Here is a 218,367-nt window from a genome sequence, read left to right on the forward strand (position 1 = left end):
CCATTAGAAGATAAATTGCAGGAGGGCAGAGGTTTTCTTTTGTTCACGGAGGTCTCCCCAGCTCCTGGCACAGTCAATACTAAGCTAATGCTTGCTGACTGAATCACCATAATCTGAATAAACCAAACGTTCCATTTACTCTAAAGATCATCAGGATTTGCCATTGTTCAGTAAAGGCATTAGATGGCCAGACTTCTTGCAATTATAAATTCTCTCTGTTCATTTAAAGTTAAGGGTCCAGGGATGCTTGGGTGGCTCAGTCAGTTAAGCCACTGCCTTCAGCTTGGGTCATGATACCAGCGCCCTGGGATCGAGTCCCACATCAGGCTCCTTGCTCAGCGGGGAGCCTGCTTCTCTCGCTGCCTCTGCCTGCTTGTGCTCGCTCTCTCTGACAAATACATAAATCAATAAAAATCTTTAAAGTTAAGGGTCCATTATTAAGAATTCCATTTCCACGTGATTTATCTGTTGGCTGGTTTCTTTGTTTTCAGGAGCAATATCACTGTCTCTGTGGCTAAGAGAAGGGGGTGGCAGTGGGTCCTAGAAGCAAGGACTCTGAGTAAAGGCGGGGGTTGGACAGGGTCCCCGGTGCTTAGCCCTCTGAGGTCGCGGGAGAGTGCCCTCCAGGGTTTGCTCGTTCCAGTGCGTCGCCCTGATCCTCCATAGTGCTGACAGGTCTCATTCCAGTTGTGGAGCTGCGGGCGTTGGCCATTCCTGCTCAGGGGCTCTGGGCACCCGTATCCACCATCCCCTGAGAAGCCGCCCCGGGGCTGATGTCGTCACCTCCCCAGAAGGAAGCTGGGGCTTCCTGGTGTCCAAAGCTGTGGAGTCCCACAGCTTCCTGGTGTCCAAAGCTGTCCGCGGCTCACCTGGTGTCCAAAGCTGTGGAGTCCCAGCCCAGGAAACTCACCACCCCTTGGGCAGATTGGCGGGGACCCCTGGAACGCTGGCCAGTGAGAGCTACTGCGCAGGATGGAAGGTTCTGGAACTCGGGGTGGAGTCAGTGGAGACTCTCTCCCACCTCTAGGCCCCACCGAACCTGATTTTTATGAAAATCACTTGAGCCAAGCGGTCAGCGGGAAGGGCTTAGCCCGCGCCCTCCATCTCACCCGCCATGCAGAAGCCCAGCCAACACCGCCGCACTAGCTGCTGTTTTCCCGGAGGGAAGTTTGGATAACGCAGGCCCCGAGCAATCTATGGGGGGTGGGGGGGAGGGAATCTGCGCCATCCCGGCCCCCAGACGCCGCCTCCCTCCAGGAGCAGGGCCCCGAGCTGAGTCAGCGAGTTGCTCTGCTGCCTCAAGGCCCAGCAGGTGGTGAGGACGGTCACTGAGGTGCCAGGCATGGGCGGGCGGGGCGGGAAGGACCGCAGAGCCGGCGCCCCACGGGGACACCGGGGCCGCCTGCAGGCGGGGCTGTTGGAGTCCTCCCCGGGGCCACCGGACCGGGCCTCTCCGCGGTCAGCAGGCGGGCACGCACCGCACGCGTCCGCGGCCGGGAGCCCGTGGAAACCCGGCCCCGGCTCTCCCTCGCTCTCCGCAGCCGGCCTCGGCCTCGCAGGTGAGCTCGCTCAGCGGCCCCGTGGCTCAGGTGAGGCCGCAGAAGCGCAATGGGGACGTTAAGTACCTTAGCAAATGCCTCGGCGCCCGTGCGATCCGCGTGGGAAGGGCCCCCGAGCCCAGCGTGGCCCCCGGTCTCCGGCCGCACCGCCCTGCAGAGCGCGGGCCGGGGCTGGCCACCCCCGGGGCCGGGTGGCGACTCTCCCCGGCCCCGCACCCGCAGTCTCTGCCCCGCGCCCCCACAAGCGCGTACCCAAGTCCAAGGCCGGCGCTAAGGGAGTCTGTAGGGCAGCGAGCAGCACCGGCAGAGTGGACTGTACCAGCCCCCGGGCTCTCCTTCGGTGAAAAGTGAAAGAAACAACATAAAAGGAAATTGGAAACGGATTTTCTCCTGTCTGGACTGCATGGACCCCCTAGGGCAATGCTAGCCCCCTTGTATGGACGGCCGGTGGGTCAACGGCACTCTCTATGGCCCCTTCCAGGTGCCCCCCCCCCAGGGGCTCCCTGGGGGTGACATCTGTGTCAAGCACCCTGCTTGGGGGCTCAGGGCCTAGGGTACGTGCAGGCCACCCCGCTGACTGCGTGCTCCCACCAGCTGCCGTGGAGTGGGAGTTGCCTCTTCTGGTTCCGGGACAAGCTGCCTACCACGTGCAGGTCAGTTTCTTTATTCCCAAATGGAGGTGCGGCCTGCTTTGTGGGACTGGTGTGTGCAGAGACGGGAGACAAGCGCTTAGAGGGGCTCAAGGGACGGAAGTCTCATGAGGACGCTTGGGGGGCCTGGCTGTGGGGGAGTGTGTGTTTGTCAGTGAAGTTACTGGGAGAAATGGAGTACGGGAGGTTTTCCAGGGAAGACGTGAGGAGGGGAGATGGGTAGGAAGGTTGGCTGAGCTGTTGACGGTGAACCGCGTCAGTCCCGCAGCTGCAGACTTTGGGCAGCCGGGAGCTGGGCGGAAGCCTGCTCTGAGCCACCGCCCCCCGCCCCCCCTGCAGTCCACCCCACCGAGGGGACCCTCAGATGTTACCCAGCATGCATCCTCCCCTCACCGAGCCAGAGCCTCCTGGTGTCGCGACAAACACCTAAGGAGACTCGTGGACATGTTGACCTACTCGCTCTCAGACGGGCCATGAGAACAGTACTTAGTTGTTAAATAAAGATTTGCAGACCAGCTCTTCCCAAGTCAGCTTGGGGCAGCCCAAGCCGACTGAAGAGCTTGGCCTAGAGCGGGAGTGTTGGGAAAGGGTTAACAGCCAGCTCCGCGGGAGAAGAATACATGCCCCCCCAATGCATTATAAATCACTGGCGAAGAGGATGTGTAGCACACGGCGTACAGATAAGTAATCTGACATCAACAATCTTTAAAGTAATGCCAAAGCTCTGTAACTGTAGTGGGACCCAATATTTCTCGAAAACTCCATCCTCACCAGTTCTACCGTTCTAGCACCAAGAGTAGTGTTACAAACCAGACCACAGATCCATGCCTGGTTACTGCCCGAGTCCGCAAACACACCACTCACATCACTGACCTATGAGGGTAGCTCTGATGTGAATGTTGGCTGATGCTTTTGTTTATATTGATGGTTGTTTATGATGTTTATGTTTATGTTAAGGCAAAGCGAAACGACCGGGGCGTGTGTCAGAATGTCCCTGTCCATCAAAGATGCGAGGGACTTTTTGGCCAAATGGGCAAATGGTTTTTCTTCTGTTTCCGTGTGAGTCACTGCTTGCTGGCCACAGACATGAAACTTTCCAGTTTAATTTATAAGAGCATTTTCTCTTCCACTTTCTTAACTGTCGACGGTCGACAAAAGGGCTAGGTCAAGAGTTTGCTTCTGTCTGGCGTGTAAATGCTAACCCACCACGGCCAATGGCGAGCTCTCGGTGTGGTGTCACTGGGATCTGTTAGGAAGGGAGGGGCCCCAGCGCAGCAGCTGGTGTTTCCGTCGTACAGGTGACGGGGAAGGGGAAGAGCAGGGATTTATGGTGAAATGCAATAAGGAATTCGTGATTGAGTTTTGATTATTTATTGCCTTTGTTTTCCAACGAGCTCTCATCCATTTTAATAAGTTCCACAGAGGAGGTTCCTCTAACCCCCGGGGTGGGGGACACCCTCTACTCTTCTGCAGCCGTGTGTCCCCGGGCTGAGTTTCCCAAGTCTCTGACCCTTACTTTCCTGACAGCCAAATGGGATGCTGTGGCTGGTCGCCGTGAGGACCCAGGTGTGGCCAGGGATGGGGAGGGGGCAGTTCCCAGCCATGCCCTTCACGGACCCCAGGGCTGGAACAGTTTCTCCTGCACCGCGGCTCTCCATGAGAGCCGTCTCATCGCGGAACTGGAAAGGTTCTCACATCTACAAACTCTGTCTTACAAAGTTCAGGAGTGGGGGCCACCCTCAGGGGCTGTGTATTCTCAGCTGGAAGGAGCTGGAGGGGAACAAAGTTGAAGCAGTTGCGCAGGCTTTCTAGAACATTCTGTGATCAGCCCCAGATGGAGCCTCTCCACTCCCGTTTCCTTCTCTGTCTGTTTGGGTTTGGTCGCTCTGAATGATGTTTGACGTTTACTGTAGGGATTAGACCCGATGCGGCTGCGGGAGCCGGGGAGGAAGTCCAGCGTGGGCTGTGCTTCTGGGTTGGCAGGGCTGGCTGTTGGAAGGCCAAGTGGGTGTGCCTGGGGCTGTGGGCAAGAGACTGGAAACTGGGCTCAGAGTGGTACTGGGTCTGTCACCTGCCACCTCCCATCTCAGGGACATGGTGACCTGAGGAGCCAGCTGGACATGACTGGTCCGGGTCCTAGAAGCCACTGGAGGGGCCGCTGGATGGTCTCTTCCTGAGCCCACAGTGGGCACTGATGGCCCAGGTGCTGCGGGAGCTGCACCAGCTCCCAGCTTTGAGCTGACCTTCAGGGCATTTTGGCCGATGTTTGTGCCTACCATCCAAAGGTCACTCAGACTTCTCTTGTGAACAACCCTAATTTGGAACCATACAGAAAACGAATTCTGGAAGAACGAAGTCCCAGGGTAGCTAAGTCGACCTGGGTGGAAAGCTCCCACCCCGCGCTTCTGGAGCACCGAGTGCGGTGGGATCCCCTCGTCACATTCTTCCAGGTTCCTATGCCTCCACGTGGAACGTTCCCCTCAGCCATGGCACTCAGAAAACTCCTACAGCACCTTCAAAACCTCACAGAGACATGCCCTCCTCTGAGAAGAGTTCCCTAACACGCCCCCTCCAGGCCCGGTTCTGTACCCAGCACATCACGACTGCCTCTGCTGTACACGTGAGATGACTCCAGGGCGGACTCTCCTCTTAAGGGGGACAAGCTGTGCCTAGTTGACCGCTGAAGAAATAGTTGCTCAGGATGGCTAGTGAACTTGGCCAGGATTGCACAGTGAGATGATGATTCGTCTAATACGGAGCTGTACTTTGAATCCTTGTCTGTGACTCTTCTGACTATAAGCCACCGTCACTAGAAAGCTGAGAAAAATGTGGCCGTTGCCCATCAGACTGGTTAGTGGTGGGGAAGGAGAGCCGTGATGCGGTGAGGCGGCTGGCGAGACCAGCAGGAGCAGAATGTGCAGTGGGCTCTGGGGAGGGCTGCGCGGGCGGCAGTGAGGCTGTGTGTCCTGCCTCGCGCAGGGCTGCCCTCCGCCTCCAGCCCGGCAGAAGGCATGGGGAGCCGGCGGTTAGCTCGGCTCTCAGAGGCTCCACAGGTGGCCCCAGCTGAGGTCCTAGTGCTGTGCCCCCAGGAGTGTACCCAGGCAATCCAGGCCTGGCTAGTTTGAAGATTTGAAGATAAGGATGCACAACCCCCCCTCGCCCCCCCCCCCCGCTCCGTCAGCAGCTGCCAGGGAGTGAGGCTCTGGTGGGCTCCTCACTGTGTGGCTTCCAGCAAGTCCTACTCCTTGTCTGGAAAAGAAGGGCCTGGGATGGGGGGCTGAGATTCCGCATTCCCTCACCCACATGGGCTCTTGGCAGGTGGTTGTCTGGATTAGGCATTTCTCATGCTCTGCCACCAGGTGGCGCCAAATCCCAGCTCCTGCCGAGTTGGTTCCCTTATAAGCAAGGGGTGGTTTGGGGAAGCGATCTCAGAGGTGTGGTGGTGTGAGCTGAGCGTGTGTGTCTGTGTGTCTGCATGCAGCAGCAGAGTTCTTTCAACGCCCTACATCTGCCACCATCCCCCCTGCCCAGTGGAGTTCATCTCTAGCTCTTTGCTGCCTCCCTTCCTCCCCTCTAGACACGTCTGCCTCCTAGGGCTGCCTGCAGCACTCCTGCCAAGATCTGGCCCCAGGGCCTTTGTGTGTGCTCTCCCTTCAGCTTGGAACACTCCTCTTCCAGACAGCCACAGGGACCTCCCACATTCTCTCTCAGTGCGTCCCTTCCTAAGCCATCCCACGTAAAAACCTCCAAACTCACCCCATGCTTTATTTTTAACTGGAAACACTGTGGTAAAATAGGCACACCAAAATTTTTGCCATCTTAACCGCCCTCAGGTTTGAAGTTCCGTGGCATTAACAGGTTGTGGTGTGACCCTGTTGGCCATCCATCTCCAGACCTTTTCCGTGTTCCCAGACTGAAATCTGATATCCGCTGAACAGCCGCCCCTATTCTGCCTGCCCCCTGCCCCAGGCAGCCACCGTTCTTCGGTCTCTACGAATCTGCCTGCTCTGTCTCATGAAAGTCTGCAGTACTTGTCCTTTTGGGACTGCTTTAGGTCACTTAATGTCCTCAAGCCTTGTCCGTATTATAGCCTGTGTCACCGTTGGCTTCCTTTTCGAGGCTGTGTGATATTTCTATACGGGCTCTAGATGTCCTGTTTGGATTCCTCATTCGTCTGCTGATAGACACCTGCGCTGCCCCCACTCTTGTGAAGAAGGCTGGGGTGAACCTGTTCTTTTCCAGGCTTTACTTCCCAGCACGGCACGGAGCCCCATCCAGCTGTCTCCCCCGGCCCCTGGCCAGATGTCCTGACGATTGCTTCTCGGTAGACGAGATCCCCTTACAGTCCTAGTGCTGCCTTTAAGGCCGCTGGCCGGCTACAGCCCACCTCGCCGTTTTATCTTCCCCTTCCTTTTGAATGTCTGTAAACTTGGGGTCCCTCAAAATGCTCTTTGGACCAGCTTTAGTGTTCTGTGACTGAGTTCATCTTTGCTATGTGTTCATCCTGTATGTGTAGGAAAGTCGGAGTTTTAACTCTTAAAAAGTGACACATAGACATACCAGAGGTTTTTCTTACCAGAAACGACGCGTTGGTGGGATGAAATGAGCTCCATCCGTTTCTAAGGCTCTGCCAGCCAAGTTGGGGCTTCGGGAGTCCGGGGGCCACCCGAGCTGCACAGAGACACCGCCAGCACCCCTGGGGCCGTGCAGGGGTGGGCGACGTGGCAGGCAGTGTCTGCGGCCTGGGTCTGCGGGTGCGGGAGGGTGGGCGTGCGTGCTCTCACGCGCGGGGGCGGCCCCTCCGCAGCCCTCCCCGGAGCCGAGCACACTGTAGGGAGCCGTGCACCTTGTAAAGGCTTTGAATGCGTCCGCTGACCCTCGCCGGGTCCCCACAGGATAGATGTTCTTCTGCAGATGAGGAAGCAAGCTTGGGGCGGCGGGGGTTGAGGAACGGACGGGGGAGTGCGGTGTAAGGGAAACAATGGGGGCCCAAAATGAAGGTTGTGTGTGACGGGATGGGTAAGTGGATTTTTCCCTCTAGTTCGGCAACTGCAGGGGAGATGGAGTGGAGGGGGGATGGTGTGAGATGCTCCTCCTCCCCCGGGCAGGGGCAGTCGTCTCCTCCAGGGGGCTGGCTGAGAGGTACCCATGAGTAAGCCTACCCCCCCCACACCCTGCTGCTCCCGCCTGGTGCTGGTGACGCGAGGGGACCTCCAGGACCCCCCTCCCAGGGTGCTGGGATGTCCACACTAGCAGGCGACACAGCCAGTGTTGAGCGAGTTTCAGAAGATGCCTGGGCTCTGGGCAGAGGCAGGGCCTCCGTGAGGGCCACGGGGTGGCCTGCGGTGGACAGGGTGGGGGATGGGGAAGACCCTCTGTTTCCCCTACCTGGGGCCCCCCTCACTGTCCCTTCCCCGAAATAATAGGACGCTTGGCCAGGGTCAAGAGGTGAAGTTCATATTTATTGTTGAAGCAACCCTTACAGACATCAGCGTTCCGTTAAGTAAAGGAAGAGAACACACCGACTACATCACCGCCCCCCGCGCGGCACAGGGGTGGGCCGGGCCCGGGGACCAAGCTGGTGGAGAAGTACATTCAGTGGGTGTGCGGCGCCAACGTTCCAGGCTCACGGGCGTATATACTGTATTTATATAATTTATATTTATATATAGAGATCGAGTTTTGTGTATACAAAGAACGATATTGTTACAAATACAATACTCTACTTGTCCCAAGCTTTACAGTAAGCTCTGTTGCACCCTCTTTACAGACGGTATACAAGTTCACACTGCAGGGGCTGCACTGGATATGTACAAGGAGTTTCCTCCCCACGGGGTCCTCACGCACGCACTGCCTTGACGGGGGTGGGGGGCGGGACTGAAGGATCGGGGCGTGTGTCCCCGTTGGCCGGGACCAGGGAGGGCGCAGACAGACGCGGAACTCAAACCAGCCAGCGGCCTTGTCAGCGGGAGAGTAAACATATCTGGAAGGAGGTGGCCCTTGGTTGTAAACAGTGGTAACAGCCACACCACTGGGTCGAGGGACCCAAGTGGGGCTCGTGGGTGGGTTTCCTCAGCGTGCAGATGGGGGTGTGGAGTGCGAACGGGGGCCTTGGGGGCGGCGGGAGCGATGGGGGAGGTAGTAGGTTACTCTGGGACTCTTTGAGGCCGGTGGGGGGGTGGGCAGCGTCCGGACAGCAGACCTGCGCGCGAAGGCTCGGTGGCCAGTGCCCCCGGGTGGGCTCGGGGTCTCGCGGGGCCCGCTCTGGTGACGGAGCGGACGCTGGGTCTTGGTCTCTGGGGGTTTGCTCCTCTCGCGAGCCCAAGGCGGACGGTGGCTCCCTGAAATGCTCCCAGGGGAGAAGGCAGAGATGATGCGTTCTGGGTGCATCCTGGCTAGACTAGGGGTGCTGGATCTGAGAAGCTGTCGCCAAAGCTGAGCCACCGGCATGTCCCAGCCGAGCAGCAGGAGTGGCTTTTTGCCCGGGGCCCTGTTGGGAAGCTGCTCTGTATACAGTCTCCCCCAGGAGATGGGGGTTCGGGCATTTACACTTCTAACTACACACATCGGGATGCCAGAAGGGAAAGACCCCCCTGTCCCACGGGGTTCCCCAGAACAGACGTGCTGACACTTCCGAGCCCGTCTCCTTGGCTAACGGCAGGTGGGTGACCTCCCCTCCCCCATCCGCGGGGAGCTGGGCGAAGAAGGGGCTCGAGCCAGGCCCAGCCGAGCCGAGCTCTAGGAACACCGCTATCCGGGTGTGAGGGGCCACTCCGACGGGGGGAAGGGGCGTGGTGGACAGACCACCCTCCTCTCCGGAGAGCTCACCAGACTCTTCCAGCAAACGCTGCGGAACGTGCCAAGATTTCTGTGCCACAGCGACAGAACGGGTGTCCGCTCTCCCCTTGCCTTTGGATGGAGATGCTTCCTTGTAACTAAGGGGAGACCGCCCAGGGCTGTGCTCGGGGAGCCCCCCCCGTCTGCTGGCCCGTCAGGGAGAGGCCTCCGCCCAGGTGTTCGGGCAGCAGGCGCTCCTGAGCCCCTCCCATGATTAGCCAAGACTCCTGATGCCTAAAATACCGCCAGGAATGCTTTGTTCCTGTTGCACCCAGTCTTTCTCCCAGAGGAAGCACGGACGGTGGCTCCTGAGCCTTCCTTACGTCGTCAGACACCCTACCGTGTGGCCACCGGAGGGCCTGGAGCCACGATCTGCTGCTCACGGCTGTGGCGGGCCGGCCGTGGGGCCGAGCACCCTCAGAAAGTCCAGGGGTCCTGACTCTCCACGCCGGCGCCCCTGGAGAGGGGGCAGCCCCTTGCCAGAGAACATTCAGGAGGCGGCAATCCCTCTGCCTTAGTGCTTGTACTATAGTCAAATCGAGGGTCAGCCACCGACGCCTTTGGAACCTTCGGCTCTCCTGACTCTCAGAAAACAGGAGGCACAGCAATCCCAGGGGAACCGACTGCTGGGGGTGGGGGCGGGCTTTTGTTCCTGTTTTTTAAAACCCCCTTTCCTCCCTCCATCCGACACGTGAATACACCAGCTGACGTGTGCTCGCCGAACTCCTATTTCCACAGACACAACATAAATGTCCCGGTGCAGAGAACAGGGACTATATTAATATCACAAAATATATTAGTTTCTCTTCCCCCGTCTCTGCTGAGGTCAGGAACAAAACAAAACGAAAACCAGACCGACCCACACCCACCTACATGAACACAAAATGCTCTTTGGACCCAGAATAAGTGACAACTGGCTCAGAATAATATTATGAAAACACCCGCACCGAACTGAGACCCAGCCCACGGATGAGGCACCTGAAGGGGACACGCGAAGCTCTCGGACTCACGAGGCAGATGTTTCTAGCACACGCTTGGGGATTCTTAGGCATAGGGGGGAGGTCCGTTCCTGTCCTCTTAGTTTTGTGGTTTATTACTGTTCTGGCCTCTGACCATCCTGTGCTGCCTCAGGGGCCCTGAGCAGAGGAGAAAGCTGGTCCTGCCTTGGGCACCCGGGCCCTCTTCCTCGGGCGGGAGCAGTCTGTCGTTCCCAGACTCCCCACATGTGGGTGGAGTGGGGGGCATTGGAGGGGAGCCCACTAATGCTCTCTGAGCCCAGGTGATGCCGGGAACCAGGCCTCAGCCCCCGAGGGAGTGGGGCTGGGCGGCCCCGTAGGCCACCCCGAACAGGGGAAGGGGCCTCCCGGAGAGGCCATGTGGGCCTTCCAGAGGCCCTGTGTGCCTCACTGGTGATGGGAGGTGGTGAGAGGGACCGTATACGTATGTGTGTGACAGCGAGGCGGGGGGAGCCCCTGCCCGTGCTTATCTGATGATGGGTAACCTCGGACGACCCAGGGAGGCCGCCCCCCAACCGCTGAGCTTTCTGCAACGAGATGGTGTCCCAGGCTGCTCCCCTTCGACCCTTGGCTGAGAAGGCTCACGTGAAACAACACAATGATGTTGAACCTAAAACTGGCTACAGAAGAGGCATAAGGTTGGCTCAGAAATCCTGGGCAGAGATGCGGGGCGTCCCTGGTCCACAGCTGGCAGGGCAAATCCTTAAAGACGCGGCTGGTCCCTGCTGTCCCCCCACATTCCCACACGCTGCCCGAAGGAGAGCCGGGACCAGGGGCTGGAGGGCAAGCCTGGCGGCGTCCACGCCCTCCCTGCCCCGAGGAGCACCTCCTACGAGGCCTGGGCCGGCCGCTGTCCGGGAGGGAGGGCTCCCTGTAAGCAGCACCGGCCTCCTCCAGACCCACCCCCGGGGCCCTCCGGGACGCTGCCGCGCTGGGCGCACACCCGGTGGACCCTGGCTGCTCGCCATCCTCCAGGGGGTGCAGAAAAATCTTCCCTGGCATTAAAAAAAAAAAAAAAAAAACAAACAAAGAAAAAAATGTGCAGACCGGAGAGAGACGGAGCAAAGAGGTCTGCGGATTCTTCTCTTCCTGTGGAGAACCGGTGCTGGGCGTGAGGGGGACGTCTCAGTGGGCACACAGATGCAGAACGAGAAACACCACGAGTGAGGGCAGTCCTCCATGCAAGCCGCCGGCGGGCGCGGCCTCAGATGTACACGGGCTGCTCCTGCGCCGTCAGCAGTCGGTACATGGCCGCTGGCATCGTCTTCATGTGGATCTGGGGGTGGGAAGGCGCGTCAGGGGGCCAGAGGCCGGGGGCTGTGGAGGCATCGACCCCTGTGGCCCCGGGTGGGGGGGGCAGCACCTCTAACCACAGGGGGCTTTGAAGACCCCCACCCCCCACCCCCAACCACCAACAGGGATGTGACCCTGGCCTCCTGGAAGAGGAACCCACGGGCTTTCTAACATGTTTGGGGTGGCAGAGAGCGAGCAGGGACAACCAGACGGGATGTGTTTTCCCAGCCAGTGCCGTGTTCTTGCTCTCAGCAGGCTGTGTTTGGGGTTTTGTGTCCCCCCGCCACCCTCCCCCCCACCAAGAAGGGAAACCTAAGGAGAATGACGGTGGTTTGTCGCTGTTCCCGCCCCCTCCTTCCCTTGCAGGTCGGGTGGCGCAGGAAGGGGGGCCTGGGGACAGCCCTCCCAACCTCAGGAAGCCCCGGGCCGGGTGCGGCCCCTGGAGTGGGGGGGACTCTGCTGATCAGACCCCATCGAAGACGTCCATCTCCCCAGCACGTTAGCTGGACAGACGGACAGAACTCGGGCGGCCCCTGAGGGAAGCCCCACGGATGAATCCGCGAGTCGCGAGTCCGAAGCGGAAGGAGAGCGAATAATGCGAGAGAGACACCCCCGCAGGAGCTGCTCTGCGGCCCGGCTGGTCACGGGGCTGGGGCTGGGCCGGCCCGGACGGTTCTGGCTGGCGCGCGGGGCTGGGGACGGGAACGGACACTCCCTGGAAGGCCTGGGAGGGGCCGCACGAGTGCAAGGCCAGGGGCACCAAAGGGCAAACAGGGGACCGCCTCCCCCCCCCCCCCCCCCGCACCTCGCCCAGCCCCGCTGGCTCCTACCTCTCCCACCGCATTGGAGAGGATGTGGACGATCTTCTCGTGGGGGGTGGCCACCACGCTCTGCCCGTTGATCTCAATGATCCGGTGCCCCACGCGGACGCCGCCACGCTCCGCGATCCCCCCTCGCATGAGGCTGCAGATCTGTTGGGGTTCAAGGCCACGTCACCCTTCAGGGCAGCACCACATGTCGGGGCGCAGTGGGGGGGGGCTGTCCTTCTTGGACCCCCTGCCCTCTCATCCCTAAGAAGCTGCTGTGGTTACTTTGGGGGCAGGTGAGTCTCTCGGTTTCTTTTCCCGACACACAGGACCATGCGCCCGTGCACTCCGTGTCACAGCCCACTGAGCTCTGATCACTTGTTGTTGCAGCTGGGGCCGGGGAGACCAGGCCGTGTGGGCCTGTCACCAGCTGCTTTGAAGCTCACAGGCCGTGGAGCACAGGTGAATGTCATGTCCCATGTTCCCCCCGAGACTCGAACATCGAGCGGGCTCACGTTCGAAGCCTGCTTTCCAGGGTCACAGTTACACGAGCCCAAGCATGGCCAGCTCCCTCGTTCAAACTCACTTCTCACGGAACGGCCACTGCGGCTGGCTTCCACCGCCGCAGGGGCAGGCCCGCAGCATGCCGGAGGTGCGCTCTCTCCAGGGCCTGGGGGGCTCTGGGCTCAGCCATGGGGGCCGAGCCATCCCCACCTCAAAGCATCAGACTTTCCCCCCAAAAACATGTTCTGAATTTACAGAGGTGACTTTTCACTTCAGATCATGCATCTTTTCAGCCCGTGTAGACAAGACCTCGGCGTCCCGGGACAAGACCTCGGCGTCCCGGGACAACGCACTGTGTCTGGGTGTGTGGACACGGTGGGCCTTGGGGTATCCTGGAGTCAAACACTGCGCAGGTGGTTCCCACACTTCAGGCAAAACCAGCGGATCCGCTGCTGTTGTCCGTCCACCCTTTGTGCACGTCTGAACAACTTCTCAAGTTATTTGAATATGCACAAAGTGAACAAAGCCCGCGGATAAAAGCAGCTGACTGCCCCAAACCATAAGGAGGACCCTGGCTCCCCAGCCCAGCACAAGGCCACTGAGGTACGAAGAACAGATGAGGGGCGGGATGTTTCCACGCCAGCTGGGAGCCTCAAGGGTATTTCTAAACCTTGAAAACATACGCGAAATAAATTTTTAATAACTTACAACTCTTAATTGCAACTCAAGGGGGAAGAGAATAAGGTTCTTCAATTTGGAAAGATGGAGGCAAACAGAGGGCGCATCTAAAACCTGAAAGTCAAGAGGGTCACAGATCGCGGACAGGACCGTCCTCACAGCCCAGATCTCCTGTGAGTCCAGAACGAGGCAAACAAACCAGGACCAAGGGGAGCAGTACTGAGTAGGGCGTTTCAGTCTGGGACGAAGTTGTTCTGGAAAGTTCTGTGAATGGATCTACTTCATGCGACTGAACTGTAGGCTTAAAAATGGTTTGAATGGGGGCGCCTGGGTGGCTCAGTGGGTTAAGCCTCTGCCTTCGGCTCAGGTCATGATCTCAGGGTCCTGGGATCGAGCCCTGCATCGGACTCTCTGCTCAGCAGGGAGCCTGCTTCCTCCTCTCTCTCTCTCTGCCTGCTTGTGATCTCTCGGTCAAATAAATAAAATATAAAAGAAAAAAAAATGGTTTGAATGGTCCATTTAGCACTGGGTGTATTTTACCACAATAAAGAATAAAAAAGGAAGTATTGTTTCAAGGCAGACCTCCAAGTGATGAAAATACTCTTCAGTCCTACCGTGCTATTCCAGGTTAATAAGGCGAGATGGAGACCAGGCGTGGGTCAGGGGCCTGGGGGCTCCCTCCGCGGCTGTGCCTGGAGTCACCAGGGAACCCGCCCCACCCCAGTGCTGCACCCTCCAGGGCTGGGGGGGGGGAAGCAACGCTGCAGGGGCTCACGTAAGCAGCCCCCCCAGGCCCGGAGGGGTTGGAAGGGCTCGTGGGGCACATCCCAGACCGTCTCAAGTCGGCAGCTGGGAGCAGCACCCTGCCCCGCCCCCGAGAGCTGCAGGGCCCGGCTGTGGGAAGCACCTTTCCCTTCTCGTGTGGAAGGCCCAGAATTCTCTCCCTAGACGGGATCTGCCCGCGCAAGAGGCCCAGCGGCCGCCCCCGCTCAGCCCTCGCCTGGCTGCATACATTCGGGGACCTGTCCGGCTCTCAGTAAACATGTAGGATCCGGCTCCGAGCCAGAGCTGTGTGTGCCAGGCCTCGGCGACGGGCCGCGGAGCCGTACTTACGATTCCGTTCTGGACGCTGAAGCCCAGCTGGTAGCGCAGGTCCGGCCTCCTGATCAACACGGTGGTCACGGGGGGGCACCGCACGATGTTCAGCTTTACCCGGGGCTGGTTCTTCAGGCCCTGGAATGGGAACGGGGCATGGTGGAGACGGCAGCCAGGAGCGGGCAGAGATCAAAGCAGACGGCATCAAAGGCCAAAGGAGCCCCAAAGTGGTCTTATTTTGGGGACCCGTGAAGCAGCCCCACACACAGGCCAACAGTGCCCGGGCAGGGACAACCCACAGCCCGATGACCCAACTCAGGCTCCAGAGAGGTCAGGGACCCCACCCCCGCGGCCAGTGCGCTCCGAGTGGGGGAGTGTGCTGGGGGGGCATGACCCGCCGGCCACCACCGAGTCGGCAGCACATGTGAGCACCGCACCGTCACTGTCCCTCCAAATCCATCCCGATGACGAAACCAGCTGAACCACCCATCACTGAGCACGGCCTCCGGCCACCCGCAGGGGCCATCTTCCTTGTCTCCTCGACAACCTGCAGCGCTATGTCCATTTCATAGAAGAAAAAACTGAGGCTCAGAGACTCTCGGCAACTTACACCGGCAGCGGATCCAACCCCACGTCTGCTGCGTCTCCAAACCCAAGCGTTTTCACCGAGACACGATCCCCACACAGACAGTGGCAGCTGTGTATCATGACGAGCCAGGTTTGCTCAACAAAGACACCGGGGAGAACGTCAGGAAGACAAATTTGTGCCACCAAATCCTTTCTTCTGACCTGCACGGGGCCTGTTTCCAGCTGACTTTCCTACCTGGCAAGAGTCCAGGGCTCCTGCCCTCTGACCCGCTCCTGCCCCGGTGGACGGCCGCGGGTGCTCTCGGCGCCAGTGTGGACGGGGCCCAGTGTAACATCCCACCTCTAGCCTCTCTGCCCCTCCACTTGGTGTTCTGAACCGCTCGGCTTTCTGCGGGATTGGGGGCTCCCGTGGCTGCCCTTGGGCTAAGGGTAACTTGGGGTGCACACGCAGGCAGCCCTCACCAGCCCCTCTCTGTGGTTCTGAAAGCTTCTCTAGGAAACTTCTCCGGTTCACAACGTGACGATGTCACAGCGGAGCAGCAGCGGAGCCGAAGCAGCCACTGTCCTGGTCCATGGGGCCCACAGTCCCAACCCAGGGGGCCGGATGGGGGGGGTCACAGGGCCTGTGCTCACGCTGTGCTTCTGCTTTGGCAGCTGGGGGGCCTCAACTCTCTGCCCCCCGCGTCCTCTACCTCAGGCTCCTTGTGGCCCGGACAAGCGGCGGTGACACCCGGAGGTCCCTTCCCGTCCTGGCTCTGACTTCACAGCTTCCCCTGCTGCTCTTTCCCTAGCCTATCTGCCGACAGCACCACGTCTTGACTATTGTGCCTAAAAACACCCATTTCTACGACATCAAGGAGGCTTGTTTCGGGGGGTGGTGCTCAGATATAAATGAATGTATGGTTGACCCTTGAAGATGCAGGGGTCAGGAGCGCCAACCCCCTCCCCGCCGACCGGTGCAGTAAAATCTGACATGTATAAACCGAACAGGTCACAGCCTCATCAATAACACGAACGGTTAACCCAGACTTGGTGTGTGGCTTCTACGCTGCGTTCTCACAGTAAAGTCCGCTCGAGAGAACCGACGTTATTAGGAAAGTCACAGGGAAGAGAAAATACGGGTGCGGTTCTGGGCTGTTATTTCTTGAAACACACCCACGATTCCGTGCTGTTCACGGGGACACCGCGTTTCTCCCTCGAGTGCGTCCTCTTTCTCAGTCACTGGCAAGTATCGGTCACCCTCAGTGCACCCAGGCAGGTGTCAGGCACCGGGAGGGGGGCAGTGGGGGGCTGCAGACACATGTGGGGCCACCGGAGGGTTGAGCCCCTGTCCCCCGCTCCCTCCACAGTCACACACCCAGAGATCAGGAATCCGTGGGAAACCAGACGGTAGTAATGCTTAAGAAACCAGCACAGTAGTGAAAGGCACAGGCTCGGATAAAGCCACCCGTTTTGAATGTTTCTACCTATTAACCGCTGGGGTTATGCAGGTAGGTTTTGTGAGGCCTGGGGAAACCTTCCGGGCACCCTGAAATGCCAGAGAACAACTCGGTTTTCTCGATCACCTAAACACAGAAAAAAGTTCACATCGTGCTGGTGGGTTCTGTGTGTGTGTGTGTGTGTGTGTGTGTGTGAGTGAGAGAGAGAGAATTAAGAGGCCTGATTTGTCCCTCAGTGAGTGACTTTCTAGACTGGGGACGTGTGCTACAGGGCTAGGCTTCAAGGGAGGGGCCGTTTGGAACACCAGACCATGCGTCTGCTGGCCGTCCCCCGAGCGATGCTTCGAGGTGCGGCCCGTTAGACGTTGGATTTCTGAGCTGCCATTTTACAGGAGGGGACCATGACGCAAGCGGTCATTCTGACCCCACGGCTGACCGCAGGGGAAGGGTGTAACCGATTAAGAAACCCTGTGGGAGGGGCAGGGGAGGGTGGAAAGGATGGGGGAGGGGAGAAGCCAGAATGGTTGCTATAGGAACAGGAAAGCCAGACGGGCGATGAGCCCGTGGAAGGAAGGGAAGCAGTGCTTTACTTCAGGAAAGAAAAAAAAAAAAGGTCAGGAGGGAAGGACCATGGAGGCAAATGAACTGGTCGACTGCTTCGAGGCGCTGCCTTGGGAATTACGACAGGAGAAGTAATGGCTAGGGAAGAAAGCAATTAAAATGATTAAAATGACTCCGTGCCTATAACTCTATTCTAGAAATGCGTTCTGTGTCCATGGTTTACACCCTCGTTTCTCAAGCTGCACTGGAGGATGGGTGATGTCATCACCCGTGCGGACAAAGGAGCCGTGATGGACCTGGGGCAGCCGCCCACGTTCAGCAGCGTGGGGTCTCCCGTCCAAGTTTTCGAAGCAGTGATTCATCAGGGGGAGAGACGCTTGCTAAATTCATGGCAAGCAGCCTCGGCGCGGCACCCGGCGTGGCACCGAAGCAGGCGACGCTCCCCGGCGCCCGGAGGAAGCCCCGCACGGTCCCGGCACTGGTCCCGGCACTGGTCCCGGGGGTGCGGGGGGGGGGGGGTCATGGGAGCCGGGGCTCGGGGTGTGGGGGGAGGCGGAAGAGCATGTTGTCTGGGGAGTGTTAAACCACCATTCCCCCCGCTGGAAGTCCTCATCCGGTACCGGCCGGATTTCTAGCTGAAATCAGTGCTCGAATTCTGCCCCCAGCCAGGGTGGGCTGGCCCCACGACAGCACCAGACACAGAAGCACATCCCCGGACACCGGGGCCGCAGAGCCCTGTCCCAGCCCCGTCCACCTCTGCGGAGGGCGCCCGCGGAGGCCCTGATGTCTTGCTCTGCATTTTCTGCGTTGATCTCTCTCTCATCGCCGCGTGGCCTTCTAATTCTCTGATTCCACACAGACCCTTTTACAGACCTCCGAGATCGGTTCCCGGCAGCAACGAAGGCTTCCCCTGCGGAAATGGCTTCCACGGTGGTCCGACTGGTCGCTCGCAGCGCAAGCGGCGTGTGCACCCCGCCGGGCGGCCCAGCAGAGAGGAGAGGAGTCCCCGTGTGGTCCCGGAGCCTGGCACTGCCTTTGTGGGCTCAGCCTCCTGCATCTGGCCTGCCTCTGGGCCTGGATGCAGCTGAACTCTGGGGAAAGAGGCAGGTCCTCTGCAAGCCAGGTGCCCAGGGGAGGGGGCTGGCTGCTGTGGGGCGGGAGGAGGTGACCGGGGCTGCCTGGCGGGTGATACTGGCTGCCCCCTGCACCTCTTCCCGTGAGACGCCGTAGCACCCCTCCTCCCTGGCTGTCTCAACCTCAGCTGTCTCCTGGGGAAGAGGACCCAAGATCCCTCGTCTGAGAACCACTGCCCCAGGGGCCAACCAGACACTGCCGAGCGACATCACGGGGGCTGAGTGTCCTTGCTCCATGGTGGACCACTGCGTGACCCTGAATGATTACATCACCTCTCCGTGCCTCAGTTTCCTTGTGTGTACGGCAGGCGCGACAGCAGCCCCCACCCTGCAGCAGGCTGCCGTGAAGGCTCCATGAGCAAATGCGCACATTCCCAGAATGACGCCAGGGGCGCCGCGCCCAGCCGCCGGCAGCTTCTCGTCTCCCCAGCAACGCCAAGCTCATGGGCGCAGACAGCCTCTACCATGTCTGGTTCCCACGGCCCCTCAGCGCTTCTCATGCACACACCACGCTCACAAGTGCCCTGCTTGCCCGTGTGAAAGGGCATCCGTGAACCTTTGCCTGTGCGACTCAGTTGCCAAACATACGTGCATCCTGTATTCCCAATCCGGCCCCTGCCCCTGGCCTTGCCACAAGATCACGGCACCAGCTCAGCCTTCCCTGGCCTGGCTCCGTCTTGTCTCGGCCGCCTGCAAAGCCAGCCGCCTGCCCATCGGTTCCAGTAGGAACCCCCGAAGGCCACTTTCCTTTCTGTTATGCACCTGCCTATGTCTTACTCCACCTTCCAAGTCCCCCTTCGAAATCAGAAAAAGCTCCTTCCTCTGCAGGGCTCTAGCTCTTCACCTCTCTGTTGCCATTAGGGTCCACTGAACCCTTTTATTTTTTAAGATTTTATTTGTTTGAGAAAGAGAGGGAAAGAGCACACGCATGAGCCTGGGGACAGGGGAGAGGGCGAGGAGGAGAAAGAGGGGGAAGCAGACTCCCCACTGAGCAGGGAGCCGATGGGGCCCTATTCCAGGACCCCGAGATCATGACCTGAGCCGGAGGCAGACGCCTACCCCACTGAGATGCCCAGGTGCCCCAACATGGAAACTTCCAGTTATGAATTATCCTCCACGCGCAGGCTGACATTCTGGCTTCCCCGTAGCTCAGCTCAGCCTCACGGAGGCCCAGTTAAACACATCTCAGTGAATACGTACGTTCAAAGTAGGTTCTTTTTTTTAAGTAACTCCTACACCCAAAGTGAGGCTTGAACTCACAACTGCGAGATCAGAAGTCACACCTCCACGGACGGAGCCAGCCAGGTGCCCCTCGGTTCTTTAATCTTTAACGTACATTGAGAAGGGGTAGAAGTTATTTTAGTGTAAGATGTAGCAAAACATAAATGAGGCCCAAGAGGACCCTTTTCTCCCTCTGGGTAAGATAATCTTGTGAGGAGTCAGAACACGTCTGCGTCACAAAAGACAAAGAGGCACCCACCCCTGCGTCCTCTGCACTCACTCGGACTTCCACGCTCGGGCTGCCCAGCCACGGATGCTGGCTTTTGTGATTTGTCCTTAGTTTGGAATAAGATGGATTCATTTTCCCTCCGTCTCTCCTACACACGCACACGGCTGAGCTCTAGCTCCCAGGCCTTCAGGGAACCCTGAGGGACGAGAGCGTGTCGTGGAATCCCGGTCGGCCCGGGGGGTCTCGGGGCCTGGCGGGGCTGGGGTCGACAGACGCGGTAACGAAGGCGGAATGTCCCCCCTGGCCATGCTGCCGGCAAGTCCCGCTGTGTGCGACAAACTACACACAAGTGCTTGGTTTCTAAGAAGAAAATCTAATTTCTTCCTCTTAAATACCCACGTTTTAGCCTCATGTGAGTAGCTATTCTCAGCCTTAGGCAAGTGTGTCCATGTGGGCTGAACGAGAAGTAACTAGGCTCAGGTGTGAGAGGGAGCACACGGCCTGCCCCACAAGTCCCCCCTTCTCACGACACCGGACGCGTGTGGATCCCATTATATGCAAGCTCCGGAGTAGGACACGATCGCTTGGGTCACCGCCGCGGCCACCGCGAAGGAAACCGTGCTCTCGGACTTGAAGCGTTGCCATGATTTCCAGCAGCGATGGCCCACCACCTCAAGTGCATCTAGCTGACTCTAAGTGACGGGGCTCCTGAGCGGCGGGAAATTCAGTTAGGGCTGGGTCTGGCTTCGGGAAAGGGAGTGCTATGATTGACTAGTGATGTCTGCAAGGCGCACTGTACAGACAGGAGTATTGTGTGAGCCAGATATACTGCTTCGACGTAGGAACGATTTCAGGGAGGAGTCTGCATTAGTTACTTGGTGGTTCAGAGGTTGAGCGCAGGCCCGGACTTTTATTACCTGTGTCCCCCTCCTCTGGGCCTGACACTGAGTGTCTGCTCAGAACATGAATGAATAAAAAGCGGTCCCACGTCCTCCATCTCAGGTGTGTAACATCAGCCCCTTTTCCCACCTCCAGGTACCTTGATGATGCTCTGGCAGGTGGACAGAGGCAAGCCCACCAGGCTGGTGCCATTGATGGACATGATCTGGTCCCCGATGTTCAGCTTCCCCGATTTCTCGGCGGGCCCCCCGTGCATCATGTTGGCTATGATCACGGTGGGCAGGATGGACCCCCAGCCGGACTCCACGATCACCACCCCTAGGATTTCTCCTTTCTGCTTCTCTATGAAGACCTGAAAGGAAAACGCAAAGCCAGAAACCTGACTCAGCAGCCACCTGGGCAGCGGCACACATCCAAGCCCCCGCCCCACTTCCCATGGTCACTGAAGGAGAACAGCATCTCCCTGCCGGTTCTGACCCGGACAAGCCCCGTCCTCTCTGGATTCTGCGGCATTTGGTAAGAAATGATGCCGTCTTGTGACGCCTGTTCCAGGGGAGCAAGCCTGCCGCGCCACATGAACACAAAGGGCTTCAGGTGCTTTTCTCCTGCGGTCCCCGGGGAGCAGGAGGAGAGGCTGTGTGGCTGGGGACATTCGGGGGGGCGGGGGGCATTTACGATTTCCAGAAATAGCTTCTGGAGTCTCTGCACAGGCTGCCCTATTCCCCAGCGCTCACCAACCCCCCCTCCCCGCCCCCAGCATTTAAGATTCTTGAGGTAAAAATAAGTAAACAGACATTATAGAAACATTTCTTTGCAAGGAGCAAGCTGAAGAGAAAGGAAAAAAGAGGGGGAGCTAAGGTTATCATAACCCACACGGTTGGAGGTGCACGTAGGAAGACCGTGTTTCTAGACAGACGGAGTTCTGTGTGGCCCTCCTTGGCAGGGAGGAGACAGGAGTCAGGTCTGATGCCTGCAGCCTGCGAAGGTTTGCAGAGACACTACAAAGGGACACAACACTTTCTGAAGCCTCTGACAAAAAGCGTAAGTATGTACTGAATCCTAGTCACGGCCGGAGGTTGCTGGGGTCTGACAATGGCCCCTCCCTCCCCCGCAGGCTGGCGTCCCTGTCCCTTCTCCAGGCTGCCGAAGCTTGCAGCTGGCTGCTTCTCTGGAGAGCTGCCCGACAGGAGATAGTCGCCGTGGTGGGCTGCTGAACTGTGCTCCCCTCGAAATTCCTACGTTGGAGACCGAACTCCCAGGACCTCAGAATACGACCTTATTTGGATACGGAGTCTTTAGAGGCAATCACGTTAGAATGAGGTCATCGGTGTGGGCCCTGATTCAGGATGACTGCTGTCCTCACAGGAAGGGGAGGTTTGGACGCAGACATGTACACGCGGAGGGGAGATGATGTGAAGACATACGAAGACCGTTCTCTCCAAGCCAGAGTGTAGGGCCTGGAACGCCCTGTCTCCCTCAGCCCTCAAAAGGAACTGACCCTCTGGACACCTTGACCTTGGACCTCAAGCCTCTCGAATGGAGACAATACGTCTTTTTGCCACGAAGCAGCCCAGTCTGCCGTGCTCTGTTCAGACGGCCCAAGCGCACTGACACCCCCATCCGATCTTGGTGGCCGTGACTGACTGGCACAAGGCACAAAGGCCTGCCAACCCCTTTGGCCCAAGGTGGGACAAGCCCACCCTGAGATCTGTGGCCCAGAGCCCCTCTGGATCAGAATGACACTCGTCTCCAGCAAGGCTACGTTCCTTCTTGGGTCTCCACCGCCCTGGTGCCCACACTCGCTTTTTCCTGTGTGCACTCTCCCCAAAACCCCCTGAACAGGAATCCCTGTCTCAGGCTCTGCTTCTAGGGCATGGAGGACGCCTGACCTACGTCAGTGAAGAAAAGAACAGGAGTCGCTTTCTCATAAAGGTGCTTCTGTCTACTGGATAAAGCCCAAGCCCCCCAGCTAGACGTTCAAGGCCCCCAGTTCTGACCTGAACCCTGTGGCCCCCCCCCTCCCACACACACCCCATGTGCTCCCCAGTCAATTCCCGAACTTTCTGACCTTCATGCTTCTGTGACTTTGGCTCAGGCCCCCAAATCCTTTACGCTTCCCCAAGAACACCCAGACGTCCCGACCAGCTCAGGGAGCTGCGTTCTCCTCCAAAGCGGCCCGTCTCTCAGCAGCGTCCTGCCAACCCCACTCCCCACCCCACCTCCTGCCCCCACACCGTTCCGCCTCCTTCCGCTGTGGGGCCGCCCCGCGCTGCTGGGACTTCTGCCCGGCCGGCCGAGCACGGAGAAGTACCTACATCTTTGCAGTTTTCCGACTTGGAGAAGTGGATCAGGTCATCGTTGTACATGTCCTGGGTGTTGAGCAGGTCACTATACTCCTTCTGGCTGAGATCTTCAGGGTTGATCCCGTTGGCCCTGAGGAATTCCTGGTACGCCACGCTGAATGCCTGCCCGATGGACTGTGCGATGAGTTGGGCCTAGACAGCAGCCGGAGAGGGAGGACAGTGGTCAGCTGGGCAGCAGGACGGGGAGCGCCGGGGGTCAGCTGGGCCAGGTGGTCGACACGGGGCGCGAATCCTGGCCAGAGCCCGTGCTCAGAATTACTAGGGACGTGTTTTATTAAGGCAGTGACCACAAGGGGGCTCGTGGCATTGAGGGGACAGGACTCAGAGATCTGGACTTGCTGCTGTGAGCGGGACCGGCCTGCACGATGATGAACCATCCTACACCCCAAACGGTTCTCGAGTGCCCCCGGACACTGGTGTGCATGTAACACTGGGAACAAACCATGTGGGTCTGTGTCTGGGACTCGACTTTAGATTATATAAAACACAATGGCATGACTTGCCCAGCTCTAATGCACGTGGAACGTTCCAAGAATACAGCTGCGTGGGGCGCCTGGGTGGCTCAGTGGGTTAAAGCCGCTGCCTTCAGCTCAGGTCATGATCTCAGGGTTCTGGGATCGAGCCCCGCATCGGGCTCTCTGCTCAGTGGGGAGCCTGCTTCCTCCTCTCTCTCTGCCTGCCTCTCTGCCTAGTTGTGATCTCTATCAAATAAATAAAATATTAAAAAAAAAGAATACAGCTGCGTGTCAAGTGGGAGAAGATGATTACTGGCTTTGTCTGGCACTTTACTGGAAAGAAGCGTCGTGACTCTGGAAAATCACTAGCCTCAGTGCTCGTCATGGTATCTGGGATCCGCACGGCAAGGGGGTCCCGCAGGGGTGGGGTCTGCGTATCTATTTTCTTATGGGCCCTCCATTCAAGATGTCACATACAAGTGTTTATGACGGTCAGCGATACACCGCATTCTTACGTCCAAACCTATTACTCCAGGAGGTGAAAGCCTCTGACGGCTCCACTGTTCCTTTCTGGCGTGGCCGGCCCCAAGCATCTACATACTGGAGGAAGGATTGCTTTATTTTAACTGGCTTTCATTTTCCCTCTGTGTTGCATGTACAACAGTACCTCAGCTTGTGAACAGATTTTCAAAAGGGCAGGTTATATTATCTGTGAGTTTTATCTCAGGACTGGAACAGAGCATCACAAAACATCTGTTGTACAAAGGGGGTTCAGGGCCCCCTTGAGAACCCTGCTTGAGTCCAGCCCCCTGTTTTCTGGGTGAGGAGACAGAGGCCCAGGGACACGAAGGACCCTGCTCACAGTCACACAGCTCACAGCACAGGAGAGCTGCTTCCGTGGCTCCTTTTCTGGTACTGGGCTCTGATAGCCTCTCCCCACACCAAGTCATCCAGGCTGTGGGTTCGGCGAGCCAGCAGCCACCGGGCACTTAAAGATATTAAAGATATCTAAAAGATAAAATCTAAAAAAAAAAATAAAAAAAAAACAACACCTCTTTAGAACCCGAGGAAGAACCTGCCCTATAAACAACTGGTGATTTTCCTGCAGCAAAACGTGCCAGACTGACGGTGAGCGGGACAAGTCCTACACACGGTCCCCTGGCAGCTCTGGGCAGGTGTATCAGCCGGCTGATGACAAAAATCCCTTTTGCTTCTCAGAGCCCTTTTTCTGCTCCACCCCAAGATTTATTTATTTTAGAGGGAGAGAGAGCATGACTGGGAGGGGCAGGAGGAGAGGGGGAGAGAGAATCTTAATCAGACTCTATGCTGAGTGGGGAGCCCTACCTGGGGCTCGACCCCAGGACCCTGAGATCAGGACCTGAGCCCAAATCAAGAGTCTGAGGCTTAACTGACGGAGCCACCCAGGCGCCCCTCTGAGAGCTCATTAGAGCTGGAACCGGAGGTCTTGCTTATGATCTCCACGGCACAGGCAGGGGACAGAGGTTGATAGTTAAGGTGTTTGCTCCCCCGGAAGGGGGTGACATGGGCCGAATCCTGGCAGACGGATGCCAGTGCCCACCTTCATACCCACCCTGTGGGACTGCCTCTCCTAGAAGAACAATGAAAATCTCGAGAGCTGTGTTTTAAACACCCACACAGTCCTAAATCCCTCTTCCTTGCCTTGACTTCAGGAGTTCGGCTAAAAGCCGCTAAGGAACAGGGACAGAAGAACTGGCTCCACGGCCCTGCTGAACTTTTCTCCCTCTGTGACTCTGGGGACTCCACCAGCCACGACAAGGACCCCCAGCCCCTGTCCTGGGTAAGAGGGGGAAGGGAGCGAGGCCTCGCCCCGGGCGTGAGCAGCAGGGCCGGGACCACGTCCCTGTGGACGCACAGGCCAAGCGCCCAGGCTGCTGCTGGGTGGGCGGCCCAGCGCGGGGGCCGCTCTCACGTCACAGCAGCTCGGCGGCCTCCCTGCCTGCTCGCGGAGGCAGGCTCCAGAGCCAGCTCTCCCAGCTCTGGAAGCAAAGCGGCAAGATCCCCAGGCCCATTCTTGTCTGAATCTCGCTTCCCCATCCTTCCCTTTCTTCGGGAACTCTTGAGGACAAGCAGCCCCTCCTTGGAAGCTGCAAGCCAGGTGGAGGGGGCAGAGGGTGACAGGCACCTGCAGCCCGGGGAGCTGGCCTAACTCCACCTTTTCGCCCGCCTGCAGGACACAGGAGCCGTAAGCTTGGAAATCCAGCTTTCAAAACCTTCTGAGAAACTTCTAAAGCCCATCCGCTCCCCGTCTGAGCGCTCAGCCTCAGGCTCGAAAGGGACAGCAGGAAGCATGCCTAGGAGAGGCGCGTCAGGCCGCGTGCCGTCGCAGTGCTCCTGTCCCCGTGCTCTTGTCCCCAGGGCCCGTGTTCGAGAACTGGACCAGTACAGGATGCTGCAAAAAGCGTGAGCATCCCCACGGCCCTGCGGCCGCAGCTGTGACGGCTCTGAGTCCCCGGGGAAGAGAGCCTCTGCCTCCCGACTTCTCGAAGGACGGCAATTTACTGCAGCAAGATGTAATGCTCTCCTGGAGAGAAATCGTCTCCTGGAAGGAGTCAGGGCGACCACAGGCAATTTTTCTTGAAGGAGCGAAGGGCTCTCTGCTCACTATGAAGAAGGGAGCTTACTCCACTGCGGCAGGAGGAAGGTCTCAGTCAACAGCATCAACATGGCCCTCCGGGTGGGGGGGGGGGGAGGGGGCTCTGTGGTTCCAGACCTTCCAGGCTGTGGTCCTGGCCCTCGAGGGACTATCAGACTTTCAGAGAAGCTGGGTCCTAATGTAGTTTGATGCCCGGACGCCTCTCCAGCAGATCCAGGGACGACGGGGGAAGAAGCCAAAAAGAACGGGCCCTGCCTCTGTCGTAAATGACTTTTCTCTGTTGACCATGTCACCTGGAAAGATGGGGCTGGGGATCCCTGGGTTTATAACAGGAGCAGTGGCTGGTCTTCGTAAGGACTGGGAGTGGGCGGGAGGTGCTCCTGCTACTGTGGGGTGGGGGGTGGTAGGAGCAGGAATCCCGAATTTCCTGCGGTCTAGAGGGCAATCCTACACAACCGAGAACTGCCCTCATGCCCAGGTGAGATGTGCCTGGGGTCCCCACAGGACGGATCCCCTGACCGCATTCCTTCGGCTCTTCTTCTCTCATTCTAAGCTGTCCTCAAACTACACGAGCAGGTCCTGGCCTCAGGGCCTTTGCACTGCTCTTCTTTCTCTCAGTTGATACAGGTCTCTCCTCAAATGTCATCTCCCCAGAGACGACTTTGTTGAGTACCCCATCGGACACAGCTCTTGTCCCAGTGTTATTTTTGTTTATAAAACCCCTCACCGTTACGTTCTGTATTAAGTATATTTACCTAATTTATTTTCTGTCTCCCTAAAAGCCTCATGATGAACACCTTGCCTGTTAATTCAGCCTTGTTTCGCATGTACCTGTTTTGTGCACGGTTAAGGAGACCAATTCAGGTTCTGAGAAAGAGCATCTGGGCCCCCCAGGGGCCGCCCAGGTCACCCAGAGGGACATCAGGGGAGGCGGGCTTACATCCTCAGACTCGAAGACGTGGCAGACCATCTTGTACTGCCGTTTTCCATCCTGGGACGGGTGGGAGGCCTCCACGTTCTCCTGGGAGTTGGAGCGGGGCAGCCGGCGGCGGGCCATCAGCACCACGATGTTCCCGATGTCGGCAATATAGGAGATGGTCCTCAGGGGGTGGTCCATCATCGTCTCCTGGGGGCGCAAGGGAGAGGGTGCTAAGTCCAGGAGGCAACTAACGGCCCGGGAGAGAGTCTGCCGCCCCGCAGCCTGGCCACATGCGGTCCGTATTCAGGGGCCCAGGGGCGCCCTGCAGAGGCAGCGGGCAGCCTCACACGCTCCCACCCAGGCCCGGGGGCGGGTCCCTCGACTAATAATACAGCCAGAGCAGGGAGTGTCTGGGTCCCGTGGGAAAAAACTTCAGTCATTTTATAACCAGTAGAATCCCCGGTGGAGAAGTTAAAAAAAAGAAGGTAGAACGATGCACGGATGATGGCTGTAGTGTGAGTGTGTGTGTGTGTGTGTGTGTGTGTGTGTGTGATTTTAAACACAATTTCTTCAAAGGCTGATCTGTTCAAGTTCATGAATCTCCTCATCAAAACGTACGAGATTATTAGCAAACAACATCCACGGCATACGTGTCCCTTTGATCTTTAAGGGACTGGTCCCAAGAGCAGCCCCATGGCCCCGCGGCCCCCGGCAGTGGGCACTGCAGACAAAGCCCTCCAGCATGCGTGGGAGCCGTTGGCGAGGACAGTGGCGCTAGGGACACGGGCACAGACTCTGAGCTGCACTGCGGGGCTGGGCACGTCCCCCCACCCCGCCGGGACAGGCAGGTGGGCCGGCTCGTACCTGGGAGTCGGCATTCAGCACTTTGATTCTCTGGGTAGAGATGAAGAGGTCCACCTCCGTCATCGGCTGAGACTCACCTTCGGGAGCCTGAGAAGAGAAACGCACACCGGGGGAGAGCTTAATCCCTTCCCCGACTCCAGTGCATGGCAGCAAGGTCAGCTCACACACAAAGGCACTGAGACACAGTCACCAGAACGGCAGTGCTGACTCCAGATTTAGACCACCAAGGCCGAAGGGACCACAGAGGAGGGACTCGCGGACAAGTGTTGGCATCGCCAAGTCCTAGTGAAAAACGCCAAATTCCCTCTGCGTCTCCCCCTACGGAAGCAGGAACTCTCTGCCGATTTGACTCTACGAGCAACGATCGTGAATGCCCCTTCAGCAGGGCTCGTGGGGCCCAACAAGCTGAAGAAAAAGGGCAAGTCGCCCATATCCCAAGACCCTGGAGACGTCACTTAAAGTCTGCCCCTGGCCAAGAGATGGGGGACGACGTTTGCAGCAGGTGCAAAAGGAAGTCATTTGGATGCAGTTCTGGTAAGAGGGTCTTCGTGTTCATACGCCACCTTAGCAACACAGAAGCAGTCCCCACTCCTGAAGCCGCCCCCTCAGGAAGGAACCCCCAATGCCTCAACACCCCACGGGCAGCCCGGAAGCACCTAGAAGCTCCATAACCCAAAAAGCACATCTGCCTGGTTCGTTTAGGGTTTAACTCTGCACAGTGTGGTTATTAGCGAGTTTTCTTTTTTGCATCCAGCAATCTGACAAAATCCGCAAGTCAAACGTGACTGGAATTGAACAGACCCAAGTCCCTGCCGCATTAGTGCTCCTGAACGGTGGGAACTTCTTTGCTACCGCAGACTTCATTTAGCATCTCCAATCTGCTCCCTGTTGTTTCTCGGATGTGAAATGACTAATGAGCAACAGAAAACAGCCACTTTAGGCAACTAAGTTTTGAGAAACGTTGGCTAATGGGGCGGTTCAAAAAGAAATCTGAACGAAAACTTGCTGGATGCAGAAAACAAAAACACAAAATAATAAAAAGGCAGAACAGAAACAAACGAAAGGAACAGGCATAACACCAAGCTGATGAGGTTGTTTGTACTGCACCTTCTTTCTGCTTTTGGCTAATTTCTGGGCCATCTGCTTAGCATGGAACAAACAGAGACAGGAGAACAGTTAGAAAAGAATTTGCAGAGACTCCAAGTCGAAAAGGGAATCGACAAACAGGGATCCAGAGGGCATAAAGCATTTCTGGGTGAGGAAGACGGACTTGAAAAAAACACCCTACTCTGCAGACAATCCGTTTCCTAACTCAAAATTGAGTAGGTGGCAGGGGCCGAAGGAAGAAGGAAAAGGCATTTGATGCTTTCAAAGAACCGACTTGGTTCTGTGACTTTTTCTTGTTGGCCTGTTTGGTATTTCATTGGTTTCCATCCGCATCTTAATTTCCTTCTACTTTCTTTGCATTAAATTTGCTGATTTTTTTTTTCTTGCTTCCGGAGATGAAAATTTAAATTACAGATTTTTAACCTTTTCCCCTGATCTTATTTACTTAAAACTGTGACTCTCCTTCCAAGTACAGCCTTGGCCGTATCCCACGAATTTTGATATGTTGCAATGATCACTTCAAAATATCTAGTTTCCAGTGACTTCTCCTTTAGACTCTGGATTATTTAGGATTGTTATTAATTTTATTACATCGGGGGATTTTCCAGTTATCTTTCTGTTACAGATTTCTGAAGGAATTCCACAGTGGTTCGAGAGCATACCCTGGTTCCAAACCTTTTGAACTGTGCTGAGACTTAGCCCTGTGGCTCAAAACACAACTGACTATGGTGAATGTCAGGGGGAATTCAAAAGATGCATTCTTGCGCTGTGGGGAACAGTGTTCTATCAGCTGTCAGTGAGGTCAATGATGTTGGTCAAGGGTGTGACTCAAATCTAGGTACGTGGTTTTTTCTTCTCTGCTCATTCTAAAATTTACAGAGAGGTGTGTTAAAATCTCCAACTGTTCCTGTGGATTTGTCTGTGTCTCTTTTGGCTCTTGCTTGTCTTTGCTTTATCTATTTTATATCCATGTTATAAGGTACATATGTATTTAAGGTGCTAGGTCTCTTTTTCTTTTTCTTCATCTTTAGTAATTCTTGCTTTCAATTTGTGTCATGTTAATATGGCCTATTCCTAACTAGAAATAGATGGAATAGTCCTCCCTTTGTTCCTAAGTAGAAGCTAGTATGGTTGATTAAAAAAGAGAGAGAGAGATCGGCTGCAGCCTGATTGTCTAAAACTGAATCCTGGCTCTGCCACCCACTAGTTGTGTGACTTGGAGCAAGCCACTTACTGTTTCTGTGCCTCAGTTTCCTCATCTATAAAATGAGGATGAACACGGGACTATTGTGAGCATAAAATACATATATGCAAAGCTCTCAAACATTGCCTGGTGCACTATGAATGCTACATTTGTGTTTGTTCTAGAATTATAATTTACCCATGTCAGAATGCAGTTTCTTGGCTTTGGTAGGGCTTGCTGGACACACACAGACCTTGCAGGAATAGTGGTGAGTCAATGGCCAAACCCAAAAGACTGCTGCGGTGGTGGGGGCGGGTGGACGATCGTCTGCTCCCTCACGCTCCCTGGTACTCACCTGCGGAAAAGCCCTTTTGCTCCCAGCAGCACACCTCTGTTTCACGAATGAGACAAATGTGTTGTCTGTTTTACCTCACTGTGGAGAGACTGCACGAGTCAGGGATCCAAACACCACGTACTTACTCTCTGGGACAGTCAGGAAACTAGGGCAGCCCTGCTCCCACACAGGCTCCCCGCCAGAGCTCTTACTGTGCTCATGAATCCATGGGGAACAGTCAGCCCTGGGAAGGTCAGAAGGCAGCAAGTGCCAGGGGCATCCTGACTGCATGTGACAGTGGAAATGTGTCTGTGTCTGTGGGGCAGCCTTGGGCCCAGGCTAGGCTACGCCACGCCACGTGGGTTCCTCTGTGGAATCTCTAAGTCCTGCTGGGCAATGTTCTTGTCTGTACAAGCTCTACTTCTCATGATGAGTGACAGCTGTGGGGTCCTACTGTGTGTGTGTGTGTGTGTGTGTGTGCACGCACGCGTATTTTCTATGACCTCCCCTGAAATCACCTGCCAGGAATGTAAGAATCTCTTAATATTTTTGATACCAAAACCTAACAGCTGTTGGTCAAAATTCTTCACTCTAAGCAGAAGTGATCTGAAAGGTCTTCTCAAAGGAAACCAAGTCTGCTACAATGGAATGACCAAATTCTGTGTGCGCGCGCACCTGTGTGTGTGTGTGTTTACTGGAATGGGTGACGAGGAAGGGATCAAAAGGGCAAACTGAGTTTCATGAAGGGTATTCTAAAGTAACTTTTAGGGAGTTAAAGGTATTTTAGGCACTTAAAGTAATACCATCTTTCCACCACAGGTGCCCTGAAACAAATCCTAATTTTTTTTTTTCAAATCCTAATTTTTAAAAATTTACACGTGACATTGGGAGGGGGTCGGATTCCGGAATGAGAAGTTGCAGGAGCAGAGAAGCCCAGGAGAAACGTAGGGCCAGCACGGGTCATAAGGCAAGGAATAATACCATCCATTTAATATCCTTGTGTTTCATGGGACTGAGTGCGGCTTGCCCCCAGGAGGCTGTGGTGCAAAGGACACAGGCTGTGGCACAGTGGTTGTCCACCCACTCACTCGGCAATGTGTCCTGGGGGTTTACGGTTAATCCTCTCTAGGTTAGTGACCCTAGGGAACCTCCTGATGATTCTAGCTTTGCTTTCCCCAGCGGACATTCACCGAGCCCTTGCTCTGAGCCAGGATCCTTCTAAGTCATTCACATGTATGGCAATGAGAAAGCTTACAGTAGCCCCGTGAGGTAGGCACTGCAGTATTCTCTTCTTGCGGAAGTGGAAACTGAGGCACAGAGAGACTAATTAACTTGCTCAAGGTCACACAGCTGATAAGAGGCAGAATAGAGATTCAAACCGTGGAAGTCTCACTCCAAACCACTAGTTGTCCCACTGAGGCAAGTCTCGCATCTATAAACTTCTCACTTTGTAAACAGGATTAATAATACCTACCTCCCAGGATCCCCCAGCCCCTCCATTTTGAGGAGTAAATGAGTTCGTGGAGTTCACAGTGAGTTCACAGGAAGAACCTGCTTTAAGTGTTAATAGCCTCTTCACTAATCACAGGTTTCTTCGAGTCAGCTGGGAAATCATGTGGCTTACACAGAGCTTCAGTGATAGAAATTGTAATTCTACAATTAAGTCCTGATTTGTGGCATTTCAAGAAAACCTTTCCATAAAAGAAGAGAAAAATCTGATCTTTGGGGACAAGCTAGTAACGACAGATATGAGCATGTCTGATAATGAAAGCTCCTTACACAAACGCATCGACTGAAAAACATCCAACACCATTTGTGAGCTAATCACGCGAGCTTCACAAATGTGGGAAGAATGGAGACACAGACGCCACATTCTGGCGTGGACACAGAGCAGTTTCTGGGGCTCAGGTAGGGCTCGGCAGGGGAGCCCGTCTTCTGGCCAAAGAGCAGAAAATGTAGTGGGCATGAGGGTGCAATGGAGCATGGGGACGTAGCGGAGAGAAAGGAAGACAAGGGACCTAGCCTCCCTGGCCTCGGGTCTGGTTCTCTGGGGAGGGTTACGGCATGGTTCCCACGCTGTAGGCAGCAGGGGTGGGGGTGGGGGCCATAGATGTTGCCACCAGGCAGGGCAGAGGTTTCTCCCAAAACATGTTCCAGAGAATCGGACCACAGAGTCAAGTGGGTATCACATAGTGATCGTGCATTCCGTGTTCAAATAATGATGCGGCTTTCCCGTTACACCAAGCGAATTAGCTCTTAGTACAGGACTTCTCAAAAATCTTTAATAGGAAAACACAGATGGCAAAGATCGAAAAAAGAGAGAAATTTTGCAGTGTCTCCCGAGCTAATGTGCCAACAGAACCTTATGGGTGGGGAGCGCTCAGCTTGCCTGGGATGTCCCAGGGCAGTGGGAGAAGAGATACCCCGTCAGGCGGGGGTGGTCTACCCTTCCCCAAATTGTAGGGCACGGGAGAACCTCCTGGAGGGCCTTTGGAAACACAGATTCCTGGGCCCTTCTCCTGCCGTGAGTTTCTAACTGAGGCGGGCCCGAGAAGCTGCATTTCCAGCATTGCCTAGCGGCGCTGATGCTGTCCGGGAAGGGCTCCCATTTTGAGATCCACTGCTTGAATGCATTCCTTGTCGGATGGGGGTTTCCTAAAAGGATATTATTTCTTCTCAAAAATAGCGAACAACAAAGGCAGAAAGAGTACATTAGGGAGGGTCCAGAGATGGAAAAAAAAAAAAAAAAACTTAAGAAAAATGGCAGATGTCTTCTGATTCTGCTATTGCATTTAGATCCACCTTACTTATTATATCTTGGTAGGTGGAAAAAGCCTTTAATTTCGGATTCCTCAGCCTGCCTCTGTTATTGCTACTTAAACACTCTTCTTGGTTCCCTTCTGGACTACACATTTCTCAAGGTCAAGGACTGGGTCTTGGGTGGTTTTTATCTCTTGAGATGCCCATCACAAGGGTCTGTAAAGGAACACTCTGCTTCCTGAGCCAGATTCCTTTGTTTTCTTCTCGAGTTAAATAGAAAATTTCTGGCCAAACCACAACTCCAAATTCTCTCCCTAGCTGGCAAATAAATCCACACGTCTTTTAAACTAAGAAAATATTCATTCTTCAAACTCCAAGTGTAAATCCAAGGAGCACCCCAACCAACCAATGGAAGAGAAATTTAAAGTCGGTTCTGAAAGCCAAGCTTCAGGTTTGGTGTTTGCTCAGAGACAAGCAGCAGGAACACCCCTGTCCACGCAGGGCCGGGGCGAGGCGGGGCTCCACTGTCAGCCGCATCCACCGGGTCAAACCAGCCACGTGGGCAGAGGTAACAAAGAGGCGTAAGGCAGGGATCCCCGCGGGGAGTCGGGGGAGGAGGAGGAGTCGGAAACAGGAGGAGGACACCCTCTGTCTTGTTCAGATGACAGCACCAAGGCGGAAATTACTAATCGGTTTAGGTCCAGGATATTGCTAAAGGGATTTCCGAGTAAATCCATAAGCTTTTCTTCTTTCCTTCCTTCCTGGACAGTCACATCTGTAGCTTCCTTCCTCTCGGCATCTTTACAGAGGTGGCCTAGAATAACTCCTTTCTGAAAGGTCAACCCCTTTGGGAAAAAGCGTGGCACCAATTCCCTTACAGAAAGGGGTCTCCCTAGCAGGTGCGGGGAACCACGGCGCATGCGTCCTCGGGTGGGGGGGGGCAGCCTGCCTGACTGGGAGAGCTGCTCCAGGACCCCTGGCGCCCTCTGCCGGACGTAAAACGCCGGTGCACATCCTGACAGCAACTTGCTAGGGTAAATGTGGGTCTGAGCACAGACTCCGTCTAGAACTCGAGAAAGAGGCTGGGTGTCAAGTCAAGCAATCTGACAGACACTTCAATGGATGGAAAAGGAACCGGAGGCAGGAAATATTTGATGGCAGGCAGCGGTTCCTTCAGAGGCATGGGAGCACGCTGTGAAATGATACTTATCAATGAAATGCAACCACTGAACTCTACCACTCTATAATGAACTCCTCACACCACCCTAATGTGCTGTAAAAATAAATCTATGTTCTCCAGATGCCCGCTCTGCTCGTAGCAGGTCTGCAATGGATTTACCATCAGACAGCCTCATCCTGCTTGTTCTGATCAACATCACCATCTAATTCTTCGCTTCAGACCCACTGTGGAACTTCTAGATACCCATTTCCTGAAGCTTCTCTCATCAGGGGAGCTGGGCTTCAGGAAGGGACCTCACTGCGGAACGCAGAACCTGTAATTCACAGCTTGGTCCGGGGTGGGTCCTGCACTCCCGCTGGTCCTGGGGATGCGAGCAGCACCACGGGCCTGTGTTCGGGGGTGAAGCTGCTTCATGGTGTTGCTGAGCATCCGTTCTGTTTGGTCAAGCGGCCTGCAGTGAGCTTGCATGCACACTAGGCCCTCACGCAAGTCCATACCCTGGATAACAGCCCCCTGAGTCTCAGGCAAACGTAAGCTCTTGATATAAATTCCTAACGGCCCTTGTAATAAATAGTCTCCCTCACCTCCAGGGCCTCTGGTGTGTGCGTCCCTTAGACAAGACCCCCGTGGAGCTTACCAAACCCTGCTTTTCTAGGTAGGAACCGGCCAAGTCAAACCCAGGAACCGCAAAGTATTCCACTCACAGACCCTCGTAAAGGCACGTGCCCCAAGCTCGGTCTCACCCTCTGCCTGCTCTCACGTGGCCTGGACCCCCAAGCCTGCGGCCCCCTTGCGGCATGCTGGCTCCTTCCTTGAGGACCTGTGAGTAATAAATGTCTCCATTTCCATTTCCCTTGTGCTCTTTGGTTCAACCATCTGGCACGTCAGGGCTCTGCTGAACAAATATTAACTTCACAAAATCCTAACGGGCTCTGTTTGGGAACTGTGGGACATCAGGAGTCAGAATGACATCCTGACAGACGTTGGCTTTAGAAGTTCTTGCCTGAAAAGTAGCCGGCTCTCTCATACGATCTGGGTGTTCCTGTTTTGAATGCTGTGCCTGGGACATTCTCAATTCCAGAAGACTTTGGGGAGACCTAGATGAATTCCTGCCTCTCTTCAGGATAAGGGGAGACAGAAGGAATTAGGCCAAGCCTGGATGGGCAGCTCAATGGGCACCTAATGCTTCTTCCACCAGTAAAACTCATGAGTCCAAAAGACCCAGAAGGTACAAAGGGCATATGATATGCTGGCATGGGGTTACCCTGCTGGGGGCCACACCTCTCTGTGGGCAGGGGCGGGACTTCCCCCGAGAGAAGTGGACCTTCCCACTGTCAGTCACGCTGGTAGAGGCTAATTCTGGGAGAAGACATGGCCACCTCAGCAGCGGGCCCTGGGGCGGCAGGCAGGGTCTCTGAGGCACAGGTTGAGGTTCAGAGACCCTGGATAAAGTGGTGCAGTGGGTCCCAGACACCTGCAAGAAGTGGGTGGGCCCCCGTGGGCAGCCGTTGCATTGGCCTGGCGTGGCCTGTCACTGTGGCGCAGCCGGGAGCTGCTCTCTGGTTTAGACATCCTAACTCCTGAAACCCCAGCCGCAGCAGCATCGGGTGTAGACGCGCGGGCTTGCTGTACTATGGTGAGCTCCGGGAGAACCAGTGCTGAGCTCAGGAGAAATGTGCCTCTTCCAAATCAGCAGAGGGTTTAAGAGAAGCCAGCAACTTAAGGCCCTCGAAGCCACGGACGGCAGTTTGACGAGGACGCAGGGACCTGCACCTCGACCGGGCAGCAGGGGCCTGGGTCATCACAGTGAGGACCTCCTGCCTACATTCCCAGTCCGTGAAGAACACGGGAGTCAGTCTGGGCAAACGGGCCAGAAACACTGCCTTGAGCCCTACATGACCTTTATGCTTCCTTGTCCCTGGTCCCGCCAGTGAGCCCGTGGGGGCCCCGGCTCTCCTGGGCACCCACCACATCACCCCCTTCCCTCCTGCTCGGGTCCATCCTGCACAGTCGCTGGCTTGGCTCACTTCCGCCGGTGCTGCGGAGCGGAGGGGAAGGAGCTCACCTTCTAACGGGCCATTTCCCCTCCCTCCTAAGACCGCGGACAGCCTTGCACACTTGAGTAAGTGCTCCAGAAATACTTTCCCCGGATGAAGGACCCTAAGTTCCTGTCTTGCCCTCATGCTTCTTCCTCTCTCCGCACGGCCACACAAACTCCAGGAGGCGACAGGGAGTGTGTGCACAAGACCGTACGGAAAAGGGACTGGCTCTCTGAGGACCAACGGGATTTTGACCAGCTGAAGCCGGAAACGACCAAATCTGGTGAGTCCTAATCCCTTCCAAGTCGCCTGAAATCCCTGACTCTGGGGTTTTCAGGGCTGCTATCCCTGGGGCTCTGGGGGCATTTTAAGGGCATGGGATGTGTCTCCGGAGCCTGGCGTCTGTCCAGGATTCTGGGTGGTCCCGGCATCGCGCTGATTTTAGAGCCCTGCACTGCCACGTGGGGACGCAGTCCTGGCCGACCCAGCCCAGCAGGGGGTGGTTTAAACTAGACGGAAGGCGTTCCCGGATCAAACTGGCCTGCTCCCCAGATGCCAACAGGTTATGACCGGCTCAAACTAGTTTCAACTGGGGTAGCCCGGCATGGACTCATTCTGATTAGGTCTGATCCAGCAGTTCAGTGCCGGAACCGAACCAGTTCAATGTGGCTTGCGCAGGATCAGCAGGAGACCCCGCTGGAACCACGCGCTCCTGCGAGGGTGCAAGTCCCTGACCACCAGGTCTGCAGAAATCCGGGAATCAGTTCTCACTCGGGAGATGGCATGCTCGAAGCGACATCCTTCCGCACCACACCAGCTTCCCCAAGTTTACCTTCCTACGTGTGTTTTAAGACTGGCCCTTAGGATCGCCCCAAACACCCAGCATTGCTACCTCAGGGCTCCGGCACACGTGTTTTCTGCTCAGAGCGTGAGCAGGTGCGCCGTCCCCACCCGCACACTGGCTGCACGAGGTGTGGGGAGACCCCGGGGGCACGGCTCGGGCCCCGGCGCCCGCCCCTCGTGGCCCCTCACCTTGATCCTGCTCACGGCTTCCTGGGCCTGCATCATGCGGACGTTCTTGGAGGGCGTCTTGTCCGACAGCAGCTGGGTGGAGCCAAGGTAATTGGCAGCAAAAATGATCCCATCGATCAAGTCCTCGGGGTCACAGGGTCCGGGAACTGGAACACACAGAGCCGTGGCGGTGAGCAAGGCCGCCCTGGGGCCGGGCCCCTACCGGAGCCCCCGGACCGCGCGGCCCCCCTCCCCCCTCCCCCCGCCGCGCGGCCGCACACCAGACGCCCCTGCGGAGTCCGAGGCGTCCCCCTGCATCTGCCTCCGCTCACCCCTCGTGCTCAAAGGGAAGGAGCAATTTCCTCTTAATCCACGGCGCCCAGGCCACTTACTGTGAGAAGGGATGCGCTTATTTAAATATGAAACGTCAAGTCAGTGAGAAAGGGTGTTGTTTCTCCCGTTAGATTGTGAACCTTTTGGGGACAAAGACCACGTCATGTTCCTCTTTGGTTCTCGGGTCTCATCCGCGTCTGTCACCCAGTGGGTATCAAATGAATGGGTGCCAGACACGTGGCTAGAGGAGCAGGGGGGCTGCTTTGTTAGAAAACCCCGTTTAATAACAGTTCCTTCAGCTGCCACCCCCCCCCCCTTCCCACGGTAGCCATAGTGGGGAAAACAAACTGTATAAATTTGCTTCAGAATATCCAGATTCCTAAATGGCCTCTGACCCTGATTCTGGGAGGCAGAGGACAATTACCCCAGAGCCGGAGTCTCCTGCTGCCGACCTTGCTGACTCAGAGGCTCTCGTGGTCCCAGCTTGCCTCCATGTACAGATCAAGTCCAAGGAAAGTCAGATTTTCTGTTCTCAACTGACCCGCCTTTGAAATTAAACCTTAGTTTTAAAATATTTAAAATGGGGGCACCTGATCTTAACCGTACCCATCTGTAAATATTATTTGAAATTAAAACATGTCTGGGACTAACACATAACTTTATAACAGATGCACCAAGAAAGGCTTTTAATTCTACAATGGAAACGTATGTATTTTCTTTGGCTTGAATGCCATATTTGGGGAGATTAAAAATATACGTTTTAACCTACTGTTCAAACCTCAGGCTCTTAAATTAGATAACTGGAAATGGAAACAATTTGCTTTTTCCTTTTGGAAAGCTAATCTGAAATGATTTTTATTTTTATCTCCCAACATCAAGCTCATCTGGAGCTTAACTAGCTGCTTCCCATGATAAGCTACTTATCAGGGTACAATCTTAAAATAATCTGATCATTTCTCTAAAGCCAAGGCAGTGGTTGAAACAAAGAAATTAACGGTGTTTTAGGAAAGGTCTTCACAAAGCATCTGTTTAGTAAGTAAATAAGGAAACCTGTTATTTGTCTTTTTCTAGATCTTCCCGAGAATAAGGCTTCTGGACAGACAGTTAACCTGCGTCCACCATGCGCCAGTGATTCCCCTTCTCAACAGTCACACACTTCCTGCCCTGAAACTTCGCTAGATGTCAGAAGGATTCAGGGTACTTCCAACAGACGATTTTAGTTGTAGAGCAGGGAAGCGTTTCTAGCCAAAACAACACATGGACAGGTTTGCACCCACATTACAGTTTGTAAAAAGTAAAAGATCACCTATCTGTCTCCTACCATAAATTGCCGTGATGGGTTTAAGTGTGATTTAAACATAATCATTTTTGCCTAACCAGGCATTGAGAAAAAAGATCTCATCTGGGATAATAACTTGTAAAAACCTTCCGTTTATTTTGTGAAAATAATGATTGTTCAAAGAAAAAGAAGAATTAATGACATACTTCTCTATGGGACTTCTAGTATTGTCTATTCATCTCTGAGCTGGCTCTATTCCCTGCAAGGGTCCCTCTTCGACCATATTAAGTGTGGCCCTGCAGATAGGTATAAGAGCAATCCCAGTAATATTTAAAGGACTGTATAAATGTCAACCAGGCAAGAGACAGAAATATAGGACCTAAATACACTATAACCTGAGATATAATCTTAGGACATTTACCCTCCAGAGAAACTGATCATAATCAAACATCACTGCCGCCAGATCACATCTGGGGAGGAAAAAGCCCTAAGTCCATAACTTCATATTGGGGAATTCTTTAAAAGTCAAAAAATTTAACATTATAATGACCCTAAATCGAAGAACTGCAGGTTTCACTTTGGCCTCTTAGAACGTGTGTTTCCTCTCGGGGGGCCTCTGTGTTGCTCTGTGGGTAAACAAGCATACAGGTGTCATCGTCACACTCACGGGGATGCTGAGCCTGGTGGAATGACTACGAAGAATGGAATTTCCAAACTCCTGGAAACTCCCCAAGGAGTACTGGAATTCTGGAGCCTTGCAAAAACGGCACAGATAATTTACAGGTCACTCAAGAAAGAGACCTGAGTAACTGAATGAAAGCCACGAGCCTGACCTAAGCTTCAGGAGTGCGGGGTCAGGAAGGTGTACGAATCCTGGTGACCCACTCTCAGGCTGTGGGGCACACGGACGGTTCACGCCCAGGATCCAAGGGCCAGACAGAACTTATAGTGGTTTCTGCACATTCGCTCATCTCCAGAAAATCCTCTTTCAAGGAAATGACTAGCTACCCTACTGGAAAAACCATTTGCCATTGTCCCTGGCAGAGGATCAGTGGTACCTCTAGCTAAAGGGGGCCTTTGTGTGGATGAAGAATACATACTCCTTTTGCATGGTCCAATCTCAACCTAGGGTGCTTTGCTTGGGTCAAGTTCTGGCCCAACTAGGGAGAATTTTATTTCCCTTGAGGTCTTTGCTTTCTGACTGGGTGCCCTTGAGCAGTGAATAACCTGCACATCCATACATGGCCATCCAGCACAGAATAATGTTTACTAGCAGAGTCTGATGCTATGGTATCAGACTGCCAGCTCATGGCCTGGCTCTGATCCTTCATAACTGTGCCATCTTGGGAAAGGTACCCACCTAGCACTGGAGTAAGAATGCTTCATTTCTCTCCTGTATAACACAGAGTTAGTAAGCCCACTTCACAAGACAGATGTGAGGAGTCAATCAGTTATTGTATGGAAAGTGTGTATCTTGCAGAGTGAAAGCTTGATAAATACTGTGCTTAACTCATCCAAGCAAGAGATGGGAATGTCTGGGAAGGTCTTTCATTTTTCCCCCCTCTAAATTAAGGGGACCAAAATGTCTCCCTTAAAGTTCATTCCTACTCGAATGATCCTTGATCGATATTAAGAGGTGTCCTGGAATGGAGATAAAGAGTCTTGGGTTCAGATGTCATATGACTGTCTCTAAGCTGGGAACAAACCTCAGCCTCCCTGCAAATTTATGGGTACAGTCAGCAAAGTTGGGGGGAGGATCTTTGACAGGCTCATGGCTACTGTTCTTTCAGTCTAAGATGCTAAGACTGTTAAGACTATGAGTGAATGACTTTGTGGCCTTTCTTCCCCACTAGGGTCTCACAGCCCAGTGCTTCAAATATCCAAAATGTTAGGAGAGTCATGCATGATTCAATATTCAATTACTTCCTTTTCAGCTCTTACCTTCAACGTAGGTGGGGAATGAAGCCAAGCTTTTTCTTGACTGTAATCAAGACAAAGAGGTTTCAAAAAGGGCAAACCGTGATGAGAAATGCATTAACACAACTTTATCCATGCAACATGAAAAATAAATAAATCACCAATGACAGATATTAGCCAGATGTCAACCATTTTTGGACAAGGAAGAAAAGTGTGAATAATCACATACATTTCTTACTAAAAGTTACCCAAAGCCCAGAACTTCTATACCTAGTTTAGGTCATCTGAAAACCTTATATTCCACAATCAGAGAGATGTCCAACAGCTTAAAAAAAATATCCCACAGACCCAAACCCATAATCAATACAAAATAATACAAAAGGCTCAGTTTTTATTAAGAATCTGGGTTTCTAAGTGAAAACCTGCTGGATTCGTAAAAGCACCAACAACATGATTATATGTTGAAATCAAGGATTTCCTTGGAGAATTTTATTTCCCTGGAGGTCTTTGCTTCAGTAATCTCTCATTGTGCTAAAAATGTTTGCTAGAGTTTTCCGCGCCTCCTTTCACTGCTTACTGGTTTAAAAATTCCATTATGTGGGTAATTATTATGTGTTACCTTCAAATAAGAACACATTAAACACAGACGTGAACTGAAAAACCCAGAATTTCTTATTCGAAGTAAGACCTCATAGCAAGGGTCAGTCTTCCAACAGCAGCATCAGAAGTGGTCGTGATCAGCTAAGACCTTCTAGAACCTGACCGGATGGTGGTTTAAAAGCTCTCAGAGAAGCAACACTTACCATTTGGTTCCTTCCATAAGTGAATGGCCTAAAGGTAACTCTGAGAGGCCCAAGAGTAGGAAATTCATTCCTGCTTTATCCAGTCACAGACTCTGTAGTGGATACGTCTGGGGCAGGGTGATGTGAGCATTGCAGGGGGGTGGGGAGCTAATGGCAAATACAAGAGTCCTGCACATGAGCAAAAAGGAAGGTTTGCATGGCCAAGAGTTAGCCTCAGGAAGCCTAAAGATCTCCAGTGTTAAGAACCTAGCAGGTACCAGGCACCTGGGTGACTCAGTCAGTTAAGCGTCTGCCTTCAGCTTGGGTCACAATCCCAGGGTCCCGAGATGGAGCCCTGTATCAGGCTCCCTGCTCTGTGGGGAGCCTGCTTCCCCCTGTCCCTCTCCCTCTGCCTGCTGCTCCCCTAACCCCACATGTGCTCTCTCTAATCAATGAATAAATAAATCTTAAGAAGAATCTAGCAGGCGTTAAGTCATCACTTAAATATGTCCCTTCTAGGAAAAGGAGATCTAGTATAGCACAGTTGCTCAACACGTTGACCTGGGTTGATGGTGAACTCGGGGGTGCCTGGTGGCTGGAAGGGTTAGGGCCCAACAGAGGGCTGGGACACCACCGGAAGAGCTCCCATCTCGAAGTACTGTGTAGAATGTCTTCACAGGGGAGATGGGACAGCAAAGGGACACCAACCACTTACCACTCGCACAACATTCTAAACACAGTAGTGTTAACCATTACATGTGGAAAAAAAAAAAAAAACCCAAAACAAAAACAAAAACAAAAAACCAGAGGCAAAGACACCCAGGTTTAAGAATCTCACTCAATTCAGGACAATGACAAGAATCTGACACTCATCACACAAGATACCAGGATGTGCCTGCCTGGGTGCAATGGTCCGTTACACCAAGGATGGTGGGTTTCTTATTTCAGAAGGGATTATCTTTAAGGAGACCAAAGAGACAAGTCCACTGGGAAGGAAAGATCATTGGCTGCTAATGCATTCACGGAAAAATGCACACCCAGCTAAGCTCTGTGCACAGGATGAAAGACAACTCGCATTTCCATAGTGTTTCCCACTTGTTTTCCTTTCCAAGTGAGAAGACAGGCCCAGGTGAGTGCCAGTGGCAGGTCTGTCTCATTCTGGTTAAACACAAACAAACAAAAATCCCTAAGTTCATGGTATGCAGGTGGAAGTCAGCTTCCTCATAAAGACCGAAGGCTTTAAAATTATGATTCCCTACACCCCCACTGGCCTTGCCCTCAGCAGCGAGGGGTCCGGGGGGAGTGAGGGTTTCCTTTATTTTGTCAAAATGGTTAGCCTCCAGGTACATCCAAGAAACGAATTCAGATTTCCTTGGGCCAGTAGGACACTTTTCTAAATGTTAATCACAAGGACAGTCCCCAGATTTTAGCAGAAGCTACAAAAGTATTACTTCAGCCTATAGTTCTAAAAGCTGCTGTTTTGGGCACCTGAGTGGCTCAGTTGGTTAAGCGAGTGCCTTCGGCTCAGATCATGGTCCCGGAGTCCTGGGATCGAGCCCCCTCTCAGGCTTCCCCTGCTTTGCGGGGAGCCTGCTTCTCCCTCTCCCTGCCACTCCCCCTGCTTGTGCTCTCTGTCAAATAAATAAAATCTTTAAAAAAAAAAATCTGTAGTTTTATTTAGAGCCACAATGGAGGGGATTTGGTACATTTACTTATTCTCTATTCATAAGCTCATGACTGGCTTTCTTTAGTCTCTGCAGTAGTAAGTTTTTTAAAAAAAAGAGTTTTGAGAAATGAAAGAATCTCTAAACATTGCACACAAAGAGGATTCTCATCATAATTTCTAAGGATATGCAGAAACGTGTGCCAAGTCCTGTAGGAGTGGAGAAACTAACAAATTTGCCCGGCTTATTATATCTGATGAATAATCAAACGCTGAATACTCGGGTGTCTGATTAGTCCTTTGTTTTCTCACATTGGACAGAAACGAACATCAGTTGATCCTTAATATTCAAGAATTAATAAAGCCACATTCAAGAGGATGAAAGGCCAGAATCTTTGGGATTTTCCAGGAGGTCACACTGAACCGTGTGCAGAGCCTGGAGGTCTGACAGTTGGAATAAAGACCTACAAGTTAGCTTGTCTACACAGTATGTGTGTGGCCTGGGGCACTTTTCACCTGGGGTCAAGAGCCTGGCCCCATAGGAGATCTGGTTTCAAATCCTGGCCTGATCACCTGTGGGCCCTGGACCTCAGGTAAGTTCCTGAAGCTCTAGGCTTCCTCAACAAACAATGAGGAAGTGATTCCTCCTTTACAGAATTATTGTAAGGATTAAATGAGATACTACCTGTGATTTGCTTGGCCAGATGCCTGAATGCTGTAAATGCTCAAGAAATGGTAACTCTCACTGCTCTTTTTATTACTGTGGCCTTGACCCCTTTCTTCTTGCTTTTGGTTCTCACCGATCCCTGTACTATGAATAAAAGCATACGGCAAAGCTGTGGGATCTGGGGTCAGCAGAAACAGTGACCTTCCTACTCCTGTTCCCGTGACCTAGGGTCTGAGGACAAGACCAGAGGAGGACAAAGTATTTATATCCTAATGTTGGTGTCATTTCAGAGAAGGTCTCTCTTATGTTTGTTTGCTTTAAAAGGAACAGATTATTGAAAATTATACTTCTCCCTGCACGAGTAGTTAATGGCGAATGGATGTATATTCAGTGATAGTTTAAGGGTCTATTTTAATGAAGACTCCCTTTAGAAGGGATCTGCCACTCAGGGTTAAAGGGAGATGGCTTTCTTCTCTTGCATTTAGCACAATATTATTAACAAAAGGAAGGAAAATGAGCAATCATTCATTACCCGGCGTACATCTTTCTGCCTACCCTCAGCAATGATTAGGCAGCGTCCGTATTTAGGGTGTGCTGAACCCCCATGTGGACTCTAGTGCACGCCACTATTTGCCTGACCCTGGTTCATAACGAGGTAGGGGTGGCATCTGCCTGGGGGTAAAGAGACAATAGTTGGAAAAGGCAGGGGTTCCCCTGTGGGAAGAGCATCTGTCTTTTCATAGCCCCAGGAACCTCTGTGGGAACAGCTGCATTTTCTCACTTCAGCATTCTCCATGGGGGCTCAGGCTGGCCTCCATCGGCAGGGGGACCGTATGGCTCACTGTCCCACAGGGGGACACTTTAGAGCTGGACGGTCTAATCATCTTTAGCCACATGTGACTATTTGATTAAAATGGAATAAAATGCAAAATTCAGTTCCACAGTCCTACGAGCCACACCTCAAGAGCTTGGGAGGCACCTGGGGCTGGTGACGGCCATACAGGACGTCGCAGAAGCAGACGGTTTCCATCCCTGGAGCATGTTCTCTGGGACAGCGCTGCTTTAGAAACGCGTGTTTCCTGGGTTCACCGCTTGTACAACAGGTGTGAACGGGAACCACCCCCCGTAAGCCAGGACACGCAGTCACCTGATGTCATGAAACTTATTCCACCTGTGCCTGAAGTAAATGGGTATTTAAGAAACCAGCCCACTTCCCGAACCACATGGCAGCCTCGTTTCAGAGGCTCGTAATACCATGAGGAAGGATGCTGCTCTAGAGTTCGTAATATTCCCTTTCCAGCATGGTCCAGGAGAACTTTCCAGAAAGACTGGAAATGTTCTGTCATCTCCCCTGTCCGGTACAACAGCCACTCATGACGTGTGGCTGCTGAGCACCTGAACAGTGGCTAGTGTGCCGGAGGAGGTGACTTTCTATTTCATGGGTTAGTCAACGCAGACAGCGGTGGCCAGTGGCTATCAGATTGGACGGTGTGGCTTCTGTCACTAAACTCCATGCTCGAGAGGAGAGGTAAGGATTTCTCTCCCTGGTAGTGGTGGTGGTTGGTGGTGGTGGTGGCAGGGGTGGAGTTTGGGGGGTTTGTGTGGGAAGCTGAAGAAAACTCACACCAGAAGAAGAAGAAAACAACACAGGCTGGCGGCTTCTGAAACAAAATGGCTCCCTACCTCTTTATTCGAGGAGGCCTCCGCGGGGTCGCTGGGGTGGAGGGGTGTGCTCGAGGACTCTGCACCCAGCGGGGAGGAACTGCCAGGAGACGGAGACTGGAACACAGCAAGGAGAGGACACAGTGAGTGTCTGGGGACTCGCAAACACCCGCGGGGCGCAGGGTCGAGAGGAGAAAGCCCAACGCACGGGCACACACACTTCTACGGGGAGAAAACTTGCCAGAGGAGCCACCAGCAGTACCTAAAAGGCCTGGGTTTTCAGCGCTTTCTCTTAAATTCCCACCATGTTTTCAAAGGAATCCTTGAAAGCTCAGCCATTACTTTTCCTCCTCAGGCCAAGGGTTTAAACAGAGCAAAAGCTGACACTGGAACTTTAAGCCCTGAATGAATAAAGCTAATGGGGAGACACAAAGGTCTGTGGTTTTTAAAATTCTTCTCACAGGGAAACCTGGGTGGCTCAGTGGGTTAAGTCTTCTGCCTTCGGCTCAGGTCATGTCGAGCCCTGCGTCAGGCTCTCTGCTCAGCGGGGAGCCTGCTTCCCCCTCTCTCTCTCTGCCTGCTTCTCTGCCTACTTGTGATCTCTGTCAAATAAGTAAATAAATAAATCTTAAGAAAAATAAAATAAGATTCTTCTCACAAAGACTGTGGGTACTCGTTGTCTTAATAAAGTCACCTGCCCAAGACGACCTGGAAATGACAATGTAAATAAAAATGAAAACAGGGATTTTCAGAGGCGGCTGGAACTGGTGACCAGAAACCATACCACCTGTATTTCTCTTGTCCTGATTTCAAGCATTTTTTTCTCATTGAATCCACAGGTCATGGCAAATTCAGAGAAACGTCAGCATCCAAACACTGGCTTGACCTCGGCTGCTCTTGAAACCGTTCAAAAGTCCTTCATTAAATGCTCTGTTTGGAAATAGGGTTAGAAGAACAGATGTGGAGCATATGGTCCCCATTAGGTGTGTCACTGCCTCGGGTGGTGGCCCAGGCTGGCCTTGCTGGAAGGAAGAGGAAGCCCCAGGCCGGGGCCTGACACACTCACCGAATGAGTGGCCAAAGCAAGCAAACGGGTCAAGAATGGGCCTGAGACAGGCAATGGAAACCCTCCCCGGCCGAGACCCAAACATTCTGCATGCCCCTGCAATCCTGAGAGGTGAAGGCACCTTCAGGAGAGCCACAGGGATGCTTCAGGATTCTGTAGTGCTGGTCCTCTGAGAGCAAGCACGCACGGCTTGTGAAACCTGACAGAAAGGCCTAGAACAGAACCTGTGTTCTGTTCTGTGCATCTGTTGTGTGGCGATGTGCAGGGAGCTCCGTCCTGGACAAAGGAAGCCGAGCTACACCGGTGGCGGCTGAATCTGTTCCTCATGTCCTGCAACTGGCCCCCGTGGGGAGGCTGAGGTAGAAACTTCAGCTGAGTACCTCCACGGGGAAAGGCAGAATGTTCCATGAAATCAGTCATGTTGAGTTGGAGCAAGGGCATGCTCATAGACAATGGGGCCTCAATGAGCATTATGGGAAATTCTAAAAAACATAAATCTTTTTCAGAAAGTCTGAATTCTAGGAAAATGCAGGGAGCACCAAAGGATGTGGTGAAGGGCCGCTTTCTCCACACTGAGATGCTGCTATTCCCGTCAGGCCTGGGTTTGTTTTCCGTGAGCCCCTGTATCTGATTCTGAGCAGGGAGGTGAGGACCGAGGAGTCTCTTAATTGCTCACGTGTAGACATCGGCCCCTCCAGCATCGAGCCGAGGGGATCGGAGCGAGTAAGGGTGGACATAAGGACCCCAAGCCCCACAGCCCCTGGATGGAAAACAGCCCTGCACGCCTTTATTAAAAAAAAAAAATCATGCACAGAATTTTTCATTTGGCCCCCAAGAGAGTGAAGGGTACTGGCTGAGTTAGCTCTGTTTGTTCAACTCAAACACAGGCACGTGAGGTCCCATGACATTTCAGCGCCTTTCCATTTTCCCAGTTTTTCAAATTTGAAGAGCTTCCTTAGACAGTGACATCTCTCCACTTCCCCCCAAAAGTCATTTTCTCTGTTGCAAAGATGTTAAGGGTTTGGTCCCTGGGAAGCTAGAATGGCTGGTTTTTCTTCAATTGCTTGGTTTCAGGGCACCTGGGTGGCTCAGTGGGTTAAGCCTCTGCCTGCGGCTCAGGTCATGATCTCAGGGTTCTGGGATCGAGCCCCGCATCGGGCTCTCTGCTCAGCAGGGAACCTGCTTCCCCCCGCTCCCCTCTGCCTGCCTCTCTGCCTACTTGTGATCTCTCTCTGTCAAATAAATAAATAAAATATTTTTAAAAACCACAAAACAAAATTTAAAAAAATTTAAAAAATTAATTGCCTGGTTCGAGGACTGTAACACCTTCATTTAAAAAAAAAAAAAAAGGAAAAAAAAACCCCACCTTTCTTAAGTTCCCAGCAGCTCCTATTTCCTTATCTAACCACTTGCTATCACAAATCTAAATCCTAAAAATGGATTCTCTGCAACACTGCAAACATCGGGTCGCCTCAGGATGATGCGGAAGGCAGGTTATCCAGACAGCAGGCCATGACCTACCTGGAAGGGGCAGGTCAGACTTCACAGTGAGGCTAAGTGACAAGTGCCCCGTGCCTGTCAGGGAGCCCCGGAGAGGAGGGACCCACAGTGCCCTGCACCAGGGACCACGTCCCCTCCGTGCTCCATGCTCTAGCCTTCTGCATGCAAATGAGCTCCTTCACATTTCCTTCCACTTGCACGCGCAGTTAATGACCTCCTTCTAGAGAGTTCTCCTGCACTCTTGCCCACCTTCAGTGCTGACTCGGAAATCGCAAGTCTTGCTGAAGCATTCTTGGACTCTATTCACTGTCCTGTTCTCCCTGATGGCTTGTCAGGTTTTGTAATTATCTGCTTATGTGTGGGTCTCCCCTGCCCCCGAACTCTTCGGCAGGGTTCTTGTCTTAATCATTTTGGAATCCAAGTGCCCGACCATGGGTCTCATAAGCAGCGGCCCCCCGGCAAACCTTTGCTGAGGAAATGATTTCAGAGTCATTTCCAGCTTTACTGTATTTTCCAACCTGCGGAAAGCAGGGCAACAACCATGGATGGCTTCCATTCTTGTTTAGTGGTCAATGGTAAGCCCTTTCCGGATAGCCTTCTCGTGCTCTGCTCTTACGTGTGGAATGCTAAATCTGCATTCTGAATGAGAAAAAAGGGGTCTTTGCCTGCAAAGATCTGACCTGAGCTCCAGCAAAGCTCTCCTGAAGCTCAAAGCTGTATCCACATAAAGACCCCAAAAGTGGGAGCCCACCTCTCTCCAACCCACTGCTGACAAAGTCAAGGTGGGCAAACAGCCCCCAAGGTCCCTAACCAAAGTTATTGGCATCGATTCATCTACAATGTCTGCTTTAAAAGCCTCTTGCCCCTCCTCTCCAGCTTCCATATTGCCATACTCCACTCAAAAAAAGGAATCAAGACCAGAAATCTGAGAACACCTCCTCCTTTCAGAGAATGTACTGGAGGCAAAGTTTAACTAATAAAATATGATACACAAAGGGAGTCATTACCACGTTTCTCCGGCTGAAGCCTCAGGCCTGCTGGGTCACTGGCTGCGTATTCCATTTCAAGGAAATGAGACTAAGGACAGGAAGCAAGTGTGGGTTTGGGCATTCACTCCGTGCCACACAGGGCATCTAGTAGGAGGCATCTACAATGTCCAAAGACAACTCGGCAACTCCCTGTCCTGGTCAATCACGGGAGGGCTTCTTGAATTGCTTGTCCTCTGCAGACTGTGTTCTAGCACATTCTCCACTAGCAGTCTCAGTTTCACTGCCAGGGCTCCAGGGCTCCAGGGCTCCACAGAGCAGGGCTCTCAGCTGTAAGACTTCAGTCCGTCAATGCCAGGACGGGAGATGACAGTCCCGTCCTCAGGCCAGAGATGGCCTCAGGATGCAGAAGCATCCAGAGGGAAAGCCAATCTCTCATTTTATTTCTGATCAAACTGTTCTAGCGGCCAACGCTGTACTAGGGGTGGAAGAGGTGAAACAAACAGCTCAAGCTCAACAGGCCGAACTTTTCGGCCGTCCTTGCAGGGAAGAGGAACCGGGCACAAATAACTATCGTCCATCTACTCCTTCAACGGACATGTCCGTGCCTACCTCTGCTCTGCATATTGGCCCAAGATACAAGGAGGAACAAGATAGGTCCTGCCCTACATGACTTTCCAGGTGATGGGCGTAGGCAGGGCTGGGACGGAGGGCTGTGGCAGGTGGCACGAACAGTCACCCATATGTAGGACGTAAGACACAAGGCTGGGAGGGAGCACTTCGGCTGGAGGGGAGAAAGGGGCATATCAGCTTCACGGGTAGATGAGTCAATATGTTACGGTGAATCCCCAGTGCTTTCTGAGGAAGGTGATACTTCCGCTGAATTCTGAAAACTGCAGTATTCATGGCGCGGGACAGGATGAGGAGAGGGAGGAAGGTTCTAGAAACAGCTGCGGCAGTGGAGCTCTGCAGGAAAGCAGGGGTTGAGCTGAAGGGCAAGGACAGGTCACTGGAACCCCATCTGATGAAGAAGCAGCCACGTCTACTCTCTGCCCAGCAGGTGGGGTTTTCCTGGTGGGTCCCTGGCCCGTTGTCCTCAGTGCAGAAGCTCAGTCTGGGCACTTAGGGACTAGTTCCTCAGCTGAACTCAAGATCTAAAGGATGGAGAGAATGAGTTGTCACTTCCCGCTCTTCCGTCCCGACATGCTTTCTGCCCTGCCACCTGCACGAGGAGAGGACATCCCTGGAGAAGTTGACGGGATGACAACGAGAAGAACCCCGCGCTAAAGGCAAAGGGGTCACTGGCTCTTTCCAAGTGGGTGGTGTTCTTTTCGGAAAGGCCTAAGGACGGAGTGCAAAGCAGTGAGTGGGAGGGACGCAGACAGATCTTGAAAGACTTCTGGAGACATTGGAGTCAAAAGACGGAAAAATACGAGTTCCACCGAGACTGCCATTCATTCATTTCACATGGGAATTCTGACAGCATCCGAGGAGGCCCCGACCCCGGTCTGTGCCCGGCTTAGCTGGGGAGACAGACGTACAAACACGCACAGGGTGGCCTCTGGAAGCAGGGGCCACCGAGTCCTTGAGTACAGAAGTCACAATGACACAAAAGCAGTCACGACTGAGCAGACCACTCACGATGCTGGTGTCCACCTAACAGCCCCCACCTCCAACCTGAGCATCTCCCCGGCCCACGTCTCTGTTGACGGTTGGGACCGTCTGGGGTCCCAAGGCCCAGAGCAAAACAAAACAGAAAACCAGGAACTTGCAAATGCACTGCAGAGCACAAGTGCAAATATTGCAAAAATAAAGAGAAAGCAGGATTTTAGAAAGTTAGAGTTGGCCCAGGTGGAGGACTGCTCACACTCACCACAGGTTGCTGAAGAGGTGGTTACACCAGTTCACAGATGAAGCAGACGACAAGACAGAGAATGACGACACTAGAGGTGCTTCAAAGGAGCGTGACTTGAATCTCAAATCATTAAGAGAGGCCCTTGCGAAACCTGCATCAACCCTCGTGTGTTTTTGCTGAAACTGTCCACTTTCTGATTGGAAGGAGCCCTGCTGGTCATGCTAAGGAAGTCACAGTGTGACCTGAAGAAGGCTGTGCTAGTGTAGGACTCGAGGGTTCTTTCTCAAACAAGTTACAACTTCTCAAATCAATAGTCCTTTTTTGTTTTAAGAATTCACATACAGGGCGCCTGGGTGGCTCAGTGGGTTAAGCATCTGGCTTCGGCTCAATCATGATCCCAGGGTCCTGGGATCGAGCCCCGCGTCGGGCTCCCTGCTCTGTGAGGAGCCTGCTTCCCCCTCTGCCTGTTGCTCCCCCTGCTTGTGCTGTCTCTCTCAAATAAATAAATAAAATCTTTTTTTTAAAGAACTCACATGTAAGTGAAATTATAACCTGCATGTTATTAGTCAATAAATAAAACTACTAAGCTTATGTTTATAATTTTTAATACTGTTTTGCAAGATAAGGGTCTAACCAAACCCTTCCTTCCTCCCCATTCTGGTCCTCATTTTAAGTGGATTAATTTTATTTATTTATTTTTTTAAAAAAGAGTTTATTTATTTATTTGCCAGAGAGACAGAGAATACAGGCAGGCAGAGTGGCAGGCAGAGGCAGAGGGAGAAGCAGGCTCCTGGCGGAGCAAGGAGCCCGATGCGGGACTCGATCCCAGGATGCAGGGATCATGACCCGAGCCGAAGGCAGCCGCCCAGCTGACTGAGCCACCCAGGCGTCCCAGTGGATTAATTTTAGAAGGTTTACTTCTGCAAGACTCCTTCGAACCCTGCCTGCATCATTACAATGGGACACAACAGGGGCCCTGAGAGGCCTGAGCAGGATGCGAGGAACAGCAGGGAGGAGAGGCGACCCGCAGAGGCTGGGCGGGCAGGGCTCCGGGCTGGCGAACACAGCTGCCATTCCTGCCTCAGTACTGGGGACTCGGCAGACCCCGGAGCAAAGCTTGTTGGTTGGCGGACATAAAAACTCACTCAGCTCCTAAGATACAGGATCTGGTCTTCCAATCCACCGTGATCTGGCTTTCTACTAGGATCCATTTCCAAAAGTGCCATGTCGTTTCAGGGAATACAAGTTCCATTGCTCCTTTGAAAGGGGCTGGGGTGTTTTAAGCTTAGAGCGTGGCCGGACAAGTAAAGCTCTCAAGGTCTCCGGACAGTGAGCTGCTGCAGCCCTCCTGCCCCGACATCTGGACGACCAGCATCTCAGTTCCGCTCTCCCGCTCCCAGCTCTGACGCGGGCCAGTTACTCATCATCTCGGATCCTCCCGAGAATTGAGGACAACAGTCACCACCCGCCACCGGGGCCGGCGTGGGGACTGATCGGGGACGACGCCCACGGGACGTCAGCTCAGCGCCTGGGTACCCACAAAGCCTCCCACCAGCATTTGATGAGAGTCTTTGAAGATTCCAACAGCAACAACGACTTCAGGCCACTGGGGAGAGTTCACAGGGACAACACGTACCCACGGGGATGGCTTCCTCATCTCATCTTCCTGCTTCTTTCCTTACTAAAATTTTACTCAGGGATAAAATTAGAAAGCACACAGAAGACTCCCTAAAACCTTACTACAAAGACTCTAAATTAATTTATGAGCCCCAAGACTCTTCGAGGCGTATTGGTAAGAAGAGCTCATTCCTGGCCACGGCCGGGGCTAGGTACAGTGACTGTGTGCGTCTCTGGCATACCCGCTGTCTCTCATCCGAGCATGGGAGGGTATTTTGAAATATGAGGGCTGAGAGTGATGCTATTCTGGTGACAAGTTTACAAAAGAGAATCAGGTGCCTAGGCAAGCGTGAATTGCAGCCTGTGCACAACCACCACACACCAAGATCCTCTACTGTGATGGCCTCGATTACAGGCTCCGGCCGGCTCTGGCTATAACCTTGACAAGCCCCAGCACGTGCTGGTCCTTGCCTCCCAGGAAACTCAGTGACAAAAGTTTCACAACGAAGCGTAGGAGAAAATAATCCTTTAGGAATGACACAGTTTCACCACATCTATCTGGAACTGCATTATTTAGTAATTAACCGTGTCCCCCTCAAATTCGCACATCAAACTCTAGCCTCCAGGAGGACAGTGTGAGGAGAGGGGGCCTGTGGGAGATAATCACGTTGGAGGGTAGAGCTCTCCTGACGTGATTAGTGCCCTTACAAGAAGAGACACAAGAGAGCCTGCTTCTTCTCTCTGTTCTCCACCGTGTGAGAATGTGGCAAGAAGAGCGCCATCTTGCCGCTGGGAGGGGGTTGGGTCTACACCAGGAGCTGGCGGTGCTGGCACCCGCTTTCAGACTTCCCAGGTTCCAGAACTGTGAGAAGTACTTTTCTGTTGTGTAAGCTTCTCACCCTATGGTATCCTTCTTATGTAGCAACCCAAACTAAGATAATCAGACACTTTTTCACTAAGTACGTACTGACTCTCATTTTTTGGTATTGAAATGACTCTCATTTTTTAAAAAAGATTTTATTTATTTATTAGAGAGAGAGAGAGAGTGCGAGAGAGCATAAGCAGGGGGAGCTACAGAGGGAGAGGGAGAAGCAGGCTCCCTGCTGAGCAGAGAACCTGATATGGGGCTCGATCTGGGGACCTTGGGATCATGACCTGAGCCGAAGGCAGACGCTTCAATGACTGAGCCACCCAGGCCCATGACTCTCATTTTAAAAAAACATTGTAAGAAGTTCTGAGCAAGATACTCCTCAAGTGAAAAACTGTAGTGGTTCCTGCTTATGTTTAAAATAAATCCTAGGGACGCCCGGGTGGCTCAGCAGGTTAAATGTCCAATTCCTGATTTCAGTTCAGGTCACAATGTCAGGATCATGGGATTGAGCCTGACATCAGCCTCTGTGCCCAGCTTGGAGTCTGCTTGAGATTCTCTCTCTCCTCTCTTTCTGCCTCTTTCCTGTTCATGCGTACTCTCTTCCTCTCTCTCTACATAAACAAGCAAAATCTTTTTTTTTTTTTTCCTAAGAGAGAGAGGTAGTGAGAGAGAGCATGAGCAAGGAGTAAAGGGAGAAGCAGGCTCCCCACTGAGCAAGGAGCCTGATGCAGGGCTTGATCTCAGGACCCGGAGATCAGGACCTGAGCCAAAGACAGACACTTAACCCAGGTGCTCCAAGCAAGTAAAATCTTTAAAAGGAGGAGTGGGAGGGGGAGGGGGAGGAGAAGAAGAAGGAGAAGTAATTCTAGACTCTGTACCTAAGCACTCCAAGGTTGAGCCTTAACTTCTTAGCTATTTTCCCCTTCCAGTTCTCCTCCACCATCAGGCCGAACTGAGCTGTTTTCTGCCTCTTGTATCAAACCTGAGCCTTTCTGAGCAAAACCTTTGTCCATGCTCTCGTCTGAAGCGCACATGTCCACCAGTCTCCAAAGGCTTATTTCCAATGCTACTTCTTTCGTGGAATCTTTCCCAGTCTCTGGGTTGAGTGGAAGCCCTCTCCCATGAGACTTGCTTGGGTTCTACTGGTGCCATTCTTCTGTACATCACTTCCTCCCTTAGGTTTTATTAAAATATAAATACTATAGGATAGTTTGATGACAGTACTTTGTTTTTTAAAAGATTTTGAGACAGAGAGAGAGAGAACACGCATGGGTGCACATGATCTGGGGATCTGGGAGGAGGGGCAGACTCCCCGCTGAGCAGACAGCCTGATGCGGGGCTCGATCCCAGAACCCCAAGATCATGACCTGAGCCGAAGGCAACTGCTTAACCGACTGAGCCATCAGGTGCCCCTACAATACTTCAATAAGCACTATGAAGGCAGGATGTGTGATTCATGAACTTTTTCTTCTTCAAGTGCTTAATCCAGGTTCTCCATAAAATATACAACAGGGGTTTAATAAATGTGTTGAGCGTATGGAAGGATGCATGGACATCAGTCTTTTGTACCCAAAGAGAACAGAAAAAAAAATATGTTTATACACAGAGTCCGTTCTAAACCCCTGAAGCACTGCCCAGACGTGCTCACACGGATTTTGGTCCCCACGTGCAGATCACGGGCTCTTGGTCATGGTCTGACTCCTTCCCGGTCAGACATCGCTTGCTAATTATGCATCTTCATGTGAGCAGAATAGTAACATGGACCCAGCGAGAACAAGGGATCTCAGAGGTGGCATTTCGTACAGACTGTAATCAAACACTTGGTCATTCAATTCCTTATGAGCCCGAACGTTCTGGTTCTATACCGAATTTCAAAGGTGTGGTTACCGGCGATGGGCTACGGTACCTCCTCTCTTCCTTCCAGCAAACTTCTGTTTTGGGACCTGTGTGGGATTTCTCTAGTTCCGGCATCCCCGGAAGAGCTTGTCCCCTATGCATCTTGGGTTTATCCAGCTTTATCCCCTTTTCTTAACTAAACGTACACTGTTTTCCTTACTGATAGAAGTCATTTTAAATTAACCCTACTGCATGTTAGAGGGATAAAAAAAAGAGACATACATTTGTAGGATTAAGTTTTTCTCGCTGCAAGATATATTTGTGCTTCTTAAAATTGAAACGGGTTAAGAAATCCGTAATTATTCACTCTCGATTCAAACTGTATTATCAATGCACATTTCTGTTTCCTTAATGTGGTGAAGTAGGAAAGTTAGTATAGACATTGTAGGAGCATAATTATGTCATTAAAATGATAATAGCCTGGACCTAATGAAGTGTTTTATATACACATTTATAATGGATTCAATTAATACCAACTGAACATTTTGAGATAACGGTCGGTTAAAATATTCTAACCATTTTCACTCTCTGTTTTCCCCCCGGGGAAGGGGGGGTCCTCCCAACCCCGAGTCCCCATGTTGCCACTGCAGTAATGGCAAGACTTGGACCAGCTCGAGCCTCAGAGAACCTTGCACTGGGCCAGTCTCTTCACACAGAGGGGCTCTCCCTGTTCACAAATTATTCATTTTATTACCATCCACAGGGTCCTAAGCTTCTGAAGCCATGAGCTCAGATGATTTAAAAAAAAAAAAAAAAAAGCTAAGTTAACTCTTAACCAGTCATTGTTGTCAGCGGAGCTCACTGACCAGCTGATAAAGCGGATCTGGAAACACAGGTTATCTGTTACCCCTTGAAAGGGCCTCCCTGTGTTTGAAAGGCAGGACACTGTGTAATGGAGAAATGCGGGAGACTGTGTCTCATCTCCCCACTGGGGGTCCTGCACTACCTCTCCCAGACCTCCAGACCTGAGTTCCATAAGAGGAAAAAACCACAGTCCGTTTTAGCTTCTGTAAGAAACGCAGCTAAGAGCACACGGTCGGCTCTAACGACTCATTACCTACTAAGAACGATCCCAGAAGACCTACTGGGTGCCGGTCCCGGACAGGTGCGCGGCGCCCATTCCCTCACCTAGCAAAGCCACTCCTAATGTGCAAGGCACCAAGCTCCCTCGTTGTCATCAACATGTTGGAAGCAAAAGACACAACACAGAGAACAAAGCTGGAAACTAAGGAGCCCAGACACCACGATGCTGACGGAGAGAAAGCAAAGCGCCCGGCGTCCTTCTACCTGATCGAAGCTCTCTCTTGAGCTTCCAAGCAACAGGCAATCCCGGCTAGGTTTGCTCCCACCCTGGGGAATGTGGGGTAACGCCCCCTCTCCCCCCACCCCTCCTGCTCCATTCCCATATTCCTAGGCTGGAGGGACCTGCCAAAGATTTACAGGCTGAAGACCAGGAGCGAAGGGGGAGAGATCGTCCTGAAGCCCTAGGAGCCACCTACCTCTTCTTCGTGACACTCAAACTGGTACATCCAAAAATTCTCCATCTTTCCGGGGGCTGCCTGGGGAGCACGACCAGCCCTGGCGCATCCACCTGTGAGCTGAGGCGAACTCCTGACCTCAGGGCCGGGCTGGTGGATTGTTTCCACTGGTATCCGATGCCCTCCCTCAATAATGCAACTTGTAACAGGAGAGAGGACCACCTCCCGGGGTGTCCGAGGCATCCGCCTTAACCCTTTGGTGTCTGAAGGGCCCCCGGCAGTCGTGCGTCACTGGTCGGGTCCCGTTGTCACCTGACGTTGGGGAGAAGGGGCCGGCCTACCCCTTCTGGCAGCAACGCCTACTATTTCTGGGGAAAATAAACTCGGTTCTGAGGTGCAACCAGAAACTTTCACACGCTCTAAACTCTGCTGCGTTTATAGAACCTGTGAAAAAAGCATCCAGCTCATGTGCAAAGAATGGGTGGAGGCTGGGAAAGGGGGTTGTCTCCCCGCCTGCGTCAGAACGCACCTGGGCCTCGGCGGCGAGTTTAGGGAACACGGTGGCCACACAGCACCGGCGCCCCGGGGGTCGGGATCCTGGGAGTGGCCCCTCGCCACTCTTTGGGGTTGCTGAGTGCCTCCAAAGTCCTTGCACTGTGCTCTGAGTAATGGGGAGATGGCAGGTGACCAGACACACACAAACAAGAAATCTGTCCCCAGAGCCGTCGTGGTTTGACTCAAGCCAACATGTGATCCCAAACTGGGCTCAGGGGCTGGAACATAACCAGGGGCCCTTGGCAGAGGAGAGGAAGGTCGGCCTGCCCCTCCTATCATCTAGGTCAGTGTGATGCACTTCCCGTAGCTGTGGGTCCCCACTCAAGGGAGCCCCCTGCAAAACGGTGAGCGGGGGAGCAGACGGTCCGGCCAGCGCGCCAACACTTTCTTCTTCCCGTTAACTATTTGGAAGATAGAAAATCTCTGCGTGTTGAGTCTCAAGTCCAGTTTGAACTCTCCCTACCTTTTGGACTCTCCCCAACTTATGGGAGAAGCCATTTTTCCCAATGTCACACTTTTTTTTAAAAAGAAAAATTTAATTCACATATAATGTGTTATTAGCCCCAGGGGTCCCACTGTCACTCTTAAAAATGGCTTTGGTTTGGAGTCATGGACCCTGAGGTCAGGCGGCAGCCCTCAGAGTCTTCCCGCTGCTGTGGAACGCTTAGAATACGTTTGGTTATTACCCAGAGAACCACACATGAGACTAAACATCAGACAAACCACGGAGACACCTGCTAGGCCTTCTGGAAAGGTACAGAAGGCGTCTACACCTAGAGTCCTGTTGGCACAACAGAATTCAGAATTCTTCCCTTCCCTTCCGTGTTCAACCAGCACCGGAGCCCTGCTTAATTATTCACCACGGCCTTCTCCATTCCTCGTCAATAATGGATGATGCCGGCCACGGAGACCAGCCGCAGCACGGCGGGGGCTGAGATGGGCGCACAGAGCATCGGATCCACACTCCACCCCGGAGAGAGAAGTCCGGGAGCCCGATGACAGCCGGCCTCCGGGGCCGTCCTCTCCCGCGTAGGTCTCTTCGCCCAGCGAGACCCTTCAGTTCTGTGCCTCTCAGCCTCCCCTGCGCCGTGGCCTATAGAAAAGTGATAGATGCGTACGACACACTGCGTCAGCTGGAGAGGACCCAGAGCCCCGCATGAGGCTGCTGCCCGATGGCCTCCGGTCACCCCCAACCCAAAGTCCACGGGGAGCATCAGGACCCTGGATGAAAGCTCTGCCCTGACTTATGAAGGAGTCTTTGTAACAAGCCCTTCTGACCCTGGCAGACCCTTGGGACCACAGGGACAGTCCTCAGCTTGTGAAGAACCCACGTGGGCACGCGCGTTCCTTCAGGACGATCTGTCCCGCACACCCAGGCCCCTTCGCACCACGTCGGCTTCACACTCTGCCGGTCCCTTCAGGGTCACTTGATTTGCCTATTCTCTGCCTACTCTCAGCCAGACGACAAAATGGACATGGCCAAGGAGGTGGGAAGGGCTGACAAGGCCAGCTGGAGGCAGACCGGCCAGCAACTGCTGTGTCTTCAGGCTTGAAGCCCCCCCGCCCTCCACTGGCCCAGGATGGACCCGCAACATGGTGGACAGGCTTGTCGGAGAGACCCGAGAGTCCTACCTCCTGGTGTTCAGACCCTGTGTAATCCCCTTCCTGGGCAGGAAGCACTGGCTAGGGCCTTAGTCCAAGCAAAGGCAACGGGCTGTCCCTCTGTGACTGTGTTACAAAAGACTGTGACAAACACCTTGCCGTCAGCCTCAAAGGCCTTCTGACCTTGCCCGCTTCATTGAGCAGAGCACCCACGGGGCAGAGACCCAAGAAGCCTCTGGCCAGTGGTCAGCTGGGAACGGGGCCCTCGGTCCCCCAGCCCATGCTGCCAACAAGCAAATGACCTTGGGAACAGCTCTTTCCCCAGTACAGGCTGGAGGTTACCACAGGCCACCGACGGTTGACTGCATGGGGTCTGAGAGACCCCACGGCCAAGGCCCAGCCAGAACACGCCAGCGTCCTGACCACAGACACTGGAGATCATCACTGTGGCTCGTTTTCTGCCACTGCTTTGGGGCACTTTGTCAGTCAGCAGTGGACAGCTGAGACGCTCCACGGGCATTCAGAAGAAAGACCCGGGAGCGGAGGCGGCTTGGAGGCCCGGCTGAGGGCTCACCAGAGGACGAGCCCGAGTAGATCCTACACTGCACGGGCAGGGTCTGTCTGTTCCAGGCAGAGCGCGTGTTTCAGTTGCTGCTATGCCCCATCTTGTTCAGGGCCTGGCCCATTGGAGGAACTTAAAAATATTTACTGAACAAGCAGATGAGAAATCAGGAGTCAGAGTTTCAGTCCGTGACCGGGGCCAGCGCCCACGGCTCATTCTAGTTTGCTAACAAAATGCAGAATAGCGTCGGTTTGCGGCCAGGCCCGATTTCCTATTCACAGACAATGTCCTCTATGTAGCTGGTGCTTAACGAAACCCGGAATTGTGAGCCAGGGAACGGCTGTAACAACTCAACCCAATCATTTTGTGGCCCGTTGCGTGGAAGATGGTTGGGAACCCATTTATTCCTTTGACATCACCCGCTGAAAGTTTCCTCTTGCTCTCTGAGGCCTGCTCGGGGAACCAAGCTGGGGCTCCTGTTTTGCTCGCATGGCAGCAGATCCTACGTTCAAAGGTTATATTTCTGGAGGAGTCTCTGGGATGTGGACCTGGAAGGTCGGCCAGCCCGCCTTTTTTTGAACACATAGAAGAACAAAGTTGGCTTTAACGGCCCACACTGGGATGAATCCTTTCCACGGCAGGCCAGGAGGACGCTCTGAGATAAGGAGGCTTCGAGTCTAGTCCTTTTCAGGCCACAGAAGGGGGCAGAATCAAGCGAACTCTTCAGCACAATGTTCCCCCATCTCTTCCCATCACGACTCTCTTCCCCGCACACCAAGACGACCCTGCTTCCAGCCAGGGATTTATCTGCTTGGGGGAGACCAGGCCTCCACAGAACGAATGTTCATCCTAAAGCCTGTCCACCTGACTTCAGATCCCATGTCAGCGCCTTCCCTTGCTATCCAGATCCAGAAAAATTAGGGCTGGCCAGTGCTCCCCGAGGAGGTGAGGACCGGCAGAAGGAAACCTCTCAGTTCCAAATACACCTTACGAGGAACCTTCAGGGAAACAGACTCCTTCGGCAGCGGACCAGTTCTTTTGCTTGTCCTTGTTAAACTTGACAAGACAGCCACAAGGTCAACAGGACAAGAAGCTGCTAACAAGTCTTAATGAATTAGCATGTGCACTTGACCTTGGTCAATAGTTTCTTAGCAACAGTAAAAAAAAAAAAAAAAAAGAAGAAAAAGAAATTCCATGAAGGCTGATGCGGATTTCAAGGCAGGGGGGTGGGGGTGGGGGAGAGAGGACAGGGAGGACGTGAGGCCAGAGTGTCTCTCCACACTCACTACAGCATCTTTCTGAGAATTAAAGGAAAAAAAAAAAAAAGGCACAAAAGTACACATGATCAAGACAGCTGTTAACGTCAAGACTCCACACCCCAGGATTTGGGCATTATTTCCTTCTTGGCAGGAGAGTGGCTGGTTTCTAAGAAGTGTTAGTGCTCAACTGTCTTCCTGCCTCAAAATGCTTTCTCTGATCCATCTCTCGAAGGGGGGTTGCCAGTAAAAGGCATATGTTATCCGGAGGGGGTGGGGGATGTTGCCATTATTGTTAAGCAGCCGTCCAGTGAGCTGGAGAAACAAGGGGGAGAGCATGCACCGTGGGGGGATGTAAAGACCTTGAGTTGCCAGGAGGGCTCTCATAGCGCTGAGCGTGGCGGGAAAGCAGGGGGGTGGGCCAGCCCAGACAAGGTGAAGGAGAAGGACTGCTACGGCCGGCTTCCTCCAGCTCACAGTCTGCCAATGCCGAGTCCCAAATGCTGAGTGAGCTCTGACCTATGAAGGCCACAAAGGCACCACACTTGTGATCTCACTTCACATTTCTACAGAGGACTCTTTGTGTGCAAAACCACGTACGTTCTCTCGAGGTCACTCTGCGGAATCAATTGAGCTCACTGTGCTAATGTGGAGGAAAGCAAATGACCAACTCAAGGTCACTGCAGCAGGTCAAAGATTTACACGTAATAAACGCTTCCTGGGGATTCCGCATGTGTTGACGTGCTCCGATACCAGAGGGTACGAGACGGTGCCTTCAGGGGCTGATGGTGAGTGAGAGAGGCCACGGGACGACGCCAGCAAGATAAGGGGGAAATAAAACAGTAAAGAATTCTGTGTTCAAATGTCCTCTGCACTCTAACTGCCTGGTTACCAGTTTTGACCGGGCCTCCTAAGTACTGATGGTAAGACCCAACCTCCAGAGATTCTCATCAGAATCTCGGGACTCATCTGTGTAGAGAGTGGGGCCTCGGTTCTACTGAACGGGACCGTGATCTGGACAGAAGTGAGAGCCCGTTGTGGTAAGGGGAGTGGCACGGGGACAAGTTTGGGTAAAGAGAAGTAGATCTGGAATTTGTAAATGCAAGGCCAGCGGGTAAGGTGAGCCGCGGGTGTGGGGGATGGGAATCCTTACTTGCCAAAGGAGTCACTGGTCTCCGTCCGGCAGGGTCTGTCTGGTCAGGCCTGGAATTTACAGTAAGAAATTACTTCCTGGGGGGAACCTCTCTGTCTTTGCCCAAGATGAAGAGAATTAGACGTCTAGGCTGGTTTGCCCCCTAAAGCTCTGGGACTTTTGTCAATGATTGTGAAAGGCAGGCTGAGCCTCCTGGGTCACATGACCCATGACCCAGACATATTCCCCTATTTTGTCTGGGAAACTGAGGCCCAAATGTCCAGCCCAGCTCTGAGTCTCTTTGGATCCATGTCTAGCTTGTTTGGTTTTTGGAGTCCCACTGGCAGGGTCTGATCAGCTCAAGTTGTCAACAAGACACGCCCAGCAGGTAGCCAAGTGCCCGTGTTTCTGACATCCTCTCGATGGCTACGATCAAGAAAGCGGCCAGTGAAAATCGTGTTCCCCAGAAAGCGGGTTGAGAGACTCCATTCCGTATTAAGAACATGTAGCCAGTTACCCTTGTAATGGGAGCAGGTCTCATTTCGAAGACGATCACGTCTATAGATAAATCACATTTCATAATTCCCCATGACTCCATGAGCCCGGGGTTTAATTGGGTTACAACAGAATTCAATTATCTACGATGTATCTGTTCCTCTCCTGCACCTTTCTGACCTCCCCTCTGCAGCCCTACCCGCTTATCAGAAAATATCGGGAGTGCTCGGCGGCGGGGGGAGGACTGACAATTTTTCTAGAGACTCCTGGGAAGTTTCCTGAGCCTCAATTTATTAAGCGATCATGTCGGACACACTGGCCGCAGCCCTGTGTGCTGCATTTCTATCTGGGAAGTGATAACCAGTTTCCCTCTGGCTAAGTCCTTCTTTTCCTTCCTCGCCGCTTTTCCCTATTTGTGGGGCAGCTTCACATATGCACGGACGAGTAAGACAATCCATTAAGAAGTTGAGAAAGATTCCTCCTGGGAGTGGTGTCAGGTGAAGAGAAAAAGATTGGAGCCTGGGGGTTAAGGGGAAAAAAAAAAAATCAATCTCCCCATCACTTACTTTCATTCCACGGAGCACAAGGTGCAGTCGGAGACCTTGCCTTCTGCTGTGTGGATCATTGGACGAGTTTGCCTCGGTGATTCCAACACAGCTCTGGTCGGAGGTCAGAGGGAGACACCCCCTCAGCCCTGTAAACAAGGCCTCCCTGGGTCAACTCTAAAAGGGAGTTAAATGATCAAAGATAATGCTTTACATCCAGGGGGAGAGAGCCAAAGCACACACTCTTCTCTCTCTCTCTCTTTCTCTTTTTTCCCCCCACAATTGAAATGAATTATTTGCTCTCCAAAAGGGATTTCAATGTTATAATAGTAAGATCATTATCACACCTTCCCAAAATATTACCCTGATCAGATCCGGACCCTCCCCGGTCATGGAAAAATGACTCCCCTTTTTGTTACTGACAACTAAGTAACTGACAGCCAAGATGGGGAGCATCACTCCCCACCTTTGTGCATCACTCCCCATCCTTTGTCCCCACAAAGGACAAACTGCTGCTGACCCTATGTTTCAGGATGGGTCATGGGATGTATTCTGGGAAGGAACCTTGAACACATTTCATTTTTAAGCTAGAAACCTTCACCCGTGGAGCGCCTGGGTGGCTCGGTCGGTTAAGCATCCAACTCTTGATTTCAGCTCAGGTCATGATCTTGGGGTCCTGAGTTCAAGTCCCGCGTCCAGGTCTGCGCTCAGTGCCCAGCGTCCGCTCAAGATTCTCTCCCTCCCTCACCTCCTGCTCCTGCCCCGCTCCAATAAATAAGTTAATAAAATCTTAAAAAAAAAAAAAAACCAACAAAACCCAAACCCATTAACCTCGCTAAGCATACAAACCCGAGGAGTCAGCCCGGCCAGCGAGCATCCTTCCCACTGCGGGTTAGTACGCCGGCTGCCCTCCTTCCCATACACCTTCGGTGGCTTCCAGACCCTAATCCCAGTGCCAAGATAGGATCCACAGATCCTGAGCTCTTCAAGGTTTTCATCGTCGGGTGCAAATCCACGTAGCAATTAGAGCTCTTCAACCTGAAATCAGAAAGCCTCCGCCTTGACCTACTTTTTCCTTCTTTACTCTTCGGTGTGTGACGCAAGGCAAGCAGAAGTGTGCAAGCTTCACACACGCACAAGCACAGCACAGAGGTACAATGAGAACCTCGCAACACGCATCTACCCATGCAGCCCCGACATTTTCTATAAATCGTGCACATAATACCCAGAGGTGTTAGCTTCTCTTTCTTAAAGAAAACAGACAATAAGAATGAGTGATCCCAATCTTTTCTGTTTTTAAGTTAAGGCAAAGAAGAAACACATGAATCTAGTCGGAAAAGTCAAGCTTTCGGCAACAACTCAGGTTCGTTCCCTCCCCCTCCTCCTGTCACGGTCTCATTGCCAAGTCTGCCAGCGGCCCTTCTGGTACTTACTTCCACATTCATAAGCCGGGTGTCCCCGCAGCCTCACCTTGGCTTTTCAAGTGTAGCCATTATTTCTTAGCGTCTCTAAAAGACCAGGGCTCAGGGACGCCTGGGTGGCACACTTGGTGAAGCAGCCGACTCTTGGTTTTGGCTCAGGTTGTGACCTTAGGGCCGTGAGATCAAGCCCTGCGTGAGGCTCCTTGTGAGTTCAGCTGCTTGAGATTATCTCTCCCTCTTCCCCTCCCCTGTGCACACTTCCTCTCTCTCTAAATTTTTTAAAATTCTAAAAATAAATAAATAAATAAATAAATAAATAAAGACTAGGATTTACCTCTTTTATATTATACTTTCCCTTATCCTCTCAATACCATATTTTTTGGTTCATCGGTGTTCAGGTGTTTGCATTCTGAGGATGGCACATACGCTCCTCCCTGGTGAGACACGGGCCTCCTAGGACCGCATTTCCTGCCCGGGGAACAATTGTTTGAATGAGGCAAATAACTGTACGGTTTCTCTATTTGCTTAGTTTTCTGCGTACTGATCAATAATTTATTCCGAACTCTGCCAAAACAATCGAAGATTCCTCTCGGTACAAATATATGAGGGAATCCCAACACACGAGGAAATCACTCACTTCCACCCTGTCTGGCAACCGTCCAGGCTCTGGTCCACACTGGACTGGCGGATGCCCTGTCCCCGCACGCCACTGTCACCTGGGATCTCCTTCCTCACCACGCTCGGGGTGTCTCTGTCTCTCTCCCGTGGGAGATCCCCCGCTTCCTGAAGGAAATCTTCTTTCCCGATTGATGCTCCCATTTTGGGGGAGCAATCCTCTAGCAGCTCCCTGAGAAAAGGTGCACGGGAGGCAAGTCCCTGGGGCCCCGTGTATCTGAAAACATCTTTATTCCACCTTTGCCCTCAACTGGAAACCAGACGTCCCAGTCTCCAGTGCTGATTTGGAGAAGACGGACACCGCCGGGAGTCCTGATCATCTGTGACCTGTTTCTACCTCTCGGCAAGCCTGCAGGCTCCTGTCTTCCTCCCGCTCGTTCTGAAATTTCTGGGGGCCTTTTTTCCTTCATGGTTCCAGGCACCCAGGGGAATGTTGCACCAGGTAATTCTCCTGTCTTTTGGTGCTAGGGAACAGTCTTTCATCATTTTTCCATTTCATCTGCATTCCTACTTCCTTTTCATCCTTTTGTCTTCATTGTTCTCCTTTCTTAAAGATTCCCTCAGCTCATTTCCTTCCTGCTGAAAGATTAAAGTTGTGCTGTCACATTTTCTTGTTAAAAAATTAACGGGGGCGGAGGGCGATGTGTGGCCAATTTGATGGCTCCCTTGTCTTCTCCTTTCTGAGGATACGAAGTGTTTCACAGCTTCCTCCCGCTCGGAGCACTGCCTTGGTTTCCTCAAGTTCCTCTTCCTGTTGTTCTGGGTCTTTGCTGTTCACGTTACGGATTTTCTTCAGATGTTTGGGGATCCTTGGGGGTCCACTTGTATCGAACAGTGGGTCCCCAAAAAGCCCAGTGGAATCTTCACGGGAGGCAGGAACCTTCACTGCGGAGTGATCAGGTGGGGGCCCCAGGTTGGGTTTGGAAGCCCCTAGACATGAACATCTGTACGGCTCTGCTCTTGGGTCTGTTTCCTCAGAGAGGACTCCTCCAACCTCCCACATGGAGTCGGGGGGAAGGGAGCAGGTTTCCTAAGCCTGACAGCTAAGAATTCCTACGGTGTTCTCGGAGCCTCACTGGGGTGTAGGACCCTGTTCCATCAGGTGTCTCACTCCCATTTTCAGCTGTGGCTAGTGTCTCCTCCCTTACAGTCAATCTCCTACCTTCTGTGGGGCTGAGGGGAAGGGGTAACCCAGGGCCCAGGCTGGTGAAGGAATCCAGTGTCTCTGGTGACAGACTTTCAAACAACCTTCTGTTTTTTTGTAGCCAGACTCCCTCTGTCTGAGGTACGTGGCATCTCGGATTCCTGAGCCTTTCTCTGGGAATCCATGGCACACCTCCCCACAGACACGCGGCACACCAACAGAAACCTCATCAGCGTTACTAGTCAGAATCGATCAGGCCAGACTGTGGTAACAACCACTCCAAATCCCCATGACTGAAAACAACAGAAGCAGATCCCTCTCTCACGTTTCATGTCCCATCAGAGAGCCCTGCTCATCAAAGTCCCTTGGGACCTGTGCAGATAGAGGCTCGGCGGTCTCATGACGCCGCCATCTTAACAGGGGTCTTCAGGGGGAGAAGCCTGCTCTGAGGTGTCCCCACCCAGCAGCAGCATCACACATCATCACTCCCATTTCAGGGGCCATGCCTAGCTTCCAGGGGATGGGGGAGGGCAATGCCATCCTCCCCATGCTCGAAGGAAGAGGCCAACTGGACATGCTGGGAAGCACCCCTCTCTGCGCGGCCAGTCCCCACGCTGGTGTTCCAAAACCGTGCTGTTCTCTTCAGCCGCTCTCTCCTGCTGTCTCTCAGTGCTTGTGGCTTCACACACTTTTATTATTTTATTGTCATTTTAGGGTAGCTTTAAGAGAGCACAGACAAACACCATTTCAAGGTGCACAGCACAGTGCTCCAAAGAGCCCAAACCCTCCAACGGCCACTGGGCGCTTGCTCCTGCCTCCCTCTCGGATCCTACCAGGCCCCTGTTCTCCGCTCAGAAAGGATCTCTGTTGCCTAAAGAGAGGCTGGTAGGCTATGAAACTTTCCAGAACTAGTCATTCCTTAATGGTATTTTTCCAGGAGGGGGTTGGGAGGTAGTTTTCAGATACGTTCGGAATAGAGAAATGTTGAGAAGGAGCAAAGCATTTGCAGGTTGTTACCATTTTCAAAAACCAGTCATTTTCGATCGGTGCTGAGCCTCTAGCGTATGCCCGAGTCCTAGCTAATGAGCAGTCCTATCTTCACATTCGCCCAGAAACAAATGCCAGTTTGCTCCCAGGGAAGAGTAAAATGCTGGAGTTCTGAGGAAATGAAGAGGGGTATTAAAAGCAGGTGTAGCAACCAGCAGTTATCACTGGCTAGTGGTAATGCAGGTGTTTTTTTAATCTCCTTCTATGGGCTCACTGTAGCTTCTCACTGTGCCATTTTTGTTGTTGTTCTTGTGTGGGTTTCTTTTCTTTTCTTTTCTTTTCTTTGAGAGGGAGAGAGAAAACTTGAGCAGGGCAGGGAGGGGTGGAGGGATAGGATCTTAAGCAGACCCCATGCTAAGCTTGAACCCTGATGTGGGGCTCGAACTCACGACCCTGAGGTTGGCACCCAAACTGAAATCGAGTTGGATGCTTAACCAACGGGGCCACCATGTGACCACACCATTTGAAGATGCATTCCAAGGCTACTCCTCTAGGTCTGCTGACCATGACCAAGGAAAGTCAGTCCGCTTGCTAAACACAGACCTGTGCTAATAAAAGGTGTAGTCAAGTGTCAAATCCAAACTGTCCTGATGATATATTTTTCACCATGTGTATCGGTGGCTCTTATCTTATATATGTTTAAGACTCACAGGGAGAGGGGCGCCTGGGTGGCTCAGTGGGTTAAGCCACTGCCTTCGACTCAGGTCATGATCTCAAGGTCCTGGGATCGAGTCCCGCATCGGGCTCTCTGCTCAGCAGGGAGCCTGCTTCCCTCTCTCTCTGCCTGCCTCTCCATCTAATGTGTGACTTCTCTCTGTCAAATAAATAAGTAAATAAAATCTTTAAAAAAGAAAAGAAAAAAAAAAAAAAAGACACAGGGAGAATTCACAAAACAAACTAAAACAGATCCCGGGCCCCACCTTGGGCATTCTAATTTGGAAAGGAGAAGCAGGCGTTTGTATTTTCAACAAGAACCCTCCAGGCAAACTTCGGGCCACACGTCAGCCGCGCTTTTTCATTTTCTACACCATCACACACAGAAAGAGCCTGCGAGTAAATATTTTTTGATGCGGAGATGGAAATCAGCAGAATGTACAGATGCCTGTTTTCCCCTCACGATACCATCTAAGAGGTAGCAAATGAAGGTCTTTACTATTCAACACGGCAGGGCAGAAGAAATATAACTCACAAACTCAAACAGCTTCCAACGGACGGGTGGGATATTTTAAAGCACAGGTTTTGGGGTTTTGCTTTGGAGTAACCCTTCATAACCGAGGGAGCCCTACCCAGCCATCTCGCAGCATCAAGCTGAACTTCCGCCAGCAGGAACTCCTAAAGCATCCCCCGAAGTCCTGTCCTCAATTCTACCTTTCGAGAGAAACATCGCACAAGAGGTTTGAGTTGGTCCCCTCGTTCAAATGAATCAAAGCACCCCCCGCCCCCAGCCCTAAGACAGGTTGTGCCGGGGGCTCGTCGCGAGGCAGTAGGAACAGGGTGAAGTCGGTTATGTCAACGAGCTGAAGCACGGAAGAAAGCTGGGGGGAGAAAGGCAGCATCTGGACCTAAGGCTCTTGCAACTTTTTCTCTAATGGCTTTCCAGGTTTCTAAAAGGCTGTGGAACCCGGCCTCTTGCCAGCTCCTTACTTTTGAAAATCTGCTCCATTTCCACTACATTTGCAAAATGCTGCAGTATTTCCCTCCCTGTCAAGAGGAACCTGGAGGCAGCTGGAGGTCAGGAAGGAGTGGACATGTGAGCGCACCTGTCTTTACCTGTTCGTGTGTGAATCCCGGACACGAGAGGAAAGACACAGAGCATCACTGCCCTCCCTGTTCCAGACCATTGCCTCCTTGCTGGGGAGGACCCAGAGCCTTTCTCCACTGGTTTTCCACCTCTCCTTATGGGAGCCAGCGATTTAATTAGCTACCGGCAAATGTTGACTGTTACTTAAAGTGGAGGTGAATGATACCTCCGACCTGCATGGCCCTTCACGGATAAGCAGGATGAACAAAGAACTTCCAATAAGGGCTTCTCCCTCCGAAAGACATACTGAGACATAACCTGGTGCATTCACAGAAAGCAGAATTAAATGAAATCGAACGGACCCTCCTAACCCTTCTTTTAGTCCAAGCTCCCATTTTAAATGAAAGTGCTGGAAAATTATTCAGGAGAATGAAGAAGTGAGGATGCAGAAGGAGAATCCCGAGTGCCAGGTAGTGGGGGCGAAGGGGGTCATCTTGATTTATTCTGAACGGACGGGGACACCCCAGCTTGCCATGTTATCACATTTCTTTAGGTATCCAAAAATGGAAAAATCAGCGGTTGGCAGAGGCAGCGATAGCTCTCCGTACCTTTTCCCGAGGAAGCACAACGCAAAATACCCCACGTGGGTATTTTGGGGAGAAATGTGCTGCAGGCCCACCAGACGTGAACACTGAGCGCTTACTGTGAGCCACAGTGAGACCCAGGGTGGGCAAAACCCTCAGCACCCCTGGCAGGGAAAAGCTCAGGAGGATTTCCTGGATATCCTCCAAGGATACCCCATGGAGGCTCCAGTCCGTCAAAGGGCTGCTTTAAGGCGGTGGCTCCCAAACTGTGGTCCTGTAACCAGCTGCATCAGCACCACCTGGGAACCTGTGAGCGGACAGTGTCGAACTTCACCGGAGCCCTGTGATTCCATTAACCCGCAAAGGTTAAAGTAAACCTCCCCCTACCCTTCTGTGTTCTGGCAATGGCTTCCTGCCAAGACCATTCCCTCTCCACAGGACTTACAGAAGACTCACAGGTGTCGCCTTGTTGACTTATGACAAGTCCAGACACAGACCCTCCAAACTCCCCTTCTTTGACTGACGATGATTAACCGAACTGCCCAGGAGTGGGAACAAAGTGTCTGCTAACCATCCTCACCTGAAGTTTTCTCCTTCCTCCAAGTCCTTGAACTTTTAGCCAGCCTACACCCCACTCCTCCACCGGCCTCTGCAGAACGGGCTGGCCTCAGGTTAAAACATACCTTCTTTTGCAAGGCATTCCAGCCATCATTCCTCACACCTCCCTCTTTCTAGTCCTGTTTACTCCTCCCTAGAAAAGAGACCTTTTTTGTCCAGCCTCAGATTCTACAATCAGAGTATCTTTTCCCCCTTTCCAAAAAGTTCCCGAGGAAGTCTCTCCATGCACAATTCCAACTTGGTTTTTCTTTGACATTATAAATTACCAATGCTCAGGCCCCACCCCAGACCTTCTAAGTAAGAAACCGCTCTGGGCACAGTTGGAGACGCAGTGATTTACGGCCATCCCTCTAAGGGGCTGATAAACGCATTCCACCCCTGAACTCCATCCCACCCGTGTTCCACTCAGGAGCCGTCTCCGAGGCTCGCGGTGGACACGTTTTTAGCGTCCCCACAGACCACTGATGTCGTGGAGTCATTTCGCAGTGGCAAGCAAGGCCACGCGTGGAGCTGGAGCCCGAACCCGCACCTACTTACATCTCCGTCCACCGGCCTCTGGTCGTCACAGTCCCTCGTGGGGCTAATGTCCTGGCGCATGACCCAGATGGGCTCTTTGGGCTCGTCGGGGGTGTAAGGCGAACGGATGGTCCTGGTTTTCACCTCCTCGATGGCCTCTTTGATGTCCTTGATGGCCAGCGAGATGGCATCCCTTTTCTCCTTGCTGTACCGCTGCCCCGCCTCGCCTGGCGCGGGGCCCGCCGCCCGCTGCTGCCCCGCCGGCGCCTGCTGCCCGGGGCTGTCGGGGCGGCCCCCGCCCGGGGTGGGGGCGCGCTCCAAGTCCTGCTCGGCCTCGGGCATGTCCTCGGCCGCCTTGTCGAGGCTCTGCGAGCTCATGCTCTGCTTGACCTCGGCCACGATCTGGTCGATGTCCTCCTCCTGCTCGTAGCTGTCCATGCGCGGGTAGGGCGCGAACTCGGCCTCCTTCTCCGGGCTGTCGGACTCGCCGTCCGAGCGCTCGTCGTAGTGGTGCAGCCGCGCGCCCAGGGCCTCCTGGCGGTACGCGGCGGCCTCGTCGCGCTCCTGCTCGTACAGCCGCAGCCCGTCGCGCGCCTCCAGCTCGGGCGCGTCCCCGATCTCCTCGTACACGTGCTCCTGGAGGCCCCCGTAGTCGGCGTAGGGCTCGGCGTAGGGCTCGTCCTCGCCGCGGTGGAAGAGCCGGTGCGTGTACACGTAGCCCGAGTACGCCGCGTTCATCGCCTCCTCCTGCTCCAGCGAGTGGAAGTGCAGGTGGTTGGGCAGCGCGCGGCGGTGCGTGGCCTCGGCGTGCTCGGCCTCCGCCTGCTCCGTGTACTCCTCGGCCTCGGGCCGGTACTGCACGGCGTAGGCGCTCTCGTCCTCGGGGTCCTGCGCGCGCTCCGCGTCGTAGCCGTCGCGGGCCGCGGCGATCACGTCGCCCTCGGCCGTGTCCGTGTGGTTGTGGAAGCCGCTCTCCGTACTGGCCGAGCGCGCCAGGCTCTCCCCGCGCTCCTCCTCCTCCGGCTGCCCCGGCTGCGCGCGGGGGTCCTCGACGGCGCGCCCGCGTCCGGGGCGCCCCGCATAGCGCTGCTGCGGCGGGGGCGGCGGCTGCTGCTGCTCCTCCTCCACCTCGGGGTGCTCCAGGTCAGCCTCCACCGACTCGTTCACCTCCCCGCCTGCCGCCTCGTCGGTCACCGCCGCCTCGTCGGTCACCTCCGCCTCGGCGGAGCCCTCCAAGTGGTTCATGGTGGGCGTTGGGCCGGCTGGGAGCGAGGCTGGGCCGGCTCAGTGCGCTCTCATTTTGCTCCACCCGTCTGGGAAGACAAGAAGGGGAGGGGCTGTTAATGGCCTTCAGCCGGTCGTGCTCCCGGAGCGCCCAGAGAACCCATAGAAAACAGCTGCTAAGCATCCCTCCTGAATCCGGGTCATTTCAAACAGGATTGCGGATTTAAACGCAATCTGACAGCGCGTCGTGCGTTTTCTTCGCTGCACGTATCGTAATTTGTAATTACATATCTACTTGTCTAATTGCTTGCTGGCTTTCTCCATACCCACCCCTCAGACGGCGAGCCTCGCCAGCGTTTTGTTCGCTCTCCGCCACGCTTACGATTCAGGTTCCGTTTCTGATGCACATGAATAAAGAGTACTACTAAATTGAATGGGCTAATTGACACATTTTCCATCTGCTAAGGGATAAATCTCTCCAAATTAAACTAGGAGCCTAGATACTTTAGAAACCGTTCTCTGAATAAATTTCAAGGGAAAAAAAACCAACCACCTCGTAATGTGTTGAGCTCCGGCTGTCAATATAAACACGCAGCCTTTGGGAGGCCTGCTACCCACCATCAGAGGGTTCTTGGCTTGTCGTGACTGCCTCTGTCACCTTGGACAAGTGGCTTAATTTTTTGGACCTCCACGAGGAGATCAGACTCACTGACTAAGGGTTGTTACACAGGGGAAAAGACTCCGTGGGAAACGCTGACTTTTCATGGTGACTATTCAAGAGGCAAAACAGGAGAGGTGGTGTTTCCCAGACTTGGGTGAGGAGGAAACCCTTTGCTAGAGGCCAGTGTTTGGACAAACCCACTTAAAGAACCACTGACTAGGGTACTTCCCCATACACCCTGGACCTAAAATTCTCTGATTCTACGGACAACAAAAATGGGCAGGAGTCCCATGATTTCAAGACACCTGTGGGAAAATGGGTTCAGCTATGAGTGTAGGCTTTTCTCAGTGTTCTTCTGGAGAACCCACATTACAACCGGACAAAATGGATGGGAAGTGAACTCTTTACTAGCAGAAAGCTCCAAGAGGATCAGGGACATGCGACTGACTCTCTAATGTTGTCATGGACTGTACTATACTCAGCTCCCCACAACACAGCAATTTCCTTTAAGCACTAGGACAATCCCAGAAGTAAAGCAGGGCATTCTGGAGCTCAGATTCACCTTCGAACAGAAATACCATCTTTCTCCCATTCTCCGGTGGACCCACTCTCCTCCCCCACTGCTGGCTGGCACACCCTGGAAGAAAATGATGGCTTATTAGAGTTGAACAATCCTAATTGCTCTCCTCCTTGTCAAGAGTCCTATTTCATACAAGTGAGACCCAGTCTCCTTTGCAAAATTGTGGCCTCCCCTCATTAAACCTTGAGAACAGTGACTCAGAGGAGGCATAAGGAAGTTTTCCAAAATCAAGTGTGAGGTCCCATTCAGACTTTGATGGATGCCAATGCTTCCAACAGAAGAGGCAAGTATTGGTACTGAGGGCCCCTTAGCCAAGGGGTCTCCAGGGGACCATGGAAAGTACAGAACAAATGTACTATTCAATACAGCACACGGACAAGCACAGTCTACCCACATTTCGTTTATGAGGCCTCTTTGGAAAAGAAAACAAATTAAAAACAACAAATTAAATGAACACATCTCAGTCTGATGGACACAAATCAAGTGGTCGCAGAGAGGGATACTGAACAGTGTTAGCAATAGAATAATGAGTATCCAAAGCATGTGACTGGCCAACAATTCATGGTAACCATGTGCGGAATTGACCAAAACCCTGTGTACAGTGAAAATAGATTCTTATTGATGAAAATCTACTGATACACGTATTAAAAAGAAGTTTTAGTGTAGGGGCACCTGGGTGGCTCAGTCAGTTGAGCATCCGACTCCTAGAATTTCAGGTCAGGTCATGATCTCAGGGTTGTGAGATCGAGTCCCGGGTCAGGCTCAGGGTCAGACTTAAGAGTCTCTCTCTGCCCCTCTTCCCCAACTCCCATGCATATGGGCACACACACACTCTCTCTCTCTCTCAAAAAAGTTTTAGTTTATTCTGGGTTAAAATCGCTGTTTGACCAGCAAACAGAGCCCTCTCCTAGGGCACTTACTGACTGATTCAAAGGAAATAGGATGTCCGTGCATGTCTGTACACTAGATCATGGTAAAGAAAGTTACAAGAAGCCCATTCTTTTTTTTTGTTTGTTTGTTTTTTAAAAGATTTTATTTATTTGACATAGAGAGATCACAAGTAGGCAGAGAGGCAGGCAGAGAGAGGGGGAAGCAGGCTCCCTGCTGAGCAGAGAACCTGATGTGGGGCTCAATCCCAGGACCCTGGGATCATGACCTGAGCCAAAGGCAGAGACTTAACCCACTGAGCCACCCAGGCTCCCCAAGAAGCCCATTCTTTGGGGGAAAAGTAATGTTGCTCAATATCATGGAGATTTCTGTTCACTAAGTGCATTCTCCTCATACCCCCATCCCCACGTCTCAGGGCAATATTTATTCATGGATTATTTCTATTTCACTCACTATCAGGGTTTCAAGACTATAGTTTGGGTCATGGTATTGGCAACATGTTTGTTAATAACATGTTGATTTGAGGGATTTCCGTAAGAAAAAGGCAACTGGCAGCTTCTGAGGACCGAGCTAATGGTGCAGATCAGGTCCACTGGTAGTCCACGAGATGAATGTTCCCCATACCCTGGCAACTCTGGGAGTGACATTTATTTAAAAAAAAATTACAAAGCTAGGTGGTTGTGGAAATCGCAAGTTACTGTGAAAAAATAAAAAAAGTATGTACAACTTGTTTGGAAAGTGATTGGCAAGATGAATTAAAGTCTTTAAAAGTTAGCATACATTTACCTCAATAGTTCTACTTATAGAAATCTAAAGGGAAACACTCAAATGTGGACAAAGACGATTCTCAAGGTGTTTGCTTAAAAGGCAAAGATTATAAACATGGAGGCTAAGCGCTGACCTTAAGTCCCAGTATGTACAGAGTGCTAAGCACCTTAGAATCATCTTCTGAGCCAGAAAGACGGGATTTTTTCTTTTTTTGCTAGACCCTTCCTGTATCCCTGTGTGGGTGAAGGGCACCCCCAGCGCCCCTAGTCGCCCCAGCGCAGATCTAGGAATCATTACTGACTCGTCTCTTTTCCTCACTCCCTTGCCCAACTGACAACCGAATCCATTGTCTTAATACCTCCTGCGTCCCCCTCGCTGTCACTGCCTTGTCTCCGTCCCTGTCTTGCCTACACAACTGTTTCCTCGACTCATGTTGCAACCCCGTCCAGGCCGTCCTTCCCACTGCTAGCTGGACGATCTTTCCAAAATACAAATCCGAAGCCCAGACCCGATCTCTCCAACTCTTCCAGGGTTCCCCTGTCGTGCTAACTATACCCAGGCAGGGCCAAGCATCTTCTACAAGAAGACGCGTTAAATCCCCATGCTGGCCTATGAAGACAGTACTCTTCTACTGTCTTCCTAGAGAGAATTACCAGCTCCTCGAAAGCTGAGGAGACGGAGGCACGGTGGGACTAGGTGACTGCTCCGGGTCTCACGAGCAATGGAACGGGTGAAACTGATACCTGACCCCCGGCGTCCAGCTCTAGCTCTGGGTTCTTGAATCCTATTTCCTGCAAACCAAGCCCAAGAGCCGATCACTCCACCAGCACCAGCGCCACACCTCACCTGCCCCCCGCGTTCTAACACCCCCAGCGCTGACCCGAGCTGCCTTACCTGTTCTCAGCCCATTTTTCACCTACACTTGGCGACTCTTGTCTTCCCCAGGGCAAGTTCACACTTGAGGACTCTCTATTATGTGCCGGTCTCCAGGCAATGTTCCAGGCACTGGGGCAGAGGGGTGACCAAGGAAGATGGGCTTCTCTGATTCATGAACCCTCCATTCTGGTGCATGAGGTGGGGGGCAGGGGAGGGAGGTGAGGAGAAAGGAGAAGGTACCAGACAGTGACTACATAAATTAACAAATGGGAGAGCCCCCAATAGTGAAATGTCTCAGGAAGAAATAGGATGGTCAGGGTAGAGCAAAGTGACCACGGAGAGAGGGTTATGCACACAATGGCCAGAGAAGGTCATGTCTGAGCTGGGGCCTGAGTGATAAGGGAAGGGGCAGCTGCATAAAAATCTGAGGGCAGAGTCATGAGGCAAGAAGGCACTTGCTGGGTTCCAGGGCAGAAGCAATGTTTGTGAGCGAGACAGGGACGGTGTGGAGGAGGATGGGGATGGGGAGATGGAAAGCATTGGCAAGGCCAGGCCTGGTACATCATGGTAAAGAGTTTGGATTTTATCTCAAGGGTATTGGCATGCTACTGAGTGGTTTTAATCAGGGGAGTTACAAGGCTTAATTAATTCCTCACTTTGTCCTCATTACATCTTGTCTACCATTTATATATATACATATATATGTATATAATTTATATTATATATATATCGCTCCACCCAATCGCCCCAATTATATATTATATATATATATAAAATTTATATTATAGCACATGTCACACAAAGCAATGGTTCTTTATAAATATGGAATCCTCAGGAAAAGAGAACTTGACATTCATCTTTGATTCTCCAGTGCCAAGGACAGAGGTTGCAGAGTTGGCTGTCAATGAATTTTTAGTAATTAAAGAGAAAAAGAAAAAAATCTACCCCCCTTCCCAACTATTTAGGGCCTCGTGGCCGTTGGCATGCTCAGGCTTTAGAGACCTCATTTCTTCTTTCCATCCGAATCTTCACTGCCCTTATCCGCCCATGAACCTCCTCCACCTTCTTCTAATGAGTCAAGTGTCCAAAGAACTCTAGTGATTCAATCTTTGGCGATGTTGGCGTTTATTGATCCATATGGCATTTATTAGACATGTACCAGGTACCGTGCAAAGGCAAGGAGCATGCAAAAGTTTCAAAAGCATAGTCCCAGCCTTCAAGGGCAGACAGCTCTAATAATCACAACACAAATTTCTCCTATTTCTATTTGCTACACGCAAAGGAGAAATAGGTTGAAGCCACGGAAGGAGCCTAGAGTTAAAACCACCACTGCAACCCCATCCCCAATGTGGGTCACTCGAGTGCTGCTGTTCTTCAAGGGTCTATATTTCATGAGCCCCTAAGCATCCTGGGAAGAACCCGGGAGAAGAGTGCCTCCAGCCAATCAATGGTCTTGATTAGGACCCATGTGCCTCCGGAGGCCGTGGCAAAGGGAGGAGGAGCCGCTGGTTCAAGAAAATCCCTCCCCTCCTGCAAAAGCGTCCTGTGACCTGGAAGACAGAGGCAGGACAGTCCCCCCACCGTTGCAGAAGTTCCCATACAACACCAAGAGGGGCTGCTGCGGTGTCCCGGCTGCAGGAGTGAGGGAACCAGCTGGAAAAGGTGAACTAAGGGAAGGAACTCCGAGGCAATGCCCCATTTATAAAGAGAACTTTTCACAGTTCAGCGGCAGAACAGTGCCGTATCTCATAATGATAGCCGAGACTCCTATTGGTTTGGGAATTAATGGAAGGGGAAGCTGTCAATTACTTTGGTGGATCTGTCCTTAAGTAGTCATTGATAAGAGATTCCAGCAGACTGTCCCTTTTAACACTCGCAGAAGTAGTTTTAGAAAACAGGTCTGACTGAAGACGAAATGCAATGTGAAAAAGAAGAAAAGGAGTCCTATCAGGTTGGGGGGGGAGCGAGGCTGGTATCGGGAAAACAGGAAGGCGGAGGGCGCAGGAGTGAGAACAGGGTGAAACCGTGCTAGCCATCCGCTCCCCTGAAGAAACCAGAAAGAACAATAGAATTCCATATATATGTTTTCATATATTTTTTTAAATGTAAAGACTTTATTTATTTATTTCACAGACAGAGATCACACGTAGGCAGAGAAGCAGGCAGAGAGAGAGGGGGAAGCAGGCTCCCCGCTGAGCAGGGCTCGATCCCACAGCCCCGAGATCATGACCTGAGCCGAAGGCAGAGGCTTAACCCATTGAGCCACCGAGGCGCCCCCATATTTTTTATATTTTTTGTGTATATTTACGAAGTCCATTTACCTCCCATGGACTGAAGAAATGTTCCTTGTCTCCTGCCAGAAATGCAAAAAAGTCCTATTTCTTTGGACTGTACCCTGTCCTAATTCACCAGGACACATACATTTCCAGTCCACATGATGTCTGCTGCCAAGCCACCGGAGGGGCCGCCAGTGACCCCGAGGTTGCGGTGATGTATTAATTTCCAAAGCAGCAAACAGTTCTGGTTGCCAAATAGGATTGTGCCCTCAATGCTGCAGGTGTACACACATTCGTCACACGCACACACACACACACGCACACATACACCGTCCACACAGGCTGCAAGATGAGTGGTTCTCGCTAAAGAAAAAAACGGAAGAACGGTCCCAGAGTACAAACACGCAGGTGTTCTTGTCCATCATCTCTACTCTCTATGATTTCTTTCTATGAGTGAGATCAACTGTGGAACATCTGCCAGGGAAACCAAAGGACATCAGGAACTCCAGGTAAATCATCAGCTTTCTAAACTCAATGCATCTATTTACAAGGGTAACAGAAGACAGAAATTAAAAAAAAAAAATAGAGCCCATTAAAGCTTAATCTCCTTGAGTCATTTGAAAATTAAATTTAATGATACTGGGCACTAAGTTGGATACAGAACATACAGTTTTCCTTCCGAAAATCATTTCCAGTTTAAATAGGCTCACAAGGTCAGGAAAAGCCTCCTTACACACAAAACATCTCACTTCAGTGAAATAGTATTTTGTTTTCTTTGTTATCCTTGTGCGAAGCTTGGCGTGACAGCTCTGGTAATGATTTCAGAGTAAGTTGAGTACTTGAACCCCAGGAGTATTGCTGAATAGCCAGATGTCAACCAGAGGTCTGTGTCCTTGACCCTGTCCTACTTCGAGGAGGACATGTGGGCGGGATATCTTCAGTTTCCCTTGCAGGTGACCCACTCCAAATGACTTCCCAGGATGGCCCCTTCCCTTCCCTTGAGGCTTAACGCATTGTAGGGGTGATGGGGTCCCTCTCCTCAGCTCTCTGCCTCTCTGCCCGTTACCTAATTTGAATGCCTCTCTATTTCCTGTTGGGACACTAATTGGTACCAAATGTGTGATACCCATGTTGGCAGATGATAAGAAATAATCATTTAAAGACAGATGTAAAACGATCAATAGTACAGCTACAGTAAACATCACGAGGGTGGCACCCTAATGGGAAATTCTATCCCAGGCTCTGCTGTGTCTTCTCGGCCCCACAGCACTCCTTCTCCAAAGGCTGCATGAGCTCAGGGAATTGACAAGGTAGATCCACACAGGAAGCATAACGGGCATAAAAGCATGCCCGTCTGGGTCTCAGCCTCGACATCTCTCCTCTCCCAACGACGGAGGCCACTTGACCTTCTCCTACTGCCCCAGTCTGCCACTTGCAGGCTCCGCTCGCTCCCAGTCTCTAGTCAATCCTCATTTTAGATCTAGCTTTGCCTCTCACTCAAGAATTAAGATCTGGCCTGGGATCTGCCACCCAGTGATTGGATTTCTTCCCCTATACACAGACTGCCCCAATGTTGGCAGTGGATTCCCCGTTTTCTGGGTCAAGAATGCCAATGGCTTTTGGGATAGCCCCTCGTGGATTGTTGCCTTATGCCCTAGCGATGATGGAATGCCTGCCAGACTCAACTTTCATCACACAGGGAGCTGAACTTGCCTCCCAGCTCCTGCCCAACACAGGTGGTCCCGGTCCTTGGGAGTCTGTGCACTTACGTGTTTCGCCTTTGCTCAAAATATTTTGGCGACACCGTTACTGGAACTGCTTTCAAAGTTAATTGCTGGGATTTGAAACTACCAGCAAATTGTTCCCAATATTCTAGTCTAATATTAAGTCATATTTGATTTTTGCCAACCACAGATTATCCCTCACCTTATTTACAAGATTTGGCTAGGAATGGTGCCTGATATTCTTCCAATATTTAAGTTATCTCTAAAGGATCATCTCAACTATCCACTTAATGAGCTATTACAGTGGTCAAGGGGACAGGCGTGGGGGACAGTCTGCCTCAATGCCTCACAGTTGTATCACTTACTAGGGATGCATCCCGACTTTCTTTGACTTTGGATAACTTACAGGAAATGCTCCAGCTTGATCATTTCTAAAAAGGGGATAGTAACAGTGCCTACGTCATGGGGTGATTGGATGATACAAGTTAATATATATATAAAACACAATAGTGTCTGTCTGATACAAATACTACTTGATATACATCAGTGCACTTTCTGCACACACCCTAATATTAATATTTTAATATATTATATAATTATTATATAACATATAATAATTATAATATGATAATAATAATACCATAGTATTTAACAGTTCAATACATACTTTTTAAAAAGCAAAAAAAATGATAAGAACAACTAAATGTTACTATAAACGCCTTGAGCACATGGTACATTTCTTATTACTCTTTAGCAAGTAAGTCCATGTAGGGATGGGGAAAGAAGCATTTAGGCTACTTTTAGTCATCTTGAAATAAGGCTGAGCACAAATAAATCCACCAAATAGTCATCATAAACCCTATACTGTGTGTGTAGGCCCATACACATGGTGCCCTGTGTACTATGGCCCAACCCTCCCAGAAGTCCCAGTGGGAATTACTATCTCCAGGTGCTAATTTTGAGACAGAAGCTTGGACATCCTAATCAACTTGTCCAAGGTCAGTCAGAGCTGAAAGGGTTGGAGGTAGATTTGTCTGGATTTCACCATCCATGTTTTTCTTATTACATTTCCCTGAGCCTATAAAGTGATGGGATTGATTTTTTTTTTTAAACAAACATCTAAATTGGTGTAATCCCTTTTAGAATAGTCACCTTGGCACTTATGTGTTCCAAGGGCACTCCATACTTATGTGTTCCAAGGGCACTTGCTGCCTTTGCTCAAAACACTTCGGCCAGTCCTATATTGGAATTGATTTGCAAGTTGATTCAAGGGTTTTGAAGCTACCAGCAAATAGTTTTCAATATTCTACAGTCGTATTTAGTTATATTTGATTTACGACCTCAAGGGTATCATCCAGATTTATCATCCACCTTATTTACAAGATTTGGCTGTGGATGCTGTTTGATGTTCTCCAAGCATCAAATCTATCCCCAAAGGCTGAATATGTGCAACAGCCAAGATTCTTAAAAAGACTCTGGTTCAAGCTCCAAAGTCAATTCCAAAAGAGGGCTTTAAAAATGGTTTGGCCAATGGCCACGTCTTTCTCATAAGCTTTTATTTTTGCAGAGAAGCAGAGGGACAGAGGCCATTTGAGTGAATGCATTCTTGTGTGATTATTGCAAAATCAGGTTCATGGCTTTCATCCACCTTGAAATCTGTATGATTGTGGCTAACACTAACTGGGCAGGAAAATTAATTCATCTCCTTGGATGAATTCAGTCATGCCATCCCCAAAGCTCTGATGATAACCCAGCTTTCCGTTAAAGAGAAAATTCAGACTTTGTGCAGACGTCTTCATTGTTTAGCTCTTCATCTAGCATTTTAACCATCAAATTACACATTTATATGTATTATATACATATACATATTATATACATATATATGTATGTATTATATACATTTATTATTCTTACTTCAATAAAACACATGAAATAAGCTTAAGGCAATCATGGAAACTCAGAGCGGAAGTTAGCCAGTGTTGTAGAAAACTCAAGAAGCATTCTCTGGAAATCAAAGCCGATTAAAAGTCTATTTGAATTTTCGTGAAATGCACCTGATAAAAAACTCAAACATATCTGCATAATCCATATTTGTTTTTCTCTCACAGTCTCCTTTTTTATGCCCCTTTATGACTTCCTTTCTTTACTCCCACTACATTTATTACCTCTGTTGCTACATGACGCTTAGTTCAGGGGTTTTAAATCACCAGGAACGACGCAATCCGGATCATTGTGCTGGTCTTTCCGTCATCATACAGAAAGCCATGCGCACTCAGCACGACGGTGTTAAAGATAGTGAATCTCTAAAATCAGTTCAGCTATGTTAGTTTTCAGAGGCTCATTACTTCATACTGCAAAAGGACATGGAAACAAGGGAATATCATACTGAGGCTGAACAGAACGGTAATTCATTAAAATGGAGTCTTTCCTTTGAGACCACATCACCTCAAATTTACTGCTCCTGTTACTTTTACAATTATTTGGCTCATTAGAAAGCCAGCTAACTTGCTACTCTCTATTCCCTCAAGTTTTCTGTAGTTTTCTCTAGCATTTTCTTTCCCCAAATTCATGCCAGAACATTAGCCAAGATCCAAACTATGAAGCTTCGGATTAAATTGTTGTTTTCAAGCTTCTTTTTTTTTTAAATATATTTTTATTTATTTATTTGACAGACAGAGATCACAAGCAGGCAGAGAGGCAGGCAGAGAGAGAGGAGAAAGCAGGCTCTCCACAGAGCAGAGAGCCCGATGCGGGGCTCGATCCCAGGACTCTGGGATCATGACCTGAGCCGAAGGCAGAGGCTTTAACCCACTGAGCCACCCAGGCGCCCCAAGCTTCTTTTTTTTTATTCGCAGGTTGCAAAAGCAGCCTGGGTTGCGCTGACGATCGTCTTCAAACTTTTTCTTTTTCAGCTATACTTTAAATCTGATATGCCAGGGTTATCCTAGATGATTAAAAAACAGTGTATCCAGAAAAAGGTCTGCTCTCTGACACTGGAGTTTCACAATTCCCCAAACACAAAATCCATTAAGCAACTATTAGGTGGCAACACGGGTAATGACTTGAATTTGGATTTGATGAGCCAGAAATTCCCGTGACAACCCGCTCTCTCTATCAGTCATGTTAACAAAAAGTTAACAGGGAAAGAACCACAACATGGGAAAAGAAGAAAGCTACTTTCTCTTCAGAATGATTCATGGATCACCTGGAAACTCTCCTGAGTTCGCTGGACATGTTGACTGGAATGTGAGAGGCAGGGCGCTGGCTATACTCTTCTCATCAACTGATTTCACTTAGGCCCCAAGGACAGACCGATGAAATTCAAATATGGTTTCCCTGCACCCAGAGCCTTCTGGTTACCTTGAGGGAAGACATGAACTTCTCCAAAGGAAATTATTTTAAATTTGCTTTATTAAAATATGGTGTTGGGGTGCCTGGGCAGCTCAGTCGGTTAAACATCTGACTCTTGATCTCATGGTCATGATCAATTCCTGAGGTCGGGTTCCATGCTGAGCATGAAGCCTGCCTCAGATTCTCTCTCTCCCTCTGCTCATTCCCCACCCGCTGGTCCCCCACCCCCGGCCCCCCACCCCGCCACGGGCACATCCTCTTTCTAAAACACAAGTTTTTTTTTTTTTTAAAGATTTTATTTATTCATTTGACGACAGAGATCACAAGCAGGCAGAGAGGCAGGCAGAGAGAGAGAGAGAAGCAGGCTCCCCGCCGAGCAGAGAGCCCAATGTGCGGCTCAATCTCAGGACCCCGGGATCATGACTGGAGCCGAAGGCAGAGGCTTTAACCCGCTGAGCCACCCAGGTGCCCCATCTAAAACAAAAATATTTTTAAATGGTGTTGATTTCACTGCAGATTTCATAAAGAAGACGGACATGAAGGGTTGTATCTCATACCACACCCCTTACCGTCTCCTCAAAAGCTAACTGGTTACTTTTCCCACAACGTCCTTTTTAGTCATCAGCCTCAGGGATTCTCTCTCTCATGAACCTTCCCCTGTGGTCCTGAGCCTTCATGATTCTTGTCCCTTCCTTCTGGATCATCACAGTCCAGTAGAAATATAATATCAACCGTACATGTAATTTTAAAACATCTACAGTCACATTGAAAAAGGTAAAGAAAATAAAATTAACTTTAATAATATATTTTATTTTACCTATCATATCAGAAAAATTATCATTTGAACATATGATCAATATAAACAGTTATTACTGATACACTCTACGTCTTTTTTCCTACTTAGTCATCAAATCTGATGGGAATTTTACACTCACAGCAATCTCAGGACTAGCCACATTTCAATAACCACATGTGGCTGGTGGCTACCATATTGGATAGCCTAATTCTACATCGAACTTCTAGGCTTCCCAAACTCACTCCTTTTCTTTTGCAGAACAATTTAGCTACGTTCAAGCTCTTCCCAAAGTACATAGAGTCACCCTCCGCCATCACCCAGGCCAGCAAAGACCCTCCTGTTATCAGAATTTTCCCTCCAAACAATGAGAAGGTTATGAATAACAAATTGATGAAAGTGTGGAAAGCTTGGTTGTTGCTGTGACCCAGAACCAAGTTCTATACTGCCTGGTCATTGATGTCCCAAGGACACTGGTCCCGTATCCCTCTCTTCCAATCTTCACTGCTGCCCTTTAATCTGAGATCTCTGTGCTCCCACATCCAGTGTGGCTGTACCTACTCCTCCCCCCTCTCCGTACCTCTCACCCTTGCCCCCCCCTTTCCCTTCTGTCTCCCCAACAGAGAGCTCTCAGGCTCATGGCCACACTAACCCACAGCTCCTGCCGTTCAGCATGTGGGACCCCTGCTTGCAGAGAATGGAAATTGCTCAAAGAGTCCTCAAACACGCCATGAGGTTCTGGAGAAGGCAAGCAAAATAAGAACAAAGAGAACCCTTTTCTCTCACCAGGAGGGGACCAGGTGGAAAGGGGAAAGCAAACCCCAGGGACTGGGGAATTAAGTCTGAGACAGCAGAGCACACTGGTTAAGAACACACACAGAATGAGATGGTCTAGGTTCAAATTCAGTTCCAGCACTCACCAGCTACACAACCTTGGGCAAGGCACTTACCCTTACTCTGCCTCAGCTTCCCCTTCTCTACATAGGGATAATGGTAGCACTTACCTCATAAGGTCACTGGAGAATTACAGGAGTTAAGGGAGTGCAAATAGCAGAGTAATATACGTACTTGTCAGTTCATAGAATGTACACCAGGAATGAACTCTAATGTGAACTCTGGGCTTTGGATGGCAATGTGTGTTGATGGAGTTCCATTGGTTGTAATGACTGAACCCCTCTGGGGCGGAGTATGGACAGCTGGGGAGAGGAAGCACGTATGGGGCGGGAGAAATCTCCGTTCTTTCCACTAAATTTTGCCATGAATCTAAAACTGCTCTAAAATGTACCTGAAAAATATATTCCATTATTTATAAATACATGTATATGCTTTATATGTTATATGTAATATGTATCACACAAGTAAAAAGCATAGATATATAAATATGTATATATAATACAAACATATATAACATATAAATAATGAAAATACATATAATCTATTACATATGAAAATATAAATATATATATTTCATGACTTAAAATCAACTAACCCATGACCCCTCCTCACTGAAGCTTAAGGGACATGTGGGTTGGCCACATCTCTGCCACTGTCCCATCACTGTCCTGATTCTGAGACCTGATGAGTGCAGGCGCGGGTGGCAGGCCCCTGACCGGCACAGGGAGTCACCTCCTGGCCAACTGGCTCCAAGGTCACCCGGCTCCAAGGTCACCCTGCCATGTGCGTGTCCAAGCTATTCCTGGAACCTCCATCCAAGCCGGGACCGCACCCTGCTCTGGCTCACCAAGGGCTGGCTCAGACTGGGTCATGCCGGGCTCAGCCCTGCGGCGGACACTTGCCAGCACCCCGCTGCTCCGCCCGGCTCCTGCCGCTCGTGCCGCCGTGAGCGGAGCCGCGGAGTGGTTCTGCTTGCGGGCCTCACCGCAGCCTGCTCCCGCTCACAGCACGGAATCTCTGCCCCCGTGCTCCTGCCAGCCGTTCCGGGTGCTCCCGGAGTGGGGAGCACCCCCGCAGGCAGGCCGGCTGTTTGCGGCCCTTGACTGGCCGTCATCAATTCTCCCCACTCTTCCTCATCTGTAAAGTGGGTCCACGAAGGGTGACTCGAAAGCATCTCTCAAAATTACCCCTCTGGGGACTTGGCCTACCACACTCGTGCACAAGCGTGTGGAATGACTTCATCCCAATTCTCCCGCAACTGCTAAAGCACAGTTTGTGTTCGTAAAAGCCCGGAAACAACTAAAACGCCCATGAGAAAGCTGGTAAAAGAGATTATAGAGAGCATTCCACCGAACAAGGAGGACCATCTTTAGGCACCGATGATGGAAAGAACCTCCTGATGTAGGAAAGCCAGGTCAGAGCAGTGCATGATGAATGTCATCATGTATGTGGAGGAGGGGAATGAATGCTTATGTATAAAGATCTCTGAAATGACAAAAAACAAATACCGAACTAATATATATATATATTTTATATATATATATATATAACCAACTTATATATATTAGTTTAGTATTAGTTGATTATATATATATAAAATATATATATTATATATAAATAAATATATAAATATATAAATATAATTTTATGTATAAATATAAAATATAAAAATATATAAATATATATTTATATATATATATTTTTGGAGAGGGCAAGGGTGAGGAATGAGAACTGGGCAGCCAGGGACTAGGATAGAACAGAATCCCATCATATGCCTCTCTGCATTTTTTTTTTAGAGGTTTATTTATATATTTGGGAGAGAGAGAGAGAGAACAGAGGGACAGGGAGAAGCAGACTCCCTGCTGAGCTGAGAGCCCAACGTGGGGCTTGTTCCCAGAACCCCAAGATCATGACGTGAACTGAAGGCAGATGCTTAACAGGGACTGAGCCACTCAGGCATCCTGCCTCTTTGTACTTTTTGATGTTGGGACCACGAATCTATTTTAAAAAGACTCTGCCTAGGTAATGGAAAAAACCTGTTCTTTCTACCTTACGGGGATGGTGACAGGTTTCTGAATGTAAGGACTGGGGAAACTGACCTCCCTTCCTCGTTGGGGAGCAGTTCGAGGTAGGGCTGATGTGCTGACTTCCTGCAAAAGCGTTCTCTTCTGTCACTGACAGAAACTTCTCACCGTGCACCAGGTTTCTTGCTGCTCTGCTAGGACTCAGCCTCTGTTTTTCCTTGAGCCTCACTGCGGTGAGTGATGTCTTTGTGGGTAGATCACAGGGCTGGGCACGTTAAAGGGAACATTCAGCGTTGTTCTACTCACATGGGAACTTCTAGTGCAGGTCCTTGAAATCTGCATTCTAGAAACCCCACATTACTAGCTCATGGATGAACAGAATTACAAAGTAGCTGGAAGTTAGAACCGACAGAGTTGGCAAAGCCCAAGTCCCTTATTTTACAGATCAGGAGACCCTGGAGTAGAGAGGTCATGTGGCTCCTTCAGAGTCACGTGTGTTAGCTAGCACTGGAGAAAAGCACATTGCCCAATTTTTCTTCCCAGGTTATCCAGTTATAAAAGACAGATCGACTAAATGAAAGAAAATAATTTCAAAAAGATGCTTGGCTAAATGGTGTCAGAGAAAGGGAAAAGAATTAAAAATATTCCAACAACTCAAAGCAAATCTCTTCAACACACCATCCTTTCTACTTACAGGACACTTGACTTTCCGGTGTCCAGAATCCCCCTGTCCTTTCTGAGAAAGCAAGGGGGTATATACCACTTCCACATGGCCTTTTGAATATACAGTGTGGCAGAAATGGTTTGTTGCCCAACGAAAATTCAAGCTCACTCTCCGTTGTGTAGAACTGTCACCAATAAGTACGTTTATAAGCCTTCCGTGCATGTGGCTGGGGCCATGACTAGTTCTCTCTCCAAGAGAAGGAAGGTGGAAGTGAGGAGGACCTTTCTGGGACAGCTCATTGAAGAAGTGAGCTTGCCTTTTTCATGCACTCCTTCTTCATCCACTGGTTAAAAGCAGAAGAGTCTGAGACCTGTGGGATATCAGAATCTCAAGAAGGGAGTGGCCCAGAGTCCTGAAGCGAGCACGTGCAGGAAAACTGCCCATTGCCCAGAAATAACCTGCCTTGGACTGCTACTGTTAGTAAAATAACTTTCAGTGTGTGGCTACAATAAAATTTTGGAATTCGCTTATGTAATTCTCATCAATCAGTGCACAAGGCTATTTCAGCCGGGTCTCAAAACAAGTCACTAAAGCTCCACTTTAAAAAAGAATCACTGAGTGAATGCCTGGGTGGCTCAGTCCTTTAAGTATCTGTCTTCGGTTCAGGTCATGATCTCAAGGTCCTGGGATTGAGCCCCACATTGGGCTCCCTGCTCAGCAACGAGTCTGCTTCTCCCTCTCCTTCTGTGACCTCTCTCACTCTCACTCTCTCTCAAATAAATAAAAATCCGAAAAAAAAAAAAAGAGAGAGAATTACTGAGTAATGGGAGAAAAAAATACTATTTCTGTTTTTAGTTCTGTGGGTTACCTCTAGAACTCTCCCTAATATGTCACAATTTACTGACTTAATTTAGGTGATATCTATGGATATTCTGTCAGGAAAGATGATGAAAGAGGATAATTTGGTTTACTTAATCTTTTTCCTTCCATTTCCAACATTTAACAGTTGTATTTTTATTGATCATATTTGTAATTTTAAATATTAGCCTCTTTAAAAAATACTTTTTAAGAGTAGTTGTAGCTCTACAATAAAATTAAGAAGGAAGTACTGAGATTTCCCCAAAACTCCCTGCACCCCCCCGCCACACACATCTGTATCACTCACCAGAATGGTAAAGATTTTGTATTTTGTATTTTGCCTTGAAGTGCTTTAATCTGGCTCTTACACTCCATTGATCACTGGGCATAGAATTCTACACTCATCATGTTTTTTCCCTCGTGTTATGAAGTCATCATGCTTTGCATTCTAGTCTGTTCACAGGATCTTGTTAAAATGCAGATTCTGGGGGCACCGGGTGACACAGTCAGTTCAGTATCTGACTCTTGGGTTTCAACTCGGTTTGATCTCATGGTCTCGAGATGGAGCCCTGTATTAGGCTCCGTGCTCAGTAGGGAGTCGACTGGGATTCTTTTTCTCCCTCTCCTTCTGCACCCCTGCTTACATAAATCTTTAAAAAGTGCAGATTCTGATTCATGGTTCTCAGTGGGGTTTGAGATTCTGCATTTCTAATAAACCCTCAGCTGCTGCTGGTCTGTGGACCCTGCTGGGTAGTGAGTTCCCAGCATTCCGTGGGGCTGAGGAGCAGTCTGGTTAGCCTAATTGATACTCTGTGTCCCTTTTTCAGCATCTTTCAACATACTGTTCTTATTCTTAGTGTTTGGAAGTTTTTGGAAGATGAGGCTTTACTTTTTCTCTTAATCACTGTCCTCTGTACTTAATATGCCATTTTAATCAGAAGATCTGTGTCTCTCCGAAGCTTTGGGGAATGTTCTATTATTTTCTTGGTCATGTCTTCCCTCATCCCCTGCTATTTTCTCTGGTTTTACGTTCTGAGACTCCTATTGGTCAGATGTTGGAGTTTTTTTTGTTTTCCCAGCTTTGCTGAGATATAACGGACATATAACAATGTGTAAGCTTAAGGTACGTGATGTGTTGACTTGTTACACTTCCATATTGTAAAATTATTCGGACCATAGTACCTCTGCCACATCACACAATTACCATTTCTTTTTTGTGCTGAGAACATTTCAGATCCACTCCATTGGTAACTTCCAAGCATATAATGTTATTATGAACTACAATTGCTGTATTATACATTAGATTCTCAGAACCTACTTATTAACTAGAAGTGTATTCCCTCTGAACACCACCTCCCCTTACCCCCCACTCCCTAGCCTCTGGTAACCACCATCTTATTCTGAGTTCACTTTTTTTTTGTTTTGATTTTTAGATTCCAACTCTAAGTGATATCACACAGTTTATCTTTCTCTGACTTATTTTACTTATCCTAAAGCTCTCACGGTCCAGCCAAATGGGTGGGAAATGGCAGGATTTCTTTCTCATGGCCCAGTGATATTTCTCCCGAGTGTGTGTGTGTGGGGGGGGGGCACCGTCTTGATCCATTCACCCCCCCGCCCCCGACAGACATGAGGTTGGCTACTGTGAATGACGCTGCATTAAACATAGAGGTGTGAGGCTTTCTCTCAGAGAGCCTGCTTTCATGTCCTTTGGATAAACACCCAGAAGAGGAATTTTTGCATCCTATGGTATTTCTATTTTTAATTCTTGGAGGAAGCTCAGTATTAGTGTGGCTCTGTTAGGACTTTTGGGCTGGTCCTTCACTTCCCCTCTTCCATCTTTTTCCATTTCTTTCTCTTTTTGCCCCACGTTCTAGTCATCCTCCTCACCTTATTTTTCCCCAGGTCCTTCTACTGAATTTTTGGACAGCCTGTCTTTAACCTCGAAGAGCTCTTTCCTTTCAGATTATCTGGTTTTCTTTAGATTATCTGCTTTAATATTCTAAAATGGATATTTTGAGCCCTTGGATCTCGCTGAGCATACTAATGAGAGCTGCTGCGCATGTGTTTGGTGGAAGGGTCTTGGGCTATCAGTGCTTCCTCTGTGCTCAGTTCTGCTTATTTGGGCTCTCTTCGCTTTCATGCTGCTCTTTTCTCCATTCTCCCCGACCCTTCCCCAGCTTTTGGTCATTCCGATGTTTTCATATACGAGAATAAAGGATTAGGAGGAGGGTGTGAGTTTTTCTTGATGTCGCTTAAGATTGTTTCCCCTGATTCACTCTGCGTAATAATGTCAACATGTACAGGGCTGCCTGGGTGGCTCAGTCAGTTAAGCGTCTGCCTTCGGCTCAGATCACGATCTCACAGTCCTGGGATCAAGCCCTGAATCTGGCTCCCTGCAAACAGGGAGCCCCCTTCTCTTTCTGTCCCTCCCCCTGCTCATGCTCTCTCTCAAATAAATAAATAAATAAATAAAATCTAAGAAAAATGATTTCAACTTCTACACAGTCTGTATAACTCTTTTCTTATTGATGATCATTAGGTTATTTCCATATTTTTTTCTACACAGTATTTTAATAAACATCCTCATAGATATGTGTCCATATGGGCTGATAGTTACTTCTATGAAATAAATTCCCAAAAGTAGACTGCTGGTTGAAAATAATACACACGACAAAACATCTTTATATTATGCAAAATTTCAAACACATGGAAAGCTAGAGAGAATAGCACACTTATTCTCTTAATTGGATTCAGAGGCTATAAAAATTTGCAGACACGATAAAGGCCAGTCTTGACGCATCCCTACCCTAGCCACTTGTACCTTCTTGGATTATGTTAACGCAAAGGCCAGAAATCTAATCATCCAAATTAATACTTGTTCAAATTTTAATAGATACTGTCAGGTATCTTCCCCTAGATCTTAGTAATTCCCTTTCAAGTCCAATGAGTTTCTATTTTTCCACATGCAGCCATGGGTTGATTCCTTCCTTCCTTCTACTTCCTCCCTTTCCCCATCCACCCATCCATCCCTCCTTCCTTCCTCTCTCTCTCTCTCTCTCTTTTTCAGGTAAAGAGGGCAGGCAGGAAACAATGAACATGTCCCCTTTCCCTTCCCAACTTTTGAAGCAACAGAGATATGTACAGAAGCCACACAAATATCATCTGACAAGCTGGACTAGATGATCTGCCTCTATATTTTTAGCCAAATTGTCCAGTGCTTTACTCTGTTTTAGATATACGGACCCCTCCTAGTCACTAGGACACTGGTAAACCACAGGCATCCCTCACAGTGTTGGGCCCAGCTGGGAAGCCCGCCAAATGGCTAGGAGCCCAGCGGGGTGAATTCTCACTGCAGGCAGGCAGAGCGGGAAAAGACCAGGACGGCACCAAGGCTACACACTCAGGTTCCTTCCCCAAGTTCATGCAACCATTCTTCCAGATTGGAGGCATTCAAGGGCAAGGAGAGGGTCCACAAGGAGCTATTCCACGATGGATGTCATGACACAGGGGAATGGAACTCTCCCCAAAAATGGTACGAATATATTTACTAATATATTTTGTTTTTGCCAGTCTCATAGGTCATGTGTTAATTGGAGTCTCTCTGACAACTAATGAGGTGGCCTCTTTTTCATAAGCTTATTGGCTGCTGCATTTTCTTTTCGGCAAACTCCCTGCTTTTCTACCAGATCTTTTTCTTACAGGCAGCTGGCTTTTAAAATAATATTTTGACTGTCACACTGCTGCAAGTATTTTCTCCCAGTGTATTATTTGTCTTTTGATTGGATTTAGAGTTTCTCTTTCCATACAGAAACTTCAGGATGTTATTTAGGGGTGCCACCTAGCAAAGCTGAGGATGGCTTTGGGCTAGTGAAATGCAACAGAATCTTGGGCATTCTCGGTTTATTGCAAATACTGTAAAAGCCAATCGGGAAGGGATGAAGCCTTTTGTTATTATTATTAATGCAGTGAAAATGTGTGCTGTGGTAGCTTTTGCCTTCTTTCCTTGGTTGACAAGGGTAATTTCATTAAAATCTACTAGCAGTCCCCCAGCTATGTGTATGTCATCTGTCCACTTACAGGGGCAGAAAATGGAAAAATCAATTTAAACAGTTTGGGGAGCAAAAGAGGTCACTTCAGAATGATTCTAATCTACTGCACTAATTGCACCTGAAGTGGCCGCACACACTTCTCCCAATTTAAAATTCCAATTAGGGGCTGACATCTTTAAAATACCTTGGTGATACACCCCGGGGGAGGTGGGAAATCGGTGTTGATTTTCCCCGTCTCAGTAGGTGAAAGGATTGGCTCATATCCCAACCTGTGAATTTAAGGGTAAGGAAGGTGCTTAGGGCCTCCCTCATCCCACCTCCCCAACTGTTTAAGAGAGGAGACAAACCCAAATGGCCGTTGCACCCCCTCTGGAGGCCACCCCCAACTTCCGGTGCCACCTGCTGGTCTGGTCGGGACAGGACTCCATCTCCGGGATCCTCCCACCGAGTGCTGTGCCTGCCACCTCGTAGGACCTCAGGGCTGTGTGTTAAAGGATGAGTTTCTCCAGGCGACAGAGCTGATAAGTTTAGATATAAAAAGCTGTATATAAGTTTAGGACTCTTTCCCTTGCTGATTTCTCTAGACTTAAGCGTAAGAAAGCTCCCACCGAGCAGAACCCCGGCTCTGCTGCTCACACACAGGATGTGCTCCCATGAACAAGGTGGTTAACCCTTCTGAGACTGCCCCTTGGCTTGTCCTTTCTCTTCTTCTGTCTTAAGCCCAGTCCAGCTGGGCTCTCATCCCTAGCCCTCCACTCAATCAGCTTTTGTCTGGGTCACCAAAATTCGGCAGTCATTTGGTATAGCTCATTCAACCCTCCTTTTAAAGTGCTTTTCTCTCCTGCCTTCAGGACACCACATTCTTCTGGTCCCTCTTCAGCAGCTCCTTCCGCATCTCCTTGGATGGTTCCCCTGGCTGGTACCCCAGGCTCCCCCCACCCCCGCCCCGGGGGACCTCAGTCCCAGGACCCTTCTTGTCAGTGTCCACACTATCCCCTCAGGATCTCGGACTCACAGCTTAAAACCATCTACATTAGGACAGTTCTCAAATTTGTATTTCCATCTCAGACCACTCCCCTGGGTCCCTCCCGACACTCTCTCTCCTGGCCCCCTCCCCATGGATAGCTGACAGGCATCTGGAAATTATGTCTAAAAACAGGTTTCTGATTTCTCCTTCTAAACCTGTTCCTTCCAGTCTTCCTGACTGCTCTTCTTTCAGCTACTGAGGCAAATCCTTGAGGTCAGGCCTGAATCCCTTTTCTTCCAGCTGATATCAAATCTGGGAGGAACCCTCGTCCCTCCCACCTTCAGAACAAATCAGGAAACAACCACATACTTTTTACTCCCTGCACTCCAGCTGGCTTCTTTAGTTTACTAATCTGCATTGAAGGCTCCTCTGTCACTTGCCAGGGCTCCATAGCCCTTTATTTCTTTTTCAGTGCTGAATCCTATTGTATGGTCTGGATGTACCGGTATATTTATTCATTTCCCTACTGAAGGATGTCTTGGTTGCTTCCAAGCTTTGGCAATTATGAATAAAGCTGCTGTAAACATCCGTGCTCATGTTTTTTGTGTCGACCTAAGCTCTTAACTCCTTTTGGTAAATAGCAAAAAGACCACAATTGCTGGGTCATATGTATGGGAAGAATATGCTTCGTTTTGTTAAGAAACAGCTAAGCTGCCTTCCAAGAACATTTACATAATTTTAATTTTGCTTAGTGCTTCCTTTTATTCTCAGGAGTGTCTAAGTTTGGGGGCTGAACTGAATGGTCACTCTACTGAAGACAGCTAATCGCTCCTGAATTACAGAAAAACCATTTCACTCCAGCACTTCTGTAGTCCCCTCTCTTTGAACCAAACTGAAAGCAATCACAAATAGCAATTGATCTCCTGGGGACTCCCGGGGAGGAGAGAGAGGGGGCAAGCGGAGCGGCTCTCGTTTCCCTGCAGGGGAAATCAGCCCAGCGAGGTGAAGAAGCTTCCCCAGACCCCCCACCGCCGGCCAGCTGCGGTACCTGTACCTGCCACACCCACTCTAGACCGACTCTCTTTTCTTGTCCCATCAGCCAGGGTTCCTTAGTTTCTAAGAGTGGCCCTTGGGAGCATCTACAATGGAAACCTGTCAGTCCTGGGAGGGGCAGTGGCCGGTAACCGGAGGGAGGTCCCTGACAGCTCTCCCAGCTGGGCAGCCGGTGGTGCTAGGATTCCCCTCCCTTGGTCTGTCTTCGCATGGCCTGCACCGTGCCCGGGGTCCCGACTGCTGTGTGGGTTCTCCACTCACGGGCAGAGCCAACAGGTCCAGAAACCATAAGAAAGAGAATTACGGGGCTTAGAAAGTCATACCCTGCTGCCTGTCCAGACCACCCCACTGATTCGGCCATCAGGCTTCTGGAAATGGCACTGGCCAGACCCCGCACCTGGGCCAACACAGAGAGGCTCCAATCAAGAGCATCCCGATGCCATTTCCTACGTGCAGGGGACTCTCCTATGCATGGCAATGTTACTGCATCCTCATCCCAACTCTATAAATTAGTTGTTACTCGTCTTCAGGACAGGTAGGTGGGAACTAACGAATAGACAGGTCGGGTTAACTACCCCAGGGTCACGAAGCAGGTAAGCAGAAGGGCTGGGATTGAAATTTGCAGAGTCTGGTTTGTTCCCGGATCTGGCCTTAATGATGAAGCCGTGGCATCTCTTTGGTGAGCCCGCCAGGCCTGAATCTCCTTCAGTTACCATGACGGGTTAATGGAATTTCTCTGTCACCATCTCTTCCACTGGAGGGAGTATTTTTACAAACGGTAAAAGCGCATTAATTTGGATCCAAATAATTTGACATAAATTGCAGGCCTCTCGAACTCAATTTCCTCCTCTACAAAACAGGGGTGGATACAATACTGATATTCGTTGCAAGAATAATAGCAGAAGATGTTTCTAAAGTGTAGAGTCCTTGTATCAGGGAATTGCCGTGGAGATACGAACTTCCACTACTATTATTTTATTGTTACTGTTCTTTTAAGGCTAAAATGGAACATTCTCCAAGCAATATCTTTGCAGAGAATTTATAAAATGGTACGAACAGTAGTTTTAGTATTTAAGGTACCTTTAAGGGATATATTAAAACGCTGTAAAAGCATTTGCTCACATGTCAGCAGTCACCATGCAAATTACAAGTCATGCTTAAATATTCCTTATGGCACATTTACAAAGATCTTTTTGCATCCAGCCTTTGTTGGCCAAGCTCCTGTGACCACACGGAATTGAAAGTAATGCAGTCAGTTAATTTAAATATTCTCTATCATTCAGAAAAGGATTTTTTAAAACCAATTTATTATATTTATGACTATAACATTCTTCTAGGCAGTAAGGTGAAAGTAAATTTGTGTGTAGACAAATGAAAAAAAAAAAAGAGGCGACTAATAAAATCAAATGCATGTGTAGAGTTTCCTGTTGAACATTCCAGCCAACATTCCCAGCCCCAGCCTCCACTATAATTAGCAACCCTCAGGGCACCTTTTATAATGTACGTGGATAGGGAGTTCTCTGTAAATTTGCATTCATAAGGACATTTTTCAGTGTCCTGAATCTTACCATTTTGACTCAGATGTGAAATTATTTTCCGTGCTAACAGAAACAGAATTTGAAAACAGGATATTTAAATCAAATAATGTATCAATAAATGACCTTCAAGAGAGGAGCTGTTGAACGACAGAGAAGAGCTGGTCAAAGTCATCACCTCTTCAGGGAAAAGGAAGGTCTTCCAAAAGCTAGCTCTCTGCTCTGGCCGGTGGGAGCCTGCTCTTCTTTATTCCTCTTCAGTTAATGACATTTCCTAAGTATTATCATCTTTGAAATGATACAAGGTACGTTTCCTCCTAAAAGTTCATGATTTGGACCGAGAACTCTCCAGTCCTTCAGACGGAGGAAGCAAAGGTGGTGTTTGTCTTTGGGGCTCACGTTTGTCCTTTATGGCCTAGATTCCATTCATTATCATGAAAGTCAGCATTTTGCCTTTCAGGTTAACCCAGGAGACTTAGAAAATCTGAACTGCCTCTGACGGAAAGCTCACTCCAGCAGCAGAGCGAGTTCTTGCTCAAGGGTCAGTCTCCTTGAGGGCCCTGAAATCATCACCAAGTGCAGGTTGTGGGTTGTCTTTGCTTTCAACAATTCTGTTCCTCTAGGAATTGTTCCCACCCAGAGACTCTGGAGAAGGGGCTCCTGTGTTTAATTTGAGGAGATCAGGAGGGCTGGAGGGAGTCAGAGAACCCAGAGAATGATGCCCCCCCAGTGGCCTCCAAGGTCACAGTCCCATTCCCAGGACCTGGCTGTCCTCATCCTGAGAGGTCTCTCAGTGGGTATGACCGACTCCTCCCTAATCAGAACGAGCTTGGGTGGGTTGCCCCTTCCTGGGGGGAGGAAAGCCTCGTGAAGGATAATCTTCTAGTGTTTCCATGTTAAAAACACATCAGAGGCAAAGAAAAACATTTTGGACTTATATCATAAATCAGTGGTTCTTTAAATATGACACGAAGGCATAAACCATAGGAGCAGGAAAGAGCAAATGGCTTCAAGTCCAAAACTAAAAATCAGGACTCAGGACCTGTAAGGGGGCTGCTCAAGCTGTTGGTGCTTTGCTTTCCTGAACTGTAAACGAAAGCCATGCAGTGTCCAACCCACCTGCCTCACTGCGTTATTCTGGTAATAAAAGGAGATAATGTTTGCGAAATAGCTATCGTGTTAAAAGCGTTAGAGATACATTTATAACCACTTCTGTTTTGAATTCATTTGACGGCTAAATTTATTATTTAAAAAAGCTATTTTTCATAGTTCATTTCCCATTGGTAGAAGACACTCTTGTGATAGTCTTTAGGCTAAGAATCAATTGTTAGAGCACAGAAATTAAAGGAATTCAATTCAGCCACTAGGAGAAGAGCACCCCTGCTGGCTCCCTTCTCCAACTCCACTACAGGCATACTTTTCTCTCATATAAAAGAACCCACAAGTGGTCAGTCTAGGGCCGGTATAAGGGTCATACACTATCTACATTGTTGGGGACTTGGCTCTTTCCAGCTTCTCAGGCTGCCATCTTTATGCCTCGATTCTCAATCTCATACTTTCAAGATGGCAGTCAGATTGCCTGCCACCACGTCTGTAATTTGGGCAGGCAGATGTGGGAGGGCATGGGCAGGGTGGGGTATGTACCAGCTCAGTCAGTTCCTTTTAGAGAGTTTTCCTGAAATTCCTATCCAGTAATTTCCATTGATTTTTTTTTTTTTTTTTTGGGTCTGGGCACCAAGTAAAATAAGGGTTCTCTTAGTAATTAAAATGGGAAGAATACTGAATTGGTCTCTGTGATGCCAGGAATAAATTGGGAACACTAGAATGTTAATCAATTTTATTCATTCTCAATTTCTAAGATAATTTTAAGCTGAACATCTTAGCAACATCCTAAGGGAAACAGAGGTCCAGAGTCTTGGCCAGGGTCACAGTCGCCGGCCTGGAGCAGATCCAAGCTTTCCCCATCCCTGGTTCAGCGCTTTCCTCAGCAGGTTGCCCCATGGCTTGGTTTCAAATGTAACCACTGTGTGAGGTTCCCACCAGCCGAGAGCTGCAATCAGGGGTGTGGTTGGCAGTATAATGGCCCCCAAAGATGTCCATGCCCTAATCTTTGGAACTTGTGCAGATGCTACTTTCTGTGATGAAGGGACTTTGCAGATGTGATCATGGGGATGGAACCAGAGATGAGAAGCTTATCTTGGATTATGGAGGTAGGCTCGATCTAATCCCATGAGTTCTTAAAAGCAGAGCACCTTCCCCAGCTGCGTCACAAAGATGAGACCAGAGAAGGAGGAGGCAAGGAGCTCGAGGAGGACTTGACCCTCCTTCTCCCTGTTGCTGACTTTAGAGCTCGTGAAGGGGGGTGGACATGAACCGAGGAACGCAAGTAGCCTCTAGAAGCCAGAATGGCCAGCCTGGAAAGTGGGACCTCAGCCTGACAACCCCAATAACGGCGGAATTCGGCCACAACCTGAATAAGCAAAGAAACAGATCCTCCTCTGGAACCCCCAGGAGGGAGCGGAGCCCTTGGACACCTCGATCTCAGCTTCAAGGCACCCGCATCTGCCTCTGATTTACCGAAATGTAAGATAATACAATTTATTGTTTTAAGTCTCTAAATCTGTGATAATGTTACAGCAGCAATAGGAAATAAATTCAAGTGGGTAGACAGAGGCTGCAAGCTCTTTTGTATTGGTTTTTTTTTTTTTTGGTATTTTTTAAGAAAGACTTTATTTATTTGACAGAGAGAGCAAGAGAGCACAAACAGGGGGAGCAGGAGAGGGAGAAGCAGGCTCCCTGCTGAGCAGGGAGCACGACACAGGGCTCGATCCCAGCACCCTGGGATCATGACCTGAGCTGAAGGCAGACGCTTAACCGACTGAGCCACCCAGGCGCCCCTATTTTTCATATTTTTAAGTAAGCTAAAAAAATGAAATGTCTCCTTACCTGCACAGGAACGATGTCTGACAATTTAACGGGTGGAAGCCATTAAAAGGTGAATGGTGGTTGGGGTGCCCGAGATCCCAGGTATTGGAAAAGTCATGTCATAACATAACATGAACGTATGACTTAATGTTTCCTTAACCTCTGAAGTTCGTGGGCGGGATGGGGGCTGCGGGCTGGCTGGCAAATTAAATGTGGGTATGACACGGAGCGGTGGGGACCGTGGCGTGCATGGGGTCGCACACGCCACGTCCAAAGATCTTCAGATGCTCCTGGAGTTAGAACACAGCTCGAGTAGCAAGATTTCCGTTTAAGGGGCCCCATTCAGCTCTTGCCTCACCCTCAGTTTCTGTTAAGGCCCCCGGAGGGAGCAGAAAGCAGTAAGAACACAAAGGAAGAAAGGAGTAAAATGAGTGAGTTGATGGCATGAGGGAAGAAACAGGGAGAAAGAAGGGATGGGGTAAGAAACAAAACCTGAAGACAAAGCACAAGGTCCAATGCCTCCGGGTGCCACCAGCCTTTGGCCATCGGTGCCCTCAGAGCCGGCCATGCCCAAGATGCTCCAGGTAGAGCGCTGGCGGCTCCCTTTCTCCCCAGAGCCATCTGGTTCTTCTCTTTGAGGCAAACAAGGCTATTTGCCTTCAGATCTCATCCAGAGTAGAAGGAGCTGACATCTCTCTCTCTCTCTCTTTTTTTTACAGCAGCTGCTGAAGCAGCAGGACAGCGGAAGGCCCAGAATGCCCGAGGAGCTGGTAAACGGAGCTCTCCCAAGGCGAGCCCAGAGGCGGACAGGGCTTGTCCTCACAATGGACAAGGTGAAGGAGCGCACAGAGAAGTCACGGGGACAAAACTCGATGTCAGAAGCCACGTGGGTCACATGCGTGAAGCCAGGCGGGGGCGGGGGGGCGGAGAAGCAACCTCCAGCAGTCCCAGAGCAGAGTGGGGACCTGCGCTGAGCACACGCAGGGGTGGGCACCGGAGGCTTCCAACCTCACCTGCACAGCGAAGTGCAGATAAGATTAGCGGGAGTGCACGGTCGGGTTCGGGGGAAGCAAGGCCCATGTCCTTGCTGTCACTGTCCAAACACCCAGTGCGGCGCCTGGGACACAGCAGGTGCTTAGGATAGGGTTTGTGCAAAGAAGTACTACGTCAAGGGTAGTCGGGACCCATAAGGGGTCTGCGTGAGGCTTTTGTCCTCCCGTATCCTGTCATCCCCTCATCTAAGAGTGTCTGCAACCCGAAACTACTTCATTTTCTGCCACTTTGATCCCATGAGTCATCAGCTTCATGGCGTGTCAGCAGTCATGACACAGTCTACAGATTTTTAGTTCCTGAGTTCTTTCACAACTGCTCATCCATCCTTCAGTGCTCTGGGCCTCACTGGCCCCAAAGTGACCTCTCGTGGTAAAAGAGGGTAACTGCACAGCTAAGTCCCTTGCAAATCAAGACCATTCAATTCACACCAATTCCTTCCGTAGTCATAAAGTAAGGAAGGAAAGTCGGACTAGAGGACTTTTGAAATAAAGCTGTAATTAAAAAAAAAAAAAAAAAGAATTCTATGGAAATCTTCCAGGTGTCACCCTGGAAAAGAAGCTTATATTAGGACACACAGGATACAATTTTCTAATTTCTTTTTTTATAACTTGCTTCCCAGGATTGCAGCAAAAATTGGAACTGAGGGGCGCCTGGTGGCTCAGTGGGTTAAAGCCTCTGCCTTCTGCTCAGGTCATGATCCCAGGGTCCTGGGATCGAGCCCCGCATCAGGCTCTCTGAGCCTGCTTCCTCCTCTCTCTCTGCCTGCCTCTCTGCCTACTTGTGATCTCTGTCTCTCAAATAAATAAATAAAATCTAAAAAAAAAAAAAATTGGAACTGAGTTTTCCATTATATATGAGACTTCAGATTCTAAATATCTGGCATCAGTTTGGGAATCTGCCACGCATAAGGTCTATGAACTTAAGGCATATCACTTATAAGTCTCTGAGACTCAGTCTCCATGTCTGAAAAAAATGGGAATATTAATAGTTATGCCTGCTGAGCTGACTTGGTGGTTATGAGGCCCTAATTAGTGAGGCGTGCACAGTGTTTTCTCTCTGGACCTTGTAATATGCAGTTCATGATATGCTCTCATGATTGATCCTTAAATGGCCTGACGATTTATTTAGCCACTTACTTATTTTAAATGTCATAAGCTGTACCTGTAACCATAAAGTGTTATACTGATATTAATTTCTCAGGGATTAAGGAAAAAAAAAATAAACTCTGTGACCAATGATGGAGCTTTTGTCCACCTGTCAATAACATTCCAAAATGGGTCAGACTCATTTCCTCTTCTTCCTTTCCTTTTGAGCAGTCTCTGAAATTTTGCTCCTCCTCTTCATCTGCTTTATTTTACTTTTATCTTTCTGTAACCAGCCTGTTCCCATATAGTCTTATAAATGGCCTTCAATTAATTTATGACTGTAGGTTCTTATTGGGAATTCATGTGCATGGTAGAGGGTCAGTCAGATGACCTTTAAGTCATTTGTTGTGCAAATTATGTAATGAGGTCCTGTTATATATGTGGCATTGTGGAAAGCACCAGGAATATTAAGTGAATAAGACAGACAAGATCCTTGCCCTTGTGGAACTTACGCTGAGGAGTCATCAAATGTATGCTGTGAATTCTGAGAAGTGTTGTAAAGGGGACAACCAAGGATGAAGATACAGAGGATGGGAGTAAGCATGCAGTTAGGAACCTGAAGGAAAAGCATCCCAGAATGAGAAGCATGTTCAAAGGTCCTGAGGTAGGAGCAAGGGTGTGCATTATACTGCACTTCACCATGTATAAATAATGTATTGGCCATCCCACAGATGTGTAGGTATACTCCATCGCTGTGTGTACATATTCATGCATAAATATATACAACATGGATATTACAGATACATATATAAATATAATATGTACATGAGTATTTTAAAACTTCATTAAGAGTAATGTTAAATCCTTAGCTATGAGAGGAGCTAGTGTCAACACGTAACATTCAGATAATGTTCATGAAACATGTGTTTTCGTGAAAAAAAAAAGTTTGGAAAAATAAAGATATCTTATGGTTCTGAAACCAACTATTAGGCCTTGGTGACAGATTCCAGGGGACGGGGTCACACCTCCTCATAGTGTTGTTACACATTGTGACTCCCTGCAGACTGTGGGGCTTTTAAATGTAACATTAATATTTTTTCCCTGCACCTGTTAAACTATTGGCTACATGAGGGTCTAGGTGAGCTTTTTTTTTTTTTTAAATCCCTGGAACAAATATCTTAATGTTCTGTATTATGAGGTTTTGAAGGCAGGAAGAAACCTTCTGAAAGGTTCTGTGAAATCTTTATTAGCGCAAAACCTATGTACCATGAAATGGAAAATCATTTTTTCCTTTTAATCTTCACTGTTCAGACAGATGCAGTCTTGCTCTTTTTCCACTCCCTTTCCTTCTGTAAACTTTCCACGTCTACTCTGTGTGAGGTACGGTGTTTGTGGTTAATGCAGAGAGACACGGGGGAGCGCGTGGCAGGGGAGACTGGAATCGGGCTGAGAAGCTGACACGGCATCACTCACGGAGTCTTTAAGGAATCACATTGTTCACTGTGGATAGGAAGCTGGGGGTGGGGATTCCTGCGGGAAACATGGGAATGTGTTTAGAGGGATGAACAAAAAACATCTCGAAAGATTTTGAATACTAGAAGAGAAGAGGTTGTTTACAAATTTTTCAACCATCATGAAGGTTTTGAAAGAAAAAACAGTGAAAGAGGAGAGTCAGTATTTGCCTTCGAGTCGATCTTCATGAGCTAGGCGTTTGTTATATTAAGGCTATGCCTCCATAGGTTCCCCCCACTTGCTTGATTTATTATTTAAGGCCCCTGCAGGTGCAGGTGCTGGGGACTAGGGGAAGCTTCATGGGCCGATTCTCTTTTATTTTTATTTATTTATTATTTTTTTTAAAGTAATCTCTACAACCAATGTGGGGCTCGAACTCACAACCCCAAGATCAGGAGTCTCGTGCTTTACTGACGGAGCCAGTCAGGTGCACTGTTCCACTCAGTGCTAATCATAGAAAAAGCATACCATAGAGAAAGCGAAGAGTAATCAACTAATGGCTTCATTCTTTATGCAGAAAATGAAGGTGTCCTGCATGAAAATCAACTTACATTGAGTCAAAAGACACACTCATATTTAACTCTAAGTAATTTATTCTCCTGATGCTCTCACAGAGGAGTTGAACAGACCCAAGACGGGAGATGAATTTCCAACATAAAATTTCTTTTTCTCTGGACTGAAACATCGATGCATTCCAAGAGGCAGTTAAAGTCAATGGCGCTTCTTAATTCTGAGTTTCAGAGCTACAACTTTACTTCACAAGGTTGGGATCCAATTTATTTGACTACTGGGAGCTACTCTGACAAGGTTTATTTTGTTGAAAAATCAGAGTTCAAATTAATAAAGATTTTATTTATTTGACAGAGAGAGAGAGAGAGAGAGATCACAAGTAGGCAGAAAGGCAGGCAGAGAGAGGAGGAAGCAGGCTCCCTGCTAAGCAGAGAGCCGGATGTGGGGCTCGATCCCACGACCCGGAGATCATGACCTGAGCCGAAGGCAGAGGTTTAACCCAATGAGCCACCCAGGTGCCCCTTGGACGCTCTTTTGAAAATGGAGGTATGACTTACCTACTATATGTGCATGGATCTTAAGGGTACAGCTTGATGAATGAATGAGTGTATGAGTGTGTGTGTGTGTGTGTGTGCGCACACACGCACGTGTGCATACCTTGTATCTATAGGATTTGGACAATTATCATGCTAGAAAATTCCTTTTTGCCCCTTCCCACTCAGTAGCCCCAGGGATAACTGCTATTCTGACTTCTATCATTATAGCTTAGATTTGCCTCTTCTTGAACTTCTCCAAAATGAAATCATCTAATATATACTCTCTTGTCTCTGGCTTCTTTGGCTTGACATAATGTTTTTGAAATCTACCTATGTTGTTTCATCTGTCAATAACTCAGATTTTTTTCTTTAATAACTCAGAATTGTTTACTGTTGAGTAGTAGTCCGTGACACGAACATACTACAGGGTTTCCTCTTTTCCTTGCTGATGGAACTTTGGGTGGTTTCTGGTGTGGACACTGTTTTTGACAGATCTTGATGTGGTTTAAGACTGGGCCAGAGAGGCCCAAGAGATGAACTGAGAATTCTAAGTTATGAGACCAGAATTTTTTTTTTTTTTTCAGATTGTTCTGGTACTTTACATTACAAGTTCCTGGCAGAAATAGAATCTATCTTTCTCACACCCTATAAAGTGTCTGAATCAGAATTATTAAGCATCCAGTTAAAACTATCTGGTTCAGCATGGTGCTAATGAATACAAAAGTGTGGACTGAAACTTCTGTGAGCTTGTGGGTTTTTCTGGCAACAAGAGTTCTATTCCTGGGTCTCAGAAAAGTGCATGCCAGTGCATGCTGTGGGGCACACACAAGTTAGTGGAAAGGGTCTGTGTGCATCACCTTGAAAAACGTGCCCAAAGTGTACTATGGTCAATTTGGGTCAATCAGAGTAAACAACAAGTGTTGGAGAGGATGTGGAGAAAGAGGAACCCTCTCACACTGTTGGTGGGAATGCAAGTTGGTGCAGCCACTTTGGAGTACAGTGTGGAGGTTCCTTAAGAAACTAAAAATAGAGCCACTTTATGATCTTGCAATTGCACTACTGGGTATTCACCCCAAAGATACAGATGGAGTGAAAAGAAGAGCCATCTGTACCCCAATGTTTATAGCAGCAATGGCCATGGTTGCCAAACTGTGGAAAGAACTAAGATGCCCTTCAACAGAAAAATGGATAAGGACGATGTGGTCCATATACACTATGGAGTATTATGCCTCCATCAGAAAGGATGAATACCCAACTTTTGTATCAACATGGACGGGACTGGAGGAGATTATGCTGAGTGAAATAAGTCAAGCAGAGAAAGTCAATTATTGTATGGTTTCACTTATTTGTGGAGCATAACAAATAGCATGGAGGACAAGGGGAGATGAAGAGGAGAAGGGTATTGGGGGAAATGAGAGGGGGAAACAAACCATGAGAGACTGTGCACTCTGAGGAACTAACTGAGGGTTTTGGCAGTGGTGGGGGGTTGGGTGAGCCTGGTGGTGGGTATTAAGGAGGGCACGTATTGCATGGAGCACTGGGTGTGGTGCATAAACAATGAATCTTGGAACACTGAAAAGAAAAGAAATAAAATAAAATGAAAAAAATTTTGGGTCAATCAATAAGTCATTTGAAAAGCAACTTACTTAAATACCTACTTAGACAAAGTTAATAGAATTTTAAGGAAGTATTAACACTAATTAATACATAGTGATTCTTATATATTGTATACATTATCTTTATTACAGCTCTACTGAGTGAGTGTTGTTATACCCACATTTCGAGTGAAGAAACAAACTCAGGGGCATTAAGTAAATTAAGGTCATAGGCTTAGTATTCAGCAGGGCCAGAACTTGATCTTCCTTACTCTAAGACATTTTCATACAATTAGTAGGCACCATACATTGCATACTTAACAAAGTTAGATAGAGGTACAACTGGCTCACTTGTGATCTAGCCATGGTTCTGACGAGGATGAATTTAATCTTCTGATAACTTTGTGCCAAAATACCAGCCCCTGGTGCACCTGGCTGGCTCCGTCAGTAAAGTGTAAGACTCCCGATCTTGGGGTTGTGAGTTCGAGCCCCACGTTGGTTGTGGAGATTATGTAAAAAAAAAAAAAAAATTAAAAAAAAAAGAGAGAATTGGCCCCTAAAGCTTCCCCCAGCCCCCAGAACTTGCAGGGCCTTAAATAATACACAACAAAGACTTATATCTGCTGAGCTTATAAGAACAGATTTCATCAGTCCTTTGGTGGTACACCAGTCAAAACATTTCATCATTTCTAATTTTCTTCTATCTTGAAAATAAAATTATTTTGATTGTGAGATTTTGCTACTGCCTCTCAAATAAGGCGCACCATTTAAAAATAGCGAAGATCATATGATAGTGGTCTTTCTTTGATATGAGGAAGTGGAGATGCAACATGGGGGGTTATGGGGGTAGGAAAGGAACAAATGAAACAAGATGGGATTGGGAAGGAGACAAGCCATAAGTGACTCTTAATCTCACAAAACAAACTGGGGGTTGCTGGGGGGAGGGGGTAAGGAAAGGGGGGTGGGATTATGGACATTGGGGAGGGTATGTGCTATGGTGAGTGCTGTGAAGTGTGTAAACCTGGCGATTCACAGACCTGTACCCCTGGGGCTAGTAATACATTATATGTTTAGAAAGAAAAAAAAATAGCGAAGAATGGCAGATATTTTTAGAATATCTAAATATTCTAAATATTTAGATAGAATATTATTAAAACACACATACACGGAGACATGTCACATTCCAAAGAGAAGTTTTCCTGTGAGCGCTTGCTCTGTTCCTTTTGATTCAGTCGTTAGACCACCGGTGGAAAGAGCGACTCTCTTTGCAAGACAGTTTCTCAAGAGCGCGCCGCAGACATCAACAGACGAGAGGACAGAGAATTCAGCCAAGAGGGCCGAGAATGATGGCCATCTTGCGTGTGTCCCGAGAAGACGCCATCCGCATAACGGAAGCAGCCAAGACAAAGAGAGATGAGGCCCCGCAGACAAGAACATTTCAACCTCAGAGGTTCATTTTGTCTGGAGACAACCCAGGTTTCTTAAAAAGAGTAGCGGATGGTTTAACCACAGCAACCAGTTTTGATATTTGCACACCCATTTTCCAGGGCACTGAAGGAACGGCGCTACCCTAAGGGTGTTTATCCAGATTTTAAACACTCCTTAGGTTGTGTGGAGTGAGAAGCAGGGAGGGGACAGCCACCCTGGTGCAGAGCAGGGGCTGGATACCACACACCCTTTAACCTCCCTCAGGCCCTGTTTGTGTGAAGTGCGGAGGCTAGAGCTTCTCCACGTGTCACTTGAGCTTTCCATAATCATCTCTTCTGGGTTCTATAAAATCTTCAAAAATACACCTTTAAATCATGAAAGTATTATATCTTATAGTCAAACAGTAATTCGTTCACTCAGCAGCATTTTAAAAACGGATCCTCTCCATGGATGTGGTAGAGTAGAGACAGGAATTTTTCCCCAACATTGGCCTACTTGGGAGTAGAGTTGGATCAACAATGTGGCAAACATCTTGGGCATATATCTCGAAATTCATCAATTCAACAAGATAACGTCAAAGTCTTCCAAGCCCTTTTATAAGAAAAATGCTTAGGAATAACTGAAGTAACTTACTCAAGTAGAATTTCAAAGATGAGAAATGAGGCTTCATGGTTGTTTTGACATTTCTATGATTACTAGTGAGCTGAACAGTTTTTTTAAAGGCCTACTGGCCATCTGGATTTTTTTTCTTTAGTGAATTGTTCATGTGCTCACTTATCGACTATGGCCTTTGTGTTATTCATAAAAATTATATATAATGTATATTATATATACATATTTATAATATAATGGGGATAGTATCCATTTAACGATCAAATCTGATGACTCAGGTGCCTGCTGATTTTAACTTAATCCTAAAGGAGGAATCCAAAATGAGGAAGCAGTTAAGTAGGAGAGCAAAAAAAGAGAGAAAAACCAAACCAAACTGCTTTTATATTTATAGCTCAATATGAATGGCTACTTGAGCCTCAATCAGAAAAGCAATTAGATAATTCTCCAACTAGAAACTCAAAAGCCCTGAATGGAGTCTTTCACAGGAACCTTTAAAGCACAGCCATGACCCAGAGAGAATTCAGAGAACTCTGTTGCTATCACACTGACACTTCCCGCCACTTCATATCGAGTAAAAATTACTGAACCCGTTTAAACATATCTGGATCTGCACAAAACCAGGTTTCCTTTGTTCAGCAAGAAGAAGCCAAAGCATTTTACACCTTTGTTCAGTTCACACGCAAAAGGCTGAAATCTTTGGGGTCAATATGGAAAATCAGAGACATGCCGGACATGTACCCCAAGACAGGAAGCTTGTGGGCACAGCTACACTGGACAGCCTGTCACATTTCACGCCAACACAGCCAATGACAACTTCCACTGTGGCAGGAATCCTGACCCCCAGGGTGAGTGTGTGACCAGGTACAGCTATAGATCACTCTTTGCAAAGGGACTCAGAGTTAGCACTTTCAGAAAAATACGAATCTGAGCAATATTTATTCCTTAGAGATGGGGAAGATGCCTGCCCTCCACAGTGCTTTAGCTTTTCAATTACAGTGTAAAACTAACCGTGATGGGTTGTTTTACTCCTCTTTTATCAACCAAAACCACTCATGAGATATAGAATTTAGCGATCAGCTCGTAACTTAAAAAAAAAAAAAAGTTAAGAAAGATTTTAGGAGACAGAGTGATAGCCAGTGTGCAAAGGCAGAGCTTAGAGGGAAATTAGCAAACATTCAGCCACGATGATCTCAAGGGCAGGGATTCATGATAATAAATGGAATCATTTCAAGCTTGAAGGAGGTCTCCTGTGGGACACTGCACAGATAGCTTCAGGGATCACTGCATTTCATCAGCCTAAAAATGGAGCTGTCTGTAGAATTTCCAGGTCAGCAAAAGATACAGGAGAGCTACTAAAATCTAACGAAATGAGAGGCTTCCATGAATCATTTATTAAAGGTTAAGAATGCTGTAGATTAACAAATTAGGGGGATACATACCAAATCTAGAATATGATCACCTCGATGCTAAAAAAAATGTTATTTGTAGACCATGGAAAAGAAGGTGATATCTGAGTGGAGTCCTATAGGGTTCCTGGGTTTGCCACATTGAATCTATGTCCAAGTATCCTCAGGTTCACGTAGCTCTTCCCATCATGAAAATAAGCACTTATTGAATGTGTTCAACACATACAGCCTTAACTGTATTCAAGAAGAAAGTTATTTATCAATTCCTTCACATCTTCAGAGAAAGATTTCATACAAGACTTTCACCTCTCCTAGGGGTGATTCTCGGGGACCAGGGCAATGAATAACCCCTGATTCATCAAAGAATCCTTAAACCTAATTTAAGACAATGGCCTTCCTCTTCTCCCCCTACCTTCCAATGCCCTGTTGCCTCCTATCAGAAGTGTCTACAACTCCGAAGATGACTGACTTGGGGGGGGGGCGGTGCGGAAGGGAGGTCCTATCCACTGGCAACACCTTTCCCGTCTTTGAAAATAGCTGAGCTGTCTCAGGAGCAGAGGGCAAGCAACGAGACAGAAAGGTAGCAGGAGATGTTGGATGGGCTTAGATCATTTCGTAACAGTGCAAGCACTTAGAAGTCTCAAACTGGAGGCTATAGGCTGCAGAGTATTTTTGTTTTTTTTTTATTTTATTGGCTTTTCCTTCAGAAGGAAGGAAGTCTAGATGTTCCCAGTTGTCTTAGACCTTGTCTGGTTTACTCCTTACTGGTTCTACTGATTTCTTTCTTTTCTTAGATTTTATTTATTTATTTGAGAGAGAGAGCATGAGAGTGGGAAGGTCAGAGGGAGAAGCAGACTCCCTGCTGAGTGGGGAGCCTGATGGGGGATTCGATCCTGGGACTCCAGGATCATGACCTGAGCCAAAGGCAGTTGCTTGACCAGCTGAGCCACCCAGGAGCCCTTTTACTGACATTTCTTTTGTGGCCTGATGCACATTCAATTTTGTAAACCATGTATGTTGTGCTTGGAGTGTATATTGCCTCACCTTTGATCAGGGGTCTCTCTATATTCAAAGGATTGAGTTCATTAATAATGTTGTTCAATGTTTCCACATCTTTGGTTCTTTTTTGCCTGTTTAAGTTATCATTTTCTGAGGAATGTGCGTTAAAACCCCCCACTGTAAGTACGAATTTGTCTGTTTTCTCCTTGTCATTGTGTCAGATTTTGCTTTATTTGCCTGGAGGGTCCTGGCTCAGGATTTTTATATCTTTCTGATGAATTATTGCAAAAAAAATGTTTGTGTCTTGAAGTGTGCTTTGCATGGCATTTATGTAGTTATATAGGCTCTTATTTTTACAAAATATCTTCCAGTTTTCTCATTTTCTATCCCTTTGGCTTTATGGCTTTTGGTTTGGGAGTCAGTCACATAAATAGTAAGGCAGAATTTCTGTCTTCCAACATATCAAAAGTTCCATCCGTTAATAAATTATTTATATTATAATTGCTAATATACCTATGCCTATTGCTTCCATTTTTTTTTCTTATTTATTGAATCTTATTCTGTGCTTCTGGTTTTCTCCTTTTCCTATATTAAATAACATCTTAATTCTTACTTTCCAATCAATCAAAATGACAGATATTCTCTTGCTATTGTTTTCGTGACTACCTTAACTTTTTAACATTGATTCAAAGTTAATCAACATTCCTACCCTCCTCCAGAAAAACAAGGAAGGATCTTTTTTTTTTTAAAGATTTTATTTGACAGACAGAGATCACAAGTAGGCAGAGAGGCAGGCAGAGAGAGAGGAAGGGTAGCAGGCTCCCCGCTGAGCAGAGAGCCTGATGTGGGACTCGATCCCAGGAGTCCGGGATCATGACCTGAGCTGAAAGCAGAGGTTTCAACCTGCTGAGCCACCCAGGTGCCCCAGGAAGGATCTTTGAATACTTTCATTCCTCTTAGCATCCACCACACACACTGGTTGTTACCTAGTGTTTTAATTCCATCTTGGGTTTAAACCCCACACCCCAAAGACCTTATTATTGTTGTTAGTCGATGTTTGTTTAAATGAAACCTCTTATTACCACTTTCTTTTGTCACTGTTCATTATTCCAACCCACTCTGATCCTCCGGGTTCCATCTCATTCTTACGGAAATAAATCTTCAGCCATTCTTTGGGAAGTGTTTATAAAAAGCAAATGTATAAAGTCTTTATTATGTCTTCCCACTTTAAAAAAATATGTTCTTTTTTGGGCGGTGGGTGGAGTCAAAATATACGTAGGGAGGTGTGTGGCCTGCATGCAAAGGGCTTAGCTCAGTGAATTTTTGCATCTCTACCCAAGCAAATACCACCCAGATCAAGATGTGGGATATTTTCATCACACCGGAGGGCTCTGCCCGTCCCTTCTCTGTCAGTAGTCACCCCTGCCATTCAGACACTTCTCCCTACTGATTAAGTCAGCCTCGTTCTTGAATTTCACATCAGTGGCGTCACAGAGTAGGCACTCTTTGTGTCTGGCTTCTCAACATAATATTTGTGAGATTACTGTTCTTTACGGGACAGCTCTTCCTGTCATGTGGATTCCATGCCATTATCACTCTTAAATGATGGTTTGCAGGTACAGAATTCCAGGTTGATAGTTATCTTCCCAGCTTTGGGAAGATGTTATTTCAATGTTTTTTCAGTCTTTACTGTTGCCAAAAAACCAGGTATGCCGCCGCTGAGCTGTTTTTCCTTTGATGGCAACTGGTCCTTTTTCTCAGTTATTTACTCCGCACCCCCCTTCTGGTTTTGTTTAAAATGCTCCTTTCATCTTTGGTGTTCTAAAATCTCCATATGTTATGTCAAGAGGAGGATGTGTTTTTGGTAATGCTGCAAGAACAGACAGAAGTCAGAGGGCTTCATCAAGGTCACGGCTGAGTGCAATTCAGGCACAAGCCATCTCGCCAGACTTCGGCCTCGCTGGGGTAGATCCAGACCCCACACGGGGACGTGGAATGAATTTGGCAGATGGGTTTTTTCAAGTCCCCTTCTTGAAAAAAGGGCAAGCCTTGAAGAGCTCAGTCTGGTTCGGGGCTGAAGTTTTTGCTCCCGGCGAGCACCAGGTCGGTCCCATCTGCTGACCTTGCCTGCGTGGGAGTTAACACGAGGGTCTTTTTGTAGACCCTCATCCCAGGCCCCTGATGGTAACTTTCTTAGCTGGCTCCTTTGAGCTTCTGCTTCCTTTCTTGAACCTAGTGAGTCCCTTCCTTCCTTTCTTTTGATCTTAATGGCTATGTTTAAAAGGTGCATTTTAACCAACTTCCCTCCTTACTTGTGGCTAACGGAGACTATCTGAACTCTGTCCATGATGTTCCCGGAATATGCATCTCACTCACCAATTTGTCAGTTATCTGGCTGGCCTTTGGGGGCTTGTGAGGAGCAAAGTACAAGGACCCTGAAGCGAAGCTGGCCTGCTTTTTGAATCATTGCTGTAACTAGTGGCGAGCTGATTGGTACTGGGTAGGTTATTAACGTTCCCTAAGCCTCAGTTTCCTTAACTCCAAAAAAGAAGATGATAAAAATTCTTACCACAGGGGTACCTGAGCGGCTTAGTCAGTTAAGCATCTGTCTTTGGCTCAGGTCATGATCTCAGGGGTCCTGGGATCGAGCCCTGTGTGGGGTCTCCCTGCTCAGTGGGGAATCTGCTTCTCCCCCTCCCTCTACCCCATTCCCCTGCTCATGCTCTTTCTCTCTCTCTCAAATAAATAAAAGAAATCTTTATAAAAAAATTTAAAAAAAATTCTTACCACAGAGGGCTGTGGGGAGGACAAGATATGCTAATGTATGTAACGCACTTGGCCCAGGACCTTAGGACACACTTCATCAATAACTATTGATATTATGAAACACTGCATAATATTATTACATTTATTAATCTGCATCCCTAGGAATCAAGTTTATGCACAAGCTGACACAAAGAAGAATGAGAAAGGCATCTTCCACGAAAAAGAAGTAAAGGGAATCAGAACCACGGTACTGTAAGCTCCGTAGACGTGCCGTCGGTCGTGCTGCTCCTTGTAAACCGTGCCCTACAAAACCCTGCATGCTCATATTTTATACATTCTGAGCTGAACTTTCCAAACTGTCGAGAAAATCCCTGCAAGCCAGAAAGAGAACATTGAGACAGAGGACGCTGGCAGGCACTTTGCTTCCCCCAGAATGTAAATCAATGCGCTTGCTTTCCTCATTGAGGAAGGTGTTATGATTGACAGATGGACCAAACTGGGTTCTTAGCCCTGTGGTTGGTTTGGACCCCAGCGCCAAAGCCTTTAACTCATGGCGGACCGGTCATAAAGGGTTCATTGACGGGGTCAGAGGATCACTCTTCGAATAGATGGCTCTGGGGACAGCTTGGCACAATGATGGAGGTGATGCTGCCATTATACAGGAAAGAAAGTACCCTTTCCTCAGGAAATGATGCTCAAGGCTTGAGGAAGTAGATAGCTCAGGTATAGAGCTAATTATGCTACCTCATCAAGGAAAGATCATTGCTGGTCTATAAAATGAGTCATCATCTGTTACAGAGTCTAGAGGTCTGCTGGAGTCTGGACTAGAGCTGGTTTTGGGTTCTAGTTGGATCTGTCAGTCCTACAACTTACCATTTGGGGGTTCAGGGATCTTTTAAGGTGATTATGATTAGCACAATATTCATTTCTATTATTTCCCCTCTAACTTTTTTTTTTTTTTTGGTAGGAGGTGATAGTTCTTTCTCAGTTAGTGTTTTCATTATTTTAAAAAAAAAAAAAAGCAGCAGTTGGACTGACTTGAACTTCCAAAGTAGATCTAGTAATATATTCCATGTATATTCAGAAGGAATTGGATTGCTACTGTAAGGTCAAATCAAACATTAATTTCAATTCAGAAGAAATTTTTTCAATCCCTGCAGTGGGACAGCAAGAAAATTAAACCTTACTGTGTAAATATTACTGACACTTTCAAAATATCCCAGATTTTGTGGATTCTCTTTTGAATTTCCGCTAACTAAATGTTAGTCAAAACTTTTCGAGATTGAGTTAAGGACTTCATAAACCAAACCAAACCAAAAGACCCAAACAAAACATTGGGTGTCCTTGGTCTACTGCAAAGAGAATACCCTAGACCTGCCTGAATAGAAAATTTTAATTCTGGGCTTAAAACTATGATGATTTTTTAAAACACTGAATTAAAAAGAATGGAGTTAAAAATGATCTGATAAAACAGTGTTGGTAGACTTGAACACCACACAAAACAATTACTGTAAAATTCACTATCGACGTCACCTCCCAAAGGTGTGGTTTATAGAATTTACACGGCTATTTTGGAAATAACAGTTTTCTAAATCTTGCACAGATTTTAAAATCACCTCACTGTCCTTAAAAGCCGCCAGTGAATGTTTGCTCTGGGCATCAGCAGGGCCCATAGTCTTGTAAAGAACACTTTCCACACGCAAGTCTCTAGTCTATCTTATTCTAGAAATGTAAAGTCACCCAAATTTGACAGAAGTCTTAAAATCTGAATTACATTCTCTGCATTTGTGGTTACACAGCAGTCTTAATAAATTTATCCAACTTGTCATTTTTTTCAGTTTAATATGACTTGTTTCCCCCATCCACTCAAAATGGACTTGGAAATGAAAAAGATTTGGTTATTAAATTTCTCCTCCACGATCACCAGCAGAAGAAATACTATCAAAAACACCTCTTGTGAAATGATTACAAGTGAAAAGCTATTGCAGTATTAACAGAATTTTCATAAAGATCCAATTTAAGGTCTATGCTCTGTTTTCTGAAATATAAAAAGCATTCTCAAATTCAAAAGCAGGAAAGGTTATCTGAGCTATAGGAGCTGTGTACTACAAAATGAAGCACCCAAACAAGCCACCTTATCAACTCATCTTAATAGAGAATGTATTGGCTCATATAATTTCGAGTTTACTGTTTACTTGGTTTTGATTGAAAAAAATTATTAGACTTGTCTGTCCACCCCTCCATCAAGATACAGATCCCTCTGCAGACACCAAATGCTTCTAGATGAACTGAGCTGGATCCTGTCGTTCTGAACTCTCAGATGGATGGCTTTCTCAAAGGTGTTTGAGAGAACAGGAAGTCTTGAGCTTTGCCAAAGACGGATTCTTCCTATGGTACTCATTGACTTTTGTTACTGTGAAGGTCACTGGGCTCCAATGCCAAGAAATACAAACTACCCACTTGGAAAACAGACAGTACAGCCTCTGCTCAAGGCCAGTTCTCAGGAAGGTATGTATGGTAGCATTCACGTGACGGCAAGCCACTGCTTTCCAGTGGTGGGGTTCCGTTCCCGTGACATTTTCCTTATTGAGTGCGCATAAAAGACATTGCCCCAAACTCTGAATTCCAGACCCTCCTTCCAAGCATCCTCCCCCGACTTCTGTACTTCTGACCTCCACCTCTTGGTGTCAGGGGCACAGGTCTTCCAACAACCAAATGCAGCTCATCCCAGAGACAATTTCGTCTCTGTGGCAACACTCTGAAACCCATGACAACTGTAATGGCTTTAATACCTAATGAAAATTTCCTTTCAAGAGCTTTATGAATATTAATACCCTGATCAAAGAGCAATATTTAAAAACAAGGAGGGTGTCTTCAGTTTCAACCGCAGCATCTCTGGGCTGCAAAAGGCCCATCATTTTTATAGGTTACAGGTGTGCCTGTCAATGACGAGGGCTTGACCTGGCTTCTGCTGCTGGGGTCAGAGATCACAAGATGATTGTTACTATCCTACGCTCTTCTTCAACTGACAAACATGAAACTCGTGATTTCAGACTGTCAGTTTTTAAATAAATACAAGCAGTTTTTAAATAAATACCATGTGCTCAGAACTGGGCTAGTGTTTTTGGAAGTCAAGAGGTAGGAGACATCATCCTGTCTTTAAGGAGCTCATACTCCAAGTGGGAACAGATAACTGATGTAATCAACTAATCAGAAGTCAATATAAAATACTTTATTTCGACCCTGTGTCAAGGACTCTGCTAGTCCCAAGGGTATAAAAAGATCAAGATCCTTACCTCAGTCCCTGTCTGGAAGCCATGTGCCAGCACGCAAGTACAACAAAGTAATAGTAACAAAACAACAACAACAACAGTGGATACGACTCCACGAGGACTTATTGCATGGCAGTGTGGCTGGCGTTGTGTGGACTGTCACGTGAGTCTACACGGACGTCAGCAGGATTAGAAAGGGTCCGTGAAGTCAATTCTCACTCTGAGTAATCAGAATAAATGCTACTACCACAATCCCGTGTTACCAAGAACGATCAATTCTGCTTTTGCCAAGTATGATTGATTCGATGTTTGTTTCCGCCCTGCCACGCCTCTGGTTTAAGGAGATGTCAGAGCTCTATAACATTTAGTCACCGTTCTGAAGCCACATGAAGTAGTTCCTTTCTGCCCAGCTTCACTGAGATATAACTGACATATGATACTGTATAAGTTTAAAATGTACAAAGCACTGATTGAGTACGTGTGTGTTTTGTGAAATGATTTCCACCGTAAGGTTAACACATCCTTACCTCCCAAAGTTACAACCTGTGTGTCTGTGTGCAGGGGGTGAGGTGGGGGGCGGTAAGAACTTTTAAGATGGACTCTCTTAACCACTTCCCAATATTGTTAGCTATCGTCACGCCTTCACAACTTACTCATCTTATAACTGGAAGTTTGTACCTTGACCGCCGTCCCCCGTTCCTCTCACGGCCCCCTCCTCCCTGAAACACAGTTGGTGTGACTTTAGTGGAAAGGCCGCAGCTCAGGTCTGTAAGAAAAAAATGGCCCATCTTCCTTTGCTGCACGTCATAGCATGGGCATAAAGCCAAGAGAAGAAAACAATCTAAAATATTCCTTCTAATTCTGAAGTAGGAAGCAGACAACAAGACTGATTATTCAACCACAAAAGCCAACTGAAATGTGAAGGTGATTGGAAACCTTTTGTCAGGCAGAGACCTGGGCTCCTTTATCACCAGGGAGGCCCGCATGATGAGAATACCCCCTCCCCCCCGTAGGCAGGGGAGCCTCGAATGCACACCGGCGCTCGGTGTCCCGGTGCCCGCAGCTCATGCCGCTGTGAGGCCACGAAGGGTCTGAGTGTCAGCACACATCTGGTGGGAGTCCTTAGGTGGTCCTGAATATGGGTGTCCTCAGTTTCCAGGACCTCAATTATCCGCACGTTAATTCTCCGAAGGACAGATCCCTTCTACACTCTTCTCCATCGGGCTTCGTGTCAGAAGGTTTACTTTCTCCTGGACATCTCCCTGCAGCTGTCTGCCCTGCAGAAGACCACCGAGCGCTGTCCCCTCCCATCACCGAGCGCTGTCCCCTCCCATCACCGAGCGCCGTCCCCTCCCATCACCGAGCGCCGTCCCCTCCCATCACCGAGCGCCGTCCCTAGGTTACCGGTTACTCAACGCGCGGTTCCCGCACATCTCCAAAGTGGTTCCTCTTTGCCCGCAGGCTCCTGCTCCCGTCTCCTACACTATTCAGACCCACCACTCGGCCCCAAACCCACAACATCTGTTCTCATCGACACTTACAGGTGTCCTCCTGCTCATCTTTGCTTCCTTCCGGAACAGTCTCCACCATGCACCCGGCCTGCCTTCCTAAAACGCAACTCTACTCATGGCCCTCCTTCCTTTGAAAGGCTTGTTTTCACCATAGCTCTCTGGGGAATGACCCAAGCCCTGACTGTGGCCTCAAGGCCCGCAGGCTCAGACCCCACTGACCCATCCAACTCCATCTCTCCCCATCATACTCCTGCCCCCAGGCTGGGCACGTATCAGGACTCGCCCTCACCCTCCTGCCTGCCCAGCTGCTTACTGCCCATCTCTCTGAGCTGAGTCTAAACTCCTTTCTGCCAAGGTTGCTCCCTTGCCTCCCCCACACCGGGCTAGGTCTTCCTGTTACATATCTCATAGCAACATAAACGCCTGCTTTTACAGCACACGTTTAGGAGGGTCATTAACAACGACCTCATCTGGAAACTCTCCTCGTCTGCCCTTGTCCTGCCCTTGTCTGACCCCGCCCCGGGTCTGCAGCCCTCCACCACGCGGACCACGATGCGAGTGCAGTGTTCTATCACTGGCCAGTGGCACAGTGGTCTCCACACCACGCTGCGTGCTTCTTAGAGGCATGTACTTTGTCTTTTATCCACCACGCCCCAGGATCTAGGGCAGTGCTGAATGCCGGAGATAAATGCCGAATGAACGCAGGGGGAGGAAAACGCTCTGAAAGCGACGCCACGGTACAGAAACCAGATCCTGATGCTTCCCTGCTCGGGGCTTCCTATCCCACTTAGAATAAAATTCAAAGCTCTTTTTACCACCAGTCAAGTTTTGCACGATTTTGCCCCTGCTACCTACCTGACCTCGTGCCCCACACTGTTGTTTTTGCTTCTCAAACTCACCGCACTCATTTGCCCACCAGGGCCTTGGCACCTGCGGTTCGCTCCACCTGGACACCTTCCCGGCATCCCTGCTGCTGGCTGCCCAGCTCCTTACACACCCCCGCTCAGCTGTCCGGTCACAGAGAGACAGGCTCGCCTCACCCGTCAGCTTGCAACCCTCCTGCCTTGCTTTATATTTCTTCTCGGTGCATTATCAACTGATATTAGGTATTTGCTGTTTGTTTACTGTCTGCCTGGCCCCATGCGAGTGTCAGGTTGGAGAAACCTAAAACTTTGTCCAAGGTGCTCTGCCTGTATTTCCAGATGTCGGAACGATGCCGGGCACTCAGCAGGTATGCAAGAAATATTTGCTGAATGAATGACGAAATGCTCAAAATTAAATGGCTCAGGCACTTCAGGACTGTTTCTATTGTTTTACAATGATTATTAATCATAATATTAAAAAGCATAGATTCTAGTGTGGAATTCTTCATTCATTCAGCAAGTGTTTCCTGGATTCTGCATACAGCAGGGGAGCACAGGGGAGGAAACCACTGCAGCGGGCTCCTGGGAGCCGGACAGACACCTGCCAGTTGCAGAAGGGCGTTGCCCGCAGAGAGGAAGACCAGGGACAGGAAAGCTTCTTCCCACACTAAGGAAATTCCCGCCAGTCCCACGGGCACCCGACATGTAGTCATTCACTTAATTCAAACTGTTAATCTTTGAGTTTTCAATATTTCTCATTAACTTGGAACCTTGGGTTTGGTCCACATCCTCTGGTGTCGGTCTGATGAACGCAGAGATTCCTAACAGGTAGGCCTGTCGGAATGAGCTGTGAGGCTTTTTCAAAAAGACACCCTGGTCCCGGACGTCCTGGGTGGGGGACTGCCCCACCGCTGACCCTCCACCTTCGGCTCCTCCTCCATCCCAGGATCCCGTGTTCTGGAGAAAGTGCTGCCTCCCTCAGCTGGGAAGAGGCAGGAGCATTAATGGAGACTGTTGGGCTTGTATTGAGAATCCTGGGAAGGGCTGGCCTGCCCCGGCTGTGCCTCCTTCTCCTTTTCAGACTTCATCTTCATCAGAAAACCCCTCCCCCTGTCCCCCGAAAGATTTATACCTTCTGCCAAAAAAGCTTACCCACCACACTAAGTTACAGAACGACACGCCAGGACAACCCCACTCTCCCCATGGGGTGGGCGACCCAGCTGTCCAGGTGGGAGGTGACGGGGACATGTTTTCCACTTACAGGAGAGCAGTGGGAGTCCCTGGGATTCCCTGGGAATGTCTCACATGCCCTAAGTGAAAGTTCTCATTTCTCAAAGCCTCTGATCAGAGTCAGCCTGTGATAACACTTCCACAAAAGGAGAAAACAGGAGAAAAGCTCATGGAAGGTCCTAGGTTTGGGGGGAAATCACTCGCTCATTTAAAAATTTAAATTTGGGGACAGATAATCTAGGCACTTTGCATTTTGGATTAATGGGTTATTCAGAGTTGAAAAAAACAATTATCTTCCTTTGAATTAATATAAAAAACACAATCAGAATACATGCATTAGATCACATGAAGCTAGGAGACAAAGGAGCGGCCCTCCCCAACCACGTTTCTGATCACATCCACGAGAATTCTAAGTATATTCTCCTTTCCTCCAGCCTCTCTCATTTTCTACCTGCCGTGGAAGAGATCATAGCAAAAATGTACAAGTGACTTATCTCAATGGTTCATGGTGTCGTCCTAGGGGGATCCTGGTAAGCCGATGCACCAATCCCTCGGAAGATAAGACAGTACAGTGGTCAGGAGTGAGCTCTGCCTCCCTAGAGCTGCGTGTGTGCAATGTCGTAGCCCTGTTTCCTCCCAGATGCCTGCATGATCAAATTATGGTAAGGGCTAAAAGAAACAGCATGGGTACGGGGTTTAGGAGACAGTCTGGCATGCGGCATGTAGCAAGCAGAATAGGCCAGGCATCAAGGCTATATGAAGGAGATTTCAGGAAAAAGTGTTACTATATATTAGTGTGTGTGTGTGTGTGTGTGTGTGTGCGCGCACAGACACGTGTGTATCTGGCTCCTAACTGGGAATGATTTTGTCTTTCTCCCTCTATTCTATGTTTCAGTATCTGGGGACATTGTCGATGATCACAAGTGTGTGTTGGGCTGTTACTAGCCTCTGGGGTGGGGGGTAGAGTTCACGGGTGTCACCGAACCTCCCACAATGCCCAGGACAACCTTCCACACACAGAGTGATCCAGCCCAAAGTGCCAACAGTGCCGAGGCTGAGAAACCCTGGAAAAACATTCGTCTTTACATAGATTCCTGTGATTCCTGAGGGTGATTGAAGCAATGCTAAAAATTTCTACGAATATGAAGAAACAGAGAGCTTTCTCTGTAAGACTTAAAATAAAAATAAAACCCTGCTGTAGAGGCGAATGCCAGGCTTAAAATGGAGAAAAACAATAATTACGCTGTTTTCTTCTGGGATGATATAGCGTCAAAGTGGCCAAGAAACCTACCAGAGCCTTTTTCTTTTTTTCTTTCTAGGCAGGTAAGAGCAGCCTGAACCAAGCTCCAGAAATGATTAAATCAAATTGTCAGGTAAGCAATCTTCACGTGCGTGAGTCTCCCTCACTGAATTCCTGTTCCCTCGGAGGGTAGGTCAGACTTGAGGGAGAGGTTCCAGTGTATTCTAAGCTGGGGATTCAGAAAATATTAATAAGCATTCTGAGAAGCTTGAGAAGGCCCTGAGGTCATCGCCTCTTCTTCTAGCAAGAAGGGGGCGGGGCAGGCGTCACTTGGACCCAATCGAGCCTGCCCAGGCTTTAGGACATAAGGCTCCTAAGTGCACTTTAATAAGAGAACCTTGTGCGATGAAATGGAAGCACTCACACTAGTAGGAATGTACTGTGTGCCTACCATGTGCCAGGCGGTAAGGAAACAGTGAGACCCAGCCCTTGATGGCTTGGGATGGAGAGATGTACAATGAATGAATGACAGGGTCATACCACAACGGCCCAGAGAAAATGAAGAGGACTCATTATTTAGGGCTGTTAGAGGAAGGTATCCTGAGAAAAGAGGCTATTTTCTCGGGCTCTGAAGGAGGAAGAATGTTCCCCAGATGTAGTGTTGGGGTGGGAGGAAGCGTGTGGCCGTGCAAAGACCCCGTGGCATCCAATGGCATTCAGGGGGCTCAGCACACCGTCATTCTGGAGCCGAGTGCATGGCTGTGAGGGGAGGAGACGGGTTAGGGACTGCTGTGGGGAGCCGGGGCTAGGGCCTGGCAAATAAATGACTTTCATGGTATCAAGTGAAGCTTCCTCAGGGTCATATAGGATTATGTTTAAAACAGTGTATAATTTCATAATCTATCCTATCTAGGATTCAAAGTGACTTCCCAAAGATATTATGGTTTCCTGACATCTAGGGTTTATAAACATACATGACAGAAGGGTTCCCTAAAAGGGGGCTAAATTCTTTTGGAGTAGGAAAAAACCCCTGCTTTCTGCCAGTTATGTAGCTCTTTCAAGGAATTTTTGGATCTGTTTTGCTAGAGCAACCCCCACCCCTTTCCCCAGCACCCCTCACCCAACTAATGAATTACGGCCTCGCTGGCAAAGGCGGGCTTTCATATTTCTCTCCCCACATCATGATGGAGATGCCGCAGACAAACCTTTAGCAGACTATAAGCTAAATGACACTCCACTCTCAGAGCCATGAATCACCAAAGCCTCTCTGATTAGAATCTCAATTTTCCCTCTTGGCTTGTTTGTGATTCTGTTCTAAAGAAAAAAGCATTAGGCTTAATAAATCAACATAAAACAATATCAGCCTCATAAAACAAGTCCTCCTGGTTTTTATGACTTTTTACATTGACAAAACAATTCTCCAGCTCTCTGGCGGATGGTGGGCGCTATGAGATGGCATCACTGACGGCTAGATTCCCCTCTTACTCGGTCACTACATTTTCTCCAAGCTCAAACTCATGATTGGATGTCAAGCAGGAGCACAACTGGGTCTTCACTGGTAATTCTGTTGGTTGTAAAATGATGAAACAATTTTCATCATTGAATGAATTAACGCCAATGGTTGAAAATTTTTAAAGAGCAAAGTCATGGACATAACCACATTAGAGAAAAACTGTCCCTAACCCTGGCATTATTAATGTGTTTCTTATGCCAATTTTATAAAGCTGTAACCACAAAGTCTGTACAATTTTGTGTTGTGTTTTATTCATTTAAATGCTTGTCTATAAAATGGATTACACTGGCATTAAAATGTACACTTTCTGAGAATACGTAATGGCATGCAAGGGAAAATGTGTTTAGTAGAATGTCAAGTAATAAATACAAGACAAAAAACTATATAATTTACAAGCCTAATTTTTGTGTGTATACATACACACACACACACACACGGAAATAACTATACCAAAATATTAATGCTAGTTATTTGTGGATGGTAGGATACTTTACTCATCTTTCTGAAATTGTCCAAATTTCTACAATGAACCCTTTTCATTTTACATTGGAAAAAAGATCTATTACATTAAAAATTTCCCATGCTTCTAGTTTCTATAACTATCATCTTAATGCTTGCACAATAGGCCATTTAATGGACATAACTTTTTTATTGAATTCTCTTTTGGGGGGAGGCAGAGGCCTTTTCCGTTTTTGGCTATTATAACTCTGCATGGCTCCATGTCCGAACTGCTTTACGTGAGAAATGAGGAAAATGATCGGACCTCTGCCCCCTGATCCAGCTCAGGGCAGAGCTGGGAGCAGAGGCATTGGAGCTGGACATTTCTGGTCAGAAGCCTGCCCAGTCTCTTTCTAGCATGGTCACGGGATGACACAAAATGGGATATGGGTACTGAGCTCCTGGACACTGGACACCAGGAGACATACTGCTGTTTGACCATCTCTCCCCTCCTACTTCTCCAGCCACCTGAGCTCTAGCTGGAAGGCATCCTTCCCAGCTCCCAACTACCAGCCCCCAGCATCCACTGTCATTCTAGAAAGCCCCTTCACTTGGTCTTCACTAGGGCCAAGTCCCATCCACTGGTTCAAGTGTCTATGCTCTTGTGATCTTTCAGGACCTCTTGTCTGGGTCAGTTTCCCCTCTTTGTGAAGGAGGCCCAGAGCCCATAGGAAGTGCCCCATTCTGAGCATTTGCTGCATTGTGTTTGCCTGTTTACTCCTCTCTTTCTTCCACTGGACCGAAAGCTCATCAAGGTCAGAGCTGTCATGTCCATCCGAAGCATTCAGCACAGGGTCTGACACATAGTAGACACTCAAGAAGGTGGTTGCCTGAATGGTTTTTTGCCACATCATTTATCTTCAAAAATGCGATTTTAGCAGTAATGCAGTATTTTGTTATGTAAAATGTTCTATGTATAATCTATTGATTCTTTATTATAGTCCCCTTTTGGTTGGGGAGAGGGAGAGTTACTATAAATAATTTATAGGGAACATCCTAGTACATCAATCTTATTTTTTTTAAAGAAAATAAAATTTAAAGTGTAGAACTGTTGACTTTGAACATCTTAAGACTTTGATCGCCAAAGTGAAGGGCTTTGTGTCTTGAAATCCCAGGCTACGCTCTACATGTTGATGGCTGTCGCCTCCACAAATCAGCTCAGTTGCTCAGATTAATGTCTGCCCTGAAAAATGCATTCTTGCTGAAGAATTTCGTTGTTTCTGCTGATCTCAAAGATGCTGATCTGGGGCTCTGATGCCGCACCATTACACCTGGAGAGCCACCTCTGCCACGAGGTCAGGGGAAAGGGAAGAAACCCTTAGTTCTATAGCTTTGGCCCAGAGAGGCCAGAGAGGTGACTGTGAATCTGGAGTTCCCACAACTCCATGCAGTGGCTCAGAAACACCACTGAGTGTTGCGTTTATATCCAGTGACATTTCCTTTCCCCTGACCCCACTTATGACACTTTCTTTCAAACCTTATAAGGTAATATGGAATTGGTGACATTCAAACTTTTTCTCCTAAAAAGTACCAGCAATGTCTGTTTTGCTTATATACTTCTGTATGTGCTTATATACTTATTTATGTATTCCCAAGTAAACGTATTATTAATAAAACAAAAATCTACCCCTCCCCCACCGAATGTCTTTAAAAAGGGACTTTTCCATGCAGGTGGAGAACTTCAAAATGTGGTTTATTCCCTGGACCTGTCTGAGGGTCATCTGGGGCCACTGCTACTTATTGAACGGGCACAGGGATCTGGAGTTTAAAAGCTCCCAGAAAAATTCCCCACCCGCCTTTACTGAGATTGAATTGATATATAATGTTGTTTTAGTTAAAAGGCGTACAATGGGATGAATTGATACATGCACATAGTGGGAAATGTTTACCACAATAAGGTTAGTTAACACCCATCATCTAATTACAATTTCTGCTTGCTGTTATTATGAGGAGAACATTGGTACTCCATTTGCACAACAACTTTCAAGCAGACAACACCGTAGTGTAAACTATCATCGCCATTTATACATTAGATCCTCGGAACTTACTCACAGCTGGACATTTATACCCTTTGACCTACATTTCCCCATTTCCCCCAGTCCTCAGCCTTGAGCAACCACCATTCTACTCTTCATTTACGTGGGTTCAGCTTTTGTTATGATCTCACCTATAAGTGAGATTATACAGTATTTTTCTTTTTTGATCTGAAAAATCAAAAATTTTTTTACTTTGCTTAGCATAATGTCTTCAAGGTCCAACCATGTCACAAATGGCAGGATTTCCTTCTTTTTAATGGTTGAATAATATTCCAATGTCTGTGTGTGTGTGTGTGTGTGTGTGTGTGTGAGTCACTATATATATACGTTGTATATAGACATGTAGCTTTTTTGATCCAATTATCCACCAATGGACATTTAGGTTGTTGCCATGTCTTGGTTATTGTGACTAATTCTGGAATGAACATGGGGGTACAGATATCTCTTCAAGACAGTTATTTCATTTCCTTCAGATATATATATACCCAGAAGTGGGAATGCTGGACAAGAAAGTAGTTATACTTTGAATTTTTTGAGGAATATCCATACTGTTTCCACAATGGCTTCACCAATATACACTCACCAACAGTGCACAAGCGTTCTCTCTTTTCCACAACCCTGCCAGCCCTTAATTTCTCTTTCTCTCTCTCTTTTAAATAATAGTCCTTCTAACAAGGGTGAGGTGAAATCTTACTGTGATTTGGATTTGTACTTCCTTGATGATCAGTCACTCAAAATGGTGTTGGACACCGTTTCATATACCTGTTGGCCAATGTGTATGTCTTTTTTAAAAAATGTTTATCCAAGTCCTTTGCCCATTTTTAAATTGGTATTTTTTGTTTTCTGCTACTAAGTTCTAGAAAATTTCCAAGCTGGTTAATGTTTATAAATCATTACAAAGCTGTAATATAGAGATTGTCTCCCCAACCTTAATTTTTCCTTTCTTCCAATTTCGTCAGGAGAGTAGAACCAGAATAAAAAACAAAAAAAAATTTTAAGAGCCTCTAACTATGTAGATAACCTGTCACAAAACAAACCAATGTAATGATCTCTTATTGAAACTCTGGCAAAAGAAATCCTATGAAGTCCTAGGGAACTGAAGTTTAAACAGTGTAAAGGGTCATGATTAATTCCCAATATTTGAGGTACTGGTTTTACTCCTATTTTAGGTAACTCTGAAAAATATTTTTAAGAACTTCACAAATAGGGGCACCTGGGTGGCTCAGTGGGTTAAGCCGCTGCCTTCGGCTCAGGTTGTGATCTCGGGGTCCTGGGATCAAGCCCCATATCAGGCTCTCTGCTCAGCAGGGAGCCTGCTTCCCCCACTCTCTCTGCCTGCCTCTCTGCCTACTTGTGATCTGTCTGTCAAATAAATAAATAAAATCTTAAAAAAAAAAAAAAGAACTTCACAAAAAACTTTACTTGAGTGAAAAATAAACCCAGTCAGTCTGAAGAAAATATCAAATGATTATTAGTCGACTATGGGACACAGACATGGCCGCAGCTGCGAAGGCAGCTTGGGACTGAGTGATGGTTGGGAAGCCCTGTGCTGGACCCACCCCACATTAAAACACTCGAGTGGTTTTCCAGTGAGGGCTCACTCCAGCACAGCCCACACACAATAGGAAGAGGTTCCCTCACTGTTATGAAATGAAAGACCAAGGGCAAAGGCTCTGGAGAGGAGATTGTAGGGTTTACAATTCAGGACCACAGAGACGAGGTGGCTAAGGAGTCATGCTCAGCTTAAGAGTGAAGAAACTATACCAGGAAAATGTCACTCAAATAAAATGAAAGAAACAATGATCATTGTTGTGAAAACCTGGTATCACTTCCCATAAATGGAATCGACCATGAAAATACCTGACTAGTAACGAAAGAATGCTCATCTTTTGGTCACTTATAATGATCTAACTAATCACAGTAGAGGAAACTTTGATTTAAGCGCTTTATATTTCAGATGAGGAAAAATAAGGTCCTAGAGGGGAGAGAGAGCTGCCCGAGGTCACACAGTTGGAATCCACGTCTCTGGACTTCTCCACCATGACACCCCCAGGATGGCAGCTACCTAGGCAATCGGCAGAACTGGCCCAGTGCGAGAAATCCTTCTGTCCCATGTGACTCTGTAAGCACTCTCTCCTGTACCTTGTAGCTGATCTAAAGTGAAGTGCCTCAGATTTGCAGTCTGAAGGTAACTGTTATAGGAGTCTAGAGGCAAATTAGAAAACACTGATTGCACTCTGTTCCTCTAGAGTGAGAAATTAAATCAACCAAGCAAAATCAGAGCATCCCAGCTGCAGCGTCAGGGGAGCCGCTGGCAAAGCCCAACATGGCCTGAGAAGCAAGAAGCCTGGCCCATACACCAGGAACACAGAATCCAAACACCAGAGCCTTTCCTAGATCCTTGAAGACCCTACGGCTTCAAACCCAAGCACACCTGGCTGCACGGTGGTTTCCTTTGTGGGAATGTGCTGATTATGTGTGGAAGCCTGGGGTATCTAGCATCAAGATTTTTTAATCATCTTTTGAGGCTTGATTTGCAGACCATCCCTTGCCTGAGGTTCTGGAAGTCTTCTCACTTTTATTGATTTCTCCTTTCTTTAAATTTCACCCAGCAGTTCTGGATACAAGGGGCCATGAGGTGTTGAGAGTAAGCCCATTGATTGTACTTAGTTCATATGTTTTAAATTTTTAGAAGTCACAAAGTTACTAAAAATTTATTTTATTAAAATTTTTTTCATTTAATTTTATTACAATGATAAAAATCATTTTACTATTCACACTTTACCAAGATTGAGAAATCAGTTGTCTACAACTGGGAATATTATTATGCAGAAGAGAGGCCAACCAAGGAAGACATGGTAGATTTTATGGGAGCAGGGAGCCCCCTACCCCCCTGGCCATGACTGGGACCTCCTCTGTTCTTTCCCTGCCCAGGCTTCAGAGCCCAGCTCAGCAATGCACTGTGTCCGCTGTCAAGGATGTCTGTATGTTAACAAATGCAGTTTTATCAGAACGTCGCAACAATGATACTGCTCCATGAGCACAGAGTCTGTGTTTTTGTGTCCATCGGTACACGCGGCGCTTGCCACCATGTTAACACATATTAGGCACTAAATGGTTGTTGAATGGATGGGTAGAAGAAAGGAAAGAAGGAAGGAGGGATGGATGAATTGAGGCATCAATGAATCAATGAGAAAATTGGAGGTGACAAAAACCGCTTTATAGAAAGACATTCTTTCAATGGGCAAAAGAGGATTAGGGAACAGAGTTCCAGAAATAACTGAGTTCTAGTTCCTACAGACGTTTCAATGAGATTTTTGTAGATAAAAAGGTACAGCTAGGGGCAGCTGGGTGGCTCAGTTGGTTAAGCATCTGACTCTGGATTTTTGGCTCAGGTCATGATCTCAGGGTCATGGGACTAAGCACCTCATCAGGTTCTGTGCTCAGCAGGGAGTCTCCTTAAGATTCTCTCTCTCTCTGTCTGCCCCTACCTAAAGGGAGCTCATGCTCCCTTTCTCTCAAGTAAATAGATCTTAAAAAAAAAAAAAAATCCCAAGCATCGCCAAGAACATTCAGTGTTTGTTAATGTGAAGCATGATATGGTGCCCCCCACCCCCCACCTATCATGCAGGGACCAATGTGAGCAGAGCATAAGCTATGCAGTACGGAGAGCACCACTGGGTTCCACCCAGGGCAGTAGTGTTTCTAGGGATGGTACTAAATGCTGAGCAGGTCTGGATCGTCACTGACAGAGGATACGTGAGGGACACCATGTTCCCCAGATGACAGGCTCCTGCGTAAGCAGTTTGCTTCGTGGTGTCTCCAACCATAGGGGAATATCTGCCTTTTTGTTTCATTCCCATTTTGCCAATGTAATTCCTCAATCAGAGTATAAACAGGGGCTGTATTTTATATTCATCTACCTAATGGTGAAATCACTTTCCGTCCTCACAACGTAGTGAGGCTGGTATTAGCTCTGCGTTGCTGCTGCCATTGTACTGTTTTGAGAAATCAATTTGGCCAAGGTTCCACAGCTCGTCAGGGAAGAAAGGGAGGGCTAAAGCTGGCAGTCTGACTTTTAAACCGATATTGCTAAATGTCTTATCAAGCCTATCACGGTATTCAAAGAAAAGTTGTTGATCTCGATTAAATACATCATCACTGTGAGAAGACGCAAAAAGAGAGGTAGCTGAGACGGTGGGGGAGGAGAGAGAGAAGGAGAGAAAACAGAGAAAAGCCAGTTTGGTCGTAGATCTAGTTTGATTCTTCCTGGTTCTATCCCATTTCTCAAAAGCTAATTAGCCACAGTGCGGTTTTTACAGCGTGCACCCTGCACTGTATCAGGCAGCCTCTGACCCAGAGCTGGGGCTATCTGCAGCCCCAGATGGATTTTTTTCTCCACTTCCTTAAAAAAAAATAACCACATCTGCTTGTGGGTGCCATTCTCAAAACGCAAGCCCTAATTTAACAGAGGATCTTTACTCTTTACTGGGCAGTGAACACAGCGAAGCATCCGTGAGGAGACGGGAAGCCATGGTCTCTGTCTTTGAAGAAATCATTTAAAAATACCAGGATGGCACAGGCATGTGGGACAAACCCCACTGATCAAATATGGCTGCCAAGAGCCCTTTCCTGAGGATTTTTTTTTAGTAATTAAAAAAAATATTTTATTTGTTTATTTGACAGAGAGAGAGAGAGAGAGCAAGAGAGCATGTGCACGCATAAGCAAGGGGAAAGGCAGGCAGCGGGAGAAGGTGAAGCAGGCTCTCTGTCAGCAGGGAGCCTGACGCCGGGCTCCATCCCAGGACCCTGGGATCATGACCTGAGCTGAAGGCAGCAGCTTAACCCACTGAGCCACCCTTGATGCTCCTTTACGGAGGATCTGAGCCTGAATCCAGGCTGAATGATGAATGTACTTGTCAATTAGAAATGTCTGCCAAGGGCATATACTGGGGAAGTTTCTAGCACAATGCCTAGCACTGAGTGTTTGCACAACAAATATTATTTTGCTTTGAGTGAAGTCCTAGAAACCTTCATTCTGATCAGAGCACCAAAGGACAACCTTTTCTTCACTGGGCCCGACCTCAGGACAGAGAACCGATATGGAGAAAAGGAGACAGACTTCGCATGAAGCGTAAAGGAGGCTCCACTCAACCCTCCTTGTCTGCAGTAATGAGTCCTACTGGTAGTGATTCGTATCCTATTATTCTAGCAAAGCCCTGGATTCCTCTTTGCAGCGGGATGACATTGGATACGGCCCTAAGTGAAGTTTGACTATGGCACAAGGTATTTTTTTTGCCCTAGAGAACGTGCTGACAGGCCTCTTCTGAAAAACCAAGAGCATGAAATGCTTTTCGCTCCACCGAATGGTATTGCACGTGATGCCCAGTAGTGGCGATGACAGAATCCTGGGGCTACATGAGGCACCTCCAGCTCCCACTATATCCACCCATGGATCCCTGGCTGTGTCGCCTGGGCAGCTTTATGGGTCTTGTTCCCAAAATTAAGTAAAACGGAGACCCATTAGGAGCTGACTAGTTGTCCCTACGTTGAATAGCTCAATTGCTTTTCCAGAAGCTGGATGCATATCCTGACCTGGATCCGTCTCTGGCACGCTTCTCTGAGCCTCTGAGAGCTTATATAACTGATAGTCACCCACGTCCTGAGCAGCAGGTGACAGGGATCAAAGATGGCCCCAGTCAACGGCGCCACTGAAATGCCCCCCCTTCCGCACGGCATCATCTCCGGGCACCTTTTTTCTGGTATTATAATTTCCTGGGACATCTGACCTGCATCAAATTCAGGCTCGCCAGAGGCCACCTAAATGGTATCAGTCAAAGGAAGAGTGTCAAAACGCATTTTTCCCGTCGCCCTGCCCTGCAATTTCCTCACCTCAGGATTATACGTTCGCATGGCCAGAGCTATTATTTCTGCTGCAAGTAAAAATAAGACCAGCCAGTAAGATTCACTGAGAAAACATCCTTGACATTTACCTTAGTGCGTCCAGAAGCTTAGCTCACCACACGTCTCTGTGGGAAGGAAAGAAACAAAGAGTCCTGACTGCTTCCAAGAGGCTACACGATGCAAGGGGGCAAGTTATTCTGTTGGGCCAAGAGACTGTCTTCAGGTGTGTGTGGTGGAGAGGGACCCACCCACATGAAACTCCCACACTTTAAGGACTGTCTTGTTTTTGCCTTGTGAAATCTGGTTTTAGGACAAAAGGTAGACTAGTTTCTGTCACATGGTAGGCACCCGGTAAATATTTAATGAACAGAGAAAGACTCTTGCATCTCCTCCTTGCTGGCCATCCCCTTGGGTATAAGTAGTCCCCACAGAGAGGACCCTGGGGGGCAGCAGACATGAAGGCGAACCCCACTTCTTCCTTCCCGGCTGCACAATCTGATCCAGTCACCTCAACCACTGAGCCTCAGTTTCCTTGAGGGTAATCCGAAGGTGAAGACAAGGGCCTGGCTTCTCTCTCAGAAATGTCGTGAGGGCGTTGAAGGTGACCTGGGCAACTGGGGCCGGCAGCCCAGTATGGGCCAGGCGGTTGGTAACAGGAGTCTCGGCTTGAGGACCAATGTATTAGGTATCTTCTTGAGGACACAGTAGCTTTTTGCAAATAGACAAAATGTGCCATGGCTCCATGTGACTCTTAGGAAAGGCCTGAGGCCCTTCCGTTAGGGATGTTCAAGTGATTCACTTAAGAGGGAGAGGAGAGGCTACATTTTTCACCAACAGATGCACCTATTCTAAGTGCCCACAGGCATCTAAGCCCAGCACCTAACAGATCAAGGAGAGCCACAATTTGTCTTCTGAAGTGAAGGGTCAGATACAAAGAAAGATAACGCATCTGTGGAAGGCCCTTTAATAGCTAAGCTCCCCCTTTTAGATACTGCAGGGGTCCAAACAAAAAAGTCTTTTTGTTGGGCAGGGGATTAGTTTTGGTAAGAACATTTAACATGACATTTACCCTCAATCAATGTCCCCGTGTACAACACAGAAGTGAAAACAGGCACTTTCCAACCTGCTTGCAGGACATTCACACAGCTCTACCACCGGTGGGACCCGTCCCTCTCCACACTTGCCAATCATGCAACGGGACGGTGATGGATCCGCCCATTGAACTGAACTATAGACTTAGAGATAAAGGAATATGCAAACTGGATATTTCTGCACATTTTAGGCAGGCTGCCTGTCACTCTCTTCTCTGGCTTACGTTGCTTCTCTCTCTCTCTCTCTCTCTCTCTCTCTCTCTATATATATATATATATATAGTGAATGAATGAGTGAAGCAAACGAATGAACGCACATACAATCAGCCCCTATAGAAATCTTGGCTGTTAATGGTTTTGACAACTGGAATTTATTTTAAATCTATTACTGTGCTACAAAATTACCCTTCATCAATCAGACACCGTTCTTAAGAATTCTATCTTGAGCTCCTATATCTCAAGTAATTATACTAAAATGGTGTTATTAGAGTTAGCTCAAGAAAATTATCCAGCAAATGAATGAGATTTAAAAGAAAAAAAATCATCTGAAAAGAGATTTCTAATTACATAGTTTAAAAAAATTACCAGGGTTTCCATCCTGACTATGCCTTGCATTTCATAAAAACTTTAGATAGCGGTAAACCTACCTCCTCTCACCCAGTGAGCACTGGGATGTGCAGTGTTGTAGAATCATTAGGAGCACTGGTTCTGGGGGGTGGCTAGCCAGCTGGGGGACCCTAGGCAAGCACATGCCTCTGCAGGCTTCCACGTCTTCATCCTCCCAATGGGGATAATACTACATAATTGGGAGGATTCAAGGGCGTCATCTACTCACAGTGTCCAGCACACGGTGAACACTGAGTAAATGTCAGCCATTTTTTTCCCCCTTGTAAAATGCTTTTCTGTCAGGTCAGCGGAAGAATGGCAAAGATTTGCTTTCTCTCCGGGAGTGAGTCATACTCCCTTCTCGTGTATTTGCTAATTAAATTTCATTTAATGTCACTGGCCCTTCTCTCCCAACTTCTGCCAGTGAAAGAAAATATTGGTCAACCCCAGATAAAAACGAAGGTATATAGAAAGCATGTATCTCCATGCTTGTCATCTCTCCAATATCATGAGCTCCTCAAGGGTGGTGGTAGATGAAAATGGCTCACATCGGTGAGAGCTTACCATGTGGAAGATACTGTTTTAAGTACTTAGCATATATTCATTCATCTGATCCTCACAAGAAGCCTAGGAGGCAGTCAGCATGTCTTATTTACCCTCTGCTCACTCAGTAAATGAAGACTTGTGTCATGTTTACTGAGGAGCCCTTCCAGGTATCTTATAGGCTGTACAGTCTAGTGGTTAAGAACGCTCCTGGCTCCTCTACTGATTGCCAGTGTGACTTCAGGCTAGTTACTAACCTCTGCGTAGCCCAGTTTCTCCATATATAAGATGGAGGTAGTAATCAACATCTTCCTCACCATCACCATCACCATCACCATCATCACTACAACACATGCAACTATTATAAAAATGAGCTGATACATGTAAATGGTTTAGAATAGCGCCAGGCACGCAGGACAAACACAGTGAATTTTAGCAAACGGGGTCCGTGATCCGTTGGTCCATTTTAAAGAGGAAATAACATCCTTCCTATGAAGTCATTGGTTAGAGATACAAACAAGCAAAGGTCATTTTCTTTGTCTCTTGTAGGAAAGCAAGAAGAAAGGATCAAAGTTTCAATTGACATAAAACCTGGAATTAATCTTGGGGTAGCCAGGAAAACAAGGGAATGGTCATTTATTGTCCAGGACGAACTGGTCATCATTTGTCTATGATATTGAATCCTCTGATAACGCGTTTAAATCTGTGAATTATCTTATTTGGATATAACATGTCTATAAACAGAACTGAACTATCCAAGCCCATTAGAATGGAATGTCCCCTTTCTTATTCACTTATTGACGTTTGTTCACTCATTGAGCCCCTACCCTGTGACTGACACTAGTCACTGGGGATCTAGTCACTGGGGAATCCAGTAGCGAAGAAAACAAAGTCGCTGTCCTTGGACGCTTTTGTATGGTGCCAGTAAACAGGTAAGTACATAATAACATGTGAGCTAGTAATAATACCATGTCTAACTGGTAAGTTTGCATTTGCAAAAGTATCTGCTCCTTAAAACACTAAAAAAAGATGGGAAAGATTTAAAGACTAAAATAGTTGTTGGACCATAATCATCTAGGAGTTCAGCTAACTCAGCTACTTGAGCCCAAACCTGTCAGGGCCCTGTGACTGAACACAGAAGGGATGGAGAGAAGGGCCTGGGAGACAAGGGAAGGGGTGTGGACCCTTCCTCCATCCCTGCCAGGGCAACAGGCTGCCCTAGGCTGAAGCACCTGGAGAGAAGAGGAACACTTCAGAACAGATCTAGTCCTGGCTTGGTTCCAAGGCTGATGCCACCTCCATGGGTTTCAATGATGTCATCTGACCCCAGCTGCAGGCTCAGCCTAGCCAGGTCCCCACGACAGTTCTGACTGGAGGGTGGCAGGATTTCTGGAGCACTAGTCTGACATCCGAGGTTCAGTATCCAGATCCCCTTGACTATTTCTGACCTGTACTCAATGCTCTGACAAGCAGGCTTCCTCCTTGTTCATCAGACTTGGCTCCCAACCAATGGCCCACCTCTGGTGACAGGATTCCCAGTTTAATTCCTGTCCTGAGGCCCATTCTGGTCACCTGCTGAGCACTCTAATGCTACTCGGACTGGGGACTATGTGCCTTCCTCCTGCTCATCTCATATGGTCTTAAACAGGCCTGCAGTTTGCGATGCTACCTGCAGGAAACCTCTTCCAGCATTTCCAAATTGGGTCTGTTTCTGGATGGTCCACCCATGTATATGACTGTCTTGTAGCTTCTTGATGGAACCCTACCATGATGACTGACTGTCTGGCTCGAGAAATTTCCCCTACTGTCATGGGGTTCTTGAACCCTTATTGTGGGTGCTCAATAGGATTTCTGCTGGGGCAAGCATTTGGGATCATCACTCAACATCCCACCCACATATAGCCACCAAAAAGAGAGAGAACTATAATTCTAGGGTTTGGTCATTACCATACTTAATACTGAGCACTGTACAATTGTATCCAGATAGACACTGAGAATGTTCTTACCCCTACCTGTGGAGAATCAGCCCAGAATCTGATCTCCCTGTATTATGCTCTGAATGTTTGCACATCTCTATTATCAAAGTTTCTATTTATATTCAGATTTTTATCTGATTATTTAATGTCTATCTCCTCCACTTGACTGTAAACCCCATGGAGGACAGGGATTGTGTCTGCTTTGCTCACACAGTATCTGCTGAACTTAATGGAGGGCACATCAACAGAAATCGGTCTCTGGTTGACTGACACACGGGTCTTCCTTGATCCAGCCCATACCTGAGCTACTATCATGGTAAACTGGGCAGAAGATCTTAAAGTCAACCTCTTGGCTGAACATTTTTCTTGATCTTCTTCTTCTAGCCACAACTTGATGTTTTCATGAGTGCATTGCTTCCTCTTTAAGGTTTTCGAAATGGTGGCTGTCCCTTTTTACCACAGCAAGACCAGGAAGAACAGTGGGTATCTTCCTTACTTGACGCTGCTTCCACAAATTGTCTCCTTATTCCCTAAAACCCCTTCTGCTTTGAAGCTCACCTGATATCGTTTCATCACCTGATATCGTTTCATTGAGTCAACAATCTCTGTGACCCTCGGCTTCATTTCTTGGGTTCTGAGTCCCTCTCTGGCATCATAATCCTAGATGATTTCAGTGTGCACCATAGCATCCTAGTAACAGTGTGACTACAAGTTCCTCCTCTCTGATGGTCTTGTTCCTACCTTAGTTCAGTTCCTCAGTCTTCTTTCAAACTTATCATGCGTATAATTGCAATTTCTGTGACCTCAACAGAGGTGGGGTGATTTAAGGTGAGTCTCTGCTGCCCATTACAACTCACATCTAAAAATACTTACCTCTTAACTGGAATGAAGCCACTCAGGTTTATACTTCACCAACAAAAAATGTAGGCTAAAGTAAGACAAATCAAAGCATCAAGAACTTCTGTGTACTTTCGCAAATAGTTGAGGCTGGACAATATGCTTCTGATACAGGCCATTGCTGCCAGAGGTATCTAGAAAGAAAAATCTTTTTTCAAAACGATTTTTGGCCCACTGATCCTTAGATAAACTAATTTGAGGAATCTTTAGAATTGTACTGTGTTGGTTAATAAATCCTATAAGCCGTTGCAGTGGATATGTGCCATTTTTGCCACTGGCATCCTTTCATCCCACATCTCATCAGAGTTCATTTGGTATCTTACCTCACCCCCAATCTTGATCCCCTATGGTTCAGCTGTCCCCTCCCCCCATCCTCTAAATCCTGGGATGGAGAACACACATTGCTCTAAGGTCACATTCCCTTGGTCAAAACAATTAGTTATGTGATGGGACGGTGACCCAATGAGACTTCTGAGGCTTCCAGGAAAGACTCTCACTATTTACTACTGTAGGTGGCAAGATGTGGAGCTTCTGTGTCCATCTTACTTCCATGAGAGAGGGTCTCTCTGGGCATGTGGCCAAACTGGAAGAGAATCTAGAGATGGAGAAGGTCAAAAAGATGACGGTGTCATTGAGTATCTAGATGAAACTGCACACTTGGATTCTCAGCTATGTGAGCTGTGGCAGTAAATGACGTGTCCCCACGTTGCTTCCTTTTCCTGGACACACCAGAAAAGCACACTTCTCAGCCTCCCCTTGCAGGCAGGTTGGTCTATTAGACTGAACTCTGGCTAAAGGAATATGCACAAAAGTGATGTCAGCCACTTTCAAGCTCTTGCCTAAAAACATCCTGTGAGATACTCTGGTGCTTTTTTCCTCTTCTATAGCACCTATGAGGTGTTCCAGAAGGTACAAAATAGAGTGCTGTGGGGAGTACTGGGTGGGGACTGAGGCAGCAGACAATGTCAGGGAAGACTCTGTGGGGAAGACATTTGAGCAGAGACCTGGTTCGCCAAGCAAGCAAGCAAGCAAGCAAGCAATGAAGCTACTAAAGAGAGAAGAGGGAGAAAGAACATTCTAGCAGATCAAATACCTAGTGCTCAATCTCTGAGGGGGAAAAGGGTGTGGCATATTGGAGGACTAGAAAGGTCACAGTAGGAGAAAAGGCTCCTGCAGTCTAAGTGTAATAGGCAGAGGCCAGTAGTTGAGGCAAGAGATGATGGTGCCTTGGATCAAAGTGGAGGCAATGAAGGTGGAAAAGAAGTAGGTAAACTCTTTGTATTTTTTAGAAGTGGTGCAGACAAAAGTTGCTAGGTGGTCAGAAAGTAAGGAAGAAAAAAGGGAGCAAATCAATGTCTTGTAAGTCTTTGAGCAACTGGTTAGATGGTGATGCTATTTAATTAGATGATGAGACAAGAAAAGTAACCATTTTTGGACATGTTAGGTTTGATGTTCCTGTTGAAGATCTATGCATGGATGTCCGTGTGGACATCAGATCTTAGTTGTCAGAACTTAACTCCTCTACACCACAATGACAATGATACACCACTACTATTTACTGAGTAAGTACTATTTTTTTTAAGATTTTATTTATTTATTTATTTGACACAGAGAGAGAGAGAGAGAGAGAGAGAGAGAGAGACAATGAGAGAGGGAACACAAGCAGGGGTAGGGGCAGAAGGAGAAGTAGGCTTCCTGTTGAGTAGGAAGCCCAATGTGGGGCTTGATCCCCTGATCCTGGGACCATGACCTGAGCGGAAGGCAGATGCTTAATGACGGAGCCAACCAGGCACCCCCTGAGTACGTATTATATAGCGGGCATCATGTGACATACTTCACATCGATTATCCCATATAATCTCACCACATCCCTCCCTGTAAGGTAGCACCCCCATTTTACAGAGAAGAAAATGGAAAGCCGGATTTGGTAAGGCAACTTGCCAATAATAATAATAATAATAATAATAATAATAATAAACAACAACAAATAAATAGTAGAGTTCTACATTATATGGCATGAGACCGTCACAGAGTGTTTTGTGTCTCCTGAACTAAATTATAAGGTGCTTGAGAGGAGAAGTGCATCTTGTTCTTACATCCTCAAAGCACACAGCACAGTGCTTTGTACCTAGAAGGTGTTCAGTCAATGCTTGTTGCTTGATTTTTTCACTCATGAGAAAAGACAAAATGATGGGGGGTGAGACCCAAACATAGAAGGCTTTCCACCATACTCTTTGCTCTTCTTTTCACCTCCTTATTCCATAGCTCCATTTAACAAGGAGCTGATGACCCCCTAGTTCACCTTTCTCTTTCACAAGGATGAAAAACATTCTTCAGAGGGGTATGTATAGTACGTCATGAACAGAGTAGGAGCACAGAGTCACCAGAAACAAGGGGTGGGTGGTCTCGGCGTACAGCTTTCTGTCCATAGCTCACTTACCTCATGCTTTTCAGTCAGTCCTTCCAGGTTATGGGGGCAGTCTTTAGTACATTAAGTCACAAACTCATCCTGTAGTCCATCAAAAACTCAAGTCGTTTCCAAACAAGAGCTGAAATCATGAGTAGAAAGACTTGAGATCATGATGAAATCAGATTCAAGTAGTTTACACTGGGATTGTCTTTCCTATTTCTCTCTGGCCAAACATTTTGGGTCAATCTTCCACTAGATGAAATAAGAAAAGAATAATTCAAAATATCTGCCACAACCTCCCCCTGAATTTTAAGAGAAATGAGGTTACTAGATTCAAGGAGACCATACCACTTCTCAGCAGAGGGTCATGAGGAAGTGGTTTGGTAGGATACCAGTGGCGAGGCTCGCGTTGCTCCCTTCTCTGGACGGGGCTCTCCTCTTTCTTCCTAGGACTCACCCCTGCTAGACCTTGAAGCCTCCACTCCAATTGCACCAGGGCTCCTGGGAGGGCGCCATGTTCTTTGCTAGGTTTCTATGCCTGAGCTCATTCCTGCCTTACTTTTTAAAAAAAGTGATGAGCTGTGCTACCAATCTCTCTCTCCCCCAACCCAGATGATGAGTTCTCCATGGAAGGGAACCCTATCTTTTCATTTTAGACATTTTTAGAAACGCTGAGCTGAGTGGGGAATGGACTGGTGTTGTGTGGCCAGAGGAACAGGAAGCTGTGACCCAGGAGACCTTGGTGCTGCCCCTGACTCCTTGCGAGCCAGAGAGTAAGCCCTTCACTCTCTCTGGGTCTGTTTGTTCGTCATCCAAAATAATGGGGCTGGACCAGCTCAGCTCTGAGGGCCTTACAGCTCTGGCCCCGAGCGATCTGAGCGCACAGATGGGAAAGCAACTGAGGATAATGCATTCACACAGACGGGCTCCGCAAGGCCTCCCTCATTAATCACAATTCTCCAGTCTGACAAAATCCCTCCCCAAACGATCTCAAAAGGATGCTGCACACAATGAAGGAGAAATAATCACCCTCAATATCCAGACAGAGAATCATGTTCTAATGTCTATTAATTGTGTCAGTCTTCTTCCAGCCAAGTGCATACGCCCTGCTTCTCCTGGTTTCTTCCCGCCCAGACCCCCACTGCCTCACCTCTCCAAGGTGGAGGTGGGCAGGGGACACACCTGGGTACCTGATGAAAGTGAGGTCCTTCGGCCGGCTCTATGCTCTACAGACAGCTAAACAGCACAGGGAATATTCGGCATATTTTAATCTCCGGATTGGGCTCCAAACTCAACATTCAGACCGAAGTCCTAAGCACTGGGAACTTGCAGCAGGAAGTTTTTGCTGAGAGCAAACCTAGACCTATGAAGACCCTCTCCCATCACTGCCGTGACTCCAAGAGGCCCTGCATGGAGGTCCCAGACTGTGAGAGGAGCTAACAATCGCATGTGATCCAAGGCAGGGTCCAGAAGGACAGAAGGCACTGCCTGGTAGGCTCCCTCTTTCTAAATGCTTTCAAAATAGAGCTTCTGAGTTCAATCCCAATGTTTCCTGTAACCGTACTTCCCTGCTCCCTCCACACGCCTTTCTTCTTTCCTCCTCTTTGTTCTAGGTCTCTTTTGTACTTTGCTCCTACGGATTCCTAAGTCCATAGTTCATATAAAAATCTTCCAGTGGAAGAACATTTTATGCTTTCAGAAGTAGATGTCCCCCCAATATTCTTAAGTATCTTCATATATAAGATGTCCGATCTCTTCAATTAAGTGCACACCTCAAAACAGAGGACCATGCCTGCCATTTCTTTTGAACGCCCAATACACAAGCCATCAACCAGATGCACCAGGACCAACAAGCCAGGTCCTCCATCCATGCTCATGTTTCCTAACCGTCCTTGATGGGATAGGTGTCCTCACCTTACTTGATTGGTGCTGAAATCAATTTTATAGAATGCATTATGACTGGGTTATATTTTCTTGCTTGTATTGTCTAAGTCTCTCCTTCCTGTCTTCCTCCCTCCCTTCCTCTCCCTCTCTCCCTCCCTAGATATATTCATCATTTTCAATAATTAGCAATTTACCTAAATTACCTCCATTAGCATACTGAACAGGAAATTGAAGTCACTCCACATCCTACTGTTACAGTATTTTATGATATCTTCCTTCATTCTTATAGACAAAATCCCTCCTTACGCTTTGTGGGTCCAAAGAAAAGTGGTTTCTTAGATAAGCTTTTCTTCATACTGTTAAGACTAAAATAGTCAAAACTGAAAACCAAACCATAAATATGAGTGCCCTCCATTCCTGGGGCCCGAGGCTTTTTACACACATAGGGATGGTATGTCATTTTACTCTATTACATGAGGTAAAGTGAGAAAGGCATCTGCAACCATGTGATAACATGTGATATTATGCCACATAAGAAATGCAGTCACTCAAATACTGCAGAGTACTTATCGCTGTCAGAAGACCTTAACCTTTGGCACTGCAGTGTCCATTCCTCATGATATCATAGTATTTTCCAAAGGTAAAGTATTTAAAATACAAAGCCAAGAGTCTGCATTTCCATTATATTTTAAAAACTTATCCACTGAAAGTCAAGTAACAGACTGTATTTCTTTCTTCTTATTGTAATATTTGGAAGCTGATATAAATACACTTGATCTTATCTTTGTCTAGTCATTTGTAATCACAGGGAGGCATGACATTTTTTCTTTTAGAACCGGTTTTTAAGACAGCAACTGCACTTCCATGCATATAAGATATGAGGCTGCTTTGGGAGGAAAAAAAATTCAGCGTGTGATATCTCGCTTGCACAGATCCCACCCAGTTTAACTGAAAAAATAGTCATGGAATTATAACCGCATGAATTATCAGACAACCATCAACAAGGAGCCAGGAGAACCATGAAGGAGACCCAGAGAGTGAGCAGCTGAGGTTATGTGCAAGTGGAGAACGGATGTACCACACACATCAGGAGATTACAGGAGGTTAATAGCGCAAGCACAGGCCTGAAGCACAAGCATTATTTTCATGCACCAGTTTAGAGAACAATGGAGCAGAAAACAAAGGTTTGACCATTTGCTGAAAAGAAATTACAAATGAGGTCAATTCTTTCACACTCCTATTGGCTCCAATGAAAGCCACAGTAGATAAGAGGGTTAGGCTTTTTAAAAAAAAAAAATCCAACAAAACCAAAAAACATATTAAGCAAATAAACAATACAGAATTACTTTTCTAAAAGGAAACCTTTTGTTTCATCAGCTCTTTTCCTCCCTCAAGGACTCATGACTTAGGAAAAGAAATTTGTTCGGTGAAGCTCTCTTAAATGACTTTCCTGACCTTGATTACCCCACTCTTATTTAACTGTCTATAATAATTTCCAAGTTGGACCAAATGTGGTTTTATTGCATTTGCACAGTAATAGAGGTGTTGGACCCCCCGGGTGTCAGAGTCTGCAGATTCCAAAGCGGAGATGATTCTTATTTCCATTGAGAAAGCCTTGCCTTCTCCTCTCTCCGATGTATCACAGCCTTGAGTTGGGCCACAGGATCTGGGTCTTCTCCTCACAGCTTCTGCCCACCCTTGCCCCTTGTCAACAGCCTCTGGGATGATCTACGCTATAGCATGGCTGCAGCTGTGGACAACGGTATTGCTTCTTGATCTTTAATGTGCCTAAAACTATCTGCGCAGGCATTGGGGGTGGGGTTGTCTTTAAAATGCGGGATCTGAACCAGTGTGTTTGGGTGGGGTCCCAGAGTCTACATTTCTCCCCAGCTCTAGGTGCTGCTGCTACGGACCCTCATGCCACACTTGGAGTCGCAAGGAACTGGGGGTATAATCAAGGTCTCGGGCTCCCATCTCTGGTGAGCCAATAGGTCTAACTCGCCCTTCGGCCATCAGCCCTCCTTATCTATCCAAATTACTATTTCCCATGAGAGAGAAGATCAGGTGAAGGGTGAACCAAGGGCTGCGAGAAGAATCAGAGAGTGGGTGAAGGGAAGAGGAATGACCTAGAACTATTTAGATGAGGTCCTAGGGTGGTTGTGGTGACTATAAGTTGTGCATAATATGATACGATTATAGGATTATGATATGATTAGGAATGATAATGATCTATAATGATAACATATCTAGGGATTCCTGGTGAACACAAAAAACACTAATGGAGAGGTTCATCCAACTGATGGCCCAAGGAGTTTTGAAATGCTTTCCACCTACCATTTTCCGAATTTTTCTGTTGACCAGGTATTGCCCCCAACAACTGTGGAGTACCTCCTGGTGTGGAAAAAGTGGTTAGGAGTGCTGTTGGAGTCTGCTAAGAGGCCAGAAGCATGCTTTGCTGTCCCTAGTAAGGCAAGTCACCTCTCTGGACATAAATTTCCTCACCTGTCAAATGGGATATTAACAACTACAATGTAATTGTAAGACTTAATTGAGAAATGTGGTATGAAGTACTTAATACTCAATTCATGATGATAATGAAGAGTATTATTAATGGCAAAATATATGTTCCCCAACCATAGATTGTTACAGTTCACTCTTGAGGTGATGGTCTGAACAACAAGGAGATGGAAAACGGAGACTCAAATCAACTTTGTACTAAAGCTCCTCCTGACCGCCCAGGTCCTGTCTATCAGGTTGCCTTTCTGCCCAAGGTCTAACACGAAACAGCAAACAGGCAGTAAGTCAAAGGAATACTTCTCTAATATTTAATTTTTTTAAAGGATTTCATTTATTTATTCATGAAAGTCAAGGAGAGAGAGAGAGAGGTAGAGGCAAAGGGAGAAGCAGGCTCCCTGCTGAGCAGAGAGCCTGATGCAGGACTCGATCCCAGGACCCTGGGATCATGGCCTGAGCCAAAGGCAGAGGCTTAACCACTCAGCCGCCCCTAATATTTAATACTTGTAACACATAATTTAAATAAACATTTTCAGGAAGTATTTAAATAATTAAATATTGACTATTTTAAATCTCCTTTTTCTCTTCTACTTTGGTTTCCATGGGAATCTGTACTTATGGGGAACTTCAAAGCATGCTAAAGAAAATCTACCTAGTTCCCAACTTCTGCCTTCCTGCTTATTAATAGAATGACAGTTTGTTATAGAATGGCAAAGACCTCTGAAACTGCCTAGTTCAACCTGTTCTTCGGAGCTTGGGGCTATGTATGTCACTCTTTCAAGAAGTATTTTAGTGGAGCTCTAATTCGTATGCCATTTTATGTCCACTGGCAGCAGTCGGACAGTAAGCCTCTGCAATAAAGGGTATGGGATAGATACTAACTGTGTTCCTTCATATTCACAAGTATTTTTTGCTTAGTCATGGGTTCCCAGATTATTTCCAAATGATTGAAGTTGCTAAAAGCTCCCCAGCCTATAGCTAAATCTGGTCATATTCACAGGGACATCAGATACCCCGGATCCAATGGGCTGGTGGTAAATGATTATGTAAGATTGTTTAAGGAGGCATCCCAAGGTGAACACAACAGTCAGGGTGGTCTGAAGGACGGCTCTACTACCTCCCAGAATCTGAGCTTTGGAAAAGACCTTAAGGTCACACACACCACTTTCCAAAAACTGTGTTCTTTAGCAATCCATAGTAAGAACTGTCTCAGAGTCCTGGTAGAGGGGAAGGGGAGCTGAGCCAGGGGGCTCCGCATACCTCCACCCAATCAGAGCCACTTCCTTTTAATCTATTTTTGTTTGTTTTTGAGGATTTTATTTATTTGACAGAGAGACACAGCAAGAGAGGGAACACAAGAAGGAGGAGTAGGAGAGGGAGAAGCAGGCTTCCTGCTGTGCAAGGAGCCCGATATGGGACTCGATCCTTGGACCCTGGAATCATGACCTGAGCCGAAGGCAGCTTCTCAACGACTGAGCCACCCAGGCACCCCCCTTTTTATCTATTTATATGTTGGAGTTGTGACGACAAATTTTTTTTTTTCAGTGGGCCTCCATGCCCAGCATGGAGCCCAATGTAGGGCTTGAACTCATGACCCTGAGATCGAGACCTGACCTGGGATCAAGAGTCAGACACTCAACCAACCGAGCCACCTCTGCTGACAAATTTTTGTAACCACTGATGTGGGACATACTTATTTTCAAGGCATCTAAATCCTTTCATCAAATTTATCTACGTATTCGTTACAATGAGGTTTAGCTTCAAGTAATGAAGACACGAACTAAGAGTGAACGAACAAGGTATACCTTCATTTCTATTTTCCATAAAAATCCAGATCCTGTGTGGTATGAGAGTACCGGTTATGTGAGACTAGACAGCTTCAAGCTTTCTGTTCCACCATCCCAGATGTGTTTTCTTTATCTTCCCGGTTCAAGGTGGAGTTCTAGCTACTACATCCATGCATGAAGCATGTGAGAAAGAAGGACACACCCACTCCCTAAGAACACCTCCCTGAAGATGCATTCTATTCCCATCTTATTAGCGAGCCCTTAGTCATGCGGCTATGCACAGCCCCAGGTGAGGCTGGGAAGTGTGGTCCTCCCTGTTCTCATGGCCATAGGCCCAACCAAACAATCGGAATTCTAAATATCTAGAAGTAGAGAGACATATGGAAGGGCCCAAGTCTCCCTTCTGTCACCATCCGTCTTCAGCCAAGTTAGCTGGCTTTCAAGGGTTAGGCTATCTGATTCTCTCCTTAGATCTTCCTCGAGCTAGCAGATAAAAAGGGGACATGAAGACACCTTAAAAGCTGAGAGCTGTAGCAGCAGAGCCCGCGGAATTACACGCTTCTGCTCAGAGCCATTTAGTGGGAGAGCAAATCAATATTTACAGTGCAACACAGACCTAGGTCATAGAGGGAAGGTTAAACTGTGTTTGCCACATTGTGCTTAAGGCACAGGACTGAGGCTCTCGTGGAAAGATTCCCATCAACACGGTTAAGAGTCGTCCTCTGCAAAATCGAACCAACACAGTGTATCTCATTGAGTTTCCAGGTTTCCAGGGGAAGCTCCAGGCTAAGAGGCAGAAGGGGAGGGTAAGGACTCTGGCTTCCCCTCTAGATCCCTGCACCTTGAACAGGACTTGGCACCTAGGCTGTGCTGAATAAATGAATGAAAGATGAGGTTGGGGCTGGAGACCCAGCTCTGCCTTGGTGCCGTCAAGATGACAGGGTTCGGGCGCCTGGGTGGCTCAGTGGGTTAAGCTGCTGCCTTCGGCTCAGGTCATGATCTCAGGTTCCTGGGATCGAGTCCTGCATCGGGCTCTCTGCTCAGCAGGGAGCCTGCTTCCTTCTCTCTCTCTCTGCCTGCCTCTCAGTGTACTTGTAATTTCTCTCTGTCAAATAAATAAATAAAATCTTTAAAAAAAAAAAAAAAAAAAGATGACAGGGTTCTTGGAAGTGCTAGGAGCAAGAGTCACCTGGCAGGAGAGGAAAAGGAGTCTATCCACATCGCCAGAGGGGCCTTGGGCCTACAGTGCATTAACAAATAGATTTCGAGTCACAGTGGTCAGCAAAGGAGGACTCTGGTAAGCCCACAGATGAAGATTTTATGCGTTGTTTTTTTTTTAAGTTTTATTTTAGTTTATTTTCCATTTATTGTTAGGGGCATTATCGCTACATTTTCTAACTGTTTTAAGATTTAAGAATTATTCTAAACCATTCACAAAAGGGCAAATATTGTGTGATGCCACTCTCACGAGCCACCGAGAACAATCACATTCCTAGAGACAGAGGGTAGAAAGGTGGTTGCCAGAGGCTGGGGAACAGGGGAAGGAGGGTTGTTTCAAGGGTAACAGGGTTTCCCTTTGGCAAGAAGAGAAAGTTCTGGAGCTAGGACATGGTGACATGCATGTTAAGTACATGGAACATACTTAACACCACTGGATTATACACTTAAAAATGGTCAAAATGGTAAACTTGATCCCATCTATATTGAATTGCAATTAAAAAGTGAGTCTAAAAGATGAGACTAAATATGAATTGCATCTATCAGAGAACGGCATTTCCTTGCAATTGCCAATTTTTTTTTAATTTTTTATTTTTTATAAACATATATTTTATCCCCAGGGGTACAGGTCTGTGAATCATCAGGTTTACACACTTCACAGCACTCACCAAAGCACATACCCTCCCCAATGTCCATAATCCCACCCTCTTCTCCCAAACCCCCTCCCCCCAGCAACCCTCAGTTTGTTTTGTGAGATTAAGAGTCACTTATGGTTTGTCTCCCTCCCAATCCTATCTTGTTTCATTTATTCTTCTCCTACCCACTTAAGCCTCCATGTTGCATCACCACTTCCTCATATCAGGGAGATCATATGATAGTTGTCTTTCTCCGCTTGACTTATTTCGCTAAGCATGATTCGCTCTAGTTCCATCCATGTTGTCGCAAATGGCAAGATTTCATTTCTTTTGATGGCTGCATAGTATTCCATTGCGTATATATACCACATCTTCTTGATCCATTCATCTGTTGATGGACATCTAGGTTCTTTCCATAGTTTGGCTATTGTGGACATTGCTGCTATAAACATTCGGGTGCATGTGCCCCTTTGGATCACTACATTTGTATCTTTAGGGTAAATACCCAATAGTGCAATTGCCAATATTTTAAGAAGCCTTTTAGCCGCAGCCTGTAAGAGCTTTGCAAATACTTTAAATGGTTTTTGATCAATTTCTTACAACTCACCCCGAGTAGGCAGTGTCCCTTCTGAGTCCTCCAGGAGCAGCTCCTACCTGATTCACCACGCATCCTAGACGCAGTGCCCTCCATGCAGGTCCTCACTGACTCACCAAAGTGACGTCAAATCATTCATTGAATCTTTCCTCCCGTATTTCCTCCAACACCAAACCACTCACCAGTGCTCGCACCAGCTTGCCGGAGTTCAAGAACTCATAAACTCCCACGAGCAACTTGGTATCTACCTGAGGAGGAGGAGGTCTAGAGCTTTCACCAAATTCCCTAACGTGATAGTTCTCAAACCGTGGGCCCTGGACCAGCAGCATGAGCATCACCTGGGACTATGATAGAAAGACAATCCTCGGGCCCCGCCTGCATCTGCTGAATCAGAGAGTGGGGGTGGTGGGCGGGTGAAGCCCAAAGGTCTGTGTTTTCTCAAGTCCTCTAGGGGATTCTGAGGCACACTGAAATTTGGAAAGTGGAGGTCTGTGACCCCACAGTGTTAGGAACCGGCGTGTTCACTAGAAGGGTCCGCACAGAATAGCAAAGTGCTTCTTCTCTGGGGCTTCCTGAGGTTTTTGTAAAAATGACCTAAGATGGGCTGAAAGTTCCCCTGTGGCATTTCTGCAAACATGTAAGTGGATTACAGCTTTCATGTGCCCTCAGGAAATGAGACCAAAGCTCCCACATCAACCTGCTGGTTCATCTCAGGGAAGACGCTGCACCCCCTTCTTACCTAGTCAGTTGACTCTCTGGGAAGGATAAGGGAAAGGGACTATTCCACAGCTGGGGTTACCATAAATATCAGGCCTTCTGTCGACCCCCCTTCTCTGCCTTCTTCATGGAAGCTCCCAGAAGGGGAGGAAGGGCACAGGCTGTGAGGACCTCTGATTTCCACTGTCTATGGTTAAGGTGGTTCTGTAGAGGGAATACCAAGTTTTGGGATCAGAAGACTTCAGTTTGAGCCTGTTTCTGTCTGTCACTGGCCTTACGACCCTGAGCCTTAGCTTTCCCATCTGGAAGATGGGGGTGGCAGGTGTTCTTGTGGGCATGCGAGGACACGGGAGTGAGAGCAGCCCCAGGTCACGTCTGTAATCCAGCTCTACCACGTGGCCATCACGTATGACATTAAAACCACAATATTGACCCAATGACCATCTCAAAGGGTCATCGTGCGCATTTAACAAGGCAATAGCCATAAAGGGCGTCACACACTTCGTACACACGGTAAAAAAAGAAATACACCAGTTTAATGCTAGTAACAGTAGTAGTAAAGCTTACAGCTCTAGAAAGATCAGGTATCCTAACTATAGCTTTGGAGCACAAAAGCAAACATGGATAACAGCATAATGGTATGTGCAGCAGCCGCGTAGTTTAACAACAAAAAAGGGCTGTATTTTTTGTTGAGCTCATTAGCTTCATGCAAACGAAGAAGGATATTCACCTTTCAGAAAAAGCTTCACCCAGAAAATGCTAATATATTCCAAACTCCAAGAGTCTTCAAGTCCTCTTTGGATCAGGAGGTCATTCTTTTCTTTCTCCAAACATAGATTTTCAGATGGAATAAAGATGATCCTACTTAACATTCACAGAACAGTAAACACTCTTTAAACTAATTTCATCCATGCTAGCTCAGAGGGAAGTTAAGAGGAGAAAATGGCCTGAAGTACAGGAAGGTTTTTTTTGTTTTGTTTTGTTTTGTTTTGTGATTTGGGGTTTCTTGTTTGTTTGTTTGTTTTGTTTGTTTGTTTAGAATTTGGTATGACTTTGTGCTAAAGAGGAGCCAGGATGATCCCCACCTCCGGAACCTGCCTCTGCTGACTCTGGGGACTGTACAACCACCCGCTGGCCACTTGTAAGTGGCTGAATTGGATGGCGCCCGATCAGTCCTTCCAGAGGAGCTGTCCACACACAGCCAAATGTTTTGGGGGGGGGGGTGGCGTTAGTCTGTTTCGACAGAGTTTGCTCTCTAAAGACTAACAGACTCGTAGGAACCTTACATGGACGTAACCAGAGCAGGAATGAAAGAGGCGGCAAGATCAGCACCTGGTGGAGGTTCCTCTCCTCCCATTTTAAGAAAGTCCTCCCAAAGCACCGCGTCTTCCTCGCTTGCGCTGGGATCAGACGGTCTCCACAGACACGGCACTTACTCCTGTCTGACTCACAAACAAACCGACTCTCCCAGAGCCACGAGGCTACGTTTTGTGCTCGATTCCCGCCAGTCCCAGCTGAGCCTTGGGGCGCCATGGCAGACCCCGCACCTCCTGAACTCAGATGTCACCGTGCTTTGGGAGAAACACTGAGATTGTTTGGGTAGAGAACAACAATCATTCATTCACCCCAAAGATAGCTTTATTAGGCACCAATTATGACATGTCGAAGGCATGTAATCGATTCATTCCTTCATTTAAGAAAAAATGGTTTTTGAATTTAAAAAAAATTTGCGATCTAGTTAAAATTCCACAAAATTTATCTTTTGGAAATGTACAGAACAGTGGTTTTTCAGATGTGCTCGAGGCTGTGCAGTCATCGCTAGGAACTCCAGTACATTCTCATCACCACAGAAGAAACCAGGTCCCCGTTTCTGGTTACTCCCATTCCTCGGGTGCCTAACCGCTGCCACAAGCTCTCCGCGATGGTCACCTGTCCTTCTTCTTGAGTATCCCCTTAGCACCAGGCACCGTTTCAGGCATAGAGGGAGAGACAGTGAACAAAACCAGCGATGGCTCTCCCCTAAAGGAGCTTTTCTTCTAGGCATTTGCAGTAAATTTAAAACAACATATATTTACTGAGAAGAAACCACGTGCAAGAAAAGAGAAAATCCTCGGTCTAATGGAACAAAAAAGAGAACTCACTTCCTCCTCCACACCCAGCGGTGGCATAAAAATAAGCAAAACAGATTTAACCATCTTTTTTATCAAATGACTTTTTCTGGAAAACTCTAAGTGGGAATTTCCCCTTCTTTCCTCCTCCTGGTCCTCTGGGAGGGCTGCGAGGTTCAAACCAAAGAGCGAAAGAGTAAGAAGAGGCGGGGGGGAAGCACAGCCTGGACCACAGTCGGGCAGACAGTCAGCTCCAAAATGACCAGAAGGTCTTTTATCCCGTGTCCACGTGCCTTATGCCACAAACCGTCACCTGAGCCCAATCACTGCCCCCAAACCTCAGCTCTAACCCCCAAATAATAAGCTTCTGCCAAAGGCGTGATCATCCCCCAGAAGAGCAAGTTCCAGTCAAAACTTCTGAGTCTTACCCAGGCAACGAGATACTCGTTTTTGGCAAGACATGATGACGCAATTTCATTTGTAATTTCTGGAGGAATTATGGTATTTATTTATTTAGTAAAGATTTTATTTATTTATTTGACAGAGAGAGATCACAGTAGACAGAGAGGCAGGCAGAGAGAGAGAGAGGGAAGCAGGCTCCCCACTGAACAGGGAGCTCGATGCGAGACTCGATCCCAGGACCCTGAGATCATGACCTGAGCCGAAGGCAGCAGATTAACCCACTGAGCCACCCAGGCACCCGGAATTATGGTATTTAGGTCCTAGCAATTTACCAAAACAGGACTTTCGTGGGATTTGACTTGGATATGAGATGTCCTGACTGATCAGGTCGCATTTCAGAAAGTCTGGCTGCAGCTCAGTCACTGCTTGGACCTGACCACAACCCCTGAGAGAGACATCGTCAACAAGTACGTGCCTACCACCATCTCTTTATACATAAACACTTCCCCATTGTGGAGACTCCAACACAGATCCAGGGTTGAGAGTCAGTGAAGACAGGGAATTAATTAGTGGTTGAAGTGAGTCTGCGAGGCAGCTTCGCTGTTTGGATCTAGTAGGACCTTATGGCCAAAGTGTTTCATGTAACTACAGTGACCTTATAACTAATCATCCAAATGACATACTTTCCAGAGTGAACAGAGGCCCCTCTAATAAGTTGAGATGGCAAGCCAGCCTGGACCGTGCAGACCAATGGGGAGAGAGGTGTGGTCATCCTTCACCTGAGCCTCGCACCAGGTCCCAGCAGAGAACCGCCTCCCCAGGCCTGCTTTGGAGCCTAGCATCTGGAAGGGGAAAGCAGAGTCTCCATAATACATAGCAGAAAATAGTAATTATTATAAAGAGATAATCTCTTGTGATTTCTCTCTAATGCTCTTCGGAGAGGTTCAAGTTACCTGAATACAAAAAGATGTTTTACAACAAATATTGCAACCCTGTACCAAGGACTTTGTAAGAAGGACAGGTCTGAAATAAGTAAGTGGTAAGTCAGAAGAGGTTACAGGTCAACGTGTATATGTATCTGTGTGTGTGCATACACATGAGCTAAGTGGAGAGGTGTAATAAGGAAGAAAGAAGGTGATAGCTAATATAAAAGCAAGAGCTCACAACTGCAAAACAGAACTCAGAATGATTTTGGGGTAAAACCAAGAGCTACAATCTTTCCTCATAGCCCTTTTCTTATTTATTCTGATAAATCAAGGATATAACTAGTTTTGCTAAACGGTTCATATTTCCAGAGGATTTTACCTGTAGAGAAGATTTCTTTGGAGCAATGTCTCTGCACTTAAGTAATGGTACTGACCTCCTTTACCATAAAAAAAAATGATGTCAGGTCTCCCTCGGGCTAACTAAAACAAAATTATTATGAGGCTATAAATTGCTTATGTTTTAAGTTCTTCCATAGCTATAAAATCAGAACAAATTTATAACTGATAATACAAACAAATCCACAAAGCCAATAAAATCCAAATGAATCGCATTAGTTAATCCGACATATAATGATATATTGTTGAAATTAGATTTCCACACTGTGGCCTGGATCTTTGGAGTATGGCCTCCCTGTTCTATTGTGTGTTATTTGATGACTCAATTCTCCAACCACTGTTTCCTATTCAGGCTCTCCACGCAGCTTTCATTGTCACAGACCCTGCCCCATACCGTCAGTTGGACTTGCCTTGGCCGGAAGGCATCATTTGCAATTATATTCACCTCTATACTGCTATTAGGAAAAATCATCGGATGCCAGGGCACTTATAACACACATGTCATTGTGGGCATGGGGACCTTGCAGCAGCGTTCAGCTTGAAGGTGGTCACCCAAAGAGTCTAGAATGTGCTGATGTTAAATTTGGTTTTAAATGGTCATTTAGGGACACAGAATTTCCCTGGAACCGGAAGCTCCGTGACGTCAGAGATTTGGGTCTGGTTGGTTTGACTCTGTTACACGTAGCACTCAACAGGGTACCTCGCAGTCAAGATCTGTGTACTCAGTGAATGAATGACTGAGTGGATGAATGGAGAATTCTCAAAGGGAATTCATGTAACGATAAGGAATAGACCCACGGGTCCCAGCCTCATGGAACCTGAAGGAAGAATATGGGCAGAGACCCCCACCAACGGGCTCAACAACTGTAAATATACACAAAAAAGAATCCACATGTATATTCACTAGATTTTTATCTCCAACTCACTTAAAAAAAAAAAAAAAAGTATTGCTACGCAAGCAAACAGACGGGTGTTCCCCTAGAAGATCCCTGCAGCCAAGGAGGGCTCCTTGTCCCCATCTATTAGCAGAGAATTGCTTTTGATTAACAAAACCCAACACCAGTAAATGGTGGTACGAAGGAGAAGGACAGAGGAAAAAAAGGCAAGAGGAGGGACCTAGAATGTATTAGGTTAGCACCTACTACAGGCCAGGAGGCACAGTGATAGGAACTTCATAACTATACTTGAAACTTTATAAGCACTCTGTGGGGTGGGCTTTCAAGTATCACTTACTTTTATACGGATATGGAAATTGATGACAGAAAAGTTTAAAAAGGCTCACCCAGACTTGAACCCAAGTCTGTCCAATTAAGGGTCCTTCCTGTCTTCTTGGGCCATGCTGCTCCCTTAAAGAAGTGACACATGGCCATGAGGGGGCAGGAAAGCAAGTGGTCAAAAAGCAGACAAAGAGATTTCCTTTCCTGAGGGTCAATGGATATATTAAAAAATAAAATGACATTGTCCCATTTATTTCTAAGAAACATAGTTAGAAGCGCTTTGAAAGTAATCCCCAGAGTCCCAGCCAGGATTTTAATTGGCTTTAAAAATGAGAGTATCAGGGGTGCCTGGGTGGCTCAGTCGTTAAGTCATGATGATCCGGGGCCTGGGACAGAACTCCGCATGGGGCTCCCTGCTTAGCAGGAAGTCTGCTTATCCCTCTCCCACTCCCCCTGCTTGTATTCCCTCTCTTGCTGTCTCCCTTTCTCTGTGTCAAATGAATAAATAAAATCTTTTTAAAAAAATGAGAAAGTCAGCCCTTAGTTTATTCTGTGATCATAACTGTTGGATTGAAAACAGAGAAAGTAGTTGCTACTACATCTGCGGTTACTTCTAGAACCTTCTAGAATGGGTGAAGGGAGACATTTGTAGCTTTTACTTCAAGCTTCCTCTCACCTTCAAAGCTGAGCCTTGCCCTATGCACTTCGAATAACATGCCACAGCACTCATCCCCAAATAAAACCACGTACTTTCTTATATTTTCCCCAAATATTTTGTGCTCACTTTTTATTTACTAAAGCAAAGAATCAGTGGGACAAAAACAGGTCTCCTTGTGCCAACCACTGGTGCATGGAAAGCCATACTAACCAGTGATTAGAGCTATGCCTCCAGAATCAGATTATTTGGGTCATAATCTCAGGGCTGCCTCTTACTGATTGTTTGACTTTGGATAAACTTCATAACTGGTTAAGCCTCAATTTCTGTATCTATAAAGTGGGGATGTTATGAGTTGTTCTGTCATTAGGGTCTTTGTGAAGTCATATATGAAAGCACATGGTCCCGTGCCTGTCACATAGAAGAGATAAATGAATGTTAGTCATTATATTGATTATGCCTAGAAAATATTAGAGCTAAGAAAGTAATATAGGGTAGAAACAAGCCACACCTACTGTTTTAGATTACACTGAACGACAGCTGATCATCACTAAGTCCAAGGACATCATACTGTAAACTAACCTATGATTCACTCTTTCTATACCCACTGGTATTCCTCCCAGAACACTTAGTAAATCATGAAATCTTTTTAATTACAATATGAGCACCATTGGGTGCAAACTCAGTCATTAAAAAAAAAAAAAAATAGAGGGGCGCCTTGGTGGCTCGGTGGGTTAATAAGCCTCTGCCTTCAGCTCAGGTCATGATCTCAGGGTCCTGGGATCGAGCCCTGCATCAGGGTTCTCTGCTCAACAGGGAGCCTGCTTCCCCTCCTCTATCTGCCTGCCTCTCTGCCTACTTGTGATCTCTCTTTCTGTCAAATAAATAAATAAATAAAATCTTTAAAAAAAAAAAAAAAAAGAAAGAAATGTTTACCAAGGTGGAAATTGCTACAGTGATGACTTAATGTACCCACACAAGATCAGGTACACCTTAATCCATCTGGTTTCCTCTTTTATTTTTTAATTGGAAGGATTTTTGAATCTGTACCATCATCAAATTACTCAAAAGGGAAGGAGGGTAGGTGGATCACAGAGCAGAACTATAACCAACACTCACAGCTCACTTCAAAGTATCAAAAGGCCTAAAAAGGAAACTTCAGAGAAGGATGAGGACCGACTGCAAAGGGAAGCTGAGCCATGGCTTGAAGTCTTACTTAAGGTTCTGGTCCCCATGAAGACAAAATCTCCAACATCCACGGAGAAAAGAAGGCACAAAGGAACATCCAAATGCCATTCCTTCAAGAGGTGCCCTTTGGGTCTTCGTAGAAGCAGTGACAGAGACCCGGAGGATAATTACATGCAATTACCTAAAGCAAATAGAAGTAAAGAGCACCCACGCTGAGAACCCAGGTTGTGGTCACACTCCCAGTAAGTCCGCTTTCCCCAGTGTGGGCCCTAATTATCCAATGTTTCCATCGCCCCTGTCTTTCCCCCGTTGATGTAGCTCATTCCACCCCGTGTGCCACTGTGTTCGCTTTAATGTTTCCTAGACAAATTCTAATAGCAATCACTAATGTTTAATTAGCGCTTCCTGCGTACAAGGAGGTGACACCCACTGTGGGATGAGATCTGTTTTTCATCTAAAACATCGGGTTAACCTACAAATGCACACTGTGTGTGTGACAAATGAGGCTAGGTGCTGTAATGAATACGAAAACAAAACAGATGTCACATATATTCTAATGCTGATACTTATTTCTTGCTGGGCATTGTACTGGGGAGTGGGACAGAGAAATGATGTTGAAATAATAATGATGTTAAAATAATAATAAAATAATAAAATGATGTTAAAAAATAAAATGATGTTAAAATAATAATGATTCAGGTCTTGTAGGGCTCATATTCTAGTGGTTGACTTCCAAACAGATCGTAGAGAGCCTAATGCCACTACCAGGATGGTGTAGTGTAGAAACCAACCGTTATATTTACACTGAACGATCAATAACGGAATCCAATCTGGTGAGTATGCGCATATCGCCCCTAGAGTTGACCCGTCCCATCAGTGACAAATATTTCCTGGCTGTTCCCTATACGTAGCGTCCAACTTGAAGAGCCAGCAGCATGACCTGTGATCGTGATGTATATCTGCTGTAGGACTGCAGAACTGCGGGCTGGATTTGGGAGCATAATGGAGAAAAAACTGGGATTATACTTGCGCTCTCCTGAGAACTCTACTCACCCCTACTGCTTGGCCCTGCAACGGTCAACACCAGCTCTTTGGGATTTATACTTCTGAAATGTGATACAATAGGCATAACATAAAACGTACCATTTCAGCCATTTGGGGTTGTACCATTCAGTGGCATTAAGTGTATTCACGCTATTGTGCACCTGTACTTCTTTTAAATCCCACCTTCTGGCCAAGGAGAAGATTAAGTCTGGGGGCTCACAGACATACTGAAAACAGGTGATGCTAAAAGTCTAGCCTCAGCATTTTACTATTAAACTTATGGACTCACACACCCACCCACCCCCTCTCTCTCTCTCTCTCACACACACACACACACACACACTCACACCCCTAGGTAGACCAACACGAGAGCAGCAGATACATTTTCTTAAATGTCAACTTCAGTTGCTCGGTCATGTCTGCTAGAGTGCCGTGTGGGAGGGGTGAGGCCATCGTGAGACCATCGTCTACACTCATCATCCAAGGGCGAGTCACTTTAGTCTCTGCTCACAGGAATGGAAGGGTGCTCAGGCTCTTTGAAAAGCACCCAGCCACAGACCGTAGCCTCGTGCCGCGTCCCTACCACCTCTCAAACCATTCACTGGCTGCGGATACAGGCAGCTGGGCTGGCAGCAGCTACTTCTCTGGGCACCAGTCAGCTCCTCGTGAATGTAATGCACTCAATATTTGGTGTGTTCTTGCTATGTGCAAGAGACACTGTTCCGGAGGCTGCCGTGATTGAGTAAGTAGGCTACGTTCCAACCCTCTGAGGCTGGCAGTGCAGAAGAAGGGTAAGGCAGGTACTTGAGTAACTATTACATGAAGTAGGGGAGGAGCGCTTCCACGGAAAGAGGCAAAACTGGAGGTAAGAAGGAGGTTAAGATCACCGTTTATATCTGATTTAGGCTGATGTGGGTGAAGAAAGATCAGAGGGGCAGGGGTAGAATCAGGCAGGGCTGAGAGGCAGGGCAGACCTTGTTAGAAGAAGGAGTGAAACCCACAGCTCAGGGCAGAAAAGAACCAAAACTAGGGAGGGATGCACGGACACAGAGAGACGCTAAGACTCAAGATGTGGCATAAGAGACTCTTAGCAAATATTTTCAGCCCTTTTTTTTTTTTTTCCAGATGTGTTATACAGAGGCAGAGGTACAAAAATATTGGAGCCAGAATAATCTGGGTTCAAATCCTAACCCGTCATCTATTAGCTGGGGATGTTAGGTGAGTCTTTCAATCTCTCCAAATGTCATGTGCACAAAATAGGGAGGAGAACGCTTACCCCGAGGCGCTGTGTGACAGTCAACCGAGAGTTTCGTGGAGCAGCTAGTAAAATAGTCACAGCACATGGCGGGCACCTAATGTATTCTGGCTCCCTTTTATCTAAGGGGGTTCTGAGTACGCCAATGGACCACAAAACCACAGCAGTCAACATTTATTGAAACAAGCACTTGTATTTGTTGCTTGGAGGCAATTCAAGAGAAATTTAAATCTTAGGTTCTATTCTCAAGAATTCATCTCGTGGTGAAGGGCAGGAAATGTATATCTGAAAGACCCCTAAGAACACAAGTTACATTCACAGAAAGGAACTCATAACATGAGCATTACTTTCGAAACAGACCCCCGGAGTGATTACATAGTATTTGTTTGGGAAGGCTGGGCAGACCAGCAAAGAAGCAACAGAGCAATCTCTATAAATCAAGGAAGGAAGTCTGAGACTCATAAATACCACAAGCATATTTGCTCGTTCAGTCCTGCTTATTTATTAGCTGTGTGACCTTACGAGGTTGCTTAACCTCTCTGAATCTCTGTTCTTTCAACTGTGAAGGGCAGGTTAATCTCTCTTCTATCTCACATGGGTGCCATGGGACTCAAAGAAAAGAATGCCCATCACAGGCCCTTCCAACCTTCAAGAGCCACACAAAGGCAAGACATCCTTATTACCATCATCTTAAAGCGTACAACAAAATCTCTCCATTAGTAGAACACAGGCCCCCTCCCTATCTCCCCTGTGCTTAGGTTAGGACAAACAGAAAAGCCACGAGGAAATTTCACCTGCTTACAAAAAAACTCACTTCATGAAAAAGTTTGAGCCTGACACACATTCATTTCTTAAATACTAGGTTTTTAAAGGATATGCTCCGACCTAATTATTCACATTGACAGAGGGACTTAGGCTGTCCCTGCACATGTAATACACACACACACACACACACACACTATATTCTGCTTAATGACATGAACAGCAATTTTTCCATTCCTTGTTTTCCCAGCCAGCAAAATTCCCTGACAGCACTCAACATTTTTATTCTGGTTTTTTGTATTAAAAAGTTGCCTGAAATCTCTAGAATATTAGGAAAACTGAAAAGACTCCCAATGCTCAAAAACGAGCAATTGAATACTGAACTGAAAACAGTCTTCCCTTGACGTCTTGGTCTCAAAGCCCTGTCTGTCTTCTGGAAAAGCAGGCCCTCGTTACCAGAGTTGCTCTCTCTCCCCAAATTAGACCTGGCAGTTAGTACTGGTGGCTTGTAACTTCTCCTGGCGATGGTCTAGTGGGTTTTAAAGAAAATTATTCTGTAAGTCAGGGCAGAGCCTCGCAGAAATTCTCGCTCGCTTTCCCCCTGCAAATTCGAATTACCAAGAAGAAAACCAAGAGGCTGTGAAGTACATGCTAAGCTGGCAAAATGGGTAACGGAGTGACTGTCCCTGGAGGCTGTTGGTAAGTGAGCTAACGTGCCACCTCTTTCTTCCGTGGCTGGCCAGGAGAAACCCCAGGGGGTGAGAAAGTGACCGCAGGGCCCTGTCCTGGTCCTTGGCAGATGGAGATCTCCGTGTGGAAATGCTCAGGGAGGGGTTAGAACATGTGGTCTCAGGAGCTGCATGCGTGAACCGGGAGGTTCCAGAAAGGGGGAGGCAGGTGGCACCAGGAGGGCACGAGAGCAGACGGAGGCAGCCCTGCCCCAGGATTAATGTGGGGGCCAGGCCCGAATCTGGGCCCTGCCTTGTACTAACTGGGAAAGGGGGGGCGTGTCGTGTCACTACTCAGTGTCAGTGTCTTGGTCTGTGAAGTGGGGATGGACGGACTCTGGGTAACAGTGTTTGGCCCCGACTAAGCTTCCACCAGATGGCAGCTGCCCTCACCTCCGGCCAGGTTAGCTTCCCTGAAGCTACCCACCCACCTAAGCCAGTCTCCTTGATGCAAGCGGGCTTTTCCTCACGATCTCACTCCACAGGTATTACTAACTGGAGGAACTGTGAATTAATTAAACTAAATATAACACATGGACACTGTTTCATACTTGTGGTCTGGTCCTCCGGCACCCCCGAAATTTCCTCTCTGGAAGGTGACCAGTGAGGTCCCAATGGCCCGATCTCTCGTTTCCTGCTGGCTTGGCACGGCAGCGCTCCACACGGTGGCTTTCTGTCATTTGAGAAAACCGGTGTTCTTTCAGTTTTCTGAAACTGCAGCCTCCTGGTTCTCGTGTTACTCCTTTGGCTGCTCCTTTGCCCTTGGCTGGTTCCTCGTCCATCTGGACCAGAAGGGAGGCAGCCTCCACAGTCGCTGACACTCCAGATTCTGCTTCTCACCTGTGTCATCCATGTCCGTTCTGCAACTTTCCCCCCACACCTTGATTTTCTAGCCACGTATCCTCTTCTGAGCATGAGACCCAACCTTTCTCAGCATCCATGAGATAGCTTCAGGCTGGCCAAACACGTCTTTCCTTGCCAAACCTGTGGCCCTCTGCTGTCCTATCATGGGGAACACCCACCGGTTCTTCTAGTGAACCAGCACAGAAATAGAAATGCAGAGTAAAAGCAGGACAAGCCGGCGACAGGGAGACTGCAGACCGCAGTATCTAAGGGCACGGCTCTTGAGTCAGACTGCCCAGATTCAAGTCTTGGCCCCACCCCCGATGAACTGCAGGGCCGTAGGACCTTACCCATCCTTTCTGCAGCACAGTTTCCACAGCTGGGAGCGAGGCATCATAGTAGCCCCACAACATGAAGGGTTGAGGATAAAATGAGCTGACCTACCTCGAGCACTTAGGAGAGTACATGCATGGCACACAGCACTGAATGAGTATTAGACAGCACTATGACTATTCCTCATGAATATAATAGGAAAATGTGAGTGAGTCAGGCTCAGCAGGCTTTGTAGGCAAATGTTTTATGATCTTTAATCTACTTTCTACTAGTGAATAAACCATGGTGCTTGGCAGAAACAAAGCAATTAATTGGCACCCAACGCTGGCTATGATTAGAAACAAGCCATGTTCTATTTTCCCAAATGGCAACTGAATAAATAGGGTAGATGCTGCCTCCGAGTCCATCAGAGCCGGAGAGGGCTTAAAGATCACGTGATGCCGTGGCTACCTGACCTGAGAAGCACCCAAAACACCGGGGGAGCTTTTTAAAGATGCAGATCCCCAGAGCTTAGGGTCTGAGTTTGTGTCTCAGTAGGTCTGGGCCGGCTCCCAGGAATCGGGGGGATGTCAGGCACATTTGGGAGCCACTGATTCAATCCATTCCCTTCCTGTCAAAGATGACAAAATGAAGACCCGGCAGCTTGAGTCCATTTGCCCCAAGTCTTGGAGTGAGTAAGAGGCAGAGCAAGGCTCACACGTGACAGATGTTTCCACCAGCAAAACCATCTCTGGAAAGCGAAACAGAGAAGTGAATCCTATGCTGAGGGCTTAATCTTCCCAGCTAACTAAATAGGAGCGCGTCTGTGTCTAGGTCATTAGAAGAGAAGGTACGTCCTGGCTAGGTTTCGTGAGCTCTTCCATTTGCAGACAGAAGGGCCACTGAGAGGTGTTTCTGGCCTTAAAGTCATTCAGTGACAATAGGATTTAAGGCCAGAGCTGATGAAATCAAAGCCTGTTTTTGAATCCTTTTGTGATGCATTCTTCTGTATATCCTAGGACAACTGATCCAGTGCTCAGGAACTCAACTCCTGCCAAGCAAAGGATTTCTGCCTGCAAGTTTCAGTAAGGATGAGAGCTAGGATTTCTCAACCGCGCATGGCGAGCCCCTCTGGTGTTTGGGAAGCAGCTCCCAGTCAGCTGCGGTTTTGGCAATCACAGCCCACAGAAACGGCACGTGCTGTCTCTGTGATCAGCAAGGGCAACAACAGATTCCGTATCCATGACCTCATGACTCAAGTGTCCACACCTTTGGTAGAGCGTGGGGTCCTCTCCTAATACTCTCCAAGGGGTCCCCCTAGAAAGAGGAGGCCAAGCTTTGTCACCCAAGGGCCAGGGTCCGACATGATCTTCGGTTCAAATAGAAAAGTACTTGAAAATTCTCGAAAACAGCAAGTGCCATATAGAGAGGCTCTGAGGAAACCAACTCAAGAGCCGACACGATCAGTCTGCAGTTGTTTGGGAACACGGTCCTGAACAGGAGCGCCGTGCCCAGGCCTGAGCAGAGACCGCGATGGGAAAGCTGACCCGAGGGTGATCCGACTGGAGACCCCGAGAGGGTCTCGGTTTCCTTTATTCCCACATGCCTCTTCCTCTTCTCCACAGGATCTTTTCTTGTTCCTTCCTTCCTTCCTCTGTCCCTGTGTCTCTCCCTCTCTTCTTTCCTTTTTCTCTTACAACTTGGTCAGTTAAAAGGCAGAAACCCTATGGAAGAGAGGTACTTTCAACACATCCTCTTTTGGGGTGTCTGATAAAAGAAAAACAGCAAGCGAGCTTGGTATCCCAAGAGGAAGAACAAGATTTAGAGCAGGAGGTGGATGGGTCACAGAAAATCTTCCCCAACCTTATACTTTTGCCAAGGGCTGACCCTGACAAGATCTACTAACCAGTCCCAATTTTACTACGTATAAAAATCAGCTGGGGGAAGGGGTGCTTTGAAAATGTAGATCCCTAGACTCCAAACCTAGACAGATGATTTCATGTTGGGGTGTGGGGGGACTGGAAGTTGCATTCTCAAGGGTCTCTTGCCATTTGCATGCACATGGTTGGTCATGATGCTGGGGAACACAGTCTGATCCCCTCCACAGTGTGGGAAGCAAAACTGATGGACAGTTTGGTTGCTTCTAGCTTTGTGACCTTGAGGAGGTGACCTTACTGTCTCTGATTTGCCATTTCTTGTAATACCTCTCTCACGTGGATATCCTGAGAATTATATAAGGTGGGTGTGAATGTATTTTTTAGAAAATGTAAAGCAACATAAAATGTAAAACATAAATCATCATAATCCATTTTTTTCTTTCTCACTCATTTATAACCCATATTTAGAACATGCTGGCAAAGACCTTCTGAGGGATTCCAGATATGAGAAAAAAAAAAAAAAATGTTCCTGGAGGCCCAAATTAGGATACTGTGTAGCCCGAGCCAATTTTCAGGGAAAATCAAATGGTCTCTAAATTTAATAAAGAGCAGCATGAATTTCCAATACAGTGAATTTTAAATGAGTAGCCAGTCATACTGCATAAGATCAGCACCAGGATGGATGGGGCTAGGCTTAAGATTAAAACATCCCACACACTTACAGAGCAAATAATGTTCATTCTTACTGTACCAAGCAATTTGCTCAGACTGAGCCAAGATCCTAAATGAAAAACACATTCAATTGAAACAATTTTTATAGCTTCAATAATTCCATTCCCTTCTCTTATTAATTATTAAGGAAAGTACCTACAAAAAAGCATTTTTTTGTTTGTTTGTTTGAGAGTAGGAGGGTCCTTGTTCCGTCCCCGCAGCTATCATCAGGAACCCCAGATACAGCTGCCCCACGCCCAGCTAGGAGCCCAGGTGAGGTGCTCCATTTGTCAAAGGACCTCCTTGCACACTCCTCCCTGCACTGGACCCTCCTCCCAGGGAGGCCAAATGTATCGTGAATCCCAAAGACGACCCACTGAAGTCAAATTTCTAAGAACTTACATAGATCTTTACACACACACACACAAAGAAAGAAAAATAGAAAAATTTAAAAGGGTGTGATCACGACTGTGCTCTTGAGCTAGGGTTTCGAAACAAAGCACCATTTACAGTTTCAGTTTTCCTAAGTGCAGAGAGACTTAGGAGTGAAGTTGAGTTTACACAGACATCAACAGTCATTTTAAAAAATGCTTCAGACTTTTCCTTCTCTGCTGTCACTGGGACGCATACCTTGAGGTTTTCCCTCCCAGCTTTTCAGAGGAAAAACCGGTCACTGAGCAGCCTTTGTTACAGACTGGGACCTGCTAACAACCACACCCCAGGAGGCCTCTCACCTGTATATGGCCTTGGTAGAGCTTCCATTCTTGGGACCTTTGGGGGCTCTCTGTGCTTACTATAAATTCAAATTCCTTTCCCTGACTTACAAAGCTCTGCACAATCTGGCCCTGACATCGGGCCACCTCCCCCTCCCACGTCCACGAGGGCCCCAGCGCCCTCCTTCTCCCTCCTGGGCCTCAGGCACACCAGGCTTGTACCAACTGTATCTTCTGCCTGCAGTGCTTTCCCGGGACTGCTCCTTTCTGACTTTGGGATCTCCATTTTCAGTCTCTGTTTCTCAGTGAGACCTTCCCCGAGCTCCCAATCTTAAAGTAGTTGTCTGATCACTGTTTATCACGAGGCCCTCTTTAATTTGAACATTTATAGTTCGGTTTATTGTCTTCTTCCTCAAATGCAAAGAAAGCTCCATGATAATAGGCATCACATCTTTACTGACCAGTGGGGTGTCCTCGGCACCTAGAACTGCACGTAATAGGCCTAGAACTGCCTGGTTGAGTGCATGTGGGAAGCTGTGACGTTGCCTTGTTTTAGGGCTCCGGCATGAATGGGCCTTAGACCAGGGTCACTCGTAGAGTCAGCGAGTGTACATTGCTGTCCTCAGCTGGAGATAATTTAGTTTAAAAATGAACACAAACTTTACATTTGTGCTTTGTAAAATTGAATATTATCCATAGCATTATTATTAGAGAAATGCCGCTAAACTCTGAAACACATCCCAACAACTACAAGAGGTTTTGACCCAATGTACAACCTTGAACTTGAATAAATAAAAGGACAACATATGTCCCTGGGCTTGAGTTTCATCATGGCCTGAATTACTCTCTAGAAACAAATTCAGCAGATTAATTCTTAAGCACGTTATTAGGGCAGTATCTCCAATGCTACCCTGATCATCTGAAAAGGTTTCATCCGAGTTATCTGCTAAGGGGGATTAACTGGGATCCCGGGGCAGATTCCAACGCTAACTACCATTTAAGTGTAATTCTAGGTCTAGGAGAAAGCAATTTGTTAAGTACAGGTTATGTCAAATTTTTGTCTGAGACTTTAAATACGGTTACGATTTTTCTGGGACCAATTGGTAGAGTCTGAATAGAGTCCCATGCTTATAAATGAGGTCAGTGAAGGGCAGCATGCACACCAGTGATGTACGCGGTTATGGGGGTGACGAATTGAGCTTCAGCCGTAAGCGTCTACCCAACAGTGAAGAGCAGCTGTGTTGGCTCTGATTTTGGTCACAGAGTTCTTTCCGCTGCATAGGAATACACTTGGTTTTTGGGTTTTGGTTTTGGTTTTGATAATATATACGGGAGGAGCTGTACATTTGGTACTCTTAAAGGATGCCATACATGCCCACGGGGGTGAGCTGATCAATAAAATTCAAACCAATATTTCTCCATTTTTTAAAAGATTTTATTTATTTATTTGACAGAGAGATCACAAGTAGGCAGAGAGACAGACAGAGAGAGAGGAGGAAGCAGGCTCCCTGCCGAGCAGAGAGCGGCGGCTCGAACCTGAGCCGAAGGCAGAGGCTTTAACCTACTGAGCCACCCAACCATCCCTATATGTCTCCATTTTAATAGGTCATCCTCCTTCCCATTAAGGATAAAGAGTCACAATTTTTATAATAATACACAAGACAGTGAGAAAGGACTACAAACTACACTGTGTAAATAAGCATCTCCTCAAAAAGAGGGAAAAGGAGAGATGAAACATTTTGCTCTCTTTATCTGTCAACTGATTTCTGAGAAGCACCTGGCAACCTGGGCCATTTATGTGAATGTACTCTTTAAGACTTGGCCAGACCTCCTTGAGAGAATGGAATAGGAACATAAGCCTTCAAAGCCTAAGAAAAAACAGAAATATTAGGATTTTCTTGTTCATATCCTAAGGCATACCAATATCCATAAAAGTCAACGGGCATCTCTTCTCTTATTTATTTGCCTAGTAATGCCAGCCATTAAGTCCCCAAAGTTTATAATCCTGAGGCCTGGGGGAGAAAAACAGCACTTACTGAAAAGAAAAACTTGGACAAATTCAAAATTATTATTTTAAATAATGCTTTTGCTTCTGCAGATTTCTACCTCAGTAATTCCGGCTGTCAGCACTTAAAAGTGCCTTCTAGTCACTATTCAAAAACCTCCATACAATGCCACACACAGCTGATCTGTTCTTTATTCAGAATAAAACCAATGTACTCTGTGGGCATTTCTTAGAGCACTTCAAAAACCAGTCATTAGTAAGAACGTAAACAGAAATACACCACATCATGATTACCAAAAACATGGGCACTCTAAATGTGACAGAGATTTTTTTTTAAATATCTCAAAATTACTATTTTTTTTTAAATGGTGAAGGGTCCCTTTTTTTATGGTGTCATTATCAAGTAACACTGTCTTGAGACTCATTATAGTTCAACGCAGTTAGATTCACCCCAGTGTTTTTACTTTTGCTTTTCTTGATCTCAGTGAGATTCTGAAAAACAGTTCTTCTGTTAACTAGCTCCCTGGGGAATAGAGCCTTCCTTAACTGGCCTGCATGGGAGGGCGGGCTTTCTAATTTTGCAGCACACACCGAGTATTTGTGGGTGGGACGTGCCTGGTGAGTTCATCTAGACCAGCTCCAGACCCGGACTGCTGAATTCCTTTGACAGCACGTGCACCATCTGGGTGTCAATCCGCTGTTCTAATCCCAACGACTTTCTGGTGACATAATGGCACACTGAGTGGAAACTGGGTTATTGCTACACAAAACACATGTGACAGCTACTCCTAAACTCCAGAACCAGATTCCCTCCTTCCTGGAGAACAAATCCTGTTTCCCTTCCATGACCCACAGAGACTCTTTGCCACCCCCAAAGCAAGAGCAATCCCACAACAGGGTAAGAAGCTTGACATAGGAACACAAATTAGTCCCACAATTTGAAAAAAAAAAAAAAAATAAGGCCTCAATTCCTCCTTTTATGTCAACACTCACTTTAGCAAAAGATGTGACAGGAGGGCTGTGACTAGTGGGAGGGGCGAGGGGAGACACCTGAGCACCACTGACAATCCTGAAGGGGACTCCAATGACCCTGCCTTTGTGTAATCCCCACCCCTGCTTTGAGTGTAGGCCTAATGTGTAATTTGCTCCTAACCAAGAAAACATGGCATAGTTGATAGGGTGTCACTTCCACGACTCTGCCGATGAAAGATCTTCCTTGCTAATTTGGGACAATATACATTCATGATGCGAAGTCCATGGGGGCAAAAAGCCCATGGGTGGACTGCAGGAAGCAACCACCAAAACTGGGGCCGTCAGTCATAGAGCCCAAAGAGATACACTCTACCAATGACCTAAAGAAGCAGATGCTCCGCTGGTCAAGGCTCCAGATGAGAACACAGCCCAGGAAACACCTTGACTATAGTCTTGTGAGACAATGAACAGAGGACCCAGCAAAGCTTTGCCCAGACTCCTGACCCACAGCAGCTGTGAGATGAGAAATGTGTGCTGTTTCAAACTGATAAATTTGTGATAAGCTGTTATGCAGAAATAAGAAACTAATTGGCTGAGAGAAGAAAAGAAGGTCACAGGTCCTTCTCTGCCCACTCTGAAAAGGAACCAGGGTCATTAAGTTTGGCTAAGGAGTGCCCTGGTGACCTCCTGCCTCTGCAGATAATCACAGGAAGAAACATTCGAACAGTGCTGGACAGAGCCAGCTGAGCCTGTGTCAACCCCTCAAAAGGATGCCTATTAGCTTCGTAGATGTTCTGGATCCTGCGATGGAAAGCTTATTAACCAGAGGAACTTCTTAAGCTGACAATGAAAAATAATGGGCACGGTGACATGTTCTAAAATCTTATTATACTATAAAGGGAACTTCTAAGTAGCTTTACTTAAAATTCCTGGAAATGAAGAACAGTGAGACAATCAATTTGTCTTCATCTGCCTATAGCTCAGGTTTTGCAAATAAGCTTCCATTGAATCTCTATACCTGTGAGTCCATATCATATTTCTGGCATACAAGCGAATTAAAAAGAAAGAATGCCGAATGGAGCCTTCCACTTTGAAGGTGTTTTCACAGAGCTATAAAACTTCATGCATTAATCTCTACTTATATTTACTCTTAATTACATTGCTTAGGCTTTCCATAATTTCATCACTTTTTTCATAGTTTAACAACTTTAAAAATTAACCACATAAGGTTGCTAATATCAAACTATACTAAAGGTAACTTCAGAATATGTAGCCCCTATCATATGTAAGGCATAAATATAAAAATGGTAGCTGAAGTCTGAATTGAAACCAATAATAACTCTTAAATGTATGTTTAGGATTCATCAGGAGTCCTCTCTTTCCCTTATTTAATGTCAATATCAAGAATTTGGTGACTAACATTTGGAATACTTAGTTCTTAGTTGAAATCTTTTTTTTTTTAAGATTTTATTTATTTGACGGAGAGAGATCACAAGTAGGCAGAGAGGCAGGCAGAGAGAGAGGGAAGCAGGGTCCCTGCTGAGCAGAGAGCCCAATGTGGGGCTCGATCCTAGGACCCTGAGATCATGACCAGAGCTGAAGGCAGAGGCTTAACCCCACTGAGCCACCCAGGTGCCCCCTTAGTTAAAATCTTAATACAGATTGTGATTAGACAGCTGATCCTGAAATTAACCCATTCCTGATATTAATCGTGATACAAGCTATACATCTGGGTAACCTCTAAGTTTCCTTCTAGTGCTAATAGATCATAATTAATCTTATTTTTTGAGTAATATTTATTAAACATCTATAGGTATAAAGTAAAAACAGATATAATATCACCCATATAATGATGATACCACTTGCTTAAAATGGAGTCAGAATCCATATTTTGAGTTACTGCCGAGGTTGGCACTCCAGAAACTTCCAGAAGGATGAAGCATGGCAAAGGTCTGGACACTGGCAGTCCAGGTTAAGAGTCTTGGATCAGCCATGCTCAGGGCAAATCGAAAGTCTCACATCTGGGAGTTAAGTCAAGTTAGCGAATACAACCATCAATCATTCAACAAATACTAGTTGAGCACCTACGATCTCTTAGCACAGTTCTGGGTTTACAGCAATCAATAAGCCTGATAAGGTCCCTACTTGCATTCTTGGGGGATTGGGGCCAAAGACTTAATGAGCAAGCCAACAACTGGTCATGGTACCTTCAGATAGTGGAAACTTAATTCAAGTGAACATATTAATGAGGTCCTACTCCTTGCCAGCCAGGCAGTGCTGTGGCACTGGAGAGTCACCAGGAGTGAACAAAACACACACAGATTCCTACCCTCACAGTGATCACGTTCTAGCAGGAGGAAGGGATAATAATACAAGTCATAATACATAGTAAATTATATACTATGTTATAAGGTGATATGTGCTACGTTTTATATAGAGAGAGACATATACATATACATGTATGTATATACATAGACATATACATGTATGTATATACATAGACATATACATATACATGTATGTATATACATAGACATATACATATACATGTAGATGTCTCTCTCTATAAAGAGCAGAACAAAGGCAATTAGAAGTGCTTGTGAGGAGGCAGTGGGTCACAATTCTAAATGGAGCAGTCAGCGGAGATGCCAATAAGAAGGTGACTTGAAGGAGAAAATTGTGGTCTAAAGGAGGTAGATAGGGTCATAGTGGGATAACTGGAGGGCGCTGCGGGACTCCTTCGCATGAGTGGCCAGCAAAGCCTTTGCCGAGAAGAAAGCATTTTAACTGAGACCTTCCATGTCGAGGAAGAACCTGACATACAAACACCCAGAAGCAGAGGAAACAGAAAATGCAAAGCTCCTCAGGTGAGGCTGAGTTTAGCCCAGAGGATAGAGAGACAACAAGGGTGACCGGGAGAACAAACCAGTTAGTGGGGTCAGATCATGCAGAATGAAGTCAGAAAGGTCATCTGTCATCTTCAGTGGTCTCCCATCTCTGCTACACTGTCCACGGATTCTGTTCATCAGTCTCAAACATGTTCTATCCTCTCCTATCTTTAAAGAACCACCCATCCTCCTAGTTGCCACTCAATGTCTTTATCCCTCCCAGTCTCTCCAAGGAAGAGTCCAGACGTGCCGCCTCCACACCCTGCCCCCACCACATGACACTTCAGTTCACTCCAATCGGATCCCTCCCCTAACACTGCTGTTGCTCAAGCCACCAATGATTTCCACATGTCTATATCCAAAGGCCACTCGTCCTTAATTTATCCAACTTACTGCTGTCTTTGGCATTGATGACCATGTTCTCTTTCTAGAAACACTCCCCTCTCTCCCTCCCCTAACACTGCTGTTGCTCAAGCCACCAATGATCTCCACATGTCTAAGTCCAAAGGCCACTTGTCCTTAATTTATCCAACTTACTGCTGTCTTTGGCATTGATGACCATGTTCTCTTTCTAGAAACATTCCCCTCTCTCCATGACACCACAGCCATTCTTACCTTCTCCAGAGTCTCTGGCCTCTCCTTAGCCTCTCTTCTTGGAAATGACCCCCCCCAAATGTAAGTGTTCAGGGGGAAAAATACTTAGGGGCTTTGGTTAAATAAAAGCACGTTCATCAGCCTTGACAGCCTTGGCCCTGGGGAAGTCACAGGGTGTGAGAAACAATAGTGGAAAAGATAGAACCAGCGTAAGCGAGATCTGGACTTCCTAATTGTATGACCTTGGGCAAGAAATTGTGTCTCTAGGACCAGTCTTCTTGCCTGCAAAATAGGGATTTTAACAGTTTCCTTGCAGGGCTGTTAATGAAGGCCAAATAATCTATCCTTCTCAAGCCCTCCAGCTAGTGTCTGGTACTGGTAGAGGCTATTCTGTTGTTACCATCCTTCTGAGGGTGAAGAGGAAAACCTTTTTTCTGAATAATAGAGGAAAGAAAAACAGCATTAAGGCGGGGGGGAGAGAAAGCATTAGTAAGTTGTTCTAGGTGGAGTCCCCCCACAAATGAACAAACTTTGCTTTAGAATCCTGAAATCCTCAAGTGTAGGAAGATATTTACAACATACAAAATCTCTTTCCAACCATCAACTGGAAGCAAATAGTTCATCATCACTGAACACTGCTACGTCCCTCCTCAAATGTATTTTATGTACTTGGACTTGATTGAGTCGGAGGCTGTACGGGGCATGAATGCAGCCCCCGAGTCTGGGCTGCTGTCCTGCCTCCCCACGTCCTAGGTGGGGGGCTGTGGGCAGACACCCCAGGCTCCCCATGCTTCCTTTTCCTCCATTGCAGTATGGAACTAATCATGGTATACACCTCCTGGGGTTGTTCGGAAGACACAATGAGTTAATATAAAGTATTCAGAATAGAAACTGGCACCAAGTAAGCTCCTAATGAATACTAAGATGAGAACAACAACAACCATTTTTGGTCCAGCTCTTTCCGGTGCGCTCACTTCAACCCCATGAGGCGACCTGAAATCAGGTATCTGAATTACTCATCCATACTTGTCGTTTTCCTGTATGAAACAATCCACAGGGGCGCCTGGGTGGCTCAGGCGCCCCTGCCGAAGCCTCTGCCTTCGGCTCAGGTCATGATCCCAGTGTCCTCGGATCGAGCCCCACATCGGGCTGTCTGCTCCGCGGAGAGCCTGCTTCCTCCTCTCTCTCTCTGCCTGCCTCTCTGCCCACTTGTGATCTCTGTCTGTCAAATAAATAAATCAAATTTAAAAAAAAAAAAAAGAAAGAAACAATCCACAGTTCTATGTATTGTAGGAAATAGATATTGTTGGGTATTTTCCATTGGCTTCTCCGGATCTACTCTCCCTCTGTTCTGTGTTCCAGAAGGCTGACCTTCTGCCTCAATGGGCTTCCTTATCCTCTGGCTTCTGGCTGGATTCAGCCCATGGGAGGCGCTGGCAGGAGACAGAGGAGAGGAAGGAAAGTGAGCTCTGGGTGTCAATTCCTCTAGCTCTGTCTCTGCTGGGTCACCACGGGTGACCCCTCTTGGAGGCCACAGATCCAGCCAGGCTGCCGGCCACTCTCCCCAGGGTTCGGTAATCCTCTTTCAAGCCTAGCTGCGGGTAAAGATTCCTCATGGTTGCAAGCTCCAAGATGTTTCACCCTATCTTACTGTTTTCCTTAACCCTGAGCATGCGGTTTTAAATAGTCCCTCTATTAAAGTCTCCTAAATTACCTGACTGTTTCCTGCTGGGATCTAGAGTGACGCATCACTCGGGCTTCAGTGACGTACAGCCATGCAGGAAGGGTGGTGGGACCTTGAACACTGTATGTAAACAAAGAAAGGACAATTGAGACAGAAGGCTGAGACTCTCGCCCAGATCACTGCGCGCCCAGCTCCTGTCATCCAAGCTGGTCACTTACACGGAAGACAAAGAGAGGGACTCCCAAACCTCGCAGCCTCCACTGTCCTCCCTGACCTTCTGTTCAGGTGAATGCTAGTCCCGCTGGTGACTTGCAGGATAAGAGGACGTCCCGGTCCTCCGGCTTTCAAATGATCAAAGTTTCCTCTCCATCCACATTCAGTTCCACCGAGGCATTTGTGACCACGCATGCCCTTGAGAACAGGTTCAAACACAAGTTTTCTCCAGCATGACCTCACCTCTGCCTAGCTGACCTAGTAGAACAGGAGTTAAAAGATCCATCCTGAAGCTCTCCCTGTTATGAAGCCAACAGCAATACTGAATGCCCTGAGGCTGCAGCTCTTAATTATAACCAGAAGCTTAATTTTAGAAGGTGACACCAACAGCAGCTTTCAGCATCACAATATGAATTAATCATTAATTGCATTTTTGGGTCACACTCGAGCTCCATATGTGAAAATTACTCAGTAAATGGTTGTGAGCTGCTTTAGTCATGAACCACTGGCCAGTGAACACAATGGCAAAGCGTGTTTCCATACTCTGGAGGAGCAGACCCAGGCTAAAGGCAGTTCTAACACAGACAAGTCCTAGCAGAGAAGCCGTGTTTGTCTTGTGTTAACACTCTCCATCAATTAAATGTGGACCCAAAACACATACAAGCAAAAGTGATATTAAGATCTTCTCTGCGGCCATAATATTTTAAAAATCATGATTATAAACAGTAGTGCTGAAATTATATTTTCGTTTGGAAAAATGGATCATGGGCCTAAAAAGGGAGCCAGAGAAGGGGTTCAACATTGGGAAAAGAGAGCCAGGAATATGAGACTGTGAAAGGAAGAACATTCTGGAAACTCAGACTGACCATGTTGTTCAAGGTTGGCATATAGTTCCTGAATCACGACTTTAGCATGAATGCCTCCTTACAAAACCCATAACTGAGCAGCATTAGCAACCTCTGAAAATGACTGATAAGCTCTAATTTTATTTGCTCAAGAGATATGCTGAAGAGCTGCGTACACATCAGATATTTTGTGCAGAGAATCATACTTCAAGTGCACTAGGAAATCAAGCTTTATGGACAAAACGTTCACGTGAATACTTTATAAAGTGAATAATAAAGCCCTTGCTCCTGGCCCTCCCTTCCTTTCTGTGTCTATGAGGTTAAGCAGTTGGTCCGTGTACGTGTGCAAGCCTCGTATGCATGGAGTTAGATGGTTTATGGAATCTCACATTTCAAGTCAGCAAAAGATTATAAAGTGATTAAAAGTCACATCAAATCTTTACTAAGAAAAGATAGTCTTGGAGTCAGACTAAGCAGAGACAAAAAGCTTTTATTCAGCTGCCTCAGTGCCCTTTCAGGAGGTTAATGGAATAAAGATAGAAAAGGGTTTAATCTTTAGTGAAATCTCAAGAGAGTAACATAGAGATTTAGCCTGAGATAGGGCTTCTCCGACAGGTGGGTTCACCTGTGGGCCCCTAGAAGCGTAGGAGAATTTAGGGAGGTTTTAATTTCCATGATAATCCAATCTTATCATTTATTTTAGTCGTAAATGCAAATAAAACAAAACCAAAAACAAAAACAAGAAAACCCCCCAAACCCAAAACCCAAAACCATCTACGCTGCAGGGACAGTTTGCAATTAAAAGATATTAGCATTCCTGGGGCTAATAATACATTATATGTTTATTAAAAAAAATTAAAAATTATTTTTAAAAAGATATTGGCATTGTATTATTTTCATCTATTCCTTTTTTTTTTTTTTTTGGAAGATTTTATTTATTTACTTGAGAGGGTGGGTGAGCAGTGCAGGATAAGGGGGAGGGACAGTGGGGGAGAAACAGGCTTCCAGCTGAGCAAGGGAACCCTATGTGGCCCCAATAATTGGCTCAATCCCAGGACCCTGAAATCATGACCTGAGCCAAAGGCAGACACATAACCAATTAAGCCACCCAGGTGCCCCTTCATCTCTCCAATCTTAGGTCTGAAGCCCAATGAAGTTGTATGAAGTTACAAATTTTTCTTTTTTGAGGATTTTTTTTTTTAATTGAAGGAAGTATCAGATTTTTCTCTTCTAAAGGGGAGCTGTAATCCCATAGGACTCAACTTGAATGGGGCAGACCAGCATAAACTCATGATGTATTTTATCTTTAAAAAATTTACATATCACCAATTTTTTTTTTAAGATTTTATTTAGTTATTTGAGAGAGAGACCGTGAGAGAGAGCATGAGTAAGGAGAAGGTCAGAGGGAGAAGCAAACTCCGCATGGAGCTGGGAGCCCGATGCGGGACCCGATCCCAGGACTCCGGGATCATGACCTGAGCCGAAGGCAGTCGTCCAACCAACTGAGCCACCCAGGCGTCCCACGTATCACCAATTTTGCCTAGTAAATTGGCCTAGAAGTAATGACCACCCTAGTAGCAATGAGTACCCCCAGTGGGCTTTACCACCTTGCCTAAAAGAAACAGGATTCTTAGAAGAAATGGTTGATTTCATGTCTGATGCAGGAATATGAAAAATGAACCTGGAACGTCATATCACACCAGAAGCACGGGAGCTATCAAGGACTATAGGATTCTGTCAAAAGGATTCAGGAACCAAACTACCCACCAAACTGTAATGGATTACAACACAGCAAACGTGTTTAAATTCATGGCACTAAAGTCAATAGTCACAATAAAAACTTCTCCGCCCCAGTTACCTCTGGAGAACGTGAGCAAATCAACTCCTTATTTTGAAAACTGGTGAAAACAAAGAAAAAGAAGCAAGCAATTACCCTGTCTTGCCAATGTGAACTGTAATTAAAAATAACCAGATAGCTGACATGGGGAAACTTCTCTACAGAAGACATCCACCTAATAAATGAGAGGATGGTAAAATTAGAAAGTTGTCATTTTGTAATGCTCGATACATTAATAGATTCAGAAAAACCATTCATGAAATAGTCTTGCAAAAAAGTAATTGAAACTAAATCTGATAAAAGCTCTAGATCTAACTAGCAATTTATATAAAATGCAGAGAAAGATAGCACGTTGAATGATACCACAGGGGACTGCCAACAAATATCGACTCTGGGACATCCTATAGGAAAATTGGTTTGTTTGTTTTTTCTACAAAGAAGTTACAAAGAAAAGAGAAAGATAACAGAAAATGCTAATGGTAGCAAGCTTTATTCAGATTTGATGCCAGTCTATTTTGCAATGTACACTTATGAGCAACTTCTAAGACTCTTACACACACACACATATACACACACACAAACATCCTATATGCACATGTAAACACAAAAGTTGCTTTAAAAATTAATAGAAATAGTTTTCTAGTTTTAGAATACAGTATTTTTTTTAAAGATTTTATTTTATTTTATTTGACAGATGGAGATCACAAGTAAGCAGAGAGGAAGGCAGAGAGAGGAAGGGAAGCAGGCTCCCTGCTGAGCAGAGAGCCTGATGCGGGGCTCGATCCCAGGACCCTGGGATCATGACCTGAGCTGAAGGCAGAGGCTTTAACCCACTAAGCCACCCAGGCGCCCCAAGAATATAGTATTTTTTGATTTGGAAATCATAAAACAGTGTGGACCCTCACACTTGGGAAACCAAGCGAATGTGGAATACTTGGGATAGTCATCCTCATCTGAGGACAAACACCCCTTGGGGGAGGTTTAGAACTGTTGGGATCTATAGAATTTGCACAAGCTTGCAAGGAATCAACATTTGTTGATTTCTTACTTAGTGCAAAGCTACAGTAATCAAGACAATGTGGTATTGATATAAGGACAGACATATAGATCAATGAAACAAAACAGAGTCTGGAAATAGACCACCATATATGGTTAGTTGATTTTTGACAAAGGTGTTAGGATAATTCAATGAAGAAAAACCATTTTTTAAAAAAAATGGTACTGGAACAACTGGATATTCATACATGGGGGGGAAAAAAAAGAAGTCAAGCCATGCCTCTTACTATATGCAAAAATTAACTTGAAATGATCAGAGACCTAAATATAAGAGTGGGAGCTCTAAAACTTCTAGATGAAAACACAGGAGAAAATTCTTTGTGCTCTTGGGCTAGGAGAAGACTTGTTAAACAGGACACACCAAAAAACATGAAGTATAAAAGAAAAATTTGATAATTTGGGCTTCATCAAAATGAAAAACTAGCCAGTGAGACACACTATTAAGACAATAAGACAAGTCATAGACTAGGAGATAATATCTGCAAACATGTTGGTGCTAAAGGACTTATTATTGAGTTGTAAGAGTGGTTTATATAGTTTAGGTATAAGACAAACAATGCATAAAAAACATAAGCAAAAGATTTGAATACTTCACTATAGATCACATATGACTGGCCAATAAGCATATGAAAAGGTACTCAACCTTATTAGTCAGTCATTAAGGGAATGCAGGGAATTAGCTCTACAAACACATCAGGATGGCTAAATTTAAAAAGACTGGAAATTCCAAGTGTTGACAAGGATGCAGAGTAACTGGAACCCTTCTTCTTTGCTGGTGGAAAAGTCAAAATGGTACAGCCACTTTGCAAAATAGTTTGGCAGTAGGATGGTTAATTTTATGTGTCAAACTGGCTGGGTCATGGGATCCAAATATTTGGTCAAACACCATTCTGGAAGTTTCTGTGGAGGTGTTTTCTGGAGGAGATTAACATTTAAATCAGTGGACTTGGGGTAAAGAAGATTATCCTTCTTAATGTGGGTTTACCTCATCCAACCATCTGAAGGCCTGAATAGAACAAAAACGGGCCTTCCTGAACAAGAAGGAATTCTGGTAGTAGACTGCCATTCAAGCCTGAGTTGCAACTCTTTCCTAGGTCTCCAGCCTACTGGGGCAAATTTTGGATTTACCAAGACTCCACAATCACATGAGCTCCTTAAAATAAATCCCTGTTTCTCTCTATATATACATATCCTATTGGTTCTTTTTCTCTGGAGAACTTGAATATAGGCAGTTTCCTACCAAATTATACTCACATACAATCCCACAATCCCACTCCTAAGGATTTGCTCCTCTAAAAATGGAAACAAATTTCTACACAAAGACCTAATGTGTGAATATTCTTAGTATTTTTATTCATAGTAACAAAATCGGGAAAAGGCCAAAATGTGTCTCAAGTGTTAAGTAGATAAACAAATGTAATATGTCTATGTATTGGGATAAAAATTTAAAAAGTGATGGAGTTCCTGGGTGGCTCAGTCGGCTAAGTGTGCGATTCTTGATCTCACCTAAGGTCTTGATCTCAGGGTTGTCAATTCAAGCACTGTGTTGGGCTCCACACTGGGCATGGAGCCTATTTTTTTTAAATTAAAAATAAATAAAAAATAAAACTGCAATAAAAAATGAACTACTCATCCATGCAGCAATATGGATTAATCTCAACTGTATTATGCCAAGTAAAAGAAACAAGATATAAAATGTTATATAGCGTAGGATTCCCTTTGTATGACAGTCTTCAAAACAGCAAAACTAGAGGGATGGAAAACAGATCGGTGGTTGTCAAGGGCTGAGGCTGACGGGAGGGCATTGACTGCAAAGGGGTATAAGGGAACTTTTGGGGGGTGACATAAATCATGGATCTTGACTTACGGTGAAGGTCACTAAACTGTATACATTTGTCAAAACTCATCAAACTGCACATAGTACAAAGATGAATTTTATGTGTGTATATTACAATTATATACATACAGTTCTAATTATAAATTGTAATTTTTAAGAGAAGGGTAACAGTTGGTTGTGAAGTAAGCACTATGAAACGAGAAATACATCCCTAGGTGCCATCAGCTATTGTATTTGTTGAGGCTGGTGGACCTCCTAGGAGGTCTTCCTTTACCTGTCCAGTCCCAGTGACCTTGCCTTCCTCGGTGTCAACATGACAGCCCCTCTTCTGTACCTCTTCCATACCTCATGAGGGATAAAACTGTCTGACTCGGTGACCACTGATTTGAAAGAAATAGGAGCTCACTTGAGCTGGCCTAAGTATACATGGATTTATGAACAAGGACATGGATATTTTACAACTTTTTAAAATGGAGTACAGCTGCTGTACTCCAGGAAAGTCAGAGACAAGAATTGGCACGCCTCTACTCTTCGAGATCCAATGGCCTCTTATATCCATTTCTTTTCTGTCATATCTACCTCACGCTTCTTCTCTTTCTCTCTCTCTCTTTTTTGTTCTGGAAACAAGAGCCAAACAATCTGGCCCAGACCTGCCTGGCCTCATCACTTTATAAAGTCTTACACCCAAATTCTCAGGAGAAAGAATTGGATCGATTTGTCTTGAGGTCTGTTTGGCTACCGATACAGAGCTCATGCCCTAAGGCCCAATGTCCAGTGAGCAGGGAGGGGCTGGCTTATATGACAACACTCTGCGAGAGAGATATAGAGTGGGGTAGTAATGATCAGCCTCCTGGCCTACCTGAGGCCCTACCTAAGCTAATACTATTATCTCTTATCTTTTTATGATTTCAAAGGAGTCCAACCATGCCACTGCCTCAGTGCTTTTAGAAGGCTCTTCCCATAATCACTGACAAGGCTGGCTCCTGCACTTCCTCAGGTCTTTGCTCAAATGGTCACGCCTTCCCTGACTGCCCTACTGAAAACACCAACACCTATGTCACATTCTTTGCCATTACTCTGCTCTATTTGTCCTTGAGTCGTATAAGAACTTGACATGATGATACATATCTACTTGTTAATTTATATGTTTCTCCGCTAGAATGAAAGCTTCATGAGAGTGAGACTGTTATGTCCCCTACTGTATCACCAAGACTCTCAGTATCACACACAGAGTAAATGTTCCATAAATACTTGTTAAATAAAATGTTGTTTCACAGGCGTGTTTTAATTCAGTGACCAATATCACAGTCCATTTATCCCCTGTGGTAATATACCATGGCGGGTATGCCCTACAATGTCTATGGCATTTTATAGTTTTTCAAGGTTGATACCAGTTTTTTGTTCCCATTCCCCCCAAATTCTGTTGTTAGTTCTCAATAGAAGATGTGACTCAATTCCTATGAACTATTTAATTACATTCTGGCGGTTTCAATTTGGCTTTAGGAAACTCATAAGACCCAATAGCTCTATTTCCAAAGGCCCAGCGATGCTGTTCTTCTCTTGCGACTCAGCCATGTCTCTTTCCAACATGGCACCCCAAGAGTTTAAGCTTCTTTAAACACACTCAAGGACAGCACAGGGACCTATAAATAAAAGAAGCTTAACAAGGACTTGTAGACTGAGATTTAATGATTGATCATTCAGTAGATAGGTGTGAAAAATTAAAAAACCTTTGTTCCAGACAATTTAATAGTGGGCACATAGCATTGTTGCATACACTGGGGGCTGGAGCCAGAAGAGGTAAACAATACACAGTCCTTAGACACTGCCAAGGTACACACTGTTCAGTGCAGAGATTAAAACATCCATAGAGGTATTTATAATAGCCAAATTAGGGAGGCAGCCCAAATGTCCATCAATAGATTAATGGATTAAGAAAATGTGGGGGAGCTATATATACATAAATATACACTCATATACACACACACACACATGCGTGCACACACACATACACATATGTATACATACCATGGGATATTACTCAGCCATAAAAAAGAATGAAATCTTGCCATTTGCAGCAACACAGATGGAAATAGAAAGCATTACACTAAGTGAAAAAAATCAGAGAAAAATGAATACCATATGATTTCACTCATATGCGAAATTTAAGAAACAAAACAATGAGCAAAGGGGAACAAGAGAGAAAGAGACAAACCAAGAAACAGACTCTTAATTATAGAGAACAATCTGATGGTTACCAGAGGGGAGTTGGGTGGGGGCATGAGGGCAATAGGTGATGGGGATTAAGAGTGCAATTATAATAAGCACAAGGTGATTTATGGAATTGGTGAATTACCATATCGGACACCTGAAACTAATATAACACTGTCTATTAACTATACTTGAATTAAAATAAAAACCTAATTTATACAGCTGGAAATACATTTTTTTAAATCCACACAGATAACTAAAAGCCAGATTATAAGAGGGTACTAAGAAAGAAAAAAATCTCAAAGTCAAGAAGGGTAGAATGAGAGATGATAATGTGTGACGAAACAGGTATCAGAAAGGAGGCAGTATATGTAAAAGGCCTTGAAGAATGCAGAGGAGAAATATTTAAAACTGAATTAGAGTGTGAACATTACATGTAAAAATACGTAGGTGTGGTTAAAACAGTATTTGGAGGAATTGGGGCTTTAAACAAATTTACCACATAACAAAATTTAAAAATAAATGAGCTCTGGGCGCCTGGGTGGCTCAGTGGGTTAAGCCGCTGCCTTCGGCTCAGGTCATGATCTCAGGGTCCTGGGATCGAATCCCACATCGGGCTCTCTGCTCAGCAGGGAGCCTGCTTCCCTCTCTCTCTCTCTCTCTCTGCCTGCCTCTCTCTCCGTCTACTTGTGATCTCTCTCTGTCAAATAAATAAATAAAATCTTTAAAAATAAATAAATAAATAAATAAGCTCAGCATTCAAATTACAGAGTTAGAAGCGGGGGGGGGGGGGGAAGCATGTCCAAATTAACCAAAAGCATAAAATAAGGTAGAAATCAATAAATTAGAAAACTACAAAAACAAAGCAAGACAAAACAAGAAAACTACAAAAACAAGGTTAAAAAAAAATTAACAAAGCCAAAAGGTAATTCTTTCAAAAGGTTCTGTGAGATAGGTATCTGTCAAGACTGACCAAAAAAAGAGAGAGAGAGAGAGAGAGAAGATTCAAATAAAACAGAATGGGGTTGGTTGTGTTTGGGAAACAACAAGTGTTCAGTCTGAGTAGAGGCAGCTGGGGGGTGTCTGTTGAGAACTGTGACATGATGCTGGATAGAGAGCCGGGGTCCTAATGGTGAGGCCGACTTTATTCCCTGAGTAGCAGGGAGCCACTTATTAGGGTAGCTAATAAGAGCTGTTATTTAGGAAGACGCCTGTTTGCAATGAGGAGAATGCCAATGTCTGTGATGGTCTGGGGTGGGTGAGGACATGGGTCTGAACAGGGCTCTGGAAAGGGGGTCCCAGTGAATAACACAGCACCGGGTGCAGAAAGAATCCACACAACTGGCAGGGGACCAGAAGTCTATGTGTGATGGAACGCTCTAGGAGATGGTGATCCTCCAGGGAACAGTTTCAGATGGAGGCTGGGCTGCAAAGGCGGTAAAAAGAACTTGGGTGAGGGGCTGAATAACTAGGGGTTCTAAGTTCTTCATTGTTTACAAAGCATTTTTCACCTTATCTGATCCTGACTGACCTGTAAGATAGGCAGGTAAGAGAGCCTTGATTTGTGCCAGCCACGTGAGCCAACGGGATTGAAGTCAATTTTTCGGCCCTGATTGTGATAGACAGTTGGTCAGTTATCCGCAAACATCGATTAAAGCAAGGACTCACACCAACACGGCGCTTGCAAAAACACCTTTCCTCCCTTTGGCTCCCCGCTCACTGAGCTTTGTTCTGGGCTTGGTGGGAGTTCACATTTCACACCTCCAGGTAAGGCGGGCAAGAGAGCCCCTCCAAACAGGAGACACAAATGGAGATACCTGCTCGCCCAGTTTCCCGTGCAGCTAGAGAAACGGACTGGGACCGGGACTCTGCCGACCAGGCAAAGGAGCACAGAGGCAGACTCACGAGCTGGTGGTGTGACAGGGGAAGGGGAGGCCACTGTGTCCCCAGCGGTGGCAGAGGCTGGAAGTCTGAGCACCGGGCACAGGGGAAGCGTCAGGGTCTGTTAAGGTCCCGATGCGGAAGGGGCCCATCATGGAGAGCTCAGAAGAGAAGGCATTTTCTCGCCAGACCGGTTCCGAGGCTTGGTTTTTGGGTGCTGTTCCAGAAAGCTCAGCCCTCATCCCAGCTCCCACTTCTCCCAGCAATTCTGAGAGCTAAATGCTTCGGGTAACTCTTTCTGGCTTGGTCAGCCAGCGTGACTTTCTGTCGCTCGCGTCTAAGAATCCTGACCCACTGCTTCTGCTCTCTTGTGCTTTAAACCCAACAGGTGTATATCCACTCACTACTCTTACAACCAGCTGAAAGCCAGCCCTCTAGCACATAAGCAAGCTGAAAATAGGAAGTCTTATTTTGATAAGCTCCCAGATTTATTTATAAGCTTTCTAGATTTATTAAAACTTAGGATAGTGCTAAATGGAAAGAGAAAGGATGAAAAACAGCATGTATACAGTACTTTTGGTTACACACCCAGGAAAAGATTATACCGTCATCTTAGCGGTCATTATCTCAAGCTAGTAGGGTAATGAGTGATGTTGATATCCTTCATTTTGCTTATATATAGTTAATAAGTTTTCTATCATAATTCTTACATGATAGAACGTTATTATAGAACATACAGAAATCCGTCTGGTTTTTGTTTTTGTTTTTTTGTGCAGGTATGACGATTGCTACCTTCCGTGGCTGTCAGAATGTTTTAGGAACAACTTCCTTCCCTTGTTCTGATGTTCCCATGAGGGATTCCTAGGCAGTGACGTCCTCGCCTTTCCGGCCCGACCCCAACATGCCCCCCTCGTCGTGGGGTGACGGGAATGCTGGGAGGAAGTCCACAGCATGGCCGGCGTCAGGCCTTCCTCTCTCCCACCTCTGCCTGCCCACAGCGGGCTGCACTGTGGACCGCTCTCCGCCCACAGGTGGCTTCCCAGGCAGGCGCTGCCCTCCTGTGTCCTAGCGGAGTGCAGGAGCCTATCCTAGAGCACTGCACACCCGAGGCGCCCTTTCCAGCTGGCTCTATCAGTAACAGAGCTCCATTTGTCTCTCCCTGCTTCCAGAGCTGGGAGGGGCGTTGGGGGCTGGGATTCAGCAGCTCCAGACACGCCCAGGCACCCAGGGACCCGTGAGGGACACTGTTTCTCCTCGAAGTGCCCTCTCAGCCCAAGTCCCCGGACATGGGGAAACACAGTTGTGGCGGAAGGCCTGTCTCATTGGCCCATCACTGGGGAGAACACATGTGGCCCCTGATAAACGGGGTCCAAAGCCACTCACCCCGCTGCTTTGTCACGAAATGCATCAGTACTTAATATTCAGAACCCCTCAACAGGTTTCCGTGCGTTAGGAATGTGGTATAAAACCTGTGTCATCACACGTTGATGAAAATAGAAACAGAAAATATCTGAAGCCGAGGCCTGAGGTTTCATTAGCAGCAAGACATTTTAATGGGATTATGACTCTTTTTGTTCAGAAAGCAGGCACTGTTCAAGTCTAGAAAGTTTATCTATTGATCTTAACCTTTTCCTTCACAAAGTGAATGAAAAGGAAGCAAATCATGGATCCTCAGATCTGCAGTTCTACCTCGGCTAGTTTATTATTCCTTGCTGCTCTCAGATAAAGTATCTAAGTTTCATAAATCATTACTCTTAAAATCAAGCTATAAAAACACACCCACCTCCCCAAGAGTTTATCAACATTTTGCAAAGTAGCCGGATCGGGCAAGAGACCACAGTCCAATAGCCAGCCCAACTCCCATAATCTCTATCTGACAGGTTTCTGGGGAGACAATAACCAAAGCCAATTACCTCTCTCTTGGGTTTCCTCACACTATTTTCCTCGGATTTATTCTTAAATTAAACTCAAGGTCATGAAAGAAACCGTTTATGTGTGTCATTACACAGAAAAGCAAACCTCAAACAATCAAGCCTTAAAAGTTGGCTGTAGTGTGCTACAAAAATACAAAGACTTGAGCACCCGGCAATACGTAAGAACGGAATAATAATACTGAGTGTCTAAACATCTCCAGGTAAAATGTTTCTGACAACATTGGTTTCTAGGAAATCAAGTCCAAGGTGCAAAATGACCCATGTTAGCTCATGTCCTTCTGAATAGAATGGCCAGGCTGTGAGCAGGGGTTCGGTGCTGGGCTCTCTGCGGGGAGGGCCACAAGTGTAACAGAGACAGCGCCTCGAGGCCAGCACTGTGTGGCTGGTGAGCTTGGGCCGTGGATACCAGCCCGGGCCACTCGGCTGGCCCCAGTGTGGGCCTGGATCTTGCAGCACCCCTCTGGCACTTGGCCAGAGCTGGAAGTTTCCTTGATGCTTCTGTTTATCGTGTCACCTGCCAGGAAAGTGAACATCATGGTCATTAACCCTTTATGCTGGTTACTCACTGTCTACCCACGAGACCCTCGGCCTCACCATTTCTCACCAAGAGCAATGTTCTCCAGGGAAATGTGTAGGGAGATGAGGACGTGGTTAGGAACAGAAGGATACCAGAGGCTGGGTCAGAATACGAGCATGGGTTTGACGTCATGATAAACTTACAAAGGACACTTGAATAAGCTGCCCTAAGATACCTAAAACCCAGGACGTCAAAGTAACTTTTCCAGTCATTCACAGCTGATACTTTAAACCTTACTACTAGCCAAATTTATAGGTAAACATGTTTATAAACAGTTTGTACAAACTGCTTACCTATTTTAAAGACAAACTGGTCAAATACTTAGACACTCGTAAACCCTATCTGCTCAGCCATTTTTCCTTCCAACCTATCTGTCCATTTCACAGTGGCCAAAAATTTTTTCTAAACCATAGACAGGTTTTCCACTTAAGAGCACGAACCACCCATGCTATCGTAGAGCTCTATGGTTTTAGGGCTCCAGATGTAGTTCGGAGAAGGTCTGAAGCTTTAAGAAAGGACGATTCGACTGCTCTAACTCCTGACTCTCCGCTTGACTCCTTCTCCATGCTGCCTTTCTAAAGCACTTGATCTACCAAAGCTCAAGGCATCCCTGTGGATTAGTGAATCTAATTTCTTTTTTTTTTCCTCAAGATTTTAGTTATGTATTTGAGAGAGATACAGAAACAGAGCCCTAGCCGGGGGAGGGAGACGGAGAAGCAGACTCCCCGCTGAGCAGGAACCCTGGCATGGGGCTTGATCCCAGGGTCCCAGGATCATGACCTGGGCCAAAGGCCGACGCTTAACCAACTGAGCCACCCAGGTGCCCTCTGAATCTAATTTCTAAAGATATGATGCTTGATTAGCATTTTCTCTAGTCCAGACCTCTCCTTCAAGTTCTGGGCTTCCTTATCGAAGCACACCTCCCAACCCCCACCTGGAGGCCTCCCAGAAGCGTCCTGGTCCGGGCCTTCCTCACTCCCCGCCCACCCTCCCAACTGAGTCATCTTTCATCTTACAGCCCTGATTTCCGTGCCTGAAAACCCCATCCCTCCAGCAGCACAAACCAACCCTGGGAGGCAGCCAGCGATGCCTGTTACTTTCTCACCTCCCAGGGCGTCCCCAAGCCCTGATGACGTCACCCGATAAACACCTCTCATCCGTCTTTTGCTCCCTGCTCTTCCACCAGCCGCTTCCAAATCACCACTTTCCATGTGGAGTTCTGGAATGTGCTCTAATGGGAATCACCTTCCATTGTGCAAAATATTTACAAATGTGCTTTTCCCTCTTGGCCTCTTTCCAATCTACTGTCAGAAAAGCACAAATCTGATCGCCTCTTTGCTTTATCTGAAACACTGAACTGGCTTCTTATTATCCTCAGACTAAAGGGCAGCCTAGAGCTCCTGCCTGACCTGGCCCTGGCAACATCCCCAGCCTGCTGACCTCCCACTGTCCCCTCCAGGCACCACCTCCCTTCCCAGGGCCGGGGTCCAGCCTCTCCTTTCTGCCTGGAGTTACTTCCTCTTATGCCCTCGGCTACTTCCTCACACAGAGAAGTCCTTCTTGAATGACCCTGACAGGGGTCCCCTCCTTGTCACAGGCAAGCACCCTCACCTTTCCGTCCTAGCACTTGCCGGTTTAACAATAGCGATGACGTGTGTGCTTTGCGTGAGCACCTGTGTTCTGTGCTTGGTTCTGCTTGGGTCGTGTGCAGGGTTGGGACCGTGTCCACGCACAGCAAATGTGGGCCAAGGGTGACTGCGGAGTAAGGAGTTAGTGTTCTGACCACAGCGGTGAAGGCCTCTCTCACTCAGGATCATCCTCATCCCATGTAAGGTTAGATTTCCCGGACCTCGGAGTATCTGTAGGAACATCCAGGCCACCAGCAGCTCTCCCTGCTATGACCTCAGGACTTAAAAAGGGGGAAGGGAGGTATTGCATCGCGGGCTCTTTAAAGATAGCGATAGTAGGTGGCATTCTTTTTCATCTGATTCCTGGAATCAAAGTAATAATAAAGATTTTAACTGCTCTAGCTTCCATCTAAACTGAGAAACTGTCTAGAAATTGAGAAAGCAGAAGGCTCTTTCCCACAGTCTCCACCCCCATGAATAAACAGAAGGGTGAGAGTGAGTTAAAAGACAGTGTGGTAAAGAAAAAAAAAAAAAAAAAGAAAGAAAGAAAGAAAAGAAAAGGCAGTGTGGTTTCATGGTTATGCGTGCACAGATTCTGAACTCTGGGGACCTACTGGCTGTGTGATCCTGGCCAAGAGTCTTGACCTCTCTGTGCCTCAGTGGCCTCATCTGTAAAATGGAGACCCTAATAGCATACCTTCTAGTGTTGATGAGGATTAAATGAGTTAATGTATGTCAAGTGCTTTGAGCAGTGTCTGACATTACTTATAAGTGAGCAGTACATAAATGTTTGCCATTTTGTTATTATTGAGTGTTTTTTAAAAGCTGCTTTATAGTATTCTAGCTAAAATTGATATATTTTGGTTAGAACAGGACTCAGCTAAGGCTTAAAACTAAGATTTTAAAAATTAAGATATGCACTGGCTTATTTTGTTATACAAGAAACTATTTTTAATGAAAAGTATTCTGAATGCATAACCTTGTTGATTCAGATAAAAAAAAGTAATATGCCTGTTAGTAGATGGTTGTTGGCTTCTTAACAGAGTGTGACAAAAACATTCCTCAAATATGCATGAATAACCTGTTCAGTATCCAGTGAATTCACAACCATATGCCTCGTTTACCTTTGATATAAAAAGTAACAAAATCACATTCAGCGAACTGAGCTCAACAATAAAATTAATCAGAAAAAAAAAGTCAACAAATTGGCACATTAAAGGGAAGCATGTATGCCCACATCCATACTTGAGTTGTGAAGGGTAGCTGTTGAAACTACACCAAACAGAAAGACTTATTACAAAAATTCAATTAAAATGTTTCCAACTAGACACATACCTACCCTATGGCCAAGGAATTCCACTCTCAAGCAAACACCAAGAAATATGAATGAAGGCAGACAGACATATACAGGAATGTCACGGCAGCTTAGCTCATGATAGCCAAAAACTGTAAGTAGCCCAGATGTCTATCAACAGAATGGATACACAAATTGTTGTGCATTTATACTACTGCACACTCTCCAGCAATGAGGATGGACTACCAATGCATATAATGACATGGGTTTATCTTACAGAAAATACGCCAAATAAAAGAATGGGAATTTAAAGGGTATTATGTGATTTTCTTTATAAGAAGTTCAAGAATCATCAAACCTGGTAAATGGTGATAGAAGCCATAATAGTGGTTACCCCTGGGGAGGAAGTAACAGAGACTGTGAAGGAGTATTCTGAAATCTAAGGTCTAAGGGGTGCTGGCGATGGTCTACATTCCAGTTTGGGTGGTAGGGTGTATATATGTAAAAGTCCTCCAGCTGTACACTGAAGGGATGGGTAGTTTATGCCCTTCATTGCACGTGTTTTACTTATATCATTCAAAAAAGTCTTCCCAACTAGTACATTCAATCATGACTGATTGTACTTTGATTTAACAAAGGTCACTGTCCCCTCGTGTTTCTGGAGAACTGGCAGACACACACACACACGAGAATAACGGCTGAAACTGTGAGCCGCCCCCCCACACCCACCAATCCGAAGGTTGAAACCCTAATCCTTAATGTAACGGTATTTGGAGACAGGGTCTCTAAAGAGGTAATTAAGGTTAAATGAGGTGGGGCTCTAATCCAGTCTGACTGATGTTCTTGTGAGAACAGGAAGACACATGAAGAGGTGCTCTGACAAGAAGGGACCGTGACAGGACACAGCCAGAAGGTGGACATCGGCAAGTCAAGGAGCAAGGCCTCCCTCAGAAAGAAACCAAACCTTCTGACACGTGGGTCTTGGACTTTCCAATCTGCAGAACCGTAAGAAAACAAATTTCTGTTGGTTCAGCTCCTCAGCCTGTGGTGTTTCGTTATGACAGCCCCAGCTGAGGAACCCACCCAGCGAAGAAGGCTTCACGAGAAACTCCACGAGCCTGGCGCAGGCCCGCGGGAGTCTGTGGGAGCCGGGTGCGGGGGGCCGGCTCTCGCCATGAGAGATCTAAGGCTCGTCAGAGCAGGCAGGGCAAAGAGAAGGCATTGTGTGTAGTGCACAAGGCACTTCTACTGTAAGGGGAACAGGCGTGTGTTTCCTGTGGTCATAACGCGGGCTCCACAGAAGCAGCCGGCTCCAGCTGGAGGAGGTGAAGTTTAAAACCGGACACGCCCAACGCCCCTGCACACTTCCCAGAATGGCCAAGGCTAACCAAAGGGTATGACGCAGGTGCCCACGAGGGTGAGGAACATCTGCAACTCCCGTAAACAATATCTGGGGGCGGGGGGCAGGCACTGGTGCAACCACTGCGGAAAACTGTTCACCCGATGTCTCTAAACCCAAACACGCACCGACCATCTGACTGGGCAGCTCCACATCTGCAGAGACAGGTCAAGTTGCTTTATGGGGCTAAAGGTCAAAGTAGTGGTTACCTGATATTGACTGGGGAGGGGCCTGACATGTTCTGCGTCTTGAGCCAGTTACATGGGTTTTCAGATGTGCGAAAATCACACACACTCCGCTGGGGATTTCTGTTCTTCACTTATGTTCAAGTTATATTCCAACTTTTAAAAATCAAAAATTAGGTTGGAGTTTAGAATTTTTATTATCACCCAGGACTGTATCATGGGATTAACAGATCGGATTTAACTTTTCACCACTTAAGAGTTCTTGGGAAATCTAAGGGACCAGCCCAAGATTTTCTTCCAATAAGGAAGAAAAGGCAAGTCTGTTCGGTGCATAGGAAGGAGTCATGCCAGAAGAACGTGAGAGATGGTTGCTGTCTGCACGGTACTGAGCCTAGCCTGCCGTAAACTTGTCCCACACAGAGGGCAGCTGCTTTAATTCAAGATTCCTTGAACAACAAGATGGTGTTTTTGGAGACTGCCAAAGTTTCACTTAGGTTCCGATTTACTACTCAATAATGGCTAAGATTAACTCTGATGTGATAAGGGAAGCATAGTTCAGGGGACATCTGTTTACTGACCTGTGTCTAGGTTACTACCTGAAAATGTTGGGGAAGACAGACATCCCCAAGCTTAGCCCAAAGATATCAGTAACAGCCCCTGGCTCACGTGATCCAACTAATGGTTATAACAGATTATAACTACTGCTTTTAGCTAATATAGCACTTTGCTAGATAAGACTTGCATTGGCTAATTACCAATGATTGGCCTATTTCCAAGAGGTTGCAGTACCGTCGATGTTCAAGTGTGTGCATACGCATGTGCGCTTGCTTCATTCAAAGATTCTACTTTGGCTTTTGCTTTGAGTAGCTTCTGGTTAAAGGTGGCAGCTTGACCACGTAGATTTTCATCCTTTTCCTCTCAGGAGCCCACCGAAATGAGGAGAGAGGCATAGATAAGTTATAAATCCACAAAGAGAATGGAAATGAGAAGATCCACATACAAGAGATTTTGACACATTTCTTTGGAATCAATGGACTGCAGAATCCTAACAGAAGATGGGGGTGGAGAAGGCTCTAGAAACAGGGGATTCACTGTAACAGACAGACCCCGGACCTCTGCTCCATGCCACACACACACACACTACCAGGAGCCAGGAGCCACTCCCCAGGAAGAAGACTGGGATTTGGAGATTCCCTCTTCTCAGTGTCTGCTCTAAGGGAGCCCAGTCTAAGACCTCTACAAAACTAACCAGCGAATACAGACCTCTGGCCAGCTTCAGTGTCGTAGCCTGCATACGAATGGACAATCAATGATAACCAGATATTTGTTGGAAACCTCCAGCGTGGAAGGGAGCTGTCCCCATAAGCCATGAGACGTAACCAGCCCCCCTATAATTGCTCAAGGGGAAGACAGATAGAGGAGGGGGTGTCTGTGTCTAAGACAGGAAAAATTACACTCAGAAGAGCAGGTAAGATTCACTGTGCAAATAACATGAGGAACAAAATGGTCATCCTCTGCCTTCGTAAGCACAGTCTTCACAGACTTCATCAAGGGGAGCCTCCTTCTGTACAAGAAACTGCAGATGGACAGGTAATGAGCTCCCCACCACCTTGTGGCTCTCTGGTAAGCCACCTGCCGCCCACCGCCCCTCCCATCCCTTCTGCCTCCACCCACTAAGGGTCATATTGGAAACAGTCTTTAGAGAGCCAGCAAGCCCTATGTTGTGTCTCACCCAGAGCAGCTCAGACACAATAGAAAACGAAAGCCTGAACCCCTCCGCCTTTGTTCTTCCCCAAACAGGCTTCGGAGGCCTCACATGACCGAATGTCAGGTATACTTCTGACACCAGCTTAACATTCTGTCTTCCAGGCTAGACGGCGTCTTTTAGAGCAGGGGCCGTCTACGCCAACCTGAAAGCACACTTTATAATGTGTTTTACACCGGTCATGAAGCTTTTTCCCGGATTACAGATAATTAATATATTTTGGCAGGCTCAAAAAGTGCTTATTCGAAAGCTGACCTAACTGCTCCTTTCCTTAACAAATGTTATTAAAGGGTACATGCTATAAATAATTCCAGTTCCAATTTTCTAGACTATTCCTTTCTTCCCACCCCTTAAACACACACACATATATAATTTCTTCATGATAGAACACAGAGTAGCATATTCATCATCATGTGGTTAAATAACGCACATGTACATAAGGCTATAACCCCACCACCCAGTTTCTGTCCATCTCACTTTGAGAAGAAAAATGTAAACGTATATATCTCTTAATTATTTTACTTTTGGGCCTATACTTGTCCAAAAATAAAACAGGAGCCACGTTCCAGGCTTTGCCATTCAGAGATGTGTGTGATGTCTTGACGCATGTTGGAGACATCAGATGAAGAGATAAAGCACATTCTGCGGGGTCCTCTTGGTTTATAGCCAAATGCACAGAGTTCTGGCCCCCAAGTGAAATTTTTGGGAAAGCACAGCAAAAAGCAGGGCAGCTGGCAGCCTTCGGAGCTCCTAGAGTGATAGGAAGCCCCAGGGACCAAAGCTAAATGTTTGGCCACTCTCATTATTCTCCAATAAGCCCCTTTTTTTGCTGAAATGTGGATTTTTGTTTTGACTGTTTCCCCCTTCTTTCTTCCCTGACATTCTTTTCCTTCTATAGTTAATGGTGGGGGCGGGGGGAAGGGACATCAAGCCATGAAGTTTAATGCTCCCAAAATTTAATTACAAAAGTTGACTCAGTCATTCCCAAAAGTTTACTAGAGAATAGGTGGAATTTCTGTTAAAGTTAGAAAAATAAGATACAGAGAAAAGCAAGATTTGCTCTTCCCCATTTATTCAACAAACACGTACTGAGCATATACTTCCTATGTGTGTGTTTCTGTGCATGCTATCTATATGCTATTACCCTTCCCAGGGCCAAAGCAGGTGGGGACAAATGTGGGTGGGCAGATGTGTATTTTAGAAGGGCAAGAGAGAGTTGGAATAAAGTGGGCACGCATTGCTGTCGTCCAAAGTGAACCATGGTTGCTTGCTAACAAGTAGAATTTATTCCACGTGTCAGCAAACTAGGTTCCATGGGACAAATCCAGCCCACCACCTGTTTTTGGACTGCCTGAGAGATGGGAGAGGTTCTTTACATTTTTAGATGGTCAAAAAAAAAAAAAAATCAAAAGAGGAATCCAAATTTTGTGACATGTGAAAGTGATATGAAATTCAAGTTTCAGCAAAGACGAATAAAGTTTTATTGGCAAAGGGCCACGCTCTTTGGTTTCCATGTTGGCTGTCGCTGCTTTTGCACTACAGCGGCAGAGCTGAGAAGCTGTGACAGAGACCTGTCTGGCCTGCAGAAACTACCTTCTTTCTGGCTCTAGACTGGAAATGCTTGTCCACTCCTTGTTTAGAGGAGGGAGACATCACTTCTGCTCAAGGTCACGATGAAGGAAGTGATGCATCTACCTTACTTTTCTGTACCTTTTTATACCTCATTTGACCCTCCCAGCCGTCCTATGTGAGAAGAGATAGGAAAGGCAGGTTTCATCATTCCACTTTTTTACGGCTGGAGATACTGAGGCTTGGCCCAATCCAGAGACTAGTTCAATATTGGGGGTTAACTGATGGCAGTACCAAATCACAACTGTCTCATGGCGCTGAGAGTAGAGAGAAGCCCTCACTGCAAGAGCAGCGCGCACATACACGCACACACGTACACGCACGCGTGCGTGCGTGCATGCACACACACAGACACACACCATGTGGGACAAGGGCATCATAAATAAGGGAGGCCAGCTGGGTGAGTAGCTGGGCCCCAGGACAAAGAAGACTGAGCAGGAACTATCTGGGCCCAGGAGTCAGAAAACCAAGTTCCGGCTTACTGTCTGTTGTTGTACTACTACCTGAGAGCTGGGAGTGGTTTATATTTTTAGATGGTTAAAAAAAAAAAAAGGAAGAAAGGTACCAAAATTTTGTGACATGTAGAAGAGATATGAAATTCAAATTTCAGTCTCCAGAAATAAAGTTCTATCGGAATACAGCTTTTCTCATTGGTTTACACGTTTTTGTAGGGCAGAAGTAGCCTCAGATGGTGTGTGTCCCTGGAGCCCGACGTGAGTGCCCTTGTCCTGCCCCGTAATCGCTGGCAGGACCTCTGGGAGCCTCAGAGCCCTCTCTGCTGCATAAACCCCCTCCTGATGAGGTTGTAAAGAGTAAATGAGATCATTACGAGAAGCAGATGAGTTAGCTATGGACTGCTCAGCACAATGCCTGGCACGTTGCAGGTGTAATGTTACCTTATTATTTTCAGTCACTGGATGGGGAAGCTGTGGAACATTTAAAACAATGAATGATATGTACTCCTATCAGAACACTAGAGAGCCATAAAGGAGGCATTCATACCTGAGTGTAAGAGTAGGTTAGACTTTCCTACTACCTAACACTATGGAAACATTCCACCTGTGGAACTAATTCTAGCTCCTTTAGGACAAGACTCCCCTAGGTATTAGCTCAGGGGACAAAAAAATTCTTGTACTTTCAAGTTATTTGGAAGAGAACTGGGTGTAAAACTGTTTTCACATCAGGGAGGAAATATATTTGGTTGCAATTGAGGACTAAGTAATTGAACTTCCGGGGCCTGGGGGCTGCTGTTTGTAAGTGGCAGGAAGGGAGGAGGGGGGTGGGGGGGGGGGGAGAATTGTACAGAGAGATTAGGCAGGCCAGTGAGTAATCAGTCCAATGGTGAGGTCAGGGCCCAGTGACAGGGCATGGTCTGCACAGCCCAGGAAAGCCACCAGATTTGAGAATGGATCCATTCATCTGACTCCGCTTTCCAGTTCCCACACGAATAATTCCTTCTTTCAGAAATAAAATATTTACTAAACAATAAAGTTTCCCTTTAGGACTACTATGACATTATACAAACACACACCACCCAATATCCAAATATGCTAATGATCTGAAACACATTTTTAAAAAACCCAACCTTCCGACATGAAATTATTTCACACCGTAAGAAAATAAGCACTCTTGTTGATGGATACAATACAACAGAACAGTGTTTTTTGAACTGCGTGTCAGAGCCCATTAGTGCTGAAATCAGTTTAATGGGCTGCCAACCATATGGAACAGAACAGAACAAAACAGAAAATATCGGAGTGTGTTACACGTTATAAAGGACAAGTACTCTTGAGTGAAACTTCTCTTCCAGTGATGTGTTTGTGTGTGCACGCACACACGCCTGTGTATTTATATTCACTCACCTATATTGCTGGGCTCTGGTGGAAACTGTATTTTTCACTAGGGATCATGGTCCCAAAATTTTTAAAGCCACCGAAGCAGGGGAGATCCAGGTTAGGAAAGTTCAGTGTAAGAATCCTAATTCACTCAACAGCCACGTTAAGTGCTTAATTATTCCTGCTGAGTGGGATTTCTTTCATGGACAAACTCTTCCTCTGCATTTAAAACCCGCTACAATTTATGGGGAAAAATACGTGCAGAACTTGTCAAGTACACCTCCTCTTTAAAATAAGGTGTACCTGTTAATGAATACAGAATTGATCTCAAGATAGAGAATTTATCAGAAATCAGAAATATAAATGATTATATTGTTCAGAATGATAACGAATCAACACCTTTATAAAATAAATGATTGCGGTATTTTTCACATTAGTGAATTCACCATGGAGTAGGAGAGGAGGGGGCTGGAGAGTACATTTAGTGGACTGGGATGGGTTTACCGCTACCCAAAATCAGACTTTAGAAAAGGGAAGACCCCTTATGTTTGACTCCAGAGAAAGCTCCCCTCTCCTGAGGCTGTTCCCTCAATTCCTTTCTTGAGAATAGGCAAAGCAAAGAGCCCATTATCTCCAAGATCACAGGAGCCTAAATCAAGCAATTCATTAATGCTGGGTGGGATGACAATGGATTTTAAAGGGAGAGACCAGGTAAAAAACATGTTTTTCCATTAAGTCTGAAGATTTCATGAAAAGGAAGTGTAGGTTTCAGAGGTTTCTTGAGAACAGTCTTGGGGGAGATAGCCTGAAATAATTGCCATTGGTACTGGAGAGGGATGCTTCTGGACTTCACGTGGCTGAAAAAGAATGACAGGACAGAGGCATGCAAACATGCACAAAGGAGGCCAAGATTTTAATACCAATTTAAATAAACATTCCTTCACAGTTGGGGCACCTGGGTGGCTCAGTTAGGCCTCTGCCTTCCACTCGGGTCATGATCCCAGCGTCCTGGGATTAAGCCCTATGTCAGGTTCCCTGCTCAGTGGAAAGCCTGCTTCTACCCCTGCCCCTGCCCCTCCTCCCTGCTTGTGCTTGCTCTCTCTCTCTGTGTCTCAAATAAATAAATAAAATCTTAAAAAAAAAAAAAAATTCCTTCACCGTTGCCTGTATTGGATGTCCTTATCCAAGTCATTCAGAGGTGCTGGGTTGTGGAGACCGTGAATAGACACCCAGCAGAAGAAAGGGAAAAAAACAACTGTTCTTCTGTTATCTAAATGGACACGCAGTGACTTGGGACAGTTTGTAGTGTCGGTGTCAGTTGAGAAGTGCTTTATTTCAAACCAGTTAGATAGAAATGTGCCAAATGTGGCCCAATAATGAAAAAGACTCAAGTCAAAGAAACACATGGAAGGTTTGAATAAGTGATTTCATTACAAGGGAGAAGGGAGGGGAGAAGGATGTCGTATTTTCTAAATTACTAATTTTATATAATGTGGTTTTAAATATATGCAAGCAAATTAATAAATTAAATACAAGCAGACATCTCACCCTTCATCTGTATCTCCCAAATGTGTGTTTTCAAGCTGATGTAAAGGCTCTTTAAAAAACATCTCAATGGAACATTGGGAACCATCTTATAACTGTAGGTACCTTATACATGGGCATATACGGTAATCTGCCTCCCAGGTAACCGAGGGTCCTCAGAGCTGGGCTGGGAGTGAACTAGGGTTCACTATCCCAATATATTAAAATCCCGCAATTAAAACACCAATAGCTGCTTTCCAACCATTCTTATGTGTTTAAAAAATTCTTTATGTTATCACTGTTCCATGTGGAAAGGAGGATGTGATGACCTGTCTCGTGTCCCCCGTCCTCCCCAACCCGCGCCCCCACCCCCAGCTCTGCCAGGACACCTCCCAAACAAGCTGACAGACTCCCACCTCTAGCCCACCCTGCCTTCTGCTTATCCACCCAAGGGATTTCTCCCGTGCCTCCAGAGCCTGCTTCTTGCTTCTTGAGATCACCTCCCCTCAAAATCTACCTGCACCCAAGTCCTTATCCCAGGCCCTGCACGCACAAACTACTTCAGCTTCATGTGGTGATTTCGTCCTTTTTGAAAACCAGTTGTCTACAAAAGTCAAGGTGAACGAGCTTTACACCTCCATGACTTACGTCTCTGGCAACGTCTCATCCATTCCTTTCCATAAGGACTCGATGACCCCTTACTGATGCACAGACATTTTTCTGTGGGCTGTAGGGTGTGCCCAGGTGAACAAAACATATTCAAGGACTGTAGACTTGAGAATGGGGCAAGAAACATGGAGGGAGGAAAGAAACCCTATAACTAAAGAAGATTCAGACTGCGGAAGGGCCATGTGGCCGTTCCGGGAGAGGCACAGCTTCCAGCTCTCTCTCCAAGAGAGCCAGTTTTCAAGTTTTTCCAACCTTAAAGGTTTGCTGGAGGACATCCACCTTTTTACAAACTCAGCACTGATTCACACGCAGGTCAGCCCAAACATGGTAGCTGGTGAGGCCTATGGGCAACTGGTTAAATATTGAAAGGCAAAGCATCACATTGTCCTTAAGTGTCCCTCAAGGGACACTTGACCACTCCACCCATTGGGAAGACAGGGCGTGGCCTGGTGAAGCAAGGAGAGCCAGGAGGCCTCCCTGCTGTTCCTCGATCACGCCAAGCCCACCTCAGGCCTCGAGCTCTCGATGCTCTCTTTGGCTCCAAGGCCCTTCCCCTAAATGTCTGGGCAGCTCATTCCTTCACCTTCCATTAAGCTCTCTCTGCTCAAGGCCTTCCCGGAACACCCTCTATGAAAATAACAGCACCCTCTACATGATCACGCCCTATGGTCTTCTCTGCTTTATTCTTCTCGGCACTTGTCGCCCCCTGACATGATATATATTTGCTTATTTGTTCTCTTCCTGCTAAGAAGTCGGTGAAAAGTAGGGACTTCTTCCCCTTTGCTGTATCCCTTGTACCTAGAAGAGTGTCTGGTCTAGAGGAGGCGCTTGGTGAATGCTTGCTGAAGGAATGAATAAATGATTTCATCAGAGGACTTCAAAATCATCACTCACCACAGTCGAAATGCTATAAACTCATCTGGAATCATGAAAGCCCCATAGCTCAAGGATCTAAAGGATACACGATTATTTTGTGAAAAAACAGTTTTGTTTAAAAAAAATTTTTTTTTTTTTGTTAAGCTTCAACATATGTTGCAGGTATGAATAAATAAAATTGTTTTAATTCTACCATAAATCTGTATGGACCATGGAATGCAACTCATTCAATGTCCATGGTGTAAATAAGAAAGAAATCCCCATATTTCGGATCTTGGATACTCTACCTTGCTTACAAAAAAAAAATATTTATTCATGTATTCATGTGACAAATATTTATTGAGTCCTTATGATGAGTATGGTGTTGGGTGAGGTGCTATATTTGATTTTTCCTTTGAAAAATCGACTTCACACTTCCTTGTAAAGCCATATCCTGCTGTTATAGATAGAGAAAGCTCATCTTTTTGAAAACAATTTTTCCCCCATTATTTTACTATACGCTTTATTGATTTAAGTCAGCAGTCCCTCAGAGAGAAAAGTCACGGGAAATACTTCAGGTGGAGGTCTTTATTCAGCTAATTTTAAAGGTAAACATTTTTCTCTTTTCATTGAGTTTAAGGGAAAGAGGAACCACTATATTTAACGACATTAAATGCGCTCTATTACAAAAATTATGTAAGTAGTTGTCAAGCTCTGCTTAAATAGGGTTTATTGGTTTCACTATACGTTCAGGCCTTCGTAGCTAGGTGGTAACCTTTGTTCCCCCCAACTGACTCACCGCTACCTTTCCACAAGGCGCACTCCAAGACTTCATTATTCTACTATGGTCTCAATCTGCCCACCTATCCTTTGACTTTACTTAGAAGATGACGGTCCAACGATTCTCTTTCCACCTCAAAACCCCCAGGCTTCTGTCTCGAGAGTCCTTCTCCTGCCTTCCCCAGGATTCTCCCATCTTCTTGAAGATTCCATTCTGTCCGCTTAGACTCTCTCACACATTTCCAATCTTTCTTCCTCTCTGTGGATTCTTCTCTGGCGATAAAGTAGGCTCAAGTCTTCTTAAGCTAAAAACATTACTTTCTCTATAGTACGCCACTTCTTGGATGCATCAGATTCCTTCCTCCTTTGCCATCCAATTTATTTAAAAGGAAGTGTGTCTTTCCACACTTTCCATATGCATCACCCCTGACTCTTCTTTAAAACTTTTTTAGAAGGATTTTATTTATTTATTTGTCAGAGAGAGAGTGAGTGAGCACAAGCAGGGGCAGCAGGCAGAGGGAGAAACAGGCTCCTTACTGGGCAAGGAGGATCCCGATGTGGGGCTCGATCCCAGGACCCTGGGATCATGACCTGCGGTAAAGGCAGATGCTTAATAGACTGAGCCACCCAGGCGCCCAGCCTCTGACTCTTTAACACCTGGCAGCCTGGCGGCCACCACTGTTTCCCTCAAAAATACTTTAGGAAAGCCAGGAATCCAATCCAGTGGCTTTTCCTTCGCTGTACCCTCAGCCTTTGGGATGTGCTGTATGATGAGATGTGGATGGTGGTGGCTCCCTCACCTTTCCCGCTTCCGTGGCACCATATGACTGGCACCATTCTGCTCCAGCTGCCCTTTGTTTAATATTGTTCTTACCCTCTTCTTTCTCTCTCCCTTCCAACATACAGACATGACCCAAGGATCCTTACCCTTATCTTTTGCTTTGTTTCACTCCATTTTCTTCACTAGCCATTCCTGAGGCATCAAAATCACTCCTAAGTAGATGACTCACAATTCTCTTTGTAGCTCTGACTTCTCTCCAGAAAACCTACACCTGTATTCTAGTCCCTTCACTTGGATGAATCTGTCCTGTCCAGGACGAAACCTCTTTCCTTTCTCCTCTTCCTCATCCTCCTCTGAACCTCTCTCTGACAACGACCCAACCACTGTCTCAGCTGTGCCCAACAATGACTTCTGACTTTCCTGCTCAGCGTTCACATTATTCCTCTCCACTCCTGCTGTCTCATTTCCTCTTACCCCTAATTTGAGGATAGACTCTAACTGGTCTCCTTACAACCAGTCTTTTCTCATTGCATTATGTCCAACACAATGCTACAGGGTTACTGCAGAGTTCTGATCCTGTCAACACTCTTCCTCAGAAACCTCCCATGGCCCCTGATGCTTACTGAATGAAATCCGTACCCAAGCTGTTCCATAACCTTGAACAACCTATCTTTCTCCCCTGACCTCTCATTACATCCCTTGGCATTCTGTGTACCTCAGCCAAAGCACACCATTCTTTGGGCAAGCCCCCACCTTCCCATCACCAAGTCTCTGCTACTCATTCCTCAAGGATGCCTTCCGTTCCCAGCCAGCCCAAACACCACTTGTCTCAGTGTCAGCTCAAATGCTACCTCTTTCACGTAACATTCCCCAGCTCTCCCAGTGGAAGTCATTGTTACATCTTTTTTTTTTTTAATTTATTTATTTGACAGACAGAGATCACAAGTAGGCAGAGAGGCAGGCAGAGAGAAAGGGGGAAACAGGCTCCTTACTGAGCAGAGAGCCTGATGTGGGGCTCGATCCCAGGACCCTGGGATCATGACCTGAGCCAAAGGCAGAGGCTTTTACCCACTGAGCCACCCAGGCGCCCAGTCATTGTTACATCTTATGAATACCCACAGCATTGAAGGAATATAGCTTTTTGGCAAGGTAGCCATTTCACACCATTTTTATAGTTAGTTACAGGTACGCCCTATCTCCCAGATTTCCATACCATGAACTTCCTCTGAGCAGGGTCTAAGTCTTCTTATTTTTCACATCTCTGGCCCTTTCAATCTCCCAAACTCATCCAAGGCACACGGAGACTGAGAGGTAGTACGCAGTTAAATATTTGTGAGTTAATGAGTTTAACCCAAAGGGTTAACTTTGGCTTCTAGTCCTTGAAATTCTCTCAATTTTAGCCACAATTACTTTTTCCTTGTAGGATATAAATCTCATCTCCCCATGGTACCATAGTTTATTCCTTTCAGCTGCAAAGGCCAATTTTCAAATGTCTTTTACTTCCAAGTTTTCTGAAAAACGAACTTCTTTAAGAAACTCAATAATGGGGGGTGGGGGGGAAGCACTAATGGCCCTTTAAGTGAAGAAGATGCATCCACACAAAACAAAAGATACAACTGTTTACCAGACTGAATTATAGAAGTTAAGCTGTACTATTAAATTTACGAGTCCAATCTTTGGAAAAGCCAGGCACTGTATTTTTTAAATCATCTCATTTACACTAGAAAGGAAATCACTAATTCCTGAGTCATCGACTATGTTGTTTATACTTATTCTTCTTCTAAACAGTGTATTTACCTTGTCAATTTCTAATACCCTTTAACTTTCCCATAAGACCTTTATATCTCTGGCTTTTGCTTGCAAGTATAAAGAAAATTTTAAAAAAAAGAAAGAAAGAAACAGAACCTCTTCGAACGCCTTTTAAATTCCATAAGTACTTTTCCCAGAAAGACACTGGCAGAACTAATAGGGAGTAAAACTAAGGTTCAAAATTCATTTTTATAAATCTATCCGTAAATGTTGGAGGGGATCCAATAAAGTCACACTAACATTTTAGAAGGCTTGACTGAAGGACATGGGGAAATTTAATGTTTACAGTTTCAAGAGCACCTGCTCCATGTATCATCATTAATTAAGAGAAGATACATAGGAAGAAAAAAAAACATACATGCACAGCACTAGTTTTATTATTTTCAATGTAACAGCAGTATCATTCAGGCTTTGGCAAAACAAAACCGAATTTTTTTAAAAAAGAAAAAGAGAAAGAACCCTCGGAGGCCAACGTGGTATATATTTACTTATATAGCCATGACTGCTACAGGCTTTTCAAAGAGGATTGGGGCCGCTAGTTTGGATTCTGACAGCAATGCAGCAGAATTTAAGGTGTTGTAGTTTAAATATGTTCTAAGCAGGCGAATCTTCTCCCACAACATTTTAATAAAGAAGCACCAAGATATTAAGCGCAGAGATGCATGAATTCCTACAAATACCGCAGGAGAAATACAGGCACCGGGGAGTCAAACTGCAGTGGACACACACAGGAATATGCTATCTCCCTATCTCTACCCAGCCCCACACAAGCCTATCTTTATCGCGCAGAGACAATTAAACAGCCATAGACTCTGGATGCAATTCCGTGTCCTGGCTCCCACTGGGTGACTTACTGCCAGCCTGACATTTTTCAAATTCTCTGTTAGCAGACTACATTGGCTAGGAAAGCAGACTTTACCAAACCAGGACCCCATCACCATGGGTCTTAGGAGATTTATGATATATGGACCACCTAGCCATTGTGAGAGCTGGAAGAGTGGGTGACACCAGCAGCAGAAATAAAGTATCCCTATTCCTTCGGAAAACGCCCTGCCTGTGTGACGCTGACCAACCGTACGAAACATTTCTCTGTACGATCTTTCTCTTCTCTTCAAATACTCCCCCTGACCCCTTCTCTCTATACACACCTCCAGAGCTCATTCTAGAACCAACATAAAGATCAACCATTCTTCAGCCCTAAGGTTTCCACTGTTGGAATGTGGATGGAGAAGGTCTAGTTGACATTCAAAGTTGTGGGGAACAGAGAGGCGAATGTGGCCATGAAAGACCCCCCTCTCCTTCAGGTCAGACAAGCGATAAACAATAGAAACTGCAGAGTCAGGGGCATCCAAGACCCTTACAGAACAGGGGCTGAGGAGAGAGGTCCCACAGGGTGGAGGCTGCCTTCAAATCCAGGGAGGCTAACAAGCCCAGAAGGGGTAACCATGATCCTATTTCCCTGCCATGCGCCCGAAGCCACATGCCCACTTCCACATCCCCGCGTCAAGAAACCAGAGAAAGGGGAAGTGAGAATCCCATGCACACGAAAGAGCAGAACACAGACTGTACTCGGAGTTGCAGGGCCACAAGACCAGACACTGTCCCACAGACAGCGGGTGGCGGCGAGTCGGGGCACCCGCGCATCTCTGGGTTTGGAGCTCAGGGAGGAGAGCCGCGGAGGCAATCACACGAGTCCCCACACATCCACACACTTACACACATGGGGTTTTACAAATCCGCACCTATCCCGCTGCCTCTCTCCGCGCACACACCAAGTGCATCCTGCCCACCTCGCCGCTGCCACCACCGCGCTCTTGTCTCCGGGAGAGTCGGCCAAGGGATGAGCGAGCCTAGCGGGGATTCCTGGAAATGTCATTCTCCAACACCTTCAGTCCACCGCCCCCATCCCCTTGGCTGTACCTTTCACACACACACGCGCACACACACTCCTTGCATGACTGTCATCAGGCACGCCCGCTGCCCCCGAAGCCCCGCATCTCCGCGCGCACCGGACACCAGGCGTCCCTGCCTTCAGCGCCTCCTTCCCCCGCCCCGTTGGCTCGATGGCTAAAGGCATTGCCCCTGGATGTCGCCGGCTGTCCCCGTTCATCCGCACTATTGTTCCTCACAGCCCGGGTCGCGCCCGGGAGCACCGCCACCCCACCCCCCGCCCCCCGCCGGCAAGGACCGGGGCTCCGTCGGGGGCAGCAGCAGCGCCGGGCGCCCCCCTCCCTCTCTGGCTGTGGTACCTTGCCTGACAGCTGGGTCCGCGGGCCCGCGGGAGCAGGCGGCGCTAATGACAGCGCCGGGGCCAAGCCTGGGAATAAAGCTCCGCTCCGGCCGCTCCTACCTCCAGCGTCACCATCTTCTCCCGCCGCCGCCGCCGCCGCCGCCGCCGCCGCCGGGACCGCAGCCGCCCTCGCCCCGCTCCGGCTTGGGCTCGGCAGCCGCCGCTCGGGCCCCTCCGGTCCGCGGCCCCACCCCCTTCTGCCCGCCCGCCCGCCCGCCCCTCGTGACGCGCGCCGGGGCCGAGCCGGGCCGGCCTGCGCGGGAGGGCGCCCGGGGGAGCGCGCGCGCACACGCCGGCGCTAGTAGCGCCCCTGCCGCCCACGCCCACCCGCGCGCACGCGCGCCGCGCGAGCCCGAGCAGCGGGGCGGGGTCCCCCGGCGGTCGCCAGCCCCGGCGCGCCCGCCCCGGCGTGGGTGGACGTGCGCGGCGCGGGAGCCTCCCGCGGCCGGTCGCGCCCCGGCCCGGAGGGCGAGTCCCGGCGCGCGCGGGCGGGGCGCCCGGAGCGGGAAGTGCGGCCGCAGCGCCCCGGGGCCTGACGGGGACCTCCACCCGCCTCTGCAGGCGCCTCAGGGGGGTCCCGGTTCCCTTAAGCAGCGGCTGTGGCCAACCTCGGCGCGCAGGACCGCGAGGCCGGGCAGCCGCGCGTGGTGTCTTTCCCGGGTTACTCCTGAGCGTTCCCGCTCCCCGGCCCCGGGGCCGACCCGCGGCACTTCTCAGCCCGGCGGCCGCACGGCCCCCTCAGAAAAGCGGCTGGACGGCGGCTCCGGGGCGCGCTGCAGTCCTGCGTTGGCGCCGCTAGAGGGAGCGCCTCCTGGGTTCGGGCCCGAGCGAGCCGGCCGCGTCGGCAGCCCTGCCGGGAAGCTGCCCGGTCCTGAGGGCGAGGCCGAAAGCCTCCCTCTTCCGATGCCTGCAAGTGCCCGGCTGGGTGTTCTGCCCGCTTCTCGATTCTGGTTGGTCAGAACTTGAAGTGTCTTGGGGGCCGGCTTAGGGCATCAGCCCCAGATGTGGCTGGGAGGGAGGGGACCTTTGCATCCGGGAGCAGGTGGCAGGTGCAGTGCGTTCATGAAAAACAGCGGGCGGGACGGGCCTCGGGAGACCTGGGTCCTGGCGCCAGCCTCACCTGTAATGGGCGGTGCAGTACGAACCAAGCCATCCCCCCCTCTTCGGGACAGATTTCTCAGTAATAATAAGTTATACTTGCACACAGCCTTACGGTCTGCAAAGCCTGCTTCGTACGCGTTCTCATCAAGTAAAACGGAGAGGAGCCTTGGTTATCCAGATCTCTTGGGAAATGGATCTTTTACCACACCGTGTTTCTGTATTATTTTAAGCACAATGCCTTGAGAAAAATCGGGGGGGGGGGGCGTAGGCAGAAGCATTCCTGGAAGCTTGTGCTTTAGCTTTAAAATTCATACGAATTTTGCATTCTACTCCATAATGAATCTTTTATTTTTGCTTTAATAAAGAAAATAATAGCTTCTCCCTTGTCAAAAAGATCTTGTAGTGAACTTGAAATATTTACCAGGAAGATGTAGCATGCTTGTGCTGTGACATTACATACTCTTCTATTTTTTTTCTTTTTTCCAGTAAATATTTATTGCGCATGTATTCCAGACATGGCCTTTGTTCTCCCAGAGCTCACAGTACCCTGGAGGAAACAGGTAGCGACAATCAAACTAATGATTAAATGCAACTATGATCCATTTTCAAATGCAAAAGTGCTAAGGGTTTACAAGGAAACCTAGACTCCAGGATTGAGTAAAGCTCCCCAAGAAAATGATCTTTCAGGTTGCCCAGGAGAGGCAGCAGTGAGACAGGTTCAGGTAAGAAAGAAGAAAGTGTGCAGAAGAAGCCCACTCAGGTGGGGTTGAAGTGGAGGGGATGTGAGACCAGTTGGAGAGGCAGGCAGCAGAAGCCAGAATCTGAAGGACCTTGTGGGCCATTTAATAAGGATTTTATCTTATGAGCCTTGGCAGGTCACTGAAAGGCTGTAAGGGTCGGGAGCCAGTGACCATGAGCTCATTTTGTTTCCTGAAAGATTGGTGAGGTAACCATGTAACCGTGTGAACACCTGATTCTTAGAGGGCCAGGGTCCAGGCCTGACCTTTTGACACACCCCTGCGTACCCTACTCCGTGAGCCCTGTGGTGTTTTCAGTTTCTACACTACCCTGCTTTCCTAGGTCTCAGTTTTGGGAGGCTTTCAAAGTGCCTCTCTGTAATAGTCCCTTGTTTGTTACCTTTAATCTGCTAGGGTTTTAGGAACGAAGTTAAGTATTGTTAGACTTTCAGGCTAGGGGCGCTGGGTGGCTCAGTGGGTTAAAGCCTCTGCCTTCGGGTCGGGTCATGGTCCCAGAGTCCTGGGATCGAGCCCTGAATCCAGCTCTCTGCTGAGCAGGGAGCCTGCTTCCTTCTCTCTGCCTGCCTCTCTGCCTACTTGGGATCTCTGTCTGCCCAAAAAAAAAAAAAAAAAAAAAAAAGAAAAGAAAAAACAAAAAAGAAAGAAAGAAAAGAAAAAAGAATTTCAGGCTAAATAAGGGGATCTAGGTTCCGAGGGAGAGTCTTTCCTCTGCATAGACTTTCTGCCATTTGGTTTCTTATCTCAGAGATCTTTCTGCTTATCTTCTCCTTCTGCATTGTGTTTCCAGGGAGGCGAAGTTCCTGGATGCGTGAGTGAGAGATACATTATTGCTTTAATAATACCATCCCCTCAAATCTTGCATCACAGGATTTTTGTGCAAATGAAAGTGTGTAAATTACTTTGTGAAGCATTAAGTGCCATATGAGTGAAAGTAATAACTGTTATAATGGCTGCTTAGAGACCTTCAAAACTAATTAGTTACCAAATATTAATATTCGGAAAACTCACTCCTTCCTTGTCCCTCACCCTCACACAAAAGACACAAATGTATTTATCCCTCATGGACAGCACAGATCGCCCTCCAAAGTGCTCTTGCTACTCTTTGTGCCTTGGCCGGCAGGAAACTGAAAGCCCAATTTGCAGGTCATTGTAGGAAATGAGTGGATTCACAGTGCATTCATATATATGTCTTAGCGCTTCCTTTGGTCTTGTTCTTTTATTCTGTCTGCAGGTTTTTCTACGCCTGCTTTATTGGTATTTTCCTAATTTTTTATAGGTATTCTTATAAGCCACTTCAAATATATGGCTTACCTACGTTTAACAAGGGTATTCAGTATTTCAGAAGGCAGCGTATAAAACAACAGCAACCTTCCAGCCGTTGGACCAGGCAGCTACTATAGACACGATGCCAAGTGGCTGGGGTTCAAGTTGAAGCCTTGACCAGCGTTGCCTGTGGATCAGAAGTCTCTGTGCCTACCAGTTTAGAGCCTTCTGTTACAGGCAAATTCATTTGTCCCCCACTGGCCCATAGGTAATTTCCTTTGGTGTGATCTCTGAGGTCCCAAACTCCATCACCCTGCCCGTACCAAGCACTATTTGTCACTTGGGAAGAGGGCAGGCATGCATGAACTTTTATTCATTAGGTTTCTTTTTCTCAGCAAAGACCTGAAGATTCCAGGATTCACTACATTCATTCACACTTCACAAGGATGTGACCACGTCTTCCAACCTTTGGTATGACTCTGGACAGCCACAACTGGAAATGTCTCTTCTGGTAGCGGTAGATACTCTTCCTTGATTTCAAGTTCCTTAATGATTACCTTCCTTCTCTCTCAGTCCTCAAGTTTAAGTCTTTTTTTTTTTTTTAAAGATTTTATTTATTTGAGAGAGAAGAACACAAGGTGGGGGGGGGGGAGGTTTGTGAGGGGCAGAGAGGGAGGGAGAAGCAGACTCTCCATTGAGTGGGGAGCCCGATGCAGGGCTTGACCCTAGGACTCTGAGATCATGACCTGAGCCCAAGGCAGATGCTTAACTCACTGAGCCACCCAGGTGTCCTCTCAAGCTTATGTCTTAGGAGCTGAGGGTATATGCAAAACCAACACTCATTGGCCTTTGGGTAAAGAGTTTTTTCCTTGAGGATTTTATTTATTTATTTATTTATTTATTTATCTGATAGAGAACAGGGGAGAGGCAGTGGGAGAGGGAGAGAGAGAATCTCAAGCAGACCCCACATCCAGCATGGGTCCTGACATGGGGCTTGATCCCGTGACCCTGAGATCCTAACTTGAGCCGAAGTCAAGAGTCAGATACTTACCAACTGAGCCACCCAGGCTCCCCTTTCTTGAGGATGTTAGTTCTGCTAACATTGGGTAATCCAGAGGCCTTTGTAATCCATAGAATAGTCATTTTTGTCACAGAATTTTAAATGTGTGAACAAAATGAACAGTTATGAAGTGTACAAGTCCTAAACTTGAATACATTTGCTTTTACATACTGACTCTTGTTTCATCAGCTTTTTCTCTAGACATAAATTCTGTCTTGGCTTCAGATAGGTCCCCTTCTTTTCCTTTTGTTCCCCAGACAGGTCAGGAGGCCCCCTCTTTATTTTTCATGACTCCCATTCAGTGTGACCTTGAATGAGTTGATCCAGAGCTGTGTCCCATGGCTGGGCTTACGTGATGCACTGGAAGGCACTCTGGGGCCACACAGACTATCTCTGCCTCTGAAAATGAGGTTTCTGAGGGAGGAGTGTCATAGCAGTGTGTCGTCTTTTTTAACGGGTTGTCTGCCTGTCCCCGGAACCAGCCTCCACAGTGAGTGGCATGGCGCCTGCTCCTGGAGCTGGGTCGGTCGTCCCCAAACCACACGGCTGATAGAGGAGAGAGTGAGACCTAGGGACCACACGGAGCAGGAAATGGACAGAGGCCAACGGAAACACCAACCAGTGTGTTCATCTCAGGCTAATAATGGTGAAAGATGAGAAACCTTCACCTAAATATACAGGAATGAGGGAATTGATACATCTTTACAGTGTTACAGTATACAACAAAAAATCCACAGATTTTTTTAATAACATGAGAAAAAGTTTTAAGTTTCCATCTGCACTGAAAAACTCCAGATAGGAAATGGTATGGTCAGTTGATTACAACGATTAAAAAGTACACAGAAAACAAGTATGTCAAAATGTTAGTAATGGTCCACTCATTTAGTGGTTAAAAAAAAAAATCTACAATGTACAATGACCTTGACAATGTTATTGAATAACCAAGATTATTAAAAATGTGGCTTGTAAAATTAACGTTACCACCGGATGCTGTAAAAATAACTATTGGGTCACTTTGCATTCTAAAGCATTTTTTTTCCCCAGATTTGATTTATCCTTCCTGCCTTATTTGAAATACCACATACTTCAAGAAAACGTTCTCATGTTATGTTGCATTCACAGGTGTATCTTACTGTCTGAAAATTTGTTTGTGACATTATCAGCCTTACAGCCTCTATGCAATGTCAGGATATAAACAGACAAAAATTGATAAAATTGTTCATTCCATTTCACATCTCCCTATACACTTGGTTGTTTCCCAATTTATTTCAGTAAAAAAATAACTGAATATTATGGTCATGTGGTAGAAATGCCATAATATATTGATATGTTTAATTCATCCAGCAAACTGAGAACACTTTAATCAGGAGAAAATATAGTTGTTTGTATTATATATATACATATATGTATATATATAAAACATTACAACCAGGAGTGTATTTCCTTCAAAATAAGAAACTGTGAAATTAAGTCCTCAGCAATTTCAGAATTTTTTTTTTCTCTCAGTATGTGTTTTCTACAGATTCATAGCCCTTTACCATTTGATTAATAGCAAAATGGTAGTAGACTCCAGTGTTTAAGGAAGGTGGACAGGGTAAAAATATAAAATTGATAAAATTCTAATAACCAGTTTTTTTCTTTTACCAATTCATAAACCAAGATATCGGCTACCATTATTCATTTTTGGCAGGAGATACCTCAGTTCTGTTTCTAGAATAGGACTGACATACGGAAGCATAATTTAAAAACACTGCTCTGTTCCTACTTTCTGATAGGCATTTTGTCTCAGGTACATTGTATTACCTCCCAGACCGATTCACGGGACTTTCAAGAGCAGGAACCCAGTGTCAAGCACCCAGCTGATCACAGAGTACCTACTCTATTTGTTGGTTGGTGATACATTTACTAACTGTCCTTCCCATTACTCCAGTTGGGTTGTTCAAGATTATCAAAGTGATTTGCCTTTAGAAAGGTTTCTTTTTCTTTTGTTACTATTATTTTTTTTTTTTTAAGATTTTGCTTATTTCCTTGAGAGAGAAAGAGAGAGAGAGAGCATGAGTTGGGGGGTGGGGGCAGAGGGAGAAGCAGCATCCCCCCCCTCCCCACGCAAAGCAGGGAGTCCCATATGGGCTCCATTCCAGGCCCCCAGGATCATGACCTGAGCTGGAGGTAGACACTTCCCCCACTGAGCCCCCCAGATGCCCCCTTTGCTACTATTTTTGCAAGCATTCAGTAGCTTTCGAAAAAAGTTAGGTATCTCTATTGGCTCAAAAATAAGGAGCCCAGGTAGGCCTTTAATAGGAAATAAAATCAGTGTGAGCCGTTTTATTAGACCTTCATCAATTCTGCCAGCCAAGAGAGATCGTCTCTCTCTCTTCTTCTTCTCTCTCTCTCTCTCTCATACACATGCGTACACACCAACTGGGATGAGAAAAAATGGACAAAGCAGGGTCTGGCCAAACTGTGTTTTCATTTTTGTTGTTGTCAGTGTTTGTTAGGCTAAATACTGTGTGTTCAGGGAATGAGGTTAGTTCTCTCTCTTCTAGAACTGAAATCTATACTTTAATGAGCAGCATTGTTGTTGTTTTTTTTTTTTTCTTCCTAAGAAAAAAACATTTTGTTTCCTAATTGTAAAAAATATTATGGCCCCTAGCTTTGATGGTTTCCGTTTAACCAAAAGGCTTTAAAGTGTCTCCTAGGCAAGAAATACATGTACTTTAAAGCACTAAGGGTAGACAAATGCATTTGCTTCCAGAAAAATAATAGGGATCATCTTCCTAATGGATAAACCTCTGAAAATTGAAAAGAAACAACGGAGGGTCTTTTACTTTTTCTGTGAAACAGAAAACTGACTTTTAAAAAGGGACATATGTTAGCGTAACTTAAAAAAAAAAAGCAACAACACTGTCTACCTTTCTTTTATACCTCAAAGACACTCATCATTCTTCTGCCTTTTCCTCCAGACTCATATCGTTTTATTAAATCTGACTGTGGAGATGCTTCTAAGTTAGGTCAGTTTTGCTGTGGATTGAATTTTGAAAGCACATTTTAATTTCGGCATTCATGCAGCCGAGCCCTGCTAAATTGAATAGGGCTGTGGTTGTGAGAACTGCAGGAACTGAAATGGAACCAAGAAATCTGTTACTGGAGAAACCTTTTGAGAACTGACAGATTTTAAGTCACTCTTAATAAGGTCTGATAGGTTAAGGAATAACATGTTCTGAGATTCAGGAAAGCAGCTTTTCACCCTTCTTTGCCATTTGGGAATTATTTTCATCCTCATACTGCTCAGACCAATCAAGAAAACTGAATTGAAACGGGTCTCAGTGAGCTGTGTAGCATAAATCTGAAACTTGTGCAACTATAAAATTCTCTTGCCGAGTGGGTAGGTAGGACTGTATTGCTAGCATGTGGCTCAAAGGGCATCAGGTATCATTCTAATTCTGTTCCTAAAGAACAAAGAATAATCCGTTAGGCTTCTGTATGGTCTGCTTAAAAAAAAAAAAAAAAAGAAAAGGATGGTTAAGGAATGTTAGCTGATGCTGAATCTTAATGCAATGGCAAGTTAATTATTTCCTGAATTCTTCCGTGGATTACTAGTTCTGGGAGAAGACAGTAGTTATTATGTAGGAGAAAAAAGACATTCCAGGATCGAATAGGCCTTGAGAACCTTGTAGTAAACGAAGTTCTATAATTTGTTGTTGTTGTTGTTTCATTTTATTTTTATTGCAGAATTCCTGTGAGCCTTTAATCGTGAATTTCCAGGAAGAGGATAGAGATATAACCTCTAAAATGATTGGTGTTCCCTTGGCAAGAAATCTTTGGAGGTACAGGCAAGGCTGTGTTATGACTTTTGTGATCCCCATCCTTCAAAAACAAATATTAAAGATTAGAACTCTGTTAGTATAAGGATGAATATATTAATATTACATAACAAAACATTTTCTCTGGCCTAAAAGTCCTTTTTTTTTTTTTGCTTCTGATGTTAAAAGAAGTTAAAACATTTTTATGGGCCCCTAGAAGTATTGAGGACCCCAGGCTTTGTACCTATTCTAAGAGGCGGGTTGGCCATATGGGCAGGTGTTCTATAGGAGGAGTGAGTTCCCGCACAAAACCCACACAATGGAATCAGGCAGCACAGTATGGCGGTCCTTCAGCGGTCCTGAGATGGTGGGTTCCAGGGTCATTCTCTTCCTTTATGCTGGGGTAGCTGAAGAAAGGAGAGTTTACACACACACACACACACACACACACTCTCTCTCTCTCTCTCTCTCTATGGCAAGAAAGCTGACTAGGGCAACTCCCCCTGTCATTGATTCTGTGTCAACTCTATCCACCCAGAAATGTTCCCTTAAACTAAAATACTGTGTCTGTTTTTAATGGGTTCAGTGTGAATCTGCACAGGATTAGATACATGAGCTAGAAAAAGAGATGCATAGTTACTCGTGTCTACCTATGAATCTAAAAGCCATTCATACTCAGGCCGTCTTTCAAAGGAAAAGTTCCACTGCTTAGATTGATGCCACCAACTTTTACTAGGACTTTCAATTTGTGGTTCTATTATTTTGTCACAATGAACTCACTGACCAGAAATGCGGAGAGAGGAACATTATTAATCCTTCCTTGACAAGTAAAGTAGGGGTAAAAAACTGTGGGTAAGGCTCACAGTGACTTGCGTATGATACCAAATCTGACTTTTTAAGTTATTTTAACCCTATTGCCAGAGATTCCTCTTGAAAGATACATTAGTAAGAAGAAATTTTCTATTTAGTCTACAACTCCATTGTAGTAGTATTTTGTTTCTTTGTTAAGTGTATATTTACGCAAAAGCAAATTGCCACGTCTGGCTCAGGGGCTAAGATAAATAGATCCCAGAAATATACCAACTACATATGAGTATTTAGTACATCATAAATACGGTATTTCAAATTAGTGCAGAAAAGATGGATTATTTGGTGAATGGTAACAGGCCAACTGATTAGCAATTTGTGACAAGAAGAAACTGGGTCTTCATCTCATACTTTACATCAAAATAAATTCTGATGCTTCAAAAATAAAAATGTAAAATAATGAAATCATAAAAAATACTTGAAGAAAACATAAATAAGTATTATTTACATTCTTGGAGTGGGGAAAATCTTTCTAAGCATGACACAGATCCAGAATTAGAAAATACTGATAAATAAAACACATTAAACTTAAAGATTTTCTCTACACGAAATTGAAAATAAAAAGTGAAAAGAAAGCCTTAGAAAATTGTGCAGATAACATAATAAAGGGCTACATTCCTGGATATAAAAAGAGCTTTCACAAATCAACAAGAAAAGATAAGCAAATAGAAATGCAGACAAAGGACTATAATGGCCAATTTCTAGAATTGAACAGAAATGATCAAGAGATCTATGAAAAGATGCTCAACCTCTGTAATAATTAAAGAAATGCAAAAGAAAGCAATGACAATATTTTGCACCAATCAGACTGGCTAAAAGGAAATAAACCTTGATAATGTACTCATTGTTGGAGATTAAAAAAAGGTGCATTTTCATTATATATTAGTTGTGAATATAAACAACATTGGTAGAGGCCTGCTTAGCAATAAGCTTTAACCCAGAAAATCAATTTCTAGGAATTTATCACACAAAAATAATCAAGAGTGATGGGTGTTTACTGTAAAATAGTCAAATATCTCAGACACTTCTGTGTTGTACAAGTGCACAATGACACGTATATATTCTTGTAGCATTGTTGATAATAATGACCTGGTAGTGAAAAGGACTATCATAGGCCATTGGTTAAATAAATTAGAATAAACTAGAAGAGGACTATTTTAAACCATTAAAATAAACGAGGGGGCATATATGTTCTAACAAGGGAAGCTGTCTGCAATATATTATTAAACAGAACATTTAAATTACAAAACAACATGTGCAGAATGGTCCCATTATTCTTTTTAAAATGTTATATATTCACCCCCAAAATTGGGAGTAATATATATCAAACTTTAATAGTGATAGTCACTCTCCCCATCACCTGTAACACTTGCACCTTTTATATCCAGCATTTATTATTCTTGTGTTCTGGAAAAGTAGTTTAAGAAAAAAAGCAAACAAAAAAATCACCATTAAACATTTCTGGTAGAATTGCCTTTTATTCTAAAAGGCTTTTTTTCCCTCCTCAGACACAACTAATCATTAGGTATCTTACAGCATCAAAGTGCCTAGCAAGAGCATTTGTGATCAGTTAGCCTTTTTCTGTACACCCGACCTGTGTGTGGCTGGTAGGCAGATGGAACTGGAAAAAATGCCACCATTGGCTTAAAAGTTCATATAAAAATTATTTTTTAAAAAGATTTTACTTATCAGGGCACCTGGGTGGCTCAGTGGGTTAAGCCGCTGCCTTCGGCTCAGGTCATGATCTCAGGGTCCTGGGATCGAGTCCCGAGTCCCGCATCGGGCTCTCTGCTCAGCAGGGAGTCTGCTTCCCTCTCTCTGCCTGCCTCTCCATCTACTTGTGATTTCTCTCTGTCAAATAAATAAATAAAATCTTTAAAAAAAAAAGATTTTACTTATCTATTTGAGAGAGAAAGATAGGGCTTGTGGGAGGCAAGCAGGAGGAGGGGCAAAGGAGAAGGAGAGAGAGGGAGAGAATCTCAAGCAGATTCCATACTGAGCATGCCGCCCAGTGTGGGGCTCAATCCCACAACTGTGAGATTATGACCTGAGCCAAAATCAGGATTTGGATACTTAACTGACAGAGCCACCCTGCTCCCTCTAGAATGCTTTTATTAATGTCAGAAACCTGGAATCTATGATGAACACATACCATGGGATTTCCCCAATGTTCTGGACATAGCAGGGATTTGCTTGTCATATTGTATATTATAAAACTGTAATACATTCTCCTTGAGGAAAATTGGGTCCATATACGAGTTGAAAAAAACAAAATTACTATCAGGTCTGCCACCCAAAACACCTACTGTTGTTTTGCATGCACTTTTAGAAATCCTTTTTTCCCTCTTCATTTTTAAAAATATGTGGCCAGGGGTGCCTGGGTGGCTCAGTCAGTTGAGCCTCTGCTTTTGGATCAGGTCATGATCCCAGGGTCCTGGGATTGAGCCCCGCATCGGGCTCCCTGCAGAGTGGGGAACCTGCTTCTCCCTCTGTCTCTGGCTGCCTCTCTGCCTGCTTGTGCTTTCTCTCTTTCTATCAGATACATAAATAAAATCTTTTAAAAATATGTGGCCATACTGTACAAATAATTTTGTATGTTGCTTTCTTCACTTAGCACATTTATCACATTATTTTAAAAATTCCTTTGTAAACTACTAGAACTGACAAATGAATTAGGCAAGGTCTTAGGATACAAAATAAATATATAGAAATCTGTTGCCTTTCTATACAGTAATAATGAAGTAGCAGAAAGAGAAGTTAAGAAAACAATCCCAGGGCACCTGGGTGGCTCAGTCAGTTGAACATCTGACTCTTAGTTTCTGCTCAGGTCATGATCTCAGGCTTATGGGATAGAGCTCCATATCGGGATTCTCTCTCCCTCTGCCCCTCCTCTCTCTCTCCCTCTTTCAAATAAACAAAATCTTTTTTAAGAAAAGAAAATAATCCCATTTACAGTTGCCTAGGAGTAGACTTAACCAAGGAGGTGAGAGACCCGCATTCTGAAAGCTATAAAACACTGATGAGAGCACTTGAAGATGCCACAGACAAATGGAAAGATAATCCATGCTCAATGATTGGAAGAACAAATGTCCATACCAAAGGCAATCTACGTATTTAATGCATTTCCTATCAAAATACCAACCAGACTTTTTCACAGAACTATAACAAAGTTTGTATGGAACCACAAAAGAACTTGAAGAGCCAAAGCAGTTTTGAAAAAGAAGAAAAAAAACTGGAGAGATAATAATCCCAAGTTTCAAGATACACTACAAAGCTACAGTAAGCAAAGCAGTATGGTACTGGCATGAAAAACGGACACATAGATTAATGGAACAGAATAGAGAGCCCAGAAATAATCCTGTGGTTATATGGTCAATTAATTTTTTGACAAAGGAGGCAAGAATATGCAATAGGAAAAAAGACAGTCTTCTCAGCAAATGGTTGGGAAAACTGGACCACTTTCTTATACCATACACAAAAGTAAACTCAATATGGTTGAAGGAACTAAATTTGAGAACTTAAACCATAACACTGCTAGAGAGCACAGGCAGTAATTTCTCTGACATTGGCCATAGCAGCATTTTTCTAGATACGTCTCTGAGGCAAGGGAAACAAAAACAAAAATAAACTATTTGTATTACATCAAAGTAAAAAGCTTCTGCTCAGTGAAGGAAACAGCAAAACTAAAAGACAACCTACTGAATGAGAGAAGATATTTATGAATGACATATCTAATAAAAGATTAGTATCTAAAATACATAAAGAACATCTACAACTCGACACCCCCCCCAAAAAAACCCAGTTAAAAAATGGGCAGAAGACATGAACAGATATTTCTCCAAAGACATGCAGATGGCCAACAGACACATCAAAAGATGCTCAACAACACTAATCATCAGGAAAATGTAAATCAAAACCACAATGAGGTATCACCTCATACCTGTCAGTATGGCTAAAATCAGAAGCACAAGAAACAAGTGTTGGCGAGGATGTGGAGAAAAAGGAACCCTCTTGCACTGTTGATGGGGTTGCAAACTGGTGCAGCCACTGTGAAAGGCACTATGGAGATTCCTCAAAAAATTAAAAATAGAATTGCCATATGAGCTAGTAATTCCACTACTCCATTGTTACAATAGCCGAATTAGAGAAGCAGCCCACGTGTCCATAGAGAGATGAATGGATAAAGAAGATGGGTTTATACATAGAAAGGACTATTATGCAGCCATAAAAGAGAACGAAATCTTGCTCTTTGGAACAACATGGATGGATCGATAGAGGCTATTACTAAGTGAAATAAGAGTAAGACAAAAACCATGATATCACTTATATGTGGAATTTAAGAAACAAAACAAACAAAAAAAGAGACAAACCAAACGACAGACTCTTAGCTATGAAGAATAAACTTGATGGCTGGGGCGGGGGATGTTTGCGGCTGAATGGGTGAGATAGGTAAAGGGGATTAAGAGTACATTTACCGTGATGAGCACTGAGCAATGTATAGAATTAATGAATCACTATATATATATATATTTTTAAAGATTTATTTATTTATTTATTTGACAGACAGAGATCACAAGTAGGAAGAGAAGAAGTAAAAAAAAGAGAGAGAGGGGGAAGCAGGCTCCCCACTGAGCAGAGAGCCTGATGCGGGGCTCGATCCCAGGACCCTGAGATCATGACCTGAGCCAAAGGCAGAGGCTTAACCCACTGAGCCACCCAGGCACCCCTGAATCACTATTTTTTAAAAACTAATATAATATAATATTATATAACATTATATTATTATATTAACATTAATATTCATATTAATAATATTATAATTATTATAATATATAACAATAATATAACTACATTAATTATACTGGAATTTTAAAAGTAAAATAAAATGAAAATATCTGGCTTGAAACTTTTCTTTATAAACACCATTTTTAAAAAAAAGATTTTATTTATTTATTTGACAGAGAGAGATCACAAGTAGGCAGAAAGGCAGGCAGAGAGAGAGAGTAGGGGAAGCAGGCTCCCCGCTGAGCAGAGAGCCCGATGCGGGGCTCGATCCCAGGACCCTGAGATCATGACCTGAGCCGAAGGCAGCGGCTTAACCCACTGAGCCACCCAGGTGCCCCTATAAACACCATTTTAATGGCTATATAATATTTCATAACTTATTTAATAACCTCCTGAATATCTTACATGTAAGTCATTTCAAAGTCATTAATGTAAATGATGAACACTGTATTCAAGAATGTCAATACTCTTTACACAAACTAAATTATTCTTATTTATGCGTCCACCCGTCATGAGAAAGAGTGCCTGTTTTATTATACTGATTATGAAAGACAAAACCAAAAACATTTGCTTATTTGATAGTTGTAAATTGAAGTCTTATTTTAATTTGCATTTCTTTGCTACAAAGACTCAATATTTTCCTCCCACATCTGTTAACCACCTTGTTTAATTTCTTTGTCAGTGTGTGTGTATATTCACGGGTGTCTACACTGTGTCTATATCCTTTACCCATTCGTCTACTGGGGTCTCAGTGTTTTTATCAACTTGAAGGAATTCTTCATAGATCAAGGTATTCATAAATATTTTTTATTTGAAATAATTTTAGGGGCACCTTGGTTGGTAGAGCATCCAACTTTGATCTCAGGGTTTCAAGTTCAAATCCCACATTGGACATGGAGCTTACTTAAAAAAAAAAATTTAAAAAAGTGAAATAAACTTATAAGAAATTTGCAATAAAGTGTAAAAAAGTACATTTTTTAAAATCTTTGGCACTCCTGCAAATGTTGCCTCCAACTCATAGTTTATCTTTTTATTGTTAAGATTTAGTATTTTTTTAAAAAAAATTCTAGTATATTTAACATACAGCATTCTATTAGCTTAAGGTGCTGGGATTTAGTTTTAATTTTAGACTTAAATTTTGAGTCCACTGGGCATTTTTCTCTGAATTATTTAATCCTTTCCTTAATAGTTTTCCCTACTGGAGAGGTTTGAGATTTTCTTCCATTTTTGTCAAGATCTTTTGAAATTGTTTTCTGTAGTTTGCTTTTATCCTTTTAGCCCACTCAAAAGTATGAGGAGTATCTGAATTGATTTTTCCCCAAATACTTAATGAGTACTTTCCAGTTTATTGAATAATCTTTCCTGTTGTTGGTTTCCAGTGCCCCACTGATCACATATTAAATTCTTATACACAGTAGAACCTGTTTTGTACATGTGTCTACTTTTATGCTTGTATTGTCTGTATGTCTTAAATTATTCCATTTTTACAGAAGTCTGTTCCCCATTGATAGCATCACTTAGTTGTTTTTTCAAACTTTGCAATCATTTTGTAAAGAAAACTGACTGCATTGCTATTTGTATTGAGTTACACATAGAAAATATGATTGACAAATTTACAAAATTCATTCTCTCCATCGAAGAACAGGATGTCTCTCCTTTTATAGCTCTCTGCAGTTTTGTGGCATTCTTCATATAGGTCCTCCACATTTCTTAGGAGATTAGAATATATTGTGAATATAATTTTTTTTAGCTGAATTGTATTATGTTTTGAAACTGATTACTGCTGCTGTATTAGGAACAAGCAAAAATGCCATCTTCTGATAACAAAGAGCCAATTACATATTCATTTTAGGTCTAGCATCTTACTGAGCTTGAATTAATTCTAGAAATTTCATCTTATCATGGTTTTTCTAGTATATAATATTGTTCATAAGTAATGATAATTATATTTCCTCTTGTCCCAAATGTAGATCTCATTTCTGTGCCATATTGTTTGCATTGGCCAGAGTTCTAACTCAGTGTTAAACGTTAAATAATGTGAAAATTTAGACCTGATTTGTTTCTAATTTTAATGAATGTTTCTGTGAAGAATTATGTGGCTATTGGTTTCAGATAGATTTTCTTCTATTAAGATAATAACCTTTGAGTCCTTTGAGTTATTAAGTGCTTTTTTAAAAAATCAAGGATAGGGACGCCTGGGTGGCTCAGTTGGTTAAGCAGCTGCCTTCGGCTCAGGTCATGATCCCAGCGTCCTGGGATCGAGTCCCACATCGGGCTCCTTGCTCCGCAGGGAGCCTGCTTCTCCCTCTGACTCTGCCTTCCACTCTGTCTGCCTGTGCTCGCTCTCGCTCGCTCTCTCTGACAAATTAATAAAATCTTAAAAAAAAAAAATCAAGGATAGTCTTTTTTTGGAATAACAAATACAACCATTATTTATTAATTTCATATAAACCAACATGCCACAGAAGTTCACTCAATTAACAAAAAAAGTTCATTGAATTAACCCATTTCTCACTAGAGGTCAAACTGTACACATTTAGATTATACCTTGTTTTTTTCTAAAGCAAATGAATTCATGACCACTAAAATATTAACTAGGATAAGTGGCCCAGTTATCCTCAAATATTAAATTAATGTCTGCATGGCAAATAAAACTGTAGGGTGCATGTAAGAGTATACAGAATCTGAAAGATTGAGGGATAACTATCCTATAAATTTACCTGGTTTTAATCTTCAATTACATTTTTATTTTAAAAAGATTTTTAAAATATAGTTGACATAAAATGCTCTATTAGTTTAGGTGCAAAACATAGTGATTTGGCAATTCCATATATTATGTAATGTTCCCCTCAATTAAGTGGAGTTACCATCTGTCCCCATACAATATTATTGCAGTATTATTGACTATATTCTCTGTCCTGTACTTTTCATCTCTCTGACATTTTATAACTGGAGGTTAGTACTTCTTAATCCTTTTCACCTATTTTTTTAAAAGAGTTTATTTATTTAACAGACAGAGATCACAAGTAGGCAGAGAGGCAGGCAGGGTTGTGGTGGGGGAGGAAGCAGGCTCCCCGCTGAGCAGAGAGCCAGCTGTGGGGCTCAATCCCAGGACCCTGAGATCATGACCTGAGCTGAAGGCAGAGGCTTAACCCACTGAGCAACTCAGGTGCCCCTCCTTTTTACCTATGTGCCCATCCTCTTAACCCATTACCCTCTGGCAACCACCAGTTTGTTC

At 47.0% G+C, this 218,367-nt stretch overlaps 1 protein-coding gene and 1 long non-coding RNA gene across 9 annotated transcripts; one reads left to right on the forward strand and one right to left on the reverse strand.

Annotated features, from left to right (window-relative positions):
• Window positions 1-7,650: 7,650 nt before the first annotated feature.
• APBA1 (amyloid beta precursor protein binding family A member 1) lies at window positions 7,651-202,321 on the reverse strand. Of its 7 annotated transcripts, none has more exons than XM_082696646.1 (14): window positions 201,452-201,665; window positions 170,689-170,778; window positions 70,846-72,137; window positions 45,684-45,779; window positions 40,913-40,952; window positions 37,381-37,526; window positions 28,853-28,885; window positions 27,746-27,832; window positions 26,903-27,088; window positions 22,825-23,004; window positions 20,649-20,861; window positions 14,457-14,576; window positions 12,186-12,326; window positions 7,651-11,338 (listed from the first exon to the last, which is right to left on the reverse strand). In XM_082696646.1, the coding sequence occupies exons 3-14, from the start codon at window positions 72,067-72,069 to the stop codon at window positions 11,267-11,269; spliced, it is 2,538 nt and encodes an 845-aa protein (XP_082552772.1). In that variant the 5' UTR covers window positions 72,070-72,137; window positions 170,689-170,778; window positions 201,452-201,665; the 3' UTR covers window positions 7,651-11,266. The 7 variants fall into 7 exon arrangements, with proteins under 7 accessions (XP_082552772.1, XP_082552775.1, XP_082552774.1 ...); XM_082696649.1 differs by having other exon boundaries at window positions 201,553-201,658; XM_082696648.1 differs by lacking the exons at window positions 170,689-170,778; window positions 201,452-201,665 and adding an exon at window positions 202,101-202,321.
• On the forward strand, window positions 119,432-127,861 carry LOC309846987. Of its 2 annotated transcripts, XR_014302239.1 has the most exons (4): window positions 119,432-119,977; window positions 120,635-120,688; window positions 126,560-126,724; window positions 126,852-127,861. It is a non-coding gene; the product is annotated as an uncharacterized lncRNA (long non-coding RNA). The 2 variants fall into 2 exon arrangements; XR_014302240.1 differs by having other exon boundaries at window positions 119,459-119,977; window positions 126,560-127,861.
• Window positions 202,322-218,367: the final 16,046 nt, after the last annotated feature.

The sequence above is a fragment of the Mustela nivalis genome (genome assembly GCF_964662115.1).
Source record: "Mustela nivalis genome assembly, chromosome: 13".
Classification (NCBI taxonomy): Eukaryota; Metazoa; Chordata; class Mammalia; order Carnivora; family Mustelidae; genus Mustela; species Mustela nivalis.

Bases quoted from the DNA above. Each gene is read 5' to 3' on its own strand.
- APBA1 (XM_082696648.1), bottom strand. From the start codon at position 72,069: ATGAACCACTTGGAGGGCTCCGCCGAGGCGGAGGTGACCGACGAGGCG. The intron at 28,886-37,380 runs GTGAGGGGCCAC...CATGCTAAGCAG, and splicing joins AAGCCGTGAGCAGGATCAAG to ATGGCCCAGAAATTAGCCAA. The intron at 12,327-14,456 runs GTAAGTACGGCT...GAACCCCAACAG, and splicing joins TCAGCGTCCAGAACGGAATC to ATCTGCAGCCTCATGCGAGG.